Genomic DNA, 288358 nt, shown 5'->3' with positions numbered 1-288358 from the left:
CTACAAAGTGTATAAGTGTGCCCCTCAAATAATGGGTAAAGTAAACACTTACAGGGGAATGTAATAAAAGTTGCAAAGAGCAAAACAATTCGCACCAATAAGCCTAAAAATCCACATCTCGCAATGTAATATTCTTACTTAAACTGTAATTGCATTGCGAATTTTAATTGCGAATTTTGATTGCGCACTCATAAGAAGTGCTTGAAGGTGTCGTAATCTTTTGGAGCAAACATAACGACTTTTTCAGTAAGAAGTTTTATTACATTGACTGCGCATTGGCGCAAACTATAAAATTTGCAAACGGTCTTTCACTGTCGGAAGTGGTCGCTAAACAGTTTCCGGGCTCGCAAAAGCTATATTAAATTCGCACAAAGCAAAATTTGTTCGCGCAAAGGCATAACTTTTCGCATTGCGAATAGTTTTTCCGTTAGCGATTTTTATTACATTCCCCCATTACTGTACTACTAAGAACTAATTTCTTTATAGGGACAGGAATTTGGGGGGTATTTTTGAATAGCATCACTCTTCAAGTTGGTTCCAAGTAGTGCAGTAATCCCAGTAGGAAGTAAAAGAGTTGTATAGATTTGTCCTGTACTCTAAAGAGCTGTTATTGTCTTCTTTCTGCTCTGGGTACTAAATTGATGCTATGCCTGTCCAATACAGTATGTGCAAATATCTACAACTCATTATGGGCCAGTGTTAGAGTGTAAATAAAGAAGAATTTACTTGCATATGGGTTTTTATAGAAGTATAAATTGGGGAAGATAAAGGAAGCTTCATAGTACATGTATGGGACCTGTTATATAGAATGCTCTGGACCTGGGGGTTTCTGGATAACGGATCCTTCTGTAATTTGGGTCTTCATGTCTTAAGTCTACTAGAAATTAATTTAAACATTAATAAACAAGTTTTGCTTCCAATAAGGATTAATTATATCTTAGTTGGGATCAAGTACAAGCTACTGTTTTATTATTACAGGGAAAAAGGAAATCATTTTTAAAAATTTGGATTATTTGGATAAAATGGAGTCTATGAGAGGCAGCCATTCCGTAATTCTAAACTTTCTGGATATCGGGTTTCCGGATAAGGGATCCCATACCTCTATAACATAATTTCTGGCATTTGAAGTTCCTGCAAGGTACACATGTGCATTTAAACACATTTCTCTCATAAGAGAGGAAATGTTCCTCTTTTTTCCTTCCAGCTTTGGTCGTGGAAGAAGCATACATAAAGGGCTTGTTCGCCTTTAACTTTTCGTATGATGTAGAAAATGATATTCTGAGACAATTTGCAATAGTTTTTTTTTTTTATAATTTGTGGTTTGTGAATTATTTAGCTTTTTTTTCAGCAGCTCTCCAGTTTTCTATTTCAACAATCTGGCTGCTAGGGCCCAAATTACCATAGCAACCATGCATTGATATGAATAAGAGACTGGAATATGAATAGGAGAAGCCCTGAATGCAAAGCCTAGTGATAAAAAGTAGCAAGAACTATACATTTGTAAGTTTTTTGTTTTTAGATGGGGTCATTGACCCCCACATGAAAGCTGGAAGGAGTCAAAAGAAGAAGGCAAATGATACAAAACTATATGAAAAAATGAAAGCCAATTGAAAAGTTGCTTAGAATTAGGCATTCTATAACATACTAAAAGTTAACTTAAAGGTGAACCACCCCTTTAAGAAATTAAATAAGGAGGCCTGTGTCTGAGAATGAGGCAGACCACAACTGAAACTGAATAAAATGCCTGTAATTGGAAGGAAGAACAGACAAAGCACAACAAGTTACAGTTAATGGGATTACAGTGTCCAAATTACTACAAGGTTGTGACTTATTACTAGCTGTCAGTACTACAGAAATGCTGGAGTTAACAGAGTTCATGTGAGTGGCACCTAAATAATGCTAAGCCTATGCCCTAGAGCAGTGATCCCCAACTAGTAGCTCGTGAGCAACATGTTGTTCTTCGACCCCTTGGATGTTGCTCCCAGTGGCCTCCAAGCAGGTGCTTATTTTTGAGTTCCTGGCTTACAGGCAAGCATTAGTTGCATAAAAAACATGTGTACTGCCAAACAGAGTCTCCTGTTGGCTGCAAGTCCACATAGAGGCCACCAATACCCAATTACAGCCTTTATTTGGCACCCCCAGGAACTTTTTGCAGGCTTGTGTTGCTCTCCAACATTATTTTATACTTGAGTGTGGCTCATGGGTAAAGAAGGTTGGGGATGCCTGCCCTAGAGAGTAAATATCATGTAACTGTGGTAATGAAATGCTGATTAAGTATCCTCCAACTATTTCATTACAGACTGAATAATGACATTGCATTTGTATAACCTCTAGCACCCAAGAGAATAGTATTTTCACCATCTCATAGATAGTTGAAGATATATCTCCTCCTATATGTAATGAGGACTTATCCTGACATAAAAGATGGGACATATTGATTCAAAAAATGAAATGCCCAACTGCAGTTACACATAACAACCAGAAACTGGGAATTACTTTTGATCATATCACTACAATATTGAAAGCTGAACAAGCACCAGTACAGTTATGACCACTGCTGGGGAAATAGCATGTTCCACAACTTGTGTCTAATTTACCGAAACTGACACAAATTAGCAAAGAAATTGTTGCATCCCATGCAATTTGCAGTTGACGTAATTTAGCACATGTACACTATTATGATCTAGTTCTATGGGAAAATGCTGCATTCTGGGTATAATAATGCTGCATTCTGGGTATAATAGGAATTTAGCACCTATTTTAGTAAATTAAGCTCTATGGGGCTAATTTACTTACCTTCGAAGTTGCGCCAGCGTTGGCTTCACCACACTTTCGCCGCACTTCGCCGCACTTCACCAGGCGAAGTTTCGCCATGGCGCCACTAATTCACTAAAGTCCGGAGTTGCGCTACCGAAAGGTAGCGAAGTTGCACTACCGTTAATTCGTCAAGCAAAGCGAAGTTACCCTAGTGATGCCTAATTTGCATACGGCGCCAAGTTAAAGTACAATGGATGTATGTCTAGCAGCAAATACATTACACTACACAAGCCTGGGAAAGCTTCATAAAATAAAATAGAGTTGTTATTTTGCCCTATACATGTGCCCGCTGTATAGTTTAGGTGCCATATGTTAGGAAATGTAGGGGAAATGTAAGCTTATCACCCTTAAAAAAGGAAAAGACGCCAGCGTTTTTTGGGACTTAGAAAAAATGTCAACTTTTTTTGAAGCAAGTCCTATCTACTCTATTGCACTTCGCCTGATCTGAGGTGGCGAAGGCAAGTCTGGCACAAGAGGTAACATTCAGTAAAATCCGCAAGTTAGTGAATTAGCGTAGTTACGTCCATTCGCCATAGCGCAACTTCGTCTGGCATAAGGGTGCGAAGTAGCGCTAGAGTAGGTCCACTTCACTAGCGAATTCACGCCAGCACCCATTAGTAAATCGGTGAAGTCATGAAATGACATCACGCTGGCGAATTTTGGCTAGCGTTAGCCACTCCGTCCTTTAGTAAATTTGCCCCGATGCCTTTTCCATCACTCTTTTATGCATTGTTTTTATTATTATTTTCTGATTATGACCGCCAGCTCTAAAACTGTTGTAATGTAGTATGTATTAGCTGATTATTATTTAATATCAAACTTACCAAATAAGAATAAATAAATATGCTCATTTGCTATTTACATATTTATGTGGCTATCATCAATACTGTATAAAGAGAAAATGTAAAAAGCTCAAAGAACCAACAGGGCTCAGCAAATTACATTATTGATAAATGCGTTTAATGGACAGACTTTCTGACGACTCGAGCCATAATTTAACTATTCGCACTGGGCCGGAATATTAGCATGTTTTATGTAGTTTTTATTCAGAGTAATGGGAATGGTATAGTGGTATTAACGGAAAAAGAAAAGTTACCAAATGACTTTCACTCTGTGTTTGCTTTGCACAGTATATTTTATTTGTATCATTATAATGTCACCTTGTGCAATGCTTGTATTTAAAAGCCAACTCCAACCAAAACTAAAACAAATGAGAACATGGTGATACCCCTATAGAATAACTTGCACTGGAGACCCCATGCAGTCCTACTTTAAAGTAATACAGAAGTATTAAGTTGGAAAAAAATTAGAAATACGCAAATATAGCATAAAAGAACCACAAACTCAGTCTTCCATTAATCCTACTTTAAAGGGAAATCTAAATCAAATCATAACTTGTCCCACTGTGCCCATTAGCTCTCTATAGAAGTTGCCAAAAAATTTAATTATGCATGCATGATAATCCGCCAATGAGAATTCTACTGACCAAAATCTTAATCCTAATCAGATGCAAGATAATTCGCCAATGAGAATGATGATTACCAGCTCATTTTGCTATCTTACATACAGATATTATTATGCCATTATATTACACTGGAATCAGAGATGAAGGACATACTGTACTTGTTCAGTGCTAGAAAACTGTGCTTAAAACTTCCAGCTCTCATTGGAGGGTTATTTTGCATTTCATTGCAGCCATGGGTCCTGGAGAGCTGGGACATTTTTAACTATTAATATTGCTGAAAGAATACAACCCTGATGGACTACAGCTGCCAACATGCCAGAATCTTGATAATATGTTAAACTATGCTGAGATTTGTAGTCCAGCAACAACTGGTAGCAAAGCTTAAAGGTCGAGTATCCATGCCTCTATGTATTGCATCAAAATTCATTTAGGTTCCCATATATGGACCAATATTGGCAGCTGATCAATGACTTTGTAGCCTAAACGTGATCTGTATGAAATGTGCCTAATGTTTATTCCTTTTCATAAATGCACAATAGTTTGTCTGTTTATACTGTGCCTTAAAAATTTGCCTTACTTTTGCTCACTGCTGCCCTCTATTGTATGGGGTGAAATAACATTCGGAGCAGAGGGAAAAATTAAACTAGATGAATTATTTTAGAATATACCATGTTCCAGCGATGGACTTCAGAGAGAAATGCAGCAGTTAACAAAGAACATTTGTTATATTTTTTGTTATTGTTATTACTTTGCTCTCTTTTCTGGCCGCTGCCAGTCATATAAAAGAACCCATGCTAAAGTGCTCCACTGTTGCTCAGCAACTGACCTATGTGTCCTTTGCATCTTCCCTGGAAGCACTTGCAGAGTTGACTTGATTCCATGACCTTTGTGACAGGGGAGCACTTCTGTGTTTGTGTCTTAAGGCAAAGTGCTTTAAAAATAGTCTCTGACAGAATAAGGGGCATGTCAGGTTTATGCCCTAATGTAATTATAATCAGTTTTAAATATCAGGGTGATAGTATTTTGCTTATATATACAGGGTTTGTGAACAATGGAGATGCATTTTTTTTTAACAGACCATCTGAAAAGACCCTTTTGTTATATTCTTGCCTAAACCTGATATGCTCTGTGCATAATCCTGCCAAAAACGAGCAGCTAGGGATAAAGAAACCATTATAATAGAAATACAGAGCTTCAGCATCAGAGGTGGAACCACAGATGGCTTAAACTCATTTCTGACATTGGCTCCAAAATAAAATTCCAAAAATTAAATTGTGCTGATCTAAGCATTGTGTTAAAAGTCAACAACTGCCTGCTATCACTTTTTTGAATTTATTTGATTATGGTGTAGAAAATTTTTTTGGGGGGATTGCGAGAAAAGTCTATGGTTCTCCTGTTTTAAGAGATGACGCATGTTCCAACAATAAGCATTGTGTTACAATCTTGACAATGTTATGATCAAAACTTTGTACCTATTTTGTAAACATACGCACTTGCATAAATACTAAATTACTATTAGGGAACCAGGGAATGTGTATTGATCAATCCCATTCTTTTTGTATTATTTACAAACCAACCCAGCCACTTGCAGTTTTTTAGAAATTTTTTCATGTTTGGCCAAATATTTATGCAATTTAATAAAAGTAATAAATTTTTAGACTTATTGTATTGTTGAACATAGTTAATAGCTTCTCGAAAGGTTCTAGTTACCCAGGATATTCTACACCTGCGCTATGTATAGGAATTTCACTATACTTGAGCTCCTCCTGTCCTTCTAGCAGTGCTTAAAAGCAAAAACATTTAATTTAAATTATTACTGTGATGTGAAATATTATGTATCACTATACTGTATATATAGTAAAAACATTTTGATATGACACAAAACTTCAATACAGTTTTTTTTCTTTTAGTTCTAATGTGTTTAGCCAAACACCCCCAGTAGGTTCAGAGGAGAGGTAGACAAATAATGACCCCCCAAAAAAAGGTTGTCTCTTTTCCTGGTATCAATTACCAGACTGGACAGAGAAATTGGGGGGCAGGGAGGTGGTACCATTATAGGGCAGGTATTGGACAGTTCAGGGGCAGGGAATGATTGTGGAAAAGCTATTAATTAAATGAACTACATTTAAGCAAAAAAAATGTTTATGAAGAATAAAATCAATCCATGGTGCTCGAACAATCTGGGGTGGGCAGAGTTTACTGCTATGAGCACCAGCCCAGGGTATCAAGGTAAGTAAATACAATCACTGGGTGATCCCCAGTTATTGTGACTTTCCTTCTCCTTTAAAGCTTTCTGGCCATGTGCCTTAACTAGCATTACTGAACCTTGACTTAAGTACTTAAGTAATTAAGGATGTAAGAATGCCTTTCCTGAACCTGGACACAGAGGTCCCACTGGAAATCATATAGCAGCCTTGACTGCAATCACAGTACAGACTGGAGAAGAAATTGATTTGCCTACTGCACTCCTTTACATTGAGTCAATTGCTAAAACCTCTACGGGCTTAGTATTTGCAAAAGTAGCACATTCAACTGTACATTAAACATCTCCCCCAGGATTAATATATCATCTTGCAAATTTCAACTGTTAAAATGAAAAATACATGGCTTTGATTCTCAGTGTCCAACCCTGTGAGCTTCTGCTAATAAAAGTTGGGTTAAATGCACAATGGCATCCAGATTCTGATTTGGAAATGAGGAGAGACCGAGTTATGAAAATCATACAAATCATTACAGATGAAATGAAGTAGAAAAGTAACTGAATCATGCAGAATAATGATTGTCTCCTTGTGCAATTGTCACGGGACATTTATTCACCCCACCTGTGTTATCTGGATATGTATAGGGATACACCACATACCAGAATCATTTGTGAAAGATTCAACCAAATACCGTATACCGTATACAAATCAGGGAGAGAAAAGGAAAAAGAGAACCAGACGTGCAGCACATGGTTAAAAATAGTTTTACTTCCTGATTTGGTGACAAAAACGTCATGTGATTTTAAGGATTTGGATTAGTTTTGGCCAGGCACAAGAATTATGGTGAATCTTAATCCTGCTGAAAACGGCAGTGCATCCCTAGATAAATTGTATGGATATCGAGAAGGATGCCAACAGATAAAAGAAGCTGATTTAGATGAATAATTTCTGTAAGGATATTTATATCATTTTCCCATTTTCCATTTATATACATATTTTACTAGTATTAGGTGTAAAGACAGCTCTATGGTTCATTCAGATGCACAATATAAGTATATTCACAATTTCCGGCAGTAAGCATATACTGGAGCTTAGCAACAGAGGAAAGTGAATCTTGGGAAAACAATACAGTTATTTGTGTCTTGGGGGTAAATTGACATAAAGCCAGAATCAGTAACAGTATATTCAGTAACAATAATCTGTAACAATATATTGGGCATTTGCATGAACCATAGATCTAATTGAAATAGTGTTTGATTTATAAATTAACTGAATTAGATCATTTCTAAAGGAAATGATCCAATTACCTTACATGAATATTTGAGTAAATTACCATTGTGTTACTGAGATCACTCGACTCACTGTTTATACAAGAGGAAGTATTTCTTATTCTTTATAAGTATGTTCTGTAAATCTGTTGTTCATGGACAATACTGGCATCCAAGTTGTTGCAAGATATGAGAAAAAACAAGTCAATGTAGAAAGCCCTTTCTCCAGCCTTACGGCATGGCTGCACATCTCATGTAATGCATGCTCTACTGGGAGTTGTTACTTCTGGTGATAAGTAATAAAGGAGCTGAAGTATTGAGGGGAAATGCAGCATACTAAGTAACAGTAATAACTCTATGTCAAAATAGCATTACACTTACAAGTCAATTCTTCATAGTAGATGCTGGGAACTGTAGTTTGGTGGCAGCTAAAAAGCCTTGTGTTGCAGGTGATGAGCCATATGCCCAGTAGGCTGTTATGCGTCTACAGACTTTGCTTCACATGTTTCATACATACAGATGTGATTTGCAGGTCACGTCAGTCAGTAGATGTCAGGTACTTGGCATTGCATTTCAGCTGCACCAGCTAAGTGGTGTGGATTCTGTAGCCTTTAGCAGCTGTTTTTTTGCATTGTATGCCCAGTCATTAACTATGATCTAGTCTCCAGATTTATGTACATAGACTTTTCATATGTAGAGGCTTTTGCAATGAATTAGCCACTGCAGTGACTGCACGACATAGGACACATAGTGGATATTAACCTTTATTCAAGATATTTACCATACCAATAGGTGTGCTAGATATTAAACCTGTGTCCATGTTGGGGTGAATTCTGTTACTCAAACTCTGCATGCAACAAGGCTTTATGCTAGACTTTTTGAAATGCATGAATTGTGTTTTTACTTCCCAAATCATGTCGGCAAAAAATATGCATTGCACAAAGCTGCAGCAGCTGCATGTGCTCTGCAGATGTCTTATTGATACAGCATAACCTCTACTATCTCATATCAACATCTTACATTTTGCCAGAAGCCCCTTTGTTTTTGATGCATCTGGCGCCAAAGTTTCTAACAATAGATGCACTGTGATTTCCAAAGAGTCTATAAAAAAACATGAAAATGTGGCACTTACTAGCAAAGGGAAGTCTGTTTGCAGATATTAGCAATAGCCTTCTCGACCCCCACCAGTTTCCAAATACACAGGACAGTTAACTAATCACTGTGGCCTGTAATACAGATTATATATATATATATATATATATATATATATATATATATATATATATATATATCACATACTGTATTCTCTGATGGCTGAGTGGTCCGCTCAGTATGCTATCTCTATAAAGTCTTCCTCCTGAGATTGCATGGCTTCCCATATTCCAAAAATGTACAGGTAGAGGTAGGTCACCTTGCTTCTAATGAAACTGCCTTTAGATTGAGGAGGAATTAAAGCAAATGAACATTCAGAGCTTATGTAGCAGTGCAGCAGTTAGCTCAGAACAATGAGCTCTTGATTGAACTGAGCCTAATGTGTGCATGCGGTAGGAAACATTGTGTGCTTCACTATGGCATGGACTAATGAATGAGTATTATTATAACCTACACAGACCATAAAGTATTACAAAAAGGAATAAAATAAGCATTACCTCCCAATACATTTAGTTAATTCTTCTGCTAAAGTAATCTCTTCTGTGGAAACTACTATGGCAATTATACATCTCGTTAAGATTTCTGTGTGCTAAATATACAGCAAATATTGTGGTCTCTCCAAGACAATACCATGCCTAAAAAAAATCAGATTTTCACGAGTTTTTCTGATTTTTCAACCGAAAACTCTGATTTTTTCGGATTTTTCAAAACTCAGAATTCTTATGTTTTTTTTGCCTGGAAACTTCATGGTATTGCATGACACCCAGCACACATCAAAAAATCATTGGGACTTCTACCATTGACTTATATGCAACCTGTAACAGGTTTGAGATGCCGGATTTTCTGATTCAGACTTTTCCATCCTCAGGGTTTAATAAATTCGGAAAAATTTGTGATTTTTTAAAAGTCTGATTTAAAAACAAAATCATGAATTTTTCAGGATTTTTGCATTCGGAGTTTAGTAAATAACCTCCTAAAGGTATGGGGATCCAAATTACAGAAAAATCCATTTTCCGGAAAACCCCAGGCCAGATGCATTCTGGATAACAGGCCCCATACCTGTATATATATATGGATGATGGTAGAATTGCTTTATTAGTGTCCAAGACATTTATGACCTCATTTATTGGATATTCATTTGTAAAATGACATTTCGAGGTGTGAAAGAGGTACTAAAAAACATTGCTTCATGTATGTTGCACTTCAGCACTGAAGGAGCAGTTGTGTGTCTAACACACTGAGTTACATTCAATCAATATGCACATATTTGGCTTAGATGGCTCATCATGTCTTGCCTTACTTGTTCTTATTTTCTCTTTGTGTTTGTCTAGTGGAAATACAGTGATTAACATTACTTATTACTTACTGCTTATTTTGCATTTGTAATTCCCCTTATCCTTTTACATTATTAAGGTGTTGCAGCTAAACTTGTACTTTATCATCAAGCTGCCCTTGTATTCAAGACTAACAGGCTGCAGCCTCCCTCTACCCTCTTATAGTCCTCTAATTATAATGCCCTAGCAAGAAACCAGAGGGGGTCATGGTCATCTGAAGGGGGCAATAAGTGCAACTTGCCAGGTAGGCAGAATACACAAGGTTTTTTCATAGCAAATGCAAAAAAGTACAATTAAACTGTGGCAGGCATAGGTAATACCCTGTATTAAAGGAGGAGGAAAGGCTAAAATTAAGTAAGCTTTGTCAGAAAGGTCTATATAAATACACCAGTAAACCCTCAAAGTAATGCTGCTCTGAGTCCTCTGTCAAAAGAAACACAGCATTTCTTTCCTTCTATTGTGTACACATGGGCTTCTGTATCAGACTTCCTCTTTTTAGCATACACCTCTAGGTCTAGGGCTTGAGCATGCTCAGTTTCCTCCTCCCTTTCCCCCCCCCCCCCAGATCCAATCCCTGCTGAGTCCAGAGCTATGAGTGAGCAGGGAGAGACACAGGCAGAAAGTGATGTCACACCAAGCTAATATGGCAGCTGCTATCTAATATGGCAGCTGCTATCCTAAACAAACACAGAGAGCTTCAAGCGCGGTTTACTCAGGTATGGTAAAGCATTCTGCAGAATAAATATAGTGTTATGGCTTGCACTTCTGTAGCTAATCTATTGGCAATAAACTGCTTCAGCAGCTTTCCTTCTCCTTTAAGTATAAAGCTGCAGAAAATTGTACTTCAGTCTTTGAGCAGTAAGTGTTATGTACACTTTCCATTTAGTATAATTATGCAGCAGCATATCTAGCAGCTCTGTGTACATAAGTGTGGTTTATTGTTCACGTTTAATTTCACCTAATAATAATAATTTTACATTACATTGCATTACCATTCCCTGTGCCTTTTAAGCTTTTCAGAACATTTCTTTAATCTTTCTCTCATACCATTTTAGATGGGATGGTTTTTCTAAAGTGCAACCCAGATGATCAATAGACTGTTACACATAAATTACAGCATTTGTCTTGTTCTGTGAATGTAATTGAAGAGGTACCTCATCTCACCATGAGGAGAGAGGGGAAAGGTTGGACAGAGAAAAACAAATGAAGGGAATAGAGAAACAGAAGGTATAGTTGCCGTTTGCTTTGTTAGCTGCCAGAGAGCCCACGTATTGGTTGTTTGCAATAGCACAGATGGCCACTGGCATATTACACTTGTTTTGCTGATGAATGCAGAGCTGTCAACAGAACACCTGCATTAATCAAATGTTGTATGTGGAGAGCTGGCTATCCTGAATTGAAGATGGACTAGGCTTCATGCTGGTTGATTGCAGGCAAACCAGCCAACCTAACATAACTAGGCACAAAAGGGAATACATTACTGTAAAGGTAGGGCCTTGTCTGATGAACAGCTTTGGCCACTTACTGGTAGGTTTTGCAGAGAGTGAAAAGGGTCAACAAGTGATATTAACATGTGTGTGCCAATGATAAAGCAAGCGGGGGTAAAACTCAAGTTGCAAGATCAATGAATGATGTGCCTCCAAGACAGTAGTTCCAGAGATATCGCTAGTTCTGGAGATGATTTATGCCTGAGGCTTTTGTGCACATGGGTTTTTTTTAGAACTGGGCTGACATGTGTCTTGGCTGTAGGCCCTTCAGTAAAGGTTGAATGTCAGTGTTAATGTATTGGAGAAAACAAGCAGAAAAATGAATAAAGCAAATAAAACCAATAGACAAGCATAATAGGACAAAAACATTCCCAGTGCTTACTTACCCACATACAATTACCTTTTAAAAATGTTTTAAAAGATTTTTTAAAACTCCCAGGAATTTAGGTGTGTGATCTTGCATTTCCCCCAATAAGAAATGAGAATACTGACACTTGGGTCCAAATACACAGGGCCATTACAGGTTTAACCTTTTCTCTTGTATGAAAGGATCATCTCTGAGAAGTTTCAGGTATCCAGTCATACTGTGTCCAAAGGCATAAATAATAAAGTGAAAAACAAATAAAGTGATAAACTGACACAATTTCATCGTTCTATCCATCTATCTGTCTGCTTGTCTGTCATCTATCTATCTATCTATCAATCATCTATCTATCTTTTCTTTCTTTTCGATCTTTTCTATCTATCTCTCTAGCTATCAATCTTTCTCTCTACTTATCTATCCTGTAAATATATGCTATAGTATTTAAAGGATGTTTAAGAAACCCTGTTACACATAGGCACGGGGTTGCTTTACACATTCATATTTACAGTAGCCAAATTATGCCCCTGAATCTATCTGTTCACATGCCTTGCAAGACATTTGTTGTCCTAAATATGGACATGTCCTAAATATGACATGCTTTCACTTTAACCTAAAACTGACTAGTGGCTCCAAAACTGTTGTCTGAGACTAGGAGACTGGTGGTGGGTGATCCCACCATGATAATCAGTTAGGGTACGTTAGACATTTGTGACTATTATTATTATTATTATTATTATTATATACATGTATTTATATAGCGCCAACATATTGCGTAGCACTGTAAAGTAAATGTGATTATACAACTACATCACATGAATTACATATATAGAATATATGGAGTAACAAAGATCACAATCAATACAGGTACAAAAAGGTGAGGAAGGCCCTATGCATAGGCATACAGTCTAAAGGGAAGGGAGTAATACACAAGGTGTGGGAGTGGGCAAGATCGAATTAAGTGGGTGAGAAATGTGGTATTGTATGTGGTGTTGCGTTTGGTAGTTAAGCAGAGTGAGGGTAGGCTTCTCGAAAGAAGTGCGTTTTCAGAGATTTTTTGAAAGCAGAAAGGTTGGGAGAAAGTCGGACAGACCGTGGAAGAGCGTTCCAGAGGAGGGGTGCAGCCTTGAATGCGAGCATGTGAGGAGGTAATGAGAGAAGAGTTGAGTAGCAGGTCAGTAGAGGAGCATAGTAAGCAAGTGGGTGAGTATATAGAGATGAGTTCAGAGATGTAGAGACTAATGTCTTCTTGGTCTCCTAGATATTTGTGGAAACGCAACATAAAGAAAAAGTTTGGGGAGTTTAGGGAGGACCTTTTCATTGTTGTAATATATAACCAAATGACTGTTTACAACAATGTTTTCCAATATTTTTACCCTTCATATTAGCTAAGGGGGGGCTGACAAAATTTTAAAATACTGAAAACCAACTATCTGCACCATCTCCATCAAAAAGGTTTCATTTCTCTTTCAATATATTATCTGGTGCTATGAAATAAATAGCTTTATAAAAAGTGAATGTACCTATACTGCGTTATTTTTTTTTGTAAATGTCACTGGTCTAGGAGGAACTCCGTGAGCAGTTGGAGCAGCTCAAAACCAGCTTTTTAAGAAGACCTTTCACATTTGTACTGAGGAATGTGCTTGCTTTCGGGAACAAGGTGCTCTTTATTTGTCAAAGAGATTTTTGTCAAGTCCATCACTCTTCTGCCATTTCTCATACATGTCTGTATAGAGGGTCTCTGCACAGGAATGAGATTTCTGTACGTCCTGTTAACTTTTCTGAAGTGTTTCTCGATTACAAAACAAGTTGTAATGTTTTAACAAACATTTTCCTGCTCACACGCAAAGCTGCTGCCAGGGTTGTTTAAGGCCATTTAGGAACGCTCAGCTCTGCAAACTGTATTTCTTTTCTGTCTCTGCAAGGATCCATCATATTTCCTAACTGCCAGGTATTGCAAACTCAGGCAGTGCAATGTCTTAGCATTTTTTTAATTTATGTGTCACAAAGAACAAACAGTTGGTTGTCTGTATAGAAGTGCCTTCAACAATTTACAGTTATCAAAATAACCTTTTAATCTGGTCGACATGATAACACTAAAACACTGACAGTTCATGCATTGTTCTCATATGCCAAACCCCTGCTACATAAAATTCCTATTTAGTCAGGTCCATAAATACCTGTTAAATTTACTTAGCACTGCCATAAAGCTGTACAGAAAAAGTAAACACAACTGGTATATGGTACAGTTACTAATCACAAAGCAAATTAATTTGCACGCTTGTTTACTGTATATTTCCTCACTGACGTTCATATCTGCTCTTCTATATTAACCAGAAAAGAATCTCGGAAATATAAATATTTATTACTTTACATGTTATTTACAATCCCGATCTATTCAACGTGGGTTATTGAGGTGAGTACATGTGCAGTTCGCTGGGACTCGTTCAAAAAGATTAAAAAAATAGCTGGAAAATTAAGAAGCATGGCTCCCTAGCCAGGTAACCCATGCCAGTGCATTATTTATAGAAGGGGTGCACAGGCCTGGGGCAGAAAGTAAGTATTTTTGATCATTGTGACTTTACCATTCTTTCTCCTGTAAGGCATAGGGCTTAATCTAAATAACATTGAATATGTTGATTATCTATGTCAACAATGCAATCAGTAACTTTACAGTTTTGTTATTTGGTAATTTTTATGTGGTTTGGGCCTTCTGTTGTGTTATAATCCCCTTACAAGAATCAAAAGGGGACCTAAGGGCAGAGACACGCTCAGATTCGGGTAGATTAGTCTCACAAGAAAATTTAGGGCGACTTCAAAACAAAGCGCCCCGAGTGCCACCCCACTGGCGATTTACATTCTAGCCAGCAGGAAGGCAGGGGAAGGCAGTTTGGGAAGATAAGTCGCACCAAAGAAGCAGAGATTTGTAGCCAGGTAACTAATCTCCCCGAATCTGAGCATGTGTCTCTGCACTTAGGTCCCCTTTCGATTCTTGTAAGGGGATTATAACACAACAGAAGGCATGCTGGGGGTTGATAAGAAAGCTTGTGATCTGCCTGCCAGAGAGACGGTGGCTGATTCAGCAAGCCTATGGTTAATGGCAGTAGCAGCAGTTTCCCCACCAACAAAGAAACTGCTGATTCTGCCCTTTACCACCCTAGTGTATGTGCGCAGTGATACAAAAATAGACATAAGCCTTTTTAGGCTGCAATCTGACCTGTGTATACAGTTAAAGGTAGATTGCATTCCTGGTACTGCATACATACATACATACATACATACATACATGGGACAGTAAGGGGCCAAATCAGCTGTTTTTCCATCTGTGAATATATGACTGTATATTTGTGTTTGTGAAATTTCTTACCTCCTTCTACAGCGTTAATGCTATCTGGTTAATGTCAAGAAACAAATGCATTACTCTTTCATTTATGGGTTGGCTAATACTAGCCCTGGACACTGACCAAAAATGGCATAAGCGTTATAAATAGTTTATGGTGGGTAACACAATTTAACAGAAAGAAAATAAGATATTAGGACCCAAACTGTTAAAGAGATACTGACTCCAGAAATTAAACTCTTTTTTACATCTATCATAATATTGTCTTTGAAAGCAACTTATAACTTTGCCATTAAGTATTTGCACAATGCTATTATATTACCTGTCTGATGCCCCATGTTCCTCTATGAGGGGGCTTTTATATTTGTGCAGCAGGAGTCTGTTAGCATTAGATACTTTAACTGACAGGCTGAGATGGCACAGTCAGGTTGGCAAAACAGTCATGTTTAGGAACTAACAATTACTTACAAAAACAAACCTCTCAGCAAAAACGATCAACATGACCTATAGGTAACTTTTAATGTACATTAATATTTAAAATAGTAGTTTTTTAGTGCCAGTATCACTTTAAGCTATATATTCAGGCACACTTGTGACTTCTTATGCATGCTGAAAAATTATATTATTCTTATATGTTAAAACCTTCTTTTTAATCTCCTAAAGAATACTTGATAAATAAGGAGATTCTACAGTTTTGCTCTTTAGAAGGCTTTGGGGTACATCTAATATATATTTGTGATAACAGCCTGTTTCACTTTAGAAAAATTAGATGTAAAATGCAATTATAGGAACAACTGGTTACTAAGTTTGTATAAACAATTTTCTTCTCTATGGTATCATATCACACATTTTTTTCATGACACATAGCAACCACATGATTCAAGCCAGATGCTTTCAATTGTAAAATCGTACTTAAAGTTTAATGACAGACTTGAATCTAGTCACAGCACTGGCTCACACAGCGCAATTTGTGTCTTTCATCCAGCTGAATATTCTTTAAGTAACCAGAGGCTACCAAAGTGAGTACCAAAAATTCCTATTTCATTTAAACTATGTGTAAAATGACCTTCTCATCAAGTCCACTTAACCAGTTTGATAGGCCCCATTTAACAGACTTCCACTTAAACATTGTCTCATTATAAAAAATCATATAAATGGAAATAGTTACTAACTTGGCAAACGCCAAATAATTGTAAACATAAGCCATCAATTACTGAAGATACTTTGTTCTTAAATGAAAAACACATTCAAAGTCAAGTTAGGTTTAAGCTACAATACAACTATCCAGCTGAGCCTATGATGATGCCGTTTGCTTTACTTGGACAATTAATCATCAGATCTTTTGCTTTGCTTAATTGCATTGAGAATGGGGGGGGGGGTACACATTAACCAGACTTCATTTCTATGTCTCTAAATAGGTTCTAAAATCCTGAGGGAGTTTGTGTGCCTTTCAAATGCTGGTCTCTTGTACTATATGTACTGTATGTCTATTCATTGTGTTACAGTATTACATTGTTTAAAACTGTATAAAATAAAATTTGTATACCAAAGATCCAGCTTATCAAATGCACAAAGCATAATTTAAACAGCTAGACTCTAAAAGTAGCTAACACCATCCCCTCTATACTGTACCTAACACCTGCTTTGACAAGACTCCCTGTAGCGTAAAGTTTCGGAAACCCAGAACCAACTCCAAGGACCGGGTCACAGCTCACTCTTCTGCCTATAGCCGCCGCCTTTGGCTTTGGGAGGAGCCCTCTGATACTAAAATGCCGCCAGGTTTTAATGTGAGAGGACCAAGGAAAGAGTTCTGGGCAGACTAGGTAACCAAACCTATAGTAATAGAATGGGGAAATGGAGGCGTAGTCAAAGGCCAGGCCAAGTCAATACCAACTGGGCAGCACATTTCAAATTCAGGAGACAAGGGGGTAGTCAAGGTCACAGGCCAAGTCAACACACCAATAGAGCAGTACTGAAGCATGTCAGGACAGGCAGCTTAACTGGACAGAGTCAGGCATAGGCAAGGTCAAGAACAGATAAATCAAGCTTGAATTCACACCCAAGAACTATTGAAAATAGACCTACATTGGGCAGTGAATGTTTGTAGTAGGCCCCCTTTAAATATTTGAATTTTTGAACCAAATTCAATGACGTTAGAGGCAGACGCGCGTCAAACCAGGAAGCTGCGCAGGCATACGTAATTTTCAGTTTGACGCGGAGGAGAAAGGACGTGTCATGTGTCTTCGATGGCCCCCTAAACCACCTGGTATTCTTACACTCCCTTTGCGTGTTATGATGGTAGGCACTTTAGGTTGCACCAGCTAAATTACACAAAACTGAAGAGAACGAATGTATATGCCCATATCCCCTCTGCCTGGTGTTCCTTCCCTTGAAGGCACACATTGCTCTCATTTGTCTGCTTACAAGCACCAACCTTCACAATTTAATTAAATGGTGACTAGTGCAGGATCTCTGTGAAGGAGTGTTGCATTGCAGGTAAAAATAGATGGCAAACAATTAATTTGTTTGCACTTACTTTCCTTTAGGAAATGAGCCCTCTAGAGTCTTAAAGCAGAAGTAAACCCTCAAAATGAATGTAACACCCACTTAGCCACCCCCCAGTGCCAAGGTTTTACATCCTTACCATATACCAGGTCCTGATTTTCTTTTGCTAAGTGAAAGGTTACTGGGAATTACCTCTCATGGCATTGCCTCCACCTAATGGGATCCAGGAATACACCTGCAGGTGGCTTTAAAAAACAAATCAAACACACTGTTTGCAGTAAAACACATAACTTTATATAAAATTAAAAGCCATGTAAATATTCATTCACATCATAATAATGACCCATGACCCTGGGGATATTTGCAGTCCCATCCTGGTACCTCCTTGCCAGGCAAAGTCCCACACTCCACTCCTGGTGGACAAAGAGTCTCAATCCCTTTTCCCAAAAGAGATTTTACTTTTCCCAGGTAGCACTACCTGCTCAAATACCTCTCCTGCTGGACAAAGGTATTTGTTCCCATGTGGCAGACACACAGACAAAGCCTGAATCTGTACAGGAACACATGCTGGATCCTTTCTTTCTCTACCCTCCCTTGGGCACAACTCACCCCGGGATTCACTCAGATGGGCAGGCTCATCCAGAGGTGGAACAGGCATCCACAGCGATGAAATCCATTCAGCGAAGCACACACAGCTTTCTTTATCCTCATGGCATAGCTTCCAGAACTCTCCATAGTGCGAGCACACAAAGTCCTCGTCTGCTGAACTACAGCTCCCATCACTCTCCATAGTGCAAGCACACAAAAAGTCCATCCAAGCTTTAAACCCACATGGTTGAGTTTACCAGGCTTTGGTGTACCCTACCCCAGTTGCAGGGTTATCAAACTCTGTTTTAGTCCCTACATCTGGCAGCACTTCTTTATCAACCTGTCCCCAGTGAAGTATAAATTAGCAATGGCTGTGAGCACATGGATCTGATTATATCAAAATAGTTGTGCAGCAACGACACTTTGTCACACCCTCCGGTATCTGCCAGAATACACTGCAAAGGGACAAGGGTTCCTGTCCCTCCCTTCACTCTACGTTCAACCTGTAGCTGGACAGGCAGGGGATTTCCCACCATGTGGTACTCATATTAAGGAACAGAGGGGAATTAACCCACTGCATCCCTACATTAATATGGCTAGAAATGCCATATTTTATATACTTTACTTATTGAAACAGTCTAGAGGTTAAGGCTCTCTGTAGTAGGTAATGATCAAGGCCTTCAAAGTTGCCACAGGAGTTTTTCATCTTGAATTTTGTTTAGAGTGTCTGCAACACACACATGCTCAGTGTGCTTTGAGCAGCTGTTGTGAAGCTAAGCTTAGCAGACAAATTATCAAGCAGAAGGTTGACTGTCAGCTGATGCTACAAGGCTGATTATTAATTCAGATGCTAATTATGCTTGTTTCTGAGCTGCCATGAACCAGTAATCTGAATTATTTACTAACCATCCCTATATTGTGACATTAATACATTCTTTGTATAAAGTATATTGTTCATTGGTCCCTAAGCTCAGTAAGTGACAGCAGCACCAAACCTGTGGGGAGCTACTGGGGCATCTTTGGAAACACAGATCTTCACTACTAAAGGGATGTTGCTGCATTGGAATGGTATAGAAGCCCAAAACATAATGTACAACATTTCATTCCACTTTTTTAGTTAAAGGGATACTGTCATCGGAAAACATGTTTTTTTCAAAACGCATCAGTTAATAGTGCTACTCCAGCAGAATTCTGCGCTGAAATCCATTTCTCAAAAGAGCAAACAGATTTTTTTATATTCAATTTTGAAATCTGACATGTCAATTTCCCAGCTGCCCCTGGTCATGTGACCTGTGCCTGCACTTTAGGAGAGAAATGCTTTCTGGCAGGCTGTTGTTTTTCCTTCTCAATGTAACTGAATGTGTCTCAGTGAGACATGGGTTTTTACTATTGAGTGTTGTTCTTAGATCTACTAGGCAGCTGTTATGTTGTGTTAGGGAGCTGCTATCTGTTTACCTTCCCATTCTTCTTTTGTTTGGCTGCTGGGGGGGGGGGAAGGGAGGGGGTGTGATATCACTCTAACTTGCAGTACAGCAGTAAAGAGTGATTGAAGTTTATCAGAGCACAAGTCACATGACTTGGGGCAGCTGGGAAATTGACAATATGTCTAGCCCCATGTCAGATTTCAAAATTGAATATAAAAAAAATCGGTTTGCTCTTTTAAGAAATGGATTTCAGTGCAGAATTCTGCTGGTGCAGCACTATTAACTGATTCACTGACTGATTCATTTGAAATTTTTTTTATCCCATGACAGTATCCCTTTAAGCTTATGGTCTTTAACCCAAATAGTATGAGGCCATGTATTTCCCATGTAGTGCCATGTGGGCACTCAAGCTAATCCTTTTTACCAGCCAAGTTTCTTCCATTGTTGAACATATATTTAATATTGCTACCAGTTTCTCAACATGACACCTGGTGCTCCCAATCCCTATGTACTAAACTCATCCACTTCCCCACCCCAAATGACCCTCAGTATTTCTCACTCCTACCAAACCTTTACATTAATTACATTATCCAACTTTCTAGTCACCCTTCTAGTCATTGAACCTTCTAGTCATTGAAAGAAGTAGTTTTCCCCAAACAACTCATTACATTTTCAAAATCAATACTCAAACATGGAAGAGGGATCCTTCAATAGAATTATGTACAGTAGGTATATTAGAGTTCAAATACATTAGCATATTTCAGCAGATCATTGGAGCAATTTGGTATTGTACAGTCACAAGTAAGGAGTAGTATTCAGTACATGAATATAGTGCATTTACAGGTACTGTAACTATGTAGCATTCAGCACATTAATATAGAACAGACACAGGTATCAAAGTGATAATGTAGTACTTTCTCTGGTATCAAACTATCATTCAGAGCAAAAACCTGTACTTTGCACAGTATTCCTACATTTTTGGGATCTCTTTGGAGTTAGAGTACCACAGCTTTCCAGTTGGTCCAGATTTTGTCATATTTGGAAGAGCTCTCTCTATATATGTTAACTGTATAAATGGCACTTCATCAGATGAAGTGCCAATAGAAAGGGCACGAAACGCGTTAGTTTGAACCACTTACCCACTGCCTGTTATTACTCATGGAATTTGAATAAAGCCGTTTTCACAAAGAATATGTGTAGCGAATCTTGATGTGGAGGATGGGCCAGCGCTGAACAGCGATACACAGGAGTTGGCTTTATTGTCCCTGTATTTGGGGCAGTAAGTCTGGTCAAGACTCCCCATGTGGTGGAGACATATTGGGGTGACATAGAGGTGGTGAAGTACTTTAAATTAAATCAGTATGCAATTGCAATATGTCTTATCCGTGGATTCCTCCCACTTGTCATTAGACAGGATGGGTATATCCTGTTGTTAGGTCCGGTATGTCCAGAAAACAGCAGTAGAATCATAACCCCCACATCCCTTTATAATTTAAGAGAGTATAGAGTTTGCTCAAAGGCTAGGAAGGTGAGATTTGGTTGGTCTGTATGAAATTGTTTTAATTGTAGAAACACCATTTGGTTTATATGGAAGACAGGATTAGCTTGTAGTAGATGTTCCCTCACAATAAGTTGGCCTAGGATAGTGTTTGCTAAGGTTTTAACTCTAGCCTGGGCCACTTCATATACAGTAAGAAAACAGCAACCATTATGCCTCCATCCTCATAATATGTTGGAGTATGCTGGGAGTTGCAGTCCAGTACCATGGGCATTTTATGGCCATTTAAGTATATATTAAAATAAAACCTAAGACTTAATTTTAACATTTCCTTTTATTTGCTCTAATTTAAAAATATTTATTGAAATTAGTTGTCATTTCTACAGATTGTGTCACCTAATGTGATTTTAAGCATTTTCTTCAGCAATGTTTTGGAACTGCTTTCAGAGAAATTTCATGATAGCCATTTTCAATACAGAAGAGCCCAGTAGATGAGATAGCTCCAAAACTAATGGGAAGAATCGAGGAAGTGACAGCAAGATTAATTAAGTTCCTCTAGCTGAATCCACATGTGGTTTTGTTGAGTTCCTCTGGGCACAGCTGCAGTTAAATGGTATTTATCCTGACAAATATTATAGTTTTCTACAACTGACACTTTGGAGTCAAGGGTAAAATACATATTGTATTTCATCCAGTGTACAAAGGCTATTTGACAAAGAAGGGCAATAAAAAGTAATTAAAGAAAGTGAAATAGTTTTGCAGCTAATGTGCAAACCCCTTAAGAAATGCAGTAAATAGCTATTGTCTAGTGGAAAGATGTTGCTCTTATGCCCATCAAGGGCTGATTTACTAAAGCTCATGATATACAATGTACCAGACTTAGAAAACAATAAATGTGTAGCAAGGTTATTTCTACTTACCCCCTGTAAATCACAGGCTAAGACTATGGAAGTCTCAAAGTATTGAGCAGTTGATTTTGAAAGTGATTTAATTGGCAGGAGAAAGGCACAATAATAGCAAAGTAGGGAGTAGCAAAGATCAAACCCCAGTTATATAAAGTATATACAGTTATATTCAGATATCAGGCAGCAGGAAGGGTTATGTACTCATTCTTCTACTCTGCAAGGTCCTACTGAAATGTAGGTTTTAGAATTTTCTTCCAGACATCCAGTCTTTAATGTATGTTTGTGCATGGATTTATAAGCCTATGAATCCCTGATCTGAATCACTCTTACTGCAAAGAATGTAGTCAGAGGCGTGTAGAATGGCAAATAAAGCATTAGCATTAGAGTGTTGTAGTGGACATGTTCTGCTTGCATGACTAAAGAAAGTGAAAAGAGCACTGTTAGATATACTGTAGCTTAGCTAAGTGTTGGCAAGGAATCTCATACTAAGTCATGGAATTGCTGCAATTTTGAGCAAGAAACAGGAGACAGGTAAATATAGCACACATTAAAGGGGCAGTATACCCCTGTTCATCTGAGTTCAATGAATAGGAATTGTGTTGTACATACCTTTTGCCTATTGTTTAATCATGAAAATCTATGATTTTTGTTATTGCTTGATCTAAACAGTAAAAACACGGTAACTGAAGCTACTTCAATTATACTAGTATACACTCCCTTTCCTTCCTTTTTTGTTGTGACTATTTTGTTAGCATACATCCATTATGGGGTTGTTTGTGCACTGCTAGTCTAATTGGTAGTCACAAGGCCCAGGCACGGAGTAACTTCAGTTGCACTGTTTGCCCTGTTTAGCTTTAAAAATAAAAATGACCTTCAGTTTTTCATGCTGAAAAATCTCACTGAAGTATGTTGTTATATGGAGTAGCTGAAATATCCATTTGTCCTATTCAACACAACAACAAAAAATACATTCTTGTGATTAAAACAACAGGCAAAAAGTATGTTCAACTCAAGACCTATTCATTGCACTCCTGTTGGGAACAAGGGGGGTATACTGCCCTTTAACAGCTTAATTGTTTAACCTTTAGCGCCTTTAGTGTAGAGTGTAACTGCATTCACTGCACTAGGGGACTAACACAGAGGCAGCACCAAGTCTCTTGATTTAGATGGTAGGAGGGCCAGAAGCATCCCTGTAGACCAGTGATCCCCAACCAGTAGCTCGCGAGCAACATGTTGCTCTCCAACCCCTTGGATGTTGCTCCCAGTAGCCTCAAAGCAGCTGCTTATTTTTGAATTCCAGGCTTGGAGGCAAGTTTTGGTTGGATAAAAACCAGATGTACTGCCAAACCAAGCCTCAATGTAGATTGACAATCCACATAGGGGCTACCAAATGGCCAATCACAGCCCTTAGTTGGCACTCCAGGAACATTTTTCATGCTTGTGTTGCTCCCCAACTCCTTTTACTTCTGAATGTTGCTCACAGGTTGTAAAGGTTGGGGATTCCTTCTGTAGACACTTAGCATCTACATACAAAGAGGTCACAAACAGATTGCCAGGTATGTTACTGTCTATAGTGAATGCCAAAGGAAAGAAAATTAGCAGCTATAGTACTTTGCTAAAGCAGGAATATTATGTGCATACAGTAAGGCTAAAGTATGCCTTCATACTGCATTTAATAGCAAATTTATAGAAAATAAATGGACAATAAAACAACTTACCCATTGGTTATATTTTCTTTCATATTTTTGCCATTCACAGCTTTGTTCTCATATGTAACACTATGTAGATACCACAAGTCTATTAACATTATCTGTTTGAATAACAGCTATTAGCCTAATTTGACTGTTATAAAAAGTCAGTTCCATATTGATTACTGCACAAACCACTTTAGAACTGCTGATAATTGCCTCCAGTGCTCAATAGAGTAGTCTCTCCAAGGTGAAAGGTCCCTAAGCTGCATCCACCGTCTCAAGCAGCTTCGCTTCCTCTTTTAAAGGAGATCCTAGTTTGCAGCAGTCATTAGGTTACACTTGAATAAATTGAACAGGATGCTGAATTCCTCTGGGCCTTTGCTCAGTCCAGTCCGTTGCTTTTTTCAGTCATTATACATACTGGCATTTTTGCATATGTATGCTGACACCATAATATGCGTTTGTGGAGCCTTCTGGGAGTTATATTAATATTGCAATTAGTGTTTTCCTCTAAAGCTTTAAAAACCATGAAAAAAACAGCAGTATTTAAGCACTACAAAAGAATCACTGCCACAGAGTTCCTGAAAACTTCAACCGGGGTTTAATAAAAATTTTTTTTAGATGAAAACATTTTTAGGGATTAATTATACCCCCAAAGCTGCTAAAAATCTGAATTTGAAAATACTCCATCTTAAACCTGTCTAGGTCATGTAGAAGTCAATGGCAGATGTCCCTGAAGATGTTTCTTGACATTGTGATCTGATCTGGTTTTCGTTCAATAATCCAATAAATTTAAGTTGTCAAAGCGACAATTCAATAAAGTCAAGTCTTTGAAGCATCAATTTGAAAAGTTGTGCGATTTGAATTGACAAACCATTTTGTTGCAACGTTTTTTCACACTGACTTTTTCTGCGGGATTCGGTTTGGGGATTTGGTCAAAAAATTTTTTTATTAGAGTGAGAAAAAGTTGAGTATTAGTTAATACCACAAAGAGAAAACAGCAGGCACTCACAGATCCCACGAACAAGCTTGTAAAAGAACTGAGAACTTTATTTAGGCCACAAAGTAGATCAACACATAGCGTTACGTGTTTCGTGCCAATAGGCACTTAATCATAGGCTGTATTACCTAACAGAAACTAAAAATCCATATACAAACCAGCATACCTGGAAAGATAAACCATGCCATTCTCTATATGTTTATATTTACATTAGAAAAAGGATAAAAGCTCTGGTCAGTTTATGCTTTCACAAAGTTGAATCCTCAATTCCATTTGGGGATGTTTGGGCTCATGACTTCTTTCTGTCATGATGGATTGGATAATTTTCCCTTTTTGGATCTTATAATAAGTTGCTTAGTGTAATTTTTCAAATCTATGTGTTGTAAATGAGTTCCAGAATCCACTTTCTAGGTGGATTATTGAAACCAATCAGCATATTGGATCCAGAGCAATTTCGGAGGTAGCAGATCTCAGTGTTTTTTTACATCTACTTATGGAGTAAGCAGAGCCGGCCAGAACAAATGGTAAACTTGTTTTCACCCTTTATTAAATATGGAGTAAACAGAGGCAACCAAAGGAAATGTTAAAATGGCATTCACCCTTTATGCCTCTTGGAAAACGAGTGCAAAAGAATCAATCGTAAAGGAATTCTAAAGGTTTTGTTTAAAAATAGCAATAATTACACAGAGGCTTAGGTTGAAACAAGTGTACATTTTCCTTCTTCAAAATAACTAAAATAAAATTACTTGTCCATGCGGAATCATATGTAAAATTAAAACTTAATAAGAATAGTTGCTGTTCCCTAAAATGTTTTTGTATTTAGGTTTATGTTAATGAGAGAAAAGCAAAATGGCACCCTCTTCTTCCCATGACAGCCTTGGCAGCCACTTCTATGTTTTCTGGGTAGTTCTGGCCTGATGTAAGGGTCTTACAAAACTTAGAAAAGTCTCTGCTGGGGGACAATTCTTTTTGCAGTAGGAAAAATCATGCAGCTGGAAAGGCAACAATTCACCAACAGGCCCAGTAACTGTCCAAGTTTCTAGAATGATTATTATAATTTTAAAATCTTGTGCTGTTTGGCTGTTGGATTTCCCTTCCTGCTTAAATTCTTTCCCTCATATTTCATTTGTAATAAGTGATTTATGTAGATAAAAGGAAAACAACACACTGACAGAGCAGAGATTGGCTGTGGGGAATGTGACATCATCATGGCACCCAAGGCTTTTTTTCCTACCTTCCTCAATTGATTTTGGCAGGAGTTCAAACCCTATTTGTGTCTGACTTTCAACACTGTTCTGATTGTTACGACAACGATTTTATTCAGTCCAAAAGAACAATGATCATTTTCTATTATGGCTGTGGTGCTTATTGAGTTTTATGTGTTTTCATGTCCAACAGTGCCAGTTGCTGAAATAAATTATTGCCATTACTTCCTTAAATGACAGCATGATATAAAAATGATAGAACATCATAGGGTTCATCATGCCTCTCTCAGTATGGAGGTGTGTCAGAGGGACAGGACATCTCTATGCTCCACCATACTTTGCAGGTCATTTAAGACATGCAAGACAGACAGGAGACAAGTCACAAGGAAGCCCTGTACTTGCTCTAACTCAGGACAGGCATTGCATTTTAAATAACATCTGGATGTGAGTCCTACCAGCAGGACTGAGAATTCTATTCAGGAGGTTGCCAAACCTTTGGGATGTTATTGTACAAGGTTGAAAAAAATAAATATATATATATGTGTGTGTGTGTATTTTCAGATGCTAAACACAACAATGATGAGAAGTACATAATACTTTTGGCCTTCTCATAGGAAATGTCAAACAGAGTTTGGAATATTTCAAACACAGCACTGTTTGGGTGAGAACTTAATTCATATAAACCATCATCATCTAACCACATCTGAATGCCTGAGGGTTATATATATCCGCACACTGGAACATATTACAAAAATCCGCAGTTGGACAAATTCCCCATTTAGGCACTGGGAAACACAGAGTAATAACCAGTTGGGTTTTGATGGCCACAGTTATTCAGAGAAAACTGCTGTGGTTATTATTCCCTTAATGGACAGTCACAGCAATAGCTGTTGGTGAAAGGCAGTCATGAGTCCTGAGTGGTGCCTTTGATCTTTATATAAACCGTTCCTAGTGATGTTATCAGTTATAATCGGTGCTTTGTGATGACATTTCTGTCACAAGTCATTGAAACTTCAGTATTATAATAAATATTGTACCTCCTGTTATAAAACATGAACATATTAAAACTTGGAGTTCCATAACCTGTATAAAAGCACTCAGCCTTCGGCCTTGTGCTTTTAAACTGTCATGGAACTTCTCTGCGACTTATAATATGCCTATGTTTTACAATAGGGGGTACATTATTCATTATATAACTAGTTTGCCTGGTCAGACCTGGCAGCTTCACTTACAGTCAGTACATTCTCCCATTGTATTTAAAAGGTGGCAAACAAGTTAATTCTGCTTAATTCTGCTGAAAGGTGTCACCAGCAACGCAGCCTGTGCACTAGGGGAGAGACACATTTTTCTCATAATTTGAATAAAACAAACTTTTTTTGATTTGACTGCCGAATCGCTAGATTTTTGCAAGTTATTGCCCGAAAACCCCGAATTTTTCAGATTATCATATAAAACCCAGTGCAGGCCACAATATCTTCAAATTGTAAAAGGGCCATCTCGCATTGACCTGGATAGGTTTGAGATGCCATATTTTTTTTTTTTGGGTGGAGGGAAGTGAGGGAGCACGTACAGCGGATGTGGGCCCACTGGGTTGTTTCACGGTATCCTGCAGGTCCAGACCGACCCTGGAAACACGCAACATTGAATCAATTAAATATTCTGTGTAATTTTTTTAAATATTCAAGTTTATCTTTACTATTCTTCCCTCAGCATCTGTTTCTCTTCATTCTTTTTTCATGCAGCGATGGGTGTCAGATGAATGATCCAATACTAGTGGATTTCCCCAACCCGCACCCGAACCTAACCCGCCCTCAATTGGCCCGCCCGCATCCGCGATTCCGGGTTCCTTTTATAGACCCGTGCCACCCCACCCCGCCGATGATGTCACAAAAGGGGCGGAGCGAGCAGGCGCAGCATCTATAAAAGTCGAACCCGGAAGTCGGAAGCCGGCATTTGACGGTGGCGGGCGGGGAGAGCAGGAGAATAGCTCAACCCACATCCACCCGCCACCCATGAAGAAGTGTGCGAGGTCGGCCCGAACCCGCCCTACCAGGCCCGGACTGTGGGTTCTGGCAAATGCCAGAGGGGCTGCTGTATGGTTCCATAGAAAGTTACCATATAGTGGGCTGGTAGGAGGCTGTTGGGGCCCCTGTGTACTTGGAATGGTAGGGCCTATTTTGACTCTCAGTCCAGGCCTGCGCCCGACCCGCGGCTATCGGCCTGGCCTGCACAACACTATCCAATACATCTTATAGGGGGGGGGCTTCCTTTCCTAGCAGATGAACTAAATAACTGCCTTTTGAACAAATTCTGTATGTAGAGAGACGGGATTGCTGGTGATTTTAATAGAGTGAGCTCTAATACATCTTCTAGGCAAAAGGAGCCCTCCTAGATATAGTGGATCATTCATCTGACACCCAACAGAATGAGGAGAAACAGATGCGGAGAGAGGAATAGTGAAGATAAACTTGGTTATTTCAGAAACAGTACATAATTTTTAATTGATTGTATTTAGAAAATGTCTTATTTCAGTATGAGGAAGCTTATATTAAATTTTCATTATTTTTAAACTGTGCAGTAATGTTTTAATGTGATGAAGCCAAACTTCTGTGCCAAATAGATTTGAACACTTGAAAAAGTCTATTCTGCAGAACTATTCTATTTGTCTAGAAGGTTTTCTTCTCTTATGTAGGGTTTAAGAGATGTTTAGTGATTTTCACTACAATGGACACTGCCTGTTTAGGTCTACTCATTCCTTGTATGAGTTGCTTAAAATTCAAGGAATTAAACCTTTCTACTACTCTGACTACTGCTGTGACCTTTCTGTCTTGCTTGTTATGAATGAATAGGTATAATCTTCAATAAAAACAAGGGACAATCATGAAAAAAAAAAAAAACAGTCAGCTAGTCTACATTGACCTTTAGAAACTTTTAGACATTTTCTAAATACAAGTGTATACAGTATATGCTGTAGTGTTTCTATCTCCCTCTCAGAAAAGTCATAAATAATGTTCCAATGTGAGAGGGGTGGAATTAGGGATAGAAAGAAGAGGCACATGTGTTAGGGGGCACTAGGCACGTCCCTCTTCTGTTGCCTACCCACAGGGGGTTATTTATCAAATGTCGAGTGTTAGAGTTTTTTTTTTACCTCGATGATCTCGAAACTCCAATGGTATCTTGTTTAAGAAAAAACTCGAACTTCTAAATTCGAACTAATGTTACCGACATTCTAATTCAAATTTACCATTCAAACCTTTGTAAATCTGCCCCCTAGTTATTCACAAAGTTACTGATGTACACCCACCAAATGAGTAAAATATATCCCTATAAAAAACACTTCACCTCCTCATATGGAAAAGGATACTACTTCCTGCAGGGAAAACTTCCAGGTTTGCAAGCCTTCCTAGAAAATAGCACTGAACTGAAAGAAAACATAAAATAATGAAGCATTTTATCAAAAACAAAGATTATCTATTCCTCATATATTTCTGTTTCCTTTCTTTGATCATACTGAAGTGGTGAGTGATACAATATAAATGATACCATTAGCTTGCGTTGTTAATAGTGCTTACATAGACCTGTGCAGCACCCAGTCACCCTGCCAACTATCAATATAAAACTTCCACTTGACCTAATCAAGCTTTCTGCAGAGCCCGTAAAGTATGCATGATATTTATTCAGCTGAAATATTATATTGCTTTCCATTACACTGATGGCTGACAATTACTGGGCTAGCACATTTAAAGCATAATGTACTTTTTATTTCATAGGTTTCATTCTTCCTCCACATTTTTTCCCTTGTAAATAATGTATCATTATTTATTTTTGAAGCACTAGTATATCCTCCAGGTTAGTACGGTTACAAGCAAGTAATGTAAGTAATATACGTATGGTAAATAAAAAATACACAAAGGATATTGACTCACCGTAGGATAAGGAAATGTAAGACATTGTGATACACCTTGGCCTCTTGGCAAAGGAAGAGTAACCCCCATATGTAATAAATATCTATTGACAGTCCAACAACACCGGTGATGTTGCTTATAGAAACCAGATAAATCTTAAAGAGCTCAACTCTTTGATAGGACTTTGATCGGACTATGGATTATGATTTACGGGGGGGTTTGCAAGGTTTCTGAAAAATTTTCAACACTTGACAGCTCTGCATTAGCCAGCAGCAACCAATCAGCAATTCATTTTGAACACTCTACTACAAGTAAAAAAAAATGAAAGCAAAGACCTGACTGGTTGCTATTGGTAAATACACTTGTGAATGTTAGTATCTATGTTAGCAAATGAGCCATAATGTGTACTGAGATGTTTATACAGTGCTCCTGCAGAGTGTGTTCCATTAAGAACATGGTTAACAAGGAGACATTGTAAGTTCCCAACAATTCTGATTAATCCACTGTGCCCAAGAGTTGCCACTATTACATTTTCATAAGTCCAGGCTGAGGCCTAGCATGTGACATTGTGTCAAGATCATGATACCAATGGGCGGGATTATGACATTCATCATTCAACAACAATCCCAGGTAGGAAGTTTTTAAACGGACAGCCCTTTACAAAAACCTACGCAATTCATGAAGCAGTAATGGTGCTTCTTGAACATAGTGGTTTCAGACTAGGCCCTGGCCTTTAGGCATATGTCTCTAGCTAATTTCTAATGTTATAGGCTTGCCTCTAAAGTTTAGATGGAAAAACATAGAAGGATTATGTGGCAAGGAAACAATTAATGACTATTAAAGGCAATATCTGCAGGAAATCCGAAGCACCAGATAAGCTTCAAGCAAAAATACAGTTGTACATTTGTTCCCCTACTATTTCTATTAAACAAATGCAAAGAGAAATTCAATTTTAAAAAGTGCTAGCATGCGGTTAATTTAATATAGCTCACTACCTAACTTTAGGGATATTTAATAAGATCCTTTTCCTTTTTTATGAGTTTTGTGTATTTTATGTTGTTCATTAACAGTACATGGACTTCTTACATTGACCCTGGAGAGAACATGCAAACTGTATATTTACTTTCAGGTATCACCATTATTCTTCGAAACTTTAGAGTCACAGCTGCAGAGCAAAGTAAAATCATTCAGTAAGCCATAAATCACAGATGTATTTAAAAAATGAGGAGATGTATTTCCTATACCTATTTTTAAAGATGATTTGTGTTTTCTCTAAATGTAATATGGATCCAATGAGTCACGTGCAAATAACTTCCGTAGCACAGCAGTGCTTATGACAATATGCCATATTTGCAATTTAAATGTCATTGTCTTTACATTACAAGCTAGAATGGACTGCACTTTTTTTTATTGCCCCTTTCTTGGCAAAGTGTGTCTTTATCTAGACAAAGTTCCTTAACAAATTTAATGATTATCCATATTCTGGAATAAATTCTGTTCACTTTTACACAGGAAATTCTGTATAGTTAACGTTCACTTGTTTATAATTTCTTACCAGTGCTATAGTCCTTTATAAAGTTTTTATGATGTTATTGTTTACACTAAATTACATTTTAGTATGGTATAGACAGCAGTATTTTAAGATGATTTGCGTTTTTTGTATTACTTATATTATTTGCATAATTTGTTTTGCAGTTCTCAAACTGGAAATTTACACTGCTATCCTGTTGCTAGAGCTTAAAGGCACTAGAAACTAGGCAACAGGAAGATTAATAGAAATATAATATTAGAAAGAATAACAATTACATTAAAGCCCAACAGTTATTCTGTTTTTTTGTATTATGTTGGTTGCAACTTTTAAACAGATAATGTATACTTTATTAGTGATGGGTGAATTCGTGGCAAATTCCCGCGATTCGCTGCCGGCGAATACATTTGCGAAACCTCCACGAAAATTCGCCGGCGTCAAAAAATGGACACCGCCGTCTGTTTTTCAGATGCCGGCATATTTTTGCCAGTGAATTTTTCGCCGTTTTGCGAATTTTGCAGGAAATTCGCAAAATTTTTGGCGAAGAGAAACGCACCAAATTCACCCATCACTATACTTTATGTATACTTTAGAGAGGCAGACAAGGATTTATTGAAGCATACTGTTTCAATAAGAGTAACAAAAACATAACCGAGGACACTCTATTTTCTGGTTGTTGAAGTCAATGACCACCAACAAACAGATAGCATTTTCAGTTGGAGGCAGGAAGAAGATTAATGAATCAAAAACAAAACAAAAAAAGAGAAAGATGAATTTAAAAGTTTCTTAGAATTGGTTAATCATCTACAGTATATCAGGGATGACCCTTAGATGCAGCATGACAAATAATCAGAATACTGCATGGAAAAAATGTGTTACACAGTTTTATACATATTAAAAAATGATTATTTAAAGGTGAACTTCCCTTTATACATCCCATCTGTCTTTTTTTTATCACTTATACCACTTTTTTGCCAAGAAAAGCATACCAATAGGTTAATTGGTTTATGATGAAAATCATAGTTCACATATTTGTGATTGTAATATTAGACTTTAAGTTTCTCTGCAGCAGGAAAGAAAGGAAATTAATCTAAAATACCCATTAAACACAAATTCTCTCATATTTCATGGCAACAAAGTATGCAATGTTTTGAATTGCACATTTATCAAGCTTTGATAAAGAGTAGGGTGCCCATGCCATATTTACTGTTCCATTACTTTGGAGGGATATCAGAGTACTCTGGGTGATTCTATGCATTTTAATGGAGCAGGTAGGTTTGGACAGGTAAGTCACTTAAATTAGGGTGACTCCTGAAAAATTATGATTTTCTAGTAGACTTAAGGTATGAAGATCCAAATTATGAAAAGATCTGTTATTTGGAAAACTCCAGGTTCTAAGTATTCTGGATAACAGGTCCTATAGCTGTACAACATATATACAACTATGCAATTGTAGATCATATTGCATAAAACATGGGCAGGTGACTATAGAGCTGTTTAGGTTTTAAGTCTTCAGTGCAAGGAAAAAGTTTTCAATACCTCTGCGACAGTTACAATTGAAGAACAGTGAGCAGCATGTATGCAGTGCAGGAAACATCCTCACTTGAGAACTCAATTGCTTTAATTGTTTTGCTGGCCCTGGAGAGCAGGTAAGAGTAAAAAAACAGTGCTGCTCTGAGAATTCATTTAATATAAATAAACCAATGCACACTGAATCAAAAGTCTTATTCAAAGTTATATGCATGATGCTCTTTTATACAGATATTGATATTTTCTAGCATGAATTACATAGTGCCAAAAACCTCAATGAACATAATAATACATAAGTGATCAAGTGCAAATGTTGCAGGCTGTAAAGGCAGACACAAGTGGTGTATAAGAAACCCAGACATTTCAGAATTGTATGTGGATTTAGTTTCATTGATATTTTGGCTGAAAAATACCCTCGAAAACTCAAATTTTTCCGGTTAAATACAACTCGATCTTTAACAGCCCCTTGGAATTCCTTGATTTGTCAGGGAGTGCAGAAGAAGGCAGGCTTTTGTGAGATTTAGCCTTATAGCTATACAGACATGGACAGAGCTGTTGGCTAGAAAAAGCCATCACTGGCTAGTTTGAACATACACACAGTGAGTCAACAGAGGATGTGAAATTAGAGAGAGCAGACCCCAGGTAAAGAGCAATTTCAATATATGCTTGTAAGAAAATGTAATTTTCTTGATGTTTGGAGAGCCCAAGCATGACTTTGCTGTGGTGTAATATTATAAGTGGAATATTATGCTAGTTGGGAAATGTACACTATTACCGCACACAGACATAGCTAAAAAAAAAAAAACAGGATGAATTTAACAATTTTATTGAATGTATGATTACACTAAAACAGTATTTAGCTAAATTACATTTATTTGCAAATAATGCAACTATTGCCAATTATACAAAAATTAAAGCATATTGTTTAGAAATATAAGCATCAGCAAGTATACAACAATATAAGAAAAGTAAACACTTGGTATACCCGTAATATATATCACCAAAGACCAGTGTAGCTCAAATCACTGATCATTTATGCACTAGATATGGTAGGTAGCCATAGTTCAGGAAAATGTCTATGTTGTGCTGTCACTGTTTAAAGTACCGCACCCTTCCCTTTGCGGTATATTGGCAGGCCTCTTCTCTCTCCTGTTGGGCTTTTCTTTTTAGAGCTTCTCTCTCCTCTGGTGGAAGTGGAATAGAAAACTCCAATGCTCAAGAAGTTGAGCAAATCACCTCCACTTGTCTTCAATCTGTGGAGGTGATTTCTGTATTGGCGTCTCAGATTATGTTTTATTTTGCTCAAGCTTGCAGACGATCTTCACTTTACATGAGCACCTCTTATGTGAGAATGATGTAACTTTGGTTGATTGCTGCTCTAAGTTTTACTCTGACCAGGGTTTAGCTAAGATGGCTTTGAATACTAATTTTGTTGCCCTGGTACTCTGCTTTCATGTCGCTGACTTGTTGAGGCAAGTTTTTTTTACCAAGCATGGAATGTATTCATTGATTCAAGCATTTTTTACTGAAGTTCCCTGCAATGTTTTTTGGTCTTTGCACAGCAGGCTCAGGGAATTTCCTTGTTTTCTTGCTACATCACAATCACTACTGACCAATTTTTGCATTATTTTTGTCACGCCTCTTGAATAAAAAATTAATAGCAATAAAATAGAAAGGCCTTCTGTCAGGAGCTACCTGGGATCAAACTCTGAACTTTACACTTACAAGCTCCTGCATTATTTCATTGAGCCACTGGAGAACTTTGGATTCTGATTCAACTGGTATGATTAAAGACCTTCTACCTTTTATGTTTGCTCACCTCCTCCTCCTCCTTCTTGCTCTACCAGGTGTTGTTAATTTGATAATTAAGGGCCTTTATAAGCCTGTTACTAATGTTACCCCGGTGCTTGTTCATTGAAGCTCCCAAGCTAGATCCTGCATACTCCTTGTTCCTGTGACTCCTTGTTCCTGCTTTTGTTCCTGAGATTCCTGCTTTTGTTCCTGAGATTCCTGCTTTTGTTCCTGAGATTCCTGCTTTTGTTCCTGAGATTCCTGCTTTGTTCCTGAGATTCCTGCCTTGTTCCCTGTGCCTTTGTTCTCTGCTACAGTTCCCCTTACCTGCTCTCTGTTTGATCTCCTGGTAATTGACCTCGGCTTGTTTACTGGACTACCCTCTGCCATCAGCCTGCCTCCGACCTCGGCCTGCCATACGGACTTGTTTTGCCATCAGCCTGCCCCCGACCTCAGCCTGTTTCTCGGACTTGCTTTATTGTTGCCTGCCCTTGACCACGAACCTGGTGTAAGAACTTATATTATTTATCTTTTGTTTATAAGTTACAGTATATTGCCATACTTTTCATTATTAAAATACTCTTCTGCATAACATGTTTCCGGCCTATCAAAACCTCAAATACCCGCTGTACTCGTGTTATACAGCACCAAGGCTCCTAACTACCAGCCACTCACCTGTGGCCAAGCCTGACACCTTCACATAACTAGAGAGCAATTTCAGCCACATGCTGGATAAAGCCAGGATAGGAAGGTTAATAATATAAAAACCATACAAAAAAATGCAAAGTTGCTTAGAATTGAATGAATTGGATTGTTGATCTATAGCACACTATTAGCAACTCAGCTAATAATTGCTAAGATTTTTTTTCTGTGGTTACATTTTTTTCACAATTGTATTTTTTTCGGAAATTTATCAAAATCAAACCTGCTGATTTGATAATCACATTTTTTCCCTGATATTTTTTTTTTTTGGAAAGATTTTATTTATCAACTTTTTCCATTTATCTTTAGATTGAAAGTTGGAAGAAAGTAGAAGTATAGACAAGAGGAGAAGAAGGATGGATGTTCCCGGTTCCACATATAACACAAGTCTCGTATAACACAAGTCTTTTGCAATAAAACAATGTCTCTTATTCTCGGTTTACTGTACTAATCGTCTAACCAGCAGTCCCAAACTTTACCTAATTTTTCCAGGGCATCCTAGGTATGCTAGTTTTTGTCTCTAGTAGCTTTATGCTGTAGCTGAGAGTAGGTGGTTTCATGGCTTTCCATGTCAGAAGTATTGCTTTCTTGGCATAGTGGAGAAGCTGATGGAGGCATACTACAGTATGTCTCCGAAGTGAGACTTAGATCTCCAATGTGTCCCAATAAACAAAATTCCATGGCCCGGATATTGGGCAGACCCAAGGAAGAGTCCATGAAGTAAGTATTGAAGTCCAGAAGCATTGTATTTTTGGGCACTCCCAGAACACATGCAAATAATTACCTTGTTCTACATTACACTTTATGTATACATTTGGATACCTTTGATATATTCGTGCCAGCCTGTGTGGTGTATAATAAACCCTATTCAGAAATTTTGTGTGGATGTATCTGTACAGTGTTGGGCTGGCCCACCGAGATACCAGGAAAACTCCCGGATCCCAGGTGGCAGTGGGCTCTCATGCTGCTAAACATTTGGCCTATGGAATAATAGATTATAGAATGTAAAGAAATTAGACTAGGAGAATAGAGGTTGAGTGAGGGGAAGAAGAATAATAGTACTGAGAGTGGGGCCTTGGTCTAAGGCTTTTTGGTGGGCCCCTGGTTTAAGGTTTTTGGGTGGGCCCCTGCTCTAAGGTTTTTGGGTGGGCCCCTGGTGTCCCAGTCCGACACTTTATCTGTCTTTTAATGAGATGTTGATTTCGGGTATTTGTTCGAGTATTTCTTTCCAGGAGCCCTCATCCAGCTTGGGCACATCCTGGGCCCACTTGCATTTAATTTGCTTTATTCGATCAAAGTCCCCTTGCAGGAGGATGGCATAGAAACAGCTGACAGGTTTAGAGAGTTTAGGCCTGCGTAAATAGCATTCGAGGGTAGATTCTGTTACTCTCAAGGGTTCCATTTAGTGATGGGTGAATTTTTTCACCAGGTGCGAATTTGCGGCGAAAAAAAAATGGAAGGTTCTCCGGGGACACCATATCGTTAAGACATTTCACCCCTGCCTTAGCCCAAACACTGACATTAGGTATAGCCCTGAAGTGTTGCCCAAAAGTGGGGTCCATTTTGACCATGTGTCCCCTTTCCTATACTCTGCAGTCACTGTTATAGAGAATATTTGGATCACAGATTTCTTATTTGGGTCAAGGGGTATATAGAGGGGAGACCTCTATGAAGCTGATTTGTAAGGGCTTCAAAGGACAATCCATATTGTGTTAAGAGGGGCCAAAGGTAGGCCATTCAACCGTGTAAAAAGCTTTTTACATGTCGAGGGACACTACCACTCTTTCCCCAGTGACCTTGTGGGTGGCCCATATATTAGTATAAAGCCGTCTGATATTAATATCTGTGGCCCTGGTAGGCATAAAGCCTGTCTGATCTGGATGAATTAATTGGTCAACTATCTGTTTTAGCCTATTGGCCAGTATCTTTGCCAGTATCTAAATATCAGTGTTCAGGAGGGAGATGGGTCTATATGATTCGCACCTGTCTGCTGGTTTTCCTGCTTTCAGGATCAGGGTAATTGTAGCTAGTTTGGAGCTGCGTGGTAAGGAGGCCCCTTGCTGTATAGAGTTGAATAAAGAACAGAGTCTGGGCACTACCAGGTCTTTTTGGGCCTTGTACAGTATCCCATCAGGGCCAGGGAATTTCCCATTGGGAGATGTGTCTGTGACTTCCTCCAAAGTGATTTGTTGGTTGAGGAGGGCAGGTCCCTCTGGGCTGAGCATAGGGATTTGAATCTTATCCAGGTATTGGCTAAGTGATGCTAGAGAATTTTGTGTTTTGGGACTGTATAGATTGGAATAGAAGGAAACAAACTGAGAAAGAATTTGCTCCTACTCTTGGAGTTCTAGTACTTTAGTTGTGGACAGCCTTGGAATGGATGTTAATTGATGTGGTTACCTAGAGAGAATGGCCAAAAGCCTACCACATTTATCCCCCTTGTCATACCATGAGGCTGATCTCCTGATTTCCCCCTGGGAGTACTTGTTTACATTGGCTAGATTGACATTTCTTTGTGCGAGCTTGAGGACCGCCCCGGGGTTCGGACATACTCTTGTTCAGTATTCAGCCAGTTTCACCTGCAGAGTTTGCAAGTCTGCATCATGTCTACGCCTGGCCTCCTTTATTAAGGAGATATATGCTCCCCTGGCAAAGGCTTTACTGGCATCCCAAACTATCTGCTCCTGTGCAGTCCCTTCATTAAGTCTCCAGAATTCCCCAAATTGTTCAGTAAAGGTCTCTCTGACAAAGTCATCCTTAATCCACCTCTGGTAGACCTACCACTCTGATATTTGAGCGCCTCACTACCTCTATCTTGGTGGTAAGAGTTGCATTCAGTGAAGATTGGCAGGCGAATATAGCTGCAAGAACATCCTGCATGGTCGGTGCAGTGTTAATCTGTTCTTTTCCCTCCGTGAGGTATTGCTGCTGCTGGGGAGAGGTGGAAGTGCAGGCACCATCTTGACTTGTGCCACTAGCATGCGGCTCAGGTTCTGATGCGGTACCTGTGTGTGACAGTTATTTCTCCCCATCGCATTTCTCTGTGCTGCCGGGGTACCTGCGGGTCTGTAATATCGCTCTCCGGTAAGGCCTGCTGCTCTAGTTTAGCAGCAGTTTTCCCGCTGGCTGTACTGACTGTTTTTTTCTCATCCCCGGTACCTGTGATACTGGAGTGTCCAGCGTTTTTAGGTTGTAGGGTCAGCTATGGGCTGTACAGGATAATTGTTAACAGAGCTCCCCTGACTTACCGACTCGGCATGCGGCCCTGCCCCCCCTTCCCTGATATTATTAAAAAATTCCTAATCATGGAAAACGATTCACAATTAAATTTATATTTTTCCAAAATAGAAAACTTATTGATCTATCTCAATAATGATATTTTTTCCCATGCAGTCCAGTAATCATTAATAAGTCTGCCCCTAAAGATAAGGGTGTCCTTTAAGTCTATTTTAGCATACCTATTCCCCGTTATTAAAAAATAATTCTGTTTTAAAGTTTTTAAACAGGACTTGATTGATCTAAAGCTTTGTATAAAGATGTTTGCAGCCAAAATATAGGAGTACATTTATGCCTGATAAAACCTTGATGTATGGGTGAAATTTGTTGCAATTAGTCTTCCTTTTTAGACTATTTGGCAGTTTTTAGAAACTGTTCAGTGAAGCGAAGACCTGCAGGAACTGCTCCAGACTTTAAAGTTGTTTGAGTTCCAGCTTGACATGCTGAGTATTTATAGTTAATATACAGTTAGTAATCTGGCTAGCCAGATTTTAATTTATAAATGTATTTAAAGGTACAGAGATTGATTTGCTTTTAGTATAGTAATCCAATTTGGGAATAGTTTGGGTATTTTTTTACAAAATGTCATTCAGCAACTACCAATCAGTTTCCTGAAAATGGATGGGTAAAGTCTAATAAATCTGCCCAAAATATATTACTTAAAAAAGATTTGAATTAAAAATGCTAGTTAAACTTTAGCACCAAACTTACCAAGGAAGCAGTATGCTCGATCATTACTTGTTGTTTAAGTATGAGAATTGCTTTAGTACTGTTATACAAAACAAATGATACCTTTATGTTGAATCTGTAGAAGGTAGAACAGATTAGCCCCCCTTACAGCAGAGGGCTGTTAAAGACACAAAGCAGGCTAAGTTAAAATATTTATCTCTATCTGTGTGACACTCTGCTTGACAGATTGATGCTTAAGGTGAAGGACTATCTCTGAGGAATTGTTAAAAGATGAAGGAATATCCCTGAGGAATTGTGAAAAGGGAAATACATCAAAAAGAGGCCTTAATTTGGCATTTGGGGTGATGCTTCCTATTTGTTTATTTTGCTATCTATAGGGATGCGGGGGGGGGGCACAGAGATTCTAAAGTTGCTATCACCTAATACTGAATGGTTCTATCAGAATTGGTATATTCAAAGCCTGCTTGTTGTTTGTCTTGAGAACCAAAAACTAAAAGTTACTGTGCTTATTTCCTTGTAAAGGTGGCCATACACTGAGAGATCCGCTCGTTTGGCGATGTCGCCAAACGAGTGGATCTCTCTCCAATAAGGAAATAAGCACAGTAACTTTTAGTTTTTGGTTCTCAAGACAAACAACAATATCGGGTTGATCCGATCGTGGGCCCTAGGGCCCAACGATCGGATCCTAACAAATAGTAATGGACGGTCGGATCGCGGGACTGCATCAACGAATAGATGCAGTCGCGATCCGATGGGATTTTTCGTAGGAAGGCATTAGGGGTCATTTATATAGTACAGGTATGGGATCTGTTATTCAGAAAGTGGTTATTCAGAAAGCTCCAAATTACGGCAAGGCTGTCTACCATAGACATATTTTATCTAAAGAATCTGAATTTCTGAAGAATATTATCTTTTTCTCTGTAGTAATAAAACAGTACCTTGTACTTGATCTTAACTAAGATATAATAAATCCTCATTGAAGGCTAAACAATCCTATTGGGTTTATTTAATGTTTAAGGATTTTCTAATAAACTTAAGGTATGAAGATCCCTATTACAGAAAGATCCATTATCCATTATTCTATTTGTGCTGTACTTCACATGAACAAAATAGTGAGTGAACTGAATGAAATCATGTGTGTTAAATGCAGCCATGTACCAGGGCAGCTTTAGTCTTTTTTGGGTTACTGATCTGATCTAAGCGATCATGTTAATTTATATTTTACCTCCTACCCTCTCCAAAAAGCTCTGATAGGGCTGCTACCTCATTTGTACTCACCAGCTACCAATTTTGATAAGAGATCCCTCATATATTCACCTTATATGGGATAAAATAGCTCTATATACAGTAGAATGAACTTTTAATACGGCATTCCTAGGTGAGACTGTATCTCGGACATTTATTATATATTTATTTATGGCCATTATTTTTTTTTATGGGTTCATTTATGTTACCCTATTTTAAAAAGTTGTTGATATCTCTATAGCTCTTCTGGGAGCTGTAGTGCAGCAACATCAGGGTTGTATTCTTAAAGCAATATTACACAAACTTTTCCAATACTTTTCCCCAAATCTCCACAGCCAGCGACTACTTTAAAATTCCCTAAGATCCTCCAATGAGAATCCCAGATGACCTGTATCAATCTGGCTCCCTTTTCTTTGTTCCTGCAACTGTTGAAAGCTGTTTAGAACTTAAAGTACAGTTTCCCAGCACTGAACAAGTCTGCAATTTATCCCCATTTCTGATTCCAGTGTAATATAATGAAAACATTACATAATTATCTCTATGTGTAACATAACAACATGGTGCTGGGAATCAGCATTCTTATTGGTCAGTTCTTCTGCATTTATAATGACGTTTTTGATCAGTAGAATTCTCATTGGTGAGTTTTCTTACATTTATAATTACTTTTTCAGCAACTTCTATAGAAGGTGGTGCTGACTTGATTGAGTCCATACAAATACAGGAAAATTGGATTGTGAGAGAGGCTTTTCTTATTGTAGCATAGCATGAGGCTAATGCTAATGGTTTCATCATCCTGTTGACAATCTATCTCACTCTAGCTGTAAGAGGGTTTAGACAAGGAGCTAAAATTAACATTTCAGTTTAATGATTTACTGAACTGAGTTTAGAATTAGGGAGAAAAATATAATAATGCTAGTTGTTTCTATACCTAGATACCTATGGAAGTATACAGGAAAATACTAATTCCATGCAGTTCTACACAAAGCATTTTTTCCAATGTATCCACTGTAAACACAGTTGTAAAATATTATTTTATTTAGCAGAATGGGTAAATAGGTACCATAAGAAAACATTTCATAGTTCAGAAGCTCCAGGAAGTCAAACCATGTGGCATAAGTGCAACTATGTACAGTATGTACAAATTATTGAATTGATATGGCAATACAATATGGCTGATTAATGTATCATCACAAGCTGGTATTTGCTTAGTACTGAAATACACATGAGTGATTAACCCGTCCTATAAGTAGGCATTCTATTAATATTATTTTCTGCAAAAATAAACAAAAGTCATAAATATATAAGGAATGATGGAAGGCTTTATTAGGCTAACTGGGCATAGAAACAGTAACAATAAGCTCACCCAGTACAAGGAACACATTATTTCATGAGCTTTCTTACATATATTTAAACCTGCCATTGTGCCATGGAAAAATTATTTTTGAGCTAAAAAATCTTATGGAATAGCCAAAAGCCTTAACCCTAAAAATAAATGGATGTAAACTTACTTAGAGAATTTTTGCCATTTACATTATAATAAATTTATATTTCTATTAGTAGTCCCTTAGTTATAAGCTTTACTGGGGCAGGTACTGATGTGAATAATCTCAGTGCTACAGAATAATTCGGCAGAATATATAGATAACTAATAAAATGCTTTGTATGTGAAATAAAGCAAATATATGTTTTTTTTTCATACTTTAAAAAGAAATTTAACAGCAATTTTTATAATACATCACGGATATAAGGTTCATATACATCAGATTGTGTAGTAATTGTTTATACAGGTCTCTGATCTGTTATCCGGAAACCCATTATCCAGAAAGCTCTGACTTAAGGAAAGGCCATCTCCCATACACTCCATTATAATCAAATAATCAAAATTTTTACAAAATATTTCCTTTTTCTCTTAATAATTAAACAGTACAGGGTACTGTTTTCTAACTAAGGCATAATTAATCCTTATTGGAAGCAAAATCAACTTATTGAGTCCATTTGAGTTGTTTTCAGATTGTTCACCAAAAATAAAGACCTTTTTTTTCAATTGCTTTCATCTTTTATTTTCTAAAATTTTTCCAAAATTGAAGTTTAAAGCCTAATGCTCCTGTCTCTGGTGTTTCAGTCTGGCAGCTCAGTAATCCAGGGTACAATTTGATACTAAGATTTGAAACTAAGATATAATTAATCCTTATTGAAAGCAAAACCACTCTATTTGGTTTATTTAATATTTACATGATTTTCTAGTAGACATAAGGTATGAAGATCCAAATTATGGAAAGATCTATTAACCAGAAAACCCCGGACCCCGAGCATTCTGGATAACAGGTCCCATACCTGTACCAATTCAGCAGCAAAAATAATGCTTTAATTGCTAGAGCGCCCGTCTCCATTTGCTAATTGACATTGTGCCTTTTACCTCATTTTGTGGATCACTACAGTTGCATTTATTATGAAGTTTATACAAACCTGTTGAATATTTAAGTACTTTATAAGTCCCTTTGATAATTATTATCTTCTGTCAACATATACCAAACATTAATTAAAGTAATGGTTTTGTAGAAAGTGAGAATTTTTTTTAGTTATTATAATGGAAAATTTCAAGGAACCACTGCCTATACCGTACATTCTTTTTGTACAGTATATACTATACTTGGCAACTAAAATCACTTTTTGTCCTCGGCATAGAACGTGTGCTTTTCTATTCTTTAGAATATTCACCATTTTTTTTTTATTCCTTTTAAGCTGTGAATATATAATGGAATGGAATTTGGGGAGGACAGGACATCCAGGTTCTGTTGCAAGGTCACTAGAACAAAAGTATGAAAGATTTTTGTTGTGAATATAAACAGCATATCATTGTGCTAAATACTTGTTATATACATATTATTTTTTTTTAGTAATTACATATTTTTCATACCTTCCATAGTGCACTTGCCTAACACTGAACCTAGGTATTAAATCTTTTGCTGGTACAGCAATGGGATCTGTTATCTGGTAACCTGTTATCCAGAAGTCAAGGGACAGCCATCTGCCATCTCCATTTTAATGAAATCATTATTATTTACTTTTTTTCTGTAAAAATAAGACAGTACTGTACTTTGAACTTGATCTTACAATATACTTAATCCTTATTGGAGCCAAAACAATTCTATTATATATAATATTTTAAATTATTTTTCAGTAGATTTCAATTATGGTGATACAATTATGTACATTCTTATACAAAATGTACAGTTTCCAGTAAATCCATTTGTCTAGTTTGTTTAGCCACCCTTTTATACAAACTCACATGCACATGTGGCCGATTTGGGAGCAAGAATGCAAACTCTTGTGTTTCTTCACTGAAGTCTGCAGCCTGTTCCTGCACCCAGCCGACACAATGGTTCAGAGTGCAGACAGGGCAGGAGGCTAATGCCCGCTGATTGTTGGCCTGTTTATTTCAGCAGGCTGACTTTAGCCCCTGTGTGGCATTAGCCTTAGATTCACTGGAAACTACGAACACTGACACCAACCAGTACCACAAAGGGCTATTATATATACAATTGAGTTAACCTATAGAACAGGGCAGCTCCAGCAACACAGGTTTTTCAGTGAAGATTCCCAAACAGCATTAGATAATGCTATGTATTTATTCCTCCTGCAACAGATTTTCCATAAATTTCATAATGTGTTAAAATATTATCATACAGTATAAGGAAGCTTAAGCGTGCCAACAAGGTACCACGTTTATGTTAATATACATTACATTAATGGGGAAAGATATTTAACAAGATATGTAGAAATGTTTTTTCTGTGATTTTACCCTTTTTATTAACAAAATGGCCTAATTCTTAATTGGATCCTCTCTCTTTTTCTTCTTTTAATCTAGGTAGGTGTTTTTACTAACAAGACCACTTATATGCCATCATTTACTGTCTGTGACCTGCAATGTACATATTTATTTTAAAGGACCCTATAATTCCCACTTTAGCTAAGTGTCTCAATCCTGGCTAAAGTAAAGTCACATGAAAAAAACTTTAATACATATGTGTCAGACCAAAGAGAAACAACCATAACTTGTTTTTTCCCGTATATACAATTCATCCGTTTGGCCTATAGGAAAATTGGTCAGAAAGTGAACCTTACCAACTGAACTATTAATATTACAATTTCAGTCATGTCAACAAAACTAAATTGTGTTGACTTCCATTTTCTGTTGATTTAAAGCAGTGGTTACACATGTTCAAGCCCTCCTTTGAAGCTCAAAATATGGTCTGGGCCCCTCATGTCACATAACAAGGTTACAAACATAAGGAAATACAGGTAAAGGACCTGCTTTCCAGAAGGCTTGGGACCTGGGGTTTTCCAGATAATGGTTCTTTCTGTAATTTAATTTAATCTTCATATCTTAAGTCTGCTAGAAAATAATGTAAACATTAAATGTATAACATTATATAATTAATTAAGGATTAATTGTATGTTTGTTTTGATTAAGTACAAGGTACTTTGGATTTTTTTATTATTAATTTGGATTATTTGGATAAAATGGATTCTGTGAGAGACAGCCTTTCTGTAATTCCAAGCTTTCTGGATAACAGGTTTCCGTATAGTGGATCCCGTAACATTACTTTGTTTTAGTAATTCAGCCATTGTTTCAGGAATACCTAAGACTGGAAATACAAGTGCTTCCTTCAAATCTCACCCTAGTTGACCTTCAGACGTGGTCTCCCTGCTGTATATTGGAAAGCAGTCAGAGAAGGTAACAATAAGAAGAGCAGTTCTGGGACACAAAGCTATAGACTAGGAAGGAGTGAGCGCTGATCCCTGGAATACTCATAGGGCATGGAGTCATTATGAATCAAATGCAATGGAAAAAGAAGACACACAATATAGATATGATCTTGTGCTTATCTCATTGATTGTTTGCCACAGAGCGTGACTGAAACAGATCAACATTCTAAGGGATAAACCTCCTTCTGTCAGAATGTCTTACAAACCAGTGTCACAAATTTGCACCCTTCAACCATAATGTGGTGGAGCCCCATAAAAAATGGACTTGGAATAGGGACTAAATAGTGGATTGACAGCAGTGTTTTAACATCTAAGGGATCATTTACAAACTGGTGGGCAGAATGCAAAGAATGCCCCCAAACAGCCATGTTTTTGCACTTTGCTCCTTGCCCTACACTTTTCTAAATTCTCACAGGTGTCTGTGCTCCATGCAGCAGTGCTGTATTCAGGGTCAGACTGGGCCACCAGGGCATAATGAGAAAACCTGGTGGGCTCCGACCTTCATGGGCTCTGCACATCCCGGACTGCTGCCTTCCCAGTCTCTGCGGGGCCACAGCCTGATAATTTTAGAGTGAGCTGAAGGTACGACTTTGGGGAAGGCACAGCAAGAGGTACGCAGTGGGGTGTGATACAGTTGGGGAGGGAGTTTGCGGTGGTGGGGGAATTCACAAACTGAGGTTGTACTGATGGGCCCTTGTGATGGAGACACAGTGGGACCTGGATCCATTTGTCTGACGCTTCCTGTGTTGATGAGGGGCAGGCAGATAAATGGCACGTAGGCGCAGGCTGGTGGGTGCAGTTTGCAATGAAGCCCTGTACTTATGCCTGCCTTGTGGCAGCTGGTGTTGTTCTCTTCACCTAGCGCTGGATTTCCAATCTGGCACTAGGTGCAGAGCAAAGGCAAAGCCAGACACAAATGCTTTTTGAATGTGAACTAAGGTGCCCACTTTTGCCCAAATTTTAGCTTTCTAGCACTTGTGTCCAGGGTCATATAGACTCTTGAAGTCCTTATGTTTTTTACCAACCCCTTAGATGCTGCTTCATGTGACCTCATGTTGGCTGCAAGTTTTGGTTGCATAAAAAACTGGTATACTGCCTGTAGGCTGCCAGTCCACAAAGGAGCTTCCAAATAGCCAATTACAGTCATACTTGGTACCTCCCCCAGGAATGTTTCTCACCCCAACTCTGTTGACATGTAACTCATGGATGAAAAGGGTTAGGGGCTTTGTCTCATTTTGGTGTAAGGTGGGACTTCAAGAGGAGACAACAGCAAATATACCTCTACTTCAGCAGTTACATTTACATATATCTTTAAAACTACTGGAAAATCAATGCTGAATAAAAATGGACTTTCTTTAATGGAGTTTTTTTATTTTATTTTATTCCATGAAAAAAGAAAGGCATGGGGCTCTGTGATGAAAAGTATATCCACATGGAACTATGGGGCTAATAGACTAACCTCCGAAAATTCGCCAGCGATGGCGTCGCACACAGCGCAACACTTCGCCAGGAGTAGATTCGACAGGAAAACGCTAATTCACTAAAATCCTTAGTTGCATCAGGGCACTGAATGCTGGCGAAATGGCGCTAGCTTTACTGCGCCAAGTGAAGCGAAGTTACGCTGGTGTTGGCTAAGTTGCATACGGCAGGAAGTTAAAGTAATGCAAATACATTAAATTACACAAGCCCGGGAAACCTTAATAAAATAAAGTTGTTATATTGCCCTACACATGAGCCCAGTGTATAGTTTATGTGCCATATGTTAGGAAATGTAGGGGGGAACCCGGTTACCCCAGAAAAATTTTACGCCTATCACCCTGAAAAAAGGAAAATACCCTAGTGTTTTTTGGGACTTATAAACATTTTCATCTATGTTTAAGGAACTCCTATCTACTCTATTGCACTTTGCCTGGTCTGAGGTGGTGAAGGCAAGTCTGGTGCAAGAGGTAGGGTGGCCACCTTTTCTAAAAAACATTTACCCGCCGGTGGGGGGGCGGCTACAAAAAGGGGCGGGCCTTGATATAAAAGGGGGCAGAATCACGCACAGTGATGCAAAAGGGGGCGGAGCAACATGCAAGATGGACAGAAAACTGCTAAAAAGGTAAGTATTGAGGGGATTGGGGGAAGGGCCAAGGGCTTTTTCTTAAGGGTATTACAAATTACCAGCAACTACAACGCCGGTAAATTTGTAATACCGACCCGGCCTTGGCAGGTGTTTTACTGACTAGGCCAGTAAAATACCGGCCTGGTGGCAACCCTAGAAAGAGGTAACGTTTAGTAAAATCCGCATCTTAGTGAATTTGTGTAGTCCATTCGCCAGAGCGAAAATTAGCCTGGCGTTAGGGAGCAAAGTACCGCTAGAGTCTATCTCCTTTGCTAGCGAAACACGCCAGCGACCGAAGTTCCGAAGCGACGTCAACCCTGGCAATTTTCCCCTGCGTTAGTCAATTTGCCCTTTAGTAAACTTGCCCCTAAGTATTCTGTGGTAGCCCAGAGGGTTAACCAAAAGTTGAGCAGTAAATACATTTATCCCTGACAGAAATGAACACAATTTATTGTGCAGGCTGATATCACTTCATTGTGCTATTTATCTTATCAACTTTCCCTTTCACTGCATTTGCCAGATTAGCAGGATGGCTTTAAACACTAGTGAGAGAGATGAAAGAAAGAAGTATTTTGCAAATAAATGTGAATCAGGTTGATAAGATGTGCAGAGAGGATATGAGCAGCCCACACCCCCGGGTGAGGAGGGCAAGGAAAATCCGCGTGTAGTAGTGAGAGAAGTCAAGTCACATGCACAGCAAGGACAGCAGCAGAGGCAGCACAAGGAGGAGTCAGATTACAGTAAGAATGGGCAGTGCAGGAGCCGGAGTAGATCAGACAGGGGATTGACTGCCGAGGCTGCACAGCCCTCACAGCGCCGCACATGACTGGAGCAATGACTGTGCTGCTGCTGCTGCTGCTGCCGGGGGATTCTCCACTCACTGTCGCTGCACAATGAAAGATCCCTGTGTGACAAGTCAGCCCCGGACAGGAGTTACTTCACAATAGTCAGCGGCTGGGCTTGCCATTGGGAATGAGAAACATCATGTATTTTGGTAAGTGCTTTTTCATTAGCCCTCAACTTCAATGCTTTCAATGAAACAGCTGTTTTGACGTGGACACATTCATCTCTAGCACCAGCCACTACTTTGCTTTTTTTCTTTTTTTTTCTTTTCCTTCTGTGGAAGATTTGGGGTACTATCCAGTAATGACTTGGGGTAACTGCAGTTCCTATATGGGGGGTAAATGGTTTGTTCCATTGGACTGTTTGCACTAGTAGCTCAGAACAGAAAGTTAGCAAGTTGCCCTATAAATGATGTACAATGTGGCCATAAGATGCCCAGGGCTGTGCAATTGTTATGGGAACACTAAAAGGCAGAAACTTCCGCTCCCCACTCCAGGGTTTGGGAGAACCTGTGAATAGCACATATTCCCTGGTAACATGTAGGCAGAGCCAGAAAATACATTAGTCGCCATCAAATCGCCCACCAGAGAGCTCACCGCTTTTTATAACGTGATTGCAGGGAGTTTGGTTTCAATTTGTATTGTAAGAAGCAACCTCTAAGCACCCCACTACCTGAAGTCTGAATCATGCTGTAGCTTTCTATAAGGCCGATCAGGCACCAGCCGTTGTCTTGTCGTGATTGGCATATCACAGTAAATGTGCAAATAAGCCTGTGATATTTTCTCAGCTCTCTACACGTATTGATTTATTCTATGCGCCCATTCATAACGTTCAAGGTGAAAAACCACAGTAATATTTTACAGGGGCCATGTAGTAAAGACTTCACGCCACCACCACCACCTGCTATAAAGGATTTTGTTAAGATCTAAGCTTATTTTTAAAGGTGTTTTGTGAATTGAAACGGCTCCATCATTCCTGCTGTTTTCTTTTTGAAGAAGGGATATGCGGGTTTACGTGTTTACACCAGGCATTGGAAGCACAAGGGGTTAAGCTGAGAGAAGGAATCACAGAGAATATGGGACTGTCTGCTGGTTAGTGGCATGCCCTTTATGAAACTAAGTGCCACTGATAATGATTCCCTTGAGTCGTGTAAGGTTAGAAGGCTTAGAGTTGAACTGGCTAGCTGGCAGACGGCATGCAAGAAAAATCTAAAAAGTGTATGCATATTTGGTTCTTAAGATATATTTTCCAGCAGAACAAGCAGGTGTATACCAGGCATGCCTGACCCTAAAGCTCCAATTTGACAGAAATACTCTTGAAATACTCAGAAATACTCTTGGAAATTGTTTTTGTTGCATGCCAAGGATTCAGTGAAGGGAGAATGCCCATTTTTAGATAATGCTCTCGTTCAAGGCTAATGTAATTCATTCACTGTCATGCAATGTCATCTGAAACAGTATTTATGTGGCCAGCTATTATACATGCAGTGTAAATCATTTGTGAAGGGGCTTCCTCGCATAGCAAAACTGCGTGCACACAGCACTACTATCTCCAGGATAGGCATCTCTGCTCAGCACAACAAGAGATGGAGTTAGAAACCAGGGAAATGGGGTCCCATCAGAGGGGAGAAAATGATGAAACAATCAATCAAAGAAGTACAACATGCAACTTTGCTATCACTGTTAACTACAGTATCTCCCAGCACCCTTGGCTGGGCTATGGGCATTGTGGTATAACAACTGGACAGCACTGTAGTAGAACAACAGCTGGACGGCAAAAGATAGGCATCCTTGATGTATTAAGAATAAAAATAGTATTATCTATACATTTTGTATCTTTAATGGGCCCCTCTCATGCTGGGGCCCCAGCACCATCACACCTACTCTGGGTTTCTTAATATTAAAAAATAAATACTCTGATATTGCAGCACCATTTGTATGTGTGTATAAATGTGTGTATATACAGTATGTATATATATATATATATATATATATATATATATATATATATATATATACACAAACAGGTATGGGATCTGTTATCCAGAAAGGTCCGAAACCCGTTATACAAAAAGCTGCAAATTCATAAATTCCATTTATCCATTTAATCCAAAAGTTTTGCCTTTTTCTCTGTAATAATAAAATAGTACCTTGTATTTGATCCAAACTAAGATATAATTAATTACAGTAGGAAAACCAGCCTATTGGGTTTATTTAATGTGTACATGATTTTATACTAGACGTAAGTAATCCATTATCCAGAAAACCTCAGGTCCCGAGCATTCTGGATAACAGGTCTCATACCTGTATATATAAAAGCAAACACGCAAATAAATCCCAAAAAATATATCCCCATGTACAAATAATTCCTAGTTGTGTGTAGCACTAAATGAAGGAACATACTTTTCTTGAGTCATGGAAAAGAGCAGCAGGGGAAGGCTGGGCAAGCACTCTCACGAGGAAAACAAAATATTACAAACTAGTTCCTTGAAAACATCTTTGAAATGGAATTTGCCTAACACTGGTGCAGAATAGGAACTCTGACAGACAATGGAAGAATAGAACTATCGAACTCTGCTCCACTTTATCATAGTTCTCCTTTTGGAACTGCAGAAGTTCTTGGCTTAATACACTCCCAGACTTATAAGGGCGCATTATAAAAGACATGCTTATTATGAAAACCAAATGCTAATTTGGCAGTAAACTCAAGGTGTAGGAGTCATGTAGAAAAAGTCACGCGATTATTTCAGCACCTTTGGTTAAAAAGTTAGAGCGTTCCATCTTTTCTTTAAAGTTGTGCCTATGTGCGATTTTGGGACGAGAAAACGTGGTTTCTATAGAATTTCTTCTGCAGATTCAGTTGCCTGGGAATCACTGTACAAAAACGTCAGTTAATATTAAAAGCAAAGCAAGTATGTGTTCAGGTATGATACAGTATAAACCTTTCTAAATTATCAGGAACCCCTGGGGAAATGAGAAAAGGTGTGTGAAAGTGTAAGTGTAGAAATATTCCATTATAGCACACAATACCATTGTAACCTAGTATATAGAAACATTGCCCTTGCAGTGCTATCCATAAAGAAAACTGGCTGATGTAAACATTCTTAATAGGCAGTAAAAGAACCAAAGCTGATCTGTCATGACTCTTATAGCTTACATAAAGTGGAATACTACTTTGTACAACACTGCGTTTAATGCACAGAGTGGTGATATATGAATGCCAAATGTGGCTTTTGCAAGAATTCTCTTACTAAATTCACTCATCTAAAGAGCAGGGAGTCGGCTTTTATCTATGATCATTTAGGCTTCCCCTGTGAACTTCTTTGTCAATTGAAAATCCGTAAAAGTAATGCTTTAAATACAAGCAAGCAAATGTCATATTGGAAGCTCAGCTGTGGGATCTGTTATCTGCAATGCGTAGGTCGTTTTCCAGATCTGTTTTTGTTATTTGGAGCACCATTTCTGACGTCTACTGAAAACATTTTAAATATAGGCAATAGGATTGTTGTGCAACCAATACGGATCCATGCAGCTTAGTTTCCAAGTACAGGTATGGGATCTGTTATCCGGACACCCGTTATCCAGAAAGCTCCAAATTACAGTTAAGGCTGTCTCCCATCGAATCCAAATAATCCAAATTTTTAAAAATTATTTTCTTTTTCTCTGTACTAATAAAACAGTAGCTTGTACTTGATCTAAACTAAGATATAATGACTCCTTGGGGCAAATTCACTAAGATTCGTAGTTGCGCCAGGCGTAACTTCGCCACACTTTGCCACACTTTGCCAGGCGTATTTTCACCAGCGCTCCGCAAATTCACTAAAATCCGAAGTTGCGCTCAGGGGTAGTGTAAGGTTGCGAAGTTGCGCTAGCGTTGATTCGCTAAGCGAAGCGAAGTTACGCTAGCGATGGTTAATTTGCATACGGCGCCAAATTCAAATTTCAATGGAGGAATACGTACAATCACTACAATTGCCTGGGAAACCTTCAAAACATCAAATAATTTTTTTTTCTTGCCCTACACATGTGCCCACTGTATAGTTAAGTTGCCATGAGTTAGGAAATGTAGGGGGGAAGGAGGGGAGCCCCAAAATTTTTTTCGATCTTTTTCAGTCTATCACCCATAATATAGAAAAAACGACAGCGTTTTATGGGACTTAGAAAAATTTCTAACTTTTTTTGAAGCAATCCCTATCTACTCTATTGCACTTCGCCTGGTCTGAGGTGGCGAAGGAAGTCTAGCGTAAAAGGTAGCGTTCAGTACACTGCGCGCGTTAGTGAATTTGTGTAGTTACGTCCGTTGCGCAAATTCGCCAGGCGTAAGGGTGCGAAGTAACACTATCGAATTTACGCCAGCGTTCATTAGTGAATTTGCGAAGTAACGAAAATGACCAACGCTAGCGAATTGACGCTAGCGTTAGGTGCTTCGGCGCTTAGTGAATTTGCCCCTATATTGGAAGCAAAAACATCCTATTGGGTTTGTAAAGTGTTTAAATGGTCTTCTAGTACAGAATCCCATAGATTTCTGGATAATTGCTTTCCTGATAATAGGATGGGATTCCTAGTGTGTTACTTGTAGGTTATGATTTTGGTTGAAAATAAAGTAATTGGCCTCACTAGAAGCATTCATTTCATTTTTAATTCCACATTGCTAATTTGGATAAGAGAACCCTGTCAGCACACTGTGCCTGTAAGACTGCTGAGATGTAGCAAATCATGCTAAACTAAACTCTTGCAGTGACATTTATCGATGGTTCACTATGGGAAGGTCATCTGTCCATATAAGAGAAAGTGTAGCTGGCGCACCATGTGGCAGCACAACTGAGTAACCATTGCCTTAATGGGCCGTTAACAATTTTAATAGTAAGATGTTTTTTTTTTTAAAGCCCCCTTTTTTTTTTTGCTTAGCTCTGGCCAATTGAAATGACTCGTACTTTCTGGAAAACTTGGCAAGCTTTACAGGAATTGGAGCAGCTGTATTTGGAATTTTTATTTTATCTTTTTACAACCCTATCATAGTCTCATAGGAAGACCGTACATTACAAACAAAACAAAGTCATAAAAAGCAGAACTGATAGGTCACAAAATTTTATGCAAACTCTACGAACATCCCCATGTCTAGTCTTTTAGTTTTTCAGGATTGAGATTGGTTGTTAGGCAAGTCCTTAAATTAATAGTCATGCCTGCTCTGCCTTATACCTCTTGACTGTCCCATTTTGAGCGGGGCAGTCCTGATTTTGACAGCTCAACCCGCAGTCCAGGCTTGTTACTGAAATGTCCTGACATTCTCTTTGATCTCCTGCACTGAACAGCCAGATAAAGATACAACGTTTCTCACTTAATTGGCTTTTGACAGAGAGCCCAGAACAGCCACCAGGTGCACTTGGATACTTTTGTAACAATTTAAGATGAGCAAATAAGTAATTGTAACAATTTAAGATAAGCAGATCTCTTAAAGGACAATTCACCTTCATTAGCAAAACTGAATTGTGTTCAAACTTTCATAACCTGCCAAATTTTGTAAAATTAACAATGTAATTAGGGGGGCACAACAATGGGCGTGGTCACAAAAATGTTGCCGCCTCTATTCCAAAACTGTTGGGAAGTATGCATTAGGGTTTTCACAGAAATAATTGTAAGCAAAATCTTATGTCATCCATAAACACGACACTATTTCAATATTTTTCCTTGCCCATGCCTAGCTTCCAGAAAGGAGGGGTTTTCAGTATTTAGTACTTTTTATTTTTTTATACTTTATTTTAGGGCTCTTACAGATGAACGTTTTTAGCTGCGCTCCCCTGCGTTCCGGTTTCATGCGTTCAGCCGCAGGGGAGCGCAGGAGTAGATGCACTGAATTCTTTTCAATGGGGCTGTACTCACACAGACGCATGTAAGCGCCGAACGGAGAAAAAATGCAACATGCTGCGTCCCAGTTGGGAGCGCAGTTAAAAACTCTCGTCTGTAAGAGCCCTTAGTATGTTGTTTCTCTATATGCCAGTGTTATATTTGCTGTGGGCCATTTTTTTTGTTGCTGCTGCTTCAAGTGGTTTTCATTGCATTTCTGTTCCTACCAGAACCATTGGGGCTGATAGGTGATTGCACAAACTATGTTAGCCCTGGAAACAAATCACATCCGGTGTTAAGGTGGCCATAGACACACAGATAATATCGTACAAAAAAATTTTTCGTCCGATATTCATTGCGTGTATGGTGGAAAAAGAGCCGACCGATATCGGCAGAAGACTTGGATATCGGTCGGCTCGTGGATCGGGCTGGATGGAAAATTTTGATCGGGGTGCCTTTGAAGGGACCCAAACATCGCCCATTGTTAGTGCTGAATCGTCAGATACAGGTAGAATTCTATTGTTTCTTTCCATATATCCACCTGTATATCTGACGATTCAGCTCTACACGTGTGTATTGAAACAAACGATCTTTCTTGGAAAGATCTTTTCCAAGAAAGATCGTAATTATTACGTCTATGGCCACCTAGATTATGCAAACCTTGTTAACCCCGGCAACAAATCACATCAAAATGTTTTTTGCACCTACATCATCTTTTAGAACCTATATTAGCATATCAGTCAAGGGAGTTTATGGGCAGGACTAGATTGCAATGCAATGTCGGGTCCAATTGCTTCATCTAGTCCTGCCCTAAATGTTGATAGGTAATTGCATGGTGTATGGGGTAGGAGTCACATAGGTTGGCCTTAGGCTGATGGTTCACTATGGGGTAATTTACAGATCCCTGGGACAAAAGTGTTATAGTGATAAGGGCAATAGTGCTCATCTAAGTATTTGCACATAAGGGAACACTGCTTCTCAAACCAGATATAAAATCTGAATGAAGCTCAAGTTAAGGGGTGGGAGGGGAACACCTACGTGCCCCCAGTCCCTTTAGATAGAGCACTGCCTAACGCAGACAGCACTCTAAGAGGCCTGCAGTCATTCTGTAAAAGCAGAAGAAGTCTAATTGCTTTTTTGCACACTGAGTTTTAAAGGTGAAGGACCTGTTATGCTTTTTTTTCCAGTAGAAGAAATGCAGATAATAGCAGATGCTGCCTCAATTTAGTAGTATCTGACATGAAGGGTATATATGTTCCTGGGTGCAGTTCAGCCAGAAAATTCACGCTTGTTTCATGGCTGGAATCAGCCCCATCTGCACAGTGAATAGTATGTATGTATGTCAATTACTACACACACAGGTTGACATCAGGTTGGTGTTAAAAAAATGTTCTTAAAGGGGTAGTTCACATTCACACTAGTTGTTTTCAGACAGATCACCAGAAATAACGACTTTTTCCAATCACTTTCTATTTGCTATGTATCACTATTTTTCTAATATTGAAGTGTAAAGTGTCATCTTTCACCTTCTTAAGTAGCTCTGGGAGGGGAGTCACCAACCCTGTAAAGTGTTTTAAATTGATACATTTAGTTGATACATTTTTTATCTTTGTCCCTGCTGAGCAGAATCTCTGGGTTTCATTACAGACAACTGTTAGAATTGATACAATAGTTACTAATACTCCAGAGATGCTGCTGAGAAATATATCAACTAAATGTTGCAAAATTGTAACAGTTTAGAGTCTGCACCGGAATTACTGAGCTGTCAGACTCAAACACCAGAGACACGAACATTCAACTTTAAACTTAGATTGTGGAAAAACAGTAAAAAATAAATAATGTAATAATGTCAATAAGTAATTTAAAAAAGTCATTATTTCTGGGGAACAATCTGAAAACAACTGAACTGAAAAAAGTGTTTAGAAGGTGAACAACCCCTTTAACATCAGCCTTATGGAGGCAACACTTGCTGTGACCAGTATCCAAGCAATTGGGATTGGGATTGGCCTGTGCACAGTGGGGTTTTATTCAATGAGTGATGTGGTTGGGGAGGGGGCAGAGTACCCTGTTGGTGGTGGTGCTAACCCTTAAACATTGGGGGGGTTCTGTTTCCATTCCTAATTAAGCTCATTAACCATAACATTTAGTAGCCTAATAACCAATTGATATTTTGTGTTTTCTAAAGCATTTTGCAAAGAGAACATATACCATTTAATAGCATATTTAAAAAAATATATATATATATCTATCTATATATATATCTATATATATAGATATATATATATATATATAAACACATTTGCTTTTGTAATTGTGTAATGAGAATGCACTCTTGACTTAATTAATGTATAGAGTTAACGTGACATCTTTATTCTTGTGAGAATGGCATGAATGTGGCTGCAATGGCTTCCTCTAGTTATTTTCAAGTGTTATCTTCCTATACATATGTCATGTTACTTCTGGCTTTTGTTCTATGCCCTCCTTATTCTATCCTGCTGGTGTGATCTGCCTTCTTGCTTTTGTGGAGATGCACTTAGGAATATGTTGATGCGTTTAGCCTATTGCGGCTTGTAAAGGGAACATATAAATGTTATCTTCTGCTGTGGATCCTGTAGTTGCACTCTCAGAATTTCATAAAGAAAATTATATGATTTTTCCTGCTTTAAAGTGCTTTCAGTTGTTACTCTTCTTATGTTTTTAAAGGGTTTTTATTTTGCATTTTTAGAAAGTAAGACAATACATAACACAAAACAATTAACGGTTGCAGTCAATAAAAGCAGATAACCAGTCGTAGAACTTTTCAACATGTAGTCGTGATATAATCAGCAATCCTTAAGAGCAATACCATAAGCCCATTAGCTAACACAACTGTCACATAAACCCTTGATTGCCAGTATAAATAAACAATACGTTTGTACCTGGGGTGGGAATGGCAGCCTCATATTTTACAGTGTGCCATCAAGTAGATTGAGAATTAGGTTTGCATCCAGCCAGGGGGTCCACATTTTGTCAATTTTTTTGTGGGGAACCTCTAGCAATAAATGTCAACGTGATCAGAGGAATGGGTTTATTTACCAGTGCTATTCAATCTTCAAATCTAGAAGTAGTTTTGCTCATCCATTTCATGATAATCACTTTCTTCGCATAAAACAAAAGTGACCTCAACAGGTTTCTAGGCTGATTGTGGGGGATAAGTCCTCAACCAATCCCAGTAAACATACTTCTAGAGCATTAACCCTGGGGAAGTCTAGTTGTTTGGTTATATATCCCACTACGGCTAACCAATAATTAGCAGTACGAGTACAAGCTCACACCATATGCACAAAGCTGGTATTAATGTCTTGACATTTGGGACATTCTGCGTTACAAGACCTTCCCATTTAAGTTTAAGTGGGGTGATCTATATCTGATGGATGACTTTAAACTGAATCATCCTGTCCCTTGAGGTTATGAGGAAACTGTATAGGTTCTCTATCACTTCCTCCCAATGTTCATCATCTATCTATACAGGAACAGAATCCCACTTAAACTGAATAAAAGCTCCATCTTGGAGTAAATATTATTACATGTAGTGGGCCAATTATTTCTCATATAGCATATTTGAGGACTGGATTAAATTAAGATGATGATGTCATACATTAAAATGTATGGAACCTTGGAGCAGACTGGGGGCATAAAAATCTTTATCTGGCCCGTGGGTCTCCAATTGGACAGCCCTGATTTAGGGCAATTACCCTTCCTTTAAGTTCTGCTATAAAATTAGACTCCAAGTATCTGGCAGTGGGCTGAGGGTTTTGAAAAAATATAGAATACAGGTATAAGATCCCCTATCCAGAAAACCTGTTATCCAGAAAGCTCCAAATTATGGGAAGGTTATCTCCCATAGACTTCATTTTAATCAAATAATTCAAAACATTTTTAAATTATTTCCTTTTTCTCTGTAATAATACAACAGTACCTTGTATTTGAACCTGACTGAGCTGCATGAATCCATATTGGTGGCAAAACAATCCTATTGGGTTTATTCAATGCTGTAATTTTTTAAGCAGACTTAAGGTATGGTGATCCAAATTATGGAAAGGTCCCTTATCTGGAAAACTCGAGGTCCCAAGCATTTAGGATAATTGATCCTATACCTGTAATATTTTTTTCTGTAAAATCACCTCCAAAGCTTCCACGCTAGTCAAGTCATAGCTCTGTTTATTAAGATATTGCTGTTTCCGCTTGTATTTATGCAAATTAGGGATGCAATGAATTCGGAATTTGGTTTGGGATTCAGCCAGAATCCTTGTGCCGGGCTGAACCAAATCTGAATACTAATATGTATATTAGGGGTGGGAAGGAAAATCATGTGACATTTCATCACAAAACAAGGAAGTAAAAAAAGTCCCACTTTTTCCATTCCCATCCATAATTTGCATATGCAAATTAGGGGTTGGTTCGGTATTTGGCCAAATCTTTTAAGGATTCAGGGATTCGGCTGAATCCCAAATAGTGGATTCGGTGCATCCCTAATGCATATGAAAAAAAAAAACTTTTTTTTGTAGACAGATATTCATGACCATGTGCTAAATTGTGATCATATAGCTCAACTATCACGGATAGCAGTCAGGTTGTCCGAAGTGAAAATTTTATGCAGCAAATGTATGGATGGAGTATTAGCAGACCTGAGAGTAGCTGCATCATTGTATCACCTTAGGTCATTCAGTCTGAATAAACAGAACACTGCTGAAATATGATAACTTTTATCTTATTCAGTGTTTCAGTGCACTCACGTTGCACAGTAACTATAAATCAATGGGGTCCGTTAACTTTTGTGTTCTTGTGTAGTGGAATGCACTGCATGGTACAGATATTGGACCTGTCATTCAGAATGCTTGCAACCTGGGGTTTTCTGGATAAAGGATCTCTCTGTTATTTGTATCTCCATACTTTATCTACTGAGAAATGATTTAAACATTAAATAAACCCAATAGGATTGTTTTGCCTTAGATAAGGATTAATTATATCTTCGTTTTGATCAAGTATTTATCAGAAACATCTCCCTATCATTTTAATGGACTTTCAGTAATAACGGAACTGTGTGCCTCCCTGCCTTCAACAGGCCCTCTTTACTTCTATAATCTGAAACTCTTATTCCTGAGATCTCAGAAGTCGACATAAGGCTTGGGACCCAGGTCAAGTTACTGTTAGAAAGGCCCACCTTCAATGAGCAACATCAGCTGCTTAGACATTGGAGAAAGAAGCTGAGTTTGAGACCACCACACATCCATAACTGGTTACTGGCAGGAAGGCAGCTAATTGGTTTATTAATGGGACAGTGTCATGTTTGCGATAAATATGGAAAAGTGTCACTTTCTCTTTTATATCGAGCTTTGTTTGTTTTTTGGTTTTTTTTTTTTAAAAAAAGCAATCAATCAGCTAAACTACTCATTACAAAATGAACACCAGATTTTGTTGCTTAAATTCTGGTGTATTTATCATTCATAAATGATTTTAGAGGATCCAGCAAAATTCTTTCATAAAAAGGCTGGACCTTTTGAAAATGTGCAAAATTGCTGATTGGCATTGCATTGGAATTTCCCAATTCAGTTGATTCAGTTAAACCATGTCTGAGGTAGTGTCAAATAATGGTGAAAATTATAGTTGATGGGTGGCATAAAGGTTATAACTAGTGATGGGCGAATTTATTTGCAGGTGCGAATTTGCGGTGAAAATTCGGCGGCGTCAAAATTTTTTTTTGAAAAAATGGATGCCGGCGTCAAAAACGGACGCCGGCATAAAAACGAGACGCCGGCACCGTTACGCGTTTTTTTTGCCGTTTCGCGAATTTGCGCGAAATTCGCAAATATTTCGGCGAAACGGCGCAAATTCGCCCATCACTAGTTATAACTATAAATATATAATACTGAAATATTGTTGCAGTATCCTATTTATTAGCTTCCACAGTATTTTCTGTTTGCTTTGAGTTGGCATTGCTAAGGCACTGACTGATGAAGAAGAATATTCCACTTTCAATATCATTTTATTAAAGCATATTTCAGGGAAGAACCAATGCAGGGTAAGTTAGTCATTCTGCTGCTGGTGCAGTGCATATTTCTTTTTTTATTTCTTTGGTTGAACCATTTAAATCTCCTACAGGAAGTGGTGTCTGGGTATTTCAAGGATCCTCTTTGCTATAACCAAAGATAAATGTTTAAAATCTGCAAAATGATGAATTCAGTGAACACATTGGACTCCTTTAATCAGTTCAGATTTCTTTCATTTTCACTTGCTGTTACACATATGTGCCTGTGAATTTGGTGCCCAGAATCTGGGTCTCTATAAATATATTGTAATCTGTTTTACACAGACAGATACAGACACATAGCCAAGTCTTTGTCTTTGATATTTAAATGTGCCTTTTTTGTATATAAAGTGAGACTTTTGATTTATTGATTTCCCTTTTCACCAGGTTCTATTTCTCTTCTATAATTTGAGAAGCCAAATGGTATAACTTAACCTAAAATGGAGATAGCACTGACCAAACTGCTTTGTTACATAGAAGTGGGAATATTTAAAGAAGAGAAGCATTTGTTGGGAAGTTAGGGGTGTTAATAACATGAAAACACCTTTTTACCCTTTCTTTGCCCTTTACATAATTGCTACTTTCAGTTAGAACTACTAAATTGAACTGAACTAATTTATTGATTTGACTTCTTCTCCTGCATCTTTTTCAGCTTGCATTGTAAAATGCTGTCAGTTTATGGGAGTCACAGACCCCAGCAGCCAAAAACCTATTGTTCCGTGAGGCTAGCGTTTTATTATTGTTACCTTGAATTATTTATCTTTCTTTTCAGTAGTAATGTGCGAATAGACTAAAATACGACCCACACCCAACCCTAACCCGATTGACAGAACCTGCACCCGACCTTAACCTGCTCTGATGTCTGCTGTGATGTCTTCGAAGGGGGTTGGGCGTACGGGTGCAAGTATATAGAAAGGTGTGCACATGGGGTGGAAGTGGGGCAGTAGAAGGTTGCTCCCACTCACAACCCTAGAGCATCATGCAGAAGTCGGCCCGAACCCGCCAAACCTGCGAGTAATGCATATCACTACTGTTAAGGCCCTCTTCTATTCATCTTCCAGTCTCTCATTCAAACCACCAACTTTTTGTTAGGATAATTCGGACCCTAGCAGTCAGATAGCTGCGAAAATTCAAAACTGTAGAGCTTCTCAACAAAAGCCTAAAATATCACTGTCTACATCATAATAAAAGTTAAGTTGTAGGTAAGAAGATCCAAATTACAGAAAGATGCATTATCCGGAAAACCCCAGCTCCCGAGCATTCTGGATAACAGGTCCCATATCTGTATAATAATTTCTAAGCCAATTTTTCTGGGTTAGGAAGAGACAGACGTGGCTTAGGCATGGCTAATATTACAATCTGAGCCATTAATGCCTTTGTAGGTTTTTGGGGTAAACAAAGCACATTTTAAAATATAGATTTTCAGATATTACTATTTCCATGAGGGAAACCCAGAAGAAAAATGATAAAAATAATGTATACTGGCCCATTTCACATGAATGTGTGAGATCATTTGCAGTGACTGCAAGTTCAGGGATTGCTTACAAATTTTAGTTGCATAAGGAGGCTTTATTTAGTATTGATGAAGATCTGTATAGCCAGTTTATACCTCTATTAACAACTTTATACAAATATTGCATGTCCCATATGTCATTTTTCTTGAAATTCCTCCACCACATTAAAACTTTGTATAATAAGATGTCAGCGCCTGCTCAAGCTGTCCTCTTACGCCCTTGAAATTACACAGAGATTCAGGGTCTCAGGCAAGTTTATTAAATGTTGAGAAATTGCTGAATTTATGTATCATGTCATCCCTAAAGCGATGCCTGCAACTACAAGGTTCAGTGTAATTTTACAGGCACACGTGCCAGCACATGTTCATGCTGACAGTAACAAGGTTCAGTTTCTGAGTTGATAGAGGCTTTTTGGGGTACCTTGGGGCAGCATCATTCTGCTACAGTTTGTTTTCTGTCAGCTTGAGGTACTTTCTTTGACATAATGCACCGTGTCTCAAGGCACCCTTTGGGATGTTAAATATTTGAGAGACGCTTTCCTACTGATATTTGCTCTTTAAGTTGGCTATATTCTCTACCAGCTTTTCATCAGGTTGTGTACAGATGTATCTGCTGGAGGCTACATGAATGGATATAGTGTTATTTGCAAGCTTCCCTTGCCACATCTTCTTTCTTTATTCATAAAGATTTTTTTCCTCTGAGAAAGCTTGGCTAAGACTCCGTCATGTGTGGTATTAAGCTTGCCAGGAGGAATAAAACTGTGCACGTATGAAAATTATCTAGAATGTACCGAGGCACAAATAACAGAGAACTGACTGGGATATATCAACGCTCTTTTTTTGAGTTAACAAGTGTCAATCTTCCAGCATTGTGTGCTCCAGGTCTGACCTTCTTTTGAACCAAAGCTGTCATCTTGTTAACATGCCCTTTATATTACATGTGTCGTATATTATAGGCATGTGGAGAGGAAGAAATCAAGCCCTTTGTTTTCTGAGGAACACGGGGCACCTTCATACCACCAACAGCAGGGCCTAATAAATGAATGAATGACACAAAAGATGATAAACTCCTGTCATAGTGGCTGACTCTTGGGTTTTGAGCTGGCAGAATGGTGTGCTGTGTGTAACATGCACTAAAGGTGCTATAAAAGCCTGTTACATCTGGTAAAATGCAAAGTTCAAAATTGGATGCAGAGGACTTTTCCACGTGGGTTGTGCTTCTTCCTGCATTTTTCCAGGGTTAAATGTTTATGTTGAAACAGAACTGCACATGGAGTTCTATATTTTACTCTGCAAAGAAAAAGCCTTACAAGTATTTGTTGTCTTCAGAATCCATTATTGGTCAGTGCAATGGTCTCTAACTGATTTGATGTCAACATGGCCCAACCTGGTTCACATTTCAGGATTAGCTTCATGAAACCTGGATAAATGCTTAGGCAGGCCATACATAGATTTATCCACTCATTTGACTAGGCCATTAATAAAAAAAACAAATGGGGGGGGTGATTGGCCAGGCTGGCCACCCAGTGCATACCTGTTGACCACAGCTTGATCATCATCATTATCCACCCAGTCTAATCAGAATCAGTCGGCGAAAGAATTGTTTTTGGCCCGTAATCAGCCACTGTCTCACTACGAACGAACACCTTATTGAAGATGTTCAGTGCTAATACCAATATACCAATTGAGATCAGGTATTGAAATGCACTGCACTCCTTTAAATAGTGTTTTAGGATGTTTCACTTACTAATCATTTTTGAAATGCTTCAACTAAATATTTTAGTCATACTTAAGACATATCCCATCAACAGGAACAATGATGTAAGCTCCATTTAATTTATGAGTGCTCTCGACTGATACATCATTCACCAGTTACTAGACACAATTTGTCTGCAGTGTCTGCACTTACACAGGAATTTTTTGAATTTGAAGCTTAAGCTAGCATCAACTGTGAAGCTCTAACAGAGTTAACACCACTGAGAAACTCTGATATTTTTATGCCAGAAACAAATGTTTGGATAATTTTAACAGGTGGTGTGGGAAGGGGTTGTAATGGAGTAGGGCCTGCAGTTGGGGGGGAGAGAGTCAGAGACATAATTCAGAATTCAGCGCATCCTGAAAAAATATATATATATATATATATTTACTGTATATAGCATTCGTTGTTTTTTAAAGGTTTTCTAAAAAATTTTTAGTAGACTTAAGGTATGGTGAATCAAATTATGGCCAAAAACCTTTGAGCATTTGCACAATATGACCAATAGATATGTTGTTGATCTATTCCAGATATTTTTGGTAGTCACTTTTGTGGGCGTCATATACAGGCAAATAAGTGGCGACTCTAGAATGGCCGGGTCAGCATCTTTAACAGCCTGCATGTGGCCACCTTTAGAGATGGGGAGAGGGGGGGGGGGCAGAAAGATTATGCATCTTAATGTAAAACTATTTCATGAATTATGTTCCTGTAAAGATATCTTGTCCAGTATAGCTAAGCCACTGTTGCCAAATGTTATTGTGAGAATTTATTTCATTCTTTAAGGTGCTATTCTTTCCATTTGTTCATTGTTAGTGAGTAGTGCAAAAAATTGTTGCAGTGAGTAGTCCACATTTTATTTTCATTTTGTTGTCATTATCGTAACTGCAGCTGTCAGGATCTGGAACAGGCACTTGGATTGCTGGGAGGTTAGATGGGATGGGGTGATGTCTAAAAGTTCTGGTGTGAATTTTTAAAAGTGAAAACATAGCTTCCCATCGATTATGATCCTTTGGGCATTCCCACCTCATACGTAGCAGAGTTGCTGCTGCCTCAGAGCTTCTCAAGCACTTCTCATTGCAGTCTGGGTTAATGTTTTTGACTTTGGTGGATGTTAAAAAGAAAATATAGCCTCCTTTTTGACATGAACTCATTCAGTTGGACTTATGTAGAAAGGATGCATAAACAATATCTGATTGTCCATATATATGTATAAAAGTAAAAATTTCTATTACACAAACATACCAGATTCCACAGATTGAAGGATACCTTGATAATTCCAACAAGCTATTTTCCAAGATCCCTTGCAACACTTCCCTCAACCTGTTGATTAATTCTATGGGTTGAAGTCCCTCTGCTTTCTGTAGTTGGTGGTGCACAAATTCTTTGGGAAGCAGAGGGTCCCAGAATCCGTCACTTTACAATGGAACAAGATATGGGTTGGACCTTTTCTACATAAGCTCAGCTGAATGAGCCCATGCTACGTTTGGGGGGATTTTTTTTCCCTTTAAATTTGTGTTGTAATCAGGTGCTGTGTTTCCAATGCAGCTAAGATACAGCCACATATTGTATAAGATCCATGTTCATATTCAAAGTCCATGCATTTCATCAAAGGTGTGATATATATATATATATTTCATAAGGCTTACTTTTTCTGGAGCTTTGTTTTTCCTTGAATGCCTGTGTTTCCAAATATACATCTGGCTAACAGTAACATTTCAAAGCCTGAGTGATTTTCACTGTAAATATTGATTGCTTGCATGGTGTCTTTCACAGCTGCTGAAAAGCCAGCAGTGCATGGTCTGCTTGTCCGTAACAGAAACTGTACTCTGTCTGCAATCCCAGGCAGCTGACATGTCCATGTGAAACCTGATGTCTCCTTTTCCATCTACTGTTTTTCTATATTTCTCTTGGTTAGAGATCTGTGAGATACAAACGACAGAGATGTTTTCTTATGCAGAGTACCTAAATTCAGAAGCAATTTCTACGACTTCTATCTTTGCTTAAATATTTGCAATTGCTACATTTCTGCTACATTATCTCGGAATGCTTGCACTTTGGCTAGAATTTGTAATAAGTCATTGCAGAAAAATGTTTTTGATAACTTTGCAAGCCAATAGAGGATGGGTTTAGCTTGTATTTTGCCCGTTAAACACAACTGTTAACTAAATATTGTTTCATTTGTACTTATAAGAGTTAGAGGGAACCTTTTATACAGCATGTGAATTATGTAAATTTGTGTTTTTCTTTTAATGTAATTTTAATCTTTTATAAGCAATTAATTCTGTACCCATTTAAAAGGCTCAGCAACAAACATGCAGCCTTAAACTCCCGGACAGGGAAGGCGCAAGGTACTTGCACCACAAACACAATTCAGGGTGGCAGGGTTAATTGTCCATTTATTGGGTACTATCCTGTAGATATTGACCAGAAAACAGACTATGTTCTGGGGGAAGAGGGAGGAAGACTTGCTTTGAGCTGAGTATGAAAACAACTTAAGAACAAAGTTACAGAGGCATCACTTTTTAAAAAACAACTTGCTAATTAGCAGTTAATTCAAGTTCTTGCTAAAGACGTCACTTAAAAATCAGAAAATCAAAAACACAAAGAGTAGTTAATGTTTAAGTATCTACATCACTTATATTCCACAGTCTTCATCTTAAAGTGATACTGATGTCATTTTAGCAGTGCCATCTCCAGTATCTGCTATCCTGGGTATGATATTTTTTCCAAAGCCATATATTTCTAGGGATGCACCGAATCCAGGATTCGCTTTGGGATTCGGCCAGGATTCGCCTTTTTCAGCAGGATTCAGATTCGGCCGAATCCTTCTGCCCAGCCGAACCGAATACGAATCCTATTTTGCACATGCAAATTAGGGACAGGTGGGAAATCACATGACTTTTTGTCGCAAAACAAGGAAGTAAAAAAATGTTTTCCCCTTTTCACCCCTAATTTGCATATGCAAATTAGCATTTGGATTTGTTCGGTATTGTGTGATCTTAAATGGCAATTTTATATTTTCTACTAGTATGTAATTTATATGGTGTGCCATCCTGACACCTATGTATTAAGTTGATTATCTGAATCTGCAGTATTTAGAAGCTCATTATCTCGAAACCTACTCAAATAACAAGGGCAAACTGTACTGAATTGATTTAGAAGTAGCACAACTGGTTTGATTAAAAGATACAAATTGAGCTGAATTGAAAGGTTTTAGTCAGCTGTTTTATTCTGCCTGGATTGTTCTCCACATAATATACTGGAAATTGCCAAAAAGCCTAAATACACTTAAAATAAAATTTCACACAAATTGTTTTCATACACATCAGTGGCACTAGGGTGGTAACTTTTATATGTACAGTAGTACAGGTATGGGACCTGTTTGAGAAAGTTTGGCACTTGGGTTTTTACAGATAAGGAGTCTTTCTGTATTGTGGATCTCCATACCTTAGTTTGCTAAAAAAAAACAAAAAAAAACATGAATTACCAGTAAACCCAGTAGCATTGTTACTTCCCACTGCAATCAATGGTAAATGACCAACAGCTTTCATTAGAATTTGATCAGGCTAAACCATGCAGATCTCAGCCTGCTGAGAAATGTTTTTTCCAACAAAACGGACTCAAGCTAGTTTAGCTGTCATCAAGTACAAGGTATCTGTATGGAGGAAAAAAAGCAAACTAATAAAAAATGAAGGATTGCTTAAACATGACTCTATGAGAAATGTCACTGCCATGTTTCAGATCTTTCTGCATATATAATAGATCCCATGCCTGGAACTGTAACAATAACTGTTTTAAAACCTGGGGCTCTCAAGTACAACATCACTGTTGGTGAACAAAGAAATGTAGAGCTATTACCTAGCCCATAATGTGAGGCGTCTCCCTGTTGCATGGAGGCAAGAAAACGTTTTTTGTTCTTGTTTTCATAACTGGGACATTTTTCGATAATTGTCCCTTGTTAAAGAAGCAAATTGAGACCCACCAGGCTTTATTAATCATCGGCTTTGAGATCTGTCTCTCCCACGCTACAGAGCTGATTATTCAATATCTGCCGTTGCTTCACACATTGTAATTAGATGCTTATTTCAACTCAAATACATTTTAGCAAAATTGCAAGGAAACTGCAAATGAGGTCTTAAGTAAGGCTCTAAATTAAAAAGTATATATCTATGCACCTAGGCTATGTTTGTTCTTCTACATGTGAGTGCAAGTATTTATCTATCGATCTATCTATCATCTATCCATCCATCTATCTATCCATCCATCCATCCATCCATCCATCTATCATCTATCTATTATCTATCTATCTATCTATCTATCTATCTATCTATCTATCTATCTATCTATCTATCTATCTATCTATCTATCTATCTATCTATCTATCTATCTATCTGAATATCTATCTATCTGAATATCTATCTATCTATCTCATCCATCCATCCATCTATCTATTATCTATCTATCTGAATATCTATCTATCTATCTATCTATCTATCTATCTATCTATCTATCTATTATCTATCTATCTATCTATCATCTATCCATCCATCTATATATCTATTTATCTATCTATTATTTATCTATTATCTATCTATCCATCCATCCATCCATCCATCCATCCATCCATCCATCCATCCATCCATCTATCTATCATCTATCATCTATCTATCTACAAATGACACACACACATGTGTGTGTTTGTATGCATAAGCATGTCTTGCACTTGTGTCACTTGACAAAGAGTCGTAAGACTCGAAACATGTTGTGCAAATAAAATCACTTTTCAGCAGTTAAACTGCCTCATTGGCTATTCATTGCTACTTCTACAACTTTTGTTCCATTATTTACGAATTAGCCTTATATTGTGAAATTTAAATTATATATATTCAGTATATCGTGCGTCAGCCCCTAAGCTCAGTAACTGACAACATCACAGAGCATGTGCAGTGTATCAGCAGAAAAGTAAAAGGGGAGCTTCTGGGGACATCCTTGGGCTGGTATAGAAGCCTAAAACATAATGTGCTTTGCATAAATTGTCTCGTAATATACTTCTCTATATCAACAACCCCTTTAAGGAAACAACTGGCAATTCTCTAACGTGGTCTAATGGGCAAGCATCCTATTTAACATAAAACTCTAGTTCTAGTAATATATTTGCTTTGGCCTGTTGCTTTATTGCAGATTGGCATTTTATTGTAGCGTGGAATAACTTTGTTGACAGAAGTATGGCTCTGTGTAATCTTTTTTTAAAATATGCTAGGTTATAAACATTACTATTAAACGTCACCATATGCTTTCTTCATATTCACTAACACTCAATAGAATGGGGTGAGAGTGAAAAGAATACTTTGTACAAACTTCAAACAGAACATTCAAAAGGTCGCAAGATCTTCCAGTGTTGTTTCAGTGGGAAAATATTAAAATATTCTTGTATTTCATTATATGTTAATATCTTAAAGTTGGATATGTACAAGACTCGTTTTAAATGCATGCAGTACTCAGAATTCATGCAATATTACAAATGAGTACTGCTGTGTTTTACCCTAAAAGAGGAAGACAAGAAAACAATTACAATATGGTAGAATAGTACACATATTGGATCTCTTATCCAGAAAACCAATACAGGTATGTGATCCATTATCTGGAAACCCATTAACCAGAAAGTTCTGAATTGTGGAATGAACATCTCCCATAGACTCCATTATAATCAAAAAATCCAGATTTTTAAAAACGATTTCCTTTTTATTTGTAATAATAAAACAGTACCTTGTACTTGATCCAAACTAAGATATAATTAATGATTATTGGAAGCAGAACCAGCCTATTGGCTTTATTTAATGATTTTCTAGTAGACTGAAGGTATGAAGATCCAAATTATGGAAAGATCCATTATCAAGAAAACCCCAGGTCCCAAGCATTCTGGATAACAGGTCCCATACCTGTATCCAGAAAGCTCCTAATTACAGGAAGACCTTCTGCCATTTTAAGAAAATAATTCAAAAATATTTATTTTTCTCTTTAATAGAGAACTGTACCTTGTACACCATGGTAACTAATCTGTGTAATGCCATATTGTTGGCAAAAATTTTTGTTAGGTTTATTTAATGTTAACATTTTTTTTAGCAGACTTAGGGGTATGATGATCTAAATTACAGAAAATTCCCTTATTCAGTTAACACCAGGACACAAGCATTCTGCATAATATGTTCTATGCCTGTGTCCAGAAAGAAATGATGCAACATATGTGCTACCTGTTAGCATCCAATAAGGAAATCCTGAAATATAACTCATTTCCCACTAGTATGGGGTATATATGCCCGCACTTGAACCAATCCCTATGTGGGACCGAAATGTCGGATAAGATGTAAATTTGTATGTAATAAAAGAACATATATTCACAACTAACAGTGAATGCCACCATTACTATTTCCCAAACACTAAGGGGCTCTTAGCAATCTTTTCTAATTGAGAAAACATTGAGATAGAATGAAATAGATCACCTTTGTTTTACACATTAGTTTTTAGTTTATAGAGATGTTCCAGAGTTATCAAATCATTTAGCCTAAAATCCTAATTCTAATCTTTCTTGTTTATCCAAGATGCCTTACTTGGCTGTACTGTAAGACCTCAAACAATTCTGTGCAAATATATAGGTGAATTATCAGTGCCTTTTAATAGCAATATCAGCAGACTGCGAGACATGTTTCTGCAAAAGCAAGAAGCCAGATTCTCTTTTCTCTTGATGCCCTTACCCATACCTCTCAACTGTCCCGTTTTTAGAGGGACTCTTTTGACAGCTCAACCCGCCGTCCCTTGTTTGTACTGGAAAGTCCAGTTTTTCTCTGCACTGAACAGCAAGAAAAAGAAACAAAGTTTCTAACTTAATCGGCTTTTGGCCGAGAGCCCATAACAGCCATAGCTTCAGATAAGATACTTTTGTAACAATTTTGAGTTAAGCAAATAAGTAATTGCAACAATATAAGATAACAGGTACCTTGGGAGAAGTTAGACTCACAGCTTAAAGGGTAATTCACCTTCATCAGCAAAACTGTAATAACTGAAGAAAAAAACACAGAAATATGTTCATTTTTTATAACCTGCCAAATTTTGTAAAATGAACATGGCAATTAGAGGGGTGTGGCCACAAAAATGGGCATGGTCAAAAAAAAATTCTGCGCTACGCATGCAAACTTTTTTATCCCTCTTTTTATTTCCAAATTGTTGGGAGGTAATGCCCTTATCCATGAAAACGTAAACTTCCCACAGAGATGCTAATTTGTTTTTCTTTACCCAACATCAGTTTCTGCTGCCCCAGTGGGTACAGCATTAATAAGATCAAATATGTGGTGCCTTCTAGAAAAAATGGTATAAGCACTCATACTTCTCGTTTTCCCTTTTCCTTTATGGTTAATAATTTTCGACTGTAGATATATTATTACATGTGTCTATTTCCTATTATTTTGACTGAATCTTTGAAACTTCTTTAAAGGGGCAATATGTGCACATGAGTGAAATAAATAGGTAATTTACTGACTCCTAATGGAATGAGCAGTGTCAGTTTAGCCAGATAATAAGAAAGGTGTTGAGGCAGAGGGAAGTGTTGAAACAGAGAAGTGCAGGTCACGTTTACTCCAGGGAGTATGTTGCCCCCCCTTGTTTTATACTTTAGTTTCATTAGTGTATATGGTCAATCGCTCCCAATAGGCAGACCACTGGGTCGACTATCTGTGGGGTGCCCATTTCGGTGGCTAGACTCCCCCTATTGATTTTAAGAACCAAGATGGCAGAGGTCAAATGTGTGAACTAGAAGTGGTATTCAATGTTTGGTAGTTTTTTTCTTTAACTTTAAACAATTGTCAGAATGAAATGCTAAGCCTTATTTTTCTGAATTGTGTCTATTTGTTCCTTTAAAGGAGAACTAAAGCTTAACTAAAGAAGTAGACTAGAAATGTTGTACATTATGTTTTGGGCTTCTGTACCAGCCCAAGGCAACGACAACCCTTTAGCAGTAAAGATCTGTGTCTCCAAAGATGCCCCATGCCCCAAGCTCCCCATCTTCTTTTTTACTGATTCGTTGCACATGCTCTGTGCTACTGTCACTTACTAAACTTAGGAACCCACTCACAATATACAGTTCAAATAGAATATAAATGTGTTTCTTTCCAAGATGGTGACCCCCTGTGACAAGTTTGATGTCCTGGATAATTGATGCTTTTGAGAAACTTTTTCGCTGGTACAATAAGTTCATTAAATAAAATATGGGATTTTTAGCCATATCCATTTTTAGGGTTTAATTCTCCTTTAAGTGACTCCTTTTTCAAATGTTTGAGAAATAACAGGTACAAAAAACAGCATGTAATGGATTTACACATACGTGTGTGCCCCAAGCAATAAAGACTGTTTCCAACCTTTATTTTTTGCTGCATTAATCAACATTTTCCTTTATAGTAGAAATGTATGACGGCACTGCAGGCTTATTCAGATTTCATTATTGCTATTCTTTGGAAATGCTTTTGTGGGTTAAACAATAGAACTTCCATTTAATATGAGACAAATATAGAGCAAATAGATTTTTATTACTTACAGCTGTAAGCGTTTGGTCTGTTATAGTTTCATACAAGCTGACTTTCTAAATACTGCTCTGCACCGTATAATAATGGTTTCATGTGGTGGCAAAGCACTCGCTCTTGCTATTTTCACTTTAAAAGAGTTGAGTTAAGATGCACAAATTGTTCTTTTTTTTGCTTAAACCTCTATTGTTTCTTAGTGATCTTAACTGTGCTCAGCTCCAACTAAACACATTTTAGGTTTTTCTGACATACTGTAGTGGTTTATATATTGGTTATATAGCTTGTTTCATTTAAAGAGGCCTTCCAAAAAATAGGCAACCCTGCCTTTATAAGGGGCCTGCACAAATTAAATAGATATGAAGAAGAAAGAAATGTATAATACATATTGTAATCAAAAAAGCACCTTCTTAAGTAATATCCAATTAAAGGAAAATATGGTTTAATTTATTAAAGGGTATATTGTACAGAATTTCTGCACAGTTGGATCATTTTCAAAATGTCTGTAGCTAAAACAAATTGGAAATATGCTGGTGCTTTTTGCAAGTAAATAATCGAGCTTGGAGCATTTGATTCTCCTCAATTAAGCATCAAAATCATGGCATGTAAATGAGCGCTCATGCTGATATTTGGAACACAGAAACACTGTTTATTTGAAAAACTTTTGAAATCCATTAGAATTGTTCCATAGAGCTGCACTATCATGGCTGGCTGTAAGAGCAAAGAAGATTTACATATCAGTAAAATATGCTGCTGACTGCTGGTAGCTAATATAATACAGAGACAGACAACCTATTTCAAATGCGGGGGTTTTAAATTATTTAGAGCCTTTTGCTCCACCTCCCTTTATTGATTTAATTGTATGGAATTTTGAGAATGTACTGTCGTCAGGTTTTTAATTTTAGTTTGAGCTTCTCCTGGATCAATATTAGAGTTGCACATTAGACACTAATGATTCTTTTAAATCTATTTATACGGAAAGATACAGAGCATAATAATAATAATTAACCCCATGCGGTGATGCAGTATTTACTAGATGAGAACTAAGTAGAGCATTGCAGAGCAATATCATGCGGTGTCCCACTACAGTTTTGTTTTTAAAAAAATCAAAATAAACCTATTGGGTCACCATATTTTGTCTTTTTTAATAACCTTATGAGCCGCCAAACATCCAACAGTAGAGTCTTAAATAGACTACTCACTGCTCTGTCTGCAGCTAGCCTCCATATATTACTATATCTATCTATCTATCTATCTATCTATCTATCTATCTATATATATATATATATATATATATATATATATATATATATATATATATGGGAAGATTATTCATTTGAAGATGACGACATATCCTGTAAACATAAAAAGGTTTAATGTATTTCTTATTATCTTATTGTCTTGTTGTGTTGTGTCAATGCCATTCTATTGTACCATCATATAAAATGATAACTCATTTTAAAGTAAAAAATCATGGCAGGAGCCAGCCGCAACCATGAGAATTTATATTGCTTCTTGCCAGACGAAACAGTGATTAGAATGTTAACAGCACAACTCAACCTGATCTTTTCAACCATGCTTCGTGGCTAATTTTTTTTGTCACGTTGACCTTATTTCTGTCTTGTGAAATCTGTGAAACTTGAAAGGCATTTCTTTCTAAAACATGTTTTAGAGACTTAAAAACATTTCAACATTCCTTTTCGAGAGGGGCCTAGAGATAGTCTTCTTTAAGTATTCATTGCACATTTCCCTAAATAGCAATACATGGGTTGGCCATAAAAACTCAAATCCTTGTTTGCAGTAAAAGTTACATATCAGACTACATAATGAGCCGAGTCACCTTCTGTCACATATCCCAAGTTATTATTTATAGCATTTTTTACATTTTGAAAGATTCTTGAGATTCGGTTTATGTGTTAATCTCAATAAAAAGTATACAGTAGATATGTATTTTTCTTTCATTTGCTCTGTGCATCTTCAATTATAAGAAATGCCTTGTAAAATATTTTTTCATTGTGAATTGTGAGGTGTTTTATATGCACCGAATTTTTTTTTTCTACTGAATAATAATTTTTTTGTTCAGAAATGAAGCCAGATGACTTCTCTAAGGGGTGTCCCCTGTTTCCTGTCAATAAGTGAAAGGATGGAAATCCCAAAAAAGCATTTGAAAAGCATATCCTAAATTCTAAAGCTGGCCATACATGGGGAGATTTAGTCGGCGCTCTGTGTATGATATTATCTTCTTAGCAATCATTAGGATGAACGATCCACCCATATATTAGTGGAGACTTTGGTCATATATATATAAGTGGAGATTTTGGTCATATATAATTGATGTCTGTCTGTCCCTTTGTTTACTTTTACAAAAGGCATGCACAGTGAAGGATTGTTTAACAAAGATTATCTGACTGTAATATGCACTGAGCAATATCATTAGTTTAGAACAAATATTTTTAACCCTGTCCTCTTGACTGTTGGGATGATTTGTTTGGAATGATACAATTGTTTGCCCCCCCCGTCAATATAACAATAAGTAGATCATTTTATCGGATTGTGCCAAATCTGCCCGTGTATGACCACCTTAAATTTCGTGAGAGAGAAATTAATATCTGGACTACATTATGTCAACTACAATGTGTGTAGTACATCTTGTTCGCAGAATGAAGTTATTGGCATGCGCACAGTGGGACCTCATGTGCAGTTTTGTAAAGTAACGAAGATGGTAAGATAGCATAAAATGTTCTTTTGTCCATTATAATCAAATCAGTCAGATTTATAAAAATGATTCCCTTTTTCTCTGTAATAATAAAACAGTACCTAGTACTTGATCCCAACTAAGATATAATGAATCCTTATCAGATGCAAAACCAGCATATATTGATTATTTAATGTTTACATGGTTTTCTAGTGGACTTAAGGTATGAAGAACCCAATTACAGAAAGATCCATTATCTGGATAGCATTCTTGATAAAAAAAATTTAAAATTTTTTTAATTGTCACATATTGGAATAGGAGATTCTCTCTCGGGAGCCATGTATGGCCATCAGTTGAAGAGACAAAGTGATTAGAATCACAGTAGAAAGCTGAAGCTCAGACCTATGGATTTAACATACATTTATTTTATCAATAACGTATTCAGCTCTAGTCGCATAGCTGGTCTCTATGCAATACTGATAAAAGACAAAGGTCAGGAGAAGATATTTCATGCTGCCACGATTGGTTCAGATGTGTTGGCAGATGACTGCATATTTTTACATATATTTTTGTTTTCAGCGATATGAACAACCCTACCTTCCCTGCAGAGGCTTCCCACCCCTATTGAACTGCACAACTGGGAGTTCACAAAACAGAAGCTATTGCTTTTTCCGGTTGAAATGTAGATTATTGCAGCAAGGTTGCTGGGTGCCATCTTGCACAGCTTCAGGTCCACTTCAGTGCAATTGTTGATGCAGAACTTCTGCAGGTGAAGGTCAGGTCTAGTCCAGATTGGCTTTAACTCTGCATGCTTTTGTACATGTTGTTTTGTAAGTTTGTAAGTCCCCAGTGGTACAGTTTAGATGGGAAAGGGTGGCTTGTCAACAGGCTTTCCTTCTCTCAGTGTTTCTATAACCTGAACTGCTACAACTGTTAACCTGAGTTATGTTACCTATACTACCTTGGTTTAAAAAGACAGAACCAGCTTCCTTCACATACTATTCTAGCTCTTCAAAGCTGAACTGCACATTGTGCTTCGGTGTGATCAAATCGATAACCACCAAGAACTGAAGGGAAGGGGGGGGTCGGGGTCAGCTTGTAAAGACACTTCACTTCGAGAGACTTTTGTTTTTGATTTTAATGATCAGAGAGCAATGAAATAGAAGTGGTTCTGCAGGGAGGCCTAACGTATGTGTGTGTGTGTGGTGATATAAGTTGTTCTTCATTCTTCTTTAAAGCTATTCGTGAAAGCTATTGCAACTGAAATGATCCTTTTCTGTCCTCTTTACTAAAATAATTTAAAAATAACTATAACATCACTGAAAATAGTTTTTTGGTGGCGACCCTCTTTTCAAAGAATTGTTTCAGATTGTAAGTGGAGATGCCATTACTGTAAAAAAGTCAATACAAAAGTCAATACAAATATAGGTTTTGTGATGAGGAATATTAAGGACCTCAAGTCTTTCCATGATATGAAATATCTGCCCTGGAATCAGCATGGCTTTATGAGGCTTCATTGATATCAAATACAAAGTATCAGCTTAGAACAGGGAAAAATCAAATCTGTAAAAACAGAATTGTTTAACTAAGATATGAAAATAGGGAACCAGTGTATGGGGTACGATGCTTCCAGGTGCACACGCCCCAGACCTTCAGCAAAGGGAGTAAACACCAGGAAACAGCAAAAGAGGCTGGCACAAGCCTGGACTACACCAAGTAGAGAAGCCAGAGTCAGATGTTAAAAATTTGAAATTTACATTTTCATTTCCATAACTAAAAGGCGAAAGCCTGACGCATTTTGCGTCCACCAAGGACACTTAGTCATAGGCTAAACATTGAGTACAGCATACAAAGTATTTAAAAGAAAAATTAAATTAATTTAAATTAAATAATGGCATTGCCAGTGGAGCAGTTTCTGGATAATAGATTCCTCTCGTGTACCCCATACCATTCCAAGCATTTTATCACTATGGAAACTTTTTCTCATACTTATGGAAGAATCACTTTGCATCAGATTTTGAAGACATATATGTGTTTAGTATTCAGAAGTTTTTATACATTTGTAACCCTTAAAGGAACAGTAACACCAAAAAACCCCATTTCAAAGCCGAAAAGATATTAAATAATTCATAAAGTATAAAAAGCAAAGAAATATTGCTGAGAATAGACTTTCTAAAACATGGGGGAATGTAATATGTTTCACTAGCACAAAAACCATTCACAAAGACCATTGCAAATGTGAGTGACCATGTTTGCTTCCTTTTTGACTGATTTCAGTCCTCAACGACTTCCTTGCAAAGTTTGCAACCGAGTAGTTTTTGTGAACATTCACAGTTTATGTAATAAAATTTTGCAATCGCAAAGCGTATTTTGCGTCAAAATATTTAACAAAACACCAGGGTAGGTGTTGACAATAACCTTTGCTTAGCGATGTAATATTCACAAGTGAGCAGCACTAAACATTCACATAAATTACATTTTAAACATTGCGTGCAATTTTTAACTCCCCCTTAAGGGTCAAAATTTGGATTTGTGTAAATCTATAGGTTTTTCTACTTCGAATAAACTTACAAATTAAAAAAATAAATCAATAAAAGCCTACATACTATATTAAAAAATATGAATATATAAAATTCAAATTAATAAAATTGTTGAAAACACTTGAATACCTCTTACAAGCTCAAAAAAACTCAAATAGTTTACATTTTCCCCAGAACAACTCCCATTGACTTCTGTATGACCTTTGCAAGCTTTTAGATTCCCGAAGTTTTGAATTCAATTTTTTTAGCTTAATAAAAATTCAAAAGTTGATAAATATTATATATAAATAGACATACTGCAGTGAGCTATCCACTTATGCTTTTATTGTGTGGGTTGAGCCCAGATATATGTGCAGTGAAATAATTGTAGTGCATGTAACACATGTGAGCAGAAGGAAAACAGCAAAGTACCCTGGGCCAGTACAACTACAGTACAAGCATTGCACTTTCATGGGGCAAACTATTCTATTCATCTTTTGCTTGGTTGATTGATTGACACCTCCCTGTCTTCCCTTGTACTTTAATAAGAGCTGAAAGCAAATAATCATATTGCAGTTCTTCCTTGACAATGTCCTCGATCTTCAGTTAAGCAATAGTAAGCTTTTAAAATAAAATGCATACAGATATCTTCATAAAATAGCAGCTGACTCCTACCACTATCTGACCAGCACCCTATGCATTACTTAAGGGTATTCATTAGCACAGTCATTTTTTCATGCAATGATCTGTAAAATTAAAAAGTTAAAATGAGTACGTTGCGTTTCTCCTCTGGGTAATAAATCATGTTTGCAAAATTGGTCACAATACAAACAAGCATTATATATTTGAAATGAATATAATATGTGTAATAAGGGAATTCAGGATACAATTAAAATAGAAATACAGAAATATATATTTATGCAGATTTGGTGCTAGATTAGCCTTTAGGCTATGACTAATGTGATGTTTTGGTCGAGCACCTTCTCAGCTCAGTTAATTTTTGCTATTTAGAGTAGGTTATTTGTACTATATGTATACCCTGACGGGTGCAGCGTCGATTCCGCACCCATCCCTCTACCTCCCCCCACACCACAATTCTCCTACCCCAAATAATACAAACACACCACTGGTTTGGAAAGAGATGGCCGCAGTTGTTTATTTAAACACAATAATAAAGTAATATTCATGTATAACATTTTTAACCTTTTAGCAACCGTTTGTATAACAAACTTTTAAACCTTTAACATATTATTCCCCCACCCGGGGAGGAGGGAATGGGGGTGGGGTGTCTGTACCCAAACTGCCAAGATAGGTTCCTGTTCCATTCTCCTAACCCTAAACTGGGCTGCATACCATACTATGAGGACCCAGGCCTACCAGGCTACTTCCACTGACTATGAAATACCCCCTTTTAACTTCCCCTGGGGGTCCTTGCAAAGATACCCTGCGCAACTGCAACTAACACACATATTACAGGGAGGGAGGGTGGGATGCTGCGTCCTTCTTCCTCCACGTCCCGGCGCCAAATGGTAAGTATTACCGATGTTCCTTCCTTTGCTCCTTCGCCCGGGACTCACCAGCCAATCAGCTCACCTGTAACAGAAAAAAGGGGGAGGGGCGGGGATAGCTGCACTCCTAAGGCCCGTCAAGACCCTGTTGCCCCTATTCAGGCCATGGGGTCCCCATATTTATAAAAAAATAAATAAACATGTAGTGGAAGAAGCCAAATATACCACAAAAATTGATGCATAACTGCACCCATTAAGATGCCATACATATAGATTTTGTAGTTTTGTACTAACTTGCCCTCAATCTGTAGGAGTTGTGTTTTAGTTTACCTGTTATATGTGCTGCAAACGTACCACGCTCTGGAGCAAACAACATTGTGGAGAGTTTTTAATTTAATTTGTCACCAAGTACACATTATACCCATTATTACCGCAAAGGTCAAAGCTGCCTGACAGGTTATTTTTTTTAAAGGTACAATTATATTATTACATATTATTTAACAAAATTACCGGTAAATAAACAGTTATCTAGTCTTACATCATTTCAGTATAGGATACATGCAGTCATTTACAATACAGGTATGGGATCCATTATCCAGAAACCCATCATCCAGAAAGTTCTGAATTACGTAAAGGCCTTTTCCCAAGAACTGCATTTTATCCAAATAATAACATTTCCTTTTTCTCTGTAATAATAAAACAGTACATTGTACTTGATAATCCAAATTTTTAAAAATGATTTCCTTTTTCTCTGTAATAATAAAACAGTACATTGTACTTGATTCCAACTAAGATATAATTAATCCATATTGGAAGCAAAACCAGCCTGATGGGGTTTTTTGTTTACAAGATTTTCTAGTAGACTTATGGTATGAAGACCCAAATTACAGAAAGATCCATTATCTGGAAAACCTCAAGTCCCAAGCATTCTGGATAACAGGTCCCATACCTGTATATGAAATTTAGAATGAGACAATGATACTATCTACAATTATTTTGCATTGTTAACTATCACTTACAGTAATTTCTCCTGGACCTGATTCCCACCGGACACTCTACACTTTAAAAAAAAAAGCTTTAAAATTAGCTTAACATAAGTTAAAAAGTACAGCACTGTGTACATAAGTAGCACTATATAAAATTAAAATTATATATTTTTTTTATTCTGGAATTTGGTTGAGGAGAGATGGTTCCAGTGCATGATGACACATTTGTTTGCATAATTGATGGTCACCAGATCATCTTATAAACCCAGAAGACAAACAGTGTGAGAGATGACGTGTGGGAGTCCAGTTGTGGGTGCCAGAGTGTCTTAGCACCTGGGACAAAACCCATATTTACCTGTGGTACCATTTGGGCTTTTCCCCGTTGTTTTGAGTTTCCAGGGAGTTGACTAAGTTTACTCTATGAATCTATGTGTATATTTTACCCCTAGATATTTAAATGCAGGGACCCATCGAAGGGAGCATTGGTTTGATTTAATAACAGTATTGTTTCTTATGCATTATGCATATTTGTACTTATCTAAAAAGTACTTTGGTACTCAGTTGTCATAGTGATTTTTTTAAGCATCATAAATTGTGTTGCTTTCGCCAGAAGTATTTTTTTTAAAACCAAAGGTCCTAAGCCGACTTGCAAGGCAGTTCTTCATGGTTGCAGAGGCTATAAAAGTCCAGCCGGAACATAATCATTTCATGCTAGCAAACTTGTGATGCACTTAAAAAGAGGCCTGGAATTTCTCACTGCATGTTTAGAATTTGTTGAGACATAAAATAAAAAAAAGAACTTCTTTTACAAGTGTCTTGTAAAACATAGGACTAAATGATAAAGAGGAACGCTTAACTAAGGGCATACAATTTTGTATCATTTTCCTTTCTTAATAACTGTGCTGATTAATAGTGATGGGCGAATTTGTCCTGTTTCGTCTTGCCACAAAATGAGCTAATTTCCCGCGAAACGGGCGAAAAATCTGTGAAACACAAATTTTGACGCCAGCAAAAATTCACTGGCGGCTAAATTGTCGCAGCTAAATTGACGGCAACTTTTCGAGGCAAACTCACAAATTAATTCACCGGCGGCGAAACGTGGAAATTTGCCGTGAATTTGCGCCTGCAGAATAAATTCATCCTTCAATACTGATTAATAATGCTTCATTGAACTCCTAGCACTATTAATTGTTTCATTCTTATACAACTGATGCTTTTTTTAAAGTTATTTAGGATTAATATTTATGAAAAAGTCTGCATTCTGCAGAGAAATTGCTTTGCTAACATCTTTTGAGAATAACATTGCTGCAAAGACTCCAGACTTCAATGAATCCAAACATATTTAGCCTTCTCTTTTAGATGAACTGTAGTATCTTGGTACAAATTGCCTCCATGGAGTTCTTTAGTGAGAATGTAGATAAGCAATTGTGTTTGCTGACAGCTGGGCTACTGACTTCCATCTCAAGCAAGAAAACCACAACTTTTTAAAATATTTTTTACTGTTTTCAATTTTTACTTTTTACCTTTGGATATGTTGAATTAAGGGAAAGACTTTAAACACTATTTTCATATGCGAATACAAATTTTATGTGTGGTTAATGTGTAAAAAAAAGTAGGAACTATTGTAGGAAATCCAGCTAGTAGACTTAATGGACTCCATTTAAGTGTCCCCTGATTTTTCACATAATCGTGTAACTTTAAGCTAGTGACATATTGATAGTAAAAGCATACATTAGAGGACCTATATAAATGGATAAGAAGACAATTTCCTTAAAAAACTAAAAGTTGCCTTATCTGTAATAAGTGCATCTTAAAGGATAAGGAAAGCTACCAAAGCAGTTTATTTCTAAATAATTAGCCACTATAGTGCTAATTATAAGACTATGGTTATTCTACAGAATGCTTTAGCATACCTGAATAAACAGCTCTAGAAGCTCTCTGTTTGTTTAGGATGGCAGCAGCCATATTAGCTTGGTGTAACATCACCTGCCTGAGTCTTTCCCTGCTAACTCATAGCTCTGATTACAGTAGGGAGGGGAGAAGGGAGAGGGGAAAGGGAGGGGAGAGGAGCAAACTGAGCATGATCAAGCCCTAGCCCTGGAGGTTTTAGCTGAAAACAGAAAGTCTGATACAGAAGCCCATGTGTACACAATAGAATGAAAAAAATGCTGTGTTTCTTTTGACAGAGGACTCAAAGCAGAATTACTTTGAGGGTTTACTGGTGTATTTATATAGACCTTTCTGATAAAGCTTACTTAGTTTTAAACTTTTCTTCTCCTTTAAAGGGGAACTCCCGATTCCAAACCAAAATTTGATAAAGAGGTCCACAAAAGCCCACATCACAGTTACCTGTTTCTTTAAAAAGTATGAATAAATGCCATTCCTTATTGAAATCACATGTGTAGGGAATTGTGGGGTTTGGAGGATACAGGCTAAGGACAGCTGGCTGTTGATACAAAGTAACAGTAGTCAGCCAGCTCAGCAAAGTAGTCAGAAAGATCAGCTGGAGAGCAGGGGGCTAGGCTTAGGGAACTGTCAGAAACCATTACAAATCATGAAAAGTCTGCATATTTTTAATGATATATATTGCAAAGTTGCTTAAATTATGTTTACTTTTCAAAAAGCTCAAGTTATGTTTTTGTGGAGTTCCCCTTAAATAAATAAAAAAAAAATCAATTTAGTCTTTTTTAGTGATTGTATCAGCTGCATTAAATCTATTCTCGGGCTATGCATAAAGCATAGAATCAATGCCCTTTCCTTAGGGAAATCTAGGGAATATTTGTCAGAATATATGGCAAACAATCCCTGTCTTTTTTTTGTATGAATTTTGTTGTCACACCCACATAATACTCTCAAATTATTTAGTGGTGAACACAGCTTTCCCTGTAGCATATACAGGAGCAGTGGCCAGCTCCATGTTGTAGCTCTAATAAACTGGGCTAACTTTTGGGGAGTTTTAGCCTTCGAAAGCAAGTTGCAGGTAAAATTTAGGGCAAATATAGGGGCCCATTTACTTAGCTCGAGTGAAGGAATAGAATAAAAAAAACTTTGAATTTCGAATGTTTTTTTTGGCTACTTCGACCATCGAATGGGCTACTTCTACCTTCGACTTCTAATCGAACGATTCAAACTAAAAATCGTTTGAATATTCGACCATTCGATATTTGAAGTACTGTTTCTTTAAAAAAAACTTCGACCCCCTAGTTCACCAACTAAAACCTACCGAAGTCAATGTTAGCCTATGGGGAAGGTCCCCATAGTCTTTGCTATCTTTTTTTGGGTCGAAGAAAAATCGTTCGATCGATGGATTAAAATCCTTCAAATCGAACGATACGAAGGATATAATCGTTTGATCACACGAATTACGGTAAATCCTTCGATTTAACTTCGATAGTCGAATATCGAGGGTTAATTAACCCTCGATATTCGACCATAAGTAAATTTGCCCCTTATTATACAGTGTAAAAAAAATGCCACACATTGTAAAGTTTCTCCTGGGAAAAAAGTGAATTCTGCCAGAACTTACTTATAAAGGTCTGTATTTTTACACAGCTTTTTACACCTTTTTTTGGCAAATGTCTTTTTAGACAGCATACTAAATAGGCCTCTTAATCTCTTTAGAAATAGTAGAATTCTAAATGAATTATATAATAGTGAGTGTATGACTGTAGCTTGACCTAGAATGATTATTTTGCAACCAAGCTCATCTGGTAGCTGAATCTTGTGTGTTACACTAACATTCAAAGAATCTGATGTACAGTTCACTCTGTGGAGGCGAATTGCTTTGTTAGCATGGGGCAGCCAGTGTTTCTCAGCAAGAGTGTCGCAAATTGAAGAACATTATAAGAATTTATTGAATCATGGCAAAAGTGTGTGTCTTTTTCTACTAGATAAAATGATAGAATGTAGATCGAAATTTGCACTTCAGACCTACTGAAAAAAGAAAACAATTTAATAAATACCATAGAAAACAAATTTTATAAAAATAAAATAAAAATGGGAAAATATTTAAAATTGTTGAAAAAAATTTGAATGGGCAATAAATCCTGACCTTTAGTTAATATGCTTGTATGTGTTTAGTTTTGTTGTTTACACAGAGTTACTATAGGAATGCATTCGATTCTCTATTTATACACTTAATGCATGAAATGTTTTGAACAGTATCATGGTGCTTTGTTTTCATGTTTCTATGAAGTGTCTCAACACAGATTATGCCATTGTCTTTGTAGGAAGAATAGAGATACAGCTGTGAGGCTTCAGAAATTCAGATTTCTTTTGTCATGCTCTTTAAAAAAAAAATGATTCATGCACGCAAAACACATTTTCTTGTTGAGCCAACAAAACACAGTTAATATGGTAACCAGTTAATAAAATAATGCATGCTTTTGTGGCACAAATTCTGTTTAATTTCCTAGAAGAGTGGTAAAATTAGCAGGTGCAGTTTGTGATTGCCAAAATTAGATTAAATACAAATGCTCTTGAGAAATGACTGATAGGGCTCCTTCCCACGGAAACATTCTCTTTTGTCAGAAAACACATACAATTGCCATAATAAATGGTAGGAGTTTTGTTATGATTTTCTATTTTCATTTTAGGTAATTTATAACTTGACACTGCAAACATGGAGGCTGAATGTCTAGCCTATGCAAAGACTATTGCACACCTCCCAACATTTTGGAAGTAAAAAGAGGGACAAAAATCTTTCTTCCGCATGTAGCGCAGCAATTTTTTGACCACACCCCTTTCTGTGGCCACACCCCCTAATTACCGTGTTTGTTTTACAAAATTTGGCAGGTTATGAAAGTTTGAAAATATTTCTCCTTATCTAAACTGTGTTTTTGTGTCTCAAAATTGTTACAAAGTATCTTATTTGCACCTGTTAGCTGTTCTGGGCTCTCTGCTAAAAGCCAATTAAGTGAGAATCTTTGTTTCTTTTTCTGGCTGTTCAGTGCAGAGAAAAGAGGGACAAATCCAGTACAAATGAGGGACTGCGGGTTGAGCTGTCAAAAGAGGGACTGTCCCTCCGAAAAAGGGACAGTTGGGAGGTATGCTACTGTGGAAATTAAAATTTTAATGTACAGGTGTAGGAACAAGGTGTAAGATCAATTACAAGTTACAATTACAAAAAGTTTTTGTGGAGTTCCCCTTTAAGAATTGGCCATTCTATAACGTACTTAAAGTTCAATTAGAGGTGAACAACCCCTTTAAGGGGCTGCATGACTTATTATATATATATATATATATATATATATATATATATATATATATATATATATATATATATATATATATATATATATATAATAATGGAAGTTTTTATTCTCCAAACGCTTAAATAGGAGGATGAATAGGATAAAGGTAATTGATGTTAAGTCAGATGTTTATCTGCAAATATTTTAGGAAACCTTTTTTTATCTCCTCCTATAGGAGATGTAAAAATCCTTTTCAAAAAGGGCTGAAAAAAAATCAGTGTAGAGACCATGAGGACATGCTGTATAACCTTTGTGAGGTAGCTGGTCAAAAGTAGAAAAGTTAAACTAAGAAGCAGGAGTAACTGCCCATGATTTTCCACTGGCAGAAATACTATATAATAATTCCAGCACAGTTTGTCTGTTTTTACATAAGAATAATGTAAAAATTAAAAGATTGCTGTAGCACATCAACAAACAAATCTGGTAGAAAGGAATGGGTCCAATGCATATTTTAACTACAAATATTATTTCACCTTCTGTCTTTTGTGGATTGGTCGCTAGTATTTTCACGGAATACAAAGGAGAAAAACTGAACAGGAGGAATGCTTTCAAGGAAGCCTTAAAGGAAAGCTTCGGAGGCATTTTATTGCCAATAGATAGTACAACCTAGAATGCTATATTTATTCTGTAGAATGTTTTACCATACCTGATTAAAAAGCTCTAGAAGCTCTCTGTTTGTTTAGCATAGCAGCTGCAGTATTAGCTTGGTGTGACATCACTTCCTGCCTGAGTCTTTCCCTGTTCACTTCTAGCCCTGGGCTCAGATTACAGCAGAGAAGGAAGGAAGGGTAAGAGAAGCAAACTGAGCATGCTCACGCCCAGGGCAAAGAGGTTTAAGGTGAAGACAGGAAGTCTGATACAGAAGCCCATGTGTACACAATAGAAGGAAAGAAATGCAGTGGTTTTTTTGACAGAGAACTCAGAGCAGCACTACTTTGATGGTTTACTGGTATATTTAGGTGGACTTTTCTGATAAGGCTTACTTAATATTAACCTTTCCTTCTCCTTGAACCAACTACAAATTGAGAACCAACTACAAATTGCAACCTATTGTCAGTATACTCGTAATTTACTGTATGCTACAGTGTACAGCAATAACAGGTTTATTGATCACTTAAAAGAGTATACACAATTCAACTTGTATTTACTGTCTTGCTTAATTGGGAAAAGAGTATTGCACTCAGCACTTTGCACTGCTTGTTGCTCTCCAAGTAGTGATAACCAATCCTAAGAGTGCACAATCTTCAGAAAAAACCCTGCAATGCACAGGTATTTCAGTCATTGCTTTTTTGCACTGCTGATGTTCCGAGGCAGTAAAATGACTCTTTCTTAAAGCACAATTATGTCCAATGCTTCCCTGAGGTTCAGTAAATATTGTGCAATGTGGACAACTTTGATTATTATTTTAACCTTGTCAAACAATTACAAAAAAGACATTGTCTTAAACCTTTCAATGTTTTCCATAGTGAAGATTAAGGGGGGAATAGAGCCTTTAAACAGCACTCTAGCTTTGAAATTTAAATCATATCAATGAAATTATGTATTATAGCTTCCATACTCCTTCTTTCTTTATCCATATTTTCACTTTTATCCCAATAAAAACAATAAACATTGATGCAAGCATTATAGGAACCGATTCAGCAGTTTCTGTTGCCGTGACTCACATGGGGTGTGAAAGTATTTAGAACCATTTTAAAGGGATTGTGTTTTTATATTATTTACTACAATTAGGGGCAGATTTATCAAGGGTCGAATTTCAAAGTAAAAAATACTTTGAAATTCGACCATCGAATTAAAATGTTTCACCGAATTTGGCCATCGAACGATCAAAGTAAAATTGATTTTAGTGTACGATCGAACGATTTTACTTTGATGTGTGAAGACTTAGAAAATGCATTAGAAGGTTCCCATAGGCTAACATAGCACTTCGGCAGGTTTAATTTGGCGAACTATTGAAGTCGAAGTTTCTTTTAAAGAGACAGTACTTCGATTATCGAATATTCAAATATTCAAAATATTTTACTTTGAATCGAATTTGAAGTAAATTCAAAGTCGTAGCATCCTATTCGATGGTCGAAGTATCCAAAAAATTACTTTGAATTTTGAATTTTTTTACTTCGAAAATTCCCTCGAATTCACTTGATAAATCTGCCCCTTAATATTGCATTTTGGGAAAAGTGTGTACACCAGTACAATTAATAAATAAATAAATGAGCGGGTAGCCTTTGAATACACATAATTGTTTGATTGTCATGCCCATCTCTTAACACAGAAAAAGTAACGTACCATAGAATGTTTCTATACCTTTTTATGAATTCAAAAGAACAAATGCACACACACACTCAGTAATTGTAGAAATCCCTGTTTAAATATTTTGCCTATTTATGAGAAATTCAGCAAAATGGTGTGTTTTGATTTTACTTGGATACTGCAAATAACATTAATAATCCTTGCTGCGTGACCCCATCAATCCGAATTCTTACATCAACCCCTAATTTACTCTCCCCTAATTTCTGGAATGAGATTGTGGAAGCACAGTTCTTTTTAATTCTTCCTGCTGAGATGTGGAAATATTTCATGAGGTTTTCTGATTTCACGCAAGTTTGTAACAAATATTTTGTTATCTAGCAATTCAGTTAGGAAAATGCAATGAAGAATGTCGCAACTGAAACATTGTTTTAATGCACCAAATGGATTAAAACCATAAAGCTCTGAAAATGCTAAAGATCATGTATATTAACAAATTACTGAATTCTTTCTTAAAGAAAGCACTAGTAATTTTAGGTGGAATTGTTTAACACAATTAAAATATCAAATATGTATTATGTGTTATACATAGTTCTTCATAGTTCTAATAATTGGAAACAAATGTTTGCTTCTATTTGAAGTTACATTTTTTATATTCTATGGGAAACAATATTCTTCCACTAAAATATAATGGTAATATTCAGCTAGGCGTTCCAAGACCATATTTGAATGATGCAAGTGAAATCTCTTTGTACATTTATAATGGTTTATTTTATGGCTAATCATTACTTTCTTATTAATAGGAGGTACATGCCATAGTCCTGCACTCTCAGCACTGATCCGCCCTCCACTACCAGCATTACAGACACCGCTGGATATTAAGCAGTTCCTTCCATTTAATTTGGATGGGGGTGCAACGGTAAATCTGTTACAGAACTTCACAACAGTAAGTACATTTGTTTTTCAATCTTTATTAAGTTGTTTTTGACAAACAATCTTTTTCTGTACATAATTTTGGAATTGAGCTTTCTGTGCATTGTTAATTTTCACTTTTTCACGGGATCCTTATGAAATCATGCTTTTTCTTCCATTTTAATATCCTTAACTGTAAATAATATATTACGTCAACACAGGTTTTTTCCGCTTATTTATTATTCGATTTTCCCAAAAATGTGGTTTGCGGAAAAAATCCGGATTTCACAATTTTTTTCGGATTTTCCACCGGAAAACTCGGATTTTGTATGCTTTTTTCCCCGAAAACTCCGAAATCTTCAGGGTATTGCACGAAACACAGCGCACATCAAAAAAACATTGGGATTCTCCCATTGACTTATATGCAACCTTGACAGGTCTGAGATGCCGGATTTTCTGATTCAGACGTTTCCATCCTCGGGGTATAATAAATTACGAAAATGTTTTGATTTTTTAAAAGTCCAATCACAAATTTTTCGGGATTTTTGCACTTGGAGTTAATATAGTGTTATGGATGGATTAATGCTCTTTTGGGATTGAAATGTTCTTTAAATAATAATATTAAAGTGTTAATCTTTTTACTTGCTAACTGGTTGAATATGTTGTGCCTTTCTCATAAAAAAACTAGGAAATTAGACTTTAGAGTTAAAGATGCCAAACTGAGTAAGACATCTGTTTATGAATACAATTGCTGTAGCTTTTAAATAATTTTGTAATTTTAACAAATGCTTAAAAGAATTGTTCAGTATAAAAACTGGATAAATAGATAGGCTATGCAAAATAAAAAATGTATTCAGTGTAGTTAGTTAGCCAAAAATGTAATCTATAAAGGCAGGAGTAACTGGATGTTTAACTTAACTACTTCCTGCTTTTCAGCTCACTTGGTTTCCACTGATTGGTTACCAGGCAGTAACCAATCAGTGACTTGAGGGGAAGGCACATAGGTCATAACTGTTTGCTTTTGAATCTGACCTGCATGCTAAGGATCAATTGCAAACTCACTGAACAGTTTTGTCCCATGTGCACCCCTTAAAGTCACTGAGTAACTCAGAGTTAAAAGAACTATATTAGAGACATCTTTTATTTTGCATAGCCTAGCTATTTACCCAGTGTTTATTTTACACTGAACTGTTCCTTTAAGATATAGCAATATTTCAATTTGAATGCTTGAAAAATATATTTTTGTCAGCAGTTGGTGATACTGAAAAACAAGACAAAGCTAGAGCATCCCTGGCCCCAAGCATTCCAGATAATAGTGTCCACACCTGTAGTTGCTATACTGTATGTGTATATCCTGATTCCTTTCTGCTAGTGACAGTGAAGTGAAGGTGTCATAATGCATTAGTCATCTATCATTTCACACTGTAGCGCTATTAGGAAATGCATAGAGGTGGTTAAATCAGTAGACCTTAAGTTCCATGATGTAGCACACTTTCTTTTCTTCCACTAGATAGGGCATCTCACTGTAGTACTTGCAATGTGAGTGCTTTTAAATACTATAACTAAGGGGATATATAGCCTAATAGCTATCCCTTAGCACTAAGTGCAAAATAGGGATGCAATGAATCCAGACTTTTTATATTAGAGCAAATACTTAATCGTCAACAAAAGAGTACCGAAATGACCAAAGTTTTTCATGTTTACGTTGTTTTTTTTTGCCTGTTCTTACCCTTAATCCTCCTTGCACTCTGTCCCCTAGGAAATAAGAATGTTGGCATCCCAACATATCTTTGCTGCACAGCCAATAGGAAACAGGTGTTGTGTTTCTATATTGTACACTGTTGCTTAGGGGCAGATTCACTAACTTCGAGTGAAGGATTCGAAGGTAAAAAACTTCGAATTTCGAAGTTTTTTTTGGGCTACTTCGACTATCGAATGGGCTACTTCGACATTCGACTACGACTTCGAATCGAAGGATTCAAACTAAAAATCGTTCGACTATTCGACCATTCGATAGTCGAAGTACTGTCTCTTTAAAAAAAAACTTCGACCCCCTAGTTCGCCATCTAAAAGCTACCGAAGTCAATGTTAGCCTATGGGGAAGGTCCCCATAGGCTTGGCTAACTTTTTTTGATCAAAGGATATTCCTTAGATCGTTGGATTAAAATCCTTCGAATCGTTCGATTCAAAGGATTTTATCCTTCGATCGTTCGATCGAACTATCTGCGCTAAATCCTTCGATATTCGAAGTCGAAGGATTTTAATTCCTAGTCGAATATCGAGGGTTAATTAACCCTCGATATTCGACCCTTAGTGAATCGGCCCCATAGTGTTTCAGCATGTGTACCATTTGATTACTACTGATCGACTTACAGAGAGGTGCAAATATGTATGTTCTGTTAGGGTAAGTGAGCAAAAGTGAAGACAGAAGGGCAAAGAAATGCTTGAAATATAGAAAAATCTGAGAAGCAGGTTCATATTGCAAAGTTCCTTATTTCAAAATGGGTAAGATTAATTTGCAATTTTTTATAACTTTTCATGAACTTTCAAATATTTAGAATTTGGTGCTTTTAGAATCAAAGATTTGATAGCATTAGCATTGTGTAAATAAAAATGTTCATAAATTTCCTCTGTGAAAATGACGCCCACAGACTCCAACGGGAGAAAAAAATTGTTGCGCATCCAAAAAAAAAAAAAAAATTTGTCACCCATAGACTTATATGCATTTCGACGGATATTCACCGTTTCGCCAATTTTCAACAAAACGGGTCATATTCGCCCATCACTACTGTTAGGTACAAGTTAGCAAACTCGTGTATGTGTTACCGCTAAAGAAGTTCTTAATCCAGGCTTAGCATGGGACGTATTCTGTAGCTGTTAAGATAATAAAGAGACTTGTAGAAAATATTTGTGGGATATACTATTGTGTGCTATTTGTGGAACATTATTTGCCAGTTAATGGTTACATTGGACCAGGATGCTCTTTGAACGACTGTTTGCAAAAGCAATGTATTTTCAAAGAGAAACAATTACAGAAGAGATAAAAGCATAAAACTGTTGTATTTTTATATATCATAATAGACATTGACTGAAAGGATAGACACATCATATTGTATTTTTTACTTTATGACCCCCATTAAGACTAGAAATAAACAGGTCAGTAAGGCATATCTAAGGATCCTCCCTCTATAATAACTAGGGATGCACCGAATCCACTATATTGGATTCGGCCGAACTCCCGAATCGTTTGTGAAAGATTCGGCCTAATACCGAACCAAATCCGAATCCTAATTTGCATATGCAAATTAGGGATGGGAAGGGAAAAACATCTTAGACGTCTTTGTTTTGTGACAAAAAGTCACGTGATTTCCCTCCCGGACCCTAATTTGCATATGCAAATTAGGATTCGAATTCGGTTCGGCCAGGAAGAAGGATTCAGCCGAATCCTGCTGAAAAATGCAGAATCCTGTCCGAATCCCGAACCGAATCCTGGATTCGGTGCATCCCTAATAATAACAGAATTCTACAAATAACACAAGATTTCATTTATATATTAGAAGGAAGGTTTATTCAAACAGTATTCCCTTTCAGAATCGCTTTTCTGCTCACCCTGTTACACAACATGCACTTCTCATGGCTTTAAATGTTTTTTTCTCCATTCTGGTAGCATATACAATTACTATTTCGGCTTAGTAAAGCCTTTTTTTTATATTCATGATTTAGGATACTATGCCTTGTCAGGTAATGTGTAGGCTGACATATGCAGACTACCTCAATAAATTTAGGGCCTAATTCTCAGTTTACTGCTTGCTAACCTTACCACCTGAGTTTATGTGACCATCTTCTAATATCATCCTCTTATGCAAGTCAGTAAACCAATACCTTAATTTAAATATTCAGGAAATTGTGCCAAAATCTACATCTGCCTCAGCCCGAGTATTGTATCTTTATGACTACCTTTATAGATCTGAGCCTCCTTTACAAATGCTGCTTCATGTCTTACACAAGTCATATTACATATCATATTGAGAAAGTTCTGAAAAGGTCAACTACATGTTAGTATAATGGCTTTGCAGCCTAACAGCTTTATCTGTGCTCTTATAACGGTAGTGCAGTTGCCATTGAAGTATAAGCATCGTAAGTAATACCTTGTTTGAAGGTTTCAATTGTAATTTAAATGTGATTTTAGATGTAGGCGCTTCTTCCATGGAAATGCTTTTGAGGCTTGTTTTATGGCAATTTATTGTGCTATACTCAGTGTTTCATCCAATGTAATGGGTTTCTAGTGCTTTTTTTACCCACATAATGAATATATTTTATCTAGTGAACACAATAAACCAGGGGGCAGGGTTTTTCCTCAGAAACTGGTTGAACCTGTAGCTGTCAGCAAAAGAATTTAAGACTAAAGGGCATGCATTAAGAACTTTTAGAAACATCAAGCTGCAATTGTCTGTTCTGCCTAGTCAACCGTTAAATTTCACAAAGGTACATAATACAGGCTTAACACTACCTCTGCTTCCACAAAACAATATTTAATAGTTTGGGCAAATGCTGTAATTTTTTCATACTACCAATGAAAGTGAAAGTATCATAGGGAAAAGTAAAGAGGATTCAAACATTGTGGTCAATAAATAAGCAGATAAAATACCCACAGAATATCTAAAACAGCAATTGAACATGACAATGTGCCTAAAAGCACAATAGGCTCTTAATGTTAACAGGATGATGTACAATGAAGAAAGTCCCAGTGGTAGTGATCCTAATAAAGTGTGTGTCCAGCGCTCAAGCAGTAAAAATTAATGAGCATAGTTAGAAATTATTAGAACACTGTTAGATTATATTTCGCCCAGGGGAACCTACCCTCAGGATTTCTCTGCTTCTACTCATAATTTCAACAATTCTTTTGAGTATTCTTGTAGAAGAAAATTAAATATATCCAGCCAACTGTTGGATGAAGGAGTCCCACTCAATGTTCCAACTGTTTACAGTGCATGTCATGTAAATCAACAGTGTCTTTAGCAAAGTCTTGTTGTTGCTAGTAACACTAATCAGGGGCAGATTTATTAATATTGCATTTTTTCCAAGATTTGGAAAAAAAAAACACAGCAACATTAAAATGTGATTATTAAAATTAAACCCGTGAATATGTTTACAACTCAAATAGTCTCAATTCATTAAAGAAAACATTTGCACGAAGAAAGCTGAATTCCTATAAAAGTCAATGGAAATTGTCTTAAGCAATTTTATTTATTCTTCCACAGCTTATTAAAACATTTGAGTTTTTACTCTGTATTATGTATGTGAACCGGACAGTATATTCTTACTTTCATGAATATTTTCTGAATATAACAGTACTGTGAACCAGGTAGTTTCAACCTCTTAGTAGTTATTATGTTACTTTGATTTGTTCAAATATTTTGTTTTATCTTACTTTGTTTAGGTTGCAACCCTTTCTTTTATCCAACTGACTGCAGCATTTTACATTGCTTACACATGTGCGTAAATGTACTTTAATCAAAAGGATTATAACTTGATGTGCTGGAAAACCAATAAAGATATTGAAAAAATACATTTGAGATTTTCAGCCTTATTGAAAATAAATGGACATGGAAATGTGGTTAGAAAACGATACATTCTGTGGCTATTGTCATAAAAAGCCCACTTTCCTATACCTGTCATGTGGCTAACTTTAACATAGACTGTAAATCAAATCTGTTACAGATATTGCATCTGATATCTGAAATGCTTGGGACCTGAGGATTTTTGAAGTTTTTTTTCTGTAATGTGGAGCCCTAAAAACACTGAAGCATTAAAATATTACAATGTTGTTGTTTTCCCCTATTAATGCAGAGAACACAAATCAGGGCCGGAACTAGGGGTAGGCACAGGAGGCACGTGCCTAGGGCGCAAAGCTTGGGGGGCGCCAGGCACTTAACTTATATGCAGCCTACCCCTAGTCTGGCAACTGTTACCCCAAGTGGACTCTGTGAAATCAAAATGCCTTGCGCACAACCACGCGTGCACGCCTTCGGCTACCGCCGTTGCGCATGCGCGTCCTCAGTTACGCACGGTTGCGCACAATTACGCACGGTTGCGCACAATTACGCACACGCGTTCTCTATTGCGCACGATTACGCACGGGAGTCCTGGGTTGCGCACAGCTGCGGTGGGGACCTAAGTTGCCAATGGCCAGTTGGGTTGCTGACAGACCTGGCCCGGCACTGGTTACCCTCTTGCTCTTGCCTCCATGCTGGCACAGGACTGTGCTGTTGTGGGCGCTTCCAGAATCAGGTGTATGGGCTGCAGGAGCAGGGTTTGGGGGGGTGTGATTGGTAGGGGCCTCTATGGTTATGTGCCGTCTTTTTCTTTACCGTCTCTCTGTTTCCTTCAACCCCCTTTTATTTCCTCTGCTCTGTCTCTGTTCTCCTTCAGTTCTATACCCTCCCCTGCAGGTAGGGTTGCCACCTGGCCGGTATTTTACAGGCCTGGCCTGTAAAAATGGTTTTTGATCCCAATATTAGTAATAGGGAAAAAAGATTAATAAATAGGTAGGCCGGTATTTTTTTCCAGAAAAGGTGGCAACCCTACCTGCAGGGGTGATCCGACACTGCCCTGAGGTGAATTAGCAAATACCAGCCCAACTAAGCTTACTCTTTTAACATTAGAACGGTCAATACTCCCTGCACTGTAGTAGGTGAAAATCCAATTTTAAAATAAGAATTGTACACGGCTGCGCACAATTACGCACGTGTGTCCATGGTTACGCACATGTGTCCTTGGTTACACACGATTACGCACGCGCGTTCTCTATTGTGCGCGGTTACGCACGGGAGTCCTCTGTTGCGCACAGCTGCAGTGGGGACTAAAGTTGCCAATGGCCAGCTTTTAAAGTTACCAGTGGTAACCTGCAGGGTGCTGCTGTCTGGGGCAAGATTCTCACTGTCTCTCATAGCTACCCTGCCTCCGGTTCCCTTCAATTACATTCCCTCCACTGTCCCCAGTCACCTCCATACCTCCCAACTGCAGGAGGTCACGATTTTGATGGCTCAGCCTGGAGTTTTTCTTTGATCTGCTGCAATGACACCAGAAAAAGATACAACGTTTCTGAAACGTAATTCAAATAAAATGCTTGTTGGCAATGGACCCAGAACATTGAGCAGCTACACTTAGATACAACGCGGCTGGCTGGGTTTTCTGGGGTCGCTGGCCTTGATCTGGTCACTTCTGGACTGAAAAATCTTATACAAGTTGTGACACCATTTTTCAAGTTTATGTGAGTGCGGAGTTGCCCCTTGACAGTTTTATTTCATGGCCCCCACAAAGCAACAACCACAACTGTGAGCACTTAAAATGGCTTATTAAAGACTGTTGTCATTTTCCTAATGAAAGTGTGGCACCACAGGGAGGAACAAACAACCTGGAAGTGACTTCACACAATAGGGAGTGGGTGGAGTGTTGCTGCATGTGAGACTGAGCCGGAACTAGGGGTAGGCAGAGTAGTCACGTGCCTAGGGCGCAAAGGTGGAGGGGAGCCAGGCACGTACTTACTCCTACCCCTAGTTCGGTCCCTTCTCTGCCGACCACCCACTTGTTTTCATCTGAGCGAGTGCGCATGTGTACGAGTGTCTATTTGCGTATGCGCTGAAGCTTCTTTTCACGCGTGAGCAGAAGCGTCTTTTCACGCATGCACAGACGCGTCATTTCGCGTATGCGCACAATTGCGTATTTGCCCACACGCAAACATCTAGTTTGCACGCATGCGTGCAACCAGATGGCGCAGCAACTGGGCAGGCTGCCTAGGGCGCCTGCCTGACTTGGCCCGGCTCTGACACAAATCAGTAAAAAATAATAATTGTTGTCTTAAATAGGACACTGAGGAATGTCCCTGACATATTTTGGAGCTTGACTAAGGCAAGGAGAACTACTGCCCCTTCCTTTCCAATGGAACCACTGGCCTGAATTTATTTGACAGTTAACACTTTAAAATATAGATATCCATCTATTTAAAGAATAGATATTTAAAGTGTTTATCTATACATTTATAATTCATATTTAAGAATGAATCACATCAATTCAGTTTCTTATATGTTACTTGCATTACATGTAGCTTTTACAGAACAAGGCTTTTGAGATGCGACTGCATAAAAATATCATTTATAATGACTGCCACTGATTATATGCTGAAAGCAAGTCTAGGAACAAAATTGCAGTGAAAGACTATGATTGTGCATGTTGTCCTTTGCCAATTACAAGACCAGGAAGATAACGACAGTAGAACTTGTTAGTGTTCGTTGAGAACCAGAACGAAAGTTCAACTATTACAGCTCTATAAAATGAACACATCTGCAAACGATTTGTTTTTGAGACTCTTCACTATGCTAATTTGGGAACATTTTAGCAGTATGAATAATTGTTGAATTTCCATTTAATTCATTGTATAATTTCCTTAGGGGTTGACTTATTGTTGAAGAGCCACTTCGAATGACCATTATTTTGCTAACTTGACACTGTCAAATAAATATTCAAATACAGTATATACTTAGGGGCAGATTTATCAAGGGGCGAATTTCGAAGTGGAAAATGCTTCGAAATTCGACCATCGAACAGAATCCTCCGACATTTGAAGTCGGAGGATTTTATTCATCATACAATCATATCCCAATCGTAGTACGATCGTACGATTTTCTTTAGAATATAAAAAACGTACAAAATTGCTCTGGAAGGTCCCCATAGGCTAACATAGCACTTCGGCAGGTTTAAGTTGGCGAAGTATTGAAGTTGAAGTTTTTTTTAAAGTGACAGTGCTTCGATTATCGAATGGTCAAATAGTCAAACGATTTTTACTTCGAATCAAATTCGAAGTAAATTCGAAGTCGCAGTATCCTATTCAAAAAAATTACGTCGGATTTCGAATTTTTTTACTTCGAAAATTCCCTCGAATTCACTTCAACCCTTGAGAAATCTGCCCCTTAATAAGCTTGGTAATGTACTTGGCTGGCCTACCATAGTCACATTTTATGTCATGCCAAATAAATTATTTAAATAAAAACAGTGCAGGAAAAAAAATCTAATTAAAGTTGAAGCTAAAATGTTAAACTTTTATGATCAATAACGTTCCATTTATGTTAGTCTCAATGAAAGTGTGTTTCTAGCATGACTCATTCATTTGTACTAAACTGTTGCCTCTTCAGTCCCCATTTTTTAAATGTTTTGGACTTAATGGAAATAGGCATGCTACGGACCTTTGATTTCTGACCTGGGGGTAGGCCAAAGAACTCAAGTAGTGTCTCCAGCCTATTGCTCCAACTGGCTGGAAGATGTTTTAGGAACTATGGATAGCAGTAGGTTGATTGATCCTATGCTGTAAAAAATCTGAAACATTAGAAAATGTTGCACAGTATCAAAAAATTACTTTGAGCATATTAAAGTCAATTTTAATGATTATTGATAGTAGTTTTTCTGACACTTTCTTAAAGAACGCTATGCAGCAGATTGAATCATGCCCGTATTTTACTTGGAATACATTAACATGCAGATGTCAGTGTTTACAAATTATTTGAATTAATTAATAATGAATTTACTTTGTGGAATATTTGTTTTGTATGGTTTTACCACATAAACATACACAGTAGAAAAGTGGAGGATAAGGTTACTAAATTTCTCAGTATTATGCTTGGCTAATCCACTGGGACATTACAAATAAATTAAGCAGTTTGGAAAAAGAAATATTTATTTCAATTATGAAAAAGTTGAAGTCACTTTTTGCTTATGGGAGTGTAATTAAATGGTCAGATATGCTCAATTCCCTTACTCTACTCTATAAGGAGATTCTAGCTATCCGTATAAAGGACCATTCAGACCCATTTGATAAAGATCTCAAAGTAAAAATATTTCTAGTCTATTGTTTTTTTTTCTGTTTTAAGTATTCTGCAATTGGTTTTCTTTCAGAATTGTGTATTGGGTATTAAAGGAAAACTATACCCCCCAAACAATGTAGGTCTCTATAAAAAGATATTGCATAAAACAGCTCATATGTAAAATCCTGTTTCATGTAAATAAACCATTTTCATAATAATATACTTTTTTAGTAGTATGTGGCATTTGGTAATCATAAATAGAAAATGGCCATTTTAAAAAAATAAGGGCTGCCCCCTGGGATCGTAGGATTCACTGTACTCACAAACATACCAACAAACCATACATTTTAGGTCACATGAGCCAATTAACAGACAGAGTTGTGTCTTTTGCTTCCACACTTCTTCCTGTTACAGTTATAGTTGTAGTTTTTCTGGTCAGGTGATCTCTGAGGCAGCACACAGACCATCACAAAATGGTGGCTCAAGGCAAGAGATGTAAAAGGGCAAGATTTACTTAAATATATATATTCCAGTTTGGTAAGATTCTGTAATATGCCACTTAATATAATATGAACTATCTGTTGCTTAAGTGTTCATTTTGGGGGTATAGTTTTCCTTTAAAGAAGAAGAAAAAGTTTGTCTGAAACTAGTTTCATGTGGTCCTAATGTAGCTAGGCAAGCAGGGGTAAATGGCACAAGTAATTAAAAGAAAGAGAAATATCCCAGTCAACCTGTAATGGTTAAAAACAGGGACATATTTACACTATTGACATATAGACAAGGGCTCATGCCTGGGGTGGCAGCTTTATGGTGGTGGCCCTTGGGCGCCTATATGGTAAGTAAAACTTTTTTTTGCAAAAGAAAAGAAGACTCTCCTTTTCTTTTGCTGCCACCGGATATAGAACCTGTTCTGGAAACTGGATATCCAGAAATCTCTGAATTACTAGAAGGCAATCCCCACTTCATTTTAAACATTTTAGAAATTATTGCCTTTTCCTCTCTAATAATAAAACAGCAGTTTGTACTTGATCATAACAAAGGTATAATTAATCCTAATTTGTGGTAAACCAGTTTTTTGGGGGGTTTTATTTAGTCTTTAAATCATTTTTTAGTAGACATAAGTAGATGCAAGTATGGAGATCCATATTACAGGACTATCCCTTATCTGGACAGCATATATAATATTTTGGATAACAGGGGTGGGGGGTACCTTGCACGGTGCAGCTGACGAATGTGATGCCGCATGCACGAGCGCTACGTTATGATGTCACTTCCACCAACATCATTGTGCATGGGCAGCACAGCAATTTTAAAAGAGTAGGTCCAGCTAATTGTGTTTTTGTTTTTAGGATACTTGTCCCCAACTACAAAATATGGAAAGAAGTGGTTGCTCTTAATGGTACTTTATAAGCAATAAGGTTTAAAGTGTATATTGTGTAGTAAATGCATCAAACTGACTGTATATGACCTACTGGGGTTTGGTTCCTTATATCTATTCCTTATATCTGTTACTGTTCATATCATTTACATGGAATTATTAAATAGATACATATACCTTGTGCTCAGTATGTACATCATCAATACACATTTAAAACACACACATACTATAAAACCTGTTATGGTATGGTAAGTTACAAAGTATAGGTTTACCTATAGTACAGTTCCTACTGTTGGGTGGGTTAGCAGAAGATGAGATCTCAATCTTTCTTTCCTCTTCTGCAGCCGCCTAGACTCAGCTATTTTTGGTTAGTAACAGCCACAGAACTTGATATAAGATAAATCTGAATAGGATCAAATTTTATTTTACTTATATCTTCCTAGTAATAAGCTGTAACTGGATTATTTGACTAGCCTTGTGTCATCTGAAAACTGAAAAGAACGATTTTGCATAGTGCCATTTCCCTGTGTAGAATTCAGTTCTTCTTATGCCGATCGTTCTTCTTATGCCAATCACCTTTCAATTCTTTTGCTGTATTAACTTACACTTATTCAATGAGATGATTTCAATGCTGCCATTATCCTTACAGTGAAGAAATAATTCTACTCATTTGGGTTTCATTGTGTCCGTCGCTCTCCTGCTTTGCTATGAATTGAACTGCAAATTATGCGTTATCTTCACTTCCTGCATAAACTGTCTGTCAGTCATGTTTTCTATAACTCAGGAGCCGCTTCCTGCGTGTCCATGTTATTACTCCAATACTTAGCAATTTCCTGTGGACCTGCTATACATCCATAATAATGAAGGATCAAGGAATATTTAAATGCTGTTGTGCTATATTGTAGAAGAAACAGGAAACAAATACAGCTATACAGAGGAGGAGAATGCCATTTTATTTGGGAAGGCAAACAAGACAAGGATTTCATTGGAGAACGTTTAATTATATATAAATATAGCATTTGATAGTCTTTGTAGGATGCTAACGTGGCTAGCTTAGACATAAAAATAATTATTCATTCATGTCATAAATATTGTGCTAAGTTTCCCACCAGTGACATGAGTCACCCTAAACCTGCCCCAACTAGCAATGGTTTATATAACCATGCCTGCTGCACCCACCTCTGATGGAGGGGGCAGGGAGGGTGTGAGGATATACATAACAACGAAGATCAGGTTTCACTTTAGAAGTGGGGATGAGATAGGTCAAAGGGGGTCAGGAAGGAGCTGAGTTGGTGGGGTATATAGCCCTTCATGTGCATGTGACCTGCTTCAGGGAGCAAGGGAACTTAGGGACCAGGGGAATCATTTTTGAAAATAATTTCAATTTTATTTAGCAATTACCACAACATGTTGGTGTCATTTTAAGACATAACAGACCTTCTTTCAGAAATAGGATGCCATTTTATTTCTTTGCTCCTTTTGCACAAGGCACAGCCAGGAAATACTCGTATCAGTGGATGGAACTTCTATATTGAAAGGCATTGAGATCAGGAGACAGAATGGTACCAGTCCTACTAAGGGCTGTTTCTGAATAACTAATCAAATAAGAGACTAATAACTCACATAGAATTAATTATAAATAAAAAAATAATTACTTTCTATAAGCATTCTTATAGTTTGGCTATCTGTATATTCCCAGATTACAATAATGTCTGATACTATAGGGTTGTCCAACAGAATGAATAGGTGGATATAGGGTAATGTAACCCAAGCATTTTGCTACCCGCATAAAGGACCTAGACGTCTGACTCATGAATGCACAGGCAGAGTCCGGACTTAAAGAGATACTGACACCAGAAATTTCACTTTTTTTACATCTACCATAAAATTTACTTTGCATGCTTCTTATAATTTTAACATAAAGTATCTGCCCAATGCTTTTACATTACCTATCTGACTCCCTGTGATTGCCTATGAGGGGGCTGCCATATTTCTGCAGCAGGAGTGTGTTAGCATTAGAAACTTTGACTGACAGGCTGAAATGGGTCAGTCAGGTTTAGGAACTTCAACTAACAATTACTTACAAGAACAGACCTCTCAGCAAAAAACGATCAGCATGACTTATAGGTAGCTTTTAATATGCATTCATATTTTAAAAAGTCGTTTTTTAGTGTCAGTATCACTTTAAGACCAGAATTTGACTGTAGTAAAGCAAGGTAATTGCTACTTAAGAGCATCCATGTGTAAGTACTGTGTATCTACCAACTTTGCTTCCTTAAAGCTAGTATTTATCTGTAAATTAATACAACAAATAAAAAACATTTTATCAAGCAGTGATCAGTCAAGGATTGTTAATTCTGTGTAGTGTAGCTAAATATTGATCTCTGTGTAGTTTATGTCAAACTTGCTGAGGCAGTGGCATTACAAAGGTTTTTTAAGCAAAATAATTGCTTTGTTTGTGTATGTTTTGTCCATGGTGTATATCTGTATTAAATTACCCCTCAGTGAATGAAAAGGTGTTGATGTTAATATGTGTGTACATTATGTGTTTGATGTTATAAACAACAATAAATGTGCCCTAGGTATTAAAGGGTAAGTCATTAAAGGGTTAAGCAAAATGTTAAATTATTTCAGTGCTGCCAGCATCCAGAGAAAACGCACAAGCAGTTAGACTCCATCCTGCTGAGTTGACAAAGCAAATTTTGGTTCCTCTAGTGAATTACTTTGAGGTCACAAGTGCTTTTACCAACTGAACAACATAATCGTTTTAAGGGCTTATTAATTATATGGAAATTTAATGGAAATTTATAATTTAACAAGCAAATCGGGCCTTGTTAGTTTAACATCATTTGCATTTAAGTACAATTCCCAGTTTGAATAATTTTGTCATACTTGGTTTCCCTGCATGCCTGTATCAGCTAATGAACTTTTACATTCAATTAGCTTAAATTTCATATTTTTGATAGACATTCCTATTTGGAAAAGAAAAAAGACTGTAGCTGATGGAAAAGGGCAAATCTTGGGATCATTCTACTTTGTACCAATAAATCTGGACTATTTTTTCTTTAAGCTTTGCACTTTTGCACAAAAATACAGGTTATAACACCAGAACACAAACTGTTGAGCTTAGATACAATTTTGTATGTAAGCACATAATTTAACATTAGCTTTAAATCACCCAACTGTACAGTTGCCACCAGGTTGATATTTCAGCATCCAAGCGGGTAAATCACCTGAGTCCGAGGCCGATAATACAAATTTAGAGATAATGTATTTGTATGTAAATTTGTAATTCTCCAACCTTCTCCAACCTCCCAGATTAGTTTTGCCTTAACTCATCCATATGCCAGTCTTCTCAATCCCCACCTGCAATACGCCCACTGCCCCCATGACATTATCCCCCACCCCATCGAGTAGGTGCTGGATATTATACTTGGGCAAAGGTGGCAACCCTACCCTTTTCTTACATTTTAACATTCACCCTAAGACTTTGGTTTGCATATTTATTATAGTACGAATGGAAAAAACTCGGAAAAGTAAAATCCAAATTTTACGTGGAAAAAAACCTCAAATTTTTGAGAGTTTTTAAAGTCCGATGCTGCAAAGAGTCAGAATCCGAAAATCTGGCATCTCATATCTGCTGGCCGAGGTTGTATATAAATCAGTGGGAGAGGTCCCTATCATATTTTGAAGTTTCTGTGGTCTGCGCTGGAAAAAAAATTTGGGCTTTACGGGAAAAAAGCCTGAAAGAATCGTACGATTTGGGAAAAAACATTTCAGGTTTACACTTGATTTAATCGAGTGTGTCCCCAATCTGATTAAATTGTGCTTTTTAAATAGGGATGCACTGAATACAGGATTCGGTTCGGGATTCGGCCAGGATTCGTCCTTTTTAAGCAGGATTCGGCGAATCCTTCTGCCAGGCCGAACCAAATACAAATCCTAATTTGCAAATGCAAATTAGGGGCGGAGAGGGAAATAGTGTGACTTTTTGTCACAAAACAAGAAAGTAAAAAATGTTTTCCCCTTCCCACCCCTAATTTGCATATGCAAATTAGGATTCGGTTCGGTATTCGGCCGAATCTTTCAAGAAAGATTCGGGGGTTCGGCCGAATCCAAAAAAATGGATTCAGTGCATCCCTATTTTTAAATAATTAATAAGGTCAAATCATGGATTCTAGTTTAGTCTGACTTTTTTTTTAATAATGGATTTTGATAAAAAAAACCTTGATGTGTATTGACGGTGTAAGCATGTCTTAACTTTTAATGTAGAACATCCATGTTTCTATTAAAAGTCCTTATTTAAACACAGATAATTGAATGTTAACAATAGCTTATTCTGCAATACATTACTATCAACACTATTTGAAAAAATCTGCATTTAAGATTAATAGATGTTTATTTTTTTCCCTCTAACATAATGTGATGAAATAGGAGATAGGGAAAATTAAAGATGCCGCCTTTGCACTAGGTTTTACATGGCTTGGTGCTTACATGAGTGTTGTTATGATATGGAGATTTCTACGACTTGCTCATATGGGTAACATTAGCCATATGATTCATTAACAAAGTTATAACAAGAGGAAGTTTGGGGAGTACTTGAAAATGTTATGCTAATATACACAAAGCCATAGAGGAGTGAAATATTTGGCACAGGACTTCCTGCATATCTTTATGACTTTATCACTCTTAATGAGTGATGAATAACTTTCATTTTGCAGGGTTTAACTGAAGCTTATGGATAGTTATACAGTATATAGCATTCTTTAATGCACGAAAAACCTATGGCAGATAAAAATGAAGTGAAATTCAATGTAATTGGAATATACCCATATATTCACCCATAAAAGATTAGCATTATTCTTGTTTCCTTCTGTGGATTGTGTCATTACAACTTTTTTCTTGGGTTTATCCAACCAAGTTGGATATAAGAAATGCATTTAAATAAGGGAAATGTGCTTCTGTATGAAATGATGTTCATACTTTCTATTTGTTCAAATTATTGTTTTGGGGTACTTTTTCCTTTTCTTGTGGAGTGTAAGACAATTTGCGCAGATGAATGGAAAATAATGCTCAACGTTTCATTATAAATGTTGCATAGACAATAGTTGCATAGTTACTAAATGCACGTAAACATCTGTTTTGATTTTTATTCAAACTTTGACTTTATCCAAAAACACATTGCAATTGAATCAGAATAAATTATAATAAAACATGGGCTGGTCCCCTATCCTTTTGCAGTCCTCAAAGGGGGATTTAACCTAAAAATTTAATTAAACAGTTTGGTAGACATACAGTACATATGCTTACCAATGGTCCTTTTGTTTTACTTCTGTAGTTTGGTTATTTTAATTAATATCACACCTTTTTCTAACTAAGTTATAAGGTAAGGGGCTTAAATTCGAAATGTCTCAATCACTTTCTTTAAAGTGGACCTGTCACCCAGACACAAAAATCTGTATAATAAAAGTCCTTTTCAAATTAAACATGAAATCCAATTTCTATTTTTTATTAAAGCATTCATAGCTGCTGTAAGCTCATTTAAAAATCTCAGATGTCAATCAAATATTGTCGGCCCCTCCAATAAGCAGAGCTGTTTGTTATGGACAATGTACTACAGTTACTGTAGAGCTCTATCAACAGGGCACACAGGACCCTCCAAGGTGAAATCCCCAAATAGGGCTTTCTAAGGCTGATAAAATCAATGGGGAACTGGCAACTGTACGTGAAGTCTAAATACTGTACCTAGAAAGTTTTGAATTACAGATTTCTTTTGAATTACTTATATTAGATATACCATGACCTGGACGAATTACAGGAAGGCCATGTCCCATAGACTGCATTTTAATCAAATAATTAAAAATTTTTAAAAAATGATTTCCATTTTCCCTGTAATAATAAAACAGTTTCATGTACTTGATCCCAACTAAGATATAATTAATTGTTATTCCAGGCAAAACAATCCTATTGGATTTGATTAATATTTATATTATTTTTTCATAGACTTAGGGGCAGATTTACCTAGGGTCAAATATCGAGGGTTAATTAACCCTCGATATTCGACCGTCGAAGTAAAATCCTTCGACTTCGAATATCGAAGTCAAAGGATTTTGCGCTATTCCTACGATCGAACGATCGAAGGAATAATCATTAGATCGAACGATTAAATCCTTTGAATCGAACGATTTGAAGGATTTTAATCCATCGATCGAAGGATATTCCTTCGATCAGAAAATTGTTAGGAAGCCTATTGGGACCTTCCCCATAGGCTAACATTGGCCTCGGTAGGTTTTAGGTAGCGAACTAGGGGGTCGAAGAATTTTTTAAAGAGACAGTACTTCGACTATCGAATGGTCGAATAGTCGAACTATTTTTAATCCGAATCGTTTGATTCGAAGGTCGTAGTCGAAGGTCGAAGTAGCCCATTTGATGGTCGAAGTAGCCAAAAAAAAAACATTCGAAATTCGAACTATTTTTCCTCTGTTCCTTCACTCGAACTAAGTAAATGGGCCCTTAAAGGTACGGAGATCCAAATTACTGAAATGCCATCTCCCGTCGATATCTGTAAAATGCCAGGTCCCGAGCATTTTATATAACAGGTCCCATATCTGTAAAGAAAAGTCATAACAAAGAAATGGGATCTGTTATCCTTTGAAATAATGGAATGTAAATTCACATAGTAGCCTGTCTTAATTTTTTGTACAGTATTTGTATTCTCTCACTTACAATAAAACAGTACCTTGTAATTAATATTTATGTAAGATAGCTGAATTCTACATACAGAACAAAATAAAACCTTTCTTTTCTTAATCTAGTATTGATTTTTAGTGACCTCAAGGTATGGCACTCCCAATTACAAAAAGTTTCCTTATTCAAAAACCAAGCCCAAGCATTATGGATAATAGATCCCATACATATCTGTGCATTGTTATGTAATTATAAGTAATTATGCAGAAGCAAAGTCTAAGGTTTATGTAAATAGCTGTAGGCGATTGATTCTTTGGAAAAATGTCAGTTCAGGGTGTTGTCATCTTGCTACACCATTAACTCAATCTTTTAAAAAGTTGGCATACTTCACAAGTTTCATGTTATCTTTCTTTTGGCAACGATATAATGTTAAAATGATCTCCCCAAAGGGTTTTGGTTTATTTCAAGAACAAACTTGCATTTTTTTGACATGCTGTAAGGAAGGTGTTTGCTGTAGATATTTAAGCAGCCAGCTATGTTTTGTGTTTCTTAAACTGAAATGTAACCTTCTTGTTCTATTGTTTGTTTAAATTGTATGACCCCACAGTAACCTTGCCTCAAAGCTAAAAACACATCCAATATTACTGTATGAGACTATGCCATAGTATAATTGCTTGCTGCTGAAAAACAAATTGCGCCGCCTTCTAATTTTTTTTCTTGTATTGACATCCCAACAAATTGAACAGCATTTTACTTTCTAGAGGCCATTGCAGTGCATACCAGCCTGAACAGCGTTTTATTATTATTTACATGTTACAATTAATGGGTTTATACAATGAACATACAGAACTACATACACTGTGACCAATAAGCAATACAATAGGTGAAGAGGGCCCTACCAAAAAGAGTTCATGGCATATCATGAAAAATTCTAACGGGCCAGTCAGCGCTTTTTGAGCTGGTCTATATTGTGTTAAGGTAGCGTTTGTATGAAAGCAAATATCTGGCTGGTTGCTATAGGTTACAAGACCTGGAGCATTGTAGGGTTGTTTCTACATTCCTTTACTCTGCTACTTATAGATCCAATGCTGGGTTCTCCTGAAATACAATATTGTATTATCTTGTAGGCAGGGCAGCCATCAGGGGGGGACAGGGGGGAGAGTTGTAGGGGGCCCGAGGGTAAGGGGGGCCCCAGCCACGCCACACATACTTGATTAGCCGGGCCCCCCATCTTTCTGAAAGCTGCTGACTTCGGGAAGGCATGGACGTTTAAGGGGGCCTGGCCACCAATTTTCTTATAATGTGGGGGGGTGCTGGTCATCAATTTTCTTACAATGTGGGGGGGGGACTGGCCACCAATTTTTTTCTCATGTGGGGTCCTAGCCACCTATATTTTTTATGGGGGGCCCTGACCACCAATATCTTTTTATTTTTTATTAACATGTGGGAACCCTAGCCACCAATATTTTTTTGTTTTTTTTACTGTGTGGTGGGGGGCGGACCTGTGGGGTGGGGAGGGCGGACCTGTAGATGGGGCTTGCAGTGGGCCCAGGAAATGTTGTCGTATGGGGCCCTGTGATTTCTGATGGCGGTCCTGCTTGTAGGCATCTGCGTTAATATTGTTTTTGCATAGTTAATCACTTTTTTGTAAGAAAATGTTTTCCATGAACTTTTGAATTTGGCAATAAGAACACTGAAAGTATTTAGTTTCTTGTTTGTTTGCCAGAGTGATAAATTATAGTTTTATTCAAGCCATAAAAATAAATGCAGTCCACGTTCACTGAAATAATCTCTTTAATATGTGCAATATGAGTTCTATTGCAGTTAAACCATCCAGTTTCTTCTACCTCTGATACACAAACGCAGAATTAGACAGTCTTATGGTGTTATGTGCATTGACCATGGCAGTTAAATGCATCACTTCAAAGTCTACTTAAAGAGAAGCTGACGCCAGAAATTAAACTTTTTTTCACATCTGCAACATTGTCTTTGCATGTTATTTATAATTTTGCTGTAAAAGTATTTGCCTGATGCTTTTACATTACCTATCTGTTCCCCATGTTCCTCTATTAGGGGCTGCCATATTTGTGCAGCAGTTAGCATTAGAAACTCTGACAGGTTGAGAAGGGACAGTCAGGTTGGCAAAACAGTCAGATTTAGGCATTTCAGGTACAATTACTTGCAGACCTATCAACGATAAACGATAAACATGACCTATAACTAACTTTTAATGCACATTAATTTTTTGAAAATTTTCTTTTTAGTGTCAGTTATCTCTTTAAGGAAGTTTCAATCCAAAACAGCAACTCGTAGGGGCAGAGTTATCAAGGGTCAAATTTCGAGGTTAAAAAACTTCTAAATTCGACCATCGAATTGACCAAATTCGATAGTCGAACTTTTCTTTTTGAATTTTTTTGCCCGTTTTCGGTCGAAGTAAAATCGTTCAATCTATCGTAGCAATCGTTCGAATGGATTGATTCGAACGATTTAATCGACTGATTTTCAAAAAAAAAACTTAGACTTTTTAAAACTTAGCCACATTTTGTTTCTAGGTTCTAGGAGGTCCCCATAGGCTAACATAGCAATTCGGCAGGTTTAAAGTGGCGAAGTGTTGAAGTCGAAGTTTTTTAAAGAGACAGTACTTTTTGAATGGTCAAATAATCAAAGTATTTTCAATTCAAATTGAAGTCGAATTTGACCTATTTGATGGTTAAAGTTTTTTAATTCGAAAATTCACTTCGACCTTTGTTAAATCTGCCCCCTAAAATAAAAAAAATAAGTTAATAGTTTTAAGGCTAAATTTTAAGTCTTGCTGTTGTGGTTTTCTTCTCTATGCACATTACATTCTGTAATATATAGTACATGGCACGCATACCATTAATAATAACCTTAGCCCCTTGTGGCTTTTTCAGGTGGCATTTAACTTGAATGTGGCATTATATACTTGGAAGGTAATGTAATGAAGGGGGTTTCACATTTGTTAAAGGGATCCTGTCATTGGAAAACATGTTTTTTTCAAAATGCATCAGTTAATAGTGCTACTCCAGCAGAATTCTGCACTGAAATCCATTTCTCAAAAGAGCAAACAGATTTTTTTATATTCAATTTTGAAATCTGACATGGGGCTAGATATTTTGTAAATTTCCCAGCTGCCCCTGGTCATGTGACTTGTGCCTGCACTTTAGGAGAGAAATGCTTTCGGCAGGCTGCTGTTTTTCCTTCTCAATGTAACTGAATGTGTCTCAGTGGGACATGGGTTTTTACTATTGAGTGCTGTTCTTAAATCTACCAGGCAGCTGTTATCTTGTATTAGGGAGCTGTTATCTGGTTACCTTCCCATTGTTCTTTTGTTTGGCTGCTGGGGGTAAAAGGGAGGGGGTGATATATCACTCCAACTTGCAGTACAGCAGTAAAGTGTGATTGAAGTTTATCAGAGCACAAGTCACATGACTTGGGGCAAATGGAAAAATTGACAATTTGTCTAGCCCCATGTCAGATTTCAAAATTGAACATAAAAAAATCTGTTTGCTCTTTTGAGAAATGGATTTCAGTGCAGAATTCTACTGGAGCAGCACTATTAACTGATGCGTTTTGAAAAAAACATGTTTTCCAATGACAGGATCCCTTTAACAAATGTGAAACCCCCTTCATTACATTACCCTCCAAGCATATAATGCCACATTCATGTGTGTATTTTGAAAACATTTTTTTTCCCATGACAGTATCCCGTGTCAGTATAACGTTTAGCATGATGTAGGGAACGATATTCTGAGACAATTTGCAATTGGTTTTCATTTTTTATTATTTGTGGTTTTTGGTTATTTGGCATTTTATTCAGCAGCTCTCCAGTTTGCAATTTCAGTCCAAATTACCCTAGCAACCATGCATTGATTTGACTAGAATATTAATAGGAGAGGGGCCTGAATAGAACTGTGAGTAAGAAAAATTAGCAATAACAAAAAATCTGAAGTCTTACAGAGCATTTGTTTTTAGATGGGGTCAAGTAACCCCCTTTGAAAGCTGGAAAGAGCTAGAAGAAGAAGACAAGTAATTAAAAAAAATAGATAATGAAGACCAATTGAAAAGTTGCTTATAATTAGTCATTCTATAACATACTAAAATATAACTAAAAGGGGAACCACTCCTTTAAGTTTGCTACTTGTTTAGTAAACATAGGAACCAATATGTAGGTAGCATTTACTTGTCAATTTAAAAACTAACACCTGCTTGTTTCAGGTACTGAATATGGTCAAATGTATGACTTTTTATTACCTATTGGTGCGTTCAAATTAGTTAGGCAATTTGATTGTGAGAATTGTGATCTAAATTCTTTTGTGCAAATTTGTATTAGGTATGGTTTACAGAGGTGCTTGATATTAATATACGCATCTTATAGAAATAACATTTGCAGAAGTAAATACAACAATTTGCAATGTACCATTCTTCATTTGGCATTTATTACAATGCTACATTTTTTCAAGGCGCATTTAGAGTATGTACGTTTTATTACAAATATTGGCCACTATTACTAACTAAAAAAAAAATCAGTCTTTTTTCCACTACCAAATACATTCCAGGTTTGCAAAAGCTATATTTTATTTGCACAAACGTAAAATTGTTTGCACAATGGAATCATTTTTCTATTAATGACTTTTAATTCCCCACGTGAATCCTATTGGGTAATTTAGTGCTGTAAATCAGAGGACATAAAGAATGTAATTCTGGGCTGGAGAAGAATTTGCTTGAATATGGAAGCTTTAGGTCATACCCTAAGAATTCTTTAGAAGCACTCCTCACCCCAGTTGTAATTCCCTGATCTTAAATGGGCGGCAATCAGCAGAGACTAATGAAAAAAGTACGTACAAGGGAAATGGAAAATAAGGACGTTTTTTAACACCACTGTGTAAAATAAGAAATGAGAAGTAGTTTATTACAGTTCTTATGACTAAAGCTAATGAGTGTATCTGTGAAATATTTTGAAAAGTGATGGGCGAATTTATTTGCCAGGCGCGAATTTGCGGCGAATTCCCGAGATTCGCTGTAGGCGAATAAATTAGCAAAACCACCGCAAAAATTCGTGGCCGGCAAAAAAAATTGACGCCGGCGTCTGTTTTTTTGGACGCAGGTGAATTATCGCAAATTTTTTGCCGTTTCGCGAATTTCACACGATATTCGCTGATTTTTTCGGCAAAGCGAAATGCCCCAAATTCACCAATCACTAATTTTGAATATCAAAAGACTCAGTAGAGAACTTCTCTATGTTATGCACAACCAGTTTACAGAAATTATCTTGAGGTTAAACTTAAAATCAGACATCAAAAAAAGTTATGCAGCAGTAAACTATGTAAATGCAATCAATATGTACCTCAATGTGTTTTTTTACCACATTTTGTAATTAACTGATTTTTGTAGCCTAAATCTGGCAAATAACCGAGCTGTACAGTTATAGACTGTAATGATTCTTATTCCCCCTTATTCCCTTTACTGATTACACGTTCATTGTGCTCTATGAGTAACATGTTTTAAAGGAGAAGTAACCCCTAAAAACTCTGTAGGCCAGATTCAATTGAATCAGAAAAGGGTTTACTACGTGAAAAGTCATCGACGAGATTCAATTTCAGATGCAATTCAATTCAGAAAAACTTATCTCACTGTTTATCACGTGAAAACTCTATTGAAGTCTATGGGGGAAAATGGAACTGAACTTGGAGAAAAGCTTTTTTCTCTTCAAATTAAATCTCGCCAATTACTTTTCAAGTGAATCACGGGAATGAAAATTAAAAATAAGTTTCAGCATACTGACATAAGAAACTTTCTAAATACAATCAATTAAAAATGCTGTACTGTTATTAAAATAATCAAGTTTATCTTCACTATTCCTCTCTCAGCATCTGTTTCTCTTCACTCTCTCTTCATACAGGAGTTGGGTGTGAGATATTCATTGACAGTTAGATCCAATATGTCTTATAGGGGGGCTCCTTTTGCCTAGAAGATGCTAGAAATACAGCCATGACCTGGGTGGCATTGCGGTATTGTGCAATATGATTGTTTTGGAAATCACTGATAAAATTAAGAATTCATTCCTTATTACCTATAAAAAATAATGAATTCTTTAAAATGGACTTTATGGGAAATGTGCTTCCTGTATTTCAGGGCTTTTGGGATAGTAGTTACTAGTAGATTACTGTGTAATCCGTGAAAAGAATGGGCTAAATTTCAGTAACACTGACGTGCACCATTCAGAGGTGTGTGTAGTGTGAAATATATAAAAATCTTCAGTGAATGTAATGCTTAGTGCTTCCACGTAAACAACAGCAACAGGTTGCCGAAAGGTTCTGACTAGTGTATATCCACGTTTACTTGTAGTTCCGTTTGACCCCTTATACAAGGATGTTTATTTTTTAAAATAAATAAACTGTATGTTGCATATAAGTAAAACCTTTGCTTGACAACATCACTTTTTTTTCATAGTTGTGTAAGATGATACGTATTTACTATACTTGACCTGTTATCCAGAATGCTCGGGACCTGGGGTTTTCCGGATAATGGATCTTAAGTCTACTAGAAATTCATTTAAACATCAAATAAACCCAATAGGCTGGTTTTGCTTCCAATAAGGATTAATTATATCTTAGTTTGGATCAAGTACAAGCTACTGTTTTATTATTACGGAGAAAAAAGAAATCATTTTTAAAAACTTGGATTATTTGGATAAAATGGAGTCTATGGGAGACAGCCATTCCGTAATTCTGAGCTTTCTGGATATCGGGTTTCCGGATAAGGGATCCTATACCTGTACTAGTTAGCTAAATGTTATAATTAAAGCTTCCACATTTGTACTTTATAGGAAGATGTGAGACTTGTTGCTGTGTGTTGCAATTCTTAAGATTCATCTGAATAATAAAAATACTTGTCTAGCCTGTAAGGAATGCCACGCTGGTGTATACTATATTTATTCAATCCTGCTGACTTTATAAACAGGGGACTTTTAGAGTTGAAATAATATAGTCAGGTGTAAAAAAAAACAGCTTCCTAGAACGTTATAATGGAATTCATTCATGTTTTACAATGTGAAATTGCCTCAGTCGGTATCAGCTAACAGCTGAATCACTACAATGGGCACCAGCAGACCAGACTGTATTAAGCAATCTATTTTATTAATATGACTTCTGCGTTTGCTTCCTTTCAGGCGGGAATAGTAAGAGTACCAATAAGTGATAGGCCGCAGCTGAGCTGACAGGCGTTTTAGTGGACTTTAATGATTATTGCTTCTCTTAGAATTTATTGAAACTGGAACTTTTTATTGCAACAGCTGGTTGTCTAAAAGGGACCCTGTCACCAAAAAAAGAGCTGATTATCTGCTATCTAGGTATATCAATATAATGGAAATGAATTGTAATCATGTACTTATACCTTGACTAGTGTTTCCCAGCCTGTAAAATACCTACGTACTAGGCTGGATATGTGAACATGCTGAAAAGGATACAGCTATAGCATCCGTTATCTGGAAACAGGAACACCATCTCCCATAAACTCCATTTTAATCATATAACTTATAATTAAAAAAAACTATATCCTTTTTCTCTGTAGTAATAAAACAGTACCATGTAAATGATCCAAGCTTAGATCTAATTTATCCTTATTGGAGGCCAAACAATGCAATTGGGTTTATTTAACGCTTAAATTATTTTTAAGTAGACATAAGGTATGGAGACTCAAATTACAGAAAGATCCCTTATCCAGAAAATCCCAGGCATTCTGGATAACAGGACCCATACTGTATTGAAGAGGAAGGCACCTTACTTTTCCTTAAGGTGTACAATGAACAAGGATTGCAGTGAAGGTATAGTAAAACACCACCCCAGGTTAGAAGCAGCAGGGTCAAGGGTGGGATTTCTAGAAGCATTATTTCCACTAAACATTTTTGTAGTGTAACAATTTTTCATTCCCGTGGAACACCCTACCATTTCTTTCTGTAGTGCCAAATGCTACACAGAGTTTTTCCAGAATTTGTTCGTCCTCTTGCCCTACTCAGCATCCAATCAATCATCCCCAACATGCACACCATTAATATATAGAAAATAAACTCGACACTTGGTAATCCCTAGGAGTTTACCTATATATGCCAATAAGTCTAATTATTGGGCAAAAAGAAAGAAACATATATAGTCATGCACATCCATAAATGGATTTATGGATGTGCTCCATTATATATGTTTCTATGTTCTTGTCCAATAATTACACTTGCACAATAATGGTATTATCTGAAGCTAGTCAACATGTGGGAGTGTGGGAGAGTACACCTCACAACATATATGGGGTCATTTATGAACCTGAGTGTATAAAATGTAAAAAACATTGCCTGTTTGCACTTTGCACACTGCCTTTCACTTTGGCAGAATTGCCAACAAAGTTTCTGCACTCATTCAAGGCAATGCTTTATTTGTTTTCATGAACAATAAACATTAACAAACAATAAACAATTCTAATCCAAACATGTGTTACTGGATTTGATTTAACATTGCGTCAGAATCTTATACTGAAAGTTTGACAATTTTATAGGAAGTATTTTCGTACACGAGGACTACCTTATACATTTGCCATGTGATTCCTTGGTTGAGTGGCAGGGCCCGATTCCCACCAGGGACTCCAGGCCTTATCAAATTTGTAGCCGGTACCTCTGGCTTCCTATGTGAACTTAATCAAAAGTATTACAGAATTAACTAGGTTGATCCAAGAGTCTCTTTTGAGGGTGCATGCATCTGTTATAGGGGCAGATTCACTAAAGGACGAAGTGGCTAACTCTAGCGACAATTTGCCAGTGTTGCCACCTGAAGGGACATCGGCAATTCACTAACAGGCTCAGACGCCAAGTCCCTAGCGAAAATGACAGTAGCTAACATTCGTTTGCACTCTATCGGCAGGTGACTTTTCGCTCTGGCGAAAGGTTGTTACTGCGCAAATTCAGTAAAGTGCGGATTTTACTGAACGTTACTTCTTTCGCCAGAGTTGACGTTGCCACCTCAGACCAGGCGAAGTGCTTAAAAGAAGCTACATCTTCCTCAATCTTCTGTCACTTACATCATATCCTGTCTTCCGAAAATGCATTAAAGGTCCAAAAACGCTAGCGACTTTTCCTTTTTTGAAGTGGGATTGCCAGCAAAAAGCCTAACAAACTTTTTTTGGGGAACTGGTTTTCTCCAGACATTTCCTAACATATGAACATTCATTTTACAGAGGGCTCATGTTTAGGGCTTTATATTAACTCTCTTGTCTTTATTAAGGTTCCCTGGACATTTGTAATAAAAAGTGGTAACTTCAAGCATTTGCACCAACATAATAAAGACGTCCATACAACTTTAAATTACCCACCGTATGCAAATTGACCCAGGCACAAGGTCAATAGCGAATTTTCGCTAGGCACAAACGAATGCTATCGCATCTTCGCTATGAAATGCTCACACTTCCGAAATAACGACACTTCTGAAAAACGCTAGCCAGTGTTCGCCGTACAGGCCGCAAATTCGCATATTAGTGAATTAGTGTAGAGGTATCGAATTTGCACCTGGAGAATTGGTGCGAAGCAGTTGCTGGTGACAATTCGCCCTTTAGTGAATCTACTCCTTAAGTGTGATTGACCCAACAAATACAATGCTGTCTGCTGCCTGTATAGCATTGCTGTATGCATGAGAGGTTGGGCATGTAAGCTGTTTTTCCTCTTAGTGCTCTGTACTTCTTCTCCCGTGTTGTAAATTACCTTTATCCATGATATATCCTAGTATAAAAGCTAGAAAGTTGAAGCTCACCAATAGAAACGTAGGGTCTAGGTGAAATTACCCCAGACCTTAAGCTCTAGCAAATAATCATTAGTCAGAATGGCACATGGCAGACTAAAAGCCAATGACTTATTGCGCTATAGTATGAAAAACATAAGAAATGTTTTTGTACCTGTTATGTTTTTGCAGTGAAGTATTGTTTACCTTTATTCATGCCTGTTTGTGGGATATATTATATATTATTTTATTAAAGTGAAAAGTCCATGCAATTTAATAATATACAAACATAGATAGATAGCAACCAAGTGGATAATGCACTCATGAAATGACAAAAGAGGATCTGAAACCAAAGAAATGTGCTGTTATACTTCACAATAAAGTGTCAGAATGAGAAGACAGAAGCAGCCAGTGAGTACATTTGTTTTGGATGCAGACTCTAACATAACGACCTGACAGCAGTGAAATGCAGGATCATTTTTCAGGGTCACACATAAATTTGACTAAATGTACTCTGATTTTGACTTCAACTATGATAAGGCAGATAAATGTCAAATTGAGACATGAATCTCCGAACATCAGAAATCTAGTGCAACTTCTATTTCTGACTTACAAATACATCACTCAGCACTGAGATTCAGACACCATCTGCTGCATTTTAGAAAGGGGCTGTGACACTGGGTTTTGTGATTACACTGCATGCTCAAGAATGCACCCTATGCAATTAACCTTTTAATTAGAAACAGAAAAGCCAAAAATGCAACATTTTCACAAAGAAGAAAAATGCTCACTATGCATTGTATGTACGACAGAGGATTACACACAAACATCCGTCTCGAATGGTAAAATGCAAATACAGACAAAAGAAATGTACATTCATACTATACTTACGTCTTACTTCACAAAAAGTTATTATTTACTTCACTTTAGCTGTCAGTATCCGGTTTATCAGAATGACACAAAATAGCTCTGTAAATATTGTCAACAAAATGAAGATCCACATATAGTGGATTATAAATTCTGGAGTAAATAATTCAGTCATCTCTAACATGCAACACGCCTCATTTACAAACTCCACATGCAGTGCTAGGTGTAAAAATTGGTGCACATTCTTGGGCCCACTGTTGAGTTTGTAGCATAATTGTAGCTATTAACATGCCTGCACTTACTATTAATTGTGACTGAAGCCCAAGGCATAGTGTGCAATGCTTTGAGCACTAGGGAACCTTGTACTTTATACCTGTCATTGATCACTTTGCACTAGTTTCCATATCATATTTATTATGTGCAACTGCATACAGCAGCAAATGTCAGGTAGTTAAGGATCTACATGTCACACCCATGCAATGTATAACATTTACAAAGGAGCATAAAATATGAGCCTTAAATGAAGCATTTCTTGTGCAAACACTCCTCAAACCATCCATTGATTAGGCATTCAGTGACCCACCAGAAATACTTTTAAACACGTTTCACATCATTTACCCTCACTTTTTCAGAAAGGTCTGTCTCAGGTTTCCCAAGTACTGTTGGGCAGTTAGGACCTGTTCCTGCAATACATTAGGGTGTTTAGAGAAATTACATTTATGATTTGAGATTTTCTGTGGAATGTTATGTGCACTGTTCCAGTGTTTACTTCCAGTATAGCTCAGCATATTGTTTTTCCTTTCACTGACATATCCCAGCCAGCAATACATTCTGTCTCCTCTCAACTTTTTACCTTTTCAACAGATTTTTTGAGGAGTAAGCATTGCTTTTTAATTGCCATGCTCAGCACTGTCCAACTTTTTTAGCAAAGTGGGCCAAAGATCCAGTTTGTCTATGTGCAAAGCCAAATTTTACTAAAAGAGTGATGTCATACAAAAGTCTAGATAATAAAAAGAACCCATGGAGGTCTACAGCAGGCCAGGGATGAATTTGCTTTACCTTTGGAAATGTACATATGTGCTCAGGAGAAGCTTCATTCCCATTTGTACTTTTTTATGGTGATTTTTTTTTACTGAGATTTAAAATTTTAGAAATCTAGTAAAAGCTTTGGTTTAGAGAGGCCATTTTGCAGGTTTCTATCCAAAAATCCGTTATCCAGAATTATGAGATGGCCATATATCTTTTAAATAAATACTTTCAATGTTTTCAAAATATTTTTTTTTCTCTGTATTAAGAAAAAACAGTGGCTTGTACTTGATGGTAATTACGCTGTATGAATCCTGCAGAATCCTGCTGTATGAATCCTGTTAAAGTTTACAAATCAAATATGTACAATAACACACCAACCCACCGGAAACCAACCCACACAGACCAGTACCTGCTATTTGAATCCCACCATCCACTAGATCACAAACTGAGGGTTATCAAAACTCTACATCGCAGAGCAGACAAGATCCCCATCAGCACAGAGGCTAAGGTGAAAGAGGTGGAACATCTAAGAGGGGCCCATAGGAATTGCGGGTATCCATACTGGGCCTTTGTTAAAACCGGGAAAAGGAGAAACAACAACAGCAAAACTAGCAGTGAAGGTGGAAAGCAGGACAGACAAAAGAACTTGATCCTCCCATATGGAGCTGGGGTGTTTAATAAATATTGCACCCTAGTTTGCTTTAAACACAGCAACACATATTTTTAATCATAAATCCATTATCCAGAATTATATCTCTTTTAAGAACACAATTTTAAAGGGATACAATCATGGGAAAAAAAATTTTTTTCAAAATGAATCAGTTAATAGTGCTGCTCCAGCAGAATTCTGCACTGAAATCCATTTCTCAAAAGAGCAAACAGATTTTTTTATATTCAATTTTGAAATCTGACATGGGGCTAGACATATTGTCAATTTCCCAGCTGCCCCAGGTAATGTGACTTGTGCTCTGATAAACTTCAGTCACTCTTTACTGCTGTACTGCAAGTTGGAGTGATATCACCCCCTCCCTTTTCCCCCCCAGCAGCCAAACAAAAGAACAATGGGAAGGTAACCAGATAACAGCTCCCTAACACAAGATAACAGCTGCCTGGTAGATCTAAGAACAACACTCAATAGTAAAACCCATGTCCCACTGAGACACATTCAGTTACATTGAGAAGGAAAAACAGCAGCCTGCCAGAAAGCATTTCTCTCCTAAAGTGCAGACACAAGTCACATGATCAGGGGCAGCTGGGAAATTGACAAAATGTGTAGCCTCATGTCAGATTTCAAAATTGAATATAAAAAAATCTGTTTGCTCTTTTGAGAAATGGATTTCAGTGCAGAATTCTGCTGGAGCAGCACCATTAACTGATTCATTTTGAAAAAAAATGTTTTTTCCCATGACAGTATCCCTTTAATGTTTAAAAAAAAAATCTTATTCTCTGTATTAATAAAACAGTACCTTTTACTTCATGGTAATTAAGCTGTATGAATCCTGCAGGAACAATCCCATCAAGTTTACATGTAAAGATATGCAAGATAACACACTGTTTTTTTAAATGCTTGGTAAGAGTCAGAGAGGATGGAAAGCTGGGAATCTACAGGAAACCAACCCACACAGTCCAGATCCTCCTATTTGAATTCCGCCATGTGGGTATCAAGATTTTATATAGAACATACACAAATTGTATTTTTTGGGGGGCCTTTATTAAAACCAAGGTGAAAAAAAAATACCAAAGCAAGCAGTGAAGGTGGAAAGCAGGACAGACAAAATAACTTGGTCTTCCCACTGTATGTAGCTGGGATGTCCGATATTTAACAAACACCACATCCCAGTCTGCTTTAAACCCAGCAACACACTGATGCAGAAACAGGTTTACCCAAAAGACTCAATACCAAAGCATAAGAAGGGTGAAATTGTGTGTGCAGTGCAGTGAGGAGTGCTCGGACTTGTGTATGGGAGAGACTAAACAACAGTTACATAAACATATGGCACAGCACAGGAGAGCCAGCTCCTCTGGTTACGACTCAGCTGTGTACATACATTTAAAGGAAAAATACACACTTTGATGACTGCCAAGTTAACATCCTGGACAGGGAGGAGGATTGGTTCAAAAGAGGGGTCAAAGAAGCCATATATATGAAAATGGAGAAACCAAGTTTGAAAAGAGGCAGGGGGTGCGTCATCTATTCAAATAGTTAGGGGAGAACAAGGTGCTCCAGAATTATTTGTAAAGTAACTCACCAAACAGTGAAAGTGGTCCGGGTGCACCAGCCCCAGACCCCCAGCTTTAGGGAGCGGTACAGCAGAAGATAAGAAGCAGAGCTGACTCAAACGGATCCACAAGACCATAGATATTCAGTTAAAAAATAAATTTATTGGTAGAAAAGTAAAAAATATAGCTGGATCTCCATCCACCCTACGCGTTTCGCACCCCTCAGGGTGCTTAGTCATGAGCCCATGACTAAGCACCCTGAGGGGTGCAAAACGCGTAGGGTGGAACCAAGTGAAGTTATTTGGTTTGTTAGAATTATGAAAAGCTTAGCAAACTCTATAGAATTGGCAGCAGTCAAATGATACAAAGCAGGCCTTTTGCTTCAAACATATATTCCGTATTTACTTGGCAAGTTCAAACTGCACTGGAAATCTAAAGAATATTGTAGTTTGAAATGAATGCACGAGCTGAAATTTTTTTTCATGTACTTTTTCATGCGACGTTATTTTTAGGTATGCTGCTTATTTCAGCTAAGCGTTCATTCCAAGCACTTTAAAGAGAATACTTAGAGTTAGGTTCACATATTGAATTCAATAAACTTTTTTATGGATATATCACCATTTAGATAAGAGAAGGCATTCAAAGTACATTTTATATAGCACCTACACAAATGGTATTTCAAACTTCCTAACAGCTGCTGTTGTTCTTGGCATAGTTCCTCCTGTATTATTACTCTGACGCCTGCAGCATAGCACGGATCGTATAATGCACATCTACCTGTTACAAATATACCAAGTAATTTGTCACTCATTGTAGATATAGTAGATCATTGCGTTGGCACTTCCATTCTGATGAAAATGTAGATTTTCTTTGTGTCATTTAAATTACAGGCATTGCATTGACTGCAACGGTAAAAACATTCCCCGTAATGCAACTAAAATTTTATAGCAGTCAAGTTGATTCAGGTTACTGCCCTGTTTTATCAGCTTTTACTCCAGGAAATAGTTCCAGAATGGTCTGTTATTTCATTCCTTTACTGTGGATTTAATCCAACCTATTTTAGATGCTTTTTTATTCTTATGTTTCAAGACAAAGGTTTAGTGTTAATTTATTGTGTTGTGGGAATGTGGAAAAGTACATTTCTATTGAACTTCTTCTCTGCCTGTATAAAGTATTTAATGACTCAAGGCACATGGCACACGGTTAGTGTATTACTTGCCAACATTTACTTATGCACATTATGGGGCGAATTCTGATGGTGATAGGCGATTTTCAATTAAACCAATTACATTGCCTGAAAAATGCTAGTGGAGAATACTCTCTTGGGAGAATGTAATATTGGTCTCTAATGGAAAAATCCTTCACAATGCAAACAATCATGCCTTTGAGAACCCTTTGCCCCTCAATCAACATTAGGATAGTTTGCGATTGTGCGCAGTGTATGTAATAAAACTTCTTACTGACAAAGTTGTTACTCCAAAAGTTTACGCCACCTTCAAGCAGGTCTTAAATGCGCAATTAAGATTTGAAATGCAATAAAAGCCTAATGAAGAATAATACATATCTGTTTCTTGAAACCTCAGATTTTTATCAGCTAATTCCAGTCTATGGGAATTTTTAAGTTGTCAACTGCTATACAACACAGACATTCAGGGGGTATTTACTAAAATCCTAATTTGTCAAATTTTTTTAAATAAAAAAAAAAAATCCACGACCAAACTCCCATACCTGATTTTACCTTATTTATTATTAAAAAAGCTTGATTTAATTGGTTCAAGTAAAAACTTGATAAAATCAAACAAAACCCGAATAGTACAATTTTTTCAAGCTTTTTCCTGAAAAGTAGAATTTTTTGGACATTTGCCCAAAAAGCCTGAAATGGTTGAATTTTTGGGCTAATTCCAGAGTCGACCACAGAAACTTCAAAATAGAATAGGGACCTCTGCCACTGACTTATACACAACCTCAGTACGTCTGAGATGGCGGATTTTTAGATTCTGGCTTTTTGCTGCATCGAGCTTTAATAAATCTTGAAAAATTTGAGTTAAAAAATAAAAAAAAAGCCTGACCACAGTTTAGTAAATAACCCCCTCAAAGTATCTATATATTCAAAGTATATGGGGTTTATTCACTGTAAAGTAGCTGCCTATGGTAACTTTTATTCTCTAACTTGTAGTAATCTGGTCAATACTAATTGGTTGCTATGGGCAACTGCATGATGTAAGCTAACAAAAGTCTCAAGCAAAGTTCATAAAGAACAGAATAATATAAAGGTGACTTTTAAAGACCTCTAAGATAGGGAGGGTTCCAAACAGGTTTAAGTATAACAAGGGCAGTGGAACACTTGCTTCAGTGCACAGTTTTTATCTGAAATATACAGTCATATGAAAAAGTCATTCTTTGGAGTTTTGTTTATTATTGGCTGAGCTTTCAAAGTAGCAACTTCCTTTCAATATATAACATGCCTTATGTTATATATACAGTAGTATTTCAGCAGTGACATAAAGTTTATTGAATTTACAGAAAATATGCAATATGCATCATACCAAAATTAGACAGGGGCATAAATTTTGGCACCCCAACAAAGATATTACATCAATACTCCTTTTGCAAATGTAACAGCCTCTAGACGCCTCCTATAGCCTTTAATGAGTGTCTGGATTCTGGAAGGTGGTATTTTTGACCATTTGTCCATACAAAATCTCTCCAGTTCAGTTAAATTTGATGGCTGCCGAGCATGGACAGCCTGCTTCAAATCATCCCATTGATTTTCGATGATATTCAAGTAGGGGGACTGTGACGACCATTCCAGATTATTGTACTTCTCCCTCTGCATAAATGCCTTTGTAGATTTCCAAGTGTATTTAGGGTCATTGTCTTGTTGGAATGTCCAACCACTGCGTAACTTCAACTTTGTGACTGATGCTTGAACATTATCCTAAAGAATTTGTTGATATTGGGTTGAATTCATTTGACCCTCAACTTCAACAAGGGCCCCAGTACCTGAACTAGCTCAACAGCCCCTTAATATGAAGGAACCTCCAAATCAAACTACCACCAAAGTTTACAGTAGGTAGAGGGTGGTTTTCTTGGAATGCGGTGCTATTCTTCCTCAATGCAAAGTGCTTTTTGTTATGACCAAACAACTAAATTTTTGTCTCATCAGTCCAAAGCACTTTGTTCCAAAATAACTGTGGCTTGTCTAAATGAGCTTTTGCATACAACAAGAGACTCTGTTTGTGGCAATAGTGCAGAAAGGGCTTCTTTCTCATCAACATGCTATACAGATTCTTTGTGATTCTTGTGATTCTAGTGTTCTTTGTGCAAATTGCGCTGAATTGTAGAACGATGTACAGATACACCTTCTGCAGCAAGATGTTCTTGCAGGTCTTTGGAGGTGATCTTTGGGTTGTCTGTAACCATTCTCACAATACTCCACATATGCCGCTCCTGTATTTTTCTTGGCCTACCAGACCTGGGTTTTACAGCAACTGTGCCTATGACCTTCCATTTCATGATTACATTCCTTACAGTTGAAACTGACAGTTTAAACCTTCGAGACTTCCCCTAAACCATGATACTGAATGATCTTTGTTTTCAGATCTTTTGAGAGTTGCTTTGAGGATCCCATGCTGTCACTCTCCAGAGGAAAGTCAAACAGAAGCACAACTTGCAATTGGCCACCTTAAATACCTTTTCTCATGATTTGACACACCTCCTATGAAGTTCAACAAGCTAATCCAACCTTTTTGGTGTTGCCAGTAATCAGTATTGAGCATTCAAATTAGCAAAACTACAAGGGTACCCAAACGTTTTTCACATTTGATTTAATTTCAACTGAATACTGCTTCACTAAAAATCTTTGTTCAGAAAACACCACAGTACTCAGATGTTCCTGAAAAATGAAATACATACCACTGTTATCTTTTTTTTTGAAAGTAGAGTAAAGTATTATGCAGGCTGAGAGGGGTTCCCAAACGTTTTCATATGACTGTATACATTTGAAACACTAGTCTTTAATTGACATCTAGTGGTATCTCTGAACATATGGAAAGCAATCAAAATTGCTTATTGACACATTCACCAAATTTACCCAACGTGTGGTGTTTTCAAAGGTTGCTCTGTCCTCTGGCACAGTGTTCATAATTTTAGGGCATTAAATATTAAAGCTCATCTGTGGCCAAATTTGAATTCTCCTAAGCAAGAGGCAGGGGTGCTTCGACAATGAGGCGAGTTGAGGCTGTCGCCTCAGGCGGCAGCGCCCCACTAGGTACCAGGGGCAGCAAAAATGCTGCTCCTGGTACTTTAAGAGCGAATTTCTGGGGGAGGGGGGGCAGCAGCAACTGCTGCTGCCTCAGGCAGCGAAGGGGCCAGGATCGCCCCTGGCAAGAGGTGTTACCAGGATCAAACGCAGTCGTTATATTGTTGTCTCTGAATTAATTGGAATAAGTATTGATTGCCATGTATCGTGGGCACATTACAGACTTAGCGGCAGGTTAAGCTTCTTTGCCATCTGTGCTTATATCAGCACTAGGATGTGTTGCACAGTAGAAAATAGCAAAGATGGTAATAACAGCAATGGGAACCAATGCTTCAGCATAATTGCGGCCATTTTACAAAGATATCATCATGCTTCACTAGTTGTTTGCTGAGCGAATATAAAAGTAATAGGTGGCAAAAGAATTGAGTCAGTGTGCCCATTATAAGCACAGGCACAGAAAGTAGCAGGCGTAATTCTTACTACACCCAGACAGCAAATATAAGATAATTCCAAGGGTTTTAATTATTAAGGGATCTTAACTCTCCATAAAACTGCATCCCCTAGTTCTCTACACAACTTAAAGAAACAGTAATACCAAAAATAAAGTTGTGTTGTGCTGCAATGGTAAGTCTGGTGTGTTTGCTTCAGAAAAACTGCTATAGTTTTATAGGGGGCAGCCATTCAAAGCTGAAAAAGGAGAAAAGGCATAGGATACACAGCAGATAACAGATATGCTCTTTAGCATACAATTCTTCAGAACGTATCTGTTATCTACTGTGTATCCTGTGCTTGAATGGCTGCCCCCCTGGCAACACAGCTGCTTGCTTATAGAAGCTATAGTTGTTTTGCTGAAGCAAACACTCCCATTCTGCCAGTGCAGGGCTCAAGTAAAGTATATTATCTTTCATTTTAAACACTTTAATTTTTTGGTGATACTGTTCCTTTAACTAAAAACAGAGGCAAGTCTACTCAAAGCTGTGAATTCTGCTGACCAAAATGTAAATTATATATACAAGAAAATTCACAAGTGCTAGTAAACAAGAACATGGAGGCAGATTTACACAGATCAGATGGGATTCCTAGAGGCCCATTTATCAAAGTCCGAATTTATCTCATTATTATCTGAAAACTACTCAGACCAAATCCATACAGGTTTTTTTCCCATTATTTATCAATACATTTTTCGGAAAATTTCCATTGCGGGAAAAAACCCGGAAAAAAAAAACCGTGAAAAAAAGACAAACTTTTCGTATTTTACACCCAAAAACCACAAAATCTTTGGATCATTGTACGAAACCCAGCGCAGATCGAGATACTGTCGGGACTTCTCCCATTGACTTATATGCAACCTCGGCAGTTCTGAGATGCCGTATTTTCAGTTTCTGACATTTTCTATCCTCAGGGTATAAAAAATCCTGAAAATTTTTTTCCACTAAAAATTTGGAATTTATAGTAAAAAAAAACCTAAAATTTTTCAGGTTTTTGCCATTCAGAATTTAATAAATAACCCCCTTAGTGAAGGATTATTTTGCATTTTAATACAGCTGCTGGCCCTGGAGAGCTGGGAAAAAATGTATTAAAGAAATATTGCTTTAAGCATAAAAACCTGGAATGGCCAAGCACAGCTCAAATCATACCTTCACTTGATACAGGTATAGGATTCATTATCTGGAAACCTGTTATCCAGAAAGCTCTGAATCACAGAAATTCTGCCTCCCATAGACTCCATGTTTATTCAAAATTTTAAAATACAATTCCTTTTTTTTGTAATAATATATCAGTAACATGTACATGATCGCAACTAAGATATAATGAATCCTTATTGGTGGAAAAAGGATCCTACTGGGCTTATTTTGTCTTTAAACAATTATTAGCAGAGTTAATGCATGAAGTTTCAAATTACAGAAATAAACCTTATCAGGAAACCCCCTGATTTAGAGCATTTTTGATAACAGGTCTCATACCTGTAACATGTTAAAGTAACCTGGGATTTGTAGTCCAGCCACAGTTGAACAAGTGTTAAGATTTTCTTTAATATGAAAATGTATGCTTATCACCTAAAATTTGACTTAAGTTTATAACTCTCAATTAATGAATTAAACAGAGCATGAAGAAATTTCATGAGGTATATATTCTCAGTTAATGAGGCAGAAATCACTGATATTACTGACTGGAGTTTATAATTAACATTGTACAGTTTCTATACACATTTTAGCCAAAAAAAGCAATATTGTTGAATCACAGAATAAGGCAAAAGGCAAAAGAGCACAGGTCACTAAATACCTAAAGAAAAAACAGCTTTGCGAATGTATCATATTGATTTTTGGAAAATATTGATGTTGCATAAACCTCTTAAAGGGATACTGTCATGGGAATTTTTTTTCAAAATGCATCAGTTAATAGCACTGTTGCAGCAGAATTCTGCACTGAAATGCAATTTTCAAAAGAGCTAACAGATTTTTTTATATTTAATTTTGAAATCTGACATGGAGCTAGACTTATTGTTAGTTTCCCAGCTGCCCCCAGTCATGTGACTTGTGCTCTGATAAACTTCAGTCACTGCTGTACTGCAAGTGATATCACCCCCCTTCATTTCCCAGCCAGCAGCCTAACAACAGAACAATGGGATGGTAACCAGATAGCAGCTCCCTAAAACAAAATAACAGCTCCCTGATAGATCTAAGAACAACACTCAATAGTAAAAGCCAAGTCCCACTGTGACACATTCAGTCACATTGAGTAGGAGAAACAACAGCCTGTCAGAAAGCAGTTCCAATCTAAAGTGATAGCTCTTTCTGAAAGCACATGACCAGGCAAAATGACCTGAGATGGAGCCTACACACCAATATTGCAACTAAAAAAAATACACTTGCTGGTTCAGGAATTAAATGTTATATTGTAGAATGAATTATTTGCAGTATAAACTGTGTAATTTAGAAATAAAAATGACATAAAAATCATGACAGAATCCCTTTAAACAGTATTCAGTATAGCCATAGAAGACGACCAGGCATTTATTATTGTCCTATTTTTATTAACAGTTTATACCAAGGGACATAGTAGATTTATACAACACCCTTCTTTCTTTCATGATGAGTGTTGTGGGAAGTCACTCAAATGGCAGAAGTGCTGCACATTTCCAAAGTAAGAGACACTGGAGCTCTTTCACTTTACCTCCAATGAGAAAAGTGCAATTTTGGACACTATCTCCATGTTTTCCTCCCAAAACACTGTTTTTTTCCAAGCATTCCACTGTCACTGTGGTTGCAATGAGACCTGTGAATCTGACCCAAATGTGTTGCATCTGACATGCATGTTGTGTACGGCGCAAGTGCGCAGATTCATCAAAATGGACACAACTGCATGTCCCCTTTGTCTGCCTGGTTTTTTTCCTGTATTTGGAATATGTGTTGTCTGTGCCTGATTCTTTAGGCGCAAATTTGCTGTGTCTTTGGCCGCCTGATAATGAGAAAACCCTGGAGCTCCAGGGTTTGCACAGGGCTATTTGTCAGATGCAGCAGCAGGAAGAACTGAAGGGTGCCAAGCATCATTATACAAAAGTGTGAATTGTGCATTTGGTCACTAGTACCTTTAGATGCAACTTACTCATAAATAAGACCTAGTGCAACCTAATGTAGTTTTCAAGCAGGGGAGGGCTTGTGTATTATTCACAGCAGGGTTTTCAGCGAATGGGGCACTTTTCAATCACACAATGTAGGAAAACAAACAAAGCAAGCTACAGTACATTCTTCTGATAAAAGAAGAGGCTGATCTCCAAATATCTAACTCAGACTTTTGGTGTTTTTTCTTTACTCTTCCAAACTGCACAGATATCTCACAGTCCCTCCCTAGTTGCTTACTTGATGACTTTAATCCAGCACCTGATGCAGATGCCATGACCCCTCTCCATTAGCATCATGACTACACCCCTTACATCATGGCCATGTCCCCTTACAGTCCCGCCTCTATCCCAGCCGGTATTATGGTTGCCAAAAGGTGACAACCCACATGAGACAATTAGAATTATCAGAAATTCAGTAGAGATGTCAGTGTATTAGAAAATATTGGAGTTTAAGAGAAATTAACTTGTGTAGGTAGCCTATTTGGTTTATTTAATGTTTACATGATTTTCTAGTAGACTAAAGGTATGAAGATCCAAATTACGTAAATATAATTTATCCAGAAAACACCAGGTCCCAAGCATATTGGATAACATGTCCCATACCAATATGCTGTAACATTGTAAATACTGAACTCACAAAAGGTAGCCTTTACCCATTGTGTTCAAATCTCATAAGTGTGCAAATCCACATTACTCATGCTTTTTTTTATTTCTTTCTAAAGAAATATTTGTGATGTGCTGGCACTTCTAAACTCATTACTAATGAGTGGGATATGTTTTGTAGTTATCTTTTATCAGTCTGGAACCTTTTTGGTTATGAAAAGAAAAATCTGTTCATTGGACAATATAGGTGTTAAATTTTCATTTCTCTAATTATAATCCCCCATTAACTACAATCTTGTCTGTGTGTGTGTGTGTGCTTATTGTATGTCCGAATATGTTTAGATTAACAAGTACAATAGCTGCATCCGTTAAATACTGTAGGCCTGAGATGCCCAGTTTTAGCGCTTTTAAATATTTTCATATAACTCCTTCTCAAGTCACATATTTTAATAGTCTCATAGTAAATAGTACAGTTTCTCACCTGCCTTCATTTTTAATCTGTTCAGTTCAGGGCAGATTCATCAAGGGTTGAAGTGAAAATTGAAAGTAAAAATCTTCGAGCTATTTTTGTGTACTTCGACTACCGAATACGCCAAAATTCCATTACAATTTGAAAAAAATGTGACTATTCGAATATCGAAATTTATCTTGTACTGTCTCTTTAAAACTTTGACTTCGACCATCTGCTGACTAAAACCTGCCGAATTGCTGTTTTAGCCTATGGGGGACATCCTATTTGGAGACATTTGGTGGACTAAAATAAAATCAAAGTTTTTTGGGGCAAATACTTCGTTTCGAATTCGATCGAATGTGCTAAAACTATGATTCAAACGATTTGAATACAGCTTTTAATACATTTTGATTTTTTTTTTATTCGAATTTAGAAGTTATGGGTGTTCAAAAAAACTGTAGAAAAGATTAGCCAAACAGCACAGGCTGGTGTAGCGGGGATCTCCCCTGCACGTTTATTTCCTCAAGTGATGTAACGTTTCGGGGGCGTGCCCCTTCATCAGGCGCCGACCCCTCCAGCCAACACCAGGCAACTATTACCAGGAGAGACCCAGGGGAAATTAGGTATAAATTTTGCTGTTCAAAAAAACTCCCATTACTTCGAAATTCGACCCTTGATAAATCTGCCCCTAAGTGTTTCATTTATTTGGACCCTTTCTTTCTTATATAAATGTACAGACTGTCTGCCCTTTCTCTCTCCAGTATTTGGTTTTGGCTATTTATCTCTGTTCTTCTTGTTTCCTTTGTCAGTATTGTTTGCCCAGGAAACTAATCAGCAGCAGATACAGATAATTGATTACTGTCCTCCCTTTCAATTGTTTAACTAAGATTTGTTTTCTCAGTGCTATCACTATGGTAACCCCCTCGGAAATGTGTTGCTGGGTCTGTGCAACTTTCTCAGGAGACCTCTCAGACACTTGGAACCACCAGCAGCCACATGTTATCAAATTCTGCTCTATAGGAATCTGCGTGCCTATGACATACCAGAGTGAGCATCACAAGAACAAAATTACTTTCAGTAGAAACTGCTGTCTGTGGAAAAGTGAGATAAAATTAATGAGCCCAAGTAGAACAGTTACTGCACGATTTTTTTAGAGAAGCAAAATTAGTGTCCATATTCAGATTCCCTGTAACAACATGTATAAAAGGTTTCTGTAGATATGCTATTCCTGCAGCCTTGGCATTTTATCTATACATACATGAGGCGCACAGGGGGTTTGGTTATTTTCTAAAAGCCGAATTTATCTCATAATTTGAATAAAAAAAGCTTGACCAAACTCCCATGCCCAATTATGCCTTATTTATTAATAAAATAACTCAAATAAGTCGGGTCAGTAAAATACCCGATAAAATCTAGTGAAAACCTGAATCGTACATTTTTTTCAAACTTGTTTTCTCTGGTTTTTTTCGTGTTTTTGCACGAAAACCCAGAATTTATTAGATTATTGGGCTTAACCCAGAACAAACCACAATATCATCCAATGTGAAATTGTTTCAGCTGCCAGGACAGCTCCTTTGAGCGCATGTTGTCTGTTCACAGCAAAATCTTCCACATACAAGCACCCCCCTCAAATCAAATCCAAGGCTTTAATCTGCTTCAATGATAATGACATAACGAAGGAATTGCCCACACCTGCCCATGAAATAACCTATGAGTCAATTGACCAATTGCTTTTGAGCCCCTGAAATGAAGTGATTGTGTTAAAAAAGGCTTTAGTTCCTCACATTTTTATGAAATCTTTTTGTTCAACCCACTGAATTAAAGCTGGAAGTCTGCAGTTCAACTGCATCTGAGTTTTTCCATTTAGAATTCATTGTGGTAATGTACAGAACCAAAATTAGAAAAAAAATTGAGATGATTTGAGAAATCTGAGATGGTGGATTTTCAGTTTCAGGCTTTTTGCAGCATCGGGTATAATGAATCTTGGAAAATGCAAGGTTTCTTTTCTACAAAGTATTCAAGTTTTTGCCCAAAAGAACCCGACCAGATAAATCTGAGGTTTAGTAAATAACCCCCCTAAACTGTGACCTAGGACATCATTTCAGACAGAATGTGCCAGATATTTTAAGTTTCAGGCAATTGAAGTTCTTTTTGAAATTTCTGTCATACAAAAAAATCTGTTTCATGCATCTGCAACTTTTTTCCCTTCAGACTAACTTTGGTGCTTACCATACCAAACACAGCCAGTATATGTAGATCAGTGAAATGTGGTATACATACATACATACAATATATATAATGAGATACCACCAGGTAGTAGCAGTAGTCTCTGACATAATAAATCTAGAGTTTATTACATAAGGTGATTAACAGTGTGCATGAGTGCATGATGCCACCATAAGATGAAATAACTCTTAATTAGGCATGCTAATAAAAATAAAAAAAATGATTGAAACAATAAGCAGAAATTATTTCCAACAAAAGTTTTGTTTACTAGGCTTATGTTGTGTATTGGTTTTTTTTTTTTAAATCATTTTTATTGTTTTCAACAAACATGTCAAATACAGAAATAAAAAAATCAAGCAGTAGTGGATGTTGTGTATTGTTTACCAACTGACAGGGAGTGTCCCTGGAAACACATACAATTAAAGAAATTAAAGGGATTCTGTCATGATTTTTGAAGATGCAAAAACACACTGTGTACATTGCAGTAATTCATTCTGCCATTTAAAATTGTATTCTTGAACCAATATTTTTTATTTAGTTGTAATAGTGCTGTGTAGGCAGCCATCTTGGGTCATTGTGCCTGATGCTTTCAGAAAGAGCCAGCACTTCACAGTGGAACTGCTTTCAGATAAGCTATTGTTTCTTCTACTACTTCTATGTAACTGGAGGAGTCATGCCTTGGGTTAGCAGAATTTAGGTATTTTGCTATTGAGCGCTATTCTCATTTTAGCAGTGAGAATGTCAGGGAGTTTTTATTACGTTACCTTCCCACTGTTCTGTTGATAGGCTTCTGGGGAGAAAGGGATGGGTTGATATGAATACATGACAACACTTGGAAAACTAAGAACATGTGAAGCCTCACATTAAAATTAAGTTATTCAGCAAAGAATTTCCTCTTGAATGAATCCCATTTAACATTTTGTTTATAAAGAGAGATTATGGTCTGGAGCTAATAAATAAGTACAGTTTCCCTTTTTAATGAGAATTAGTGAATTAAATGACTGACAGCTATTCTGTTTGAAGTAGGAAAGTCTTAATTGAAAAGGGAATGTGATCTAACAAAGATATGCAGGTTGCAGATATAACATAGGTTATGTTCTTGGGGGAAAAAATGGGGGCTCAAAAAGACTAGAAGCCTGGCCATGCCTTTCTTTGTTCTTCATCTGCACTGAAGCCAGTTGGCTTGTAGAGTGAAGTATTTCAATCCAGTGTTACCAGTTCCAATCACTCCATGTCCAAACCTGATGCAATAGCTCTGTTACTATGCAGCCATGCTTTTCTGCCCTGCCAGCAAAGGGATTTATCGGTCACATTGTGAGTATCTTTCGTGGGTCATATTTTATGGTCTTTTGTAGTAAGAAATCTTTCTTGTATTTCTGACTATATTCACATGTTCTCAGCAGTTTTTATACATTTCCAAATGCTTAATTCATTCCTGTATCTTTTTACCTTGATGGGTAAGTGAAGTAATTTTTGGCTTATCTTTTATAAAGTGTCATGACACTGAAAATATGATAGGGAAAGTGACAGAAGAGAAGAGAAAGTATCATGTGGAAATAAAGACACCTGTTGTGACGGATCTGTCCACCTGTGTGGATCTCAGTGGTATAATAAGCACCAGATGTACAAGGTTTCTTTCCCAGGTTTCAGAATTGCTTCTAGACACATTCCATTAATTTTACCACCTGTGAGCGGTTTCTGGGAGAAACTTGTGATCTGTGCCATACAACGTTTTAGTAGAAAGAAGGAAAACAACTGGCACAAGAGTTTGTTTATTAAGCTCTACTAGAATAATCTACAATTAATATATACAGTGCTTCGTTATTCTATTTGTTCATTCCCACCTTTATTATTTATTTATTTGAATGTGTTCTTTAATGTGGCAGCATCCAAGCAAAATATGTTGTGTGGCCTTAGAGGAACAGTGTTTTAAATTAATGAAAATATCATGTAGTGTTGCCCTGCACTGGTAAAAAACTGATCTGTTTGCTTCAGAAACACTATTATAGTTCATATAAACAAGCTGCTGTGTAGCGATGGAGGAAATTTAAAAAAGGCTTTATAGCACAGGTTAAATAGTGGATAACAGATAACACCATTATGTTCTAGAGGGCTTATCTGCTATTTGCTCTGTAACCTGAGCCTTTTATCCTTTGAATGGCTGCCCCCATTGCTGCACAGCAGCTTATTTATATACACAAAAGTAGTGTTTCTAAAGCAAACACACCAGTTTTACCAGTACAGGGCAACCCTGCATTATATTTGTATTACTTTAAAACACAGTAACTACACAGAATCAACACCTCTGTGAATTTCTTCAGATGTCACCTCTTTGAAGAGTTACAATGTGCCATTGTGATTGGATTAGTGGAAGAGTTTATATGCCGAGAATTTCCCACACCAGTCAGTTGAACTGAAGAAGCTGCTCGAATGAGTAGTGAAACGTCTTCATTGGTTTCTCAGCAAAGTCCAGTTGTTTTTAGATTTCCCTGTATTAGATATACCATGACCTGGATGAATGGAAATCTTCATAGTCATATTACTTTAAAAAATGTCATTGTTTGATGTTACTGTTGCATTAAAACTGTATTGAAATAATAATAACTGTGACATAACAAGTGACAAAATAAAAATTGTTTTTGTTTATCTGTCAATAAACTCAAAACTGTAATATTTTATGAAATCAGATATAAGCATGAGTCCCCTGTCTTGAAAACCACCTATTGTCCTATGTAGCCATACGTGTGCACTAAGCTAAAATAAGGTGTATACTAACTAAATCAAGCTATTGACTAAACAACTCTCTTGCTGTACATAGGAAGGAAGGATCTAAATTAATTTACACAATAACACTGATTAAATCCCACCTGCTCCAAATCAGTACCCCTGTCTTCCCACTCCATAGGGTACTTTTGTACGTACTTCTGTGCTTGCCACTGGTTCCACCACAGGGAATCTTCAGGATCAGAGGATGAGTGCACTTGCCCACACCCAGCCCAAACCCACTATGGTAGTCCAAATATGAACCCAAACCCACCCGTGGGTTTCGGGTCAACCTCACTACTACTGATATCTTCCTATTCATTTCTGTAAAGGTGCTATAATGTCATGTTTCGATATAGTACACAATTGACATATGCCCTTTTGCCAGAAAAAACTCCCTTTAAAAAAATACAAGTCATATCTTATTGTGCCATCTCTGGGGGCATAAGGCTTATTGGATTACAGGGGTTCCTGCACTCTGCTACTCTGTGCCAGTATGCTTCAATCTTTATCCAGCACCTCTTGCCCAAGTATAAGTACGTAAATGTATCTAGCTTGTTAGTGCTCATTATTGGTTTCATGCATCACCCAGATTTTATTATTGCAAAAAAAAAAAAAAAGGATTTAATGCAAACCTATATACAGTAAGTCAAGAGTTATACTTTTCTTCCCCATGCCATGGACATATTAATTGTTATGAACCAATTTCTGTTATGCTTTTTAGAAATAGTAATACTATAAAACACACAATGTACAGTACCAGACTGTAAATTATATACAGAATAAAGCAATCCCTAATGTAAAGTCAATTCTAGGGACCCATTTACTTAGCTTGAGTGAAGGAATAGAGGAAAAAAACTTCAAATTTTGAATGGTTTCTTTGGCTACTTCGATCATCGAATGGGCTACTTCGACTTCGACTTCGATTCGAACGATTCGAACTAAAAATCGTTTCACTATTCGGCCATTCGATAGTCGAAGTACCATCTCTTTAAGAAAAAACTTCGACCCCCTAGTTCGCCACCTAAAAACTACCAAAGTCAATGTTAGCCTACGGGGAAGGTCCCCATAGGCTTTGGTAACTTTTTTGGGTCGAAGAAAAATCGTTCAGTCGATGGATTAAAATCCTTCGAATCAAACGTTTCGAAGGATTTAATCGTTCGATCGAACTATTTGCGCTAAATCCTTCGACTTCGATATTCGAAGTCGAAGGATTTAACGTCGATGGTCGAATATCGAGGGTTAATTAACCCTCGATATTTGACCCTATGTAAATCTGCCCCCCTAATATCCTTGTATTTTACAACAGGGGGTACTTTATTTCTGAACTGAAATTACATCACTAAGTGCCAATTATAACTGATGCCATCACTTAGCACCTTGTATAAGGATATCATTTAAAGGATATTAGTAGCTATTTTGTATTTTAATCTTATAAAAGGTGTACAGTATATAATTTAAGAACATGCCATTTAAGGGCTAAACTACACGAGAGATTTTTGTAGGATGGTGTCAGGGCAACACATCATATATACAAGTTGGATGTAGTCACATGGGTCAAAACAGAATGGGACTGATACAAGAATCTGATGTGTAAACTACTTGGAAAATTTTCTGGTATGCTGCGTCTTCATCTGATGAAATAAAATCTAATGGTGCAGGTTCTGGAAAGTGGGTTCTAAGGGGGAGTTGGTAGCTCATCTAAGGAGTGGGGTAGAGTGAATGCAGTGAATTGGGAGAGGGGATCTTATTCCAAATTAAGGTTTGTGGATTATAAAATATAATGTTATGCCTTTTAATATTTAAATACTTTTATAAGTCACCCCAGAGTTATGTCATGTTTATTAAAACACTTGGCTTGTGGTTTTTTTGTTGACATCAAATATCCGTCTAAATTTCAGTAGGGGATACATTATCTTCTATCTTATTGTCTTTGTGGTTTCAGAGCTTTCATTCTGTGTTTACTTTACAGCAGATTCATTTTCTGTGAGGCCTTTCCTAGAGGAACTTGAGTAAGCTTAAACAATCTCAAGGGCTTTCTTATGCCTTGTGTGCCTTTGTATTCAATTACATGGGCTATGCCGCTTTATGCTTTCACTTTTAGTAAAGTTCTGTTAGAGCATCTATAGACAGAGTTAAGACTAAAATAAACTACATGTAGTATAGCACCTGTTATAGACATTGTGGACAGTAAAAGCTAATGAATATGAAATTGTAAGAGTTAAGAGAAGCAGCTGCTGACACTGCTGAGTTCTAGTGCAGTAAAGCTCTTGAGGTGACTTACAGTTGGATTCAAGTAATTGACTGAATCCCCATATATTAAACATATACATTAAAGAGCAGCTTGAACCAAATAATAAAATGAATGCTGTTTTGTATAATAAAAGGAAATATAATTCTAAGCATTTTCCAATATACGGTAAACATTTTGGGGGTTATTTACTAAGCTCCGAATACCCGAAATTCCCCGAAATCTGAAACATATGTGATTTTTTTTATAAAACGGGATTTTTAAAAAAATAACATTTTTCGGAATGTATTAAACCCCGAGGGCTAAAAAGCCCGAATATAAAACCATGGTATCTCAAACCTATCGAGGTTGCATAAAAGTCAATGGGAACAGTCCCATTGATTTTTGGTTGTGTCGGGGGTTTCGGGCAATTTCACTATGTTTTCGGAGCTTTCGGGTGAAAACTCTGACAAATTCTGAGCTTTTCCCGCAAAGCAAATTTTTGGGAAAATGTAATAATAAATAAGCGTTAAAAACCCGAGCAGGTTAGATCAGAGTTTGTAGCAGCCGATATTGAGATAAATTCGGACCTTGATAAATAATCCCCTTTGAATGATTTACACGTAAATGTAATTGCTATTGAAAGCAGTATCTGCCCAATTTTGTTCTCTCCACTCATCGCCTCCAGCCAAAAATGCAATTCTAAAAATGCCTAGCACACTTCCATAATACTCTTTTTCAAAGCTCTATTAATCACCCAAACACCCAAGGAATTGTGGGAACTGGAAAGTCAAACCACAGAATAATGGTGCAGTACTAATATTCCCTCACCACTTCAGAACTCTAAATAATCCAGGGCTGTCTCATTAACAGGTTTCAAATGTCATGATATTTGAAAGAAGCACTCTTCAAAACTTGCAGTGGAATAACACATTTTTCACATTTTTATTTGTTTCTATATTTTTATTACATTCCCCTATTTGCATATATTAATCTTATCTTTGGTTGTTCTCCTTGAACTATATATGATAAATGTCTATGCAGGGTGATTCATTTCATAGAGGGAAGAGGGGCAAAACTTGGTTCCATTTTCTAAATACAATATGTTTGATCATTTTAACACAGAATATAATTTTACATTTTCCCAACTTTATAAGAATATATAAGTGTAATTGCCATTGAGATTTTGGATTTGATGATTGTATCAATGTAAAAGCACATTACCTGTCAGGTGGCAAATGCCAATGTTTACTGCAATAAATTGTTTCTGCAATTTTGTTTTTGCACTTGTGTTGTATTATTGCATTTCTTGAGCTTTGTGGTTAGTTCCCTGTGGTTCTATTTAATCTTACATTACACATTTGATGCTGATATCCTTTGGGATTGTAGCTGGTTCTAACGTTCTGTCCCATGACACCTGGCCAACTCCAACCTTCTCTATACAAACCTGCAAGTATAGTTACTTAGAGGTTAATTGCAATGCTCCATTTTCCTGTTTTATCTGGGTCAGCAGAGTGGAACAGCTTTTTACTTATTTCCAGGTACAGTATGTTTGGCAGAAAACGTATCTTTCTAAATCCAGAATTAAAAGGACTCTAATAGAGAAATATATTGACTCATGAATTAATGAAATTTGCAGACAATTCTTTAACATTTTTGTTATACTATATGCACCAAGCCATAGAGGGAATTAGCTTTGCTTTCTCAAAGGTCCTAAAAATATAATGAGCTAGGAGAGGAAAGAGAGAAGTCAAAGTAATGTACCGAGTGCAGATTAAAGGATACTTTGTGATAAATATATTTAGGTGGGGTTACTTGGATGAATTGTGTGCAGACTTGGATTAATAGAAGGCACATTGGAGAATAGCGCTTAAATGCGCTATATTCTGTCGCCTGCAGTCTCTTTGTAACTACTTGCTGTGAGATGATTAATGGCCTTATAGAATATGGTTAGCTCTAGTTACAATAATTGAACAGATAACTTGAACTTCTTAAGACTTAAGATTCTGTCTTAAGGATAACTAGGATAACTAGTGCTAAGTACAAACTCATCTTTTTAATCCCTTGAGTATGGTTGATGTATGTGCAAGTTGGTACACTAAGGGGGTTAATTTTGAAAGGTTGAGTTTGTGAGGTTTTTTATACCTCGAATAAACTCACAACTTGAATGTTTTCTTATCTATAAAAACTTGAATCAGTGCATTCGGAGGGAAAACCCAGATTACTCTAATTTATCAAGTTTTCGGCAAATAAAATCTTGAATCGCTTGAATTTATCTCATTTTTTACTGCCATTAACTTCTATGACCTTAACAGGTTTCAGCTGGAGCATTTATGAATTCGAGCTATTTCCAGCTTTGGGATATAATAAATTCCAAAAATTTAAGTTTTTACTGAGAACTACCATCGAAAACTCAAATTTTTCAGAAAAACACCACTCAGCCTTTAATAAATAACCCCTAAAATATAAAATAAATAATTATAAATAAATATTTTGACTGTAGGGCTACCTACATTCTTCAGAATCCTATGTAAATTATGATTTCACTTCCACCCTTAGATACTTCCCAGCCTGGAACAAAAGGAACTTGTTCCTCATGCCTTAATAGTCACCTGCTTATTGCAGTAACATGGAAAACAACGGCCTGAATGGCATGAATGTCAGGTTTGAATTCCAGTCTCTGCTTCTTTTTGTCTCTGACAGATCATTTAGTAAGTAAGCATTGTCCCATCATTATACATGCCATCAGCTCTCTGCTATTCCACTTGATACTCTGGAGAAAGTATAATAAATAGATGCTTGCTCTTACTCTTTGTTCCCACTGGAAACATAAATGTTTTCTTAAGTGTCAAGCTCTTTGTTTATTATGTTGACACTACATTTTTGCTATATAGATTTTGTATAACTTGGGTTTCTGATAGTTTTAGACATACTAGCTTAAGAAAACATTTGTACCATAGAAACTTGTAGGCAATTTCAGTAAAAATGCAACACAAGTATAGCATATATTTGCGTATCTTGTTTGACATTCCTATATACTTTTCCCCTAACATACCATAAAAAAATAGAAAGAGATTTAAAGGGATACTGTCATGGGAAAACATGTTTTTTTTCAAAACGCATCAGTTAATAGTGCTGCTCCAGCAGACTTCTGCACTGAAATCCATTTTTCAAAAGAGCAAACAGATTTTGTTATATTCAGTTTTGAAATCTGACATGGGGCTTAATATCTTGTCAGTTTCCCAGCTGGCCCCAGTCATGTGACTTGTGCTCTGATAAACTTCAGTCACTCTTTACTGCTGTACTGCAAGTTATATGATATCACCCCTCCCTTTTTCCCCCCCAGCAGCTAACAGAAAAAATGGGAAGGTAGCAAGATAGCAGCTCCCTAACACAAGATAGCAGCTCCATGGAATATCTAAGAACAGCACTCAATAGTGAAAGCCAAGTCCCAATGAGACTGATTCAGTTACATTAAGTAGGAGAAATAACAGCCTGCCAGTAGATAGTTCCATCCTAAAGTGCAGGCACAAGTCACATGACTTGGGCAGCTGGAAAACTGACAATATGTCTAGCTCCATGTCAGATTTCAAAATTGAATATAAAAAATCTGTTTGCTCTTTTGAGAAATGGATTTCAGTGCATTCTGCTGAAACAGCACTATTAACTGATGCGTTATGGAAAATGTTTTCCCATGACAGTATCCCTTTAAGGGGGATTTTAGGAGAAAACAGCAGTACTGCAAAAAAGGAAATGAAACAAAAATAGTAGAAACTTATCTAACATCATTTCTGTCTCCAATATAGAGATCTAGTTGTAGGCCCAGCAGAGCTACGATAATTACTTTTTCACTGTGCATGTCTGGAAGGCAGAAAGGCGTGAGACTGGGGGGAGGGGGTTGCACTTTATGCACCCCAAGTCCATCCGAGGCTAGTTACGCCTCTGAAAACATGAAAAACTGAAATAGGTCATGTTGTAACTTGTACAATAGCTGGATATCCACACTGTCGTTGTTAGACCGTGAGATTCAGGGGTTTTAATGAAATTTAAATCTACGGTCTAAGTTTTAAGTCTACATTTATAAAGTGAAAACCTGCAGAGGCACATCCTCCATGTTCTACATTATATTCAAGGAGCTATTTTAGTATAACTGTTATTCCTGGAATGGTAGATGAGGAATGTCTGATTCATTTGAAAAATCCATTTATTAAAGACTTGGCAAAAATCCATTTGCAATTGCCCAATAATGTTTGTGTGTTGTAAAGTAATAAAGTAATGTTGCTGTAATTCCACACTCTGAGACCTTGTTCAGAAAAGATCACTTTTCTTATAAAAGTGTGAAAATACATTTGTGAAGCTTCAGATACTGAATATACAGTGTAATACCAAGACAGATTCCCTCCCACATTTACACTGACATAGATCGTACTTGGCTGATATTTGACTGGCCCAGCCAGTAAATCAGAAGCTAGGGCTGGAGGTGGTATTACAGATTTACCAACAATGTACTTGCCAGCAGTGGTGGGAAAATCTGACCCATGTTGCTTCGCCTAAAATTCACAAAAAAGGTAGAAATTCGCTGAAATGCATTGAAGTCTATGGGCTACAATTTTTTTCAACCAATGGAGTCTATGGGTGTCATTTTTGCAGGGAAACTTGGTGAAAAATTTCTCTCATCACTACATGCCAATAACTTTGTAATACCCTGTGAACCCCTCCTTTTCTTGAACTGGTCTTCAGCCTCGTCAACTTTTTTATGTGGTCAGTTCGTGCTCTACCAGCTGATCCACCTCTGCCATAACCATTTTCACCCTCACCCACCCATTTCCCACTTGTGATGTCTTTACTGATAAATCTTTTCTAAACCAACACCAATGAATTTCCTACAACAAACTGTATAGAGGTATTATACATGATGTTGAAATTTCATTGAGCCTGTCGTGTATTTTGAGGTTATTATACACGTACATGAAATCACTATATTTATCCTGCCATACAATCCAAAACTTATTATACATGTAACTGGTACTGCATTTACCTTGTCATGTGTTTTTGAGTATTGTGCATAAATCTGGCGCAATATTTATATATCCTGCTCTGTGTTCTGGCATGTATGAAATTGGCACATTTGTCTTGTTCTATTCTCCTTCTGGGAAGTATATTACATAAAACTGCCACTGCATTTATCCTTCCATGTGTTTTAGGGTATCCAATGTGGAATTGTCCCTGGGATACTATAAAGGGATCGGTGTAGAATGTCTTTAATTAGCCGCCCCTTTGGAACTTTCTCATCTAGATAACGACAGCTGGAAAGTGTCTGGTGAAACCCGATTTATGAGTCATTTCAAAACCATACCAAGAAAATCTAGTTCTATCAGTCCATTCCATGGTGGTACAGTAATTATTATGATCTGTCACAACTTATTGACTATCTTGAACCCCCGTGGAGATAACCTAGAAGAAAACACTAATGGTGAATCATTAAGAATGGTAAAAGAAAAAGTGCATTCTTTCTCAAATATTTAGTTAATAGGTTGATATTAGCTGGACATTAATTGGAATTTTGGGGAACTACAGCTCCCATAATTTGCTTGGGGATTGTATTTATGCAGCATCTTGATTAGAAAATGCTGTGATCCATGCTTTATAGCATCAAGTAAACCCGTTTATTGTTTGCTCTTCTAAACTCCACATATTAAGTAAAGTGGGGATTGAGTTCAAACAGCCTGGTTGTTGCTATAAACTTGCTACAGCGGGAACCAAACAGCCTGGTATTAAAGATTTTACTGAGTGGAAGACGAGAGAGAGCGCTGATAGCAGTGCCAGCTGGCTTGTGTACGACTGTAATGACTTCGATGCCGCGTCTTTCTCTTGCCTCACTAGCCTGTAATGACAATGCCTATTGCAGATTTTAGCACTTCCATTCAAAGCACATTTCTAGCGACTCTTCTTTACAGAAATATGTTAATTAGTAACCAATAGATCTAAATATTGTTTGGGACAGACCGTTAATCCAATTTACCTCTAGAGTTTTAAGCCGAGTTTTCAGTAATGCTGCATTCAGGGTGGACTATAAATGTAATTTTTTGCACCATTAATTTGCCTGATTAATCTAAGACTGTAAAAGCCAAATGAGAGAAAAACTGGGCTTGCAGTAATTTTACCGAGCCTTGTCTTTTAACTAGAAAATATAGTTCACAGCATAGAAAATCACCTCTTATTTTCTAAGATTAGGGTGGATTTTTTTTTTTAATTTTTTGAGTTAAAACGAGATCTTGGCAGGATTTAGTTTTTTGTATTTTGGTGAGCGCAGCCATAATGCACATCGTTAAACATCGCCCATACAACATAATGGTGTAGTAAAGTGAGTACGGCCGCTATTGTAACCTTGGCACATTTTATTACATATGTACTCGGTATTTTAGTTTTAAAGTCCAGTTAAACAGATCACTGTCTTGCCTTCTAGTGAATCTGAATGTTGTACATATGCACACACCCACCCACACTGGGAATCAATTACTACAGGCACTGTATAGGACCTGTTACCAGAATGCTCAGGACCTGGGGTTTTCCGAATAAGGGGTCTTAGGGGCAGATTTATTAAGGGTCAAAACTTTCAAATTCGAAGTGTGAATTATACAAACTTGATTTGAGTTTTAATTCAAATTCGAATTGTGAGATTTATCACCCTCTGGTCCTTTAAGAACTCGAATTTGACTATTCACCACCTAAAACCTGTGGAGTTCATGTATAAGTCAATGGGAGACGTCCAGGGACCAATTTGGACATGTTAGAAAGCTTCCTGACATTCAAGTTTTTTCGGAGAAAAATGTGGGCGAATTTGATTCAAGTTTTCGAGTCGGTAAAATTTGTGAGAGTTTAAGATTTAAATTTTTTTTATCAAACAACCCTCCAATTGAATGTTGAGTATATATGAATTTAACAGAGTTAAAACTCACATGAATTTAAAATTCGACCTTTAATAAATGTGCCTCCCCATGTATTTTGGATCTCCAGACCTTAAGCCTGATAAAAATCATTTAAACATGAATGAAACCAAATAGGATTGTTTTCGCCTCCAATAAGGATTAATTATATCTTACTTAGGATCAAGTACTGTTTTATTATTAAAGGGATAAAGGAAACTATTATTTGCTTGCCATTTGAAGCTTTCTCGATAACAATTTTCTGCTACTGCTCATTTGTTGATCTCAGCAAGTAATGTCTTTTTCTGGGTCCCACACAGTGAACTGCCTAACATTCCCACATATTCTAATATTCAGTGAATGAGACGTTAGGACAAAAAAGAGGGTTACAGCTGCCACTGACAGGTATTGCATGCAGGCAGAATGTCCTTTATGATTTAAAAAATGTTGTTCTTAGAAAATCAGCCATAATGGAGTGGCGAGTAAATATCTGCTCATTTCCCACCCACATGCTGCTCTTATAACTATGTAACATTTACTAACTGGCAAACATTTTATACCAGTTTGTTGCATGCACAAATGCACTGTGCAAACAGTATTGCAAATATTGGTACAGGCAGGTCAGGACTGAGAATAAAAATAGGCCCTGGCATTTCAGGTACACAGAGGCCCAATCAGCCCACATAGAGGCCCAAACAGCCCCCACCAGTCCACTAAATACTGACTTTCAATGGGACCTTATAGTAGCCCCTCTGGCATTTGCCAGAACCCACAGATGGGATCAGTAATTCAAGCCCAAAGAGTATTAGCTGTTAATAGTTGGTCCTCTTTTCAGATGTTGAAAGGTGTGTAGATTGTGGCCCTATTAAATTGTATTGGGTTGGCTTTAGTGTCCCTTTAAATGGCCATTAATTAGAGTCATTGCTTGTTTAGTATGTGTGCATTTAATGTAATGATAATACAATTCCTATTCTTCTCAGGATTAAGTCACGTAAGCATTTCGTTTTTTTATTAGCCAACAAAATACTTTTTTTGGACTTGTTTAAATGTGTGTTTGTAGAGGTGTATTCAACTGGGAGCTTCATCTGAAGTTAATAGTATTTTACGGAGAGGGATATTAAAAAAACAATATTTAAAGTTTCTTTTAGTTGTTGGTTCTTTTGAATAATAATAATGACCACTTTTACTAGCATATAATATTAATAGCATCATCAAAATAGGACTTGAAGGAAGAATATTGTCTTTGTTTTCTCTAATAGTCTATTCTTGAGGGCTAAAATGTGTTTGTTTCTGTATTTAATATAACACTTTCTTATTTATGATATCTCCAGAGTATGCGCTAATGATTTTTTTAAAATAGATTCTAAATATGTTTGGCTTTCTTCTGTGTAACTGAACTAAATATGGTGGGCTCAAATTATTGATTTGACATGTATAACCTTTATCCCTTTCCAGGACAATGTTTATTTTTTGTTCAAGTAGAATCACAAGTTGCCTGCCACAGCCACTGAATATTCTTGTGTCAATGCTTGTCAAGGGATAGTTGCTTGACAGAGTATGGAGGATATTTTCTATTCTGAGACAAGTGCTTGTCAGGCAATTTCAGTGTTAGGCTATGGAGGACTGCTTAAAGGAACAGTAACACCAAAAAATGTAAGTGTTTTAAAGTAATAAAAATATCATGTAGTCTTGCCCTGCACTGGTAAAACTGATCTTTTTGCTTCAGAAACACTACTATAGTTCATATAAACAAGCTGCTGTGTAGCAATGCCGGAAATGGAAAAACGGCTATATGGCACAGGTTAACTAATGGATAACAGATAACACCATTATGTTCTACAGAGCTTATCTGCTATCTGCTGTGTAACCTGAGACTTTTCTCCTTTGAATGGCTGCCCCCATGGCTACACAGCAGCTTATTTATATAAACAATAGTAGTGTTTCTTAAGCAAACAAAGCAGTTTTACCAGTGCAGGGCAACACTGCGTTATATTTTTATTACTTTTATTTTTTGACTTTACTGTTCCTTTAAAGCTCCCAAAACAGCAGTCTGTGAAATTGCCCAAGTAAATTGTACTAAATACGTGTTGCCATGTTGAAGGCCAGTAGTTTATATAAATATAAAGGTGGGGTTTTCTCCTATTAATTCAGATGATCTAAGTGTAATATACAAATCTTCCACAACAGATACTGTAGAATTTTTGCAGTGTTAGTATTTTCCCTGTTTTACTGTAATGTTTCACAGATTTGTTATTGAATGTGTACATTTTGGTGTATATGTATTCTAAATGGACTGCTGCATTTCTGATAAAGAGGCTGTTAATTTTTTTATAAAAATTGCTGTGCATTAGCGCAATGGATTTATCAGCCACGTATGGTACAGATTTAGCTGAGACCCCTCGTTTCTCTGTACATATGCACATAAATCCCTTAATGTCTCTTACATATGCAGTAAAGTATTTAAGCACACATTTTATCCGGAGGGTATCGGAAGGCGGAAAGTAAACTAAAAGTGCAGAATTTTTTATTATTATTAATACTTAGTTCCTATGTGATTCCTATACCAAAAAACCCAACCCATTACAATCTAGTCTACTTAATGTACTGGAAAAAGATAAAGTCTTTCAGAAACTAAAGCGGGTAGGTCTATGTTCTCCATATTCCATTAGTAATCTACATACAGTAGAACCCCCATTTTATCTTTTACAGGGGGCCAGTAAATCAGGGAATACTGTAAAATCAAGGAAATACATTATGCATTGTATCTTGGAGGGACCACATAAAAAACTGTGTGAAATAAGGGAAAACTTGAAAAATCAAGGTATGTAAAATAGAGGTTTTACTGTATTAGCAAAATGGTAAAATGCATACATTATATTTGTGTTAAATTGAAATGGATCTTTTAAAATATAGTGATTTCTTATTTTATCCTGGTGATACAGATAAGAATCATCTGCAGCAAATGACTAAAATGTACTTTATCCACACACATCTTTTATGAGCAGTAATTATAGCTTCCATTCACTTCCCAGCTACAAAAGGCATATAAGACAAGCCATAAAGCTAAAAATGCTTTAAGATAGTTGTAATAGATTATAAGAAAGTTTAAACAACATTAGTCAACCTCATTTATCATTTTTTATCATTGTCTCAATTGCCATTAAAGACCCAACGTTTAAACAATTCTGGGTAATACAGCCAAGAGGTATCTTTCTGCTAAAAAAGGTTGCCAGCTGACAATTTTCCACTAAATAAAAGATCTGTCAATTAACATTGTAATTCATTTATTTTCTGAAATGCTTTTGATATATCAGACTTCAGAGGTTTTTAGAGGCTTGTATAACAAGGAACAAATATCACACCTAATCCTTCTTAAATGTGTATGATATATGATTTAACAACACCCTGTTTATCCTTGGATGTAAAAAATATGACAGTTTGCTTTGAGGATCTGTATATAATACAGTGAATATTGAAATTAAGGGACAGTTTTCTTCAATTTTCAACATGAATGCAATGAATAGGGCATGTACTGATGCTTTTTGCCTATTGGTTAAATCAGGAAAAATCTGTGGTTTTTGGTATTTGTTTGGCTAACATGGAAATTAAACTGATTGGCCAGATTATTTATGCTACTTAAGTTAACTATGCATTTGTACATATTTATATTTTAGAAAGCCCAATCAGGATTAGATAAATCTTGCAAAGATGTAGTCTTAGAAATGGCAATATTAAAATGGCCATGCAATAAAATCCATATCTCCCAACATTTTGAAAATAAAAAGAGAGAGGAAAAGATTTGCTGCGTGGAACGTGGCCAAATTTGTGGCCAAGCCCCCTAGATACCGTGTTTATTTTACAAAATTTGGCAGGCTATGAAAGTTTGAACACGTTTCTGTGGTTTTGATGTGTTTTTGCAGTTTTGCTAATGAAAGTGTATTGCCCTTTAAGCTGAAAGTTACCGTTTTCCCAAGAGACCTGCTTATCTTAAATTGTTACACTAGTTGCTTTGCTTATCTCAAATTGTTGCCAAAGTATCCAAGTGCAGCTGCCACATATTCTGGGCTCTCTGCCAAAAGCCAATTAAGTTTTAGAAACGTTGTATCTTTTTCTGGCTGTTCAGCGCAGGAGATCAAAGAGAAAGTCTGGACATTTCAGTAACAATCGGGGTCTCTGGGTTGGGCTGTCAAAATTGGACTGGCCTGCGAAATATGGGACAGTTGGGAGGTATGATTCCAACATTGACTATTATTTTCTGGCATTTTGCATTTAATTTGTGCATTCAATACTTGCTTGGTTTGTTTCAGTGCTAAATCCAGTAATCTGCAATGCTAAAGACTTCAGAAAGCGTCTAGTGACTGCTTTCAAACACTGGTGCTTCTTATAGAATGTAGAGCGTATTTGTTTTTTGGAGCATTAAAAATATAAAATTGCAGAGGAAACCTCATATTTAATCCATAGTATGTATCCTATTAATATGTAACATGAATAACGAATATTAATTAGCTGTTCTCTTTGTTTTACCCTCAGTTGGCAGCTTCCCATGAGTCTTATTCTAATGAAGCAATTAACCTCAATCTCAAAATAGGATGTTTTATTCATTAAACGTACATTGCGGTTACCCTGTGTTCTTCTGTCCCCATTAGAAATGGAATTCATTCCATTACTGCAGGAAGCAACTGGACTTATGACTTATGGTTATTATGTAGTTTGAGCATATTTATATTTTTCTATAGCTAAAGGGACATTTTAGAAACTCCCGTGGCATAGATATGCTGTTTATTTTTTTTGACCTCACGATAACTTTGCTTGTCATTGCGTGCATGCAGTCAGCTTTTATCTGCATTATTGTTTTTACAGGCTGTTTTCCTGTTAGAAAGAGACTAACACTACTTGACACTTTGATGTCAGTTGGAAGCTTTTGGAAACAAATTTTAAAGCAAAATATGCTTTATTGTACCTACAAAAAGGCTCTATAAGCAATTTAGAAAGGATTCCAGCATGGACAAGAAGATGTTAGTCTTCATTGGGAAGATGGAGAATTTTCAAGAGAGGTTTCTTTGACTAATCTAAATACATCATAGGTTACATGATAATTTAAAGAGCAGTGTAAAGCATTTTCATGAAAAATGCTTTAACGCTTTATTTTAATTTTTTGAGTTTGACAGTGTTTCAGTTGCGGTATTTGGAATTTAGAGTTGTTCATGCCCTTAAAATGCCAAATGTTGTTTGTGGATTATTTTACTGTCAACCCATTGCTTTAAAGGGGTTGTTCACCTTCCAAACACTTTTTTCAATTCAGTTGTTTTTAGATTGTTCCCCAGAAATAAAGATTTTTTTCAATTACTTTCCATTATTTATTTTTTACTGTTTTTCCAAAATCTAAGTTTAAAGTTGAATGTTTGTGTCTCTGGTGATTGAGTCTGACAGCTCAGTAATTCAGGTGCAGACTCTGAACTGTTACAATTTTGCAACATTTAGTTGATACATTGCTCAGCAGCATCTCTGGAGTATTAGCAACTATTGTATCAATTCTAACAGCTGCCTGAAATTAAACCCAGAGATTCTGCTCAGCAGGGACAAAGATAAGAAATGTATCAACTAAATGTATCCATTTAGAACAGTTTACAGGATCGGCGACCCCCCTCCCAGAGCTGCTTCAGAAGGAGAGAAATTACACTTTACACTTCAATATTAGAAAAACCGTCACACACAGAAAATAGAAAGTCATTGGAAAATGTCGGTATTTCTTGTGATCTATCTTAAACCAGCTAGTTGTTTGAAGGTGAACAACCCCTTTAATGAGAGAATTTTTAAACCTGCCTCTGTCGGGCCCCAAACCTTTCTGGGCAGCACAGATAATAAAAAAGTATTTCTTTTTTCTTTGTAATAATACAACAGTACCTAATCCTAACTAAGGTATAATTAATAATTATTGAATCCTATTTGGTTTATTTAGGGGCCTATTTACTTAGCTCGAGTGAAGAAGAAAAAATACTTCGAATTTCGAATGGTCGAATATAGCTACTTCGACCATCGAATAGGCTACTTCGACCTTCGACTACGACTTCGACTTCGAATCGAACGATTCGAAGTAAAAATCGTTTGACTATTCGACCATTCGATAGTCGAAGTACTGTCTCTTCAAAAAATACTTCGACCCCCTAGTTCGCCACCTAAAACCTACCGAGGCCAATGTTAGCCTATGGGGAAGGTCCCCATAGGCTTCCTAACAATTTTCTGATCGAAGGAATATCCTTCGATCGATGGATTAAAATCCTTAGAATCGTTTGATTCTAAGGATTTAATCGTTCAATCGAACGATTATTCCTTCGATCGTTCGATCGTGGGAATAGCGCTAAATCCTTTGACTTCGAAATTCGAAGGATTTACATTCGGCAGTCGAATATCGAGGGTTAATTAACCCTCAATATTCGACCCTATGTAAATCTGCCCCTTAATGTCTAAAAGAATTTTCAGTAGACAATGATCCAAATTATACAACAATTACTGGAAAACTCCAGTTCCAAAGCATTTTGAATAATAGGTCCCATAGCTGTACCTATACCTGTACTACATTAAAAATAAAAAAGGGATTAAGTTAAAGGTACTGTTTTATTGCAACTGAGAAAATACAAATACAAAATAATTAAGACAGGATACTAAAGGAAATGACCTTCCAGTATTTTAAAGCTTTTTTTAAAATGATTTTCAGCAGTCTTAAAGTATGGAGATCCAAATTACAGATAGATCCCTTATACGGAAAACAAAGGGCCCAAGCATTCTGAAGAACAGGTCCCATACCTGTACATAGCTTCCCTTATCCCTTTTTCCCCTCTTTCCTAGTAATTTAGTTATTGTGTAAAGTGACTTTTGTATACTACACAATACAGTATAAAACTACTAAAACAGACAGATGTTATAATGAATATGAGACAACTGTTGAATATGTTTTGCATAAGGGTATTAATGTAATAACTTATATGCAAAAGTAAATCATCTGTCTTTTGATAAAAATACAGTTAATAGAAATGTTGTTTAGGGTTCACTGTAAGACTTAATCATTGCCATACCCCCAATAAAGGCTGCAAGAGATTTTTACTGGCCAGCTATGCAGTACTCCGTCACATGCCATCAATATATATATATTCATACATACAGTGGAACTTGTCAAAATTTAACATCTAGGCCAAACTAAAATGCCAAGTGAAACTAACAAATGTATCCAAAGTACTTACACTGCTTTGTAAACAAACAAAAGCCAAAGGCTTGTCATCCCCATCTTCATTACAGTCTTCATTACATGAAGATTATTTCAGATGAAACAAGACTTATTTCTGTCTTTTTATTACAGATGGACCCAATTCAAAAAGCAGTGTTAAATCACACATTTGGGGTTCCTTTGCTACAACGAAGAAAGCAAATCGCACCATGCAATATTTGCCAGCTGAAATTTAATTCGGAAGTAAGTTTTTCCTTTTTTTGGTCATTGTATAATAGCAGCAGTTGGGTCACCACATATAAAGCCATTAAATTGATCATAATCTAATTTCTTAAAAAAAACATTCTGTGGCCAACTCCATTGTCCAAAACGTCAGGTGTTTCAAAAAAGTGAAAACAGATTTAAATGATATTTACAATAATCTTTGTCTTTATTATGAAAATGATACATTTAATACAGATGATTACATCAGACCATACAGTATATCTAAATAAATTCATTTTTATCAAAAAGAAAACCTTGGAAAGTAACCGTCACTGACTTTAACTTACATTATTATACGAAGAAAAATCATCTCAAATTATTTCTTCTAAAAAAATAAAAAAGTGTAACTAGAGGGGTACAGGGAATTCAAGTGCATATGGACCTAGGGTAGATCATGAGCATGGAGGGTTATTCTGTGCTAAAAGAATTTTGAATAGACCAAACTCCAAGGGTTAGATTAATCAAGGGTCGAATAGTAAATTCAAATTCGAATTTCACACATTCAAAATTCACACATTCAAATTGTAATCCCCCTATTCCAGTGCAATCAGAATATGATATTTATCACACCTCGACCATGGAAACCGTCCTAATTTTAATATTCACCACCTAAAACCTGCTGAGTTCATGTACAAGTCAAGTGTATGAAGTCCGTTTTTTTCATGATTTTATTTGATTTAGTTTTTGGGATTCAAGTTGGGGTTGGGGAATTTTCAATTTTTTTCAAGTTAAAAGACCTCACAAATTCAAATTTTGATAAATGTAGCTAATGTTCTAGTGCTCCAACAGGTAGACAGTTTTTTCTTGAAGAGATTGAGAGAGTACTCCTTACGGAGGAGTTTAGGGATGCAATTCCAGAGGTAAGGAGCAGCAAGATAGAAAGGTTTGATATGAAAGGTGGCAGTGGATGTGGATGGTCTGAAGGAATAGGTGACTCAGACAAGAGAAGAATGTTGTTAGGAGCAGCGGAGTGAAGGACTTTGAATGTTAGTTGGGGTTGAATGGAAGATGAAAGGGGCTTTATAGAACCAGTACTGACTGAATAGGTGATTTTAAAGGGGACATGTAGCATAAATTTTCACAATGCATCAAACCATGCAAAATAATGTAAAATAGAAGAATTTTTTTTATTTAAATACCTTTTGGATCAAAAACATCTGTATTAGCTTGAAAACTGCTTAGCCCTCCCCCTCTGCAACTTCCTGTTGAGGACTCAGTATCAGACTCTGCAGCTTGCACTATTTGTTTCTCTTCCTCTCTGCCCTGTTCATTTAACCCCTTCCTGTAGTGTTTGTTTCTCCCACTTTGCCCTGTTCATGTAACCCATCTATGCCCTGTTCATTTAACCTCCTCCCTGCCCTGTTCATTTTCCTCCCCCCTCCCTTCACTGCTTGTTCCTTGCTCTGCAATAATGGGGGGGGAGTGTGTATCAGCAGTTAGTGTAAACACCATAGTAATTTTTTACACAGTATTATGCTGAATACAAACAATCAACATACATTCGGTTTTCTTTTATAACCCCCTGCATCTGTTATTATATGTTATACAATTCCAGAACATCAGCTGCATTTATTACCTTGCAACTCCCTGCACCTAAACAAAAATTGTTCCATAACAGCTGCATTTTTACATTGTAACTCTGTGCACCTGATCATAAATTGTTCCAGAACAGCTACATTTAATCCCTTGCAACTCCCTGCACCTGACCATAAACTGTTCCAAAACAGCTACATATCCCCTTGCAACCCCCTGCACCTGATCATAAATTGTTTCAGAACAGCTGCATTTTATCTTGTAGCTCCCTACACCTGACCATAAACTTTCTTACTACAGCTGCATTTCACCTTGCAACTCCCTGCAACTGGTCATAAATTGTTCCAGAACAGCTGCATTTTACCTTGCAATTCCCTGCACCTGATCATAAATTGTTCCAGAACAACTGCATGTATTCCCTTGCAACTCCATGTGCCTGACCATAAACTGTTCCACAACAGCTGCATTTTACCGTGCAGCTCCCTTGCAACTCCCTGCACCTGATCATATATCAATATGAAGGAAAACAAACCTACAGCTGCTGTTATGGAATATCATAACAGTAAATACTAATGTACACTGTTTGTATACGTTTTATAATGTAAAGAGGCAGGGAGTTGCATAGTGTATAAAAATGTATTATGGGTTTTAGATTATGTCCAGTTGGGCAGGTACATTTGTGACTGATGCCTATTTACTGTGGAACACAGGGGCATACTGTTTAAATATAAGAACATATTATCATTACATTACTTTTACAGTTTGTATTAACCTTCACATATATTGCTATATGTAGAACATTTAAGATATATTGTTACAAGTGAATATATATATAGTGTGTCCAAAAATGCTCAGCACTCACAACAAAGAAAACCATTAAGTGCCCGGGTGCAAGTAACCAAACATAGCAACACAAACTGAACTTCAGCCTTTTGAGAAACATCAGTGTGTGTCTGTATATATATATATATATATATATATATATATATATATATATATATATATATATATATATATATATGTATATATATATGTTATAATTGTGCTTATTATAAAATGTTAAATATATTCAAGTGAATCCAGTGTATACCTTTTGTTTTTAAACAGAATATTACTAGATTACTGTTTTTTAAATTAAGATTTTTATTATATTTTGAAGGGCTTTATCATAGATGTTTTTTTTACAGGGGTTATGCAGAGTTTGTGATGTGGCTTCCTTTTTGCAGGAGACCATAATTAGACCAGTAACATGTAGCATATATGTACTGTATACATGTGTGTTTTAATTTAGAAAACTGGGCCTGATTTACAATATCCAGTATCAACTATAATTCAGTAGTGCAATTGGTACAGTTATTTGATCTTCGTTTGGTTGCTTTTATCATTTCATTTAAGGAGAAATGAGACAACTCCTAGGTTCTTGGTATGACTGGTAAACTTATTTTCATAGTCATTGTTTCTCTTTTAGCTTTGGACCACAAAAGGAAACTGTTTTCTTTATTTTAACCAGGGCATTACAATTTCAAATTCATTCCTGGAACATGAGCTTTTTTCTGTAATACATCAGGTTTTATTATTTTGTGTACTTTTCTGTAATTGTGATGCCTAGGTTCTTTTGTCTGTTCATAATAGTTACATGAGTTGTTCACTATTTCTCCTATGTGAAAATTAAACACAGATGAGTGTTTTATCTATATGTCTCCAAGAAATGCATTCCTTCTTTAAACTAATTTATTTGAAGAAGACACATTTTAGAAAACGGAAACAAAATCATGACCTTCTAGGTTTCGTCACCTTGTCCATAGCTCATTGATCAACTAGGAAGACTGATTATGTGTATCTGATTTAACAAGATATAAAGAAAGAGTTTTTGTGTATTTACAGGGAGCTGTTCGATTGCCAAACAGCTTCTAATTTAGCTCATTTAAGAACTGGAATTTCAATAGGTCATATGGATTATCAAGCTTTTGCAGAAAATGATCTGCTTACATCCAAGATGAGGACATTGTTTGTAAATGACAGGAATTTAATGATGAAAGATATAGGAGATAAATGGCACATTCCATGGTAATTATACAGGAAGCTTTCCTGCTTCAATCCATATTACAAATGTCTACTGGCAGCTCATTTATTTGTGCTGTAGAATAGGTATGGTAAGTGAATACATGTGTTCACATTGCTTTGTTTCTATAATGTGCCAAAACGAGGAGGGAATTTGTGACCTGGGGCAGATTTACGAAGGAACGTCAATATGTTTTTAGCAGTACAATGAGCAGTACCACTGAAAAACAAATTGCTGATCCTTTCTGGTTTACTACTAATTTGTGTGTTACTTATTCATAAAAAGGATAATATCATGAGGACATATAGGGGCCGATTCACTAACTTCGAGTGAAGGATTCGAAGTAAAAAAACTTCGAATTTCGAAGTGTTTTTTGGGCTACTTCGACCATCGAATGGGCTACTTCGACCTTCGACTACGACTTCGAAGAGAGTTTGATAAATCTTGAAATTAAAATTCGAATTGAGATTGGATAATTCTCAATTCGAATTTGAGAGTTTTTGATTTTCAAATTTTCAACTCGACCCTTTATAAATCTGCTCCATAGTGTCCCAAATTCATAATTCTGTACTGCAAAATGTTTTCTAAAAGAGCAAATCTATATTTCTATATTATCAAGTTATTTACTAAAACTTGATTATTTCTGGTCAAGTTTTTTTGAGGGAAAACCTATTTTAGAGGGAAAAAAAGCAAATTCGAGATTATAACCAGAAGCTTGCTAAAATCAAAACCATTTCAAACCTACCAAGGTCATGAAGGAGTCATTGGCAGATGTTCCTTTTACAATTTGATAATATCGGGATCTGCGCTGGGTTTCATCCGATAATCCGAAAAATTCTGGGTTTTGGAGGTGATAACCGAAAAAATGTTGAAAAATTTGTGCGATTCCAGTTTAAACTTGATTGTATTGAGGCTTTTCCCACACCTAATTTTTCGAGTTATTTTATTAATAAATAAGTTAAATCATGGGTGGGAGTTTGGTCGAGCTTGATTTAATAAAAGGATGAGATAAATTTGAGTTCTAGTATAATAACCCCCTTAATGTTAAAAAGACTTTTGTTTTCACAGAATTCCTTGAGACTCCTGAATTGTGCTTTGCTAATATGTGTTTTTTTTTTACTGTGGGAGATATGTTAAATGATTGACAAGGGGATTAGTTCTGCAAGTAGGTGGGGCCAACAGACTCTAAATTACCAGGAATTTTAGACCCATGTGTTTGAGCTAAAGAAAAACTCAACAGGCAAAATGCTCAAAATCTCTTTGTATGCAAATTTCCGAAGAAATTATATGCAAATTGATCACAGCTTTTTGGCGTGAAGAATAGGAATAGAATAGTAGGAATTTTTCCTACCTCATGCTATATATCATGCCATTATATTAATATGGATCGCCTTTGTGACTTCTAATATCTTTATAAATTACAATAGTACTTTATCCACTATACATTGTATATTTGTACATATTATGTAATTATCTATGCATTTACATGACACTGTTGTCTTTTGCTTTATAGTTACATAGTTAAATTGGGTTGAAAACAGACATAGTCCATCAAGTTAACCCCTCCAAATGAAAACCCAGCATCCATACACACACCTTACTTTCACACATATTCTATTTACCTATACTAACTATAGAGTTTAGTATCACAATAGCCTTTGATATTATGTCTGTCCAAAAAATCATCCAAGCCATTCTTAAAGGACATGTAAAGGCAAAAAAAATAAAATCCCATTTTTACTTTCTTTAATGAAATTACTTTCTTTTTACTGCTGTGGATAGGAATTGTCAGATGGTCCCTAACTGCTGAGCAGGGAAACAATCATACTTATGAACAGCAGGGGGAGCCCCCACCTTACTTCCCAGCCATGCAGAACTCAAGCAGCTTTAATTATATCGATCCCTAAGCAGCCCAGACCACACTGAGCTTGTGCACAGTCTTAGTCTTAAAAAGATGTTTAACAAAGTTACAAGATGGTAACCTCCCTGTAGCCAACGTTGAAAGCATAAATTATTTGTTTGATTAGGCTTGTGGTGCAGTAAATTCATGTTTATATTTAGTATACAAAATACAGCATTTCTAGCCTTATTCTATTTTAGACTTGACATGCCCTTTAAAGCCTTTAACTGAATCAGCCATCACAACATCACCCGGCAGTGCATTCCACAACCTCACTGTCCTCACTGTGAAGAACCCCCTACGTTGCTTCAAATGAAATGTATTTTCTTTTAGTCTAAAGGGGTGGCCTCTGGTACGGTGATCCACTTTATGGATAAAAAGGTCCCCTACTATTTGTCTATAATGTCCTCTAATGTACTTGTAAAGTCTTATCATGTCCCCTCGCAAGCTTTTTTCTAGAGAAAATAACCCCAACCTGACTAGGAGAATAGAGGTTGAATGAGGTGAGGAAGAAAATAGTACTGAGAGTGGGCCCCTGATCTAAATTTTTTTGGTGGGCCCATGGTCTAAGGTTTTTTGGTGGGCCCCTGGTGTTCCAGTCCGACACTGGGGCCACATCATCAGTCCAGCCTCCTACTGCACCTACCCCGTCCCAACATCAATGCTCCGTCCCTAACATCACCGCCCACCCTGACGTCAACCGTCCCACCCCCTGATATCACCCGGCCGGCCCCTGCCCGTTTCCCAACACAATAAAGGTGGCAACTCTAAGTACGGGGTGAATGCTGCTTGGGAGCAAGGTCAAAGTAAAAGTATCCTATGCAAGCAAAGCTAAAAGGAGCAACACTTAGCACCAAATAGGAGGTCGCTTTCCCAGGTGATACTTTGCCTGAAAGTATGGGGACCACAGTTTGGAACTCAGGCTAGAAGCTTCTTTCTGAGGTTTTGGCTGGAGGAGATCTACAAGGTGAATATTATTGCAATAAATCTAACTCTGTTACAACAGACTACTATGTGAGTATCATATCACTATTGTCAAATAAACCTGCTAGTGGTTAAGAGTCACTGGTATTGTAATATTCTGATTTTGCAGCATGAGCATCTTCCACACACTGTCGCAAGCTGAGCTGAGTGAGCAGGTCATAGTGCAACCACTCTCCACTTCAGAATAGTCAGGAAACTTGGTTTTGAAGAAGAGATTTGAATTCATTTATTTTTAGATAAATAAAGACTTTTTTCAATTACTTTCCATTATTTATTTTTTACTGTTTTTCCAAAATCTAAGTGTAAATTTGAATGTTCGTGTCTCTGGTGTTTGAGTCTGTCAGCTCAGTAATTCAGGTGCAGATTCTGAACTGTTACAATTTTGCAACATTTAGTTGATATATTTCTCAGCAGCATCTCTGGAGTATTAGCAACTATTGTATCAATTCTAACAGCTGCCTGTAATGAAACCCAGAGATTCTGCTCAGCAGGGACACAGATAAGAAATGTATTAACTAAATGTATTAATTTGGAACAGTTTACAGGGTCGGCGACCCCCTCCCAGAGCTGCTTCAGAAGGTGTATAATGATACTTTACACTTCAATATTAGAAAAACGGTCACACATAGAAAATGGAACGTCATTGGAAATAGTCATTATTTATGGTGATCTATCTGAACACATCTAGTTGTTTTAAGGTGAACCACCCCTTTAAGTGCTAACGTAGATCATGTCCAATAAAAGCACTTGCCATGATTAATCCAGACATTTCTTTTGCGCTTAGGTTTATTTATATTTGATAGTTTATCAATTGTCTTCTCACTGGAACATTCTTCACATTCTTGTTTGTACGTAATTACATCTCATCGCTTTCTACTTAATGCGTTTCTTATGTCCAAATAATTGCTGTCCCTACATAGTAATTAGACACGGGTGAATGTAAATAGAGTTATAGGTTTAGTGATTTTCCTGTTTCCCCGTTTAACCTCAAGTGTCCAATGCCCTTTCATATAATCAAGTTGTCAGTGATACTTCAGAGGCAAAAATAATCTTCTCCTGCTGCCTCCATTTATATTATAGCTTTTACTTTTTAATAGTATACACTTACATTGACAGTGTTTACCTCATATGCCACTTCTATGAATTATGGTACTAAAAATGTCATTTCACGGTATGCATTTATTTCATTTATGTTTAGAGGGATTTTTATAAAGTAAATGTTTTGTATATATAGGACATACATATAATACCATGGCACATGCTCTTGAAGCAAATGATATCTTTCATAGTTCATTTTCCTAAAGCCTCAAAACATGTTTCCTCTTCGGAATTTAGGTAGTTGTAATAAAAAAAAAAAAAATCTCTGAAATCATGAATGATTATTCAGGAGTATCTGATATAAACAACTAAAATCAATACATTGTCACGCCAGCTGAATTTCATACGTTATTTTCAGGCAAGGAGCATAATCTGTCTTTTGGGTTCCATTATTTTGAAAGAATTCTTTAAATGTACGTTGGACCCTTCAAGAGTGAGTTATTGTCTGCACTCCATCACAATAGATAATAAAATGTTTCATCATGGTCATAAATCACTCAGTTCCTAAGCAAAGGAATGTATTACCTGGACACCAGTGAAATTGGCACCTTGTGAAGAGATCTCAACAGATATGTTTTATTGCCACTTTTATCACAGGTATAAAGGATATATATTCCCTAAATCTGTCATAACTTTAAAGCTGTTGTTTGCATCTTTTTATTGATATTTGTATTTGTTCTAGCAAATTAAAAGTTTTCTTTTATTCATATCCGACAGATGGATTCCTATGATGTGTCTGCAAATGCAACCAAATAACAGGAGAGATTCCATTGTCATCAATGAAATAGATATAAGGCTATTGATATACACATAACAGTAACAAAAAAAATCCTTGGAATTCCCTTGAAACTATTTAAAGAATTATGCAAGCAACAAAAAATGTAAAGGAATACAATTTGGACTAATGGATCTGATTTGCTGAATATTGTTAACCTTTAAAGGGGTGGTTCACTGTTATATAATGACCAGTTCTAAACAACTTTTCATTTGGTCCTTATTATTTATTTTATAGAGTATATGATTTGCCTTTTCTTCTGACTCTCTCCAGTTTCCAAATAGGGGTCACTGACCCCATCTGGAAATTGTAATTCATCATCTTTCTATTCAAGCCTCTCCTCTTCATATTCCAATCTTTTATTCAAATCAATGCATGGTTGCTAGGGTAATTTGGACCCTAGACCAGATTGCTAAAAAGCTAAATAACTCAAAAACCACATATAATAAAATCCACTCCATGAGCACAGTAATATGATAATTGTTTAGCTGCCAGTGCACACATAATCAGGAAATATTTAGTAGAATTAGTGGTGTCTCCACTGCGTGTGCCAGTGTTAGTAAGCAGGTGCAGCTGCTGAGCAGCGCTGGGTACGTACGCATATAGTAAATGAAGGTGTTTGACTGCAGAAAGCAATAGAATACATTAAGACAAACTGACACATTTATCAGATTTAATACTGTCTGTGTATTGACACTTTCCTTACGGTCAGGATCATATTGAACTGCTGGGTATCTATTTGGATTCATCAGTTTGATCTATAATAAATCAACCACTTTATTTTCAGACCATCAATATTAAAATATATTTATTTTTGCCTACCAACTATTTTATTCACGCACCCCAACTATTCTTTATACAAAATATACTGGATCAATCAGAAGAGGCATGTACCTAGGGCACAACAGGGGAGTGGGGGTAGAATGCTAGGCATGTGCCCCATCTACCTGCCCATAGTTCCATCTTTTATTATTGCAAATACCAGCCTTTTGGCTAAATGGCTCTCTCTGAAAGCCAGGGTATCATCTACCCTGTGGTTAATTAAACAGTCACACCAAAATCAGTTAAGTTGCTGACACCCTCCCCCATATTTAATAAAAGGTACCAAGTTTGCCCGTGTTCAGTAACTTATAGCAACCAATACAATGCTTGCTTTCAAGCAGGTGACACCTGCTAATTGGTTGCTATAGATGAACTGTAAAAAACTTTGCGCTTTGTATTACATAATCCCTTCTCACTTTGAAAGAAAGCCATTGAGGCAAAAGCCTAGTATTAGTTGTCTAAAATTGCAAAAACCTCAGTATTTAAAGCAGAAATTTAAATTACTCCGGGGAGCACTCTGTGTAAGTTTATATCAGTTCATCAGGTTTAGATCTCTTTTTGAAGTTAAGACAAAATCAATTCTTTTTTGGGGTTTAGATCCTTCTTTTATAGCCAAAAAGAATTGAATTTGACTGCTCAAAGCATCAACTCTAATGAATGAGCACATTTAAAAAAAAAAAATGGCAAAAGGCTTTGATAAATGTTCTGGTTAAAATCCCTCAGGAGTGCCTAGTTATAATTTTCAATTAGTGAACTTAAATGCTTGGTTCTATTCCAGTAGGGCTGTGGAAGTTAATATCCAAAATTCTTGGGATAAGGGTTTCTTTTGTAATTTGGGTCACCACACCTGAAAGCTTCTAAAATCATTGAAACATTAAAGAAACCCAATATGATTGTTTTGCCTCCAATAAGAATTAATTATATCAAGTACAAGATACTGTTTTATTATTAAAAATACATAATTTGCAACCATTTGATTTAAACAGATGCTATGTTTATTTGGAGCTTCTAAAAATAGGTTTCCAGATGAGGGAGGGAGGTAACATTTTGATGAGCATTGCATTAAATGTTATATTTGAACTGCTCAGAATGTATTGGTGCAAATTATTTCCGATCTTAAAGTAAGTTGTTTTAAAAGGAAAATGTTTTCACAATCAGTAAGGGTAATTGTGATAAAAAAAAATGCAGCAGTACATGTTGTTATTATTTTTATGGAAATGCCAGACATTGCTTAGTAGCGAACAAAAAGTATTTTATCATGTTTTTCATGTATAGAAGCATATCTTTACTCCTGAAAAATTGCCAAGCAGCTGTTAGCAATGAGAGACCAGCTGAGATTAAGTATACTGCAGTGACACGACAATGTAAAATCTGTCTTCAATCAAAGGTTTAGTAAAACAACTGCACAACCAGATTCCCATAGCTCACACAAAAACCTTAGTGCATTTTGCTGTTTTAAAGGAAAAGGAGTTAGAAGCAAGTCTATGTTTTTAAAGACGTAGAAGATTTGTGCCACATGTATAATGTAAACAATATACAAAACATAATAAATTGCTAAATGATTTAAGTATTGTGTCTTCATGTATTTTTACATGGTAATGTAAAGTGACGGGCGAATTTGGGGCGTTTCGCTGAAAATGTAGCAAATTTCCAGCGGAATTCTCAAAACGGCGAAAAATTCTCAAACGGCGCCGGCAACTAGTTTTTTACACCGGCGTCTGTTTTTGACATGGTAATATATAGTGATGGGCGAATTTGGGGCGTTTTGTTGAAAAATCTGTGAATTTCCAGCGAAATTCGCAAAATGGCAAAAAATTCTCTAAACTGCGCCGGCGTCTCGGTTTTTACGCCAGCGTCCATTTTTTTATGCCGGTGAATTTTCGCTGCGGTTTTGCAAATTTATTCTCGGCCAGCGAATCGCGCGAATTTGTGCCTGGCGAATAAATTCGCCCATCACTAGTAATATACTTTTTCGTTATGGTACAGTGACAAAATAGGTGACAGAGGAAGGTGCTGCCTGGTCAACATACTGTACTTTATTAGCATAAAATAAAACACAGGAACGAAGTGAGGTTGAGAGAGATTTGTCAGCCTGCTTTACATTTCTGTGTCTAGAGATAGGGTTTTATACTGTAAGTGACTTATAAATAATATTGTAAAATAAAATAGAAAATAAAAAAATAAATAAAAAAAAGCCGGTTCCCCTTCTTAATTTTGATATGTACATAGCCCCAGTGCATAATCTGTTTTGTAGTTACATTCAACTCCTACCAACCAGTCATAATTTAACACCCAACTTATTATAAAATTGGTCTCTGTGCAGTAATGTCACCTTGTACCAACTGGCTAATTGGATAGTACAGGTATTGGATTCTTTATCCGGAAACCCATTATCCAGAAAGCTAAAATTACAGGACGGCCATCTCCCATAGGAGGAAGATTTACTTAAGTGCAAAGTGGCCGTCGCTAGTGAAAAATCACCAGAAATCCCATCCACAGGGACTTCACCAATTTACCAACAGGCGTAGAAGACAATTCGCTATCGAAACCGTCGCTAGCGTAGTTTCACACCCTATCTCCAGGTGAATTTTCACTCAGACGAACGATCGTTAATCGGCAAATTCACTAAAGTGCAAACTTTACAGAATGTTAATTCTTTTGCCAGAGTTTCCTTCACCACCTTAGAACAGGTGAACTGATAAGATGAAGCTACATCCTCCTCAATCTTATGGCAGTGACATCATATCCTGTATGCCGAAAAGTCATAAAAGTTCTAAATAATGCTGGCTTTTTTCCCACTATTTTAAAGCAGGATTGTCTTCCAAAGCTCCAACTATTAAAAATTTTAATGTGAATTTTTTTTTTACCAATTTGAGGGGCATGCCACATTTGTTTTAGGGAGGGCTCATGTCTAGGGCATTAGAGAATCTCTTATGTTTTTTTTTTGTTTTGCTTCCGTAGACATTTATAATAAGTGGCCACTTCAAGAATTTAATATAGACATTAATATATAAGACCTATATGTACCCGCCATATTCAAATTGACCTAAGCGCAAGTATACTAATGAAGTTTCGCTAGGCAGAAACAAATGTTAGTGAAAGTTTGCTATAAATTGATCATCCTGACAAATTAACGCTAGCGAAACTTTGCCAGCTATCGGCTGCTGAAACGCAACTTTGAATTTTAGTGGATTAGCATAATGGTAGCGAATTTGCACCTGGCGAAGTGGCGCGGAGTGTGGTGAAGCCTTCGCAATCAAAAATTTGCCCTTTAGTGAATTTGCCACAAAGACTCCATTACTGTATAAGCTAAAAGAAGGGGAACGATTGCCATTGCATGGTTTGCCTTTAATAATAATGATTATTACTAAAAATGAGGTGTTAGTACCACACTTTGGCCAAAATATGTCAGCTCACGTGCACGTCAACCTTTAAGTACAATTCTGTGTTATCGTCATTTATGATCTTAACAAAATGCATTTTGTAATATTGTTAAGCACAATGTTGCTGTCCGCTTAGGCAGTATACAAATGGGTATGTTTTGTTTTTATTACCTCTACAAATGTTTTTAATGCATTGCCTAGGCAGTGATTTAATATCAGCGTATTAGCGGGTTAAGCAAAATGGACAATTCAGCTATAAAAACTGGTTAAAATGTTCATGTGTGTTTAATTGAAGAAAATAAAATTAACTAGGATAAGTCTTAAACAGTAAGAGCCTCTTTATGTTTGAATTGTGAAACCAGAAATTGTTTTTAAATTATATTATTCACACATGATGCATATTGTAGAAATACTGCCTTGCAGTGCTTGGAATCCTGCGTTGAATCCTGTCCAGGGCAGAGAGATACAAACCCCTTATTCCCTACTGATTGTCAAGTGGAGATTTGGCAATGTATTACACTAGTATGAACTCTTCCTATTTCTAAATGAGGGCATGTGGGTTAGTGAATCATTTTAGCAAAGGAATCAATGTAGAAATAATAAAGAATAATAAAGCAATAATAAATATGTAATAAATAAACAAGAAATTAATTGAATATGGTTGATTATTTAATATATCACCAAAAGAAACTATATGAGGATCATTAATCTGAACAAAATATATAACAAAACAGTGGTTTCTATAAGACCAAGAAGGTGAGCGGACACATCTGGGGGCTATGAGAAGTTGACATTAATTATACAGGATCTGTTATACAGAATGCATAGGGACCTGCCGTTTTCTGTATAAGGTACAGTATATTTCTGTAATTTGTATCACCATACCTGGGGGGCCTTATTATCAAAATCCAAATTTTGATATTTGAATTAAAAAAGTCCACCCAAACTAGAATCCACAATGTGAGCTTATTTATTAATAAAAAAGCACAATTTAATCGGATCGGGCACAAACTTGATAAAATGGAGGGAAAATCCGAATCATACGTTTTTTTTTTTTTGGAGTTTTTTCCCAAATTGCTTTTCAGGACTTATTCAGGCTTTTTTGCGAAAACCCCTTCTTTTTCGGATTTTTGCCAGAAAACTCGGAAATAGTCGGATTTTCAGGCTAATTCCAGCGCAGACCACAGAAACTTCCAAATGGGTAAAGGACCTCTCCCATTGACTCATATACAACCTCGGAAGGTCTGAGATGCTGGATTTTCGGATTCTGACTTGCATCCTCGGCGTGTAATAATAAAGGGATGAAATGGCCCTTTAGGGTTAGTTCACACGAGGAGATTCGGGGAGATTTTGTCGCCTGTCGACTAATCGCCTCGTCTTCTGAGCGACAATCTCCCCGAACTGCCTCAGTGTGTTTTCCCTGAGGCAACTTCGGGCGACTATGGAAAACGCATCGCTGCGTGTGCTTTAGCGCAGGCGACTTTTCAATATAGCCTAAGGGAAAACACGCTGAGGCAGTTTGGGGAGATTGTCGCTCAGAAGACGAGGTGATTAGTCGCCAGGCGAAAAAATCTCCCTGAATCTCCTCGTGTGAACTAACCCTTAAGGATAATGATGCTTTTTCTTTCTTTATATAAAGTCATCGATCTCCTTGGTCCCTTGGGATCTGTATTTTAGCTTCCATCAAAACTTTTCCCTGTTAGTATGCATTATCATTTGCTGAGCACTTAGTTATTTGACTATATTGTGTAATGTGTGTATTTACTCAAGATTAAGAGCAATCTATCGCTAAAAATACAATGAAAATAATATGAGCTTGTCAGCTCGAAAGCGATTATCATTGTTATTTCAAATTAAAATGTGTACAATCACTATTTATTTTCTGTTATGATTTCCATTTTGCTTGACTACATAGAGAGAAAATCATATAAAATGGATGTTGAATCAATTCCCATGGCTTGTCTTTTCCAGTCTCAGAAAAATTATCATTAAAAATAATAAACTGCACAGTTAAGAAAAACACTAATTATCTTGTATTTGCAGATGGAAGTTCTGTTATAAACATTGTCATTTGTACATGTAAAATAAAAAAAAAAACTTCTACAGGTTGCTAAGTAGCATTCTCCATTTCTTCTGCTGTTTCTCTGCATAGTGACTTATGTATTGTAACCTTAAAGGGGCGATTCACCTTTAAGTTATTTTTAGTATGTTATATAATGACTAATTCTATGCAATTTTTCAACTGGCCTTTATTTTTTTCTTTTTAGTAGTTTTTTTAAAATATTTTCATTCTTCTTCTTCTGACTCTTTCCCACTTCTAAATGTGGGTCACGGACCCCATCTAAAAACAAATTTTCTATAAGGCTATAAATGTATTGTTATTTCTACTTTTTATTACTGATCTTTCTCATCAGGCCTCTCCTATTCATATTACAGTCTATTGCAATTTGCCATAATCACACAGCTAGTTGCAAACCAACTATTGAGCACTCATATGCAACTTAAATCAACACAAATATTGCAGGTTCCTTAAAGGACACATCCTTAATGGAGTTGATCACCTTTAAATTAAATTTTAGTATGATGTAGAGTGTGATATTCTGAGACAACTTGCAACTGGTTTTCATTTTTTATTATTTGTGTTCTCCAGTTTGCAATTTCAGCAATCTGGTTGCTAGGGTTCAAATTACTGATTTGAATGAGAGACTGGAATATGAATAGGAGATGCCTAATTAGAAAGGAGAGTAAAAAAAGTAGCAATACATCAGCGTCAGTGACCCCATTTGAAAGCAGGAGTCAGACGAAGGTAAATAATTAAAAAAACTATAAAAAATAAATAATGAAGGCCAATTGAAAAGTTGCTTAGAAGTAGCCATTTTATAACAAACTTTTTTTTGGGGAACTGGCTTTCTCCAGACATTTCCTATCATATGGAACATTCATTTTACAGTGGGCTCATGTGTAGGCCATTATATAAATTCTCTTGTCTTTATTGAGGTTCCCTGGACATTTGTAATAAAAAGTGGTACCGTCAAGCATTTGCACCACCATTTATAATAAAGACCTCCATACAACTTTAAATTACCTGCCGTATGCAAATTGACCTTGAATTTTCGCTAGGCACAAATTTTCGCTAGGCATCTTTGTTATAAAATGCTCGCACTGCCGAAGAAATGCTAGTGAAAAGTTGACATTGTTCAGCGCCCAGAGCACAACTTCGCATATTAGTGAATTAGCGTAGTGGTAGTGAATTTGCGCCTGGCGAAGTGGTGCGATGTGTGCGAAGTGGTCGCTGGCGACAATTCGCCCTTTAGTGAATCTGCCCCTTAAAGTTAACTTAAAGGTGAACCACCTGTTTAAGTAAAGTCTTAATGAATGTGGTAAAATTCTAATTTTTTCAAATGCCATATTTGAATGTTAATCTTTTTTTGGTCATAATGCCGTGATTACTATTACAATAGATAAAAATGCTTGCTGACCCCTTGGAGCAATGTATTGACTCAAAAGTCAGATTCTGTTCAGTAATTCCAGATTCATTTTAAGAAGAGCCCAGTTCTCTTTCAATCCATGTCTCTTGCAATTTTACATGACTGTAATAGTTACATACATACTTGCATGCATTTTATTTCTATTTTATCAGTGGAAGCATGCAAGTATGGAGGCTGATAACTTAGAGGGGGTTATTTATAAACACTGACCAAATTTGCATCTGGGCAGTAAATCATGACAACCAATAAGATGATTGCTTTCAGCGTTCTGTAAAAAGCTAATCACTGATTGGTTGCTACGGGTTACTGCCCAGGTTCAGATGTGCCCAATGTTTATAAATGAGCCTCAGTAAGTCAGTTTAGCATATCATTTGGTATTATAATAAATTACATACATTCCACTTATCTTTATTTCAGTTGCATTTTACTCTGAATTAACCTTGTTAAAAATATGCCCTTCTAAGGCTTATGGAAATTAAATGTGAGGTGGCAGGGGCCTTCTCCACTGGTACAAATACCCCAACAGAAAAAGACTCATTTAAACCTCCTTTATTAATGGAAATATTTTTATTTTTTGTTTATTTGCATATGATGCAGTTAACAGATTAGAAGAAAGGGACAGTTTGTTCATTATGTCTGACCAAGCACCAAACACAAATTATTCAGATCCAGTCCTAGGCAGGACGTCTAGAGTTTCTAACTGCTGCTGTAAAATCTTTGCACATAAATGAACACACAAAAAGCCAATGTTAACACCATGCTATGATTTGCATGCCCCTGACAGAGCATTGTCCATTGTAATGACTATAATTTTGCTTATATGGGTTTGCCGGGATTATTCAGCATACTGGGAGTTAGTACTCAAAGGAGCTGTGAACTCAAGTGCTGTTTTCTTTTATAAATGTTTCTAATTCAGTAAGTATCTGGAAATGTTTCTATGTGCTTACTGAATACATAGATGTTAGCTATTAAAATATATGCTTATTAAAGATTTACACTGTAAACCTTTGTTTTCACATTTATTATAACATTTATTGAGTGAGTGTGTTAATGAGGACCTATAATGTTTGGGTATACTTCCATTGTTCATTATGGACATTGATAAAAGATTTCAGTTGTATGGTGTTCACATGGATCTCTATTATATTATTCTCTATATTACTCTACTGACTTATTTTATTGTTCGATTGTTACGTTTTAATCTACTCTTTTCACTATTGCCTTACTGTTTGAGAGGCATTACTATATGCAGTATGTAGTAGCAGTGGTAGATATTACTGGCCCTACAGCAAACAATTTTTTAGGCCCCCAAAATATCTACAGGCTGACCTGTTTTAACAATATTTTTTGAAATTGTATATAAATTAAGTCCTCATGGGGCCCCTATACCTACTTCCTCTGTGGTTACACCCCTGTGTAGTAGAAATATGTATATACAGGGCCTGGAACTTGAGGGAGGCAGAAGAGGCACATGGCTAGAGAGCAAAGTTTGGGGGACACCAGGCACATACCTTCCCTGCCGTCTACCCCTAGTCTGTCGAGTTTTACCTCACAGAATTCCAAGGCAAGTTCTGTTCTCTGAAGTCAAAATTCAGCAGTGTGTGGCTATTCACTCACTGGTCTGTGTAACTGTGCAAGCAGTGCTCATGGGGGAGGGGGCGATGTGCCTGGCTGTCCTGGCCCCAACACTGTGTATGTATAAGTATACTCATTTGCTTAAGGATAAGTCCACAAAGGGCGTTTTGGGGAGATTCGGTTGCCTGGCGACTTATCGCCTCATTTTTTGCGGCGACCAATCTCCCCAAACTCCTTCCCTAACTCTGCGCAGCCTAGAATGAAAAAACGCTAATCACACGCGCAGGTTCATTTTCGGAAGTCGCCCGAAGTTGCCTCATGAGAAAACTTCGGGCAACTTCGGAAATGAATCGGCGCGTATGATTAGCACCGGTGTTTTTACATTTTAGCCGGCGCAGAGTCAGGGAAGGCGTTTGGGGAGATTGGTCACAGCAAAAACTAGGTGATTTCCCCAAAATACCCTGTGTGGCCTGACCCTTAGACTCAGGCAGCAGTGCTGTAATGGAGTTACCTGGGGTAGCAAAAGTTGCTGCTTGTGATTTAAAGAGCTAAAATACAGATATTTCAATCAGAATTTTAGCTCTTCTAGTGCACTCTTTGCTATAGTGTCCAACTCCACTGCAAAAAAACAAAACGAGGAGGGTGACACTGGGCCCTGAAACAACCCTGTTCTACTAGATACTGTATATCATGACCAGTGCTGGGCCTGGGGTTGGGGGTGCCCAAAGCAAACTTCCACCCCACACTGTCACCCACTCAACATGTGTGGGTATCATGTCATGTTGAGAGAGTGCATTGTATTACAAGAACCCCCACCTAACTGAGTGCGGAATTCAGACTTCAAATAAGCCAAAATTAGGAGAAGGCAGGCAAAAGAGGAACATGCCCAGCACCCCCTCCTCATCATTGCTCCCTAGGCAAGTACCTTTACTGAGTACTCCTAGTTCCAGCCCTGATCATGACCTGGATGGATGAAAATCTTCAAATACTATTTACAGTTCATTACTCCTCATTCTCCCTCTACCCCACACCTGCACATTTAATGCAACTGGCAATTAGAATGCAGAGTTTTTTCTGCCTGTTTTACAAAATGGGCAGTTGCTGGATCCTTTGCAGTTAGTTCAATCTGTTAATAAATGTCAGTTGTCTAGTACAAAGGTTTGAATTGGATTATCCAGTTGTAGAACATTTCTGTGAGATATGAAAACAACCATGACTTTAGCCAAATCTTCCAGCTTTTCGTAAGGATTATCTTTTTCAAAGCAGTCAAACCCATTATCAGCTTTAGCCTCAATGATAGATTTGTATTGGGCATCTACTGGTTCAATCTGGTTGGCTTTTTTTTTTTGGTCCTATCATTTGAAACATAAATTATATTAGGACTTTGTTTAGATTTCACATTCTTTTGGAAGATACATTTAGACTGTAGTTTTGCCAAAATATTTATTCACTAGTCATTGTAGTACACAGACACTGCCATTATGAAAGCTTTGAACATCGACTTCAATCCACCTATTTGTAGGCCTGGATATCTAACCTGGAACACTGTGTCGCTAGCAATTGTAAATAAGATTAGCAACTTTCTTATAGAAATTGACTCACTACTATATATATTTATGTGTGACATAAATGACTGAATTGTTATGATCCTTTAAAAGACTCCCTGTAAAACAATTAGCAATGTTTTCTCTGATCAGCGTTCGGTGTAGACTGGGTTCATCAAGCCGCAAACACCTGCTCTGCATGGAGATAGCCGAGTGCTTGAAAATCGAGATAAATCCCTGGCACAGGAAATCCTAGTATAGAACACAATAGGCTACCTTTACTGTAAAGCAAAACCCTTGCTGGTATACTGCATGCATTTCACAGGCTTAATTGTCCTGGCACTTGTAGAATATGCATTGCACAGTATGTAGATGTAGATAATGTTATTTTCTGAAATTATGTACCTTGGTTTATGTGTTTCTTTCTTTTATAACTTCATTTTTTAATTTAGCCTATTTTTGTTTAATAGAAATATTGGGCACTTATGCAACATTTGTTTTCTTTTTTTTCCCATTGTTTCTATTACTAGATCAGCTTGCAGTTTTAACCATACCTATGCTGCCATTGTCTAAATACATTTTGCCACAAGGTTCTTTATCTCCTCCCACAGGAATATGATTGATTATTATTGGACTATAACACTGTTATCTACATGAAGCCCTTAGAAATTGCTTTCAACCTTGGAGGGGTTCACCTTGCTTAAACAAATATGGTTAGTAGAATAGCCATATTTTTTTTATATGGAATGGTGTTGTGCAACTACACCTCACTTGTGCTGTGTGACTAAATAAAAAAATTGGACTGCAGAAGGTCTTATTCGCTTAAAGAGCAAATTCTTTGAGGTATACACATACATGTCATGTAACATCACAGCAATTCAGAGCCAGCACCGTGTGACATTCCTGTTTAGATAATTTACCACATGGATAGATGCACCTCAGGATCTCTGTTCCGTAACCTGGATCCCCACACATTGGATCAGGGAAATCACTAACCCTAAATCCCTATTAGTCTGTGATCCCTACACTATAGACCAGTCTTGCCTGAGGGGAGAGCTACCCCCCTGCTATCCCTCCTAGTTGGAGCCAGGCTGCTCTTGCTAAACTAGCTCTATCTGCTTCATTTTCCTAGAAAGTGCTGGTACAGACAACTACCCTGTCATGACTACACCTCATTCACAGGGTCCCTGTATCCCCGACTTTACCAAGGCATGCTCTTTACTGGGGTCTGAGCACCAGACTCCCATTAGCAACCAATCCCTCCTGGAGTGACAGGGGAAAGAAATAGCCCCGCCCTCTACCCAGCACTAGTGGCAGGAACTTGCTATCAGCCCCTTGCGGCAAATTATATACTGTACACAATACGCCAATAAGCTAAAGTAGATACACGGGCTTTTGCCCAGCAACTAGAGAACAAGGAAGTGTAGGCATTTAAAGCCATAGGAAAACATTAACCCTATAGATCCCTACAATCACTTTAAGAATGCTCAAGCCTTCGAGTGAGAATTCCTAAACTCTCTATGGTTTCTTTAATTTTTTTGAAGAACACTTGAGGTGTTCAAACTAGGAAGAACCTGCTCAAGCATTCTTAAATCAGACCCCCAAATTGTTAAATACACAAAATTCAAAAATCAGGATGTTTATTCCAAATATTAAGGTTCATTTAAGTCCATAACCATAATGGACTTGCTTAATAATATTGTCACCTGGATATTGTCCATTGAGTTGTTTGCTGTTTCCAGGGCCGGATTTACATAGTGGGTGCCTCTAGACCTGCTGTCGTTCTTGCCTCATCCCCTCCCTTTTATTCACGCAAATTTTTGGAGCAATGGGGATTGACACATGGGAAGTTTAAAAAACATCATATCTCCTGTGCATCCCCAGTGATTCTGAACCAATGTGGGTGTGATTGGGTAACATGCTGGGCCCTAAAATCCTGCCACCTTGGTGGCCTTTCCGCAAATCCGGGCCTGACTGTTCCTAAACTAGGTGTGAAAGATTTCTTTATGCTAATCGGATAATAAATAGAATGTACACTTCACACATATTATTAAAATCTATTACAAATCTGATTCAATTTGAAGTGTTCTTTTTCCGTTAACATTCACAATGTCCATATTCTATAATTCCAGCTATTATTCTGTTTGTTATCTTCCTTGTCATTAATTCACTGTACTGAATTAAAATCACCAGTTAGTCAATGTTATATTTCAATTTGACAGCTTGTCTTTGTCTCTAGTTTTAATGGGAATTATGCAACATTGCAATGCAATGTAAGAAACTTGAAAAAGATGTTCAATTCTTATTACTGATCACAGTGAGATTGTTTAAAGCCTTGTTACTGAGGTTTGCACATGAGTTCTGGTGAATGCTTAACCCATCTCAGGTCATTTAAATCATTTTCTTTTTGTTCAATGATGTCAGGTGCCTAATGAGATTTTGCTGCACATGGCTATATTTTTATTACAAGGTGTTGTAAACTGAAATATAAATTTCACAGAATGAAAGCAAATTTATTTAGTTTATGTCCTGATACATATTCATTACAGATTTTCAATGTTATTTGCAGAACTTACTATTAACTGTATTATCTATGCATCCTTTGCTATTCTCTGCATTGCTGATTCTGACTTTGTGTACCATTGATTACATGTAACAGTAGTCAGCTCTCTTCCAGCCAAGGAGGTTTACCTGATAACTTGCATACTTGAATTTATCAGGTTAACCTCCTTGGCTATGTTAATCACATAGAATGAATGTCATAGTGGGAACAGGGGTCTTGGCTGGAGCAGAATCAGGCCCTGATTTGTGGAAAGGCCACCAAACCACACCCACATTGGTTCAGAAACACTAGGGATGTGCAGGAGATTTTTATAATTTCCCAAGCACCAATCCCCATTGTTCCGGTCCTGATGAAAATTTGTGGGAATAAAAAGGAAGGGGACAGTAGGGACGAATGTAGCAGGCCTAGGGGTGCCTGCCATGTAAATCCAGCCCTGAGCAGAATACTGCATCACAAATAGCACTGCAGTAAAGGCAGATAGATATTACGTTCAATGACAAATATTTAGAATAACTTTAAAATAATAGAAAATTGTAATGTATATATCACTTGACTTTAAATGCAGCAGTCATGCTAATAATTTTCAGACTCACGCAAACCATGTGGCTTAAGTGGTTGCTCACCTTAGAGTTAACTTTTAGTATGATGTAGAGAGTAAAATTCTGAGACAATTTGCAGTTGCTTTTTTATTTAGAATTTTTTATTTATTAAGGTTTTTATTGAGCAGCTCCCCAGTTTGCAATTTCAGCAATCTGGTGGCTAGGGTCCAGATTACCCTAGGGACCATGCATTGATTGGAATAATAAACTGGAATATGAATAGGAGAGGCCCTGAATAGAAAGAGGAGCAATAAAAAGTAGCAATAACAATACATTTGTAGCCTTACACAGCATTTGTTTTTAGATGGGGTCAGTTGCCCCCATTTGAAAGCTGGAAAGCAAGTAGATGGCAAATAATTCAAAAACTGTAAACCATAAATAATGAAGACCAATTAAAAAGTTGATTAGAATTGGCCATTCTATAACTTATTAAAAGTTAACTTAAATGTGAACCACTCCTTTAAATGTACAGATCAAAAATGTCACCAATAAGAAAAATATTCGTTCCGTCACCCCAGAATTATGTATTTTTCTTCATATGGTTGCAGTCTTGCCATCTTGAGTCTTGGGGGCAGATTTACTAAGGGTCGAATATCGAGGGTTAATTAACCCTCGATATTCGACCAGGAACTAAAATCGTTCGACTTCGAATATCGAAGTCGAACGATTTAGCGCAAATCCTGCGATCGAAGGAATATCCTTCGATCAAAAAAACGCAGGCAAGCCTATGGGGACCTTCCCCATAGGCTAACATTGAGTTCGGTAGCTTTTAGCTGCCGAACTAGGGGGTCGAAGTTTTTCTTAAAGAGACAGTACTTCGATTATCGAATGGTTGAATAGTCGAATGATTTTTAGTTCGAATCGTTCGATTCGTAGTCGAAGTCGTAGTCGAAGGTCGAAGTAGCCCATTCGATGGTCGAAGTAGCCCAAAAAACACTTCGAAATTCGAAGTTTTTTTAATTCGAATCCTTCACTCGAGCTTTGTAAATGTGCCCCTTGGTCTTACCACTGGATATTAGTTTTCCTCTTTGTATTCAATTTGATCATGCTACATAAAAAAATCATACTTTGCTAACTGGAAAACTTGGATCAACTGGGACTGTTTTTTTGCATGATTTTGGATATCTAAAATGTTAACTGGTCTGCTTTTGTTTTCTTCATGCCAGGACAGATGGTGAGATGCATGCACTTTAATATTTTAACTTTGTTTAGGTCTAGGATTCCATCATATGCACATCTACAACCTGCCATTATTTAGTATGCATCCGACTTGTGCAGAAAATGGCAAATGGTGAGAATTTTCCAGTTGGGGTGAGGATTAGGTAGGCCAGGGGATTTCCTGCTTGAGCATCAGCATCAGCATCATTGTTTTCTCTGAAGAAAAGATGCTTGCAAGGTGACATGATTACTCTTAGTAAATTAGAGGGCATAATAGACTGCTAGCGGGAGATCTATTTTTCCATAACATGGATCATTGGATCAGAGGCCATCCCTTTAGATTAGAGGAAAATCATTTTCATTGGATGCAGTGTAGGTGGTCCTTCACAGTAAAGACATTGAGGTTTGGATGATTTCTTGGACAAGCATAATATCCAAGGCTATAGTTATACTAAGATCTACAATTAGTATAAATATTGGTATATATAGTTTCAGTGGGTGTGTGTAGGTATGTGCACTAGGTTTCATTTGGAGGGGTTAAACTTGATAGATTTTGGTATTTTTTCAACCCAACTTAAATATGTAACTATGTACCTATAAAGTATTGTTTAATAAACCAGTGAATTATGCATGGGGAATAAATGTAAGATATATACCCATACATAGTTAATGCGCAAAACAAGGTATAGCTAAAGTAGTGTGCGTACAACTGCTGACATTTTATCAGTGAAGGCCATCTAGTCACTACACTGTCCATGGAACAGCTAATTTATTGTACAAACAGAACAATTTAATAAGATATAGGGGGATATAATAATGGTTCATGTGTATGAACTTTCTGTAAGAAATAGTCTTACAACTAGATAGTAGAAGTGTAGAAAAGTGAAAATTGAAGATATATAGAATGGTAGAAGTGCAAATAACAGCAAAGCACTGTGAAATTAGAGTATCCAGGTATGTTTGTGTTGAGTGTATATACGCGAAATGTGTACACAACATATTTAGTCTATTTGTCACTTTTGTAACAAAAGTTATTTTCTGTGTATAATTTGTTGTATTCCAAAAGGCCAAAGATAATAATAATGTTAAATTTGTCATTATGACAAGGCCTGTTAGGGTTAAGCATCACCATCAAGTGATCCCGTGTGGAAACCCATTCAAAAGAAGGAATCTGATATAGTCAATCACATTTCTGCATCAGGATTTGAGTAAGAATGTGCATTGCTACTCTAATGGTGAACGTAGTGTAATCTGGAAATGTACTTTCCAATAGAATTCATAAGGGCACATTTACTAAATGCAAATTAGAAAAGCAGAACTAAATAATCCACGATAGTGTTATTTCCTTGCTTTATGGCATATGGCTATAATGGCTATAATTGCAGGCACCCACTAAGCACCTACATCACAACTTGTACACAACTAATGTGGATGCCATGAGGACAGATACCATATGTTTAACTCTATCAAATTGCAGTCCAGTAGATATTTGACCAGCCTTGCAATAAACACATACCAGTACTTACCTCCACTGCAGTCAAAGCAGGTATATATGGTAAATTATAGGAGGTTTAACTGGGACCTATAGAGCCAATTTCAATTGCATCTAATTTTCATCTCAAGTGGAAGAACAATATTGTGTGAACTACTAATGTAAAAGAAAAAAAAAAGAAACATTCATCGTAACCTTATAATACAGTAACTGTCCTTGTACTTTGTGTATTTTAATGCAAATCTACAGATTGAAAATGTATACATCTGAATACTGCGAGAGGCTGACTGCTTGCTGTCTGCTGCCAAATTTGTACAGTACCGTAGGTGCCAATTAAAATATTTAACAGCAAGGATATAAAGGCACTTAGATCCCTAATACTTTTCCAATTATTAATATAACATATGGGTTGGCTGCAATAAAACAGATTCACTTTCTGTATTGTTACACAGATAACTGACAGCCGTTGTTGTATGGTAAACTGGTTCAAGGATGTGGAATTTTTAAAATACATTCTTATGCAAGGCAATAAAAGTGTCAATATTCGTTGTTTAGGACTGATTTAATCTGTGATTTTACAATCTCGTTTGAAATGTTTGGTCCTGTCATGATAGTGTATTTGCTTGTATATGTGGAGCACCCCAAGATCACACCAGCTGCTAAACCGCTGAACCAATAGACAGAAATAAATTGACTTGAATTCAGAGGCAGCGTGGGGAGCATTTGTTTAAGAAAAGCATTTATTTCTCACTTCTTTTTTTGCCTTACAAGTGTAACTGTAGAAAAGAGGTTCTGCCTAAATAAGAAAAGAGGTTCTGCCTCAATATTCGGAAGGGGTTTTTTACAGTAAGAGCTGTGAAGATGTGGAATTCTCTCCCTGAATCAGTGGTACAGGCTGATACATTAGATAGCTTTAAGAAGGGGTTGGATAGCTTTTTAGCAAGTGAGGGAATACAGGGTTATGGGAAATAGCTCATAGTACAAGTTGATCCAAGGACTGGTCCGATTGCCATTTTGGAGTCAGAAAGGAATTATTTCCCCCTCTGAGGCAAATTGGAGAGGCTTCAGATGGGGTTTCTGCCTTCCTCTGGATCAACTGGCAGTTAGGCAGGTTAAAAAAGTTAAAAGGTTGAACTTGACGTGTGTCTTTTTTCAACCTAACTTACTATGTTACTATGTTATGCATCTGATGTCATCTGGCAAGTATCCTGGCTAAAGAATCTGTTTATTGGCCATGCCAATATAGCCAAAATGTTTTTTAGTGAATTGTAGACAGATTAATTCTAATGGGAGGGCTAAGTACTTCTGTTTGTATTTATGCACATTATTTGATCAGTATAATTAAATAGCTTATGCAGAATGGCCAAAACTAAATAAGTGTTGTTGATGGCTAGCTGAAGACAACATTATACTTTCATTGTGTATTTTCTGTTTGTATACAGAAGAAAATGGTGTAAAATCAGGGAAATGTATTATGCACTATATAGGTGGGACCACAAAACAACCATGTAAAATGAGGGGAAACTTTACATCAGGGGATGTAAAATTGAGGTTTCATTGTATACTGAAAATATTAAGAAGCAAAGGTGTAATTATTTTCCTTTTGTCCACTATAATCAATATCTATGAAGATATTACCAACAATGTCGCCTTCATAACTGACACTCGGGTAGATTCATTTCAGCTTTCCTTTTCCCCTCCCATCAATTTCCTTTTGTGTTATATTCTCGTTATAAGAGGCAATGGACATTGTCTTACATTGTTTGGGCATAAATAGATGAAAAACTTTTCATATACATTACTACAAAGAAGAAACAGCTTTCAGTTTTCTCATAGCTGCTATAGGGTTATACCATAAAACTATGACTGCCTATTTTTTTGCGAGCGGGTCAAACTAGTACATTACATTGGAACCAGAGCAAAGAAGTAGCGTGAAGAGTGAGAAAATGTGGTTATGGGGGGTTATGGTTTTACAATGGCAACATTTTGTGTGTTCTAGAGACATCGCTATGACAAATATTTCATTTAGTAAACGTAGTTTAAACTGTCTGATATATCTATGTAGCTTGTAACCAAAAAGAAATATAAAAGAAAATATATAAAAGACTCATAAGCAAAAAGAGAGTAATTTAGCACACCAATCAGATACACAATAAAACATAGCATAATTGTACTACAGATCATTAGACACCCATCACTTTGCATTACAGGCAAAAAAAGAGTAATCAACTCTCTGCTTATTCTTGCTTAAACAATTTGCATTCATTTATGTATAAAGACTGATAGATTACATTTTGATTACAGGTTTGAAAATAATGAATACAGATTTGCTCTGTAAAAGGTTTCTGTAGGATGTGATTAATGATGAGCTTTCTTACTGTTCAGCTATAGTTATGCTCCACTATGCTGGCTGTCATTAACAACAAGTTACACATTTTCTTATTTTGAATTTAGACATAAACAAACAAAAAAAAAAAACGAATGCAACAGAAATTTTGGGTTGATCAGCCATGGGCACATATGACAATAACACATTACAAGGGTAATTTAATTGATTCAAGGGTGATTTAATAACTACATTTTTGCACTGAAAATAATTGTTCCAATCCTTTCTCACTGCACGGAATATACTTCGGGGGAATCAGGATACAGACAGGTGATAATGCGCTGCACTTCTCATAGATGGCGTTTGACTATTCACACACAATAAAAAAAACAGTCTGTCAGAAAGGAGGTCCCTGACAGTCAAAAAAGTTTAGATACACAGGGAAAATACTGAAGTCTTGGGAATAATCCAGGATTACCCAATTTGATATTTGATAAAATGAAATTTGGTTAAAAAAAATCTACTTTATTAGGTGTGTGTGAGGGCTGTTCCCGTGTGCATTGTTTACATGAATGCATAGGCTTAGGGGTTGTTGTGTCTTCTACTGTAATGATTTTCATTATACAGTAGAACCCCCATTTTACAATTTTCAAGGGACTAGGAAAAAGTTATGTAAAATCCAGAAAATGTAAAATCAGGGAAATGTGTTAAAGTACTGTACTCTTCAAGTACTGGTGCAGGATATAAGCACCGGAGTCTGTTTTACTTTGAGATTCAATATTTACTGGATTAATGACGAGGGTTAAGCATTGCAGCGCTAATGTTACAAAATGGGGGGCATGTGCAAGGCCTCTCTGTCAGTCACATACACAACCTAAAGCAATACATGATTGGTACAGGACTGTATAAGGGGCAGACTAATTGGAATTGACCATTTACAGGCAGAACCATGGCAAAATATACATCTGGTTAGAATTTTAAACCTCTTAATTTCACAATAGAGGAATAAAAATAGTTTTTGGGTACATCAGGACAAAATGTTGATGTAAAATCCGGGAAAACATTAAATCAGGGAAATGCACCAATTGAAATGCATTATAAATTGGTGGGACCACAAATAAACAATGTAAAATGCTGGAAAACTGAAAATCGGAGGACTTAAAGCTGAGGTTTCACTGTAGTTTTGATTTTGAGGGAAACTTCATATTTGCAGCCTTTATTCTTATGTAGTTTGTGAAATTTCCAGATATATTATACTGTATTCGTTTTTGTGCCGCTTTAGTGCTTCGTTTGATGTAGATCTGTCAGTCTAGGACAGTGCTATCAGACTATTAGTGGGTCAGATATCCCATAAATAAATAAGAACAGGTGATTTACCAGATTAAAATACTGCCATTCAAAAAAAAACAAAAAAAACAAACCATGGACTCACTGGGGAGCTTTATAAATACTGTGGTGGACAATATCTGGTGCAATGGCTTTTAGCCCTCTTCAAAGAGAAGCACATCTGTTGACACACACACGTTAATTACTATTTCCCTTAGGAGTATATTTATCAAAGAGTGAAGTTAGAGATCACCATAGTCTGCTAGAGTGAAAAAGCGCCTCTCTCCATTCATTTAAAAATCCCATTGAAATGAATGGAAAGAGCAGGTATTTCACACTACCAGACTGTGCGATCTCTAACTTCACTCTTTGATAAATATTAGACTCTATTTTATCCAATGATTTATTTTTTCACAGTAATAATAAAACAGTACCTTGTACTTGATCTAAGATATAATGACTCCTTATTGGAAGCAAAACCAGCCTATTGGGTTTATTTAATGCTTACATGATTTTCTATGACCCCAGGTCCCAAGAATTCTTGATAAAAGGTCCCATACCTATTTGTCTATATATAGAGAGAAAGGCTCTAGAGGGGAGCCGAAACATTGATCATTATGCCATAAACAATAAAAGGATTTTCTATTATATACAAGTCCCTGGAGTGCGCTACCAACGTCCTTGTTTCTATATTGCTAATCCCAGGAGCAGCACCCGGGCGGATGTTTATAGAATTAATTGGAGGAGTGCAGATTTGTTTGGTTGGTATATACAGTATATATATATATATATATATAGCATAATGATAAATAATGAAAAAGTAACAATAAACCAAAGTAATCGCCAGTCATCTGTAGAGAAAGTAAGAAAGTACAGAAGCACTATTGACAATACAGGGGTAAGTGATCCATCCTAATTCTGATCGTTCTTTGCAAAGGGCACCACCAGTGCCAGTCATTGTTAGCATCTTTCATCCGCACTGCTGGGTTACCATGGAGACGCATCCTATTCAGAGCTTATTGCTCAATCTATATAGCATCAGTGGCCCCGCGGCACTATACTGAACAGTGTAGGCTACATTCAAAATGCCATTTTCTATGCCAACATTTATTGTATTGGCAAAATGGTGAGTAACATATATATATATATATATATATGATACTCAACAGCAAAAGGCCAGTGTAACAGCTGTGTTGGTGAAAAAGAAAAAGCTAATTTGTTCCAAAGGCCAACACTTTGATAAAGAGCTAAATTTTCTCTGAGAATTTACATGCCTTTTAATGGCCAGTATTGAAATATAAGCTAAAAAATGCGAAGGTCATTTGTGATTCCATCATAGCAGTAATACTGTGCCTGTCATGTTAACATCTTTAAACTGTTGAGTTGAATGGTCCTGAACAATCATGTCAATTTCAAATTGAAAGAGCAGTGCAAAGTAAGGTATATGAAGAGCATTATTCTGAAAGCTGGGCTTTTGTAAATAACTAGGCAAAAACAGGGGAAATGGAAGTATACCTTAAATGGCATTGGCTTTATTCTATGGTCAATAGTCACTCCAGTTTAAAGGGAATGTAAAGGCAAATAAATTAAATCCCTTTTTCACTTTCTTTAATGAAAAACAAATCTATCTCCAATATACCTTAATTAAAAAATTTCTACCATTTTTATAAGAAATTCTCCCTTTTCTCTGACTGCTGAGGATAGGAAACTTCAGACGGTCCCTAGCTGCTCTGCAGGGAAACTATCATACTTTCAAACAACAGGGGGAGCCCCCTCCTTATTTCCCAGAACTCGAGCAGCTTTGTTTGTTTCCCTGTAGAGCAGCCGGAGACTGTGTAGAGATTCGTATCTGCAGACCCAGTGCAGTCTGCATATTCTGATTATTAATCAGTCTTGTTGTATTGGCTTCTATGGCAGAAATTAGCTTAGCCTCCCAACAGAAGCCCAGACCACACTGAGCATGTGCATGGTCTTGGTCTTGCAACTTGTTTAACATAGTTACAAACTAACACAATCTGATTAACTGATACGTTTATCTGATTTTAAATTGTGTCAATTCATTAACTCTTTCAATATTTTGATAAAAATTTTATGTTTGACATACCTGTGTTCTTACCAGATTTAGACTGAATTTAAAACTGAAATCCTAGTACATGGTTTGTTAATCAGCTAAATTTTGCTGTATTTAGCAAATCTGATAACTATATGGAGTTACAATATGTAAAACATTAGACTTGTGAAATGTGCTATGGGAAATCTGTTTGATAGCACTTCTAATAGGAAAAACGCGGGAAAACATCTGGCATTACCCTGGGCATTTTCCTGACAGAAGTACTTTTGCTCATGTACCGTAGCAATGTCTATGCTGAATGAGCTATTTTCATTTAAGGATCTAGAGAATATAATTCAAAATTGAGTAGAAATCCTTGTTATTTAATTACAACAAATCCTTGTGTCTTTATAAAAAAATCAACCATCTTCTTTTCCGAAATATCATATTTTTGGTTCACAAATCCATATTGCTTCCACTGTGCTAATGCCTTACAATTCTAGGACACCATCTGGATTGGTATAGTAAAGGCAACAATACATTGCACACATATTAGAAAATAGAAGAAATTGAATAAACAGTAAAACTAAAACAGATTGTAACACTGCCCTGGTGTTGAACATTATCAGTATCAAAAATGCAAATGGAAATGAGTCTGATGATTTATTGTGTTCTTCTTTATAGAGCCAGGCTACAGCCCACTTTAAAGGAACAAAACATGCCAAGAAACTTAAAGCACTGGAAGCCATGAAAAATAAGCAAAAATCTGCTGCTACCAAGGACATTGCAAAGACTATCATCACATCCTTCCCTACTAATACCATGAATGGTATCTCTGAGAAAACAGGTTAAGTGATAATCTTTACTTCTTTCTTGTTGTTTGTTTATATGTTTTCTTGTGTAACTATCTGTCTGGCTATGTGCCTGTCACATTGATTCACCGCTGCTTCATCATCCCTTCCTTATTGATTTCTATCTCCTTTCCTTTACTTTTGAGACAAAGGCAATTACTTGGAGATTACTTGTCATACTTCTGTTTTCTGTACAAAGCTATAAAACACCTTATACAATTGTATAACTCAAATATTTGTAAATGCAGTTGTTTGCATACGATAACCCCAAAAAAAAAATTATAATTTTTTTATAATTTTTTATAATAATTTTTTATAATTCCTAGTTATGAGATTTAATGCTACAAATGTAAAGATAATGCAGTGCTTGTTTTATAGGGTAGGGCAAATCTTCATTCATTGTAGTAGATGAAGTGAAGGAATAGAGGAAAAACTTCGAATTTCGAATGTTTTTTTTGGCTACTTCGACCATCGAATGGGCTACTTCGACCTTCGAATATGACTTCGACTTCGAATCGAACGATTCAAACTAAAAATCATTCGACTATTCGACCATTCGATAGTCGAAGTACTGTCTCTTTACAAAAAAACTTCGACCCCCTACTTCGCCACCTAAAACCTACCGAGCATCAATGTTAGCCTATGGGGAAGGTCCCCATAGGCTTTCCTAGCTTTTTTTGATCGAAGAAAAATCGTTCGATCGATGGATTAAAATCCTTAGAATCGTTAGATTCGAAGTATGTAATCGTTCGATCGAACGATTTTTCCTTCGATCGTACGAACGAAGGAAATGCGGTAAATCCTTCGACTCGATATTTGTTACTTCGTTAACTAACCCTCGGTATTCGACCCTAAGTAAATGTGCCCCTGAGTGAAAGTAGTTTATATGAACTAGCCCTATTACCTCTGCATTAAGACTTGCTGTTTCTTAGAAGACCAGATGGAAATACTCTCTTATTAGACAATGTGTATATGGTGGCAAAAATCAGGGCATAGCAGTGAGGTTTAAATGATATATTTTATGATTTTTTTGTATGATTTTTTAGTTTGCCACCTAAAAGCTACCGAAGTTGAACAAAAATCGTTCGATCGATGGATTAAAAACCTTCGAATTGAACGATTCAAAGTATTTAATCGTTCCATCGAATGAATAGCGCTAAATCCTTCGACTTCGATATACGAAGTCGAAGGATTTAACTTCAACAGTTAAATTAATTAACCCTCAATATTTGACCTTAAGTAAATTTGCCCCTTATTGTCACAATTGTCTGTTTATGGTATGAATGTTCCCCTACAAAATATTAACCTTAAAGTGCCAGCAGAATTTTGCATTTCATTTGTGTCAGACATTTTTTGAACATGTTGTGCTCTCTCATTTTAGGGGAATTTCCTGGGGAGGGGGATTTTTTTAGTTTACCTAGGAAAAGTATACATTTTTTTCACCAAAGAACCTGAGCTTTCTAAATCTGACTAAATTGTGTGTATGTCCAGTTCTGGAACAAGATTTGGAGCTCTAAATAAGATGTTATTTTTCACGATATAGGGATTTATACCAGAAATATATTTTATTTTATGCACAAAAATTCAACTGATTTGGAAAACCTCAAGTTTTGATGTTTTTGAAGTTTACCAAACAGTTTCATTCCCAACATGCATAGATTTACCATACTATGTGGTTTACAGAGGCACGCAAATGGATATATAGCAGGCAAAATTTCAATGGGCAAAAACAAGTAACAACAGTGCAACATTACATAAAATCACTAAAATCCAATAAAACCACTACAATTAACACTTTGGTTTTTTCACCTTGTGTAGTCAGCACTCAAAATTACAGTATGAATATTTTTCACTTGACCAAATAGGTTTTATGGACAAAAACAAAGGAACACTTATACAGAGATGAAAATGCAATAAATTGGCAAAAAATTCAATTAAATGACAAGAAATTCACCATAATCAGCAAAATTGTAATATAATCAACCAAATACCATACAAAGGTATTGTGCAGTGCAAATATGCTGTTCGCAATGGCAGTAATCCAAAAAAAGAGACAATGCAGTCAAAAAAGTCACAAAATTGTGTGTGTGCTTGTGTTCTACACTTGGCAAATTGTGTTATGTGTGCTTGTCAGTGTGTGACCCCCAAAAATGTATTTGTGTGTGTATAAGTGCAAATGTAAGTGTGTTTTAGTGTAAAAATTGTATGTTTGTGTGTGTGTGTGTGTGTGTGTGTAATACTGACCTGGTGTAGGAGCAGAAGATCAGTCTGAAGGGATCTCTAGAAGAGGAAGAGCCTGCTGTACCATCAGGATCCAATGGGGCGGTGCAGAGAGGTCCAGGAAGCCAGCGCAGCAACAGGACATGGAGGTTTCACGTGCCTGCTGCTGCCTTTGGTTTTCTGGCTGATTGCCCCACTCTGCTTGTTGCCTAGGGGTGGGGGAATCAGTGGGGATGGAGAAACAGCTTTACAAGCCACTCCTCCGCTCCCAAACATGGAAGTGGTGCAGATTGTAGAATCTATGATCTGTGACATTTAAAGGGTTAAACATATTTGTATATATTTATTTTGTCACTTTACTGTCTACCCTGTCTATCCCACTGTGGCCATCAGTTAGTCATATTGGAAAAGAGCCTTAAACAATTACTGCACACTATGAATATTATTTTATCACTCCAGTTCTGCATTCCATCATGCAATTAACTATTCCTATCATGAACCACATAGTTCCTTTTTATGCTCAGCCCTGAAATCTTACTGCTTATTACTCACGTGCCCAGCTGCATGCTATATAGTACAATACCCAGCTTCTAAGAACCCAGTTATTAACTACATGGAGATTCCACTGGAGAGAAACATTTACAGCCAACCATTAGGTATTATGATCAAGCCTGTGGTGTGGTTGCAAGACGTTATTTCCAACAGTCAGACAAACACTATGGCAAGCTAACTACCAGAAGCTGGTGTTTAAAGGGTTAATGATTGGATCCTACAGAAGTGAGCAGGAAGCCACAGAATGGACAAAATGTTTAGCCTGAGCCAATGAAGATTTCATAGGTATATGCTAAGGAAATAATTGGCCTTTGTGGAAAAGTTAAACATAACCATTGCATCCACAATTCAGTTCAGAAAATACTGGAAAAGCAATTCTCTAAAACTCTGTTTGCACTGAAAATGTTTTTCTGCCGTAACAGAAAACATTCAATAATACAGCATATTAAGGAAAACACTACATTATATTTCCAGCCAGTGAAATCTATGTACACTATTTTGAGTATCTTCTATTGGAATTTAAATTGAATTACTTATCTGTGTTGATAGACAGAAAAATGTTATTTAATGTTATATCAAGAGTACCTTTAGCACATACATTATAAATTTGATATGCTGATTCATTCAATTTTTTGCTGAAAACTAAAGGTAGGGTTGAAGAAAATCTTCACAAAAATGCAGGAGGTTTTATACTGGGATAAACATAGTCACTGTCTAATTTTTCTGCATTCACATGAATATCTTTTTAAACTGCTGCTGGGATTTCATGAAGGCTAATGCTGGAAATCTATTTAATCTTTCCCTCTCAAATGGATTATTTCCCTCTCAATTTAAACATGCACTCATCATCCCTATTCTAAAAACCCTCTCTTGGTCCCCTATCTTGGTAATGATTGTCTGCTTCTCTTTATCTCAAACTACTTAAGTGTTTACAATGACTAAAGCTATTCCTTTGCTATTTATATTTAGATATCTTGATGCTACCTTAAATTAAGCTCTTCAAGATACAAATGTTATTTTTTCCCCATTTTACACCCTTAATACCCCAGATAGTCTGCTCCCACTGAAAACTATTATTTCTCTAATCCCCAGTGTCTTGGTGTTATCCTTGATTTTGTTCTGTCCTTCAATCCTTATATCCAGTCTAATAAAATCATGTCACCTAAGGGATATTTTCAAAATTACATCATGTATTGCCCAAGATGCCGCTAAGATTCTAATGTATTCTCGTCATTCATATTATGTATCAACTACTGTAACTCAGTTAACTGACCTTTTCCCCTAGAGACTATCCATTCCGTCATAAAAGCTGCCAAGAGGCTCATACCTGTACATCTCGGGAGCTGCTCTTCTTCTACCATGCCACTCTGTCAGTCTCTGTCTTCTTTCAGAATAAAATTCAAACTTATGACCCTGACATATTATACTCCTACTCTATCCTACATATTTCCAAGTTGCTTGCTCTGCTCCTCTACTGATGTACCCATCACCACTTTACATACTCGCAGACTTTGATAGGTATTCACCCCTTCTTTGGAATTCTCTCCAACATTCCTTTTTCCCAATCTCTTTAAAACACATCTTCATCTTGATCTTTCCCATCCAAGAATTTAAGTCATTTATCAAATAATCTGCTCAAAAAGGCGATGCAGGAAAAGTCTCGCTAAAATTATATAATTCGGATCATGCAACTTTTTCAAATTTGATGCCCAAATTGTGTTTTTTTCAAGTTGTCGCCCAAAAATAATGACTTTTTTGGATTATCCAACGCAGATCATGATATCAAGAATCATTTTCAGGGACATCTGCCATTGACTTCTATATGACCTCGACAGGTTTTAAGTGGTGTATTTTCAGTGTCGGATCTAGCAGATTTGGGGTATAAAAAATCTCTAAAAATGTTTTGTTTGTGTTTGTGTCTCAACTCATTAGATTGTATGCTCCTGAGGAGGGCCCTTTTTATTTCTTGTATTGGTTATCAGTTGTTATTTTTGGATATAATCTGTCTGTTTATTTATATACATATGTATTGTATAGCACTCCAGAATATGTTGGTGCTTTATAAATATGTGTTAGTATTAATAATAAAATATTATCATTAAGGGGGGGGGTAAATGTCACAGAGAGCTAATAAATTGAAAGTACTAGCAAGACTTGTGGGAAAGTAGAATGTTTTCAACTGATCATATGTAGAATAAATATTTTTCTTTTGCAGTACTAAAATGTTTAAAATCATTTTGTAAAAATCCAAGTAATGATTTTTTTTAAAGCTTTTCATTTTGCATTTTAAATATAAAACCAAAAGACAAAAATAAGCAAACAAATAAGCTTGACACTTACTTGACTACTGTTTACAATTATTTTGCATGTACAGTGTCAGTTTCAAAGCATAAATGAGCATTTAACATGTAGTTCAGTCATCCGGTAGGGATGCATGAGGGTTGGCATCCAACCAAGGCTCCCATATTTTCTCAAATTTCCCGGGTGTTCCCCTAGCATTCAATTTGATTAGCGGTAATGTATCATTTACTAAGTCGATCCATTGCTGAAGTGTAGGGGGGTTGGGGCTCATCCATTTCATTATTACTAACTTTTTTGCATAAATCAAAATAGGCCGTAAGTGTTCTGGATTTTTGTACGGGCACTGCCTCATCTATAATACCCAATAAGTAAGTCTCAGGGGACTTGATTCCAGAAAAGGATAGGAATATATTAGTGTAGTGGATGACTTCTGTTCAGTACGCTGCTACTCTAGGGCAATCTCATATTATGATTTTTAAGTGGCAAAATCATGTTCTCGGAAAGTCGGTGCATTCTAAAAATAAAGTCAAACCTTTATATTTATATTTATGAACATAATTGAACCGAACATTTATTCTATTAGTGTGTCTGTAGAATCATCTAGGTCTAGGATATCACCTTCATTAAATTGTGAAGACAAAAATCCATAAATTTAAAATCTAACATTCCTTTTTGAGTTCTGCAGACTTATTGCAGGTCAAGTTGAAAATTGTATGGTTTTGGCTTTGAACTGACCTAAAAGGTGTGGCAGAGGTAGGTTGGTTGATTGAATGTCAAGATAACCCATCCTCTTTTTAGTGAAATCTGTATGAGATGCAGACAGCAATAGGGTAAGGTTTATTTATATAGAGACCATATCCTGTATTTCATCTTCAACTTTATTTTCACCTGGGCAAATAGCTACTTACATTGTGGTGATGGGGCTAAATGATCTTAATTCATGCATTTACTGAGGTTACTAAACCTGTGTAAATAGTTGGCAAAGTTGGTATGCTACTTGAGTGTCCTAAGGTGTTTTAGTTTGTATCAGCATTTTCACAGTGATGTGCTTCCATTTGCTATTATGTCTACTGGGATTGAGCAATTTACACATTTAGAACATCGATGTGAAGGCAAGGTGTCACTGATCATTTGGCATGAGCATTCGAGAGGTTTCTGTAAGCACCCTATCACATTCATGTATACAAGCTTTAAAACACATCTGTGATACCTCATTGTGCTGGGCACTTATGCTTTGTATGTTTCTTATTTGGATTTTAAGATTGATGAGGACGTACTGAGGAAGAAGTCTTTGTTTTAATTTTGCCAGGCTGTGATCATTGGTTATATTCCTTGGTAATTTCCCATGTCTCACACTTTAGGAGGCGTGCGGCAAGGGGAAATTCTCACTGAATAACTTTGTTATAGAGCATTAAGAAGTAGTTTAACCTCAAATGATTTTTTGATGGACAAAAACGTATTTTAAAGCATTTGTCCCATCTGTCTGTTACGCCACACGAGACTGTACCAGCAAGAACCTGCAAGGAATGTAAGCAAATAATAGAGCATAACATAATGTCAATATACATGTTAAACTTGCTAAACTTGGTGAAAAGCGTTTACCACTGACTTATGATATAAGTCCTTAATACAGTGGTATTCAAAATATGTTTCTATACTGACTTTAAGATGATAAAAGCAGTGTTACACTACCGTATATACTCAAGTATAAGCTGAGTTTTTCAGCATCCAAAATGTGCTGAAAAAGTCTACTTCGGCTTATACTCGAGTCAGTGGGCAGTAGCTGAGATTGCAGTCACTTTTAATCATTCCTATACCAACAGTTCGCTTGGGGAGAGACTGCAATATCCCACAATGCCCTCTGTTGGTTATATGAAAGAATAACAGTGCACCCTCTGTTGGTTATATGAAAGAATAAACAGTGACTGCAATATCACACAGCGCCCTCTGTTGGTTTTATGAAGGATTAACAGTGATGGCAATATCACACAGCGCCCTCTGTTGGTTATACGAAAGATTAACAGAGATGGCAATATCACACAGCACCCTCTGCACATAGTAGTGGGACAGTGGGACAATGCACACAGTAATCTGTTTGGCAATTCTCTGTCACCATCAACTTTGCAAAGAAGTCCGGTTGATCGCTGGGGGGGGTCGCTTTGGCGGAATGTGCACTGCTGGGAGACAGGCCTGTAGTTGTATCTAGGCTTATACTCAAGTCATTACGTTTTCCCAGTTTTCGTAGGTAAAATTAGGTACCTCGGCTTATACTCGGATCGGCTTATACCCGAGTATATATGGTAAGTATAAAAGTTGCTTAAAGGAGAATTATACCCCCCAAATGAATACTTGAGCAACAGATAGTTTATATCAAATTAAGCGGCATATTAAAGAATCTTATCACTGGTATATATATTTAAGTAAACATTGCCCTTTTTCAGCTCAAGCCTTGAAACACCATTTCGTGATGGTCTCTGTGCTGCCTCAGAGATCACCTGACCAGAAATACTACAACTCTAACTGTAACAGGAAGAAGTGTGGAAGCAAAAGACATATCTCTGTCTGTTAATTGGCTCATGTGACCTAACAAGTATAGCTTGTTTGGTATGTTTGTGTGCACTGTGAATCGTACGATCCCAGGGGGCTGCCCTTTTTTTAAATGGCAGTTTTCTATTTATGATTACCCAATGGCACATACTACTGAAAAAGTATATTAATATGGAAAAGGGTTATTTAAATGAAGCAGAGTTTTACATATGAGCTTTTTTTATGCAATGTATTGTTATAGAGACCTACATTGTTTGAGGGTTATAGTTTTCCTTGAATAAATGGAGTTAGCATCCCTTTATAAAAATTATGCAATTTCATGAAATATAGATTAACTGAGATATGTAGAAAAAAAAAAAGCTCCATTATTTGATCAAAAAATTCATTAACTTGTCTCAGATATTTTCAAGATGATTTGGGCAATAATTTTAGCTGCCCTCATTCTTTAGCCACTGGCAAATAATTTATATCATCATAAAAACAGAACAGTGTCTCATTACAATAAAAAAGAGTTATAAGTAATAAAGTATATAAATCACACTTTACAGTTAGCCAGCAACTGTTTTAAGTTATTTGGAGAATATTAAATGGTCCAATTGAAAATAAAAAGAATGAAAGGCAACACATTTTGAATTTATAATTTATTCTCAGCAGTTAAAATGTACAGGAGAAGTGCATGGAGCAGAAATGCTTTTTTGTGATCAGTTCATCCATAAAATCAATTAGTACTTGTTTCCTAAATGTTTTGTTCGTATCTGTTCTTCTCTTGACAATTGCCACATTTGTGAGCTGAATTTTATTTCACATCTGAAAATGTAATTAAAAAATCCTAAACTCTGAATTAGATCTTCTGCTCTTGTTCCCTAGTAGTGGTGCAGTGTCACGTTTTCCATGTTGAGCAAAAGAATATTCTATGATTTTGTAATTGAAGTACATTTAGTAGCCACACACCTAACTTGGAAAATGTTATTCTGATGAAGTGTGGCTGGAAGTGAAACAGCAACATTTTGCTACTATTATTAGAAAAGGTTGACCCAACGTTGCAGTGACAGTACTTGCATATATTATGGGATTTGGAAAATCATAACCAGTACTGATTATTTTTTGTAGAATTTTTTGCGGATGCACAGATAAATATATTCACTTGAATTAAATTTTGTTCAGAAATTTTTTTTATGCAAGGCTTAAAACCGGAAGCAGTATTGTTGGAGAAGGTAATACACAGGCAGACGTTTTTAGATATAGCAATAGTGTAAAGCTTTATGAATAATTCAGTGTATTATAGAGAAAACACTTAAACAGGTTATTAAGTCAGCACTAGTGCCTTCCAATTTGCTTTTTTCCAATTCCCACAGTTTCAACCTCCAACTTATTTGTGAAAATCTCATTTGTCATAGACAGCGCCATTAGCGAATTTCTTTAAAACACCTTTATTGGAACATGGGCTCTGACCCAAACACTAAACAAAAGTTGAGTGCTTGAGTCAGAGGCCATGTTCCAATAAAGGCGTTTTAAAGAAATTCGCTAATGGTGCTGTCTATGACAATTGAGATTATAGAGAAAACACAAAATATTAGGTGATTTAGTAAATTGAGGAAATTAAGAAGAGAAGACCGGCTAATGTCTAGTATAGTAGCGGAGAAGAAAATGAGCCTGCATTGAATAGGTGATTTCACATTAGTTACTATGATACAAAGGTAGCCAGCTTTTTGATGACAAATTTTTACATTCAAGTTTCCCAAGTTTTTTGTTCTTAATGAATGCGATAAATTTTTGGGGAGGTAAATACAGTATTGCAGTTTACAAACACATTATAAAATAGGGTTGTGCCAGTAGTGATACATAGGCAAGGAGGAAAACAAATGCTGCAATTTGTACAGAATTGATTACTTTTTTTTTTGACCATATCTTGGGTTTCATATGTGTAAAGAACATCTTGTTGGTATTTAATGAAAACAAGTCCATATACAGGTCTAACAATGACATTTTAATTTTGATCATCAAATAGGCATCACACATATATTTAAGTCTTACTTTGCCATTCAACACTACCCTCCGTTGTTATGAGAAGCCACAGAATATCCCATTATTATTAACAGCACTGAAAGCATATAAAACTGGAATTGAAATGATGTTGCAGGGAGAGACCAACAATTTCAGATTCCTTCCTTACTTAAAATTCTGCTGACAATACAGAGTTACGTTACACCCCGCAGATTTAATGGCTCCATGAGTAGAAGCCAGAGTATGCAATCTTAGATATACGAGCCAAAGTATTACATAACAAATCTGTTCATTTAGCTTATTTAAAAATATTACTTTTGGAAAGCCTTTCAGACCTCCATGAATTCATACAAATAAGACCTGGTGTTGTATGTGATGATCTTAAAGAATTTTCATTCAAATTAATCAATTGCATAAGCCATACAGACACATAAAATAAGCAAAAGAGTATCTATTTAAACATCCCTTTTCAGGAAAGAGCTTTCTAAAGCAAATGGCATTATCATTTTTGAGCTGGCTTCTTGAGGGTCTTTCAGTATGTGTGAAATTCCTAAATGCAGAACCAGATAATTCTCCTTTCATACAAGGATGATGATTAAAGTAGTGTGATACTTGGAATAATGGAATACAGTGAACAATTTACAGTAGCATAAACCTTTTCTGAAAATACTACTTCCCCAGTAATTTGCAGTTGCTATGGGAACCCTACCGTTTAAAAACAATTCTTTTTTCCCTACTCAACACTCAAATCTAAATGTTGCAAAATGAAAATGTCTGAAACTGCATTAATCCAATATCGACAGCATATACTTATACATTCCTGAAAAAGTCTAAAGATATTTTCTTTCAAGTTGTTTTTTTCTAGCTTTTATGAATAATGTTCAGATTTAGTTGCATGAAAGACGTATTTTGCATACATAAAATCTGAAGATTAGGGTACCAATACGTTCAATCTGTTCGATTCACAGGGAGATTGCCAAATATATTAGCACCCACAGTGAATTTGGATTTTTCTTGTCCTTTAAGATACTGTTTACTTTAAAAATGGTTATCTATGTAGTTTCTTACTCAAAATTAATATACTGCAGTGTTATCTAAAATGATTAATTTAGGAGATACTAGGGGTCATTTACTACAACAAGCTCAGTTGTGCTTCTGTCATTTTCATTGCACAATAATGCAATTAGATAATGAAGGGCAAAGCAAAGCCTAACGCATTTCGTGCCTTAGGGGCACTCAGTCATAGGCTGGCTGGCAACACCCTATGACTGTGGCAATAAGGCACGAAATGTATACTTTTTTACGAATACTTTTTTTACTACATCAATCTACAGAGTGTGGTCTGGTATGTGCCAGACCTTCATCATCTAATTGCATTATTTGCCTCCCCGAGCTGAAAGTATGGGGCTTGAACATCTGGACCCCCCCCTTTCTTTTTGGGTAAGTTAACCCCAACTTTTACTGTATTCAACACTGAGCTAAATATAAGCAAGTTGCTTTCTAGAAAGGCTTCCTAGTGCAAAGCATATTTCAAGTTATTGCAGCAATGGAGGATGAAGTTCATATTGCTGTGGAACACTTTGAACTTTTGACTACTGCATGACATGCTTAATAGGCAGATGTCCGGATACTTTTGGTCATATAGTGTAACTTGTAATTAACCCTAAGTTGCCCCCAGCTTCTCCCGGTTGACTTGGGAAACAATCGACTGTTTGGTCATACTGGGCTGGGGTGCTTGGGTACACACGTAAACTGTGCTTCAGCATATCGAGTGTTTGTAAGGCCCATATCCCGATGTGAATAACAGAAAGGATCTGTGCATTAAGCTTGCATGAAATGTTGGGAGCATTGGGTAGTTAAGGAGAATTTTTGCAAAGAAAGACGATTTCAGCATTTGGTTACAAACTGTACTGAAACCTTCTTACCTATAATACAAACATGTCAGTTTCACTTATATTCACATGTACAGTATATATGCTTGTATATACCAAGATTAAGATATTTATTTTCTTGAAAATTAAGTATCCACTCCTTTATCTAATGTAGGAGTTCAGCTGAAACATATGACTGTTAAAGGGGCATAATCTTAGGTATTTACAATGAGAAAATCAGATGTGTATCTACCAAGCTGGTGGTGCTGGTGGTGCTGTTGATGTAATCTGTGCAGTCTGTGGCTCTGAAACAGGTATTTCTTTGAAAAAACAATGTAGTTTAGGATCGGAAACCTAATTTGCATATGCAAATCATGTCAAGGAAGAGAAAAAAAATGCAACTTCCTTGTATGACAAAATATTACATGAATTTAAGAATTCGGTTTGTCAAAGTAATTGGATCCAGCCAAATCTGAATCTTGCTGATAAAGGCTGAATCCTGAACTGAATCCTAGGTTCGATGCACCCCTAGTAGAAGCTTGCTAAATGAAAAAAAATCATTCTGGATAATAGATCCCATATCTGTATTTGAATGTATGTACTGTAGGTATTTATATAGGTCAGAACAGTCAGTGATTGAAATTATTCACTCAAATGTGTTATCCTGTCATGGTAAGTCAGTGGAGCAGTCGTATTTTGGAATCCTTCCCTTAGGATTTTTGTGTTACCTGAAGGACCCTGTCTAGAAGGCTTTTAAAGCTTCTTTGAAACACAGAATACTTCTCTGCACTGTCAGCATTAGGCTGCTGTGCTATAGAATCATCGTTCTCATACTGGCAGCCTGAAGTAAAAATGAGAACATCAGGGGTTGTCTCAAAGCAGCAGACGGCTCTTTTAGGCAAGTGTGTTTGCTACTGCTAAAGCTGTTTCTTCCTTTGCCATAGTAAATATTTACAGAAATTTGGCTCCCCTAGAACAAAAAAAAAACCATATAGATAATGTAGGTGGACAGTAAGAAATATTTGTTAAAGCACAGAGACAAACATCAGGTGTATCCATATATTATCTTGTCTATTACATTTACAGTAAGGGGGTTCTGTGCTGCACTCTGCACCCCACCCTGGGTGCCATTCAAGCCTGTCCTTAACGCCTGCCAGAGATCCCCAATGTTTTTGTCTGAATGATTTTTAAGTAAGGTAACTGGTATTAGGTGGGAGATGGTAGTACTACATTTCAGCTGCTGTGTTCTCAGGAATGGGACTCTGCTGAATGGTGGCAGGACCTCAATTGCATGTCCTTATACTTCAAAACTGGTAACTTGGGGACTAACCCTTAGAGCATGACGCAAAGGGTGAAAACCATGGCCTTGAGGCAGAACCATCGAAGCATCATGTACATTGCTTGTGTAAATCATACAGTACAAAGAGATCATTCTGATGTTATTAATAGGGATGCACCGAATCCAGGATTCGGTTCGAGATTCAGCTTTTTTCAGCAGGATTCGGCCGAATCCTTCTGCCCGGCCGAACCAAATCCTATGCAAATTAGGGGCGAGGAGGGAAATTGTGTGACTTTGAATCACAAAACAAGGAAGTAAAAAATGTTTTCCCCTTCCCACCCCTAGTTTGCATATGCAAATTAGGATTTGGTTCGGTATTCGGCTGAATCTTTTGCGAAGGATTCGGGGGTTTGGCCGAATCCAAAATAGTGGATTCGGTGTATCCCTAGTTATTAAGTTGTTTCATTTTTGCCACTCTGAAACTAAAATTTATGTCATTATTTTACACCTACCCAGATCTCACAACCCATTCACATACCTCCCATCTGTCCCAATTTTGACAGAAACTTGAAATGTCCCGAGTCTCTGTTTGATCTCCTGACGCCAGAAAAAAATACAACATTTCTAAAACTTAATTAAACAAGAGGCTTTTTGGCAGAGAGCCAGGAATACTCAGCACCTGTACATAGATTCATTTGTAACAATTTAAGATTAGCAAAGATACAATTGTAACTATTTAATGCAAGCAAGTCTGTTTGGAGAACTGAGACTTACAGCTTAAAGGGCAATACACCTTTATTAGAAAAATTGTAATAACACATCAAAATGTCCCTAAACCCCGAGAAATGTGTTCAAACTTTCCATAACAAAATGTTGGGAGGTATGCATTCAAGTCAATGGCAAAACCTTGGACAGGAAAGAAATCCCGGTGTAAAAAGTGTCAGCAATCAACTCTGCTATGAGCATGGATTTAAAAAAAAAAAAAAAACACCTATTTTTGTGTCTGAATTCTATACCAATCTACAACTACAGCTGTGGCATTGATGTGACAATGCTTGGTGTATGTGTGTCTTAATACAAGTGAATGCTGGAAAATGATATTGGCTATTGTCTAAAATGTCTATCCGTGCATAAATATAACTTTATGAAGATTGAAAGCCAGGATGTTCTGATGCATGAAAGAAAAGGTGGAGAGAGAGAGAGAAGAGATTTAAGCAGTCCTTTCTTTGTGGAGTGACAGTGCTTGAATTAAACAATCAGCATTACACGGTTTATCTCATAATGAGTAATTTAGAGGCGCATTCCTTTAGGCATATGTGAATTATAACACAGCATGCACAACAGGTTGGAAGGGCAACCCACGCAGTGTTATACTGATACAAACAAAGTGAATATTGCTAATGACTGCCAAAATAAATATATATATATCTGTTTCCAATAAATCTGTTTGTCTACACACATATGGCTTGCATTCATTTATTTACATTGCTTGTCATATTGCACACTGTTCTGTGCAGTCAAATAAATCATTATCCAAAATGTTGATTTTTACCCAGATTGTGACTTTCCCTCTACATTGTGCGTAACCGATACAAAACATATTAGAACATATATATATTATTTCAACCAATGAAAACATGAAATATATATTTTAACAGAAATAATTTAATAAATTAATATTCATTCTTATAAATGCAATGATTCTGTCGCTCTGTATACAAGTATCCTGTTTTATATGAGATGGGTTTTCATTTTACAGTTCTATGGAAATCCATGCATAGCATTTAACCTCTGTTTATCTCCATGGTTTAGTATTAAAGCATGCGTTTAACAGGGCTTACCTGTTATATAAAGGTTTGCACTATAGCCCAATTCAACTTAAATGACTGCTGCTACACAGCATATATATATATATACCTGTACTATTACTAATACATTCAATTAAAAAATAAAATAGTAAATTAATAATGTCCATTTCCAGATATGTAGAAAAACTCCTTAACGTATGTGTTTATTTTTCTTCATCACCTTGGTACAGTTAATATTTGGCTTTACTTTAGCATAATAGGACATGATTTCAGCACTGCAAAAGCTATGTGTATTCATGGCATTCCAAAGGTCAAAGAAACATGAAATGTAATTATATTGAACTTTCAGCAGATGTGTGCTGTTCTGACATTGTGGACCCAAAATTGAACACTTTAAACATGTTCTACAGTACATTTTTGTAGAAATATTAAAAAAAGCTGCTGTGGCTGAAAATACCGTTGCTACAGTATGTTAACATCTGTTCCATGCATGATTTATTATAAGTGCTTTGGTTTTGAGGGACATCATTTTTGCCATGAAATGAAAGTGAGCTCTTTAATCTACCCCATAAAACTCAAGAGCAGTGTATTTTAGTAATCTGAGTAGCTTTTTTAAAGGAGACCTGTCACCTAAAATTAAAAGCCATATTATTAAAGCCCTTTTCAAATGATATATGGAACCAAAATATTTAATTATGAAATTCGCATACCTGTTATAATCTTATTTAGAAATATTAGATTTCAATCATATATTGTCTTACCTGACTCGCAACTGGCATTGCGAATACTTCCCATGCTGTGCTATTGTTCTACTTCTCAAATTCTCCCTATTTACACTTTGTAATGTCACATAGCTGGTGCTTGGGCATGTGTCCTGTCCTCCTTGTTCAATCAAGATTTTCCTATTAGATTTTTTATTTTTGGGATCAAGACTCGATTGAGTTTAATCACAAATTTCAAGTTTTGAAAAAACCCTGATAAAAATGGGTATATAGGCCTCCACTTGTCGTTTCCTCTGAATTCAAAGGGAGCGATAATGCAGTTTGACAAGTGTTCCGTTGTGTTGAAAATCAGCTGTGCATGACCTTTGAATCTGTGACAATCTGTTGGCTATTCTGTGCTTTACCTCTCTCGTTTTATAAACCAATTACTATGTCATTAGGTTGTAATTTATTAATTTTTTAATTTATTAAAATTTTTAATTTTGGAATTAGCCACTATCTGGAAACATTTAATTTGTTTGCATTATGCAACTTTCAGTTCACAGTTCTCTCTTCGTAAATGAGCAAAAGGTTTATTTTATAGGACAAAGAAAAGAAATAATGTAATAATAATGTAATTGTACAGCGCTGCAAATGTATGGAAATACAGTTATACATTCATACATTACTATCTCACGATTTGCTAGACCTTGGCCTATCTTTTCCTTTATTAGAGGGAACTCCCTTCTACAGAAGAGAAAGCTTTTCAAATGTGTAGTTAGATGGCATTGCTCTTGTTTTTTAGCTGCAGGCTGATTTATTGGACCAAGACAAATAGTAATGCATTTGAACAGAGATATCATACCCTCTGGTTAGACTTTAGCTCCAGCATGCATATAACTAAATACTCCCAATGTCCTGATATACACCTTTCAGTGCTGAGGAATGTCACATTAAAAAAGTTTCTAATGGCTCCAAGAAGGTTTCAACTGGATGTTAGCGATGGCTAATTTCCGCTAGAACAGAAAACTTTAATGCAACCAATTAAAACTTTTCACTGTGATCTATCCAAAACTGATCGCACGCATTGTTATGCTAAACGAGTGTTCTTTACTTGATAATTGCCTGCTTTTAATAGGCCTTTTAATTTAGAGCAAAACAATTGAAAACGGCAAGTCATTGCTCACAACATGAGCTCTGAATTTAACATCTTTTGAAAACTGAAGGTGCTTTTGAATATGTATGTGTCAGTGCCACCAAATTTGAGATCGGATTGAAATATATTATTGATAGAATAAATGAATAAAAAAAATTGCTAACACGGCGTACAATTTTACCATCAAATAAGACAATAATAATGAGATATTGCAGTAGATTGTAGTTGCTTTGTAAATCAGCTTATTCATAGAAATGAATGGTATTTATTAATGTACATTCGTATAAAATTATGGCTTGTGTAATGCACATTAAAATGGCATCTCAGGATATATTCTTGGCTGATAACATACAGGTAAGGAGATGTGATGTGTGACAGTTAATAGGGTAATAGCACCCTAATTGCCTACTTATCGTTTATACAAGGCTGTTTTTAGCAAGCTTGAAATATACTATGCAAATCCAACCTAATTGGCTCATTAAAATCTATGTGGAAAACTTTGTTGTAGGGATACATAGTAACATAGTAAATAAGGTTGAAAAAAGACACACGACCATCAAGTTCAACCTTTTTTTTTATTTGCCTAACTGCTAGTTGATCCAGAGGAAGGCAAAAAACCCATCTGAAGCCTCTCCAATTTGCCTCAGAGGGGGAAAAAATTCCTTCCTGACTCCAAAATGGCAATCAGACTAGTCCCTGGATCAACTTGTACTATGAGCTATCTTCCATAACCCTGTATTCCCTTACTTGCTAAAAAGCCATCCAAGCCCTTCTTAAAGCTATCTAATGTATCAGCCTGTACAACTGATTCAGGGAGAGCATTCCACATCTTCACAGCTCTTACTGTAAAAACCCCCTTTCGAATATTTAGGCGGAACCTCTTTTCTTCTAGTCGGAATGGGTGACCTTGTTAGCTGGAAAGACCTACTGGTAAATAAAGCATTATAGAGATTATTATATGACCCCCTTATATATTTATACATAGTTATCATATCTCCCCTTAAACGCCTCTTCTCCAGCGTGAACATTCCCAATTTGGCCAGTCTTTCCTCATAGCTAAGATTTTCCATAACTTTCACCAGCTTAGTTGCCCTTCTCTGTACCCTCTCTAATACAATAATGTCCTGTTTGAGTGATAGAGACCAAAACTGTACGGCATATTCTAGATGGGGCCCCTTTTAATACAGCTCAAGACCTTAATTGCCCTTGATGCTGCCGACTGGCATTGCTTGCTACAGCCAAGTTTATCATCTACAAGGACTCCAAGGTCCTTTTCCATAATGGATTTGCCTAGTGCAGTCCCATTAAGGGTATAAGTGGCTTGGATATTTTTACATCCCAGGTGCATGACTTTACATTTATCAACATTGAATCTCATTTTCCACTTAGCTGCCCAGTTGCAAGGATGCCACATCCTGGATGGAATTAATTGGGTTGGATAGTTTTGTGTCATCTGCAAAAAGTGATACATTACTTACAACACCCTCCCCTAAGTCATTAATGAACAAGTTAAATAAAAGTGGACCTAATACCGAGCCCTGGAGGAACCCACTAAGAACCTTACTCCAAGTAGAGAATTAACAACCATTAACAACCATCCTCTGTACCCGATCCTGTAGCCAGTTTCCTATCCATGTTCAAATGACTTCATTAAGCCCAACAGAACTTAGTTTAGAAAGCAGTCATTTGTGGGGCACAGTATCAAACGCTTTGGCAAAATCCAAATAGATCACATCTACTGCCCCCCCATTGTCCAGCATCTTACTTACCTCATCATAAAAAGCAATGAAATATGACCTATCCTTCATAAAGCCGTGCTGATTGCTGCTCATAATGCCATTGACTAGGACAAAATTATGAATGTGATCCCTTAACAAGCCTTCAAACAATTTGCCCACCACAGATGTCAAGCTTACTGGCCTATAATTGCCAGGCTGAGATCATAATCCCTTTTTAAATATTGGAATAACATTAACTTTTCTCCAATCCATAGGCACCATACCAGATGAAAGTGAATCTGAGAAAATCAGAAATAGGGGCTGGTCTAAAACTGAACTAAGCTCTCTTAGAACCCAGGGGTGTATGCCATCAGGCCCTGGAGCCTTGTTTACATAAATTTTTATTAAAGCTTTATGAATCATATCCTAAATCAGCCACTGACTAGATTGAGCTGAGCCATTAGTGCAGCTATAAAGTGAGCCTGTGAACCCAGACTCCTCTATTGTATACACTGAAGAAAAGAACTGATTTCACACATTTGCCTTTTCTGTATATGTTACAACCATACTGGTACCATTATTTAATGGAGCAACACTCTCAACCTGCATCTTTTTACTATTAATATATTTAAAAAACTTTTTATGGTTAGTTTTCACCTCCATCGCAATAAACTCTTCATTTCCTTTCTTTGCCTTCCGAATAGCTGATTTACAACATTTATTACAGTGTTTATATTCATTAAATGCAGCTTCTGTCCCAACAAATTAGTAGTTTTTAAATGCCTTTCTCTTCTTTCCTATTAACGTCTTTACTTCTGAATTAAGCCACATAGGATGGTTCTTAGAGCTTCTACATTTACTTCTTAAGGGAATAAATTGAGAACAGTAATGATTTAATATCATTTTAAATGACAACCATTTCTGTTCTGTGTTTTTAGCTGAAAACTTCATGCCCCAATCAATACTCTGTAGGGCAGCCATCAAGGCACTAAAATTAGCTTTTGCCAAATTCATGGTTTTTGTTGCCCCAGTATATTTTTGTTTTTTGCACCAGACATTAAATGATATAACATTATGGTCACTATTACCGAGGGGCTCAATGACTTGCACATTTGCTATAAGTTCTGGGTCATTTGAGATCACTAAATCCAGAATAGCATTTTTTCTGGTAGGCTCCTCAACAACCTGTGCCATAAAATTGTCATTCAACAAGTTTATAAATTTGATCCCATTAACTGATCTGGCAGTACTGTTGCTCCAGTCAATATCTGGGTAATTAAAATCACCCATTGTCATTACTTTACCCAAACTAGCAGCCTTTTCTATTTGCATGAGGAGCTTCGCCCCTCCTCCTCACTTACATTAGGGGGTCTATAGCATACGCCTACAATTAATTAATACTTCTTTAACATGCAAATGACCTCTTTGTCTGTCTACTTGTTACACACATTTACTATTTGGTGATCTATGTGTGACAGCCACTCTGTACCCATAGAGACGGGAAGAAGAAAATGGCTCAGCACTCCGAAGTGATTAAAAGGTCAAAAACTTTATTCATTCATAGTTAAAAAAGTCACGGCATACAACATTGCTTGATGCATTTTGGGCAAAGTTTTTGACCTTTTAATCACTTTGGAGTGCAGAGCCATTTTCTACTTCTGTCTATAATGTGCGGTGTGGGATGCCTAAAAAATCCAGCACCCAATCCTATACCTACAAGCTGCCAGGCCTTGTGGTGAGTCGGAGCGGTTACATTCACAATATGTTGGCGCTATATAAATACATGTTAATAATAATAATAATAATAATTAATTTATATTGTTCTGTTGCCCATAGTTATTAATGTGAAGGGCAAAGGAAACCTCCATACTGGTACTGTGCATATATTTCTATATTTATAGTAGGATATTCTCTACAGTCAACTTCAAGTCTTTAAAAACATTCTGTATGTATCATTCACCTAGGAAGTAAAGACAAATATTAGAAATATTTGCTATTGTAAATAGAACTTATAGGAAATTTCTTTATTTGTATGATTTATTGGTCACACTCACATTGCACCCCCGCTCAATTTTTTAATTTAAAAACGTTTGTAGAGGTGAGCACAGTTTTCCTTTTTGCTATGAGCATACTATGCTTTAATTGATAAAATGCTTTGTTGCATTTACCAAGTAATAACTCCTTTTAAACAACATAAAATATTGATCTTGTAGTCAAAAAGATAACAAAATATATTACTTCAACAATGCCTTTGGGCCTGTACGCACCAAGCTTTTTATTTCTTTGTCAAGAGAAAAAAATATATCTACAGGAAGCCACCGTATTCAAATCAGGAACCATGCAAGAGCTGAGGAACTCTTGCACGGTTTTAGTATCCAAAGGCTCGAGCATTCTTATATCAGCCCCTGAGGCCTATTCAGCAAAATTAGTTTAATAGGATTTTTCAACCACAACTATATTTTAAAAATGCAGGAATGTCTACTTAAAGGAGAAAGAAAGGCCTATTTACTTGGGGGGTGCCAAAAGTTAGGCATGCCCAAGTGATAATATATACTTACCCTACACCCAGGGCCAGTGCTCCTATCAGCACAAAACTGCACACGTGCGGGGGTTATTTCAGCGAGCACCATGGAGCGATCAGCTTCCTTCTTCTTCTTTCTTCAAATTTCCTGGGGCAGACGAAATAGCCGACTTCTGTGCTGAAAGTTTGACACCCGCAAGAAGAAAGAAGAAACCGGAATCATCTTTAGAACCCAGGGCCGGTGCAGTTTTCTGCTGATAGGAGGTAAATATATACAATCACTTGGGGGTGCCTAACGTTTGGCACCCCCAAGTAATTACAAACTTTCTTCTACTTTAATTATTAAAACATGATGCTTAATTAATAGTGAAAATTTTGTGTTTTAAAAGAATTCTTCACATGCAAGATTTTTAGCGCTAAATAGTTTGAATCGTGAATTCAGGAATAATTCACAAACAGCAAGCTGTAATATAATGTGTCCTAATTTGCCTGGATTTAACCTTATTTTAATTAATACTTATTTTAATAACATACGCCAAATTGCAATGCCCCCCTTGATTTGTTTTAGTCTGTTTCAATCTGTCTTAGTTGAGGTGAGGACAACCATAATGTACACTGACATCTTCTTGTTATGTAGTAGTATATTGTGATAGCTTTTAGTCCTAGAGCTGTTGTGCCTGTACCATTTGAAAATGAGCCTTTTGGAGGTCATGATGGCAGAGGCAAACTCTGTAGGCAAGGTGAGCATTTATTTTCTATATAGTATATGCACTGAGGAGCTCTATACCTCCAATGCACACATCTGTGCTTTCACTTGAATTTCTTGTGTATGACATAGGCATAGAGCTTGCCTTATTGTTTTCTCAGATACATTTCCTAGATTTTATCCTAGTAAGGTACATATGAAAGACAGGGATCACTGAAATACATATGTTTCCTATTGAACTTACTCATCCGTTCCTAATCTGGTGTAAATTTTTGTTTTCTGTCCTAAAATAAATTCCTCATTTTTATTAATTGACAAACCACATTGTATACTTTTTTTTTTGTTTAAACTTTTTTATTGTATTTTCAAAGGTAAATAGCATAATTTAAAGCAGAGAAACTGCACATTGTATTGTATGCTCGTTATGACAAAATGGGTATACAAATATCATTATTCCATGAGTTTGTTAATCAACATCAATCACTTTTAACAAGGTTTCTTGATATCTGTATAACCACATTGTATACTTAACCCAAAATATTTGCATGAATTTGTAATATGGTGAATTTTCTGGCATATTGTCAGAGTATGATTATTTCTGTTTGGGTATTCCCTCATTCATTTTTATATGCCTCTTGGTGTTAAGTTCTTTATTTTAAATACTGTTGCAGACACATGAAGTGGATATCGTAGTGAAAATGCATACTAATGTGTTTCAGCTCCAAAACCCACTGTGTGACTGCACCCAGGCTGACACAACGCCTTTCAGTACAGACAGGAGGGATCAGAGACCAGAGGATCGGCTGATTCTTGGCCTACATATAAACCAGCCCCATCTGGCAATAGCCAAAGTGCCCCAACTGTCCCTGTAAGATATCAGCTAGAAAATGAGATACACCAAATTACCCTCAAACCAGGGCATTTGCAAAAGGTGTATACCTTTCTTATAAAAACACAAATATGTAGGGCACCAGTGGTATATGAACAACTTGTATATTAACAATAAGCACTTCTAGAACAAAGTCAGCATGAGAAGTAGTCACAATTTTATAGTGGATTTGTTGTCAATCAAGGTGTATACCCCTACACCTGTCACTCAGGACACTAGATTTTGCTATCAAAAGCACATATTATAAAATCTAGCCTTCATATTAGTAGCACCCTCATGAGCAGTTCCCCCAACATTTTTTAAAAAAAGAACTTGACTAGTCCAGGCTCTGGATAAACATGCACCCTGCATACTGATTGGAATTCCACATCTACCCCAATCACTCGACACTGCTTGTGCATATTTACAAGGCATAAGATCAGACCTAGTGGAGCTATCATGAGCTAGTCTATCATAAAACCTTACTTAGGAAAAATAACCCATGTAGGAGGTATTTCTATAGCTCTATTCACTAGAGACATTTAACATATATATACTGTATATACTCTCCAATAATGAGCACTCACAATTAGAGTCTTGTTTCATGCCTGGGTGCACGCCACCATCCGAAATCAATACACCTACTTGAAGAAGCCTCAATTACAGGACTTATAGGACAACAAATAATTTATTAAGAATCCATTGCTAACGTTTCAGCTGTCACACCAGCCCTTCTCTAAAGTGAGAAAGGCTGGTGCGACAGCTGAAACGTTAGTAAGTCCTGTGAGTGTGGCTTCTTCAAGCAGATATATATATATATATATATATATATATATATATATATATATATATATATATATATATAAAATATTTTGCTATGCACTTATATTTAGAAACAAATCAAAGTTTTGAAATAAGGCTGAAATTCTGCATTTTATCTAAATAAAATGTTTTTGTTTTCTATTTACGCAAATCCTATGAATGATGATTGCTATTTTATCAATGCTTTCTCGTAATCTTTTCCTGCTTTGTCTCATTTTTCTCTGACATTCTCTCAGTTAATCATATAGGGATATATAACATTTTGTAAGCCTTAATCTACTGATAAACAACCCGAGACAAACATAATGCACATTCAAAATTTCATATAATTATTTTATAGACAGTGATGTTGAAACATAGAGAATAGTAATTACAGTTACAGGATCTCTGGCATGAAAAAGATATGACAGGTTTTAGTCTCATGGCACTTGGGATATATTTTCCACCAGAGCCTTCCACTGCTGTGACAGGTAGATATCCTTTTTGTACAAGGCAAATGCCTTATACTCAGATTATAGTGTACATTCTTTTATAACATACAGTTGCAAATGAAATAAAGAAATGGAGCAGAATAAGAGCGCTAGATCTCATTGCAGTAAATATTGTGCAATGACTTAAGGGCCCTTGATGCAAAAAGCCCTGTTTTCGGCTGCGTAAAGTAAAACACGCACCTTGATAAAACTGCAATTTATTTATTGCAATTTATTTTACACAAACATTGATTTGCATTGCAAACAGGGCTTGTTAGGTGCAAAACAAAAAATAATAATTTATTGCAACGTTTCGGCTCCTATACTTGAGCCTTCTTCAGGTGGTGAAGTATAGGAGCCGAATCGTTGCAATAAATTATTATTTTTTGTTTTGCACCTAACAAACCCTGTGAGTGCATGATAAAAATGAATTTATTATCACATTAGCGGCTGACGTCCTAGGCCGAAACGTCAGCCGCCAATGTGAGAATAACTTAATTTTTTAAATATACTTAAGACCTGTGAGTGCAGTTATTTCTATTTTTCAAGAGTGACGACTTTTGGATGGATTATATATATATAAGGTCCTAACAGGGACCAAAAATTTGGACATTGATGCAACAGAAATAAAAGAAAATTTATATATATATATATATATATATATATATATATATATATATATATATATATATATATATATATATATATATATATATATATATATATATATTACATTATTTTCTCCAGGTTTCAGGTCACAAGCTTTTTATGTATTTTAAAAAACTCAGAGTGACTTCAGGAAATTACACGACTATTCTGCTATACCTGAAAAATCGTCCCTTCTGTTAATATTACAGTGGGGGCAATTTATCAGAGCTTCAGTTAATTTTGTACTTAAAAACAGATTATTAAGGTTTGAATACATATATAATAAAAATATTATTATCCCCAAAATTTCCCTTTTTCCCACTATTTGTTATTTTTGGTCTTTTAACCATGTTTATAGATTTATTTGATGGCACATTCTCACACATGTACATCCATGTTACATTCCTATGTAAGGGATACGTTAATAAAATCATCGTATTTATGTAACTGCTTAACTAAAGCTTCCATTGACAGGGATTAATATAACAAGTTATCCATGGCAACTTTTGGATTAACATTTACACATGTAACATCCTTACATAAGAGCAATTTATCTTCAGTATAAACACAGGATATTTGCTCAGACTCAACATATGGCTAAAGATATCTTTATTTCACAGTATGGTCTTAATAAAAACAAATCATTCAGCGCCTCTCTACAAGCCAGTCACTTTGTTTTAACACTTACAAGAACGCAGAAGTGATGTTCCTGTAATGAGAAAACTCACCATGAATGAAATCATTTATATAGACTCTATGCACTGTTTGACTCTTCTTGTCTTGGTGCAACTCATTTTTATTGTGCTTGAAATACCTAATAGCTGGCGGAAGTCTATAATCATTTAGGAATCCTAAAAAGGTGTCAGTTTTGCTTTTGGAGGGATATAAGGGATAAATATTTTGTAATGTTTTGCATCGCAATACAAATCTCTTAACATGTGATGGAATTCTGTTTCAAATAGATTAAAAAACACCCTACAAAAAATATTTGCACTTATAATAAAAATGGCAGAATTAACTGTATCTCTAATAATGGAATATTTACCATTTTTACAAAAGTAGGCATCACAAACAAGTTAAAATGTAAGATCCAGGTGTTCTATATATATATATGTTTATATGTATAGAGTGAGGCCAGTAAACGTCAAGCCAGTATATTGGGATTGGAGCTCAGAAGGTTATGGTGTCCCCCACTAATAGAAAAGAAGAGCTTTGTCTCTTTATAGGTGTTGGGAAGGCCACAAATAAAATTTAAAAGAAAAATTCATTCATTGTTTAAACATTTTCAATGGTTTTAAATGTATGTTTTTTAAGTGCTATCAAAATTACTGTCTGTCTGCTATGTTCTCTGTACTGCTAGTTCTAAATATTACAGCAATTGTTACAAGTGTCACAGCCAGCAGTGCAGGAAGGGGCTGACAAGTAACTGTTTTGATTTGCAAATATATTTACAAAATATTTAAATAATTATGGAAAATTGTAATTAATGTAAATTTAAAGTAGCTTAGAACCACATTGTATTAGCACCATAGTGCTGCCTATTTTCCTGTTTTATTTCTGATATGTTAGGGTCATTGTGCATTAGGGGGTGATGGATTATTATTCTGGAATCAGGTTTAAGACATAAAAGACTAAAAACCAGGATTGTGGCAGAAAAGTACAAAAAATATCACTGCCTAAACAAATTAAGATACAGAACTCATTTCCATTGTTTGCCTTTGTATCCCGAAAGTCTTATGATCTCTATTACTTTGTAGTCAAAGTTCCGTAAAACGTTTTGTTCCCTTCTTATTGACTACAAGGAGAAGTGCAGTAGTCAGAGTAGCCAATCTCTCAAAAACATCAAACCCTTTCAAATGATAATTATGGGCAGGTACAGTATCTGTGGAACATAGTCGATGAAGATTCTCAGCATTCTGATTTTACATAACAACCCATGTGCCTATTTCTTAAGCTAATGAAACGTGTGTAGAAGTACCGCATAGAACATGCTAGTTTCTGTGCAGGTTTGCTAAACTTGCGTGACTTTGTTAGCCTACTTTTTAATGTCTATCTCTGTCTATTAAAGTGTAAAATATTGTCATAAATTCAGGATTCAATTTGGGGTACAGGCTTTCAAATCCTGAATAATGGCATCTACAGAAGCCCTGTATGTATCTGGGGCTGGTGCCAAGTACGATGAGAAACTCCTTATTAGTTTTGCAAGAACACTTTGCAAGATCTGTCTTTTTTAATACTTTGTATATGTATATTTGTTGTAAATATGAGTTAAAAGAGTAAATGCAAATATAAGGTTCCAATATTAGTTGAAGAGGATGCTGTCTGCTGGATTTTTAATATTTTGCATTTGTGGATGATTGCAGTAGCCTGAGCAATGGCAGTGTATCACTATGTAGACAAGAACACAGTGCTTTTGGTGTCCCCATGTGTTTTTACCCTTGGCACTTATATAGATGAAAAGAACACAAGGAGTTTATCATCTTGCTGCACCTGCCACTGAAAAAAAGTCATAATGATGAGAACAGAAAGGTGGTGTGATTTTGAGGGATTTAGCATCCCACTTGGCTTCCGAGATGGCTTCCTTTGCTGGTAGTTTATCACAGGGCAAGACAATGTGAAACTGTGTGTAGTGTGGATGTTCCCAGAGATTTCTGATATCTCTTCAGTGAAGCCCAAGGATAAATTGCCGCACTAAACCCTGTATCTGTACAAAATGTCCGTGGACAGCGGCCTAATGACGACTTGCTCTTAACCAAGTAGAATTTTTCAAATCAAAGAAAGAAGCACATACCTTATGTAGCGATGGGTTAAATTTTACAAACGAATATGATCGGTAGAATATTAAGATGGATGTAAAATTCTCTGTAGTGGTCTAGGATGTGGCTTTTATTCAAGGACTAAAAATGTATCAACCCCCCCCCAACTATATATGAAAACCAGTAATGAGTGAATTTTTTCAAATTGCAGCATTCCATGCTTCGCTATCAATAAATTTTTGCTCAAAACCACCACAAACATTTTCACTGACAATAAAACAGGGTGGGGGAAAAAATTCAGCCATCCCATTGACTTCAGTGCATTTGGAGTAACAAAAAAAACCTTCCATTGACATCGAAGCATTTGGCAAGGGTAGAGACTTGAGAAAAAAAAAAAAATTTAAAAGGCTGTACATTTACCAATGCCTCCCATTCATTAAGAAACAGGATAGATTTGCTCATCACTAATGAAAACATTACTTCAACTATTTAGCCAGAGTTCTAAGAATATCTACGACAGCAAATAGGAGTTCACCCCAAATCTGACCCTAAATGACCTTCAAGATCTACGAGAGAATAGTAGAGTTATTGGGTTATTTCCCCACAACTAACACAAAGATGACCCTAATTGGTCATTAGGCTGGGCTTCCATCCACTGCCTTCAAGGAGTTCAGCCTTACAGTCGTGGAGCAACTGTTGAATTAATAAGAAGTGTTAGGTTGGCAAAGATGTGCTCAATTACTTTTTGAGTCAGGACAGCAGTTTTGCAAGAAGAGAGAGCCCCTTGATGACTGACGGTTGTAGTCGTAAATTCTCTTTGACCAGACACAGACAGGCAGAGGAGAATACTGAGTGCTTGAGATTAGAGCTCACCACAGAAAAAAAAATTGTGAACTCTAACATTCACCCCTTGATACATAAGTTTTTAAAAATCCCATAGGAATGAATGGAAGGTGGGTGAGTTTTTCTGTGGTGAGCTCTAATTTAACACTTGATAAAACTGCCCCTCAGTGGCAGTAATGTTAACCACAATGCCAATGCTCTGTACAAAACAGATGTAGACAAGATTGAGAAATATCTAGCCTGACACCAGTTGGCAGAATGTTTTGTTTACATATTGATATATTTCATGCTGTTTCTACATTCATGGCATTGCTTTCTTTCGGCTATTTTCCAATGAAATATGCTTAGAAAAATTACTCAGGGATTCGGTTATTGAATCATATATTTTTTCAAGGTTTCTGGCATCCGGTTATAAACATTATAACCAATGTTTTGGTCATAGGCTGTTGCTAAAAAACAAAGCTTTAACTCAATGTTTATGGAGAACTGTTAGGGTTTCATAGAATAATTGAATAGAAAAAGTTAACTTTTAGACATTTGCCCATTTTAATAACATTTCCCTTCTCCTAAGAAAATGCCTTGCCTGATACATAGAGCAAAGGGATCATGGATCCTACGGATGTGTGCTGATATTTGGCTGCATAGGGAGTTCAGGGAATAGTTAGCTCAGTTATTTGCCTTTCTATCTTCTTATACTGACATTGGAACTGCACTATTTCATTTCAAATGGCGCTTGCCCTGGGCGCATTTTGCTTTTTTACTGATCCCTCTTTCAATTTTTTTTGTTTACCCTACATCATTGTTGAATTTCCCTTTTTAAGTTTGCTTCCCTAAGATAAAAATGCCTGTGTTTCAGTTCATTTTCTAATAGGCTCTAATATACTGCAGACAAGCAGGATTGCTAAACAAAAACACATGAAAGTGATACTGGTAAAGGAAAGTAAGATGATGGGTGCTGTAGTCAAGATAGTTGACCACAATTAGGGACAGATTTAATATGATTCAGGCATCTGGTTCGGGGGATACAAGGGGAAACACCAGAAGTCTGTTCTTTAACTGACTTTGTTTTTAAGGTATTAATTACTTTTTTCAGATTTTTTAAAAGTTGCTTATGAAAAATACAACCAAAAAGAGCCAACACATGAAAAAAGTAATCAGTGCCTGAAAAACCGGTAGCAGACATCTGTTTTTTACCATTGCTGAGCTTTCCCATGGATCCCTTTAAATATTCAGTGTCCCTGACCGCTAATGCAATAGGCTCCTTTGCCATCAGTTTAACCAACTCTTGGAAAAACCTACAGGCTTTTGGGGTCACATAAGAATATGGGAGAGCCCATATAGATGCAATTCTTTCATCCAATTGCATCCGCTCCTGCATTTCCACATGGTTGGCAATGTCTCTATCCATCGTCTGGTGTTCAACTGCAGCTATTGATGTTACGGAACCCAATTGTGGTGGATGCAGCTTGAGCACAGCTACAATTATGCTTGAATTGTTGACAATCCAGTGCTGATTTAAGAATGCTTGAGCTTTTAAGCTTGAGCATGCGGTTACTAAAAACCCGCAAGAGTTCCTGAATTCTCACATGGTTTCTTTATTTCGGTACATCAGCTTCCTGCTAATCTTTTTTTTTTCCCAGAGTGGTTTTTAAAGCTAACACCTAAAACCCGCAGAGCTTTTTATTTCTTCGTCAGGGAAAAAAACGTTAATTGTTTGACACAAGTATCATAGATACACTTATACAGAAATGTATACAATCTTATTTATTCCACTTTGTATATAATTATTTAATGTATCACAATTTTGTTTGGTTTTAAAGCCCTATCGGGGGAATGTAATAAAAGTCGATGATGGAAAAACTATTCTCAATGCGAAAAGTTATGCCTTTATGCGAACAAATTTTGCTTTGTGCGAATTTAATATAGCTTTTGCGAATCTGGAAACTGTTTAGTGACCACTTCCGACAGTGGAAGACCGTTTGCGAATTTTAAAGTCTGGTCCAATGCGCAGTCAATTTAATAAAAATTCTTACTGAAAAAGTCATTATGTTTGCTCCAAAAGATTACGACACCTTCAAGCACTTCTTAAGAGTGCGCAATTAAAATTCGCAATTCACAATTAAAATTCGCAATGTAATAGTTTAAGGAACAATATTACATTTCGAGATGTGGATTTTTATTCTTATTCTTATTGGTGCAAATTGTTTTTTTCTTTGCGACTTTTATTACATTCCTCCGTATGTCTATAAACTTCACCTTTGAGAATACATAATGAGCAACGTGCACGCTATTTAAATCTCGAGGCACGCGATTTTCAGAGAATTGGTTCTCTATGGAGGTCCGGAACAGCGACAGGTTATGCGTAGTGATGGGCGAAATGGCGCCGGCGTCCTTTTTTTTTTGGTGATTTTTTGCGGCCGAATTTTTGCGGGTGTTTTGCGAATTTATTCGCTGGCGGCGAATTGCGCAAATTCGCCGCAAATTCGCGCCTGCCGAATAAATTCGCCCATCACTAGTTATGCGGGAACTTTTCTTGCTAACTCAGTGTTTAATCCATATGACGTATAATAACGTATAAACATCATTATATATTTTTAATAATTAAACATACCATATATGGGAGGGGTGTGTGACATATAATGACTAAAAGGAAACAGTTATTTTTGGAATTTTGAGTAATATGATTTTTTAATAAAACTTTGATGTGAATTCAAACAAACCTCCATGCAAACTTCAGTAATATGGAAGGTGAACTTATTTTTCTTTTTGCAGAGAAAATACTAATGTCACTTTCTGCATTGGCTTTATTAGTGAATGGTTTCAGGCAACTCACTCAGATATGTTCCATATAGCAATGTATGGAGGTTATTTTTCATGTAGGATATACTTCAGTAACGAAGGTCATGTTCTGTCTCGGCAGGGAAGAGGAGACATCTGTAACAAATAGCTGTGCTGCCAGGTCTACTCATCCACTCAGTCACTTTATGCTCTCTAGAACACTGTTCCCTACAGGAAAATAAATGTATTTTGTGCTTCACGTAGCATCTATAATATATTATTATTAGGTTATTTAATGCAATCATCAAAATAAATGGATCTATATTTTTTTTTTATCTTAAAACTGTAAGCTGTATTTTTTTGTATTAAAATATGAAGTATTAAGTGTCTTTAAAAAGTGTTCTGGAGGTAACATACAGAAGGTTTCTTTTTCTAGGTTTGTAAAATTTGAGTTGCCTTTGGTACCTTTTTAGATATGGGTGGGAAGATCTGTTTTTTAGCTAATGTTATCGATTCATATCAAACAGAAGGTTAGTCTTTTCTCCTAACCTTATCACTAATTTTTTGTCAGAAGGCCGAAGACAAGGGGAGAACATACAAACTCCTTGCAAGTAGTGCTCTGGCTGGAATCAAACTTAGGACCCCAGCAAGGCTGGCAGCGCACTTTTGGGGGAATGAAACATTTTTCGCTAGTGCAAAAAACCTTCGCAAATATGTTTGTGAACTTTAGTGACCTTGTTTGTTTTTTAACTGATTAAAGACAAGTTTTTTCCCAACTTGCACAATTTTACCCGAAAAATCTGAATTTCCAGATTTTTGCCTGAAAAGCGTGAAATAGTAGGGGTTTCAGACTAATTCCACTGCAGGCCACAGAAACTTCCAGATAGGATAGGGATCTCTCCCAGGTCTGAGATGGTGGATTCGGACTTTCTGCAGCCTTGGAGGTATAATAAATCTAAAAAAAAATAGATTTTTTTTTCCACTTCAAATTTCAGATTTACTTATGAATTTTTCGAGTTTTAATCATTCGGTCTTTAATAAATAACCGCCTTAATGTTGATATGTGTATGTTTTATATTGTTTCAGTTCCAAGAATATCTAGATCCAAATCACCTAGATCTCACTCACATACATCTTCACACTGAGCTTTCTGGTGTATCTAAAAGAGCAAACAGATTTTTCCCCCCCAATCTTAACCAGGCCACTAGGCAAAGTGTCTCGGGAAGGGGGTTGGTCAACCCTACAGTTTGGGAACCACTTGCTTAGAGGGAAAATTTCTTACTACTGGAATTGCATGGGTACTTAGTGTTGAGAAAATAATTCTCCAGTGGTATTTTCCCTTTAAAGTTAAATTAAGATTAGAGAGATTCACATTTTAAAAGATAACTAGACACACAGAATCGCTATTAGAAAAAAAAAGTTAATGCCGGTAGCGCTGCCATTATTTCCAAACAAATAGCTTCATTATTGAAAAGATGTTATTTTGTGTAAGGTGCTGGAAGTGGATTTGTATTTCAAGGGCTGCTTCTAATGTATAATTATTTTAACCACTAATTAAGTAAGTTGATTTTTGGCACTAATTAAAAAGCTTACAAATAAATACCCAAAGCTGGTCAAAATGAGCCTGCTTTTAATTAAAATCTTTTGTCCCTTTGCCTAAAGGCATTTTTTAAAATGTACTGTTTTTCCTCTACCTCAGCACTTTCTGTATTGCTCTGACACAAATAAATGGCTTTCAGATGGGAAATAGCTTTTATAGCAAATTCTAATACTAATGTATACGTCGGTATTTAGAAATTTTTATATTCTAGGTATTTATACTAATACAGTTATGGGACCTGATTGCTCAGGGCATGGGGTTTTCTGAATAATGGATCTTTCCATAATTCGGATCTTCATATTAACCCAATAGGCTGGGTTTGCTTCCAATAAGGATTAATTATATGTTTGTTGGGATCAAGTACAAGGTACTGTTTTATTATTACAGAGAAAAAGGAAATCATTTTTAAAAATTTGGATTATTTGGATAAATTCGAGTCTATGGGAGACGACCCAAATTACGGAAAGATCCGTTATCCAGAAAACCCCAGGTCCCGAGCATTCTGGATAACAGGTCCCAAACCTATATATATATATATATATATATATATATATATATATATATATATATATATATATATATATATATATATATATATATATATATAAATAATATATATTCTACTGTCTATATAAAGAATTAATTCCTGACTGTTTTGTCATAGATTTTGCAACACAGTTCTAACATTTCATATACTGTTGTAGTGTTAAAGCGTGCAATAATACAGACAAAGACAAGATGTCCTCTGCATTTTGTGCATTAAAACGATACTGACACATTCATAAAAAAATCATAGGAATGTGTCAGTATCAAGTAAATGCTGCACCTGTAATCGTTCCCCTCAAAGCCATCCCCAGCCCCCACAAACCTGCATTCATCAGACCCTCCGACACTAAATGATCTTCTGGGCCATTTCAGTGGCGCTGGGATGGGGGTGCGCGATCCTTCCGTAGGCTGATTACGAATGAAACAGGAATTCGGCCTATGGAAGGATCACTCCGCCCCCAGCCCAGTGTCACTGAAGCAACCCGGAAGATCCGTTAGTAGGGTCAGCGGGTCGGCAGCACACAGGTTCGCGGAGCTGGGGGGGGCCTTTCGGGGAATCATTACGGGTGCAGCATTTACTTTATACTAAAACGTTCCTATCAGTATCGCTTTAAGCTACTAAAAATGTCCTCCTCTTTAAACAAAACAGGGATTGTTAGTTCATATATTGCTATATATTCAAATGGCCAACTTCGTCAATATATTTAACTGGCCAGGTACGTCAGTCACCCCTGCAATTGTTTGGATGAAATATACTGACGATATTTTCACAGAGACTTAAGTCAGGAGAAAATTCACATTTCTCTTGAAAAAGGTGATTTTTTAGTAAATATGACATGTGTTGTAAAGATACGCCTGGCAAATTACACTTTGGTGAAGTCAAACAAAGAAAAAAATTTACACTTTATTAAATGTGCCCCTTAGAATTTTAACGGATAGGGTGTACAGTACCTTCATTACCTGAACTTATGTCATGGCGCAGTATATTGCCATAACAATATGATCTGTCTGGGTTTTAAAAAGAAACCACGCAATCCCAACATTACCAACATTAATCAACATTACCAACTGTGGCCATCAAAATCTCTGTCCAGTCCCTTTAATGTCACTGTTTAAAGAACATGCCACGATGTGATCCCTACTAGCTGCCTGGCCGTAGAAAATTGTTGGCACCCTATCTGAGAAGGTGCACGGTGTTCCCAGGTGGAGGGCAGCACATGAGCCAGATGAGCAGCCTTATTTGTGCTGTAACATAGTAACACAGTAACATAGTAAGTTAGGTTGGAAAAAGACACACGTCCATCAAGTTCAACCTTTTGACTTTTTTTTTAACCTGCCTAACTGCCAGTTATATGTCTGATGTGCATGCAAGTGCATCAGTTATATAAATCAAACAGCACATAGATTATTGTTTCAAAACATGACACTAAAAAAAACTAACCTTTTTTATCTCTATATTATATTTAAATAATAAATGTGGGAGGATTGGGATTTCTATCATTTTCCTGCCATTTTCCCCGCAGTTGCATATAAATTACATTTATTAAGCTGTTCCTATCATTCTGGGAAAATTCCTCAGACTTTTTGCCAGAATTGTTAAAACTATAGCCATTTGGCTCATTTCTCAAAGCATTTCCCCTTTCCCACATGGAATGTTTCATCAGGTTAAAGCTGTCAAAGTGCATGGATTCCTATGGGCAAATATCTTGAGTGACTGCCTAGAAAGTTGCTGATAAAGAACAAGCATTTAATTGATGCAAAGAGTTTACATATCTTTCGTATTTTTGCTGTGCTAAATAACACTGGAAAAGATAAGTGAATCAGAAATGTATTGTTCTCTGGGTGTCTTCCAAGACCACCGGCATTGTTTTTACAGGAGTGTCTTCCATGAAAATCCAGCCTGCTCCATGAACTTCTCTGCTTGGTTTTCTCTGATTGACACTAAAGGCATCAGATTATTATTTTGCTAGCCATGAAGACCTAACTAGCACTATATCCACATTTCTGAAGCCTGATTTCAGAGTTATATTGACAAGCAATATTTTGCTAGGTAATAAAAGAAAGGCTGACATAGCATCAGTATAAATTATTCACTTTGCAGCTGCAATTACAAAGAATTTGGGTTGGGTTTATGCAGGAAAGGTGAATACACACTGGCTGAATTTTCATAAATAAATATAAATGTATTTTCTTACAAGTCTATGTTCTCACTGGGACATTTGGTTCACAACCTCTACCTCACCTTTTTCCATTGTAAAGTGATAGATACTGGGACTTAAAGTCCCTCTGCTTTCCAGAGAACCTGTGCACCAGCCACTATAGAAAAGGGGGACTCCTTTCCTCACTGGTCAACCTGCACATCACTAGCTGGGATGCCTGCTTTAAAGACCACATTAGGTGGCCATTTTTCAAGAAGAGTTAGGTTCCTGCATGGCTTATTGTGCACCCCCATCTTGTCCACATATTTGCACGTAGTATTGGTGTCCAAGACACTACTACTTGACCTGGTTCTCTGACTGCTGCACAAACACTGGCCTTCCCCTGCTCTTTCACATACCCCTCTGCTTGCTCACACCACCTCTGGCTGCTTGGTCTGCACACCACATTACTCCACAATTCACATGCCCTGTAGATCCCTCCCCTTCCAATTGCCCCACCCACCCAATTGTGCCTGAGGCACAACCTCTTCCACCGAGTCCTAGTTCCAGCCCTTACATTTATACATATAAGTGGGGTGTCTCTTAGAGTTCTACTTGCCCTGAAAGAGGATTTTTTTTAATGCATTTTCATCTATTTTTTGCCTGTTAAGTACAGATACACAAACTGTTCAGTAATTTCAAGGAATTCCTTGGCAGAAATGTATCCTCATTATAAAGTTAACTGTTACATACACGCTGCTGCCTTCTCCAATGACAAAACAAGGTTGCCTGAAAAAATAAAACAAGAGAAAAACATTGCATTTTCCCAGATGGTCTATAGCAATAGATCAATGAAGGTCAAAAGATTCATGTTTCCAATTTTGCAAATTATGTGACTTTTTTTTTTATCTTTGGATTTTACAACAGGGGTACCGGCAATATCAACGAGCACCACGCTAGAGATCCGAAAAATCAGTGTTATGACAATGGATAGCAGTTCCACGGTTGACAAGAAAATAACCCTTCTTACAAGCAGCAGTATGTGCCCTTCAGTAGAGACAGAGGAGGAAAAGGCTAAGAGACTGCTCTACTGTTCACTATGCAAGGTTGCCGTAAACTCTGCCTCCCAGCTGGAAGCACACAACAGTGGTATGGTGCCCTCTTGCCCTTTCTATGCAATGCATAAGTTATCACTATGTTTTAAAACCACAATGTCAGTCATTTTTACTATTTGTGATAAACTCTATCTACGTATATATAAATGTTTCTTAGAATACATACATTGGTAGAGCTATATATAGAAAAATATACCTACATGAAAGTCAGACCCGCACAAGCAGTCCTGCTACCGATGTAGCTATAATTTTGTTATATATGTAACTTAATTTGTGTTCATGGTTGCAGTTTTATGTTGCTGGATTCTGCCTTGTTAGACTTCAAGCACCAGTGCTCAGTTAAACGCATACGCAGATTAATATGTGTTTTCAGTTAACTAGAATTGCATATGATCATGATCAAGATTACTAATATATCACAGGAATGATATTGGTAGAATTGCATTATTAAGTAGATGGTGAGTGTCGCATCTAATAAAAACACTGTGTACATCTAGATCTAGGGATGCACCGAATTAGGATTCGGCAAAATCTTGAATCCTTTGTGAAAGATCACAAATATTTTTGTCAAAATACATAAATATAATGGACAAATTATCCAAAGCTGGGGCCCATTTTGCTAGGCCAACTGGCATTGGTTTACTACATGTAATGTGGTCACATCACCAATTGCAGTTTGGTAATGTGTTTAGAATGAGTTAATTGGGGCATTGGTGCACTGCAAGGGGCTTTGTTTGAATTGACTTATTCAGCAGCCAACAACACCTGACTTCCCACTGCAAGTCTGAAGTTTTTTGAAGTGGCCATTTTGAGTTGATCTTTGGAGGTGTATGTGTTATACTTTTGAAGCCTATTCCTAGTAGGACTGTAGTTCTGGGCTATTTTGTATTTCGTGTTACAAAGTTGCAAAAAGGATGACTGCAAAAAGTAAGCATATTATTGCCACTGCTACTATAGGGGTTGTTTACATAGTGCAGGACAAAGTGCAAAGAATGACCTGCCTGTGCTTACCTTGGCAACACTGTATTAGTTAAGGGTGGGAGTCAAACTTGGTTGCCATTGGGGTGCACAAGTTATGGAGCAGTGGTTTGCGCAGGATGCAACTTAGCGTTGCAATTAGTCTTGTCCTGCCAATCAGTAAGGACAGAGCTGCCTCGCTCCCTCCAGTCTGGTGCTAGCTACAGATTTTATTTCAGATCGCTGTTATCTAATACATATATGTACATATTTCAGCCAGACCCTGGAGGTAAAAGTTTCTTGTATAAGATCTAGTGTTCTAGCCTTGTGTGTACCAAATGCAACAATATATGTCCCATCAGTATAGGCCGTTTGATGTTCATTTGGCCCTTTTGTATACACTTTGGAATTTAAGATTTTCCCTTATTTCCCTGTATTTCTTGCTTGTTTCTTAATATGTGAATCGTTTTGTATTGTACTCCTCCTACTTATATTCCTGTCAAAGTACGAACTGATTATTGTCAAGCTCTGTAGCAATACAGACCATTAATCCATTTGCATGAACTGATGTATTAGGGGCCTAGAGTTGCAGTCTCACTGGAGTTCCAACAGCTGATTTAGTGATGTCCACAGAGTATAAGAGCAGCTTGGGTAAATAGCTTAGTATGTATGTTTCTCTTTCAAACTGTCTGCTCTGTCCATGATCTTATTATGTTGTAAGAGAGAGTTAGACTCCTTTGTGATAAAACCATATGGCAGTTTTCATTTCTTTGCTGGTTGCCTGTTATTAATAAGTAGATTTTTGGAGTAGAGTTTGTTTTGTTGATTTATAGTACTGAACATTTTGTTTCCTACCATGTAATTGGGCGAATTGGTTGATTTCAAAGCATCACAATGTTTGGTACACAAAGTTTTAGGGTAGAACTTTTGATATGAAGCATAACAGAAGTGGTGTAAAGATGATACCATTATTGGCTAACTAAGATGATAATCACAGCAAGCTTTCAGAACATTGCAGTTCCTTCTTCAAAGCTGATTACAAAGAAGCAATGTTGGCACTGACATATATACAGCGTTTTGTTTACAAAAAAACCATGAGGGACAAAAGGAGAAACAACACATAAGCATAATTTGTATTGCAAGTGACAGACTTATAGGGAGGTGGGTTATGCAAAGTAGTCCAGACCAGTCACAAATAAGACCTAAGGTGTGAAGCAGATAATGGGTGCTGGCGTAAATTCGCTAGCGAAGTGGACCTACTCTAGTGCTACTTCGATCCCTTACTCCAGGCAAAGTTGCACTCTGGCAAAGGGACATAACTACGCTAATTCACTAAGTTGTGAAGTCAACACTGGCGCAAATTCGGAGGTAAGTAAATTTGCCCCTATGTCTAATTATGTTTGTGGCTGAATAACAAAAAGAGTGCCTCAAGCATAAAGCATGATGAATGGATCCTTGTGTGAGTGTCATCATATTTTAAATTATACAATGTCCTGTATTTGAAAATTGCTGCCATTTTGTCAAAACAAGCAAGTTGTAATTGAGGACAGACGTATTGATCATCAATATTTTTTCTTGCTCCAAATGCATTAAAGTCAATGGGCGTTTTTTCTTATGGTGATTTTTTTGTCCAAATGCATTACAGTCAATGGGCGTTTTTTCTTATGGGTGTTTTTCTCGGCTAATGTTTCCGCTGCAAATTTTTGCAGCAGCTTCGAGAATAAATTTGCACATGCCGAAATGGGGAATTACAACACTAATCCATGGCTGGCGAATAATTTTGCTCATCACTAATCATCAACCTACTCAGTAGAACAGGGAACCATGCACCCCAAACAGTTGTATGTGTGCAACTTTCAAGTACATAAAATCCAGAGGAAAGGGCTGGGGTTATGATCACCCACATTAATCATAGGGGAGGCATTATACTGTTCATATGTTCTTAATACAGTAGTACATATTTAAATTACATGCATTCTAATCAGCAGGGCCGAATTTACATAGTGGGCACCCCTAGGTCCATTGCCGTTCGTCGTCCCTGTCACCTCCCCTTTATCCGGGCAAATATTCATCATCAATGGCGATTGGCGCATGGCAAATTTAAAAAATGATTGTATCTCCAGCGCATCCCCAATGTTTTTTAACCATTGTGGGTGTGTTTGGGCAGCATGCCGCCCCCCTAAAATCCTGCCACCCTAGGCCCGGGCCTAGGTGGCCTTTGCACAAATCCGGGCCTGCTAATCAGTGTTATCAAGTAATGAATTAAATTGTTTGAGATTCAGTATATTATACTTCAAAAAGATCCAGCTGGGAACCCGTGTAAAATTACAGAAGTAGCAGGCAACTCAAACCTACAATACACAAAGCACATCAAAATGTCACACTAAATTTCGTTTTGCATGAATATGTGTTCCAGTAATATACTTTTACTTACAATGCTATCATTAACTTGTCACCCCAAATCTGACAGTGAAAAAGGTTCCTTTCAGAGCATGTCTAGGCAATTCTAAAAAAGCTTTTAGAAAGCATATAAGCTTAATGTTTCAAATGGGAAGCTTCGATTTCCTTTAAGTGCGAGAAAGCCGCACATCTTCCTTTGAATGAGGAAAACTTTGATATATTATACGAACCAGTTTATTCTTATGTAAATTGTGTTATGTTTTACCGTGTAGGGTAACCAAAATCGAATTTTATTTGAAACAAATGAAATTAGGTCTCTAATGACTTAATGAAACTTGAAAAGGATTTTTTTACTAAATGCATGTAATTAATGATAATGCCACCCTCCTATTGCAGTACATCAGAAGAACCCAATTACTGTACCAAACTGTAGAACTAGGTTGTACTGGATCTGTATTCAGATTCCCTAAGTAATGCATAACGTTTACAACACCTTATGAATGTTTTAATTACCATTCTCTACAAATCCTCATTTTCTATGTTGTCATTACCCCAGAAAAGAAATTATAAAACCATTAACACTGCATTTATATTTCGTTCATTCAAATGATTTCTACTGACTTTAGAAGAAAAATACTGACACTGCTGTTAAATGGCTGCACTGTTAGACGGGCTGCACATTTATTTGTGTATAAAATGACAGCTCTTTATGACATGGATAGTTAGGTGCATATATTACAATATAAAGACTACTTTTTAGCCCCCAATGTTTCACGTTCAATCTTTTCTTGAAGCAATCAAATATATTTGCCATCACAATTACATCTGGGAGCGCATTCCACAACTTCACTGTAATCTGTAAAGATTTAATGGGAGTAGACTTTATTATATAGGCATATAGGCCACATAAAGTTTTATATATAGAGATCATGTCTCCTTTAGGGCAGAGACACACGGAAAGATTCGGGGAGATTTAGTCACCTGGCGACTAATCGACTCTTCTTCGGGCTACTAATCTCCCCGAAAAGCCTTTAGAATCTAAATCACTGGCGGGATAGCACTCGGAACACTTCGTTTTCCGAAGTTACCTAACGAGGAAACTTTGTGTGACTTCGGAAAACAAAGCGATCTGAGTGCCATCCCGGCGGCGATTTAGATTCTAGGCGGCGGGAAGGCTTTTTGGGGAGATTCGTCACCTGAAGAAGAGGCAATTAGTGGCCGGGCGACAATCTCCCCAAATCTTTCTGTGTGTCTCTGCCCTTAAGCACCTCTTCTCAAATGTAAACAATCCTAACTTAACTGCCTTGCTTCATACCTATTATCAGCTTAGTCATTCGTCTATGGACTTGTGTTTATCTATTTCAACAATGTTCCTTTAGAGCACTGGAAACCAAAACCACACTTCATATAAAAGATGACTTTATATCCTTTTCTCTCATTTAAAGGGGACCCGTCATCCCAAAAAAATATTTTAAATCCTATTTTATCATGTTAGTCAAGCAAAATTAACTAATTATTAACTAATTATAAATTATTTGAATATTGTTTCCGTTAGTCTGGGAACTCATAATTATATCAAGCAGACAGGAGCCATTTTGTGGACACTGTTATTAAGACAAGCCTTGTATCATCTCAGAATCTTGTTTGTGCACCAGAATGGGGGACCTGATGTCCATCCCCATGCCCTGGCTACACAATTAAATGGGTAAGAGAACTGAGGGAATGTAGGGAGAGCAGTGACATCTAGGAAGTGCTGAATGGAAAGTGAAAGTAATTGCCTGCCCCACCACTATACCTAGGCATAGAGGAGGGGCAGGCAATATTTGATTGACAGCTGAGATTTTTAAATGAGTTTACAACCGCGATGAATACTTTAATAAAAATAATAATTTTGATTTCATGTTTATTTGAAAAGGTGAAAAGGACTTTTATTATACAGCTTTTTATGTCTGGGTGACAGGTCCACTTTAATACAGGACAATATGTTGCTGGTGTTACTGTATTACTTGGTACTGCTACGTTTATTATCAACCCATGTGCCTAAATCAAGGATTTGCGTATCTTAGTCAATAGAACTTAGCAGGGAAACATCAAGAGAACCTCCAGCAACACTGACTCTATATTCAATCAGAACCGCAGGATCTCTATTGCCGCATCTTCATAACCACTTCAGTGGTACCTGCCAGTATTTGTTTAGTCCGCCACATTACTGCTAGCTTCCACGTTCTTTGATATATTGGTTGGCGTACATTTAAGATGCAGGCTTCTAAGGAAAGAGCCACTATCATATGCCCCCCTTAGAGTATATGGGAAATTATTGTATTGCAAGGCAATGAAGAATTTGTAACAAACATTGCTATCCAGAAACAGAAGCATGGACAAAAATTAGACAAAATATTTGTGTTGCCTTTTTTGTACAAATATGTATCAAATGGCAAAAATATTTGCAAACTTTGGCCCATTTTTGTTTGCATTCACAGGTTTCAGAATATTAAGGATTGGGTATTTTCATGGGGTTGTTCACCTTCCAAACATTTTTTTCATTTGAGTTGTTTTCAGATTGTTCCCCAGAAAAAAAGACATTTTTTTCAATCACATTTTTTTTTTCGTACCGTTTTTTCAAAATTTAAGTTTAAAGTTGAATGTTCGTGTCTCTGGTGTTTGAGTCTGACAGCTCAATAATTCAGGGGCAGATTCTGAACTGTTACAATTATGCAACATATAGTTGATACATTTTTCAGCAGCATCTGTGAAGTATTAGTAACTATTGTATCAATTCTAACAGCTGCCTGTAATAAAACTCAGGGATTCTGCTCAGCAGGGACAAAGATAAGAAATGTATAAACTAAATGTATCAATTTAGAACAGTTAAAGGGTCGGTGACCCCGCCCTCGCAGAGATGCTTTAGAAGGTGAAAAATACTTTACACTTCAAAACAATATTAGTAACATAGTCACACATAAAAAATAGAACGTAATTAGAAAAAGTCTTTATTTCTAGTAAACTGTCTGAAACCAACTGAACTGAAAAAGTTTTGGAAAGTGAACAACCCCTTTAAGTTGCATTTATTTGGCTTTGCTGTGATGCTCCCCACCTTCAGTTAAGTACATTTTAACCAAACAGATAACGTCTGCCCTTCAAGCCACATTATAACTAGTATTCTACAAATCTTAGCCTGGCTTTATCAGCTCAAGCTACAGTAACTAGAGTAGGTGCTGTTTTCTGTTAATATCGTAGTGGCAACATGTTTTTTTTTTTTTAAACATAAAAAAGGTGTGCATTAAAATATAAAAAAGCATAGTTAAAAAAGTGTTATTTTCCCCTTAAATAAACCTTTAAAAAAAGGCACAAAAACACCACTGATTTCAAAATCAGTAGAGACCAGTATGTGGGCATATCATTGGTACCAGTAGCTTTATCTAGAGAGCTCTATAAAGACAGAAGTACTTGTCCCTCCTGCCAAAACTAGTTCTCATTGTCATGACAAATTTAAAGGAAATCATTTCAGCAAGATAATTGCACTTTGGTAATATCTATTAAAAATCCTTTTTTTGAAAGAAATTTTTTAATTTATATTTATTATAAACACTTATTTCCAAGCCACCCCTTTAAGGAAAGTAAAGAGGATAAAGGAAGTCTAAAACTAAAAAACAAAACTTTAGCTTCCCCATTCAGAAATAATAATATCTCAAAACAAAGCAATCTGGCTCTTCTGCTCGGAAGCAGTGATGAGTGAACCTGCCCTGCTTTGCTTCACTCAAAAACATGTGGGAAAATATTTCAAACAGCAAAAAAAACTGCAGTGTTTTTCTGTGGCTACCTTTTTCATTCCAAATACATTGTAGTCTATGGGCATTTTTTCATTGAGACTTTTTTTTTCACAGCAACTTTTTCTGTGCAGATTATATTGGTCTATAGGCTATAATCTCATTGGAAATTATTTGCAGCGGTTTCACAAAAATTTTCACCAATGGAAAAATGCAGAATTTGCTGCAAATTCATACCTGGAGAAAAGTTTTGCTCGTAATTACTTGGAAGTATGCCTATGAAAGTTTTTTATTCATCCATATCATGGTATATCTAGTAGAAGTAAATCTAGAACAACTGGACTTCCGGAGGAATCATTGAAGACGTTTCACTACTCATCTGAGCTGGTGTGGGAAGTTCTCGGCATATAAACTCTTCCAATAATCCAATCACAATGGTGCAGTGTAACTATCCAAACGTCTTCAATGATTAATCAGCAAGCCCAGTTGCTCTAGATTTACTTCTACTAGATATTACTTGGAAGTTATAAGCAGGGTTTGGACTTTCAGACATCATGAAAGCAGGGTGCATGTTTGTTTCTCACTGTGGCTTCTACCTGTTGTAAGGCAAAGCAAACACACAGCTTTCATGCATCACTGATCTGTGCAAATGGAAACAGGGAAAAGTTCAATTCAAAAGCTTGCATAAATCGCAGAGAGATCATACAGAGATATTTGAGAAATCTGAAATCTGTTTTGGTTTGTAGACTTTTTTCCCCCTAAGTTTTCTCTTCTCTTCTTTAAATTAATTAGATATTAGAGAGAGGTTAATAACTTGTATTTACTACAATCCTAACCTTTATTTTCTGGGGACAATGTAAGTATGTATTTTAATGTCTTTTATCCTAATCATTTCATTTACAGCCATGGCCACTGATCTACTATTAAGAAAATAAACCATGAGATTTAGACATACTGTACCTTACTACAGTAATCTGTAACTTTTCTATCAAATAATGTAACATGCTGTTTCTAACATTACTATATTTCCTTTTTTGAATTTGGTCATATGCTTTTTGTATTTGATTTTACAGCATGTTTCATACTGTCACTTATACTGTTCTGGTGCAAGCTTGGGTTTGAGGTATTTTGTGCAATGAGATTGTTATAGGCATTCAAAAGATGTTGGCACCCATATGTCAGATTTGTTAATACTATTTGTAAAACATGCTTCTAGGGCAGAAGGAGTTTTATTTCTTTCCTTGGCTGCAGTCACTAGACATGGGAGTAGGTTCTCCCAGAGTCGGTAGCCCTGCAAAAGATTTTGCCCTCGTGAACTACATTAACTCCCCTACCCTGTATCTGGGCCAGCTATTTACCACTCAACCCCCAATTTCTGGCTGCTAACTAACCCTTCTATTGCTTCAATTATTATTCTAATAAATTGCAAAGTGCTTTCCGTTCATTCATATTCGCACCCACCCACTACCTTTTTCTTAAAGGGGTGAATACTCCTACACTATGTCAAGATATGACCTTGTTCAGAGTATATTTGGGTTTTTTTTCTCTTCAGTTCAGAAGAATTCCACATTAATTGGTTTTGGCTCTGTTGAGGAAGCAAAGCACTCTATGAGATGAATATTAAAATGTCCCTCAGCCATTCATCTCAAAGGAACATACAGCACCTGTGTAAGAGTGAAGTGCATCATGAAATGAAATATACATTTATTAAAAGGAATACTGTTCATAATCAAGTAGAAAACAAATAAATTAAGGCCCACTTTCCAGTTTTAGTTGTTCATTAAAGGAAAACTATACCCCTCAAATAATATAGGTCTCTATAAAAAGATATTGCATAAAACAGCTCATATGTAAAACACTGTTTCATGTAAATTAACCATTTTCATAATAATGTACTTTTTTAGTATTATGTGCCATTGGGTAATCATACATAGAAAACTGCCTTATTTAAAAAATAAGGGCCGTCCCTGGGATCGTTTGATTTACGGTGCACACAAACAAAGCAAACAAACCATACATGTTAGGTCACATGAGTTCTGTCTTTTGCTTCCACACTTCTTCCTGTTACAGTTAGAGCCGTGTTATTTCTGGTCAGGTGATCTCTGAGGCAACACACAGACCATCATAAAATGGTGGTTCAAGACAAGAGATGTAAAACGACAATATTTACTGGAATATCTATTTATATTTTAAATAGATATTCCAGTTTGATAAGATTCTTTAATATTCCACCTTATTTGATAGACACTGTTGCTCAAGTATTCATTTTGGGGGTATAGTTATCCTTTAATAAGGCCCCTAAGTGTGGATACATTTAGATTAAGTGACACGGTGCCAAAGTAAGGGACAACAATTTTTTTAAGGAAATTTTATGCTCAAGGGTGAAAAACATTTTAAAAAGAATAGAAGCAGTTTTAGAACACAGTGTTTTTTCCAGCACAAGTCAGCAGAAATGTGGCCATCTATTGCTGGTTAGGGTTGGGTGCAGGTCAAACTGGAAATGTACACATCTGCTCTGCTCCTGAAGATCCCCTGTCTTAAAACCAGAGGCACACACAGAAGTATTGTATGGAGCAAGAAGACAGGTAGGTAAGTCCTAGCAAAATGAAAGAAAATGAAAGAAAACATAATCATTTCATTCACTGAAAAAATTTTCCCATCAGAGATCATTACTAGTATCATCTAGATTAGATTTGCAAGCTAAGTAAATTTAAAGAAGAACTAAAGCTCAACAAAAAAAGTAAATTGAAATGATACACGAGGGCTCATTTAAATCACAAAAGTGTGCAAAGTGCAAAAAAGGGCCACAATCAGGTGTATTGGTGAGTGGTGGGAGGATGAGACACTTAGGGGGTTATTTACTAGACTCTATTTTGTTTTTTTATAAAATCAGACTTAAAAAAATCACAAATTTTTCTGAATTTATTAAACCCTGAGGATGGAAAAGTCAGAATCTGAAAATCCGGCATCTCAGACCTGTCGAGGTTGCATGTGAGTCAATGGGAGAAGGCCCAATGATTTTTTGATGTGCTCTGGGTTTCGTGCAACACCCTGAAGTTTTTGTAGTTTTCGTGTTAAAATTCCAAAGAAGCGGGAAGTTCGTGAAAATCAGATGGAAAAAATCTGAAAAAATCGTGAAATTCGGATTTTTTTCATGCAAAACAATTTTTCTGGAAAATGTAATAATAATTAAGCATAAAAAACCAGAGTGGATTTGATCAGAGTTTGTAGCAGAACATATTGAGATAAATTTGGACTTTGATAAATAACCCTAGACATCCCCTGTCTGTCCCCTAACTTGCGTGTCATTTAGATGCCGTCTGCTTCTCATGACCCTTTAGTGCTCTAGCACTTGTATCCCAAGATAAAGTACATGACACCTTTTAAATTTTGGGCTTATGTACCAACCCACAGCCATATAGTTCTTTAGTAGTGACGTCCTTTAACTCTACCTTTTTTTTCCACATCTATTACATACTGTAAAGGCTTATAAGTTACTCTAAATGTTGCTTTGTTGACATGTAGGTAATGTTCTTCTCTTCTGTCATGTTCATTGCAGGTAATTTAGATATATAGACATATTTTTCTGCTTATGGAGGAAGTTGATGTGTTGTGCAACATGGATTTATTGAATCCCATCTGGGGTATTTTTGCAGGTGGTCTGCAGGGTGAGGTTGCATTATGTGCTAAACTTGAAGTGTCACCAACCGTGAATAAAATAATTTGTCCTGTTGAAATATATCCCAAAGAAACCTATACAACATTTTTTTCATAAATATTTTGTGCATGAGCTATCCTTGTGTTTATTGAACACATTCCATAGAAATTATACATAGAAAGTAAGTATGCCCTGAATAGATTAACCCAACCTGCAATTGTGATAGGATAACAAACATTTTTCAATACAGAGTGGAATTTAATATACAGTCATTATGTGCAATAAAAGTGTTAATTTTTTATTTAACCACAGGAACGAAGCACAAAACTATGGTGGAGGCTCGAAGTGGATGTGGAACAATTAAAGCCTTTCCACGAACAGGAATAAAAGGCAAAGTACTCATTAACAAGGGAAGCACTGGCTTACAAAACAAAACTTTTCACTGTGAAATATGTGATGTTCACGTTAATTCTGAAACACAGCTTAAACAGGTAAAGAACCACGGAAAGTGAACTAATTCTGGTTTCTATTTCAAAGTATTAAAATACCTTTAGAATAGGTGAAATCAAAGGAAATATTAAATAATTAGCCCATTTGTTTCTGTTGTGCTGAGAACATACATCTACATACGTCTAAGGTATTTTTTAGCATTCCATTCATGGGAAGGGTTAATGGACACACAGGCTAAAGCCCCTTTCAGGCGAAAACGGCATTAGATACATTTTGTCTACTTACAAGAAGTAGTGATGGGCGAATTTATTCGGCAGGCGCGAATTCACGGCGAATTTGCGCGATTCTCTGCCAGCCAACAAATTTGCGAAACGCCCGCGAAAATTCGCGTAAAAATTCGCCGGCGTCAAAATTTTTTTTTTTTGAAAAAACGGACGCCAGCGTCAAAAACGGGCGCCGGCGTCGAAAAAACGGGCGCCGGCGTCAAAAACAAGACGCCGGCGCCGTTTTGCGAATTTTTCGCCGTTTTGCGAATTTCTAGCGAAATTCGCAAATTTTTCGGCGAAGCGAAACGGCGCAAATTTGCCCATCACTAACAAGAAGTCCTTCTAACTGTATTGGATTCCCTGAATTTATATAGTCTTAGTTTGACCCTAGACTTAAAATACGAATGATTTCTGTAGAGGGTGAACATTGTTAGGTTGAGGTATATGAAGTTTCAGTGGTCCAAAAAGTCAGGGATTTGAAATGTACCACTTGAAACAGCTTGAGCGACTTGAGTTGTTTGCTGACTGCAAATATATATCCCGAGGGGAACTCTGAATTATGAAATGTATAAATATAATTCATTGTGACTGGCGTTATTTTTCAAGAATTGCTTAAAATAGACTCTATGGGAGATGGCCTTCCTGTAATTCTGAGTTTTCTAGATAACAGGTTTCTGAATACGGGATCCCATACCTTACATAAATACAAAAAAATCAAGAGCAATATAATTCATTACTACTAATGAGCAGGATTGGATTTCAAACAGCCCAGTTCTCTTCTCATCTGAAACACAAAATGTATTTAACGTCTACAGAGGCCAGGATTGCCTTTTAGAAGCAGGGTGCTTTCATACAGCCAAGACCAGAAAATCATGCATCACAAACACATAGCGGCAGATTTGTTCATTTTAATGTTGTGATTTTGCATTGATCTTTGTAGATTTAAGGTAACCAGACATTTAAATTTTGAAAATATTTGATGACGAAAAAATGTTGCGATCATGAAAAAAACAAATGGTAAAAGCTGTGATTGCTGGAAAGGCCAGTGTTTGTGATTTGCACAACTGCATCAAAACCACTATTCAGAGATTAAAATATTTGTCCCCTAGGGTCTGAGAGATTAGGCCGTAACTGGGAATGTAGTGACAAACAGCACAAGAGTAGAGGTTTGGCAGCTGTGGACTCGATAACTGTATAGAAATCTTTTTTAAGAGGCCCTTCTGGCCTCTCTAAACTTTAAGTGAATATCTTATTATTTGTGGAGCCCTCTCCATGCCTGAAATTGAAGCAGCCCATTGTTATTGGAAAATATCAGTTGAGGACACTAAGGGATTGGCATACAAATACAGTAGAACCCGCATTTTATGTTTTTCAGGTAACATTTAAGAAAATGTAAAATCAAGGAAATGCATTATGCATTATATATTGGTGGGACCACCAATATATAAACCTAAATTCAGGAGGTGTAAAATCAAAGGTTTCGCTGTATAGCTTCTTATTTCTACTAGATGCTGTGTATCATAGCCAGGATAAATGAAAATGTAGACACATGTCTAAAATGAATACTACTGAACATGATCACTGAATAATGAAATATAAATACTATGAAGTATATCCGTTTAGCTTTTAATAACCTTTGATACCTGAAATCCAATGCTCGGTGCTTTTGTTTGAAAATATACTGTACCTGATACTCGGTTACTTTCTTGAGTTTTAGTGTCATTATATTCTTGAACATTGTTAAACTGCTGATTTCTGTTTAGGGGCTTTGTGAAATGCATTATTTGGCACAAAGATAAAGAGCAAGAGAATTACAGTAACTTATTTTTAAAGTTAGTTTGTTTGAAATGACTTGTGTAGGCCAATGTCTATAACCAGTTACGATAATGCACAGTAATGTACTACCAAATTTACATATAAACCTTTTTTTAACAGCAACAAAGCCTGTTTGAATTAAACGCAGGGGGAGTTTGGTGCTTTGGCATCTTAGTAGCTCAGGAGATGACTTCATGTCAACCAAATGTAACCCCTTTGCTTGCTGTGCCAATCAACTGAAAATGGTTGTGCAATCACTTGTTACGCTAAAATGATATGTAATGGTGCATATTTCCAAGGGCCAATCACCGAGGTGCTTGCAGGAGCACTTCCAATTAATTTCCATAGTAAACAATGGAGGAAATTTCAGATCATTTAGCATCACCACCCCAAGCTATTTAAAACTGTAGATACCAAAGTACTTAATAATGAATACTAATGCTTCGTCTAATGGCATTATGTTTCAATGCTATGCAGAAAAGGCCAACATAGTTCATAGTAAACATTAATTGAATATATTACGGAATACATGATCTCATTCAAAAGCATGACACTTTTAAAATTGTCCCTGTTTTAGATTCCAACTGGTTCAAATAATTAGAGTTCTGAGCATTGGACACAGATGTAATTGTTTATATGTAACCCTGTAGGGTTAAACACCCATGCATATTGCAAAAGAAACTGGGTGAAATAACTGATAGAAGGGTCAAGAATGCTGCAAATGAAGTAGTAAATTATGTTAGGTTAAATAGACGCAGAGTATTTTGCCTTAAACATTCACCATTTGTTGTTCATTCTAATGAAAGGTTGTGTTAGCAGCAATTCTGTATAACTTTAAGCAATGCATGCAGGAATTGACCACAAAGATATCTTGTTAATGCTGAGGGAAAAGACATTTCTTTTTTTATGCAAAGTTAGAAATGGAAGGGGTCTGTGAAAGGTGAGATCATTACTAATATATAATGGGATATTATTAAAGGCAGTGCTGTCCAACTTCTGTGGTACCTATGGCCATTATTTTTCTGGCCTATGTAGGAGCATAGGGCAGACAGCGTATGGCACACACAGGGAGCATAAGGCAGGCAGAATATGGCACACACAAGGAGCATAGGGCAGATAGAGTATGGCACACACAGGGAGCATAAGGCAGGCAGAATACAGCAGGAGACAGTGGAACAGTGAATCTGGACAGTTGAACAATTCATACTGTGCTACATACAGTGACACAATGCTGATGCCTCTCCATCAGTTTGTATGAGTATGAACAGGTGAACAATGTGGACAATTTCAGTCTGGGTCTGAGGGTGAACAATACAGGGCTTTAGGGTTGTGAACAATTGAGGTGTCACAAGTATGAACAATGCAGGGGGGGATTATAAATATTAACAATGCAGTGGAGATTACAGGTGTGAACCTTACTGTCTAATTTGAGATGTAAACAGTGCAGGGGCCAGTTAATCTCAGTACTGGTACCTTAAAGATGACACATGGTATGCAGTCGCAGCAGGCAGACTTTCGTGTGAGGGGCCACACTGGGGGTTGAAGCAAATCATTTAGTTGTGCCACCCTGGTTCATCAATGTAATGGAAACACCTTAGTTTACCCTACCTTACCTCATCTTTGCCATTATAAAGAATAATTTGAAATTGTTTATTTTCACTGAGTTTACCCCCCTTTTCCTTTATAAACAGGGCAATTTAGTCAAAGTTCCCTATCTACTTTTGAACAAACACACCCCTCCCTTTTATAAACAGCAGCCTTTGGGCAGCTCCTTATCACAGGGCTTCTTAGTGGACTGGTAATTCGTTTTATCAGATCATCTTGTGCATCTTGTAAAGTGAAAGTGGTTTAATTTGCTTGATTAGTGCCAGAAATACCAAAACACATATAGGCAACACATTGCTATATATTCAACACATGCCCTATCCATTCAGCTCATAGTGAAAGGGGGTGTATTCTATCTCCTCATTGGGCTTTAATGCTGAAAATGGGTAACTAGTTTGAAAATTATGATTCAGTTTTACAAGCAACACAGAATAGTAGCTGAACATTGTTGGTAGCCTATTCCAATATCATTATAAGCTTCTTATAACACAGAGCACTGTATTTATTTGGACATGACAGACATGACGTTCCATAGAAAGAACCTTAACAATAATGTATTAGTGTGTTACAGAAATTGTTGTATTTGTCTTAATTGCAGATTGCTCACTGTTTTTACCCAATATTTCTTGCAGCACATTAGCAGTAGAAGGCACAAAGACAGAGCCGCTGGGAAGCCTCCAAAGCCAAAATATAGTCCATATAATAAACTTCAGAAGTCATCTAATCCAGTTGCGGTAAGCAAATCATTTACTTCCTTTTTGGAAGATTAATTTGTTTTATTTGCTTTATAAAATGTAGAGAAGCAGTGCAGGCACTCATCAAGCAAATTCTGGTGTCATACGCCCTTATGCTGATCTTAAAATACCATGGGGGACATGTAATAAAAGTCGTAAAGGTAAAAAAAAGTTGCATAAATAAGAACAAAAATTCTTATTTATATAACTCAATGTAAAAGTATTCATTAGTTATATTGTAAATAAAACAGCCTGCTTAAAGGTTATATATTTTTTGACTCATAAACACATTTTTAGGGATGCACCGAATCTAGGATTCGGGTCGGGATTCGGCCGATTCCTTCTGCCTGGCCGAACCTAATACTAATTTGCATATGCAAATTAGGGGCGGGAGGGAAATCGCATGACTTTTTGTCACAAAACAAGGAAGTAAAACATTTTTCCCCTTCCCACCCCTAATTTGCATATGCAAATTTGATTTGGTTCGATATTCGGCTGAATCTTTCGCGAAGGATTCTGGGGTTCGGCCGAATCCAAAATAGTGAATTTGGTGCATCCCTACATATTCTATTACATACTATACACTATGCCCTGGGGCAGACTGTACAATTTGAAATTATTCTTCCTCTGTTAGATTTTCTGCGTATTTTCTTGTCTATTTATTCTATTTTATAATGGTTTGTTGTTCGAAATACATGGATTAGAAGTTCCAAAATGAATTCTATACAAATGTCAGCCATGGCTTTTCCATGAACGAGATAAAATTAATTTTTTTGAAATTTTACAGATGGAGATTAAGCAAATCCATGTTTTTATCTTTCTTATCTGAAATGTTTATATCAGGAATATGAAATATGCTCTCCATTTTGTTACAATTTACAAAAAAAAAATGTTTCATTAAGTGTTTTAAAGGGTCCTCTGGATAAACCGTTTAGTAGCTAGAAGAGAGGTTTGGTAGGCTTGGTGTTTCATATTAGCAAATAAACTGATAGGGATTATTATCTTAAAGCAACATCTTTCCAATGTTCTCAGTCATCCCCTGAGAGTAACTACAGCTATTAGAACATGCTGCATACTAGAATGGATTTATATCCTCCAGGGTGTTTCACTGTAAAATTGAGATAAGACTTCTGTAAAGGTATTTGTGCTTATCTAAATACAACATGTCTTGCGCAAAAATGCTTTTCATGCTTTTTATTTACTGTATCATCACTTTTTACTTTTCATCTTATTTTTGGCAAAAACAAGACTGTCATGGCAAAACATTTCATAAACTGTTCTAACCTCAACTTTATATTTCTAGGAAATTACCCTTTCCAAGTCTCTGTTATTAACTCTTCGCTCCCTACTAAAATTGTATTGTCTGTTCAATTCCTAATTAAACAGAATCATTTATACATTTCAAATCTCGGACTCCAGTTTTGAGCAGTAGAAATATTATAATGCTTTTAAAGTGTTTTCATGTGAAATGAGATTTGACCAATAAAGACAAAATAACTTCTGTCTTGGGGCTTAAAGGAGAACAAAACCCTAAAAATGAATGTGGCTAAAAATGCCATATTTTATATACTGGACTTATTGCACCAGCCTAAAGTCTTAGCTTGTCAATAGCAGCAATGATCCAGAACTTCAAATTTGTCACAGGGGGTCACCATCTTGGCTCTGAGCAGCTGTTGAGAAGCTAAACTTAGGGGTCGTCACAAATTTTCAAGCAGAAAATGAGGTTGGCTTGTAAAATAAGCTGATGCTAAAAATTAGATTGTCATGTTAGTTGCACTGATTTCTGTGCTGTCATGTAGTAATTATATGTATTAATTACTAATCAGCCTTATATTATGACATTTCCATTCTATGTGTACTGTATATTGTAAGTTGGTCCCTAAGCTCAGTAAGTGACAGCAGCACAGAGCATGTGCAGTGAATCAGCAGAAAAGAAGATGGGGAGCTACTGGGGCATCTTCAGAGACACAGATCTTTACTGCTAAAGGGCTGTGGTTGGCTTGGCTGGTACAGAAGCCCAACACATATTGTACAACATTTCTAGCCTATTTCTTTAGTTAAGCTTTAGCTCTCAGTTAAAGGGGGTCTAAAGTAATTTTCTAAAAATGTAAATAGAGGTTCCTTGTGCTAAATTAAACAATTTTGTAATTTATGTCCAATAAAAATGTTGTATCTGTTTTAAGGTGCATGTGATCATATTTGCTACTTTATCCTTTATCACCATGCCCCTTAAAGTATGGCTGTCCAACTTGCCAGTGCTTGCTGGGCTCCCCCTCCGATGCTTACCTGTTAGATATGGCTCCAGGGTGGTCTAACCCACACATAAATATATAATCATTCATAAATTGCTGCTCCTAAGGTCACCATGTAATTACACTTTTAAAATTGGCTTTAGATGCCCTTTACTTTAAAGAAACTCATTTTATTAGATTTAAATTTAATCAATAATATGATAATACACATGAGCCATAAATGTCTTATAAATTGTAGCCATTTATATAGTGATATTATCAGTTATAATCTAATGATATAATCTCTGTCAAATCTGATTTATAAAAGCACTCAACTTTTGCATGGCCACATAACTCCTAAGGGACTTCTAATTTCCTTTTATTTTTCAACAGGGGGTACATCATTCTCTATAGTACTAATATACTGTATATATATTAATATAATACACACGAGCCAAAAATATCCTGTAAAATATACCCATCTAAGCATTATGTAGTGATGTCATCAGCTATAATTGGTGCATTGTGATGCCATTTGTGTCCTTATTATATAGAATAATTATACAGAATAATATACCCCAAAATATGAAGATTATTTGAAGTAACCTGAAAGTTCCATGACCTGTGTAAACTTACTTGGCCTGTTGCTTCATGTCTTAAGCTCCCCATAGACGCGACAATTCTTCTTGCCGAACGACTGATTTTAGGGAAGTCTGACCAATCCTTCGAAATTATCATGCAGTTAGTGGGATTCGAATGATCGTACATCTTTTTTCGGCCGACATCTGTCAGGAAATTGATCGGCCAGGTCAAAAAATCTTTGTCGGTCCCAGTACAATCTATCTATGTTTGCAGGGCCAATCAGGCAGCTCCCCTTTGTTTTACTGGCAATTTGGTCTTATTAGTTGTTGGTAAATTCGAACGATTGTTCCGAGAAGATTGTGGTCTCACGATCAGGATCTGATCTTTTAAAAATCTCAACATCTATGGCCAGCTTTATGGTCATGGAACTTTTCAGTGACTTCTAATATCCTTATATTTTTCATTGTGATACATTATTTCTTATATAATATGACCATTCTTCTACTTCTACTTCTTATAAGTTTAGTATTTTTACTACAAGTAATAATAATATATAAACATACAGTATTACTGCTTGTTAATACTGTCTAATATTATTTTTAAGCAAGATAAGTAATTTATATAGAACTTTATGATGTTCAAAAAATACACTTCTCTTCAGGCAATTCAGTTGACATTGAACTAAATTTTTTTAAAAGTAATTTTTATTTAATATATCAAGCACATAAATCAATATAATACAGGTATGGGACCTGTTATCCAGAATGCCTGGGGTATTCCAGATAACGGATCTTTCTGTAATTTGGATCCTCATAGCTCAAGTCTACTAGAAAATCATGTAAACATAAATAATCCCAATAGACTGGTTTTGCTTCCAATAAAGATTAATTATATCTCAGTTTGGATCAAGTACAAGCTACTGTTTTATTATTACAGAGAAAAAGGAAATCATTTTAAAAAATGTGGATTATTTGGATAAAATGGAGTCTATGGAGGATCGCCTTTCCATAATTCGGAACTGTCTGAATAATGGGTTTCTGGATTACAGATCCAATACCTGTATAGTTAATTATACAGTAGGAGCAATAGAATAACAGTAGTAATGAGGAATATGTTCTGTTCCACCAAAAAATTAAAGTCAATGGACATTTTTTTCCTCAATTCCATTAAAGTCAACAGGTGTTTTTTTTACCAAATTTACAACGTGAATCGATGCCTGGTGCAAAATTTTTCTCATCACTAAATAACAGCAATAGAAACCAGATTAGGATTTACAGGAAAATCCAATCTGCTGGAAGAGATGTCGTTCCATTTCCTACATTCTCTCCTTCTATCACGTACAATGAACAAACCTAGCATTATTGTGTTAATAAGGCTGGTATTTGAAAGTCAGTGAATAAACAGATGCAATATGGAAACAATTATTGTGAATGTGTTCTCCTTGTGGCAATCAATATTTCTTTACAGTGCACAGCGAGTCATTATTTTTCTGGAGGTCAGCGAAAATGTGCTCACTGGATAATTAGATTGCCATAGGAAAGATGGAACTTTTTAGTTGACGATCCCTTCTCGTTATTATTTCAAACAACGTAAAGTGAGTTAACCTATTTTTTGTATTCGCAGACAAAATTAGCTTTCACAAAACAACGTCTAAAGCCATTGACTCCTCGCATACTACCAAATCCATTGGCAGCCATTGCTGCTGCTGTTGCTATGAATTCTTCCTTCAGTCTGCGAAGCACTCCGGCAGCGACCCTATTCCAGTCTCCAGCACTTCCATCAGCACTTCTGCGACCGGCTCCGGGACCTATACGGACCACTCACACTCCTGTTTTGTTTGCTCCTTACTGAACTTCAAGCAGGGACTGTTTTTCTGCAATAATGATTTTTTTTTTTCAAAAAACAAGACAAACAAAAAAGAACTATGCAGTGCTTATTTATAAATCAAAATAGTTTTGAGCCAGAGGATAAATTGGTCTTAAATAAGAAAGGTCCTATTTTTATTAACAGAAAGTATTCCATAATGTGCAGTTTTTCTGTTGCTCACATGATGTGCCCTTTCCCTTATATAAACTTATTTCCCTGTCAGTGTCTTTCCTGTTTTATAAAGTAATAACCATTTTTTCAGGGTTTTTTTCTCGTTGCTAAGACCATAATCAAGAGCCAATGTACATACAGGACTTCTTTCTGTACTTACAAAAAAAACACACTGTGAAATGTACATTGACCAAACTTCATGCCAATTAGAAACCATTGGGTATTTGCCATTTTATTTGATTCTGTGGATGTCTTGTAAAACATTTGTGCTGTGTCTCACTCATATTGAGTTGCTAACAACACTGCAAATTATTATAATATTAATTGTGTTCATTTGGAGAGCAGCTAATGAATGAGTGGAATTTTATAGCAAAGGCTTTGTGGTCAGTGAAGTGAAAACCATGTATTTGCTCAACAGGAAGTGTGTGCCATATTGGAAAGAAGACTTGGAAGAGTATTCTTGCATATTCATTGCATAAATATGTATTAGCACATTATAGGCTAGTGTGGAGTGGATCAAATTCAGTACTCCGTGTGTCGTATCTACAGTTTGTATACAAGCACTTTTCTTAACATTAAGAGGAATTCTTTTTATTTTTTGTTTACTTTGAACATGGGAATCTAGTAGTTGCAGTCAGTGCTAGAACTATGGGTAGGCTGATGAGGCACATGTAAGGGCGCAAAGTTCTGAAAGTTCTGTTCCTCCAGTGAGACTGTTTATGTCTATTCTGTATGCCTTTCCGCACGTGTGTGCTCATTTGCACTCAAGTCGGGAGTGGAAGGCGACACGACCAGCTGGGTTGCCTAGGGTGCCCAGCACTGGTTGCAGTACAAAGCAGTGCTCATGTTGACTCTCAGGATGTCAATAGGTAGACTAACTGGGACGTGTTGGTGCAAGAGCTATCTGAGCCTTATATCTTTATGGGGCAGGCACTGGGCTCTGTATCATAAATATGTGGCACATGTTTCTAGTGGTAACATCCTGCCTGCGTTAAAAATTATGGGGCAAATTCACTAAAGGGCGAATTTTCGCCTGCGTTGGCTTTGCCACTCTTCATGCCACCAGGCACTAATTCACTAAAATGCGAAGTTGTGTCTCTGCAGCCAAATACTGGCGAAGTTTCACTAATGTTAATTTGTCAGCAGGAAAATTTCTTAGCGAACTTTTGCTAACGTTCGTTTCTGCCTAGCAAATCTTCATTAGTAGTGATGGGCGAATTTATTCGCCAGGCGCGAATTTGCGGCGAATTTGCGCGTTTCGCCGCCAGCGAATACATTCGCGAAACGCCCGCAAATTTTTTTTTTTCGAAAAAACGGACGCCGGCACCAAAAACGGGCGCCGGCGTCAAAAACGGGCGCCGGTGTCAAAAACTAGACGCCGGCGCCGTTTTGCGAATTTTTCGCTGTTTCGCAAATTTCGCGCGAAATTCGCAAATTTTTCGGCGAAGCGAAATGGCGCAAATTCGCCCATCACTATTCATTAGTACACTTACGTTTAGGTCAGTTTGAAAAGGGTGGGTACATATAGGTCGTATAGATGTCTTTATTAGAGATGTTGGTGCAAATTCCTGAAGTGGCCACTTATTATTACACATGTGCAAGGAAGATAGATAAAGACAGAAATATCCTCTAATGCCCTAAACATGAGCCCACCCTAAAACCAATGTGGCATGCCCCTCAATTGGTTGCAAAAAAAATGTTAACACAAAAATCTTTAATAGTTAGAACTTTTGAAGGCAATCTGGCTTTAAAATATAAAAAAACAATTGAGGAGACTATCAGTTTGGCAGGTCTAAGGTGGCAAAGGAAACTCTTTAGCAAATTCGCAGAGTAACGATTGTTCATCTGAGCAAAAATTTGCCCGGTGATAGGGCGCAAAACTGCGCTAGCAATGGTCTCTTTCGACAGCGAATTGTCCTCTATGCCTGTTAGTAAATGGGGCGATGTGCCTGTGGATGGCGCTTTGCCCTTTATTAAATCTGCCCCATATGGCTGACAGCACAGGCCCCTTATTACCTTTCTCAATCAGAGGCCCCAATTTGCCCCCCCTGCAGCTCTGATCATGTGATTAAAATAGACATAAGTAAAACGTTTCAACGTGCAACCGTATTGTTAACCAAACTGAACTCATTTTAAAACCTTAAAAGATCTACTTAGGATTCTTTCAAATGTCAAGGAAATGTAATTTAATTGATATCCAGTATATGTATGCAGTATTATTTACATACAAAATTGTTGCACTTTGAAAATCTTTTATTGAACAAAATATGAATTTTAAAAAGATCTTTTATTCAACAGAGCTCTAACAATTACATATATTTATTGGTACAGTCTGTATATTTCATAACTGTTTGTTTGAATGGCTGACTAATGACCCCTGAATACTATTGCCATATTTCTTGTGCACCTACAGACACCATATGCAACACTGAGGGGCATATTTATCAAGGGTCAAATTTCGAATTGAAAAAAACGTCGAAATTCGAATTCAAAAAGACCAACCGGAATTAAGTTTAAGGGTTTTTTTGGTCGAATTTGGTCGATCTAATTAGATTCAAAGTTTTTTGATTTTTCAAAGTCCACCAATTGACTCCAAATAGGTTCTAGGTCTCCCATGAGTTAAAACAGCAATTCGACAGGTTTTAGATGGCGAATGGTCGAAGAGACAGTACATGATAAATTGCAATATTCAAATTTTTTAATATTTTTCAAATTGGAATCGGAATTCGATTTTTTTTCATTCGAAAATTCACATCGACCTTTGATAAATATGCCCCTATGTGTTCCCCAGTATGTTCACCAGTGGTAAAACATAATTTCACAAAGGTTGAGAACAGACAGGACGCTGAAGCAGAGTTACTGCTGGTGTGCAAATTTATTTTCCACACAACATGTTTCGGACAACATATGCCCTTTTTCACTTGAAAAAGGGCATATGTTGTCCGAAACATGTTTTTTTTTAGTCAGCTGCAGGTTAAACACTGATTGGTGATCATGGGTAACTGCCCAGGTGCAAATTTGCCCACTGTATTTAAATGACCCCACCCCTTGTTATCTTTTTTTTATCTGTGTAATCCTAATGTAGCCTTTATTCGGTTGGAAAAGATTCTTAAAAATGTTTATCCCCTTTCAGTGTTTAGGTTCTCTGCCATTCAAAGGTATTTTTTAAGCTGTACAGTTATCAGACTTTATAAAAAGACATTGCATGTTATATGAGTGCATTTTAATTAGAGGACTCTCTTCTTGTGTTCCATTTAGGGTTTTACACCTTTTACACACAAAGACACATTCACAACCATTCATGGGGGCAAATTCACTAAGATTCGAAGTTGCGCCAGGCGCAACTTTGCCGCGCTTCGCCGCACTTCGCCAGCGCTCCGCAAATTCACTAAAATCCGAAGTTGCGCACAGGGGTAGCGTAAGTTTGTGAAGTTGCGCTACCGTTGATTCGCCAAGCGAAGCGAAGTTTCGCTAGCGATGGTTCATTTACATACGGCGCCAAATTCAAATTTCAATGGAGGAATACGTATCAGCACTACAAATGCCTAGAAAACCTTCAAAACATCAAATAAAAATTTTATTTTGCCCTACACATGTGCCCACTGTCTAGGTAAGTTGCCATGAAAATTTCGATCTTTTTCAGCCTATCACCCATAATGTAGAAAACACGCCAGCGTTTTTTGGGACTTAGAAAAAATTTTGACTTTTTTTGAAGCAATCCCTATCTACTCTATTGCGCTTCGCCTGGTCTGAGGTGGCGAAGGAAGTCTAGCGTAAAAGGTAGCGTTCAGTACACTGCGCGAGTTAGTGAATTTGCGTAGTTACGTCCGTAGCGAAAATTCGCCAGGCGTAAGGGTGCGAAGTAACACTAGCGAATCTACGCCAGCGTTCGTTAGTGAATTTGCGAAGTAACGAAAATGCCCAACGCTAGCGAATTGACGCTAGCGTTCGGCGCTTCGGCGCTTAATGAATTTGCCCCATGGTTTCCTTTCAGTCTATGTGATTAGATATGTCTGTGCAAACAAAAATACGATTATATTTATTTTGTGGAAGTTCATAGTATTTATGTACCTTCTTTTTTACAGTTCAACATATACTGCGGTGGGTCTTTGGGCGTACCTTGTATCTACTTTATTTTAGAGACAGCCACACATAAATTCAAATAGGTCGGTTATTATTCAGTTATTTATTCGAGGTACTCAAGCTAAGATGAGATATTTGTATATTTATTGTCTGTATGTACCCATGAATCTTTGTTGTCGATTCCTTTTACTTAGCCTGTCTGAAAACCTGATCCTTATAACAACCATTTATAATTTGACAGATACAGCCATAAATATTTGTTTTACTGAAAAACCCTAGTAAGCCTTAAAATGGCCGTACAATACGTCCTGCCTACCTGGACCCTGCTGACCTTCTTGGCACCTCCTCAACCAATATTTGGTCAGGAATTGGCTGGGGATTTGCCAGGTTTAAAAATAGGCAGTTAACTATCATGATCCAATAGCTGCCATGTTGATTAAAAAAACAGTTGAGTTTAATTTAGCCCATCACCATTTTGCCAAATAAACAGATCTTTGTAGGTGTTGCTTTCTGATGTCACTGGGGATGACTTTATGGGCTTTATACATATGAGCACAGCATGTGTTTCATGTGTTTTCAAGCATTACTTCTGCTCTTTAAACACACTGTAAACTGATATAATTGCAATGCAAATAGAATTGAGGAATAGTGTTGATTTCTTTAATCCACTGTTGATCAGGGACAAGATAGGTTGCTCCTCATTTCAGTTTAATTAGTGGTTACCTAGTGGTGGGGTTGGACCAGCCAGAGGTGTCAAATGTAAAAGCAAGTAAAAGTTAATTTTGGGGTGTTTGACCCAAATTTGTTTTATTAGAAACTCCCATGGTCAACTCCAGGATGCCCAAGTTCAAGTTCAGTTAGGGTAAGATAAGGATCGAACACTTATTTGCATTTTTAGCGTGTGTCAGTGCTGTGTTTCAATGGTCATGCACCAACAGGGCAGAGTACTAACACATATCCAAATTGTTAGTCCTGGACACAGCTTAGTAGTTTAAGAGAGGGACTGGACACCTCCCAGTGCAGTAGTGTAGGTTGTACCCTGATTCCCAATTTCGTTTTTAATAATTTTTTTGTGCTGGAATACATTATAAATAAATAATCAAATCTTTTGTTAAATAAGCCATATGCATAGGTATAGGTAGGGTCAACCCCTAGATGATTGATCCTCAAGGAAATGTAGAAAAGTCCAAGAACCACATTATTGGTGACATGATACATTACCGCCAAAAGGTAAAATAATAGTAGAAAATATTAAATCCTATTATTGAGTTTGTGGTTATTGGTCCATTTGTCTCAGTAAAATAGATAGTACAGTATGAGCAAAACTTTCTGCCTCAAAAATACGAACCATTTTATTTTTATACTCAATGAAAGCACATTTTACTTATAACCCCTACTGGGGATATTGCCATCTTTAGAGAAAAGCTCATCCAAAGGATACAAGAGGCATCTCTTCTTGATTTTTCCATTTTAGCTTGAAAAATGAACTGCTGAAAGCTTGCTGTGATTATCATCTGAGCCAGTCATAGCACCAGCTCTATGCCTTTGTTTTGCTTCATCTCATAAGGCACATACAGTACAAACTTACATACATGTTCACAAGTGTTTACTTTGTACGTCTGTTAAAAAACACACAGGTAAAGGCTATTAAAGAAGAAAGATATGAAGTTGTCAGGAACCCCCTGTTATTCTAGTTGCTTGCATACTACCCTGGGCTGGCACTCCCCCCAAGTAGGAGAGGTCCCGAGGTATTTTATTAAAGGAGAATTCAACCCTAAACTTGAAAAAACCCTACCCTCCTACCCTACATAGACCCCCTCCCTCCAGCCTAAGTGTTACCCCAGGCAAATGCCCCTAAGTTTTACTTACCCCTCGGTGCAGATGCGTGGATCAGAGTTCACGGGAGCCATCTTCAGCTGCTTCGGTCGTCTTCATAATGAGACCAGCACTTCAGCAATTTTCGTGAATTTTGGCGCATGCGCAGTCGACGCTATACAGAAAATTGTTCCAACTGCGCATGCTCCGACATAGCGGTCTCATTCTGAAGATTTCCGAACAGAAGAGGATGTCGTCCGTGAACTCTGATGCCTGAATCTGCACAAAGGGATAAGTAAAATGTTAGGGGCATTTGCCCAGGGTAACACTTGGGCAAGGGGGGTCTATGTAGGGTTGAGTTCTCCTTTAAGGATGAGCACATGCATAGAACAGTAATAAATCATTCGGTAACTAACAAGTTCTGCGTAACTTGTGCTCTCACCCAAAGTGGGGAAGGGGATACCCGGGACACTGGAACTATAAGGTGGCAAAGCACTTAAAGGAAAACTAACCCTGGTTGCCTCATCTTTCAGAGAAGAGGAGGGCTGGCCAAGGTAGGAAGTAAGCAACTAGAATTATTTGCAGTGCCGATTCTGTAGAAGGAGTCTCCTGAGGTGGCTCCTGCAATGCCGCCCCCCTCGCCGGCTTACCTGTTGGGTGGGGAGACAGGAACACTAGTGCGGAGAGGGCAATTGCGCTCTCTCGCAATAGAACAGCCGAATTTCTAGTTTAAAAACCGGAAATTCGGCTCTTAAAAGTACCGGAGCGGCTTTGGGGGAACAAAACACTCTATTTCACCCCTCATTCACTTGTACGGCAATCACCTGCCAGTGCAATCTCTGTTATTATTGCCCCATGCGCAGTTGCCTTATATAAATATATATATATATATATATATATATATATATAAAACCCCTTTAAGCTCGTTTTTAAAGTTCTTGATAATTTTTTAATGTTTGTTCAGGCAATTCAGTTACCGGGAGGAGGATTAAAATATTCCATGTTCTGTTTAAAGTTCCTTTATTTGATATATCTCTGATTTTTAGTGAAAAGTCCCATTTATTATTTGCTAGAAATGCCTTTTACCTCCCTACAAAATAACATTCCAAATAATTCTATCGTCTTTTTTTTCCTAATAGTTTTTCATCTATTTGCTTCTGTTATCCATTCCATTTTTGCCATAGTAAACACAGAATACAAAATGTATAATTCATGTTTGTTTGTTTTTTTAAAGAGCAGACATGGTGGTAGAACTGAAGCTTTGTTTGTTTCTGACTGACTCAGAACATGCATTGTTCACTCCTGTGCTGCTTATATAAACATATTAAAGCCACAGTACATATTCTTTTTGCCATTATGAGCTTGTTGTCTTATTATTATGTGATCAAATAGACAGATTCTTAAAGATTTCTTTCAACATTTGCGTGAATCGTTTTATTTTTTTGTACAAAAGCATAGTCTATTTATTGACAAATTCTTTATTGACACCGACCATAAAATCCCATAAAATCATTTTTTTTTTTAAATGAAAGATCCATTATTTCCTAACACTCTGGTTGCAAATTTAAAATATATTTTGGATTGATGTTTAAATAGCCATATATTTCTGTTATTGATGAAAATTATTTCTGTTATTACAGAACTGGAACATTCTTTAAGTTGAATATAAATGATATAAATTGCCATATTTATTATTATGGATAATAGTTACCCACAATCCACATTATTGTAGACAGTGTACAAACTTTTGCACCTGTGACTTTCAGGGGGTTATTTATCAAAATCTGAATTTCTCTGATGTTTTAAATAAAAAAAGTCAGACAAACTAGAATCCACAATTTGCACTTATTTATCATTAAAAAACCACGGAAATATCAGATCGGGAATAACTGCTACTTTTTCGGATTGTCGCCCGAAAAGTCCAAATTTTTTGTGAAATTGCCTGAAAGCCCGAAATGTTCGGTTTATTGTACAAAACCCAGCGCAGACCAAATAGAACCTCTGCCATTGAATTCTACAGGACCTTGACAGTTTGAAGATGGAGTATTTTCGGATACAGACTTTTTGCAGCCTCAGGGTATAATAAAATCTTGAAAAATTGAATTTTTTTTCCACAAAAAATTCAGATTTTATAGAAAAAAGAACTCGAGTTTTTAACATTCGGGCTTTAATAAATAACCCCCTCAATCTCATGGTTAGCTGTTTTTTTTTAACAAATACCCATTTATTTTCATTTTCTGTTTTACTGATGGTAGGGGGTCCATTATCTGGAAACCCATTAAATAATACCTTGCACTTGATGGGGATTTGTTTTATCATTACGGCATGGCATTCCACATTATGGAAAGACCTGTAATATCAAAAACCCTAGGTTACAGTATTCCAGATAAAGGATCTCATACCTGAATATCTAAACCATATTATATAAAGCACATTTTGATTTTTTACAAAACAGCATTTAGACATTAATATGGGGGTCTACATACCTGGTAGCAAGTCATTTCGTTTGGCAACATTACATTTTGAGTTGGAGTAACACATCATAAACATTGGCGATTAAATAAACAAGAACATATTCAGAATCTGTGGAATAAATATAGTGTTTAAAGTTAAATTGGTTTGCCAAATAAAACAGCAGAAATTTGCATATTGTCATTCTCATTATCTTCAAAATTGTATTTGTATTGTCACCGTATTCATTAAATGGTTTATTGTTTTGCAGGTTTCATTTTTGTTTTATGATCCTTGGAAAATGTTCCCGTCTTTATGCTGTTGACTTCAAATAAAAACAGAAAGAATGTTATTCTCTGGGCTCTGCTTTAAAAATGTTGGCTTTGTTGTATACTTTATCTGATACCATTGGAAAAGCATACTATAGGAAAACATGAACATTCATTTTCTTTTTAATTACCGTATATACTCGAGTATAGGCCGATCCGAGTATAAGCCGAGGTACCTAATTTTACCTACGAGAACTGGGAAAACTTATTGACTCTAGTATAAGCCTAGACACAACTACAGCCCTGTCTCCCAGTAGCGCACATTCTGCCAAAGTGACCCCCCCAGCGATCAACCGGACTTCTTTGCAAAGTTGATGGTGACAGAGAATTGCCAAACGGATTACTGTGTGCATTGTCCCACTGTCCCACTACCATGTGCAGAGGGTGCTGTTTGATATTGCCATCACTGTTAATCTTTCGTATAACCAACAGAGGGCGCTGTGTGATATTGCCATCACTGTTAATCCTTCATATAACCAACAGAGGGCGCTGTGTGATATTGCAGTCACTGTTATTCTTTCATATAACCAACAGATGGCGCTGTGTGATATTGCCATCACTGTTAATCTTTCGTATAACCAACAGAGGGCGCTGTGTGATATTGCCATCACTGTTAATCTTTCGTATAACCAACAGAGGGCGCTGTGTGATATTGCCATCACTGTTAATCCTTCATATAACCAACAGAGGGCGCTGTGTGATATTGCAGTCACTGTTATTCTTTCATATAACCAACAGATGGCGCTGTGTGATATTGCCATCACTGTTAATCTTTCGTATAACCAACAGAGGGCGCTGTGTGATATTGCCATCACTGTTAATCCTTTATATAACCAACAGAGGGCGCTGTGTGATATTGCAGTCACTGTTATTCTTTCATATAACCAACAGATAGCGCTGTGTGATATTGCAGTCACTGTTATTCTTTCATATAACCAACAGATAGCGCTGTGTGATATTGCAGTCACTGTTATTCTTTCATATAACCAACAGAGGGCGCTGTGTGATATTGCAGTCACTGTTATTCTTTCATATAACCAACAGAGGGCGCACTGTTATTCTTTCATATAACCAACAGAGGGTGCTGTGTTATATTGCAGTCTCTCCCCAAGCGAACTGTTGGTATAGAAATGATTAAAAGTGACTGCAATCTCAGCTACTGCCCGCTGACTCGAGTATAAGCTGAGGTAGACCTTTTCAGCACATTTTGGATGCTGAAAAACTCGGCTTATACTCGAGTATATATGGTAACAGTCTGTTCTTTGTCACAAGCGCCAATCTTTTCTGTCACATTGTGGCTTAGGAGAAGGAGTGGGTGCCCTGCCACTGGACCACCAATACAGAAGTGAATTTGGGGGGCAGGGCCAATACACTGCCATTGTCAACGTATAGGGTAAAGTAGGTAATATTTAGGGAGACCGAGGGGTCACCTTACCCTTATAAACTAGGGCTACTTTATCCCATTATATGCTAAGGTTCACAGTACAGGTATGGGACCTGTTATCCAGATTACTCGGGACCTGGGGTTTTGTGGATAACAGATCTTTACGTAATTTGAATCTCCACACCTTAAGTCTACTAGAAAATCATGTAAACATTAAATAAACCAAATAGGCTAGGTTTGCCTCTAATAAGAATTAATTTTATCTTAGTTGGGATCAAGTACAAGATACTGTTTTATTATTACAGAGAAAAAGGAAATCATTTTAAACAATTTGGATTATTTGGCTAAAATGGAGTCTATGGGAGATGGCCTTTCCGTAATTTGGAGCTTTCTGGATAATGGGTTTCCGTATAACAGATCTCATATCTGTAGTATACTGGTTGCTAATGTATGCTGGTGGACCACAGTTTGATTATGTGCCTGGGGTATCCTTATATGCTGGGATCACTGCTGGGGGCGACTGTACTTTATATGCTCGCTGTAATGCACTATTGTGTGTTGAAGGTCATTTTAACCTTATCTGGTTAAATAAGAGTTTCCTGTATTGTATTGTATTTGCAACTACTACAGTACAATTAAATGCTGGGAATCAATGTACTATTTAACGCTGGGGAACACTGCAACCTTATCTGTTGTTGGGTTACTGTAGCCCCATTGTATTCTGGGAGTCACTATACCATTATATGTCGGGAGGTCATCATACTGTTAAATGCTGAGGATAATAAACCCAACCATAAAGCTGTCCCGCTGCACCCCCTAGAAATAAATATAATTGCACATGAAAAACAAGTCACCACTGAGAATGTGTGTGACTGATTTTATAGATGCAAGAGAATTCATCAGTGAGAATGCTGAGTGCTTGCACTATATGAGGCATTTTGCTCTTATCTTACATACACTGATTATTATGTCATTTTGGAGTCACAGTACCCTAAAAGGTTGGGATTACTGTACCATTTTATGCTGGGGCTAGTATATCATTATTAGATGGGGTCACTATAGAATTAAATTAAGGGGTGGTTACTGTTAGAGTCCTATAGCGGGTCAGGTACCCGCGGGTTACCGGCAGAAAAAGCGTGCACCCTGCAAAATAAGGGGAGGATTTTCATGTGCGGGTATAGATGCGGGTCGGGTCTCATCTAAATTTCCAATCATGTAATATTGTCTATATTTTACTCCTTTTTACTTCCACTTTTCATTACGTCACTTCCGGTTTGCAGCACCGTCACTTCCTGTTTGATGGTGGTCGGCGGGTTGCGTATAAGGCAGTTGCAGGTCTGGGTCGGGTAGCAGATCAAAGTGGGTAAATATGCGGGTTGCGGTTTGGGTTGAGAACTGCGGGTTTGAGTCCGGGTCTTAGAAATTGGTTCCGAGCAGGACTCTAGTTACTGTACCATTATATTTCAGCATATACTAGGAAAATTACTAGGAAATTTCTATAGGAATCACAAACAAAACAGAAATATTTAGGAAGGTCTTTATTTGTCTAGCGTTGTCGCTAGGACAACGCTAATTCACTAAAATACGAAGTTCTGGCAAGTGCACCAAATGCTGGGGAAGTTGCACTAGCGTTATTGCGGCATGCAAAGCGAAGTTGCGCTAGTGTTGCCTAATTTGCATATGGCAGGAAGTTAAAGTTGAATGGACTTATATGTTGCAGCAAATACATTACACTACACAAGCCCGGGAAACCTTAATAAAATAAAGTTGTTATGTTGCCCTACACATGAGCCCAGTGTATAGTTTATGTGCCATATGTTAGGATATGTAGGGGGGAAGCCGGTTACACCAAAAAAAATGAAGCTCTTTTTCAGCCTATCACCCTGAAAAAAGGAAAAGTCGCCAGCGTTTTTTGGGACTTCGAAAAATGTACAACCTTTTGCATTGCATTTCACCTGGTCTGAGGTGGCGAAGGCAAGTCTGGCACAAGAGGTAACATTCAGTAAAATCCACATCTTAGTGAATTTGCATAGTTACGTCCATTTGCCAGAGCGCAAATTTGCCAGGGACACCAAACCAAAGTGTGTCCCCATAGTTCTCTATTGACGTTCATAAAAACTTAAGGGCAGGGAAAAGGAAATTCACTAGGCAGTGCCAGTATGTTAGGTAGCCCCTAGTGAATATAATCGCTAACCTCTTACCAGTCAGGGTGCTATTCTCACTGCAGAACTCTTCCCCAGTGATACTCCTAGACAAACACATGTGCAGTAGAGTAAAGATTGGGACTTAAACTTAAAAGACACGATCGGATCAGCACAGAGGTTCTCTGAGCATCATGAAAGATGGGGGTGTGACAAGAATAGGACCTTGGGCATACCCATAATAACCCTTCTGGGGGTTACTCTGTTTTTATAGGTCTTGGGCAGTTACTGTCTTATACAGTCTATATATATTTCTACCACTCGTATTCGTTTTTTGTTTTATGTAAAACTAAGAATTCTTGCTCATTCTTTTTTTGAGCAGGTTCTATTGTCGGATTTCCCTGTATTCTGCACCATTCATCCTTCTTTCTGTTTTAAAATCCTGCATATAATAAAGTATAAAATAATGTCACTCTAAAAAAACCAGTTTTTCCGTTTCATTGCTTTGAAATGAAGCTATTTCAGTAATCTAGATTTCAGTGTAGGATTTGTTATTCAGTAGACCAAGAGAATGCTTCAAGCATCTGAAAAAGTTGGCATGCCACTGAGAGAGATTAAAATTCTGTGTATGCTGATTCCCCCATGAGCTCCCTGACTTGAATGGATTCTCTTCTCAAGCTAGCCTTGGTCACTAGTGTCCTGGCCTTGAGGGCAGAGCCACATGTTTGGCTGAAAGAGCAGTTCTTTGTTTATCTGTGCTGTGGAGTGATATCTCTATGCTCTACCACTGGTAACTCACTTTTACTTCCATACACTATAAAACTTGGATTCTTTTGTTCAGGGTTCTTACTCTTTAAATACTAAAAATCCATGGAGCTTGTGTAAAACTTTGTCTTTCACCTCAAGTGATCTCCGGTAACTGAATTTCCTCAACACCAGCATATGTCCTATAAAATCCCATGGATTTAGCACACTATAGTATATGCTTACTAATTAGTAAATGAGCCCTTACATATACAAGGGGAGCAGAAAGGGTATTATCAGGGGTTATTTATCAAAGTTCAAATGAGTTTTTTATACCTCGAATGAACTTGAATTAACTCACAACTCAAATGGTTTCTTATCTAAGAAAAAACTTGAATAGAAAGAAAGAGATTCTGCAAGTTTGAATTGTGATACACAAAGGGGCAAATTCACTAAGCGCCGAAGCGCCGAACGCTAGCGTTAATTCGCTAGCGTTTGGGATTGTCGTTACTGCGCAAATTCACTAACGAACGCTGGCGTAGTTTCGCTAGTGTTACTTCGCACCCTTACGCCAGGCGAATTTTCGCTAGCGACGTAACTACGCAAATTCACTAACTTGCGCAGTGTACTGAACGCTACCTTTTACGCTAGACTTCCTTCGCCACCTCAGACCTGGCGAAGCGCAATAGAGTAGATAGGGATTGTTTCAAAAAAAGTCAAAAATTTTTCTAAGTCCCAAAAAACGCTGGCGTGTTTTCTACATTATGGGTGATAGGCTGAAAAAGATCGAAAATTTTTTTGGGGCTCCCCTCCTTCCCCCCTACATTTCCTGACTCATGGCAACTTACCTAGACAGTGGGCACATGTGTAGGGCAAAATAAAAATTTTATTTGATGATTTGAAGGTTTTCTTGGCATTTGTAGTGCTGATACGTATTCCTCCATTGAAATTTGAATTTGGCGCCGTATGCAAATTAGCCTTCGCTAGCATAACTTCGCTTTACATAGCGAATCAACGCTAGCGCAACTTCGCAACCTTACGCTACCCCTGAGAGCAACTTCGGATTTTAGTGAATTTGTGGAGCAGTGGCGAAACTACGCCTGGCGAAGTGCGGCGAAGTGCGGCGAAGTTGCGCCTGGCACAACTTCGCATCTTAGTGAATTTGCCCCAAAGACTCAATTTTTTTGCACAGGAAAATACTTGAATCGTTTGAATGGAGTTTTTATAGAAAAATTCGATTTTTTTTAACCCCAAAATGTGAGTTTTCACCAAACACAATTAGGTGTGCACTGAATCCAGGATTTGGTTTGGTATTGGGCCTGGATTCACCTGATTTCTGCAGGAATTGGTCGATTCCTTGTGCCTGGCTTAACCGAATCCGAATCCTTAAAATCATATGACTTTTCATCACAAACAAGGAAGTAAAAAATGTTTGCTCTCTTTCTCCCTCCCCCTCACTAATATATGATATGATATATGCAAATTAGGGTTCCGTTTCGGTTCAGTATTTAGCCAAATCTTTCACAAAGGATTCAGGGGTTTGGCCGAATAATAATGAATTCGGTTCATCCCTAAAAAATCAACTCGAAAACTTGACTTTTCATGGAAAACGCAACTTGAACCTTAATAAATAACCCCCTTAAACTTTTGCTTGTACACTTTTACAATGTGTATGCACAAGTTAGTTATTATTTTTAATTGGCAAACTTCCCCTTTTTACATGATAGCATATCTCTCTTCTTTTTACTTCCCCTACTGACACGTCATTTTAAAATGTTTTGAAATGCAAACATATATATTTATTTTATTTGCATAAAAAGGGCATTGGCTCAAGGGATAATAGATCCCTGATACAGTGAGACTATGAGGAAAAGGTTGGGTAGTGCTTGCTTTTCAAGTTTATTAGAGGACACTATAGACAGAAAGCGGGGGATCTTTTGTTCACATAAAAATGATAAATGCACAAAAGGCTAGAGAAAAAAAACTAGAAGAAAAGAACTTTCATTTGAAGCAACGTAGGGGGTTCTTCACAGTCAGGACAGTGAGGTTGTGGAATGCACTGCCGGGTGATGTTGTGATGGCTGATTCAGTTAATGCCTTAAGGAGTGGCTTGGATGATTTCCTGGACAAGGAAGGCTATTTTAAGTTAGAAATAGGAGTACAGATGGATCAATAAGTGAATGAACAACTCTCATATGTCTTCTGATTTTGGCTGAGCCTGTTATACCTTCCATAATTTCTATTCTGTCCCAAACCTGTTCTTAAATATCCCAAAACTGCTCACTCACAGCTGCGTGGATATCCAATAAACATGCTCTGTTGCTGAAACCAGAGGGCAGATATGAGATAAATAAAATATTAGAGAACAGCTAAAATATGACATAGTGTGGTCAGCTTAGTCATTAGCAATTACTGTATTTCACCAGCAACTCTATGGCTTTGGTGAGAAGTTATATACTGCAACAGAATTCCAGGTGCTCTCACAGCTGATGTTTAGACTAGACATTATGAAAATTGCACTCCTATAAATTATTTTTATAATAATTGTCAGAAAATCTTAGATTTTCAGTTCATTTGAAGTAGGGATGCACCGAATCCACTATTTTGGATTCAGCCTAACCCCCGAATCGTTCGTGAAAGAAGGTTAAAAAGAGAAGCGTGTGTGCAGTCAGGGCCGTATTTATATGTAGGCCCCTGATGGCCTTCCTGGGGTGGCACAGTTTTGGGGGCGGTGCTCGGGGTGCCTATTTTTTAGTTTTTTTTTAAACCCTCCCCACCCTCCGCCATGGATTTCCAAAGGAGCTAAGAGGGTGAGGGGTAGAAGGGCCGAGGAAGAATACAAAGTGACGTCATGCCGACGGGGCTCTAACGTCACTTCCGCTGAATACATCATGTGACTTCAGTGTGCACGAAGTAGGGGTGTGTTTAGGTCCAATGCCTAGGGCGGCATCGGCCCTAAATACAGCCCTGTGTGCAGCACACAGTTAAAATTTGTTTTGACTTGTTTTGTGATAAAAAGTCACGTGATTTTAAGAATTCGCATTCAGTTCGGCCAGGCACAAGGATTTGGCCGAATCCTGTTGAAAAAGGCAGAATACCAAACTGAATTTGGTGCATCCCTAATTTGAAGCCTTTTTTAAGTTGCTGTGTGGTATATACATCAAGAGCATTGTACAGCTTGATCACGTTTTGTTCTGCCCTATAAATACTAATAATGAATTCACTTTAATAACCTCATTAAATGCCTGTTAAATTAATAACTGCTCAGTGTAGGTGTAACTATGATGTACAAGTATCTGCATTTTACAAGACAGAGGTCGTGCTCTATTTTGTGTATATGCACATAAAAGAACTCCTACCAGTGCTATCTGTGCTAATTTTAATGGATTTGAAAACTGAACTAATTTTGAAAATAAAATGCGCGAACCTGTAACACACATTAGTTCTGTAGGTTTGTGCTGATTTATGGCCACATAGTGGAAATGCAATTAATAGCCCTTGGCTATGGTTAAATCAGCACTTTCTCCTGAACATTAACTTGAGTGAATGAAACAATATTTAGAGTTTCAGTCGGTAGCCTTAAAGTACAGTATATAAATGAATTTAAACTCAAATACTATGCAAAATGTTATTATGAATGTCACCTTGGTGAGTATGAGACTTTTCACTGTGATTTGCTCAATGTTTTTAATTAAATAGACACACACATATAGGAACATCATGGGGGTTTAATTACTAAACCTCAAATTCATCTGCTTAGGCTTTCTGGGGCAAAAACTCTAATTTTTTGTGTTAAAAGAAACTTGAATTTTTTGAGATTTATTATACCCAGATGCTGCAAAAAGCCTGAATCCAAAAATCCATTATCTCATCTCATCCCTGTATAAGTCAATAGGAGAGGCACCAATCTCAATTTAATGTTATGGTGGTTTGCACTGGGTTTAGCCGATAATCTATAAAAAAATTCCAGTTTTCTTGGGTTTTTTCCTGATCCGAATCATTTCAGTTTTTTTTATTAATATATAAGGTCAAATCGGGCATTGGAGTTTGGTTGTGGTTTTCTTAATAAATTTCTTAATAAATTAATGAGATTAATTAGGAGTTTAGTAAATAACCCACCATGTCTTCAGGCAAAAACACAGGTTTATTTTGAAAACTTTTACAAGCATAAAGTCAATGGCATACAGTTTTAAACTTTTCCCCACTCTGCAGTTCTCACCATACAGGGTGGCTTCCACACTCTGGAATATTCTGGGCCTCTTACTAAGCCCTGCTGACTCTGCTCACTAAAAAAACAAATTTAATTTCCTGGGTGCAGATCTGTAATGATTGCTGGCTGAAACGTTAGTCTCCCAGTAATAAACATAATGTTAATTTTTTGCACTTTGGGACCTGTATGTGCGGACTTCATTTCGATTTTATATATATGCAATCTTTGAAAGTCAGTATGATATTATTTGCTGACACGGGCATTACATGCATGTTAGTTAAGGACCTTTAATTAGTGAATTTTCAAGCCTCGGTAGGTTTTAGGTGGCGAACTAGGGGGTCGAAGATTTTTTTAAAGAGACAGTACTTCGACTATCGAATGGTCGAATAGTCAAACGATTTTTAGTTAGATTCGAAGTCGAAGGTCATAGTCGAAAGTCGAAGTAGCCCATTTGATGGTCGAAGTAGCCATATTCGACCATTCGAAATTCAAACTTTTTTTCCTCTATTCCTTCACTCGAACGAAGTAAATGGGCCCCATAGTCTTCTCTCGCCTGAAGCGTTTCATGTCACTAGGACACTTAATCATATAATTAAGTGTCAGTGTCCCAGTGACACGAAACGCATTAGGCGAGAGGTGACTATATAATAAAGCTTCAATTTTTAATTTACTACTTTTCTGGTCTGATCGATACGTGAGTTTGCCAGTGTGCCCGGCACCAACACTTATGTGCTTATTTAAGGACCTGAAACATGTATTCAGTTTCCATGCAATTTGAATGCATCAGGATCCTATTTACTAAACCCATTGTTGCTTGCTTAGCTGAAATGGGAATAACCTCTCCCCAAACATGCAACACTATATACATTGTGAAGACAAAAGCCCTTGAGCTCCATTATGGAAAGCAAAGACCTAAAAATGTGGATGCTCACCATGGGGCAGTTGGTACTTTTGTAAATGACACATTTAAGTTAATATCTACTCTTCGTATATGAAGGTTATTACATTTACAATGTAGATATGCAGCATGCATAAGGCACTTACTGTTTCCAGACTCCTTTTGTAGATGTGTGATAACCATTAAACAAGTCTGTGCAGAAAATATAATTTTTCCTTTTCTTTGGGAGGAAATAAGGGTACATTACCTAAAAGAAAATTGTCCTAGGGCCCACATTCGGATCAGCCTGATATCGCCCACCTCAATGTGGGCATATCAGGGAGAGATATGCTCGTTTGGCGACATCCCCAAACAAGCAGATCTCTCCATGTATGGCCAGCTTTAGGCGTAATAATTGGCCCATTGGTATGCTTCTTATAAGATGTTTAGGGTGAGAGGAAGTAGCTCGCAGTAAGGTGTTAGCAGCACATTATTGAAGTTATATAGATATGCTGTCATATTATTTCCCACATTTGCCAGGCTAATAGCTAGAAAGATAATTTTGGTGTCATGACATTCATGAGTAAATGTAAATTCAGATCGTTAGTATTAAGAAACTCCACAAATTCATTAAATGTTGTTTGATCACCCCTACAAATAAGGAGCAAATCCTCTATGTAGCGTCCATAGAAATGAATACATTTTTGAAAGAGTTATAGTCTCCATATATATATACAGTACATGTATTCCCACCAGCCCATGTATAGATCGGCGTAAACGGGTGCGAATTTCCCATCTTACGCCATTTTCCCTTGTTGTTGTAAGAAATATTGATTATCAAAGAGGAAAAAATAGTGGGTCAACAAAAACTTTATTGCTTCAAGTATGAAGTCTTTATGAATTTTATAATTACTATAATGATACAAATGGAATGATATAGCCTTTAAGGCTCTATCATGCTGGACACAAGAGTATACGAGCAGACATCTATTGTGGTTCATTTGAAATCCTGACACCAATTCATATTATTCATAGTGCATAGTACCTGCCCACTATCTGATATAGCCTGGCAAATGAAGGACAAGAGGTTGGAGATAATAGATAATAAGTGATGGAAAATAGCAACTACAGGATTGTTGACCCTCAGGAACTCACTAATTTGAGCTCTTAATTAGTGATGGGCGAATTAATTCGCCAGGCGCGAATTCGCAGGGAATTTGCGCAATTCGCCACAGGTGAATAAATTCGCGAAACGGCCGTGAAAATTCGCTGGTGAAAATTCACTGACGTCAAAAAAACGAGACGCCGGCGCTGTTTCACAAATCAGCAAATCACTACTCTTAATACACCCATATCACAAAATGTATTCACTAATTCAAAGAGTATAGACTGAAAGTTTCTTACAGGGTTTGTATTCAATGGTCCAGTTATCTTTCCTAATCAAACATATACATGGATTTATCCATGACAACAATTAGGCCCCATTTGTCAGCTCCCCTAATCACTATGGATTCGTCTCTTTTTAGATCTTTAAGTGCTTTCATTTCAAGAGATGTAAGGATGAGAAATGTACCTTCCAGAGTTAAATATTTATTACAGCTTGTGTTTTGTTGCTTGGTGTTTTTTTTCCAAAACACAGGCTTTTGATATAAATTATTTAATCTGTCCGAATTATATTTACGTATGTGGATTGGTGAAGGATATAGTCAAGGTGTAAAATATAACTGGGCCAATGTAGTGACCCTTGAGAATTTGGGATTAGCAAATGACTTCAGCCCTCTTGCCGTAGCTACATCTACACCATTATGAAAATAAGACAAACAGCTTTAATTGTCAATAATACAATTACATATGTTTATTATAACTGAAATGTAAAAAAAAAAAAAACATGTCCTTGCAATTTTTATGTTTATGCCTAGATCCAAACAATAGCATTCATCTAATACTGCCTTGTGTTCATTCACTGGACAGATATGAATATTCCGTTGTGTTTCAGAGAAACATTCATCCTTCAATTCAGTGAGCACATTTAGGTTTTTAATTGTCTCTGAAAGGTATTTGCAATTGTAAAGCCTCAGCTATAAGGTAGGTTTGGACTTTTTCTAAATAATACGCTCCGTGCAGTAGGTTGCCCTTGATCAGTTAAGATTATAAACAATTCATTCTGTTTGATTTCTGGAGCATGACAGTTAGTTACATGTTCTAATTATGAATCTCTTCTAAAAGCTTAGAATGCATAAGCAGAAATTTACAACTGAAAAGGGAAACATGCAGCTCCTGTATTAAATGAATATAATACTGGTAGAGTACGGGAACATTACTTTAACATGCTGCCAATAGATATGAAAGCTCTATCATAATATTGTCCTTGATTCTTTCCAGTAAATCACACAATCACACAACTCACAGGATGTTAACAATGAATATAGAAAACCAGTCTGTGTTTACTAATATCTACTACATAATGGGAATATAATTGGAATATTACCATGTTTATGGAAAAAACAGAGTAAAGAAATCTTCTGTTATAAGTATGGGATCTGTTATCTGGAAATCTGTTATCCAGAAAGCTCCAAATTACAGCGTATGTATCCCATAGACATCATTTTATCCAAATAATTTAAATTTGTAAAAATGCTTTCCCTTTTCTTCATAATAATAAAACAGCACCAACTAAAGGTGGCCGTACACAATAAGATCCGCTCGTTTGGCAAGGTTGCTCAGGGCGATATTGGGTTAATCCGATTTAATGATCACCAACGGGTCGTAGGACCACATCAACTAGCCGATGCAATCCTTGATCGCCAAGAAAAATCAAGCCTTCCCGATCAATATCTGGCCGATTTTTGGCCTGTTATCGATCTGGGGGGAACCTTTGGAAGCTCCCATACACGGGCCACCTTAAGATATAATTAATCCGTATTGGAGGCAAAACCAACCTTTTGGGTTTAAATGATTTTTTAGTAGACTTAAGGAGTACATATCCAAATTATGGGAAGATCTATTGTCCATAAAAAAAACAGGTCCCGAGCATACTGGATAACAGGTCTCATATCTGTGCAAACAAAAAGATTAAAGAGGGTCAGTCAGTGGCAAGAGATGCAAGTACTAGGGTGCAATAGCACACCCTTTAGGTTAGGGCCAGACAGGTCTGAAATCAGCTAGCTGAAATACGCTGAAATAAGCCTCCTCTCTATTTCACATTCTGAAGTGTTGAATCAGCTCCTGTACAAACAGACTTGGCGGATTTCAGTGAAGAACTACATTTTGAGCCTAAATCCGCAGGGTCTGCTTGCACAGGAGTCGATTCAACACTTTGGTATGAGAAAAAGAGAGGAGGCTACTGCCCCCGGTAGGGGCTACAATCAGTCAGCGTATTTCAGCTAGCTGATTTCAGACCCATGAGGCCCTGGCCTTATTGCTTATTTATGGTCTGGTTGCATACTGCACCTAGTGCTGGATTGAAAGTCTGGTGCAAAGCACAGCCCTATTGGGCAAAATTCAGCCCTGTTACTACTGCCTGCCATAGGGCAAGCAGTAAGTATTGGCTTGGTTACAGCCTGCACCCACCAGCAGCAACGTATTTAGGAGTATTAACAGCACCCCCAACCTACGGAAGTGATGGCATACGCACGGCTGAGCATGACATCACATCCGGCATACAGTGCAGCCGGCTTTATACCTTTCACCCCTCAAGCTCTCCAGCGGCAGTAATGGAACGTTTTTATCAAACAAATGTATCTGTTATTACGGCACACAAGGGACTCCCCCTTGGGTGCCTATCAATAAATACGGCCCTGCTCACCAGCACTTTCTAGGGGACAGCTGGAGAACAGGATGGGGAACGGCTATGTGCTAAACATGGAACACAGAGGCCTGTGTGAGATTTATTAATACAGACTCATGGGGCATAAGCAGGTCTCTGTGGTCTATTTTGAAGTGCAAAGACCTGCAGCGATTCAGAATAATACAGAACAAGGTGCAAACTGTGAAAAACACGATGCCCTGCCTACAGATATGATTGACCGTATTAATAACTTGCAGAAGCAGCAATAGGGAAATCCATATTTTATCCTTTACCTGCCACTGATCTAGCTTAAGTCTAGCTATGTGCCTGCAAGAGAAATTCACATCAATTTGCCATTTTCTGACTGTTATCTGTCGCATTTGCATTGGAGCTCATTGATTCACTATTTGCACAATTCTTTTTTCAGTTTAGTGCAGACTAGTAAACCCCCCTCCCCATTATCTGCCTATGAAAACAATAACTGAATAAAAAGTCACTGCCTGCAGTTGTTGGAATCCATTGATATGGCTGATCTGAAGAACAGTTTATTGTATTTATGTTGGGAAACATGGAATTCATTACATTACATTGCCAACGTCTGACTGATTTTATTGTATTTTTTTCTAAGCTAAAAGTCTTCTTCAAAGACAATGATGTGATTTTCCAAACAAGCAAGCAGGATTAATAACATATGACATTTTTCAGCTAGAATGTATCATTGTGCTAAAAATGAAGAAACTGCAGCTGCTGTTAATGATTCTATTAATGATTATTGGAATCAGTGCAAATCCCTGAGCATATTATACGCTATAATGCAAGGCGGATGTGAGGCCACAAAGGAATTATAAGAAAAAGTGGTACATACTCTGGAGGGAATTTTCTAGAAGGGAGCAGTCTTGTGTTTTTAAAGGGAAATGATAACCCTGAAAAATATTACATGAATCAGACCATCTGTAAAACACTGTTTCATAAAAATGCAGCCTCTTCATTAAATATACTTTTTCTAGTAGAATGTGTGATTGGAAAATCCCAAATAGAAAAACTTCAATTTGAAGTTGTAAAGTTCCTCAGTTACAGTATAATTTCCATAACAAAATGGTGTCAGAAGATAATAGATGTTAAAGGGCCATATTTATTGATATATAAACACCAATTTTGATAAGGTTCATTAAAGGAGAAGGAAAGGTTAAAATTAAGTAAGCTTTATCATATAGGTCTATATAAATATACCAGTAAACCCTTAAAGTAATGCTGCTCTGACTCCTCTGTCAAAAGAAACACAGCATTTTTTTCCTTCTATTGAGCAAACATGGGCTTCTGTATCAGACTTCCTGTTTTCAGCATAAACATCCAGGGCGAGGGCTTGAGCATGCTCCTCCCTTTTCTCCGCTCCCTGCTGTAATTTGAGCCTAGAGCTATAAGTGAGTAGGGATAGACAGGCAGGAAGTGATGTCACACTAGGGTTGCCACCTGTCGGGTTTGACTCAGACAGCCCAGTATTTTGAAGGGCTGCCTGGGTCAAAACTTATTGCCAGGTTTTCCAAATAAGGAAACTGGGGATGGGGATTCCCCATGATTGACACGGCGATCGGCCAATCACAGATCACAGCGTCATGGCCCGTCCCTCTGCATCCCAGCCCATCCCTCCGCATCATGGCCCCTACCCGGTCTCTCCCTGGAGAAAAGGTGGCAACCCTATGTCACACCAAGCTAATATGGCAGCTGCTATCTTAAACAAACAGAGAGAGTTTCTAGAGCTGTTTACTCAGGTATGGTAAAGCATTCTGCAGAATAAATATAGTGTTATAGCTTGCACTATTGTGGCTAATCTATTGGCATTAAACTGCCTCGGTAGTTTTCCTTCTCCTTTAATACTGTAGGTCACTTATGATATACATTTTCTGTTGATTAAGTATTCTTTCTGAAGGTTTAATGTTTAATGCCTAGAGCAAAGATATCGGGGGGGGGCATATTGCAGTTAGATATTTCACATCAGGGATGTAATCATTGTGAATTGTCTTGTAGCAATCAGGAAGGAGATTTAAAGAGGTAGTAAACCCTGCTCCACTGCACTGCTCAGCCAAACTTTAGTCAGTTGTTGCTGGACTACAAACCGCAGTATAATGTAACATATAATAAAGGTTGAGGAATGCTGAGAGCTGTAGTCCAGCAACATCAGGGTTGTATTTTTAAAGAAATATTGCACAATAAGACTTTTCCACTAACCTCTAGTGATGGGCGAATTTATTCGGCAGGCGCGAATTCGTGTCGAATTTGCGTGATTCGCTGCCAGCGAGTAAATTCGTGAAACGCCCGCGAAAATTTGCCTGAAAAAATTCGCCGGCGTCAAAAACGTCCGCCGGCGCTGTTTTGCGAATTTCGCGGTGAAGCGAAGCGCCGCAAATTCGCCCATCACTACTAATCTCCACAGCCAATGACTTTTAAAATGCAGTAAATCCTCCAATGAGAATCCCAGCTGACCTGTATCAATCTGGCTCCCTTTTCTTTTTTCCTGCAACTGGAGTTGGAAGCCCAACACTAAACAAGTCTGTCCTTTATCCCCATGTCTGATTCCAGTGTAATATAATGGGGGAACAAATGACATAATTATCTCTATTTGTGAGATAACAGCAAGAACACCAACGTTGCTGGGAATCAACTTTCTGATTGGTCAGGTCTTTTGTCGTTATAATACATTTTTGATCAGTAGAATTCTTCTTGGTGAATTTTCTAACATCTATAATTAATGAATTAACTAGTGGCCAGGTCCCCCAGCAAAAAAATCATCAGAGGGGCCCAGTGCACAGAGATCCAACCCACCCCTGCCTGCCCATCCCCACCCAGTCCCCACATGTACCAGCATCTTAAAGGAGAACTAAAACCCCCCTACAGTGACGACACCTCTATAGTGATGACACTGAAAGATGCTATTAACCCCCACAGACCATATGACAGAACCATTTATTTGCAACACCGTTGAAAGGGAACTGTAGACATACTCTGTTACTATTCCCACTGCATCTGGATTTGCGATTAAGCTCCTCCCCCACCAGTTTATCTGGATTGGAAAATTCTGTTTTCAAACATCTTCACCTTAAAATCCCCCCAGTTCTGCAGCACAGCGAAATGTTCCAGAGGCTTCACAAATAACAGTAACAATGCCTTTATGGTGTCCAAGGGCTGTGTGAGTTATTTACTTCTACTCTATTTAGATGATGAGATTGACCTTTGGAATTCTGAACGTTATAAATAGACCATACTGTTCAGGTTTATTAATCTATGATTGAAAAGTGAAAGACAGCTTTGTGAACAAGGCTTGGCAGGTGAACATGCATTCAAATCTGTTCCAAGGTAACAAATATATTATAATTTATGTATGAGCGCAAGGTAGATTTTCTCTGAACACTGACATTGCAAATTAGACACCTAAGGCCATACATTTGAGAACAGTTTTATGAAAAAATGATAGTATCTTTAAAAGTTATGGATTTTGAAAACAATGCTTTTTCCAAATTGAGCCGTAAAAGGTAAGTTTCATATCTAATAAATGAAAAATGATTGCTTGGTAAATCGAATCAATCAGGCCATCAGGGGGACAATCCAATCCTCGACAATGTAGCAAGGAAACTCCCACTAAAAAACTTTTGAATCAAGAAGCTGTAATGCGAATAATAACTTATGCCAATATGTTTTAATCAACACTTGAATCCAAATAAACCTGAAAGGCCTGTGTCAGGCTGGGCATTTGCAGCCAGAAAACAGCATTAGTTAAAACACCCCTCTCAACCCGTCCTTGCTTAATCCTGAAGGACACTTATCAGTGAGAGCCAGACTTCTGCTCAAAAGCAGTTGCTTGTTTCTGAGAGGTGGTCCACCTGTCACCACTGTGTGTGCTTTGGTTACAGCTTTTTTCATTGATTAATGTGATTAACTAAGGCATGGGGCCGTTTCCTTGGGCAGTCCCATGGTTTGCCCTACGTACCTGCCAAGTTCCACCATCATGGCTCTTGTTCTCCTTTCTTGTCTAGGTCAGAGCAAGTGGAGGCTTGGAGGCCAGAAGACTCTGGGATCATCTGGGGACATCTAATATGACATAGAGCCCTATTTATCAAAAGGTCGAATTTTGGCGGTTTTAGAGGTTTTTGAAACCACAACTAAACGTACTTTCTCTAAAACCACGAATGTCATGAAATGTATTTAAAGATCCAAATCAAGAACTACAAACGGAAAATGATTCTGAAAGATCTGAAAAAAAATATGAATACCTCTAAAAGTCTGTATTGATTAAAGATTGTCCAATAGAATCAGCGCAGCTCCCATTGACTTCTATAGGACCTAAACAACTTTTATCTGGGAAGTTTTGTATTAGAGGTTTTCGTGTTTTTCAAACTTGATAAACCTCTACTTTTTAGAGGTTTTTTTTTTTAAAAGAAAAGGAAAACGAAGAATTTTTAGAGATTTGTGGGGAAAAATAGAAATTGGATTGTTAGTAAATCAGCCCCGTAGGGTTACTGATAGTGATGAGCGAATCTGTCCCATTTTGCTGAAAAATAATTAAAAAAATAAAAAAAAATTTTTTTTTTGTTAGTAGTTTTAGCCATGATTTTCAGTCACTACAGTAATTTTTCTTGAAAAAAATCGGAGCAACAAATGTCATGACAAAATTGAATGACAATTTGAATCATGTGATTAATACCCCAGAAAACAAAAAAAATGTGGTTTAATAAATGGGCGCCTAACTTTCGCCCATTGATAAATACACTTTATTATATAGGGCAAGTAGAAGGCACTGTTTTATTATTACAGAGAAAAAAGGAAAATATTTTTAAAAATTGGAGTCTATGGGATGACCTTCCCATTATTCGGAGCTTTCTGGGCAGCAGGTTTCCAGATAATAAGTCCCATATTTGTACTGTATATATAAGCTCAAAAAGAAATATTTTTTGGTTGGTTTTGAATCCAGTTTTGGGATAATAAACAGGAATATATCCTTAAAATGGTAGTTGTTAAATGTATTAATAATTTGGCAGCCAAATTGAAGCATTCTTTTTAATACTTGGTCCTGCCAATACATCCTGATCACATGCCTTCTGGAACTAGGTGAACATTTACTGTTAAATAGACAAAACATGGCCTAATATGTAACTTTGATGGCCATGTGAGGTTCATACAGTTTGTGGGTAATATCTTTATGCTTTCTACAGCTACTCTTCTTGGCCGTTTTTTCCTCTGTGGACTAATGGTGACCTTGGCATGTTCATACCAGCAGCCCTGTCTGTGCCATTAACCTTATTATGTCAGTTGTAGGGAAATCTGATGCAGCTGACAATGCTTTGTGTAATTATTTACTCTGAAGAAAGGCATCGTTGTTGCCATTTTTATGTCAATCAACTGATCTTCCTCAGTCTTTAAACTTGTAAAATGATTTGACATCCCGGATAAAAATGCTGTAATATATTTTGATGAATTGGTCCAGACTGTGCTAAAAGTATTTTAACACATAGACAAAGGTGCCCAATTTGCATCTGTAGAGTTCACTGAGAACTCATTAACTTCTTGGATACCCAGACAGGGGCGCTCCGCCAATGAGGCGAGCTGAGCCGCTCGCCTCAGGCGGCAGCGCCAGAGAGGATTCCAGGGGCGGCAAAAAGCGGCTCCTGCACCTTTAAGAGACGAATTTCCGGTTTTTAAACCGGAAATTCGGCTGCGCTATTTCGCAATCGTGTTCCTGCCTCCCCTCTCGACAGGTAAGTCGGTGCGGGGGCGCGGCATTGCAGCAGCCGCCTCAGGCGGCTCCTTCCCCAGAAACGGCGCTGTACCCAGAACATAAATTTAGTGGGGTTCAGGGGGATTAAGGTAAAGCAACAAGAAGCAACCATGAGGGTCACTGAAAAGCAGCTAAGGGCTACTAGACATTGGGCAAACATTACTCTATTTGCTACATTGCACCATATCTTATTGTTTTCATATTTCAAATGTCTTTCATATTTAGAATTATATATATATATATATATATATATATATATATATATATATATATATATATATATATATATATATATATATAAAATCATTTTTAACACATCATGATTAAAATCCAAGTCCACAATCATTTTACTCTTTTTTTCTATCACCAATCAATATTTGACTTTTTTTTAATGTCATCCATCCTTCACTATTCATATGCTTCAGCCAGCAAGTCTTCTTTCTCTGCTTTAATATAATGCAAGGAATTCCAGTTAATAGGATTCTGTCAAACATCAACTGTCAAAAATTATGACTAGCTTAAGAATGTATTTCTAGAGTTTATAATGATATTCTAACTTCTTATTATTAGGAAATACAAGGAAATTAGGAAATACAAAACAAGTAGCAGTATTGTCATAATCAAACCGAGAACGGCAAGGTATTCTGTGGACTAATGACAAAGAGGACATTCCTTCAAAGAAGCATGAAATGCAGAGGGTGTCCGACCTTATAGGTGCTGAATAAGCATTGATATTAAAATGATTTTAACTTGATATTTAGAGTATGGATTCTAACATTGGTAGGAATATTGATACAGATGGAGAGGTCCTTTGACATATCTGCTACGCAAAGTGCGATTTGCGTGTCCCCTGCCTCAATAAAGTTTGCCACATCTGTGTGTATTTATATTTTTTGTGTTTCACACAACAATTCCCAGCATCTCTCCCAATCCACTGCTGTCATCATGGTTATTCACTGCAATGTGACATAAGGACTAGAAGATACTGTATAGTGACATACAGTCCAGTAAAAGGTGAAAAATCTGTACCGGAAATAGTAGATGCAGGGACCTATCGGGTTAATGCTCCCCTATTGCTTTAAATGCCTAAACGTCCTTGTTCTCTAGTTGCTGGGCAAAAGCCAAAAGCTTATTAGAATAATGTGTACAGTGTATCATTGGCCCAGAGGCTGATGACAAGTTCCTGCCACACTTCTGTATAATGCTGGGCAGAGGGTGGAGCTTCTTCTTCCCCTGCCACTTAAGGAAGGAGTGGATTTGTATATGCAGGGAGCCTGGAGCTTAGGCCCCAGTAAAGGGAAGGCCCCAGTGTCAGACTGAGCCGGTGGGACACCAGGAAAAAAGCCGGTGGACCCCACCGGACCAGACCCACCAGACACAGCCAGCGCTATTGACCTTACCTCCCCTGCCCGATTGCATAAAGAAGGCGTGATACGTGAAGCAGGTACATGCCAGGGGGGGGGAGAGGGACAGAGGGAGTCTGGTGACTGGGGCAGGGGGGGCTATGCTACTGGGGGGAGCGGTGGGGGGCCCTGCTATTGGGAGGGTGAGTGGTGAAGGCCCTGGCTGCTACGGGGGGTGGCGGCGGGGTCCTTATGTGTCAGCCCAGGTGGGCCCTGACCCCCCTAGTCTGACCCTGGAAGGCCCCAAGTGTGGTGATGCCCTTGGTGAAGTTGGGGATACAGGGATCCCGTGAGGTTTATTCTGAACAGGGTAGCTCTCTGTAAAGCACTTTATAGGAAAGTTAGGCAGATATTGCTAGTTTAGCAAGAGCAGCCTGGCTCCAACTAGGAGGGATAGCAAGGGGGTAGCTCTCCCCTCAGGCAATACTGGTCTGTAGTGTAGGGATCACAGACTGATAAGGATTTAGGTTTAGTGATTTCCCTGATCCAATGTGTGGGGATCCAGGTCACGGTACAGAGATACTGAGGTGCATCTATCCATGTGGCACATTATCTCCATAGGGAAGTCACAAGGTGCTGGTTCTGACATGTAAAACCCTGACATGTAAAACCCTGATTTGCTCTTTCCAAGAATAAAGCCCGTTACTATTTGTTTCGTTCTGTCGTCCAATTCTTTTATTTAGTCACGTAGTTGCACAACACCATTCCTTCACCCTTTCATGTAACAAAGGCCCATCCTGTGGAGAGAGGGTCAAATTTGATGCTTTGTCAGTTTCTTAGACAAACAAGGTCTAGCCTAGCCTACATGGCTGTGCATAACGAAAATGATAGTATATGTATATATACCTGTTGCAAAAGTATCTCTACATCTCATCTTCAACCCAGGTTTTTAATATAATGTTGGTTTGCTTTTTGCTTTAATAGCTGTCACTACTTTGCTAAGGTGTTGTTGGTGTTTGCTTAATTTACCCCCAAGAACATTAGTGAGGTTGGGCACTGAAGTTGGGTGATCGCTGACCTGGTGTAATTTTACTTGGTATTACGATTCCTCCCATAGTTGTTCAGTTGGGTTGCAGTCAGGGTTTTGTGCAGGCCAAGTTCTTCCACTACCATCTGAGAAACCTGGTTCTGTAGAGACCTTGTGCCTGGGGGTTTTATCAAACTGAAACTAGAAAGCCTTCCCCAGACCATTGTCACAAAGTAGGAAGGCTTTTTCAAGAATGTAATTGCCTGCTCTAGCAATAAGGTTTGTTTTTACTGGAACCAAGGACCTTAGTCCAAACCATGAAACATGTTCTCAGACCATTAATCCTTTTCCAAAAAGCTTCACAAATCACCGTAGATATTTAGGAAAGTAGCAGTTTTCCTGTCTGATGTGAAGGATAATCCTTTCCATTCAATTCAACCTCTCCAAGTGCAATGACATAGATCCTTACCCCACTCCTGTAAAACATGGCATTGGGCAAGAATGATATTTAGCTTTATGCTAACCCATAAAAAAAGTCATGCATCTAATGGATATTTATTGTGCTGGTGTATCTTCCAGAAAGTTTATATTTCAGCTGAAGTGTTAAAAGTGAGATGCAGTTTTAGGAGGGCTGTACATTCACATATTTAAATATGTATATACAGCTGCTGAACACACTGGGGTTTAAACAAATAGGTATGGTCTAGTATAGGCTGATCTGATCCCATATCCAGAAGGATATTGATCTTGTCAATTTGTGAGCGGCATTAGGTAATCCATCCTCCATCCACAGAAACAGTTGAAATATAGAGGGTATTTTTTTCCCGGGAGTGATGTTTTACACACACCAAATTGGATGGCCACAAAAAAAGTGGCGTGTCAATCCACTCACATTATGGTTGCATATAAGTAGGTCTAAGTAGGTTAATTAATGCAATAACAGTTGCAAGGTAGGTCAAACAACCAATCAGCAGGTAGCATTTGCTGCTCACCTGTTTAAAAGCAAACTTTCCATTGGTTGCTATGGTTTGCTACGCTTAGGCAAACTTTGTGTCTTTTGTTACATATTAATCTGCATTAAGAGGCTTAACAACAAGATTTTGGAGATGTATTTAAATGTATGACTTATTGGGAGTTTCATGTAAGATAGTTACGATTTTAAAGAGTTTGTGACGGGCTCCCTTCACCCTAACCAGGTTCGGTTTTCTATTTATATATTAATAAACGTCATACTGGCCCTTTAATGCTCTATTATAATGATAACATGGTATTCTCAGTCTAAAAGCTAGTTGGGATTGTTAACGTTTTTTCTTTGTACCAGTTTATTAACTAACAACTGGTCTTTTTCTTAATTTTCTTTATCTATCGTTGATTTAGATATGCCGGATTTAGATTGAACATTCATGGCAGATAGATGTATGTCCCACCAATAGTAGCAGTTACTAATAAGAAACGTCTAAGTAATTTCTAAAATGACAATACTATGCATGTGCTGTATTTTTTCATGTAACTATAGAATGTGTGGGTTTCTGTTCCAGGCAAATGTGTGATATGATTGCCACCTCTGTGTGTTTCGGGCAGGGAGTCTCAGTGGGAGTGTAGGGTGTGCTGCTTGTAGCTAATCAAGTCATCCAGCCAATATATTCATCCACTTTATTTTCCTTCCACCAAACTGCCAATTTGTGTAATTTAATATGTGCCAGAAGCTTGCTGTAATGAACACCTACTTGTTTTTATTGCCTATGTGTCTGAACTGGTTCACTGTCTTTTTCTCATTTTTCATCTAGGCCTGTCAGCTGATGTAAAGTTGTCTCTGTGCTGGTTCTACAATGATATATACATTTGCTCTAAAGTCACTTGATGCTTAATAATCTTTGGAACAATGTATGTGACTTTTTTTTCCTGCTGCTTTGAGTGAAATGCTTTCAGTTGCATGGTTTCTGAGTCTATAAACATCTGGTCTATTTTAGCCTCTTATGTATATATATGTATATATCTATATCTATATCTATATCTATATCTATCTATCTATCTATCTATCTATCTATCTATCTATCTATCTATCTATCTATCTATCTATCTATCTATCTATATATATATATTCTGGGTGACTAACATTCCCATTAACAATCTTAATGTATCTGCTGTCTCTAAACTTCTTTCACTAACATCCTCCATTTGCTCACCTCTGTTCTCTGATTCCCTCTCACACCAATGGTAACTCACTTTATAGTATTTTGTCCTCCTTTTCCATCTTTACTAACTCATCTTTCCCCCTCTCTGATCCCAATCTGGCCACATTTTAACTTAGATCCCTCTGCACCTCGCTAAAAATGCACATACCTTTCTCTGCAAAACCTAGATATGCGACGTGTCTATTCTGCATCTCTCTTGTTTTCAGATGTTTAAGAACTGAAAGACTAGATATAGTACATGTCATGTCCTAATTTGGCTACCTCTGACTATTATAACACACTCACCACTGTCAAGTGCCAAATCATTAGACCCATTAAGCTCCAATCTTAGTGATCCCATTTTTTTCAAACCTCTCTACAATCCCTTCTCCTGTCTAATTAAATTCTTAACCCTGGGGTGCCCAAAAGGTATATTGGGAGTTACCAGTAGACCTTTAGCTGGTGATCAGTCGATCTCAAGACAATGTCAACAAAAAGCTTGTCTAAATTACCCTCATTTAATTCTTTTTATTCAGATATTTATTTCGAAAAGGTTACATAGGTAAAGGGTGTTTGTTAAATATAACATTAATCATTTTCTTATGAATCAATATTTAAGTAATATTTTCCATGGAATAAAATGCTAACAATGCTTTTATAGATGTAGATCATAATGGGTCAACATCACTAAAAGTAGACCTCACATTAGTAAAGTATGGGCACTCCTGTCTTAACCCATCTATGCAATGCTTCCCTCTGAATCTTTCCTTTGCACTCTTTGCAATATTTGCACTCATCACTTGATTAAAAATGATTTAAAAAATCATTTTGATCCATCCAGTCTTGGTAATATTAGTCCCATCTCTCTTCTTCCCTTTATTTTTAAACTACTTAAGCACTTAGCAAAAAAACACTTCTCACTACTAATACTCCCTGACCTCTTAGCTGCTTTTAACACTGTTGATCACCCTCTCCTCTTATCAGTCTCTCCATTATCTTGGCCTTCATGACACTGTCTAAAATTGCACTTTACTACTTTAATGTAGAGGTATGGGATCCATTATTCGGAAACCTGTTGTCCAGAAAGCTCAGGAATATGGATGCCACCTTCCATAGACTCCATTTTATCCAAATAATCCACATTTTTAAAAATGATTATCTTTTTCTCTGTAATAATAAAACAGTACATTGTACTTGATCCAAACTAAGGTATAATCAATCCATATTGGGGGCAAAATCAGCCTATTGGGTTTATTTAAAGATTTACATGATTTTCTAGTACACTTAAGGTATGGAAAGATCTGTTATCTGAAAAACCCCATGTCCCGAGCATTCTGGATAACAGGTCCCATACCTGTAGTATCATATTCTCCCTTACCCTTCTCTGTTGGGGATTTCCAAGCCTCTGTTCTACTCCCCTTATTATTATTATTATTTCTGTATAATTTATCCACCCTGGCAAACCAATTAATTCATATGGTTTCTATATCATCTCTATATTAACAATAATTAGATTTATCTTTCCTCTGCTAATCTCATCCAACATCCATAACATCCCAGAAGTGTCTTTTACCATTAACAACTCCATTATCACCCCAATCTCCAGATGACTTAAGGTTATACTGGATTCTGCTCTGTCCTTCACTCCTTTTATCCAGTTAATAAATATAATAATAAAGCTTTCACCTACGGAATATTCCCAAAATATGATCATATATTGCCTAAGATGCCAACAAAATTCTGGTTTACACTCTTCTCATATCATATGGACCACTGTAACTTTCTGTTAGTTTGCCTTCCCCTCCAGAAAACTTTCCAGCTGTTTCCACCTCTCCAGCCCATAAAGAATGCTGTCATGCCTGGGTTATACACCTCAGAAACCTTTGCCATGTCACTCTGCCAGTCTTTATATTGGCTTCCACTACCTTTCAGGATACAATTTAAACTAATTACCTGATATTCAAAGCAATTCACAACTCTGCTCTATCCTGAAATATCTGAAATGAGCTTTACATACTTATCAAATTGCTTGCTAAGCTCTTCTACTGATCTACTCAACACCTCACTCCCTATCACTTCACATAATCACATTCAAGAGTTTGAAAGGGCTACACCCCTTCTCTGAAATAACCTTTCATGTTCTGTCCATCTTTTTTCCCAATCTCTCCCTCTTTAGAGAAGCTGACCCTCAATTTGCAGAACTCCAGTGTACACTATATGCCGCTAAATGCAATGTTCAATGACACATCTGTCGTGTGTCTCTTAACCCCTTCCTTTTGTGCAGGGTGCTCTTTATTTCTTGTTATCAGTTATCGGTTGTATTTTTGTATGTCATTTGTATCTTCAATGTACACACTGGTGTACTATGCTATGGGATATGTTGGAGCTTTGTAAATATGTATTATTAATAATAATATTAATGATAAAATTTGAGGTCCTGAGTTCGATTCCAGTTGTGGCACTATCTGTAACTAGTTTGTTTCTTCTCCCTGTGATTGCATTGGTCTCCTTTGGGCACTCCAGTTTCCTTCCACACTCCGAAAACTTACAGGAAGGTTAATTGATTTGATAAAATTGGCTCTACTGTGTGTGAATGTGATAGGAACCTTAGGCTGCAAGCTCCACTGGGGCTGGGACTAATGTGAATGATGAATAATCTCTGAAAAACCCTGCAGAAATGTGTTGGTGCTATAAATACTAGAAAGTAAATGTTGTTTTTTTAATGAAATAAAATAATCATTTTATGTATGGCACACGCCTTTCTTGGGTGGGTGGGGTTATAAATGGAAGTTGCTTTTCTTTGTTTAAATGAATTAAACTAGTTTTGGACTAATCATGGTCAGACAGTCAAAATACAAAACTGTGACTGGCAGAAGGAAATGGTAGCATTTAGGATAGGACCTGAAAATTATAGTTACTTCAACAGAATTACTGTATGTGTATAATAAAACAGAACAATTGGAGATGACCTTTAAATTGTAATTTGACATTGATGCATTTTTAAGTTTAAATTGCAGAATGTCATTGTGATGAATACGATAAAGAAGAATTTAATGTATTCATCTTACTGATAAATGTGAATAATTCATATATGGAGCTTTAAAAATAAGGAAAATAAACAATAAAAATAGCAATGGGAAAAAAAACCATTTGTATGCATTCACATATTCCCAGCTGCAAATGGTATTGAAGATCATTAAAATACAGTTACTCATAAGCCTTAAAAACAAGATGAAGAGTTCAAGGAGTGGAAGCCTTTCATAATTTATCATGAATAATCCGTGCCAGAACAAACTCGGCTTATTACAGAAGATCTTTTGCTACTGAACAAAACCATAAGCCTTTAGAGATTACTAGTTTTTGTTAGCAATCATGGGAAAGCTTAAGTGGTTAATGTGGTTTCACAGTAGTAAGAATATTTTGGTACTTACTTTATTTGATTTGAATTTTCAAACATCAAAAAGGAAAATGAAAGTGACAACTTTATAGGAAGAGGGAATTAGCATAAAGCAATCAGCACTGTGCTACAGGGATGTAACTTAATATACAGCACTTTAAAGTATGTATCTTAGCCACAAATTGGCTTTTATTTCAGGCTGTTTTATGCTTCCACAGGTCAATTTCAGCAACTTGATTCACACAAAAAGCATTACATATGTTGTTATTGCTCACATGCTGACCATTCAGCTGATTCATTGGGGGAAATTTGCAAATGAATCCTATCAAATCAGATCTACAATATTTGTCTTAAAGGGGTTGTTCACCTTTGAGTTAACTTTTAGTATAATGCAGAGAGTGATATTCTGATACAATTTGCAATTGGTTTTCATTTTTTATTATTTGTAGTTTATGAGTTATTTAGCTTTTTATTCAGATGCTCTCCAGTTTGCTATTTTGTCAATTTGGTTGCTAGGGTCCAAATTCCCCTAGCAACTATACATTGATTTGAGACTGGAATATGAATAGGAGAGGAACTGAATATCAAGTTGGTAAGAAAAGAGCATTTGCTTTTAGATGGTCAGCGACCCCCATTTGAAAGCTGAAAATAGTCAGAAGAAGGCAAATAATTCAAAAAGTATAAAAAAAAATTTAAATTTGCTGAGAATTGGCCATTCTAAAACATAATAAAAGTTAACTTGAAGTTTTTTACATACATTTTATCCAATCAAGATTTTTTCATTAGAATTTTGTGTAAAATAGGCATTTAAGTTTTTAAAATGTCTATTAGAAGTGGAAAATTACACAGATTGGAATTTTGATAGAGAGGCCTCTAAATGTGTCTTAATCATTCCAAATTATTGCATATTAACTGCCATAAAATTGATGAATCCTCCTTAAGAGTTAATAGATAAATTGTTTATATGTATCACAAGCACATTAAGGGGGTTATTTATTAAAATCTGTATGTTAAAATCTTAAACATTTTTTTCGAGATTTATTATATCCTGATGCTGCAAAGACCTAGAATCCAAAAATCTCAGACCTGTCAAGGCCCTATATAAGTCAATGGGACAGCCTCCTATCTCAATTTGAAGGTTTTTGGTCTGTGCTAGGTTTAGCCCAAAAATTCTACTTTTTCTGGGTTATCAGGCAAAAACTCCAAAAATTAGAGCAATTCGGAAAAAAACACGAAAAATCAGCAATTCATGAATTAGCCAAAAAAATCTAGCAAATCGGGTTTCCGCTAGATTTTATCAAGTTTTTTATCATATTAAATTGGGTTTTTTTATTAATAAATAAGGCACTGCTCTTACCCCTGGTTTATGGCAGGCCTTCAGAACAGGGCTGAGTTGTGCCTTTTATTTATTGAAATTCAAATAAACCTGCATATATACATAAAGAAGTCAGAGGATTAGTTTATTAGGTAAATTAAAACCCTCCAAAAATGTTCCCACTGCCCTTGTTCACTAAATTAGATGACCAAAAACATAACTATAGATGAAACAGAATTTACCAATTAGAATGTTTATCAGTACTAAATCAGTCATCTTATAGTTACAGTTACATTAGAAGATTAAGATATTGTTTTTGGTTTCATGATATTTAACTATACACTACACGCGGCGATTCGTTTTCCAAAATCACCCGAAGTTGCCTCACAAGGAAACTTCGGACGACTTTGGAAAACGAATCGCCACGTGTGATTAGCGCCGATCCTAGGATTCACGGTGCACACAAACAAACCATACATGTTTGGTCACATTAGCCAATTAAAAGACAGAGTTCTGTCTTTTATTTCCCAAACGTCTTCCTGTTACCGTTAGAGCGGCAGTATTTCTGGCCAGTTGATCTCTGAGGCACCACACACGATGTTTATGATGTTATAAATGGTGGGTCAATGGAAGAAACAAGGGAAAGTTGTGCTCACCACTAATTTTTAAAAACATTATGCGGGGGGGTGCAATGAGGCTGTGACCACAAAATACATATAGTCAAATACAAGAGTCCTCTGCACTCAACCCATTATCAATATATTTAAGACAGAGACATTTTGTGCATACTGCTACTGAAAAATGCCTTACCCTTTAAACAAAACAGGGATTGTTTGTCCATATATTGCAATATATTTAAGCTGGCCAACTACGTCACAGTCATCCCATATCTGGCCAGTCCTATGCTCAATTTTCATCTGATTCATTAAGAATTCTATTGCTTCATTATACATTTTACAAAGGGACTAAGTTTTACCTGCAACTTACTTGCTGCTTTCAAAGTAAAACTCCCAAACTTGGCTGCCCTTTTATTGGCCACCAGTGGGATCACCTGACTATAGCTGGGAGGGGTGGGAGCTACAACATGGAGCTGGTCACTGCTCCTGTATAACTATAACAAACAAGGGAAAGTTGTGCTCACCACTAATTTTTAAAAACATTAGGCGGGGGTGCAATGAGGCTGTGACCACAAAATACATATAGACAAATACAAGAGGTCCTCTGCACTCAACCCATTATCAATATATTTAAGACAGAGACATTTTGTGCATACTGCTACTGAAAAACGCCTTACCCTTTAAACAAAACAGGGATTGTTTGTCCATATATTGCAATATATTTAAGCTGACAACTACGTCAAAGTCATCCCATATATGACCAGCTCCATGTTGTAGCTCCCACCCTTCCCAGCTATAGTCAGGTGATTCCACTGGTGTCTAATAAAAGGGCAGCCAAGTTTGGGAGTTTTACTTTGAAAGCAGCTAGTAAGTTGCAGGTAAAACTTTAGTCCCTTTGTAAAATGTATAATTAAACAATTGAATTCTTAATGAATCAGATGAAAATTGAGCGTAGGACTGGCCAGATATGGGATGACTTTGACGTAGTTGGCCAGCTTAAATATATTGCAATATATGGACAAACAATCCCTGCTTTGTTTAAAGGGTAAGGCATTTTTCAGCAGCAGTATGCACAAAATGTCTCTGTCTTAAATATATTGATAATGGGTTGAGTGCAGAGGACCTCTTGTATGGGTCAATGGAAGAGACAATATTTACTTATCCCAGTTTTGCAAGATTCTTTAATATGCCACTTAATATGACATAAATCTGTTGCTTAAATATTCATTTTGGGGTCTTCCTTTAAGAAAATAGACACATAATTGAATTCTACTGATATAGTTACAAACAAAATGATGTTTGAAGGATTTTAAGGAAGTATTTGTCTTTATACTCATTTTTGTCACCATTTGTCAGATCCCAATGGAAACCCTTTTGGAATTATTTGTTTAGTTAAATAAACTGTACAATGCTGTAAATTAAATTTAAACAAATGATTCCTTGTTGATAATTATTTTATACATTTCCTGCAATGCCTAAACTGTCCCAGGACATGCCTGTACAAATTATACCAGATGTTCAATCATCAGTGCCTCAGCTAATGCAGAAATACTAAGTATAATTCTATTGGCACTTGCATGTTTCACCAGTGTTATATCCATATTTGATGTTATTTGTAAATATGTTAATCAAGATCCAGGAATATCGATTTAATATTGATTCCAATATCCGCATGTTTGGGATGCCTTGTCCATATATAATTACAAAAACTGTAAATAAGAATTGATTCTGAGGTTATTAAAGTAAATTGAAATGTCATTTTTCCTAAGAAAATAGTACTTGGTATGATTTAAAATAATTTGGCCTTTTTTTGCAATTTGGATAGGGGACAAACCACTCAAAAGACCCACTTCAGATTCAATTGGGAATCACATAAAATTTCAGGGATGATTGAGTGTGCCCTGGACGCTTTATGTGGATTTCCATTCAAATGAAAATAGGGGAGTGATTTCAAAGGTTATTGTATCTTTTGCAGTAGAAGAAATTGAATTTTTATTTTAAAAATGGATATTCAGCCTAAAGTTAGTAGAAGCTGCTTTTTCACTGCCGCCAGGCAGTGTGTGCCATACTCTGCCTGCCCTATGCTCAGTGTGTGCCATATTCTGCCTGCCCTATGCTCCCTGCGTATGCTATACTTTGCCTGCCTTATGCTCTGTGTGTGCCATACTCTGCCTGCCCTATTCTCATTGGATGTACCATAATCTGCCTGCCCTATGCACCTTGGATGTACCATATTCTGCCTGTGTGTGTCATACTCTGCCTGTGTGTGCCATACTCTGCCTTCCCTATGCTCCCTTTGTGGTCCATACTTTGCCTGTGTGCCCTACTCTGCCTGTGGAACATAAGCCTAGTAGGGGTTTGTTAGCATTTGAAAATTGTTGTTAGGGGGCCCTAAGGTGTTTAATCATGAGCTGGGGGTGCTGTTTTATCCACAGGGCAGAAGAAGGCATATGGATTTACGGGTATGTTTCAATATCAAAAGAAAAATTGAAAACCTGTGATCTCTGAATTATTTGATAGATCTATACAGTGGTCTGACTTGGTCAGTGTATGCAATTGATTAAAGAAAAAAGAAGAAAAAAATTTATATCCCTAACTCAATAATTGTAAAACCCTAAGGTTATACTTAGCTTGTGAAATCAATTCCTTGACTTGCAACCCTTCAAATCAATTTTAAATTAATTGTTCACTAATAAAACAAAATAATTTAATTATTTAATTATTATTATTAAGATAATTTAATAAATAATAAAGTGCTTAGTGTCTAATAATGAATTATTATATCCATTAATTAATTCACCATTATATTCCTAAAAATTATTAATCACTGATTAAAAGAAAGTGATTCCTTTATAAATACAAAGTGCAAGTGCTTCAAAAACAAGGAGAATTGATCTATCCTTTGTATTAGTATATAATAAATATAAAGTGTCAGGTGCCTGAATTGATTCATTCAAAATTCCTATAATTCATTAAAAAAATGCCATCCGAATGAAATTGATCAGATAAAAGGGTAATTGATTTCCTGGAGCACTTGAATTCATTGAAATAGATGGAAAAAAGAAATTATAGATGGTGGTGCTGTCCCAAGATCCCTGTCTCAATTTTTACTATCTCAGGGACACCACAAAGTCAAGGCAGTCAAAGTATACTGGACTGTAGTCGTAATATTATTTTAAGCTGTCTGATGGAGAGCTGTCTAAACGATAAGACTACAAATCCAGCAACCTTTAAGAGTGTAGTCAAGGAGAGGAAAGGAGGTAATGAATTCCAATGCCCCCCACAAAAATTAAGAGACGACCCCTAGGGTACTTCCCCCAATAGACAGTTACCCCAATTCCTATATGAAACAAACGGAGGAAAACCTTCAGTACTTTCTTTATAAGTAAAAATAAGCGCACTGAGGTAAAAGGATTTGATTTTAAAAAAGAACTTTAAAACTTTGTTTCAATCTTGCCAACGCGCGTTTCGCTAAAAGAGCTTTCTCAAGTCAATAGGTATATCCACGAGTGAATTAATTAAATCACATAATTTAATTAATAGAAATTTTTTTGTTTTATTAGGGAACAATTAATTTAAATTTGATTTGAAGGGTTGCAAGTCAAGGAATTGATTTCACAAGCTAAGTATAAGCTTAGGGTTTTACAATTATTGAGTTAGGGATATACGGGGTACTTTTTTTTCTTCTTTTTTTCTTTAAGGTATGTTTCAATATGACAACTTTTTTCACAGTGTTAAATGATATTCCTGCAGTAAGCACCAACCATTTGGTTTTTTGGTGTGCTACCACAATTAATGTGGACATGGTCTTGTAGTAACATGGGTGTGGTTTAAAGTAGGTATGGTTTAAAAAACAGGGAGTGGTCAACATTGGCTTCCATTATCAGCCGTCCACCATGTTGGCCAGAAAAATTCTGGCTTTGGTACCACAGAAGTTGTACAGCACTTGTCTAGATAATATACAGAAGACTGTAGAAGCAAATCTGGGAACCCCCATGATGGAACTCCTCATACACACAAGGTGCCTAATAAACAAATATCCCAGACCCCATTGCTAAAGTACTAAATGATCATTCCTCTTCATTCACTAAGCATTTACTTAACTGTGCACCTCCTGTCAAATTAAAACTCCAGTGCAAGGTGCAGTTCCCAGTGCTGGTAGTGCATAAATAATGAGTGATTTGAGCTATAATTGTCATTGGTGATATATTGTAAGCGGAACGTTGGCTGATTCAGCACCTGTATATTTGTATATACTTACAGTTTATGTTTGTCTAATTGCTGATACTACAATTTGCTTTACTTTTTGTATAACTGACAATAGATTAATTGCAAATCGTTTTTTTTGTATACTGTAAACATTGAATAAAATTGTTGAATTCATCCTGTTTCTTTTTTATCTACGGCTGTGTGTGGTAATAAGATAAAATGCTCACAACTAGTACAATATTCCACTTGTAATATTACCCCTCTATTCCAGGACATTGAGGACAGGACTTATAGTAATAGAAGAAACCAGGGGGTAGACTCACAAACTCCTGCTTCCTCCTGGCCTCCCTGCCAAATTAAGCAGTTCAAAATGTTCAGATGGAGAAATAGAGTTTATCGCTAAGCGATAATACAAATTGCAAAACATCAGGCAAAGAATATGGCTGAGATATTTTTTTTAAATGGTAACATTTTACATTTATATGGTACACTTTATGAAATTCATGGAAAATCCTTTGCAGGAGGACAAAATATTATAGCATCCCATTATCTAATCTATCTGGAATTCTGCACTGAAAAGCCTTTGTCCCTGGAGCTGACCTGCTCTGGAGAAGGCTAACTCAAGGTATATGGCACAAAGGTACAATAACCTTAACTGTACATATAATTTCCCTTTACCATTGTGGTTGGTGTCATTGTTCATAGTCTCCAGTGAATCTAAGGTCACTGACATATATGAACATGTTTATTTTAATCAAAATTGGATTGATAGATATCAGCAGTTTTGTTGTTTTTACAAAAGGCTGGCTGAACAAACTAGACAAATGGATTGTTGAGGTATCTGAGGCCTCTGGTTCTAAGGCGTTGGCTCCAAATGCTGATCTTCCTTTCTCAATACCCCCTGTCTGGAAAGAACTGACTAGTAACAATGCATGCTACTGCAATTTCTTCCATACATAACTAAACTGAGAATGGGATCATTTCTGGCTTAGCATAGGCAATATCAGCAAATTATTTAATAATTAGGGTCAGTGTTAGACAAGGGTACTATGGAAGGCACCACAAATATGTAATTACTAAAAAACATATATTTAAAGTATTTAGCACAATGATATGCTGTTTATATTCACAACAAAACTCTTTCATGCTTTTGTTCTAGTGACCTTGCAACAGAACCTGGATGTCTTGTCCTCCCCAAATTCCATTCCATTATATATTTACAGCTGAAAAGGGAGAACAATTTGTGAATATTCTAAAGAAAACCAAAGCACATGTTTTATGCCGAGGACAAAAAGTGATTTCAGTTGCTAAGTATAGTAAATGCTAAAAGAATGTATAGGCAGTGTTTTCTTAAAAATTGTCATTCTAAAAACTAAAAAAAAAATATCTTACTCTCTACAAAACCATTATTCTATAGATGTACAATGGGAAAATTTGAAACTAGTGTCTGTGTTAATAGAGCAAATGGAGGTGGGCACTCCTGCAATAAACATTTGGTAAAGATCACACAACGTTAGTTCACATCAATTCCCTTTTGGGCTTTAAATCTCCTTCAAGGCTCTTGGCTTACTTGTTCATACTCATAGTTTATTTTATTTTTTCTATGACCACTTTGCCTAATAAAGGCTTCCATCATTCCTTGTATATCCATGGCTTTTGTTTATTTTTGCAGAAAATAAAATCAATCAAATGCCTACTCATAGGATGGGTTAATCACTCATTTGTATTTCAGTACTAAGCAAATACCAGCTTGTGATGATACATTAATCAGCCATGGGCATTGCCATACCAATTCAATCATTTGCACATACATAGTTGCACATATGCCACAAGGTTTGGCTTCCCAGTGCTTTAGAGATCAGTTAATCTAAACTATAAAATGTTTTCTTAAGATAAATAAAGAACATATTGTATGACCAGCTTAAAGAAGAAGGAAAGGTTAAAATTAAGTAAGCCTTATCAGAAAGGTCCATCTAAATATACCAGTAAACCCCCAAAGTAGTGCTGCTCTGAGTTCTCTGTCAAAAGAAACACTGCATTTCTTCCCTTCTATTGTGTACACATGGGCTTCTGTAACAGACTTCCTGCTTTCAGTTTAAACCTCCTTGCCCTGGGCAAGAGCATGCTCAGTTTGCTCCTCTCCCCCCCTCCCTTCTCTACTGTAATCTGAGCCCAGAGCAGGGAGAGACTCAGGCAGGAAGTGATGTCACACCATGTTAATACTGCAGCTCCTATTCTAAACAAACAGAGTTTCTAGAGCTTTTTTCTCAGGTATGGTAAAACATTCTACAGAATAAATATAGCATTCTAGCTTACACTATAGCAGCTAATCTATTGGCAATAAAATGCCTCCGTAGCTTTCCTTCTCCTTTAAGTCTTGTGTTCACACCCAGTTAGATGTTTTATGGCGCTTAGACTTTTGGTAACATTGAACTTGGACGACAGAGGGACATTACCACCTGTGGAGATGAATTTATAGCCTTGAGATTGTCTATGCTTTCTTACAATTTTCTTTGTCATCTCCTAGGCAATTCTCTTTTGTCTTTTTCTTCCATGTTCAATGCAAAGCACACAAACGATGCAAACCAGTTAAATGCGTGCAACTCATCACAGGTAAGCCTTATTACCTGCTTGAAATCACAACGTTGTTATAACTTCAAAAAGGAGCCACTCTTTTATCCAATCCATTTTCTGCATGGAATTAGATAAGATATGATTTAGTATTTCCAGCCTTTTTTATTCTTTCACTACAAAACAAAAGAAATACCATAGAATTATTATTATTTTTAAAAAAAATGTTCATGTATATCTTTATCTGAATAGCACAATCAAGGTAATTAGAGAATGATGTAAATACATATATCAATGCAATGCATGAAGTAACCTGTCAAATGTAGTTATGGATCCTAACCCCACACTGCTTATAATTTATGTTTAAATATTATAATTCTGCATGGATCAACATTTGTAAAATGACTAAACGGTTGGAAATTAACTAAACCTATTTACCAACTGCAAATAAAATGCAAAGTAGCATAGTCCATTTGAATTAAGTAGAGCTATATATGCAATTTACAGAACTCGCCAATCATCAGCAATCCATGGCTTTGTCTTCTTCGCCACTTAGCAAAATTACATGTACCTTTATTACATTTTAACATCAGACTTTGTAGTTGCCTCTTTTACTGGGTTTGAATAGACAGGTATGGGATCCATGATCCAGAAACTTGTTATGCAGAAAGCTCCAAATAACTGAATGGGCATCTGCCATAGACTCCATTTTAATCAATTCAAATTTTTAAAAAGTATTTCCTTTTTCTCTGTAATAATAAAACAGTCCCTTGATTGTAACTTAGGTATGAATAAATTATATTGGTGGCAAAACAATCCTATTTGGATGTATTGTATCTGAATTTTTAGTAGACTTAAAGCATGGGGATCAAAATTACATTAATATCCTTTATCCGGAAAACCCCAGGACCCAAGCATTCTGGATAACTGGTCTTATACCTGTAATATCTGTTCTGATATATCAAAGCTAGTATAACCCTAATTTGGTTACTGTCTCTTTAAATAGCAACTTACCCTTGCAATCCAGGGACCCTGAGTCCCTTTTGCGTATGGAAAGTACCGGGAACTGGGAATTACAGCGCAGTGCCTCCACCTAGGGAACACTGAGGAACACACCTCAGGGGGATTCCACTAAGAATAATAAAACACACACAGTTTGCAAATGAAACAAATATAAACTTTATATAAGCTGCAGTAAACTTGGGCAAACTAATACACCATGCACTCCTACACAGGGGACACTTGGGACACTATCTAAATCACTATTAGGTACTTAACTGTTGCTCCAACACAGTCCTTTTTAATATCAAAGTCCCAATCCTCCGGAAGGGGTTAATAACCACACAGTTCAAATTAAATGTCCCTTCCCCAGAGCTTTTATTCCCCAGGTAGCGCAACCATTTCCCAAAAGTACCTCTCCCTTTGGAATTTAGCAGCAGCTCCCATGTAGCTGGTAAATACAAAAGACTTGTCTTCACTTTGGGGTCCCACGCTTGTATCCGCACCAGTATCCTCCCTTGGGTGGCTAACTCACCGGGGTGCTCTCAGAGGCAAATACACTGGAGATTACAGGCAGCTCTGCAGCAGGATAAATTTCACCAGTGGCACCTTTCTCCTTCTGAGGATCTAGCAGCTTGGCAGGGAACAGGCTAGGCTCACTCTGTACCTCCACAGATTGCACAGATTTAACAGCTTCTCTGTACTTGATAGTCTTACAGCTACTTGTGCTGACTTTGTTCAGCTCTCTGGGAGACCCCGTACATTTGGCTCCAAAGCCAGGCACACCCTCTCTCCCAAGGATGCACTGGGGTGCCCAGATTGCTCTCCAGCCTGTAACTGGGCTGGATGATGTCACAGGCAGAAAAACAGGGGAAGGATTCCTCTTGTCCCCTACACTAGTATATTCAAAGCCAGTGTAATATTCTTGAGGTCCTTCCAGTATTTATTGTACGTTATTTGCCGACATTAAAATCTTGGCCAATACATTACATTGTAACAGTGAAAATATGTAGTTAAAGTTTATATGTAGGATTTGCTATGTCGAAGTCTATGCATTTTGCCTTAAATACTTGCAGATGTTAGAAATATAGAAGAATGAATAGGTCTGTTGCCTAAGCTGAAAGTTATGTGAAATATTTGTACAGTGAAAATACAATAAATCAATCTGTCTACCTATCTATGATTAACAAAACTACAATGTGTGTTACATATAACAACATACAATGCCTGAGTGCACTAAAAAAAATTGTTAGGAGGAACATAAACCACTCTGGTTTTTCCCTCACCAGCTCTCCAAACTCAGCACCCCAGGCTTAATTAGACCCCACACTACCAGCACCATACCAGTCACCTTGCTCTTACTTATGTGAAGGAGAGTATTGCAAATTTAATGCATGCCAATATTGCATTTCACTTTAACATCAGTGTTCAATGGTAATAAAAATGTGTTTTGAAAACATGAATTTAGTGTACAGAGATGATCACATTATTTGGTATAGGAGCTTGTAGAAGTTGCAGAACTGTATTAATGATCAATAACCATGATTAATAACCAGGGGGATTCCAGCTGTTATTAACTACAGATATGGAATCCGTTATCTGGAAATCTGTTATCCAGACAGCTCAGAATTACGGGGAGGCTGTCTCTCATAGACTCCATTTTAAGGAAATAATTACAATTTTAAAAAATTATTTCCTTTTTCTCCGTTATAATAAAACTGCATCTTGTACTTGATCCAAACTAAGATATAATTAATCCTTATTTGAAATCTTTTATTTCATATTTAATTTATTTTTAGTGGTTTATTTCTCAAAGGTTGAATTTTAGATATTTTATACTTAAATTAGAATGAACTTGATTCAGCAAATTGGGGGTTAACAACCTTTAAAACTCAAATTAATAAATTTTTTTGTGAAAAAAAACTTGTACATCATGAAGTCTATTAACATCTTTTTTTCAAGCTATTTCCAGGGTCAGGGTATAACATTTTCTTTTTGACCAAAAAAAATAACCTTGAAAACTTTAATTTTTGTGGAAAACACAACTCGATCCTTTATAAATCTGCCTCTTAAAGTATGGAGATCTAAATTACAGACAGATCCTTTATCAAGAAAACCCCAGGTCCAGAGCATTCTGGATAATAAACTCATAAAATGCACACTGGCCAAGGAACGTTTGCACTTTTTGATCTGGTTTCTACCATCTTGTTGCAGGACCTTTGTTATCCCCTGGGCCTATTCAAGCTGGATGCATTAACAATACAGAACTCTTTAAAAAAGTTATCTTTTGCAAATATACCTTATAAAAGTGGAGCAGGGGGTATGTAAAAGCCTGGAACAAGGTGGTGGTGGTGTGTTCTGCAAAAGGGGTAGGATATCACATATCAATGATTGGCCTATAACTGAGAAACTGGCTCTGCTGCTTTAGGAATCCATCACTATGGATGCGAAACTACAGTTGTCATCATGGTTTGAATCTCTATAATAATCTGGAATATGCTGGGAATTGCAGTCCAGCCATATTTAGGCAGAGTTGATATGGAAGGTTTGGGTCACCAAGGGATCTATTTATCATACTGTGCAAAAAGTGGAGTGAAACATTACCAGTGATGTTGCTCATACCAACCAATCAGATCTGCTTTTTGTTTTCTAAAGGTGGCCTTAGACGCAAATATCCTATCGTACGAATCGAGGATTCTTACGATTTTTGGACCGTGTGTGGAGAGTGCCGTCATTTTTCGTCTGGCGGAGATCGGTCGTTTGGTCGATCGGACAGGTTTGATTTTGTCCCGACCGATCCTGCCAGAGCCCATTGCGCATCGTAATCGGATTGTTCGACCATATGGCCGAACGTTCAGATTACCCCCGATATAGCCATGCCTGTTAGTGGCATATCGGGGAAAAGATCCGCTTGTTTGGTGATGTCGACAAACGAGCGGATCTTTGAGTCTATGGCCAGCTTAACTGTTGAAAAGTAATTGCTGATTGGTTGCTCTGGGCAACATCACTGGTAATGTGTCTCTCCACTTTTTATACAGCATGATAAATAGGCCCTTAAATGTTGATGTGAATGTGTATCAAAAGTTTAAACTATAATCCCCTCTAACCAGTAGCACCCAGAAAGCAATTGCAGAACTGATGTGTTAGTATTACTTTTATAAGTAACCTACGGTATTGTTCACATTTATTTTTGACACATTATACTTTTCTGTAGCACAAAATGAAATTGCCTCATATGCGCATAGACATCTTCAACTATGTGGAGTGAACAATGTTTTGGAAAAAACAAATGTGAAAAACATCAGCTATGTATATTTAGTGGGAGAAAGCAGTAAAGGCCGAGCACTCTGTCCTTGTCTTTCTGAGCTGTAATCTATGATTAAGAATATCTGAAAACTATTACTTCAGAGTGAGGTCATAAATGAAAGTCGTTGCCAAAACATTAAGCATCTGAAATCTATCCAAAAGAAGTACATAGTACAAAATCTCCCTTTCACATAGTACCTGATGAAAACTGCTGTGAGTTACACACTTCATGAATAAATCATATAGAAGATCTAATTACTCAGAAAGTTCATACTGAAAGCAAGTTCAGCATATGAAACTGACTGCTACTTTGTCATTGACTGTTACTTCTACTTCTATTAATTAAAATGAGTTAAAAGTTATATTTTCAGTGCTAAGGTCCAGGATTCAGACTAAGTTTTGGAAAAACTGTCTAGAACCCATCATCCATTATTGCTGTGAATATTTTTGCGACAAAATTAACGCCACTCACACTAAAGTGTGATGAGACAAAAGTGAATTGCTTGTTAGTGGCGGTAAACCAGGTAAGCGTAGTTATTAGTCCCAGTGTTATTTCTGGTGAGTTTATGTAGGTTAACTGCATAATCTGCTATAAATCTTGGTGAATTTTTTGGCACCACTGCCAATGGCCAAACACACACACACCACACACACATATCTATATATACAGTATGTATGATATCTACAGTATTTATGAATGTGTTATTAAATATACTTATACCAATTAAGTAATATTCAGAATCTCAAGAATAAATTATTTTCACTTTATATTAATTATTCTTAATGCATTCACTAATAATATATTTAAAAGTATCATTCTTCCCCAGTGCAATTACTAATTTTCACTGCTTGTGTTAAAAAATATAACATTATACACTGTGGGGCCCGTTTACTTAGCTCGAGTGAAGGAATAGAATAAAAAAACGTCGAATTTCGAATGTTTT

General features: G+C 37.0%; 1 protein-coding gene across 2 annotated transcripts; it reads left to right on the top strand.

The window, feature by feature from the left end:
* Positions 1-48460: 48460 nt before the first annotated feature.
* Positions 48461-240109, top strand: znf385d.L (zinc finger protein 385D L homeolog). 2 transcript variants are annotated; one of them, XM_018267446.2, is made up of 8 exons: positions 48461-48776; positions 88382-88524; positions 150738-150848; positions 182232-182394; positions 218179-218400; positions 229461-229639; positions 233917-234018; positions 238455-240109. In XM_018267446.2, the coding sequence occupies exons 1-8, from the start codon at positions 48755-48757 to the stop codon at positions 238680-238682; spliced, it is 1170 nt and encodes a 389-aa protein (XP_018122935.1). In that variant the 5' UTR covers positions 48461-48754; the 3' UTR covers positions 238683-240109. The 2 variants fall into 2 exon arrangements, with proteins under 2 accessions (XP_018122935.1, XP_041421938.1); XM_041566004.1 differs by lacking the exon at positions 150738-150848 and having other exon boundaries at positions 48462-48776.
* Positions 240110-288358: the final 48249 nt, after the last annotated feature.

The sequence above is a fragment of the Xenopus laevis genome, chromosome 6L (assembly GCF_017654675.1).
Source record: "Xenopus laevis strain J_2021 chromosome 6L, Xenopus_laevis_v10.1, whole genome shotgun sequence".
Classification (NCBI taxonomy): domain Eukaryota; kingdom Metazoa; phylum Chordata; class Amphibia; order Anura; family Pipidae; genus Xenopus; species Xenopus laevis.
Note: the sequence above shows the minus strand (reverse complement) of the source record. Positions and strands in the feature narration are given on the sequence as shown.

Bases quoted from the DNA above. Each gene is read 5' to 3' on its own strand.
- znf385d.L (XM_018267446.2), top strand. From the start codon at position 48,755: ATGAGAAACATCATGTATTTTG. The intron at 48,777-88,381 runs GTAAGTGCTTTT...TCTTATTAATAG, and splicing joins GAGAAACATCATGTATTTTG to GAGGTACATGCCATAGTCCT. The intron at 229,640-233,916 runs GTAAAGAACCAC...TATTTCTTGCAG, and splicing joins CTGAAACACAGCTTAAACAG to CACATTAGCAGTAGAAGGCA.